The sequence below is a fragment of the Equus przewalskii genome, unplaced genomic scaffold, assembly GCF_037783145.1.
Source record: "Equus przewalskii isolate Varuska unplaced genomic scaffold, EquPr2 ChrUn-13, whole genome shotgun sequence".
In the NCBI taxonomy this organism is placed as follows: domain Eukaryota; kingdom Metazoa; phylum Chordata; class Mammalia; order Perissodactyla; family Equidae; genus Equus; species Equus przewalskii.
Genome location: NW_027228750.1, coordinates 5,149,072 through 5,437,429, shown reverse-complemented (window position 1 = coordinate 5,437,429; position 288,358 = coordinate 5,149,072). Strand labels below are relative to the sequence as shown.

Sequence of the window (288,358 nt, the reverse complement as noted above, 5' to 3'; positions counted from 1 at the left end):
TCTTCTGGACCATGGCAGTCGCCTTATGGGATAATGTGATTGTCATCCTCTTGTTTAGAATCCTTCATAGACTTCCTGGGACCTTCGGGATGAGATTGATACTCTCTGGCTGGGCATAGAAGGCCCTTCTAGACCTGGCCTCTGTCCACCCATCTAGCCTCCTCTCCAGACACTCCTGGGATCTCTGTATGCTGCCTGTGCTGAAGTCATAGAGTGATAATTCCAGTCTCTCATCTTTACACCCCACCTACCCTTCTGTGCCTTTGCTGTTTCCTGCAAAAGTTTGCAGCTTCTCTTCTTCACCTGTGCTCTCTCTAGATTCCAGAACTTTGCAATTGCTTTTCCCTCCACCCTGAACACCTTTCCTCTTTTCTTCATCATCCAGCTGGTTCCTACAGGACATCGTGGGGCATAAAGGTTAAGAATGTGAGCTTTGGAGCCAGGCTGCCTGGGTTCAAATCTTAGATCTGCCGTGTAGTAGCTGTGTGACCTCAGGCAAGTTACTAAACTTCTCTGTGACTAGTTTTCTTGTCCATAAAATGGAGATGATAATAGTAGTACCTCTCTCATCAGTTTACTGAGAGGTTTAAATGAGTGGATACACATGAAGCGCTCAGAACAGCTCCTTCCTGGACTGCCACAGCTGTCTCAGATGTCCCCTTCCTTGTCTGCCCATTGCACCCACTGCTTATTTTTGTCACAGAGTTTAGCAACAGCACACTGTTAACTGTTGCTAGACCGTGAGCCCCTTGAGCTGGGTCTGTATCTCCTGCATCTTTACGTCCTCAGTGCCTCGCACCTAATCCGCATTCGGTGAGTGTCTCTCGCTTTGAAGAGAGGTAGATGTGTGGAGGTGATGTGCAGCAGTGAGTGTGCGAGAGCCGGAAGATCCCAGAGTAGAGTCAAATGGGCCACATTAAGGAAGGCTCCTGGGGAGTAGCATTGAGTTTTTTGACAGGTGAGGCTGGAAGGAATAGGGGAACATGTTCATTCCGGGCTGCAGGAACAGCCCGTGGCAAGGCTTTCAGGCAAAACTAAGCAGGAGGAGTGAGCACTTTCTCGGCTGGAGCACAGAGGAGGGACAGGTGAGGGAGGACAATGGGCCTCAGCATCCCCACGCCCAGGCTCCATGCTCAGTCTTACTCAGCTGGGTTTGTGTGGAGAGCCCACGTTGTTCCAGCTGGTCAGAAGGCGAGCAGAGGAAGACCCAACCGCTGCCCTCGAGGGGGTTATGACAAAGTTACAGGAAACTGGAGGGATCAGCTCCAAACTCCTCTGTGAGCCCACCAGAGTTTGGGCCATGAAAGGTTTCCTTATGAGAAGGAATTGCTCATTTTTCTCAAGTGTCAAGCTATCGCTGTGAAGCAAGTATGTGTCTGCTGGAGCAGCTGACTGTTTTCCAGGATAAATTTCTGATAATAACACAAAGTCATTACTGTGCAATTAGTGCTGCTAATGGGGAATGCAAAGTTCCCTTCCCACTCTTTCCCTCTTTCTCCACCTCTCTCTCTTTACCTCTCTCGGCTCTTTCCTACCCCTGCACACATTCTTTTTTTTTTTTTTTTTTTTGAGGAAGTTAGCCCTGAGCTAACTATTGCCAGTCCTCCTCTTTTTTGCTGATGAAGCCTGGCCCTGAGCTAACATCGTCCTCTACTTTATACGCGGGACACCTACCACATCCTGGCGTGCCAAGCGGTGCCATGTCCGCACTCGGGATCCAAACCAGCGAATCCTGGGCCTCCGAGAAGCGGAACGTGAGAACTTAACTGCTGCACCACCGGGCTGGCCCCTCTTTCTTTTTCTTTTCTTTTTTTTTTTTTTGAGGAAGATTAGCCCTGAGCTAACATCTGCCACCAATCCCCCTATTTTTGCGGGGAAGATTGGCCCTGAGCTAACATTCGTGCTCATCTTCCTCTACTTTATATGTGGGACACCTACCACAGGATAGCTTGACAAGTGTTGCCACGTCCACACCGGGGATCCAAACCGGCAAACCCCAGGCGACCAAAGCAGAATGTACGACTTAACTGATGTGCCACCAGGCTGACCCAGCACACACATTCTTCTCCAGCCTCTCCCTCCCAACCAGCGAGCTGGCTGTGGGAGAAGAGAGGGCCCAGGGTGGGGCTGTCAGAGATTGGATTTTTACTCTCAGGCCTCCCAAATGAGCAAAGAGCCTGTGGAGCTGGGAGGGGCAGAGAACAAAGGGGCGAGTATGAAGGGGAAGGAGAGGTTGGCCTCAGAAGAGAGCATCTGTAAAGTTAAAAGGGAGGCACCAGCGAGCCTGTGGGGGCAATTTGCCCTTCAGGGTATGTGGCAGCGATCTGCCACCCTAGGGACCCTGTCTAACGCCCTGGTAATAGGTGGATTTGCCCTAGCAGTGGGGAGATGGCCCAATGCCGAGGCCAGGTAATGGAGCTGTGCGTGGGTGATGATGTGTTTGTTTAGGCTGCTGGTAAGAACAGCAGCTAAGCTTGAGGAGAGCATATTTTGCTTCATTCTGAGTAATTATTTCCCCTACACACACATGCATGCACATGCACACACACACACACTCAGACACATAGACACATTCAGACACATGCCCCCAGGGGGATTTTTCAGCCATGCTCCTGAATGCACCTGACAGATTCTCTGACAGGCTCTCCCCCCAGGAGGCTATTGAACTTCAGGAAATCTCAGCAATCTTTGTAGGATGGAGATGGGCAAGATTTGAAACTTGAGAAAATCATGGAGGGGAGACCCAGAGTTCATTGAGGCCTCTGTTCCTGAGTGGGCTTCTTCACAGTGGGCTGGAGAGTCACCCACCGACCTGACTAGCAGACGCCAATGGTGGCTGATGGAGTCTAACCCCACTGCCCAGGGGAAGAGGGTGGGCAGAAGAGGAAAGGAGGAGAACCAGGGGGCAGAGGAAAATGGTTAAGCCTATGGTTTCAGGAGGAGGAATCAGGGGTAGGAGGTTTCTGAATTGGGGCCTGGATGCAAAGGAAACTTTAAGATAGAGCAGGTGTGGGGGGCGGCAGCCCGGCCACAGCTCCACAGCTTAGGGAAGCTGCAGAGAGTGAGTGCAAGTGCCTCCAGCCCCAGCAGGAGGTGGATTGGATGGCCTGGCTTGTCTTACATCCAATGCTTTATGATTCTTGTGTGTGAAAATTGCCAAAAACCAAATGCTTCCCTCACAGCTGTGCTCACCTGGGGTGGTGGTGGGGGATAGGGAGAGTGGCGGGGGATTTTCATTATTCAGTGGATTAAATTGTTAGAGCTAAACAGACAACAAAGGCAATCAGTTGCTTTCTCTCAAAGCCATTCTGATTGTCAGCTGAGCTGGTGAGCGAGATGTCCCGGAGGCACCCAGTGACTTCACGCTGCCTTCAGGTTTGTGAGCAGAACTTAGGCAATGCTTTCCTCAGTCCCCTCTGGCTCCCTCAAACCCTGCTCAGACCCATCCTTGGCCAAGAAGGCATCTCCTATGTGCCTCCCTCAATCCAGCTGCCCTCTCATTCCCCCATAAGGCCCAGAGACTCAAACACTGAGGCTGTCCTCACTTTGAGCATCTTCTTTGGAGAGAGGGTCCCATCTTCCTCCTCTGAGTTAGGTCCCGTAAAGCCCTTTAAGTCTGCTGTCCTAACCACCCTCAGACTTACGGTCGTTACTCTTCTAATGACCTGTCTCCTAGACCAGGTAGGACTAGTGGGACTAGACCACGGGCAGTGGGAGGACAAGTTGTCTCTCTGTTCACTCGCTATTCTCAGCCCTTGATTACTCTCTGTTACCTAGTAGGTGCTAATCAGTTTTAATTGGACGAATTAACTGAGATAGGAGTTTTAAAATTGGTGATGGGGAGATTGTTTTTAATTTGATCAATTCCTCCTTGCCAGGGAGGGAAGAAAAAAACAGGAAGTACCTAAAGGCAAAGGGAAGGTTTGTGGACCACAGAATGGGAGAAGGGCGCGTCCTCAACCTGAAATTCCTACAATCAGCGGAATGGTGAGAACAACTGCTTTGAAGATTTACCAGGTGAAGCTTTGAGATCTTCCCAGAGGCCCAGTTGCCTGGACCAGGACCCTGGGGTGACCCTCCAAGGAGGCTTCAGTCTCCCTCCTCTGATCTCCCTGGTACTGATGCTCGGGCCGTCCAGAGATGAAGCTCAGGGAAGGTGCTGCCTGATTGGCTCCACACCCTGGAAATCCTCTTCCTTGAACCAGTCATCTCATTTCTTTCCCTCAGTTTCTGCAGGAGCTGTTGCTGATTCCTGCTGCCACCTCCGTGTTCTGCTTCCAGGGGGAGCTGCTCCATTCCTTAATGCTCCCTCTCAAGTGAAGACAAAAATCCTCTTCCTTGGTTCTCTTTAGTATGCAATGACAGGCTGGCAATTTGAAAAAGAACCTCAAGAACTGCTAAGGAGGGGCCGGCCCTTTGGCCGAGTGGTTAATTTCATGCGCTCTGCTTCAGCGGCCCAGGGTTTTGCCAGTTCTGATCCTGGGTGTGGAAGTGGCACCACTCATTAGGCCATGCTGAGGTGGTGTCCCACATGCCACAACTAGAAGGACCCACAACTAAAAATATACAACTACGTACTGGGGGGATTTGGGGAGAAAAGGCAAAAAAAGAACTGCTAAGGAAGGAATTATAGATCACATTAAAAAAATTTGCATAGTCAAATTCCCAAAGTACAGCCTCTGATCAGAGAGTCACCACACTCAAGCCAGAAGGAACAGGCACATGTCACAGGCATCTGCCTGGAGTCCTGGCCTGGTATGGTTGAGCCAGTAGGGTGGGGCTGGAGCTAGGTTCTCAAAGGTCGCCAACTAAATGATAGGAATGAGAGGCTCCTGACATTCACCATAAGCTCTATGGTGGCAGCCATTGGTAGCTTGTACAACCTCAGAGAGACCAAAACTAAAGGCCTCCAGGACCAGAGGTGGGAGATGAGGTCCCAGCTGCAGACCCAGAATGTCAGAGGCCAGCAGGGATGGGGTCAACACTAAGCAGGCCAGGTCCCAGGGCAAGTGCCACAAACACTTGTGAATGTTCACAACTTGCCTTTATGGGGTGGCATGCTGCGTGGCTAAGTGGCTTGAACAAGATTAAAGAATTTGGGGCAGAGCAGAACGCTTCCTTTCCTTCTAGCCACTGCCAGTCTTCAGATGAGCTGGTCCAGCTATGCTGATCTCTCTGATCAAAACATGAAATAAGACCACAGTAAACTGTCACCGAGAGTTGGATGACCTTAACTTTCAGCCCAAGACAATTGTCAATGGGTAGGTTCCAGCAGAGGTGAAGAGCACGAGCCTTGGAGTTGACAGAGATGGGTATAAATCCTGAGAGTCTGACCAGTCCAATGTATGTAACCCCCGAACTCCATTTCTTCATCTATAAAAGGGCATAATACTGTCACCTGTTCGAGTTGTCAGGAGGATTAAATGTGGTAATACCTGAAAAAGATCTAGTATACAGTAAGTGCCTAATAAATGGTAACTCTGTTATTATTATTTGGACTTGGTAGGTGATTACTGAAAAAGATTTAGTATACAGTAAGTGCCTAATAAATGGTAACTCTGTTATTATTATTTGGACTTGGTAGGTGATTACTGAGTGACCTCAAATACAAGGAATTGGTCTTGATAAAGTCCCCTATTACAGGCCCCCAACTGAACACCTTAACTACAAGACAACAGTCACATCCCCACAACAGAAATTGTCCTCACCCCAGCAGGAGTGATCTGCCCCCAGGTGAGGTAGGCAGGTGTCTTTGCTGGCCTGGAAACCCTCGCATGGCCCCTTCCCCTCACTGCTGAGGTGGGCACTAGTGGAGGAGGGGTCTGCCCGTTAAACTGAGCCATTTAGACATAAATTATGAATCAATGACCTTTCCCAGCTTAATTACTCCCACAGCTGGGTGGTCTGGCCTCTGGCACTGGGCCCCGGGGGGCAAATTCCGCTCACAGTCAGCAAAGCCAGGGCCTGGAGCTTTTGCTTTCATCCACCCTGGTTTATGTGGCTATTTCTGTGGCAGGAAAATTCTCTTACCGTGATGAAGGTCACGCCCTAGACCAGGGGCTGGCCCCCTTTGGGCTCTCCTAATCCCTTTGACCTTTGCAGAATCATCTTATTCTTCTTTTAAGCTTGAAATCATTGACAGCTCATTTTTTTAAAAAAAATTGAACCTGAGGGTTATTAATAAAGTTGTCATACTTTAGTAGATTTGTGGGCTCTTGAACTGATACGTAGAAGCAAATACATTCAGACAAAAAGTGCACAGGACGCTCCAGGAAGTGGTGACGCTCTGGAGCCTGAGGGGGATTCTGTTAGTCTGCAGCCTTGAGAGGGCAGAAACCAGGAGGTCGACTTTTTTTAATAGAAATTTTCAAATAGATGCAAAAGTAGAGAAAGTAAAATGAAATCCCATGTACCCATCACCTAGCTTCAAAAATTGCCAGTGTTCTCCCAATCTTATTTCATCTCTTCTTCGACCCTTTACTTTCGTAACATATTTTACAGCAAATTCCAGACATTATATCATTTCACCTGTCAATTCTTCTGCATGCACTCCCAACAGATAAAAACTTTAAATACATATGTGTGTGTGTATATATATATGACCTTGCATATATAAGTATCACCCCTAATAAAACTAAGAAAATAGTAACTCTCTAATATTATCCAGTCCATATTGAAATGACCCAATTGTCTGAAAAACGTCTTTTTACAGTCGGATTATTTCAATTAGGATCCAAAGTGATTGATTTTTAATAGTAACATCTACCTTTCTCTAACCAAATTTGGTGGCCCAATGGAATGACCTGGAGAGCAGCCAGACATGGGCAATGGTTAGTGTAGGATGGAGATGGGGACGTGGAAAAAAATCTACATTTTTCTAAAGATAAGGCGTGAGCTGCAGGAAATCATTTTAAACTTGGGCTTTTGGGGACTGCGCCCTGGAACCCGGGGAACAGAGAGCTCCTTTGGCGGACTGTAACATCCTCTGGGACAGGTCTCGTATGATCGCTACAAAACCGGGCTTGCGGCTTTGCCAGAGCCTTTAGGCTGCTCCTGTCTCCAAAGTTGTGGCTGTCTCTTCCATTCATCGATTTAAGGAATGGTTACCGGGTACCTGTTCTGAGCTGAGAATTCAGGGAACAGAGACAACAAGCAGACACAGGCGTGCTACAGAAGCTTGCCACAAGACAGCTTTTTAAGCCCCTTGTCAAGTCTGTGCAAAGAGCTGCAGAAGCCAGAGGAGGGAGCCACTGAGTCTGCTGAGAGTCAGGAAAACCTTCCAGAAGAGGTCATATTTTGAACTGATTCTGGAGGTGTTGGAGTTTCTGAGGCTGCCAATGAATCAATTCTCCAGATTTTAAACCAGAAACAGACACAGAAATCAGAGAGAAATAAAAAATCTGCTTTATTACAGGTGAAGCTGAACTGGAGTAAACAGCTTCGATCCCAGGCCCAAAGGGGCTCCCTGCTCTTCATCCTGAGAGGTTTTAAATTAAATGCAATGGAGAAGCATAGAGGATGCAGGCAACAGAATGCAACATTAAACAAATACCAGAGAGGGGCCGGCCCGGTGACGCAGCAGTTAAGTTCGCACATTCTGCTTCTCGGCAGCCCGGGGTTCACTGGTTCGAATCCCGGGTGCGGACATGGCACCGCTTGGCATGCCATGCTGTGGTAGGCGTCCCACATATAAAGTAGAGACAGATGGGCACGGATTTTAGCTCAGGGCCAGGCTTCCTCAGCAAAAAAGAGGAGGACTGGCAGTAGTTAGCTCAGGGCTAATCTTCCTCAAAAAAAAAAGAAAAGAAAAGAAAAGAAAAGAAATACCAGAAAGCTTGTAAAATGTTATTGTGAACAGGTCAGAGCTTCTTTAGAGTGGACCCTGGAGAGCGACACTGAGGAGTTTGTCTTACATGGCGTGGGCCAGGAGAAGCTGTGGATCAGTTCTGGGCAATCCGAGGAAGACTTCCTGTGCAGTCTGTAGCCTCCTGGCCTAGGGACTCTGCCCAAATATTTCAGCCTTTTTGTGTCTCTCACATGCTCTTCTTCAGGAAACCTCTTCCATCAGTTCTTCTTCTCCATGTCAACCTCTACGGACAGGCCCACCCACATCACACTCACAGACCCGCAACAGAGCCCCCAGCACTTCACACAGGCGCTTCCACCTTATATAAACACTTGTTGCCATGGCTAAGTTATCTCTTGTGGAGTTCTGGATGGCTGTCTCTGCCTTGGGTTTCTTTTGTCTTCCCACAATACTTGGCATAAATGCTTACTCTTGGTAACAGCCTATTTCATAAATAAATTCATTCAACTAATAATCAAACCACCAACTAAGCACAGGAGACGCAGTGGTGAGCAGAAACAAACTCCCTGCCCTCTGGAGCTTAGAAGCAACTGGGGGAGATGGATGATGCACAAATAAACAAGTGTATAAAATCATGTCAGGTAGCAAAGTCCCAAGAAGGAAAACGAAGAGAGAGACAGAAGATGGAAAGTAACATGTGATGTCTTTAACGGTAGGGTGTTCAGAAAAACTTCTCTGAGGAGATGAAATTTGACCAGAGTAAAGTAAGGAAGTGAGACATTTGAATTACCCAGGGGAAGTAAATTCCAGAAAGAGAGAAGAGCAAGTGCAAAGGCCACGAGGTGAAAACACGCTTAACACGTTCAAGCAGCATCAGGAAGGCCAACGTGAGCGTGAATGAGAGAAGGGAAGAGGGGTAGGAGGAAACGCCAGAAAGGATGTATAGGTTGTGCTGTCCAATATGGTAGGCACTAGCCACATGTGGCTATTTAAATGTGAATCAATTAAAATAGAATAAAATTTAAAATTCAGTTTTTCAGCTGCTGAAGCCACATTTCAAATGCCCAGAAGCCACATGTGGCTTCCGGCTGCCGTTTTGGACAGCACACATCTAGAATATTTCATCATCGCAGGAAGTTCCATTGGACAGAGCTGATGTAGAGCCTCGTAGACCTCAGTGAGGATTTAGCATTTTATTCTAAGAATGATGGGAAGTTCTGGGAGGTTTTGGGCAAGAGTATTCATGATCTGATTTACATTTTTTTTTTTAAAGATTGGCACCTGAGCTAGCAACTGTTGCCAATCTTCTTTTTTTTTTTTCTGCTTTGTCTCCTCAAACCCCCCCTGTACACAGTTGTATATCTTAGTTGCAGGTCCTTCTAGTTGTGGGATGTGGGATGCCACCTCAACGTGGCCTGATGAGCGGTGCCATGTCTGCACCCAGGATCCAAACCCTGGGCCGCCACAGCAGAGCACGAGAACTCAACCACTTGGCCACGGAGCCAGCCCCTGATTTACATTTTAAAGGATCATTCTGGCTGTGTGGAGAATATGATGTAAGGGGCAAGGGTGGAAGAGGAGAGACCAGTTAGGAGACTGCTGCAATAATCCAAGAAAGACTTCATGGGGCTATGGACCAGGATGGTGCTGGTGGAGGGGGTGAGACTTAGTTGGATTTTGGATACGTTTTAAAGGTAAAATTGAAAGAATTTGCTGATTGATTAGTTGTGAGATGTGTGTGAAAGAGAGAAGTGAACAACTCTCAGGTTTTTGATCTGAGAAACTGGGTGAATTGTGGTACCACTTACTGAGCTAGAGATTCCTGGAGAAGAGCGGTTTCAGTGGGGGTGAGGGTGGTACGGAGATCATACATTCAGTTTGCATGTGTCAGGTGTGAGATACCCGTTAGGCATCCATGTGGAGATAGAAGGGAGCAGTTGGATATTCAGGTTTGGAGTACAGGGGAAAGGTTGGGTTGGAGATAAAAATCTGAGAGATAATCTTTAACGCTGTAAAACTGGTTAAGGTCATCCAGGGAAAAAGTGAAGTAGAGAGAAGAGGTCCAAGAACTGAGTCCTGGGCTGTACCATTTAGATGCTGGGAAGAGGAAGATCCACAAAGATAACTGGGAAGGAGCAGCCAGTGAGGTGGGAGCACAGGAGAAGGCGGTGCCTGGAAGCCAAGTGAAAAAATTGTTTCAAGAAGAATCACCCGTGCCAAACGCAACTAAGATGTCTGGTAACATGGGACCTGAGAGCTAACTGCTGGATTTGGCAACTTGGAGATCACTGGTTTTATGGGCCGAATGTTTGTTTCCTCCCCAAAATTCATATGTTGAAGTCCTAACCCCTCAATGTGATGGTATTTGGTGATGAGGTCTTTGGGAGATGATTGGTTACAATGAGGTCATAGAGGTGGAGACGGACTTAGTGCCCTCATAAGAAGAGGGAGAGACCAGAGCTCTTTCTCTGCCATGTGAGGATACAGGAAGAAGACTGCTGTCTGCAAGTCAGGAAGAGAGCCCTTACTAGGAACTGAATCGGCCAGCACCTCAGTGTTGGACTTCCCAGCCTCCAGAATTATGAGAAATAAACGTTTGTTGTTTAAGCCATCCAGTCTACGATATTTTGTCATAGCATCCTGAGCTGACTAAGACAATTGGGGACCTTGACAATGGCTCTATCAGTGGAAGGCTTGGGAGAAAAACATGATTGGAGAGCAGGCAAGAGAGAGCAGTAGGTGAGGTTGTGTAGATTACGAGTCTGGCCAAGTTTTTCAAGGAGTTTTCCTATAAAGGGGCACAGAAAAATGAGGTAGCTGCTGGAGAAGATTGTGCTGTCAAAGGATATCTTTATTTTTAAGCCGAGAGCTATTACAGCATGTTTGTGTGCTGATAAGGATGACCCAGCAGGGAGGGAAAGTGTGATGCAGAAGAAAGAGGAGTTAGTACAGGAGCAATGAGCTTAGGGAGGCAAGGGGGAGATCCAGTGCTGAGGCCGAGGGTTTGGCCATGATGGTGGCATGGACTCTTCACTCCTTTAACAGCAGGGAGGTGGACTCTAGATTCAGTGTGCAGGCAGGTTGATGGGTATGGCAGTGGGAATTCTTATTTTCTCAGTGAAATAACATCGTAGGTCATCAGCTGAGAGTGAGGAGGGGATCATGGGTGTAGGAGGGTTTGAGGAGAGAGGAGAAAGTATGAAAAAGTGCTCTTGGAGAGCAGGAGAGCGAATTAACCAGGCGAGTACAGGAGCACTGCCTGGCAGCACTGAGGGCTCACTTGAGGTTTGTGGTCATGAATTTCAAACGAGACAAATCAATATGGGTGTGTATGGGTTTTTTTCAGCCATGATTGCAGGTGAGGAGTAGACAGAGAGTTGGGTTTAATCAGGATTGGAATTTTGCCAGGCAAATACCGAGAATGAGGCAGGGGCAAGAACGTTTATTATAACCATGCAAGGCGACAATTCTATGGATGGATGTAGGAATCTAAACTGGGTAAGGAGGGAGACAGGGCACCAGCAGGAGGATGGAGAGTGAGCAGTGATGGAGTCAAAGGTTTGGAGGTCCTGGTTATGTACAGATGACATTATAGGAAAAGACCAATGGACAGGAAGCAGGTGGCTAATGAGAAGGAAGACAGGATTGGGACAGGGAGCAAGTCAAGGAAGTGAAAGGCCAGGGATGTTTGTATGGTTGTGGAAGTCACCGAGAATCATGACAGGTCGAGAGAAAAACAATAAAGCAGGTGATGAAGTGGTCAGTGAACGGGGGAGTCTTTAGCAGGACTGTGGATAACTGCAAAAAGAAAGGACACTGGATGGTATCATCTGACAGCCTGTGCTTCAAAGCAGCTGAGGAGTTCTAGGGAGGAAGGAGAGAAAATCGTCCAAAAGGGGCAAAGAAGACTGAAGGCACTGACCCCAAGTCCAGCTAGGGAGGGGGACGCGGTGTAGGACTCCCAGTGCTGGGAATGGACTGTGAACCAGACAGACGAGGACTCTGATTTTATGGAGATTATACTTCAGTTGAGGAAGACAGATAATATACAAGTAAATAAATACGTATACAAGATACAATCAGATAATGAGAAATGTTATAATGAAAATGAAAAGGGTGATGGTAGTCGTAGTGTCTGGTGGTGGGCGTGAGGATGGAGGTGTTTTAATTCAAGTGCTCTCAAGGAGTTGGCCGCCGGGATGGGTCATCCCAGGCAGAGGGAAAAGCAAACGCAAAGACAAGTTCAAAAGCCTGGTATGCTTGAGGCAAGCTCAGGAAAGATCAGGATTCCTCCAGACTTAGGGGAATGGGTTCCGAAGTCTACAAGAGGAACTGAGCTGAACAAAGCCCCCAGGAAACAAGGCTCTGAACTGGAAGTGTTTGTCCACAATGCCTAAGGATGCATTAGAACTGAAAATAACAGTCTAGATGAATCTCTCTTTGGCTCAGAAAAGTTACAGTATTCCCAATACCTGCTTTTTATCAAGCTCCACATTTTTTTTTTTACCCTTAACCAAATTCTTCTCCCTTTGTCTAAAATCGAAGAACATTTTTATTCTGTTTGCATTGTTGGCTGAACATTACATTGCTGGTTTTCCCTCTCACTTGTTCTCATTTTTTATTTTATTGTTATTCAGTGCAAAACAAAAAGCTGTGATCAGGAAAAGACAATAGACGGACGGCTGGAGAAAGCTTGTCAAAAAAACCTCCTCGTTAGTAGTTCCGCTTCTGCTCATCTCTAAGACTTTCATATGCATAAAAAGGCCAGAAATTTATCACAAATGGCAGAAAATTGCATTCCATTAATTTCAGAGCCTTTGGCTGCGACAGCTCAATCTTTAAGAGTGGTTGCTTCTAGGACACTTAAGAAAACAGAGCACATTGGAATAAAAGCTGTTTTGTTTATCTGTTTCATATTTTAGAAGAATATCTTTCAGCACATTATCCAGAGAGATTTTGCTCAGAATCTCATCAGTTTGTGTAGAGTCAGCTTGCCTGCACAAGCCCTTGACTTCAACTTGAAGACAAAAGCTTAGAAACTGGGTGAGGTTGGTGTAAGACTCTTTTACAGGGACAAATTAAGGAAAGTGCAATGCCTTTCAAAATGAACAGAATTACTTGAGAAGTGAAGACTGAAAAGTCAGAACTTTAGAATTATTACCCCACTGTATCCCTGATATTTGTTCACTCAGTCTTTGGTTGAATTTCTCTAGTGACTAGGAACTCACTAACTACAAAGACAGACCTTTCCATTGTTAAGCATTTTAACTGGGAGAAAGTTCCTTGTAAGAGCAGAAATGGACTGTCTGTAATATTCACCTGCTGGTCCCAGTTCTACCCTCCAGAGCTGCCTTTACACAGCAAATCTCCACGTAGCCCAAGGCAACCCTCCCACCTCCCTTGGGGTCAACATCTCTGATTATTTCTCTTTGGGACTGCCGCTTTCCACGGTCTCTTCTGCTGCCCATGGGACCTGGCTCATGGCCTTCTAAGGTCCAAAATAGCAAAACTCCAAGACTGCAATTCAAATTCAGACACAGGTTTATCTCATTGTGTTGAGGAGACACTGGGCAGAGGGACACATGATCTGCAGAGGCCAAGGGCCTGGAAGCAACTGCCTATCACTCAGTATCTCCAGAAGATGGCCGGTGCTGGGCTGCAAAACCAGAACTCACTCCCACCCCTCTTCCTCCACTAGGGCCAAGGCCAAATATTACACAAGCACATGAATTTCTTATGCTTCATGGGGGTCATGGATCATTTTAAAAAGCTGATAAAAAGCTAGAGGCATTCTTTCCAGAAAAACGAACATGCATAAAAAATATTGCATTCAATTTCATCAAACTTACCCACCCCACCCTGAATCCATGCACGAACCATACCCCCTCCCCGGGATACATAGACTCCAGGTAAAGGAGCTCTGCTGTAAACAAAGGCGACACAGCACAGCACTAGGTCCTCCACAGGATTTCAAAAGGGTTTTCAATTGAGGGCTTTATCAGATGAGTCACCCCATCCACCCATTCTTTCAATTAAATATACCAAGTATATGTTACATATCCCACACCAGGGGATGGCACTGAACACAGGGCAGTCTCCATTTTCAGGGAGCTCATAGACAAGGGGGCAGAGAGCCAGTAAGCAATTTCACTTACATAATTATGCTAGTTAATGACACCACTATAAATAGGTACAAGGACATGGCATGCCCAAGGTGAGGCACACAACCTGATCCAGAGTGTTTCCAGGAGGACTTTTCAGAAGAGACTGCTAAGTCCCCAAAAACTTTCATATTTAGGTAACTTTTTAAAAATCCTAACTGTGGTCCTGATTCGATAGACCAAACTGGTCACTCTCGGCGCAGCGCAGCTCCGCACGGCAAAGACTCCCTTGGTCACTGGCTCTGGAGGCCGCCAGCCCGAGCCGCCCAGTAAGTACTCCAAGAACCACTTCTCCCTGCCCGTCGTGCTGATTCCTCCCTGGGCACATGGTGGTGACTTCCCACAGCTGCTGCTCCTTCCAAACGTCGCTGGCCTCCAGGCAGGTAAAATTGGGACCCAACTCCAGTTGCTAATGAAGAGATGATGTTCCTCTAATGAAAACAGGACATGGTGCTAGGAGCCCACTATGGATGAATAATTACATTCTAATTAAACACTGCCTTTTGTTTCTCACTCATTTATTCAGTATTAAATGTGAATGAAGTTTGCTTTTTGCAAGACTCAGCTCTGACACAAATGGAGTCAGTGAGAAGTTATTTCTTTCCTGATGCTTACACAACTTGGTGCTGTTTTAAAAAGTTGAGATGTATATACAACCTTTGTAGGTGGAAAACACTCCCTGTAACTCTGGATTCTCCTCAGACAGATGATCTGCACTGGGATTTTTTCTGAATGAGCCTTGCTTCCAGGTTCTCCTTGGCATGATCCTCTCCACTGATTAAACCCATTCTTCAATGCGATAACCACCAACTTCGTTTCCTCTTCATGCCACTGCAGCCAGGAAGGGAAGGGGGAGGGAGAGATCTCCTTAGCCAGTTCTCGGCATAAGGCTAGGAGGGAGTACAGTCATCTCCGAGCCCAGAATAGGGCTGACTTGGGAGAGCTAGGCAAGTTTTTCAAGGCCTTGTAGGTTATTTCTTCATGGTTTGACTTTATCATCTGTTCAGAAGCTTTGCAATTTCTCCAAATGTTAGACCTCTTCACATTCAAATACATTTCAAAGCCCAAACAGGATTTTTTCTGGGCCAGACAGGCTTATCTGGGCAACTTCCTGTGGCATAGAGCATCAAGAGCTATGTGTATTTTGCAATGATCATGACCCCGGATGGGCAGGAGACAGCACAACTGGTGCAGAAGAAGGAATCAGGAGTGGTGGCCATCGTTAGTCCTTGCCAAGATGGCAGTTCTGGGTCTCTCTATGTTTGGGCCCACATGGTTGGTTTGGGCCAATGAGTTGTAAACAAAAGAAACATGTGACTCTTTCAGATGGGAGCATTTAATTGCTAGTGTGAGAGCCTCCAGAGCATTTGAGCTGGTGGCAGCTCCGTCAGCAGCTCCCCAGGCACCCCCTAAGTATGTGTGAATCACACACACGTCCTACCATAATCAACTAATACCTCAAGGTCGCCAGGGTGACGTTCATTTCTAATAATGAATATAAACCCACATTTCAAGAAGTGCTTCTGATAATCTCTCCTCTTTTTGCCAATGTCTTGTGAGATCTGATTAGATCATCGTTGTTTTCCTGTATTACGTGGCAGATGCAGGACTCATATAGGGAGCAGAAATGTCAGCTCTGTCTCTTTCTTATTGCTCACTCAGGCTTATATTATTTGTGTTAACTTCAAACCACAGGAATCCTTTTAAACCATTTGTCTATTTTATGAGGGCTAATTTAGTTAAAACTAGGTAGCATAATCCCTAACTTAATAAAAGCTAAAAATTATGGGAAAACAAAAAAAGTGCTCTGACAAGCAAGGGATCCTCACCTTTGCCTCTGGGTCTCTCTGGACCATACACAGTTCAGAACCATCCAACATTTGGGCCAAGTAGGGGCTCTGGTGTCATTACAGTATTAAATAATGCTAAGTGTAATTTCTTTTTTATTTTTTAAATTATAAAATACAAATATTGCATTTTATTGATTCAAAGACATGCATTTTTTCACACTTTAATATCTCTGAAATTAAAATGGATCTTACAATTGATAGTGTGTCATAGTTTAATTGGTAGCTTTTAAAAACTTTTTGTAATATACGTAAGATGATGGTAATCAGTGGCATGTTTGGTACATAAAATACGGCAAATAGAAATTCCAAAATCATCTTCTCTTAACCTGAATGGATTGTTTTGTGATCACTTTTAGAGATCACTGTTCTAGAATCTTGCTACTCAAAGTGTGTTTTTTGGACCAGCATCACAAGCATCACCTGGGAGTCTGTTAGAAAAACAGACTCCCTGCCCCCAACACCCCCCACCCCAGACCTCCTCAGTCAGATCTGCACTTTAACAAGACTCCCAGGAATCCGTGTACAGATTAAGCTTTGAGAAGCCCTGCTCTAGGGGCATTGAAATTTGGGACTTTTCCAGTGGGAGCTTATACTGTATGTGATGAGAGCAGACATACTTCCAAGGCAAGCGCCTTATCTACCTGGCTAACGTCTACTCTTTTAAGACACAGCTCTGGGGCACCTCCTCAGCGGTGTGCTGGTAAATGTTTAACAACTGGCTCTCTGGGAAAGGAAAAAACTGATTCATAGCATTTGCCAGTTTCCATGGTGTAAATATTCCTCCTGTGACTGTTTTCAAGCTGCCAATGGTTGTTCTGGGCTGTGCTCCTGGGAATTTGACAATCGGCTCTCTAGAGTCAGTACAGATCAGCTGCAGCACCTTCCTCCAGAAGGCCCGTCCTGACCACTCCTCCCCTCTCCTTTCCCAGACTGGGTGAGAACCGCCCCACCCATGCAGCTCTCCAAGGCACAACCGCATTGTGCTACTTAATCTTATTCAGTGTCTCTGTGGTAGGCCGAATAATGGCTCACCAAAGACGTCCACGTCCTAATCCCCAGAATTCATAAATTTGTTATGCTATTTTACCACTCAGCTGACCTTGAGATAGAAAGATTATCCTGGATTATCTGGGTGGGTTGAATATAATCACAAGGGTCCTTGTAAATCAAAGAGAGAGGCAGGAGGGGCCGGCCCAGTGGTGCAGCGGTTAAGTTCGCACATTCCCTTGCACATTCCGCTTCTCAGCGGCCTGGGGTTCGCCGCTTTGGATCCCAGGTGCGGACATGGCACTGTTTGGCACGCCATGCTGTGGTAGGCATCCCACGTATAAAGTAGAGGAAGATGGGCACACATGCTAGCTCAGAGCCAGTCTTCCTCAGTAAAAAGAGGAGGTTTGGCAGCAGATGTTAGCTCAGGGCTAATCTTCCTCAAAAAAAAATAAAGAGGCAGGAGAGTCAGAGAGGTGCAGTGTGAGAGAGACCCGATCAAAGCCAACAGAAGGGATCATGAGCCAAAGCCTCCCTCAGGGTCTCCAGAAAGGAAGGTGGCCCTGCCAACACCTTGGTTTTGGTGTGATTGATTTAGTGAGATTTGTTTTGAACGTCTCACCTCCAGAACTATAAGATAATAAATGTGTGTTGTTTTAAATAACTAAGTTTGTGGCAATTTGTTACAGAAGCCGTAGAAAACTAAGACAATCTGACTCTCCCTAAGATGAGTGGTTCTTAGCCTTGCCTACACATTGGAGTCACTAAGAGTGTTTAAAAATTACAGACGCTGATTTCATCACGGCCTATGCATTAGGATTTTTAGAAGCATCCCAGAGGGCATGAGGGAGCACTGGGCTCCTGATTCCACCATCTGAGAACTTGTTAGAAATGTGGACTTTCAGGCCCTAACTCAGAGCTACAGAATCGAAGTCCGCATTTTTACAAGATCCCCAGGTGACGTGTGAACATTAAATTTCAGGGCACTGCTCTAGCTCATGAGCTTTTGGAGGACAGAGGCTGTGTCTCCTGACCTGGGATCCCCAGCATCCCGCACAGTGCCTGGTACGGAGTAGGCACTAAGTAAATGTTGAGTGAGTGGATAACTGAGTTCTGATCAAACAGGAGCTTGAATGCTAGAGCGATACAGCAATAAGCTGATGGTTTCAGAAAGATCTAAGATGATGGTTTTCAAGATTTTTTAAAAGTAAAAGAGCTTTTTTCTCTTAACTGAAGTCTTATGTATAAATTGAAATATAAGACAGATGAAAGTGACACCAACAGATTCCCCTGCTCAGCCTCTCCCCTGGCCTCTGGACCCCCTCCATGAGTGGTCCACTGGAGCTCAGAGAACACAGCAGGACACTGGCTAGAGGAGAGGACAAAAGGGGCCTAAACAGGACACTGGGTACAGAAGGAGAAGAGCAGTATAAACCAGCTGCAGCAACAGTCACTTCTGAGGGGTAGTCGTGCAGATAAAAAGCAGGGCTGGTCCACTGCAGGCCAAGGTGTCAGGCCTAACACACCAAAGAGGCCCACTGCAAAGTAAGCTAAGGTCAAGCTGCAGAGGCGCCGACCGGGCAGGCGGAGAAAGGCAGACTCAGAGTCCCAGCATCCAGACAGGGCTCAGACAAGACAGAGGGAACAGGCAGGCCTGTGTGCCTGCCATCCAGTGGTGTTTCCATTCGTGCGTCATGCTATTCCAAATTCAAAGTCCAGGAAAAGAGAGTCCGTTTGGGCTCACGTGGGGTCATGTCCTCCTTGGCAAGACCTCTATTTACAATCCCGTCAAAACTGTACCCAGTAGGAAATAGTTAATTCCCTCAAAGGAAACCAAAGTGCTGATAGGAATGAACAGTCAAAACCAGCACAGATGAGTAGTGTTATCTCCATTTTTCAGATAAGAAATTGAGATTCAGCTTGGTTAGAAAACTTGCCCCACGTTGGCACAGAAAGTAAGTGCTGGCTCTGGGGTTTGAACCCAGAGTGGTCTCATGCTGGTACTCTTTGCAGGACAGCATGTTTTCTGGTAAGAGTCCAGTTCCTGGGGGCTGAGGCACTTGGACAGGGCAAGACCAGCAGCAGGACTGACGATGGGGGCAACCAGGAGTCCCCGTGTTCTTTCTGCCTGAACAGGGTCCAGGCTGAGCCTCACGAGCGGGGGAAGCACAAGACAGGGAGGATAGTCGCCCCGCCAGGTCACCCTGCTGATCCTGGGGGCTGTTGCCCTCCACTCCCGTTTGAAGCGCCCGTGTTAGTTTGCCAGGCTGCCATAACAAGCCATCACAGACTGGGTGGCTTAAACAACGGAATTTATTACCTTACAGTTCTGGAGGCTGGAAGTCCCAAATCCAGTGTCTGTAGGTTGGTTCCCTCTACAGGCTGTGAGGGCGTGAGCTGTCCCAGGCCTCTCCTCTTGGCCTGTAAAGGGCTGTCTTCTCTCTCCGTCTCTTCACATCGTCTTCCCTCTGAGTGTCTCTGTGTCCTTTGTATAAGGACGCCAGTCACGTTGGATTAGAGCCCACCCTAGTGACCTCATTTTAACCCGATTACCTCTATAAAGGGCTATTTTCAAATAAAGTCACATTCTGAGGTACCGGGAGTTAGGACTCCAGCGTATGAACTTGGGGGCGCAGGGACACAATGCAAGCCGTGACAGCCCCCTTCTTGGCACCAGAAGAAAACTCCTGGCTGTTGTATTCTCCTCCTTGACCCAAGGCAGGACTGCTCGCAGGGCATGTTATTCCCAGAAGCTTTTGGACCGTCGACTGTGTGCCTGGCAATAATTCCAGCCCTCACAGAACTCACAGGCTGCTGAGGGAAAAGGGCTTGTAAGTAAACAGACTATTCTTTTTTTTTTTTTGAGGGAGATCAGCCCTGAGCTAACTGCTGCCAAATCTCCTCTTTTGACTGAGGAAGACTGACCCTGAGCTAACATCCATGCCCATCTTCCTCTACTTTACATGTGGGACGCCTGCCGCAGCATGGCTTGCCAAGCGGTGCCATGTCTGCACCCGGGATCCGAACCAGCGAACCCCGGGCCTCCGAGAAGCAGAATGTGCGAACTTAACTGCTGTGCCACCAGGCTGGCCCCTAAATAGACTATTCAACAAAGCATTTGGAGGCACGGTAGATAGAGTTTAACAGAGTGGTGAAGAGCCCAGAATCTGCAACCAGATTACGTTTGAATTCTAGCCCTGCCACTTACATGCTGTGTGACTTTTAGCAAGTTGCCCAGCCTTTCTGTGCTTTTGTTTTCTCATCTATAAAATAGGCATACAATAGTAATTACCTTATTGGTAATTATATGGGTTATGAGGATTCAGTGAGTATTCCTAAAAGTGCTAGCAAGCACTATATGAGTGTTTGTTAAATAAAACCATTGAGAGTGAACCCAGGGTGCCAAGGAAACACAGAGGAGAGATACCTAACCCGCTTAGAAGCTTAAGGGGCAGTCAGGTTGTCCTGGGGTCCTGTGGTTGTAACCTGAGGGAGGCTGCTGAGAGGACAAAATGCCAGCGTCTCCAGAGGGCATTTGTGGCACGTTAGAGGAGGTGAAGGGGTGATGGGATGGGGGCTGCGGCTCCCCTGGAAGGTGTCCCCCACTCTTCCTCCAGGCACAGCAGGAGAAGGCTGGGCCAGCTCAGCCACAGTCAGTTCTTGGAAGAGGAAATGTCAACAGAGAAAGCACAGCCCAATCTGAGCCCCGTGTGAAGCTCTCACCGACTGGAAGGGGATGGGACTCTCTCCTGTTCACGCACAGGTCAGGTCAAGATTTCAGTCTGAGTCCAGCTACCTGTGGTTACCAAGTGTGCATCTGAGTTGCCTCTACGTAGAAGTCTGTGTCCATCCAAGGGATTAAAAAAAGTTAACAAGCTAAGACTGATTAGAAACTCAACACTTCTTTAACCCCATCCCAACCACCACCCCCTCCCACAAAATTGTTTTTAATCATCTCACAGGCCTTCGGCAGACATCCAGTCATCTCTGCATAAACTGTGGTTTAAAAGATTGTGCATGCCCCCAGGACCCCATCCCCAAGGGTTGGATAATTAAAGGCAGCCTGATTCCTACAGATTGCAACTAGAGCCGCCTTTGCTGTGAGCCTCGCAAGCACTAACGCGCCTTTGCTGACAGGTGGAGAGAGGGCCACAGTCCCCGGAGTCAGAGGCACCGTCGCAAACCAGAGGGAGCAGACACCATTTAAAAGCCTTCGCTCTGGGGTCTGCAATCAGAAACCAATGCCAGGAGCTCACATATGACCAGCCGCTCCTGAATCTCTTGGTCCCTGCAGAGCCATTGTCCCCTCTCTTGTCCCAGGTGCTCTGAGGAGGATCGATCCGAGACTGATATCTCTCATTATTTCCGTTTCTTGGCTTGTTTAGAATTTGTTTCTTCATTGTGCATTGAGTGAAATTGGGAAGTGGGTTACCAGGGAGAGTGACCCCCACTGGGCCTCCACCCATTATTTATGAGGAGGTGACACGCTGGGAAAGGCCTCCCAGCCTGGAGGTTGTTTCCTCTCGAGATGTCACATGTATTACAGGCCTTAATGAGGCCGATGTGCAGTGAGTCAGAAAATTAGCTTCTTGCTGCATGTCTTATTGGTGAATGCTTGCCTATTGATACATTGAAACTGCAACAGAGCAGCCCATTAAGTGGCTTAGATCGGGAGGTCACCACACTGTGAGTAAGGTGAGGGAGAAGCGTTTGTGTGGGAATCAAATTTGCCAGCCCACTGGAATCCTCAAATAAGCCACTCCTTGCTGTCTCCTTGCCCTCCATCCCAGACAGGAGAGGGTAACGTATCAGAGAGGGAAGTGGAATTGCATTAAAGCAATCATGCACCAAATGATTGGGCTTAACATTCCTTCTCTCTTTTGCTGGAAGCGTCTCAAGAGCCAGGAGTGTGTCTTGTTTTTCCAAAGCTAACTGATGTCCTGCTCTACTTCTGTTCACGCTAAAGTGGATTCAGGGCTGGGATAGAAGCTCTGTGATCGAAGAGGGGAGGAGAAAAGAAGATTCCAGCTTCAGCCACAGTCCCAAAAGGCCACGGAGAGAAGGCGAGAGGTAGTAAAGATGGCAGTTGCTGAGAACAACATGGTTGCTTCTGTTTATTGAGGCGTCACTCAGGAGGAGGCACAGTGTTAAGCACAGTCCCCTGGGGAGTGCAGCTCTTCAAGAATCCAACCGTGGGGGTCCTTTCACCCCTGAGTGGGGAAGGGGAATGCGCCAGGAGGCAATGCCCAGATGCCCTACTGCAGGCTGCGGGGAGCTGTGGCCCTCCGTGCATTCATTTTGTTCCAATGCACATACATCAGGATGCTTTAATTTAATCTTCACAGCCACCTTCAGGGGTAGGAACTATTATTCCCAATTTACATATGAGGACACTGAAACCCAGAGAAGTCAAGGGGTTTGAGGAACAGCGGGTGAACGGTGGCACTTGGATTCAAAGCCAGCTCTGCCTGTCTCCAAGGCTGGCACGCTCGAGTCTCTCCCCACAGATATCCATTTAGGGGAGGCCCAAACACAAATAAAGGGTCTGGTCGCTAACACTCAGAAAAATGCCAGCTCGAGGGCACATGCTCCCATGAAGTTTAGCTGGAACTCCGTAACCTTCTCTGCTGGTCCCAGAAGCTAATCATCATGCAAGGGTGTGAGAGCCATGCTATTGTATCTGTTCTATTCAAAAAGTACATAATTCCCCAAATTGGGTGCTTTAAGTATTATTAGTAACAAATTATTTATAACACCCTTCACAACTGATTGTAGCATAAGTCTCAGTGGTCCTCAAAGGAAGTGGTGCCTCAGAAGCAGACTCCTGGCCCGCACACTGATTCTGATCTAGTCTGTCGGGGGCAGGCCTCAGAAACCTCCGTGTTAGTTTCCCAGGAGATTCTGAAGCCAATTGGTACATAGGCCCCACTCAGAGGGCCCCAGCTAGAGTGTGCTGGGTCTTCATTCTCAAGTCCTGGGATGGGGACCGAAGGACCTGAAGACCAGGGGCCAGAGTGCTGGGTTCTCATCTCAGCCAGCTGCTCCCCAACTGTGTGGCCTTAGACTGGTCTCTCTGGCCTCAGTTTCCTCCATGGACACTGGACTGGATGATTTCTGAGGCTCCTTCCAGCTCTAAGAGTGGAGACTTCTGAGACAGGGCCCCAGTCCAGTCCAGCAGGAGTGGAGCTGCGTGCTTTCTTAAAGGTAAAGATGAGGGAAGGGAGCTGGAGGTGCAGGGGAGGAGGGTTAGTGGGCAGACATGGTCCTGCCATCCAGTGAGCAAGGCCCTGTGGACAGAGCTGCACCAAGATGCTTCAGAGCACCAGGAGGCTTGAATCACCAGAACCTCGATTCCTGGAAGTTCCGTGCTGCCCAGACAGAGGAGAGGCTGACTCCCTGGGGCCTCGTCACTTCTGCAGACAGAGTTCAGGTAAAAAGATTCTAGACCACACAGGTCCCTGCAGGGGGAAAGCACTTAGGTAGGAGTCAGAAGGTCTGGGTTCTCCTTGCTCTGGCACCAACCCCGGGTGCTTTCCTGAGTTCATTCACTTCTCTGGGTCTCAGGGCAGGATTCCCTTCATGCTGCCCTTAACCTTGGCTGTGAAGAAACCAAGGGGACAGAGCTAGAGCCGGGGAGGTGGGGGTGGGAAGAGGGCAGGAGTGACACTCTCGCCTTGGTTCACCGGTCTCGCCTCTTCCCAGGCCCCTTAGCCAGCTGTGGAGAAGGTGGGAGGGACAGTGGGAGCCGTGTGGTCTCAAGCGTGCACAACCTTTCCTGTCCTGTGCCCTTGGGTCAAGAGCCATGAAGAAACAGGGAATCTGCTGTTCATTTAGCACCCAATTACTGAGGAGCTACAGAAGCGCCAAGCCCTGTGCTAGGAGTAAAGGATACAGCAATGAATGAGATCCCCATCCCTGCGGACACCAGCCTTGAACCATGTCTCAGTTCAGTTCCCACCGCCAGGAGCTACCTGCGAGGCCCAGGGGGAGGAAGCCTTAGCCCGATGGATGCCTCTACGCCCTGCATATCGAGGAGCCGCGCAGGCCAGCAGGCAGGGCAAGGTGATGGGGAGGCTCTCATTCCATGGTATCAGGGACATTTCTCCCTGCTCTCCTGTTTCTCCTGACACTGTCCTAATTCGAGTCCTTGTAGGGGGCTTCAATGGCCTCCTCACAGTGGTGAAGCCACGTTCCAACAGCAGAACAAAAAAGATGGCGATTGGGTCCTGGGCTGTAAGTTGATGGGTCAGTGTCTCAAGTCTTGCATTCACTCCAAGATCTCTAAGGCTCCTTTTCTTTTAATCACAGTCTTAGGAGCAGCCTTGTTAACACACTACTTCAAATTGTGGAGAAGGCGCCACATAGAGGAGCTATGCTGGAAAGGGTCTCACTCCGCCTGCTCCCTCATTCTCCCTCCAACTGGTCTGACTTCTAGGCCCTGGTCCCTTTTTGTACGTCTCAGCTCTGCCAGGTAAACCTCTCCAAAGTCCACTTAGATGGGACACTCTGCTGCTCACAGGCACCTCAGGTTCAGGCGGGCCCTCAATGATGCTTACAAGGACGCTGCCACTACCACTATTGTCTATCTGTGACATTCTAGAAGTGGTTCCAGATGCTTCGTGTGCTTTACCTCATATAATCTTCACCCTGTCCTATTAGGTAAGTATTATTACTAGCTCCATTTTGCAGATGAGAAAACTGAGCTTTGGAGAAGCTAAGTTGCCCTAGATAATAGTGTGAAAGTGGCAGAGCCAGGATTTGAACCCTCAGCCCACACCTTCCCACTACACTTCGGTGACTTTCTGTGATAATGTCACAGACTGGTCCGCGCTGAATGTCAAAGGCCAGAGTTAGGAACCCTTAACTGCTACTTTCTAATGCTATCCAAAGGTATGTTGCATGGAACCAGTCCCTGAGACACCTGGCAGAGAGGGTTTCTAGGTGAAATACGCATAGGAGAGGCTTTGCTTTCTGTCTGCCTCCTGAGGCCCACAATGCACAGCAGCCCTGAGAAGTTCTCCGAGAAGGGACCACTCTCTCCTTGCATGACAGCGCAATGTATTGAAATAATGTTTTGCATTTTGTTCCCACTCCATTTTTCTTGCCCCAACCCCATCTCCCTGAGAAAGTAACCAGCCTTTTGTGTCCTCTTGACTGAGGGGAGATTTGCTCTGTATACTCAGTAGCCTCTTGTTGACACATGCTTTCCTGCCTGTGATTGGGAGAAATTCTGCTGGACCCTCCCAGAGGTGGGGGAAAAGGCAAGTGCTTGTGCCTGGTGGAGAGAGGGATAGGAGACAAGGCAGAGAGAGGAGCTAGAAATTCTTGAAGACAGAAAGGGAATACAGGTTGGGGCTGGTGTGGTTCTGGGAGAAATAGGCCCCAAGGCCCGATGGGAGCTGTGAGGACCTGATAGGGGCTTGTGGGGAATCCAGCACCAGGCACTGAGGCTCTGGCCTCGGTTAAGTGCCCCATGCCCAAGCCTGGCACAGGTACAGCAGAACAAGTGTCCCTCACATGGCCATGGACATCTGCACCAACAGCCCATCTTGAGGCCAGAGAGTCCTGCTCTGTGTCATATCTCATACCTCAGGACATCGCCATAACCCTGAGGGGGGAGAGCAGTGTGGGGGACTGGCATTGGCCACCCCAAAATATGCCTTTGACATGGGGATTCTTTGGGGCTAGTTGCTTTGATAAACTGGGACAGGGAGGGAGGCTCTGAGGAGTGGAACTTGCTTGCCTTTTGTTAAGAAACATTTACATTGTAAAGGAGATCTCCATCTGCAAAGACATCTCCCTCTCTGTACCAGGAAGAAGGGGAGATGACCTTATCTCTAGAAACTCTTAATCAATGGGGAAGGCAAGGACTTAAATCTGTATTTGTTTATCGTGCTAGTCTGGTAACCTCCTGTAACTGACTCCGCCCACCCCCAACATCCTCCTTTGTCTTCAGCTGGATATGATACTTAATGTGGTGGTTTCAGCCATTTTGGCCAGTTGCTCAGCTTGCCTGAGCCTCTCCATGTATACATTGACAAATAGAAATGGCAAGCAATAGTATATATTGGAGTACGTGAGGAAGCCCTTTGGTGTAAACCTAACTCAGCCTGACTTTGCTTTTTTCCAGAAGGGCCTGACTGTGGCCATTGAGCACACACTGTATATCTGCTTTAAACATTTACTATGGCAAGAACAAATGCCCTTAAGATAAAGGTGCAACTCCCCGTCCCCCCTCCATTGGCATTTCCTTAGGGATGAGCATCTTTCCTTGGGCTAGGAACTGATTGCTGCACTCACCTTTGACCACCCAGCTCACCTGTGACCACCCAGCTTGAGACAACAGACCTGCCACCCTGCTGTGTTCACTGAGACAGCAGACCTACCTGCTGTTTCCATCAATCGCTGTGCTGACAGAGCAGTCTCGCGACTATTGTAAAAGGGACATTTCAATCCTATGTGAAACATCCTGTTGGGGGTACATAACCACTCTGTGCACCCCACTTCTTCGGTGCCCTTTCTTCTTTCAGGAAGAAAGGCCCCGGACCATGGTCCTCAGATTTTAGATAAAGCTTTGTTTAATTTTCTCCTGTTATTCTGTCTCATGTGAATTTAATTTGTTCTCCGGCCAGATGAACCCAGAGAGGGTAGAGGAAATGTCTTCCTCCCCTACAGCAGGAGCAGGAGGAACTCTCACTGACCATAGGGTGAATTTTCCATTAACTTTGTGGGTTGGAGGCTTAGGTTCAGAGTCATTTGATTTTAAGAAAAAAGGTAACTCGACAGTTCTTGCACATCCAATGGGTAATTCTTACCCATTAAACTTGATTAACTCTTGATTGGTCCACAGAAATCTTCTTAAACACATAAAATCTATATTAACAACTGTTGGAATTGCTGGTTATTGGATCATGTTTTGGGAAATTCTGACTTCAGAACATTAGCCTCCACATCTAGGACTCAACTTCCCAGGAAAAATGGGCCAACTGGACCAGGTAAGAAGGATGAGATGGGTAGAGAGCAGGGGAGAGTGGGAGAGGGAGAAAGGGAAAGCCAAGGAGTGGGGGCAGGTGGAGAGGGATTGAGCTAGAGAATGATGGAGAGAGAAGGACAGAGAAGAAAGGAAGGGGAGAGACTGGGGAGAGGGAAGGAAGGAGTTGGGAGCAGGTTGCACTTGGCCATGCTGCTCAGAATACCTGGGCCCAGGTAGCACTCAACCTCACCCAGGTAGCACTCAACCTCACCCAGGAGTGAAGCAGACCCTAGGGGGTTGCAACACCAGCTGGGCGCTCTGTGAGAGGGAAGGGGGCTGGATGTGTGTCTGAGAAGAGGCCCGGCTCAGTTTTGAGGGCAGAATCCTTTCAGAGAGGTGCCTTGGAGCTGATAAGAGTGCACTGTGGAACTGAGGATTTCCTCTAGCTAGAGAGAGAGGCTCCACTGGAGGCTCGGCTGGTGCCAAATCCTTATGTTACTGCCCAAGGAGGGTTGTCTGCTCACCACACGATATGCCAATAGTCAAGAGGTAAGGTGGTAGGAGAGAAAGGACTTTATTAAGTCCTTTATTAAAGCTTGGTAGCAAGAGGGAAGATGGCCGACTCATGTCCAAAAGAACCATCTCACAGAACAAAGACTACAGGCCAGTTATATATGGGGCTATTCTCCAGGTGGGGGAGGCAGCTGGTCTCTGGGTGGAGGCAGACATCTGGTCCCAGTTCCTTTATAGTCCTTTGTTTTACTGGATATGCATCAGAGAATGGAGCAACTGCCCTATACCTTGATCTTTCAGCTGTCATTGTGATGGTCATCAGCATAGGCTCTCTGCCCAGGGTCATCACATTCCTAAGGAACACAAAAGAACAAAGTTATCATTTTAAAGCAGCTGAGAGGGGCCACAAAATCTATAGAGCCTGTCTGGGCTAGTTAGTCAGAGATCATTTAAAGCTACAATATGGTTTCCTTTCTACAGTATGGCTTCCCTTATGTCAACCTCATGTTGAACTGGTATCACTTAAGAGCATGAGAGGCAGTGCCTGGCTTCTCTCTGCTGGCCCAAAGACAGAGCTGACAATGCCTGCCTTCCGTGAGCTCCCCTCCTTCTCTGCCTATTTCCTTCTTCAGAATCACTCCTCCCACCCCCCTCCAGGCAACTTCAGAGAAGATGTCTAATAAACCTATCCTCACTAAGTGTCCACTCTGTTACCTCTCCAAAAAGTGTGAGAATGCGGGGAAAGAGCAAGGAAACTATCTCTGATTGTGGAATATTCATTTACATTGCCTAGACAATGGGAGAGATGCTTAGGAAGGAAGGGAATTGAGGATTTGGGCCAAATTTTTTGTTTGTGCTTAGGGCAAAACAGATGACTAAGCTAAAAATGCAAACTCTGACTGTGGAGCTGAATGGCAAAGTGAATTGGGAATCAGGAGACTAGATATAGACCTGCCTTGGCCAGTTGGCTGTGGGCCCTGAGGCTGGTCATTGACCCAGTGCTCCTTCTGTCCCCAGAGGATGAGACTGAAGGGCTCAATCCAGACATTTCCTTATGTAGGGTACCTCCCAGCTCTAATGTTCTACAGTTTCACAAATGAGGTTTAATATAAAAATCACGTAAAACTTATAAACAAATCAACCCAGAACAGATGTGGGATGCCCGTAGTTGTTACTGAGCTATATAAATAAATGGTCAGCAATTCATTCAAAGAGCTATACTTAGTTGTACTTTTCCCTCCAGAACAAGTATTTCTGGGGTCACATGCTCATTGATGGAGCAAGGAAAGAGAGGAAAGCGTCATCTGTGGGCTCTGCCCCTACCCGCCCACCCCCTACCCCCAACACACACACACAGGAGGGGAAGTTCTCTGGCTTCTACGTGCCTTAGGACTGATGACTGAGGCCCAGCCTGCCCCAACCTTGTCGTAGAGGAGGAGGATGGGACACCATGACCCAGCCATAAATCCCTTTACAGGCATTATTCCCTCAACAACCTTGAAGTAACATACTAGTCAAGAATTCTGGTTACAACTGTCAGAAACCCAACTTAGACTAGTTTAAACAAGGGAATTTATTGGTTCAGATAACTGGAAAATCCAGGGATGCATCTGTTTTCAGACACAGCTTGATACCAGCTCAACATAAGGTTGACATAAGAGAAGCCATGTTGTAGAAAGGAAATCATATTGTAACTTTAAGTGATCTCTGGCTAACTAGCCCAGACAGGCTCTGTAGATTTTGTGGCCCCTCCCAGCTGCTTTAGGATGACAACTTCGTTCTTTTGTGTTCCTTAGGAATGTGATGACCCCGGGCAGAGAGCCTATGCTGATGACCATCACAATGACAGCTGAAAGATCAAGGTATAGGGCAGTTGCTCCATTCTCTGATGCATATCCAGTAAAACAAAGGACTATAAAGGAACTGGGACCAGATGTCTGCCTCCACCCAGAGACCAGCCGGCCTCCCCCACCTGGAGAATAATCCTATATATAACTGGCCTGTAGTCTTTGTTCTGTGAGGGGGTTCTTTTGGACATGAGTCAGCCATCTTCCCTCTTGCTTGCAAGCTGTAATAAAGTCCTTTCTCTCCTACTATGAGGAGAGAAGTCCAAGGTGTCCTACCCTACACACTGATCTATATCATTCTCCACGAAGCATAAGACATCCTGACCCGATCCAACCTGATTTGTATCCAAAGTTATAGGACCACCCAATGACCAGACCCCGCCTACACTCCTACCATTTTAAGTTTTTTCATGATCTTTCCTTTGTCTTGTAAAGAAATAATTCACATACCTATGCCTTTATAAATTTAGCTCTAACCCTCAACACACTGCAGCTCTCACTGCCCATGGGTCCTGTCCCCATGCTACTCCATGCTCTTCTCTGAATAAAAGGGCACTACTGCCAGACCTTGAGAGTCCAAGAAATCTTTTTTTTCGACGACTCAGCTCGCCGAACCCATGTCACTACCACCTTGCTTCCTTGACTATTGGCATGTCTCACAGTGAGCAGAGGACCCCCCTTGGGCGGTAACAAACTGAAACCAGAAATCAAGTAATTTCATTAGGGCTCTCTCTTTTTTAACCTCTGCTTATTCCTTCTCTGCTTCATTCTTTGGACAGCACATACCCACATGGTAGGATAGATGGCTACCACAACCCCATACTCCTATCCTCCCAGTTAGCAGCTCCAGCAGAAAATCTGTCTTTCTCAATAGCCTAGCCAGAAAGATCTGATTGGCCAGTTTGAGTCATATGCTCCTCCTTAAATTAAACTCTGTGGCCAGAGGGATGAAATTTTCTGAGTGGACAGACCTGGGTCACATGCCTCTCCTGTGACTGGGAGGATGGACTTGAGGTCAGCCCCACTTGAACCCATGGAATAGGTTACCTATGACAAATAGAAATGGCAAGCAATAGGATATATTGGAGTATATGAGGAAGCCATTTGGTGTAAATCTAATTTGGCCTGACTTTGTTATTCCAAAAGGGCTTGACATGGCCATTGAGCATGCATTGTGTATCTGCTTTAAACATTTGCTATGTTCCAAAGACAAGAACAAAGGCCCTTAAGATAAAGGTGCAACTTCCCCCCACATTGGCATTTCCTCAAGGATAAGCATCTTTCCTTAGGCTAGGAACTGATTGCTGCACTCACCTTTGACCACCCAGCTCACCTGTGACCACCCAGCTTGAGACAACAGACCTGCCACCCTGCTGTGTCCACCGAGACAGCAGACCTACCTGCTGTGTCCATCAATCGCTGTGCCGACAGAGCAGTCCCAGGACTATTGTAAAAGGGACATTTCAATCCTATACGAAACATCCTGTTTGGGGGTATATAACCTTTCTGTACACCCCACTTCTTTGGCGCCCTTTCTTCCTTCAGGAAGAAAGGCCCCAGGCCATGGTCCTCACATTTTAGCTCAGAATAAACTCACCCAAATTTTCATTTATAGATTGGTTATGGATTATTTTCGTCAACCTCTGCAGGAAAAAAGAGTAAAGAAGGAATTCTAGACAGGTGGAAATATCATATTTCCTCAAATACATTGTTTTTAAGACCATTTTACAGAAGAGAAAATAGAGGATCAGATTGGTTAACTAACTCGCCTAAGTTCACAAAACCAGGAAGTCACAGAGCTTGGACTTGAAGCCACATTGTCTGCCTCCAACATGCATATTTTAATCCCTAAACTCTACTAACTAATCTGTCCCAGCATCACTGGGAGCTCCGTTATCCCAACTGCAAATACTCGGACCTAACATCTAGAACCTCCAAAATAGGGGAGGTTGCAGGGAGCCTGACAGTAAGTTCAAGACCCCTGGAATCTCAAGGAACTTGCTGCGTTCTCCATTCCTCTTCCTCTGCCTTTCCCCACTTGGAAGGAAGGAACTGGGGAACCACAAACATGCCTCTGGTTACCCCTCCCAAGGCTGAATACACAATATGTGGAATGAGCCGAGCATCACCATTTAAGACAAAAGTTCTCAACCACAGTATGTTCACACTGGTGTGGTAAATCATTTGCAAAGTGTCTTGCAAGTGATTTGTTTTATCAATAGTTAAAATACTGGAGTTTGCAAATGATTTACCTTTTTAAAAACATAAAGCAGAGAAAATTCAAGGTTATCCCTGTAATGACACCCATGGCATTTGCCTGTATTTCTTGCTTCCTTGAGTGGGAGAGAGGTGAAGCTGAAGCCAGCAGGCATGGTTTTGTCCTTACCCTGTGTTGGCCATGGGAGAGCTTCTTGCTTGTGTGGCCTACTGGGGAAATGGTTGGGAATTATTGATTTAAGGGACGACTTCTTCCCACAAATACCTTCTCAATACCTACTTTCAATTCCACCAAGGAAAGCTATATTGGTTTTAAAAGCTAAAGCTGGTAGGGAGAGTGTTCAATGGTAGCTCGCATATTAGTGTGAATTATAGGATATCCTTGTTCAAGAATAAAGTATTCTAGAGATCCTACATGAATGGAGATATTTCTGAGTGCTTTCAGATAATAAAATCTTCTGAAGGACTAAAAAAAAAAGCCAAACTTTAAAGTGGAGCTTTAAATAGAGTTGAAAGCTTTGAGTTAATAGATAATTTTATGCAAAATAACTTTCACACTAGCAAGCAGCTCCAGAGTGAGTGACAAAGTAGCCAGCAGATTTTTTGCCATTGTGGCAAAGTGGAGCTTTTTCCTTTCAGTTCTTTTTTGCTTTCTGGATATTTTTAATGTACTTGTAGTGTAAGAAAGTGTCAGATTGCACACCCATGTTCACAGCAGCATTATTCACAACAGCCAACAGGTAGAAGCACCCCAAGTGTCCACTGATGGATGACTGGATAAAGAAAATGTGGTATATACACATAATGGAATATTATTCAGCCATAAAAAGGAAAGAAATCCTGTCCCATGCTATAACACAAATGAATCTTGCAGATATTATACTAAGTAAAATAAGCCAGTCACAGAAAGGCAAATACTGTATGAGCCCACTTATATGAGATATCTAAAGTAGTCGAACTCATATGAACAGAAAGTAGAATGGTGGTTGTAGGGGCTGAAGTGAGGGGAAGATGGCAGAGTTGTTGTTTAATGGGTATAGATTTTCAGTGTTGCAAGATGAAGAAGCTCTAGGGAGCTGTCGCACAACATGAGAATACAGTTGACACTACTGACCTGTACACTTAAAAATAGTTAAGATGTAAATTTTATGGTATGCATTTTCTGCGCATTTTTTAAACATTAAAAGAAGAAAAAGAAGAAGCCAGAAAACTAGGGCTAAGCCATTCAATCATTTGAAACAAACAAACAAAAAAGGACGGAGGTAGAGGCAGTAATTGGTCCAAGCACCTAATTCTAGGAAACTTTGGAAGTCAAAAATGACAGTGATCCCTCTCTAGTAGAATAAATGTCAAAAGAAAAATCTATATGGAGTAATTTATTTCAGAAAAGGAACACTCAGAGGTAGGAAGAAGAGGGGAGAAGAAGGGAAGAAGAAGTAGTGAGAAGCAAGACTACAAGTCTAGTGTAAAAAAAGAATTATTTTTGACAACATACACAAAAAATAACACAGTAATGCCATGCCTAGCATTGTACAAAGTGCAAAAGTGTTGCCACAGCCATCACAAAAGCCCTTCATGCTCCTGGCAGAGAAGGAGGGCTTATGACTAGTTGAAATACAATCTCTCCAATCACAACGGTGAGAGTTTTAGAGTTTAATCAGATTGCTTTCCCCACACCTAGCATAAGAAAATGGAATGGAGATAAAGAATAATTCAAAGACATGGAACCCTACGAATATAAACCAGCCAAAACCAGGGGTTCTGGGTAGTCATGAGTGGTTTGTGGAGATGAGCATGAAAGGGAGTGTGTATTGGCAGGCTGGAGGAAGCAGGGCATTGAAAGAACGGTGAGAAGTAGACAGCTGAAGACAAATTTTATCAGTAGGAAAAAAAAAATTGCGGAAAGTTGGTTTTGCCTTCTCCCTTCCTAGAATCGAAATCGTTTTTACTTAGAATTTTTGAGTCCCTGCCTTCTTCCCACCCTAACCCCACGTAGACAGTAGAGCATGGAGACAAGGCAGACAAACCTGCCCTGGCGACCTGGCTCAGTGGCAGCGCTGGGGCTCTCGGGGGTGCCCGAGGCCAGCTGCAAGGCACAGGAAGGACTGGGTTAGGTTATTGACGCCATGAGGTGGTGGACACAAGGCAACTTGGTGGCAACTCTGTCACACAGATGGCTACAAGAAAGCCAGGCTGGCCAGCAGCCATACATCATGTCATTTTAACGTGCAGCCCTTGTGGACTGGGAGAAGGCTGGCTGAGGCAGCATTCCCTGAGGGAGGCTGGGTTACTTGCCCTGCCCCCTCTGGACACCAGGATCCTGTCAGCAGTGGTTAAGTGTGGCTCTTCTCCCAGTCAGATTCTGCTTATGAAGATCCTTGGAGTTGTTCTTTTGTTTAGACTTCAATAAAGGTAAGACCGAGGTTAATTGAGAATGGCTGAGTCTCACGTTATGAACTACGTCAAATTTACTGTACTGTGAACTTGGGAAAATTGCACCTTGGTTCTGCCGTTGACTTCCACTCCTTCCACAGTAAGGGACTGATGAGTTGGTTGACTTTATGTTATGCTAGCTGATCTGCTTCTTCTCTTCCACCTAATTCTTGGCTCCTACTGCTCTGGGTTCCAGTATTGTTTCTTGTATTGAGGCTTTTGTTGCTAATGGCAGAGAATTCTCAACCTCTATATCTGTAATCTCTCAAAGTTCCGATTTGAAATAACATAGACCATATTAATCAATATCTAGGGAAGTTGGGTTTTCCAACGTGTCCTGCAAAATGCCTACTGTCAGTTATTTATAACCTACAAATGGCTCCTTTCTCTCCTGGCAATGTGTTCTTCTGCTCCATCATTAGCATCTGCTTGCCTCTGCTCAGCTGCCTCTATGGTGGGCTGGGTTGGAACTGGCTCCTTTTGGTAGCAAGAATTACTTCCAGACTGAATCTGATCTTCCCCCTCTGGCAAGAAATACAGATTGTAGGAAACTTTTTGAACAACCCCATTCAATATCCCCCCTTCGCTTCAGATGGTTTAGAGTTTTCCTCTTTAAGTACTTCAAATGTGTAGATGAAGGCAAGAAAGAACTTCAAGACTGGGTCACCGTATATGGCCCCCTGTACGGCCTAGTGTGGATATGAGTTTATATACTGAGCAAAGGTGCCCAGCCAAGGAGGCGGGTAGGTCAGAATTCCAGTCCTGCAGGAAGGATGTCTTTTCTTTGTATGAACTCAATAGATTCCCACCAATCCATATGCTGGTGGAGTGTGTCCACATGGAAGGGGTATCCTTTTAGAATATACACACTTTATAAGCTGGCAGCAGCCTTCCTTGAAACAGATGCTGTGGGATGGGGAAAATTGGGTATTTAAGGAGCCTAAAGAAAAGTTTACCAGGACTGTGAATAGAGGAAAAGTCAGCAGGATCATCCCCCAAATGCAAGCCAGTGATGTCCAGTCGGAAGACCAAAGTCTAAGAGTCTAAAGCTCTGTTGCCTAGACGACTCTCCACTGGGATGTGCATCACTTTCCCAGTCTAACTCCTTTTTCCTCTCTCTCTACACTATTTCAAAAAAGTCAGAGCTAACTTTTCTATGTGAAACTGGGAGGAAGAAGGCTGAGATAATGCGACAAATACCACAGAGCAAAGTAGCCACTTCAAAGACACATTAGATGCCATAACCACAGATAACACCGACTTAGCCAGTGAGGTAACTCTCAGAACTGACTACATTCGGCCACAGTGCAGGTGGCTGGGGGCCCAGTGCTCTAGGCTGACATGAAGCAAAGAGAGCTTTGTTCAGTATGGTGATGTCTGCCCTCAAATCTTGCTTCTCCAGGCTTCTCTTTCATTCTCTCCTCTTTTGCTGCTTATGTTCTATGCTCTGGAACTCTCGCCAGCTCCCAGACACTGTGGTCTGCTTTGACTGATGCTCTTTGTTCTCTGTGTAAGTGGAGTGCTGCTGAACGGAATAACATAGTCTCCAGCCAACTCTGGTCCCTCCTTTTGTTCCTACCTTCACTGCTCAGGCACAGAAGAAAATGTGGGAACAAATATTTCTGAGCACCTACTACATTTTGGGCATGATAGATGCTTCTAGGCACTGGGAATACAGTGGTGATCAAAACAGCCCAAAATCCCCTGCCCACATGGGACCTACCTTCCAGAGCTGATGGGGTAAGGGAGAGAGGGGTAATAAACAAAACAAGTAAGTACAATGTGTAGTACATCAGATGGTGACACGTGTTAAAGAGAAAAATAAAGGAGGAGAATGTGGAGGTGGGGGTAGTTTGCCATCTTCTAAAGGGTGGCCAAGAAGGCCCTCAACGAGAAGATGGCACGTAACTAAAGATCTGCAGGAGGTGAGTGAGCTTGACTCATCTGAGGGAAGAACTCACAGTGATTCTTTTGTAATTCTCACACTTCTGACTGGCTACACCAGGTTTGTATTTTACTAACTCATACAAAGTGTATTAGTTACCAGTTGCTTTATAACAAATCCCCCCCAAACTTAGTGACTTCAAACAAATTTTTATTATCTCACAGTTGCTGTGGGTCAGGAATCCGAGTGTGGCTTGACTGGGTCTCCCCTGACTTAGGGTCCCTCTCAAGGCTGCAGTGAAGGTGTCGGCCAAGGCTGCAGTCATCCCCGGGCTCAGCTGAAAGAGGACACACTTTCAAGTTCACTGAGGTGGCTATTGGCAGTTGCCAGGTCCTCACCAGCTGATAGCTGGAGAGACCAGCTCCTTCCCACTTGAAGCTCCCAACAGAGCAAGCCAGCAAGAGCATAAGCAAGACAGAAGTCATAGTCTTTTTATAATGTAATCTTAGAAGTGATATTCCATCATCTTTGCCTTGCTTCCGATGGAAATGAGTCATTAGGTCCAGCCCACATTCAAGGAGAAAGGATTACAAGAGGGTAAAAATACGAGGAGGCGGGGCTCATTGAGGGCATCTTAAAGGTTGCCTGCTACCCCAAGAGTAGAACACAGGCATACACATTCTTTAAGAGTCACCTGGGCAATCTTCCCATCAATTTTCTCTGTAGCAGCCAGAGTGGTCCTTATAAAATGTAGGTGAGATCACATGACTTACCTCTGCAAACCCTCCATCACGTCTTACAGCAGCGCCCGCAGTTCATGTCCTGGCCTCTGCCTAGTTCTCCCACCTGACCCCTTCCCCACGTGACTAACGCTGCTCTGGCCACAGGAGCCTTTTTGCTCTTGCTTGAATATGCCCAACCCATTCCCCCTCTTTGCATTAGCTGTTCTTCCTGCCTCAAACCCTTCCCACATGGTCCTCTTCCTTCCTATCACTCTGGTCTCTGCTCAGCTGCCACCTCCTCAGTGGGCCCTTTTCTGACCACCCCCATCTAAAACGTCCTCCATACCTTCACTTCTCCTTGTTCTTCAGCTTGTGTTCCTCAGACCATGTATCACTCTCTGAAATTGCAGTATAGTGTTTGTTTGTTTGTCTGTTGTCCATCTCTCAACTGGAAGGTAAGATCTGTGAGGGCAGAGAGTGTTGTCTGTTTTGCTCACTGCTGTAGTTGCAATCCCTGGGGTTTAGGAGAGTCTCAGTAAACGCTGCCGGAGTAAACGAATCAATGAGTGACATTTGAATGTATTTAAAGATGAAATCATCTCTAACACAGTAATAATAGTTTCCATTTGGGGGGCTTATTATATCCCAGGCAAGTTACAAACATAATTTCACTTAATCCTTATGAAGATCCCCTGGGGTAGGTACTATCGTTATCCTCATTTTATAGAGGAGGAAACCGAGGCTTGGTAAGACCAGGAAACTTACCAGAGGTCACCCAGGAAATGGAAGAGCTGGGATCTAAACTGAGGGCTGTCTGACCCCCCAGCCCACACTCTCACCACGGAGGTAGACTGTCTCCCCAGCAACAAAGCAACGGGCCACCTGCAGGTCGTTGGCCCCACCACCCCCGATGACAGTCACTATGATACTACTTCTAAAACTGCTCCCTGGGAAGTCCTGATGTACAGTGTTTTCTCTAAAGAATCCTGTGTCAGAATTCAAGATCCTGTGAAAAATATTAATGCAGTGCCTACCTCAGTCTATAATTTAACAGGATACTTATTTAATCTCAAGTCAGCTTCAGGCAAAATTGTGATATTTTGCTTGGGATTACCCAGAGAGCCCGCTGAGACTTGGGCAGCCCCAGGTCTCTGTCCTCCTCGCCCACAGTTACCCACACTATGGCCTCCTCCCTCAGAATTCTGTGGTGCCCCTCAGGGATGGTGAGAGGATAGTCCAGGGCTGCCCCCCGATGCAGAGAGTACTTCGCCTCCACTGCTGCTGCTGGCTACAGCCTCAGGAACAAACGAGGTCCCCACCCCTTGACTTATCCTCACCTCCCTTCTTGGTACAATCAATGGCAACATCATTGCCTTGTGGCCCACCCTGCCTCCCAGCATCCCCTGCTTCTGCCACGCTGAACTTCTTTCAGGCCCTGAAGTTGTCAAGCTCTCTCACCTACTGGAATGGCTCATACTTGTCCTCCACCTGTAAGTGAACATGAGTGAGGCCATGTTGTTTCACTAAATGACCTCTTCCTAGTTAAAACCCTTCTAGCATGTAATCACTATAAATTACTACATGCTTTCATGATTTTCTGGCCCTGATGCTGTGAGTCTATCCCTGCTGAGGTATCCTGATAGCTTTGTTCTTAACAATCTTAACAAATTTTCCCAAGGAATAGGAGGGCCTCCAGAAAGAAGTAACACCTGTAGGATATTCATCATCACTGACAGAAGAAAAGAGCAATGAGGGACCCTGCAGTCCATCCAGCCTGAAGGCCGACATTTCTAAATCCCTTCCTTACCACCCATTTTCCCTATGTAACTGCCTCAAGATTCTGTAATTCTTTAACATGGTTTTTTTTTGAGACATTAGTCTCCCATCTTCTGAATATGCTGGCTAATTGATTAAAAGTGTCCTTTCTCGATTTCTAACTCATTGTGATTAATTGGTTCAGATCACGGTGAGCAGAACAAGCCCATTGCTCGGTAACTTACCTAGAACAATCTTTCCCTCTTATCACCGGGTTAAAGCCTATTCATGTTTCTGGTCTCAGTGTAAATGCCACTTCCTCCAGGAAGACTTCCCTAACCACCTCACTCCTGGCCTGGGTTAGGTATTTCTTTTTTTTTTTGAGGAAGATTAGCCCTGAGCTAACATCTGCTGCCAATCCTCCTCTTTTTGCAGAGGAAGACTGGCCCTGAGCTAACATCCATGCCCATCTTCCTCTACTTTATATGTGGGACGCCTGCCACAGCATGGCTTGCCAAGTGCTGCCATGTCTGCTCCTGGGATCTGAACCTGCGAACCCTGGACCGCCAAAGTGGAACGTGCGCACTTAACTGCTGCACCACCAGCCCAGCCCCTGGGTTGGGTATCTCTCTGCTCCACTGGCACCCAGGATTTCCTCTCTAATAGAGGAACTCCATTTTGGATTCACAATTACCTGCTACTTCTATAGAGGCTCTCTGAGATGCAGGACCTTGCCTGTTGGGCATCTGTTGTTCATAGCCCGGCATTTACTCCCCCTCCTCTGAGAAACAGTTTATCAAATTTCTTTTAGGAAACCTCCCTCCTCCCCATTTCAGCCATGTGAGCTGTGTGGGATGACACCAATGCCCAGCTCCAGGAACCAGTATCCCTTGTCTTCATTCTCCCTGTCACGGTGATTGGCGCTCAGAGTTGACATATGACTCAGGCTGGTCCAGTCAAACTGAACCTCAGGCCCCTGCCTCAGGCACCCCTGCCTCAGGCACCTTGGCCTTTCTCCCCTACTGGACATGCAGCCTCCTGGGATATTGGGGCCACCAAGGACCAGTGGGGGTGAAGCTAAGGGTGGGAGAGTCTGACCAGCAGTGGAGCCAAGCAGAACTGAGAAATGCAGTCCCCGTCACATTATTTGAGGCCCTGAGTCAAGCATTGCCTGAAACTAGAGCTACCTCTAGACTTGCCAGTTACATGGACCAATAAATTCCGTATATATTTAAACCAGCTTGAGGGGTTGTTTTGTTGTTGTTGTTACTTGAAACTAAGAAACATCTTAATTTCAAATTCTGCCTTATCACCACTGTATCCTCAGCCCTCATCACAGTGCCTTACACTTCACTGCAGGTGAATGAAGAAGTTTCTTTGTTCTGGGTAAGAAATCTGGGACTGGTAACCACGAGGGCTGGCACAGGGCAGGCACAGGAAGCACTCAGCTCTCTCTAGTCTGGTCCCTGAGAAGGCTGGTTCTTCTTTCTCCCCTATTCCTACTCAAGGGCCACTCAAACCTCCCCTCATCAGCTCCCCTGGTCCCTGCAGACCCAGGAGCTCTTCCGTCTGACTGGGACACAATCCCCAACTCCTGGCCCCACTTACGGAATCATCTCTGACCAGCTTCATTCAAGGCCCCAGCCTGCCTTAGTTACTGCCTAGTAACTCACTCAAAGCACAGATTTAGGGCACTGTCCACTTGCCTTTTTAAAAAAATCCAGGCTGTGATTCGTTCTTCTACTCATACTCTGAACAAATTCTGTGCCCTGTCTTGTGTCAGCAATCTGCTTCTATTCCTGTTGTTGGAACCACAGAATTTGAGAAAGAAACATAGAGGTCATCTAGTTCAATCCAACTCCCAGAGCAGGTGCTGCCACTACTGCATCTCTGACTGAGGTCTAGCCTGCCTTGGCTTAAACACGACCAGCGACCGGCTGCTCCATCCTTTGCAAAGCAGGCATACTGTCAGGCAGCTCAGATTGTTAGAAAGTTCTTCTTGAAATTGAGCTGGAATCTGCTTCCTTGTCATTCCACCTAGTCCTGGATCTGCCATCTGGAGTCCCTGGCATCAGCCTGATCCCTCCCCCACATGGCAGCCATTGGGATATGTGAGGACAGCTCACACGTCCCTAAAGTCTGCTTGACTCCAGGCAAAGCATCTCTTGTGCCCTCACCCGTCCTCAGATGATTTAGTCTCCTGGTATTGCCCTAGCACCTCATCCTCTGGATGTGCTCCAATCTGTGGTTGTCCCTCTGAAAATACGATTCCTTGAAGAGATCTCAACAGTCTAGATGCGGCCTGCCCAGCACCAAGTACAATAGAACCATCCCACACTTTGTTCTGGACTCACCACACCTATTAATGATGGCATGTAAGTTTCCAGTACCATTTTTACAGCCTCATCACACTACCGGCTCAATGTAATATAATCAAGAAAAAAATGCATTGAATTTTCCGTATTTGAACTTGTGATGTATGGAGCTCTACATTGATTTCCTCTAAATCTTATCTTGTCAGTTTCAGACTCTGCAGAATCACTAAGGTGACCATATAATTTATCATCCAAATGAGAGCCCTTTTGAGAGTGAAAAGGATGCTATTACTGCTATTTATAATCACACTGAGACAACAAGCATAACCAGGACTGTCCCAGACAAACCTGGACACAAGGCCACCCTCAGCATGGTAGTCAGGACCACAGAGTCCAGGTTCAAATCCCAGTGCTATCGTTCACCATCTCTGTACCTAATCTCTCCAAGTTTGTTTTCCCATCTTGGAAAGGGAGATAATATTCCTACGTTGTAGGATTATCATAAGCTTTAAACGAGATCATGTATGAAAAGCGTTTAACCCAGATCCTGGCTTACATTAAGTACTTAGAAAATATCACTTGTTATTTTTAGCTTCTCAAGAACGTTTTGGATTTGGCCAACTGTCCATCTCAGTATCGTGTCATCTTTAAATCTGATAAGTATGGCTTCCACAGCTTTGTCTGAATTATTGCTTAAAATAACCTGCATTAGCGTCCAAGACAGGGCCCTGTGGTGTCACTGGTGTTCTCCTTCCAGGTTGATGTTGATGCATTGGTCTCGAGTTTTTGGGTACGGCTGTTAACCCAGTTAACCCGATGCATTAGAGAAAAATGAGTTCAGTATTAAGAGACCTCACAACAACTCAGAGGCTTAAAGATATTTGAATTTATTTCTCTCTAAACCGTCTGGAGAGGCCCTTCTTCGGCAGGAGGCCATCCTCCCACCGACAGTCAGGGACCCAGACTAAGGGCAGCCCTTCTATCTTCAGCATGAGGCTTCCTAAGGTGTTCTCCTGGTCACCATTCCAGCCAGCAGGAAGGGGGAGAAGAGCTTGGAGGAGCGAGCAGGGGAGGTTTATGGGCCAGAAGTGGCAGATTTGTGCCTGGAAGTGGCAGGCATCACTTCTGCTCACATGCCAGTGGAGAGACCTTGGACATAAGGTGCACCTCACAGCACAGAAGGCAGGAAATGCGGTGCAGCTGGGCGGGCAGGGGCCAGCTCCGCTCCTGTCCCTCTGAAGAAGGAGAGAGGGGAATTTGTGGACAGCTAGCAATCGCCACCTCAATCACACACGTGATGCATTATCATTGAACCCACATTTTCTATCTTGTCCTCAAGGAAACAAAACGAGACTCTACCAAATGCCTCATGAAATCAAAGACCTCCAGTATGCTGCTCTGCTACCAGCCTGGGACCCCTACCACAGAAGGACATCATTTCCAGGCCTCGTAAGAAGATGGCACACAGGCAGCCCGCACTGTCTCTGAAAAATGGTTTCACATTTTGTATAGTGAAATTCATTTAGTTCTCCCATTAATCTGTGTATGGAAGAAACAAAGAGGAGAGGCAGGAACACGCTGGAGTCCAAAAAATGAAATCAAATGAAATTCCAAGACCTGGAGCTTTACAGAAGAGTCGAGAAAAAACAAATTCTACATAAAAATTAAAGTAATCTTGTGGATTGTTCAACATTCCTCTTTGAGCAGTCCTGAACCCCTTGAAATGGGTTGTAGCACCCAGATTTCTGAGGCAAGTAACGTAAGTATTATATTCAGCTCTGAAACTCCAGCCTGTAGCTGTTAAAATCGAGCACTGAGGGGCCCCATGGCCGAGTGGCTGAGTTCGCGCGTTCCGCTTTGGCGGCTCAGGGTTTCACTGGTTCGGATCCTGGGCGTGGACATGGCACCGTGCATCAGGCCGTGCTGAGGCAGCATCCCACATGCCACAACTAGAAGGACCCACAACTACAATGTACAAGTATGTGCTGGGGGGATTTGGGGAGAAAAAGCAGAAGAAAAAAAAAACCAAGCACTGAGGATAAGCAACCTCCTCTGAGAGAACTCATTTGTTCATTCAACAAACATGTATCAGAGGCCACTTGGTGCCAGGCACTATGCGAGGAATAAAGAAATAAACAAGCAGTGGTCCCTGCCCTTAAAGGTTTTTCAGACTAAAGGGCAAGGTTCCTAGCTGCAAAATTTAGAAACCAACACTGGCTACTTTAAGCAGAAAATGAATTTATTAAAGAATATTAGTTAGATCACAAAATCTCTGGGAAGCGATGCAGCTAGGAATCACACCCCAAAACACTTTGCAGCACTAGTCTAGAGGAGACACCACTGGTCCCGCTGTTGGCACAGACACACAGCTAGAACTGGTGACACTGCCAATGCAGAGCCTCAGATGCTGTCATCAGAATCTTCTACCACCTCTGCCTCTGAGAGCATGGTAGATACAGCCACCTTTGCCAGAAGGTATTCCTCCCAGTGCGCTCTGCTTTGCATCACTAACTTCTGATTCAGAGTCCTGAAGGGGCATACGTGGTTGGCGGTCTGCATCACATGCTATGCCCCAGATGCAAGGGATGCTGGGAAAATGAGTATGTGCCTTCTAAGGTGGCATGTGGGGATTCATAAAACAGAATTCTCCAAACATAGAAAGGATGTGAAAGGTCCTGGGTGGCCAAAAAATTGATAACTGCCCACTATGAGATGAAAAAGAATGCATGTGAATGCATACATTAAAATGGAGTAAGCTCTTTATGAACTTTAAGAACAAAGGGTTGTGGAAACACAGAGGACAGAGAATAAAATCTGACCGGGAGGTCAGCGAGGACTCCACCAAGGCAGTCTCCACCTCTCCCATCCACTAATGCATTATCATTCAGCCCACATTTTCTATCTTGTCCTCTGGGTCATAAAGGACGAGTAAGAACTCTCTGAAGAAAGATTCTAGAGAGGCATTGCACACAGAGGAACAGCGCGTGAACTGGCACAGGAGTGAAAAGGCCTGGTATGTCTGCTGAGAGGTTCCGTGTGGTGAAGGAGAAGGCTGCATGCCAGCCACGAGGGGTACATGGGCTGAGAGGAACAGGCTAAGACCAGGTCACGAAAATCCTTGTATGGCATGTAGGGAGCGTGGACCTTATTTTGAGGGAAAAAGGAAGTCATTGGATTTCATTTAAGGACAGGAGTGATAAGATCTGTTTGTTTTTAAGAGGTAAACTGTTGCAACATGAGAGAGTAGATTGGATAAGACAGAAAATGAGGTTGGAGAAAGAGACCAGAGGCTGGTGCAGAAGACAAGTGAGAATGACACAAACTTGAATCAAGGCAGTGGCAGCAGGAATGAAGGGAAAGTTGGATCTGAAAACTGCTTCCAAAGTGGGTGTGTTCAATGGGACACCCAAACTGTGGGTCTGGTACATCTACTTGGGAAGGATTAGCATTTAGATGGTAGCTAAAACAGTAAGAGAGGGCACAGGGGGTGAACAGAAGATGACTGGGAAATCTCACATTTAAGCATTAGAATGCTCAAGTCAGGTTTCACAACCCTACACCAAGGTAAAGGCAGGATGTGCCCAGGGCATGTGACACTGCACTGGGTATCAGCGGGAAGCCTGATCCAAGCTTCTTGGAGTTCATTGTCATGTTGAAGTATGTAGAGGGTATTGTGGTATCCAGTAGAGGGTTCTGTGGTATCCAGCAACAGTTTCCTCTTCTTATTGTGATAGTGGCTGATTTCTTTTGCGGGAATATCTCTCACCCATTGTGTTCAGTCTTGAGAGTGTCAACCAAAGTGCCCAGTCCAGCCCTGGATAAGAGGCGGGCATGGGGCCCAAAGGCAATCAGATTCTCTTCCACGACTTTGTACTGTGAGTCAAGTGAAGGTAGGCTGAAAGGAAGAGTTTGGAGTTGGTTCCACCCAGCAACATCTCTCTCAAGAGACCAGTCATCAGTCTCTGCTCTACGGAATCCTGAGCTGCCCTCGCTCAGTCCTTCTCCAAGCCTGCCTTCCCCAGGCTTCCTTTCAATTCTGTGAACTCAATAAGACTCTTCAATTGGATTTCTCTTCTGCTTAGAGGAGCTAGAATCTGCAGCTTGCAATGAAAGGAGCCCAACCAACTCACAGAGTGATAAACACTCATGGAAACTCTGTGTAGGAATCCTTGCAAACCAATTTCCCAACAGAGGCAAAGTCATTATGGCAAAGGAATGGGGCTCTCATGCATACCGGAACAGGGACCAGGAGACTTAGATTCTAGCTGTGAGTCCATCCTCACTGTGACAAGACCTTGGACAGGTCCCTCCACCTCTCTGAGCCTTAGTGCTCTTATCTGCAAATCACACTTCTGGGCTGGATGATACTTGGTTCCAGTGGTGTGCTGGTAAACTGGTCCTCAAAAAGCAAAAGGCCTTGAAACCTAGTGTTTGATGATTTCTGTGGTGTAAACACTCGCCCCATGGCCAATTTCAAACTACCAATGGTTTGACAACCAGCTTGCAAATTTCCTTAAAATGTCACTCTTGCCATCAGTTACAGGCCAGCTCTGGCACATCACTGTTGGTGTCCCTTCTAGAACTGGTTTCTGGTCTGTACCCTTCTAAATTGGGAGGCTGAAAGATTAAGTATTTGGCTTTTGTTGGAAGAAGAGTATGTAGGGCAGCATTTCTCAAATTCTGTGGCATATGAGAATCACCTGTGAACTTGTTAAAACGTAAATGACATGGACCACCATCAGACGCTCTGAATTAGCATGGGGGGCAGGGAGGCTCTGGGAAGTCTGCACCATTAACAAACTCCCCAGATGATTGTGGTGCAGGAGGTATGAGGTCCGTAGTGTAAGAGACACTGGCTTGGAAAGTAGAAGGGAATGTGATGAAGAAACAGGGTGAGAGTGGCAGTGGGAAATGGAGAGGCAAGAGGAGAGAAGAGGATTGTGGAAGAAATGGTAACTCAGACCACAACACCGCTGGGTTGTGGAGGCCAAGGGAGGGAATTGGGGGTGGAGACAGGAAACATTCTCAACTAAACAACCAGACTCAAGCCCTCTGCAGAACACCACGTACCAGAGGGCTTTTAATAAAATGTAATGATGATGATGATGGTGATGGTGATGATGGTGATGCTGCTAATGACGGAGGGCAGTAGGCTTTGTCAACCAGCCTTCCAGGGCTGGAAGGAAGCAGAGCCATCTGGTGCATATTCGGCACATTGCAGAATCTATTTTGCTTTTGCTAGTGCTGCTCAGCCAAATTTATATCTGTTTCTGGCTGCAAAACTTGCCTGCTATTGGACTAAGCCCTGAGCTCCGAGCAGGAAGGATCCCATGCCAAGGACGTGATCAGTTTTTCCCGAGCTCAGGGCAAGTCTACACTTCTGAGCCTTCCTAGAATCTGAGCCCTTGTTCTAGAGGGTGAAAATCCAGGACCGTCTCCAAATGAATGATTGAAAGCCCCAAAGGAATCTGTGCTCACATCACCAACCCTCTGTCCTCTCCTGCAGGAGAGGGTAGCTTTGGCCCCAACCTCACTGCTTTTTCACATCCTCATTCCTGTTCATCTGTGGCTTCTAGGGGGCAGGGATAGGTTCTTGTTCATCTTTTCAGACAAGGGCCTGTTCCATGGAAGCTACTCAATGAGCCTGTGCTAGGTGGATGGAAGGATGACGCAGGCAGGTGATGATAACACAAAGGGACGGGGAGATCCCATTAGGGCTGGCCTGAGAGAAGAGTGATTGACCAGTGGGAGCCGGTGGCTGAAAATAGGGGTCTAAATACCTGGAAATTTCCCTTCTTGAGGAGGAAAATGAATGCACTTAAAGTTACACAGTGAATTAATAATAATATGGTTTGTAAAAGTTGACCAGTGCTCCTTCCCACCATGATCACTCCCCAAAACAAAACAGAAGAAAACAAGACAACGTGCAGGAGGGTTGGGACAGGGAGATGCAGGCTGGTATCAGAGGCTCTTGGGACTGACAGAACATGCGTCTCTTCTTAGCCTTTCGATTTATTCCTTCCCCAACTGTTCCAAGGCACACGGGCAGAATTTCTCTTCCCTGGGCTGGAGCACAGGACGTCACCAAACCTCTCCTGGATCCGGGAGTGATCCTTCAAGTTTCATGCACCTGACTATCCCCATTTAAAATTCCTCGTCAGAAAGCCTTCCTTCCACCCTGACACCCCAGACACCACTTCCGGCTCTGCAGCCCTGCTTGCTTTGCGTCCCCGCAGCTCAGCTCAGACAGATGAAATGCTGGATAAAACCTCACAGTGCACAGGGCAGAGACCTTGTCTTTGTGTCTCATAAAATACCATGTACGCCTGCCGTGCTTTGTAAATAATAAATGGCCATAATAAAGACGCTGCCTCTTTGGGGTCAGAGGCGCATGTTTGCGGAAAAACACCCCCCACCAGGTCTGGCTCCATCTGGTGTGGCTGTCACCAGAGCCTGAAGATGTACTGCATGGAGATTTCCAAAGGGACATGTGACCCAAAAGCTTAGGGTTCCAAACAAAATAAAAGGCAAGACGCCAGGATTTCTTGGCCAAGGGAGGTCAGAGAGCAGCCTGCTGACATACTATGTATTTGAAAAATAAGTGCAAGGTAGAAATGCAAGATGTCAGTATTATTACTTCAAGTTTTATTGTTCTGCTTAATCTGGCCTTTACAAATTACAACAGCGCAGGCCTTTTTAGCCAAGCACGTAATAATAATTTACTATTGAAAGAGAGATTGACTGGTAAAAACAGGTATTATTGCTACAATAATGACTTGCCAGTCTGGTATAAAGGCGAAGGGAGACCTCTTTCCACAGGGGAGAACAAACTGAAATAGAGGTTCTCAGTAGGGGAACTGTGGGAAGAGCAGGGACACAATTACCACACGGTCACTCGCTCCAATGACCCCAACCACTAACACTGGGACCAGGTAGAATAAAGCACTGGTACCTCCCCCTCGTCTCTCACTACAACTAAGAAATGACAGTTCATCTCTCTGAAAACACGAAACTAAAATCTCCCCTCCTTGTTTCCTGTTGCAGGGCATTATCAGGGCAAGAAACGCTCTATCACGATGTGCCCATCTGTTAGATATTCTGGTTGCAGAAACTTAGAGCACATTCAGCAGAGCAGTAGCTGCTATTTATCGCAGCCTTGCTGCGTGCCAGGCTCTGTGCAGCCCTCATTGAAGCCTCGCCACCTGCTCTAGGAAGGAAGTCCCATTATTACCTGTTAGGGTCATGGTCCGTGAGAAAGACCTAAGGCTCAAGGTCTAGAGTCCAGAGTGGTTAGGATTCAAGTCATCTTTTTAAAAAAAAAATTACATTAAATTTTATTTATTTTATTATTTTATTATTTTTTTGAGGAAGATTAGCTCTGAGTAACATCCTCCACCAATCCTCCTTTTTTTGCTAAGGAAGAGTGGCCCTGAGCTAACATCTGTGCCCACTTCCTCTATTTTATATGTGGGACTCCTGCCACAGCATGGATCAATAAAGCAGTGCATGGGCCTACACCCGGAATCCGAGCCAGCGAACCCCTGGCTGCCGAAGCAGAGCGCACAGACTTAACCACTCCGCCACAGGGTGGGCCCACATTAAATTTTTTATTGAATCATCTTCATTTTTCCTTAGGACTCTTTAGTCAAGTGAAAAATCACTCAGTTCAAGACAGACTGATTATAAATAGTCTTATATTGGAATCCAGAGCCCAGAATGTACTAAGATCACCTCTACCGCCATTCGGAAAATTCAATGGTTGAAATAATTTGCTCAGCGTAAGTGACTCAATCTTGACATCTCCAGACAGGAGGGAATAACTTCCAATCGTCCAAACCAATGGAAAGGACAGTGGTGGCGTGGGTAATCCCAACACACGGACACCCGGGAAGTTGTTTGGATTTGGCTCTGGACTGCCCGGCTGGGATGGGGTGTCACAGATTAGCCTTCTGAATGATGTTTTTCTAAGGCAGTTATTAAAAATGGCCTATGGTCTCTGAGAAGACTCTGACTGAGGAGAAGAGGGGAGTGACTCTGAGGTGTGGGGGGGCGGGGCGGGATGAGGGACTGCCGCGGCAGGAAAATTTTACCTCAGATGATCCGTAAAGCTGATCACCAAAGTTGATTAGATTTACTCTTTCTAATTAGCTGAGCTAAATGGCTATAGCTCCTCCGTACCTCTGAGACGTTATTTTTTAAAATTTCTCTATCTTTAAATGAAGAAAGTGGAGGAAAATTAGAAGGGTGGATGCTTCAAGGTTCTTAAAGATAGGCCTGACCATCTGCCCTAGACTCAATTTATTCCAGATTGCAAATTCCATGAGCCATATTAATGAGCAAGCAGGGAGAAGGTCTCAGTCCAAGGCTTGCTCTGGACTAGAGTTATTGCCTCACAAACGACTCACTAATTTCTAATTAATCCTCTGATCCATCCCAGAGCCCTGGCTTGAGCATATTCTGCCTCTTCTCCACCCTCTCACAAACAGGAAGAAAGATGACTGGGGCAACGTGGTGCCTGTTGTGACAGGAAATGTAGCCAGGGCAGCACACGTCCCTTCCTCCTCAAGGAAGTCACAGAACCACGTATGTTTTTAAAAGTGCAAGATTGGAGAGCTGGAATGGGGGGAGAAGGGATGTGTGTATGGCTGTGTGTATGGCGGGGCGGCTAAGGATGTGGTGGTGGTTATGGTGGGGGGGTGTGCACACACACGTGCATGGGAAAAGGGACAGAGTGAGAGTGAAGGCATCTCTAACAAAATACACTGTTTGTACAGGGAGTTTTTCTATTCCCTAGAAATTTGCCAGAATGACTTCCTTTTTGGCTAAAGCTTCTGTTCAGAGGGTCTCTGATGCTCTGCATAAAAAAGGGCAAGCTGGGTCGCAACCAAATAAAATGAGTGTTAAAGATATTTTGGGGAGAAGCATTAAAAAAAAAAACTAAAACAGTGCTAACAATACAGAGGTTTCCGTTTCCTTACATTGGTGAGAAGGAATATTTAATTTTAAAACAAGCTAAATCTCAAGCACTACAGCAGGAGGGAAATGAAACAAGCACGCCGCCCTCTTTGCAGATTCATCTCCGCTCCTGCGATGGCTCCTGTTTGCCAGGTCACGGATGGGATGAAGTTCTCTCTTGGTGGAATATTAAAAAGCACTTTGGGTCTCCCAGGGTTTGGAATGAATCCTACAAAAACCGCTAAAGTCACCCTGATACGGAGGTGCCATCTAGGGGCAGCAAGGGGCTGGAGGCTTGTGTCATGCCGCCACAAGCCAGCTTCCTGGAGCTGCGTCCTTATCCAGAGAGGCGTCCTGGAAGGGGATCTGCCCAGACAACTCCAGCAGCTTCAGAAGTATTCCCCCTGAGAGGCTTTTCTTCAAGCTGAGCTCCCCTGCGCAGAGGCATGCCGGAGAAATGCAAATGTAGTAAACATACAAAAGGAAGTTTAACTCCCCAAGTCTTCAAGGAAATGCAAATTAAAACAATAAATCAATTCCAACTTGGCAAAGATTTTAAAATGATCATGCCAGAGCACTCTCCTATGCTGCTGGAAGAAATGTAAATTAGCGTAGCCTTTCTCAAAGGTTTGGCAACATATATCAGGAGCCTTAAAAGTCTTTCTACCCTTTGACCCAGTAATTCCATTTCTAAGAGTTTATTCTAAAGAATTCATCAGAGCATAAAGATTTCTCTGCAAGGATGCCCCTTGCAGTGTTATAAATGTGAAAAATTGGTATTAACTTTAATATCCAAAATAGGGAAGTTTTAGATAAATGGTGAAACAATCACATGATGGAATGCTGTATAGCCATTAAAAATCTTATTTTTGGACACTACCAAATGACATAGGAAAATAGTGAAATACAATGTGAAATGAAAAAAGCTGCATACAAAAAAGTGTATATATAATGTATATTCATAGAAAAAGGGGCTGGAAGGATATACATCAAACAGTTAATAGCTGTTTTCTTGGGGGAAAGATTATAAGTGATTTTTTCTGTATATTTTTCTAAATTTTCTATTTTGAACATGAAGTAGTATTATAATAATAAACACAATATATGTAATTTTAAAAACGAAATTGCTATAAACAACAATCACAAGGACAGTAGAGGAATTCCTTTCAGCTTGAGGGAAAGGCACGAACGTTTATAAGTGTCCCCTATGTGCCGGGACCTGTGCTGTGTCGTCTCAGTTAATCCTCACAACAGACCTGGGAGGGAGGTCCCTTCTCCACCTCCCACGCCTCTCCCTTCCCCTCACTTTCAGCCCATGGCCTTGCTTCCTATTTCACGAGAAAATTGAAGCAATAGGAAGAAAATATCCACAATCTCCCACCGCTGCCTCACCTCCCACCTACATCTGTGCCCACGGATCTGGCTTTCCTCCTATTGTTACAAAGACTCGCCTGTGCCAAGGCCGGCCTCTACATTTGTGCTCTGCATCAAACCTCCTTCTCCCTGTGAAAGGGCTTTTCTCCAGCAACTCCTCTCTATCTTGCTTCATCAATTTTCCCTCTGTATTGGGTCATCCCGTCAGCATATAAACATGCTATGCCATCTCTCACATTAAAAAATCGAAAAACGAACCAAAAAACCCTAACCCCTCTTGACTGACAGCCCCCTAGCTCCACTGTCTCCTTTGTATGCCCCCTTTTGCGTCCAACTCCTCAAAAGAGTTGTCTATATTCGCTGATTACATTTCCTTCTGTTTTCTTTTAAACCTCAGCCCATTCCATTAGAATTGTTCTTATCCAGCTCACAGTTGACTTGCATGTTGCTAAATCTAACAGGCAGTTCTCAGTCCTCTTCTTGCTCAGTCTGTCACAGCCTTGGATGCCGTTGATGCTTCTTGCAACAGTGCCTTCACTTGACTCCCTAGCCTCCCCGCTCCTGGTTTCCTCCTACTTCACAGGCCACGCATTCCCGGTCCCTTTTGGATAATTACATCCTCCTCATCCCCAGGGTTCAATTCTCTGACCTCTTTTCCTCTCCAAATACTCTTTTAGTAAAAGCTTTTAGTTATCATCCCTATGCCAAGACTTTCAAATTTATATTTCAAACATGATCCTCTCCCTTGAAATATATTTATATTGGGCGTATCAAACTTAATACAATCAAAACCAAACTTCTGATTTTCTTCCCCAAACCCATGCTCCCTCCATTGCCTTCCTCACATCAGTTAATGGCAACTGTATTCTTACCATTGTTCAGGTTCAAAACCTCAGCATCACCTTTAATAAATCTCTTTCCCTCCTGCTCTGTATCTAATCTATTAGGAAATCTTGTCTCTTCCACCTTCATAATATATCCAGAACCCAACCACTTCGCACCTCCCCTGCTACCACCCTCCTCCAGGCCACCATCCTCTCTCTCCTAGATTTTCTCTAGAATCTCCTAACTGGTCTCCTTAATCTCACCCGCGACTCTCTGTGTTTATTCTCAACACAGTAGCCAGGGCAACCTGGTAAACTGCAAGTCAGATCATCTCTCTTGTCTCCATCTCACTCAGAATAGAAGCCCAGGTCTTTCCAATAGCCTACAAGTTCTGGTAGCACATGGGCTCTCAGTTCCTCCTCCAGCCTCATCCGACTTCTCTCTTTCTTGTTCGCTGCTCTCTCCACATGGTTTCCTGGCTGTTCTTAGAACACACCAGGCATGTTCCTGGAACACACCTGCCCGACTTGCTTCCTCTTCTCCTCAGGCTTCTGCTCAAACGTCACCTTCTCACTGAGGCTGTCCCTGAGCATCCTGTTTAAAATTGCAACTTCCGCCCACATCCCCTTTCCCTGACGCATGGTCTCCGTGGCTCTCTTTGCCATCTGACATATTGTGTGGTTTACCTTTTAATCTCTTTGTCGTCTGGAATGCAAGCTCCCTGAGGGCATGAGTGCTTTGTTCACTGTATTATTCCCAAAACCTAGATCAGTGCCTGGCATAGGAGAGGCATTCAGTGAACAGCTGTTGAATGAATGAATAAATGAATGAATGAATGAATGAATGAACTCTAGTGATTGAAAAGGACTTAACACCCTACTCTGTGCTTTAAAAATGTGCTACTAATTACAGGAACAGAAAGGAAGTTGGCCATGAGTATTTCTTTTCTGTTCCCGTTAGAACTTCTAATGAGGCTGCATGGTTGTGTTATTATTCCAAGAGTAACAGCTTTCCAGTGTTTAACAATGTGCTAAATGCTTTTCCTGTTTGTTTCTATTCCTTTTTCCCTAATGGGAGAGGGGATTCGCTTGCTGATTTCCCCACCCTAATCACCATCAGGAGGCTGGTTGTCCCTTTGGCATTTGACTTCTCTTCTCTGATTCAGCCAGTCACTTAGCCAGTTGATAAAATTTTTGAGCACCTACTATGTGCTATGTTTAGTCTTCTCTATCTGAATTATAGGTCCACTGCACTCCACAAAACATAAACCAAACATTTGTGCCACAATCGTAGTTACCTCTACTTGTAGGAATTTGTGTGTCCAGTATCTCTAATGATAAAGGATGTCATACCTGTGCCAGGAGGTCTTTGGTACAGCACGAGGTGACATAGTGGCTCCCAGACTCTTCCACAGAACTCTCCTTCTCCAAAAATTCTAGGCCTTCTTCAGGTGATAGTCGTTTATCCACTAACTGAGGCTCTGAAGGGCACTCACTGTACACTTGGATTCACAAACTCCTTACAATCACTGAATCTGCCAGGTCCACAGATGGAAACACTGCTGTCCCTGGAAAGGGCATTGTTCTTGGAACCAATAGACCAGGTCTCACTCTTGGTTCTGCCACCTACTGGCTGTGCCGTCCTGAGCAATTCACTCTGTCTTTCAAAGTCCATATCGTCGTTTGTGAAATGGAAATAGGAAACCTGCCTGGCTACCTGTGCTGAGGTTGCCATGAGGATCAACTGATAGACCGTTGTGAAGGGACCTGTAAACGGATGCAAGGATGAAGGATTAGTAAAGCCATGTGTCTTCTCTCTCCTCGAAATACTCACCTACGCCAAGTGGCTGTCATCTAATTCCTCCATGGACCTATCTCTTTTTAGAAATGTTAGCTGAAGTTTTGTGGAGGTGGTTTATTTCTGTCTACTTCTCTTTATTTTCCAAGTTCACTAAACATATGCTGAGAATAAATTTACTATTAGGTGTGAATTTCTTTAGAGCTGTGACATAGTCTCCTCAGTCGCATTGCCCCAGAAAGGACCTGCAATAAGCACTGGTCCAGCACACCTCTTCAAAGGAGCCCTGGGGGCCTGGGGTTCCAAGGGGCCCCCACCTGACTGACCAAAGCCTTCCAAAAGAGGACTTGAGAGCCATGTTCCATCTCGGGTCACAGTCTAAGAGGAATTTTTCCTTTGGCTTCTCCAAGCAGGCTCACTTCCTCGCTGAACATTTTTGCCAGCTGCTTTCAATCCTAATATTTTGGCAGCCAAACAGCATGCTGTTCTGCAAAAAGAGTTGGGAAACTGCTAATGATCTGATGTTAACGGGCTCTCAGCTCTCCCGTGTTCCTGCACAGAACCTAAGGTTGATAATGGGACGTGGAGTCTCTCAGCCCCTGCCCTGGGCCTCATGCTTTAGAGCCCTGCCCCCACGTCACAAACACACAGAAACTAGATTTACAAAGGAAAACATGGGCACCTCTGTTACTTGGGATCAACTGCTCGACTCCAGTACAGCGTGACCCATAACCTTAAACACCCTCCCTTGGAATGACACCATTCAGGCCCCAGGACAACGCTTCTCCACATCTCTTGTCTTACGTCCTTGAAAGAAAAGGTGAATTCGTCTGAACAACAGGATCTGTGGGTTGTGTTACTTCTGATGTTGGAGATGGACATTATTTCAGAATATATGTTAGCTGGGGAACAGAGGTGATTGATTGGCAGAAGCGCTTAGGTAAAATAAAAGAAATTAATTAAAATGTCAAATCCTTCTTCTCACATAGCAAGAATGCAATAGATTCCTGCATAATACAATCTGTTTCGCATGTCCGTTTTCCTCTTCTTGTGTTCCACTTTGTGATTCTGGAGTTACCCATAATTAGTGTGGCATTCACAATAATTGCACATAGCAGTTAAGGAACATTTTGCAATATTAAACAGCTCTTATTACTCTCACGTGTAAATGTGTGTGTGTGTCTGTGTGTGTGTGTGTAACCAGGGTTTCTCAACCTCAGCACTGTTAGCATCTTAGACTGGTTAATTCTTTGTTGTGGGGGCTGTCCTATGCATGTCCTATGTAGGATGTTTAGCAGCATCCCTGGCCTCTACTCGCTAGATATCAGTAGCAGGTTGTGTCAATCAAAGCTATCTCTGGACATTACCAAATGCTCCTGGGGGACAAAATTCCCCTGGTTAAGAACCACTGATCTAGACACAATGTGCGTAAAGAGTGATACTGTTTTTGACACTGGCAATTACACGGCTATTACATACTAGAATTGTGGGAATAGTTTCATTTAGCTTGATTTAAATAATTTTGATCAAATATTTTATATTAATTATAATTTGTATTTTATGCTTAATTTTAAGAAATTAAAAGAAATACTACTTTTCTGAAAATATATATAAAATTTTATGTTCAAATAGTTTACGTTTAGTTTGATTCTACACTTTATGATGAAAATATGTTGAGATTTTGAACACTTTGAATATGACCACATTTTACTTTTTTATTCCAGATCATTACCATCAATAGAACACACATGATATGAATATCTTGATGGGGTATAACAACATATGTGTATAACTACACAATTAGTGATTTTGTGAAATGAAAACATGATAAATAAAATTAATGGAATAAGTGTGTAATAATGTATGAATTATGTGTGCTTTTATTACTCACCCCAGTGTCACAGGCTCACCAACAGAATGCGAAGACTTAAATAATATTTTAAGTCAGTCATCTTTGATATTTGGCTGAATTTCAGAAATATAAAAAGTATAGCTTTACACATTTTTTAAATTTTGTTGTTTTCAAGATATATTTGTCAAAGTAGGAGGCTAGAATATATTTTATTGAACAGTTTATTCACTTGACTTAGAACTTTAAAATACTTAGACATACGGCCCTTGGGCCTCCACTTGTCCTTTTGACAGGGCGTCTGGCACATGTAAGGACCAGGCCTGGTCTCACCCCCTTGACCTGAGGCCTCAGTTCAGAGCCTTAAATGGGACTGTGCAGGTGCTGGAGCTGGGTTAGAGAGCAGGGGCTGGGGGAGGTTGACGAGAGTGGGGCTAGTTGACCAACCGCAGGTCTGAGGCACAGCCGGGCCCTCGGCAAAATAGGCCAAGTTGATTATTTCCTCCTGAGGGCTTCCCTATCCCACCTTAGATTCCAGGGTCCTCCAGCCCTTCCCCTATGAGTGCTCAGAATCCAGCCCCGAAGCACAGCCTGACCTATCTTCCATTCAGTCATTCAACAAGCATTTATGGATCATCTCCTCTATTCCAGGCACTGACTGGGCCATGGGATATAAAACAGTACTTGCTCTTAAGAAGCTCATCTAGAGAGGGAGAGAGGTCTTATCAATCCCCACTTCCTCCATCTCCTTCCCTTTTTCTCATCCTTTCTCTATCCATGAGCCATAATAAAGGAGAGAAATACATACTTAAGAGTCATTGTATTTGCTGAGTTCCATGTCCGCTTCTCAGATCCTTGCTTTCTGTTGTCCTAAACAAACAATTAATTTGGTTCAATTCAACAGGAATTTATTTATTATCACCTCATAGGCAAGATCTGTCCTCAGAGGACCCAAAGTTAAAAAAAAAACATAGGTTCCTGGCCTGAAGGAGCTCCGCCACCAGCAGAAAGGCGGGCAGGTGAGTAGTGGACTCCCATGCAGGGCTGGGGCCATGCAGAGGGTTTGCACAGAGTGTAATGACAACAGAGGACGGGGAGAAGGAGCTTTTTCCGGGGGCTTCCGGGGCAGCTTCACCACGGGGTGCTATTTGAGCTCAGTCGTGCAGGGATGCAGCACCCCCAGGCAGGTGCAGGCAGAGGACGGGCAGAGGAGGCAGCCCTGGTAAACGCACAACCAGAAGGGACAAGCATCTAGGCGGGAACCAGCACGTGGCACATAGTAGGTGCTGCACGGGTTCCCGTTCCTTCAACTGTATCCCAGCAGGTGACAGGTGGGCACTCACCACAGCTAAAAGTGTTCCTAGGGACGTCACACCCTAGCCCCAGAGAGCAATTGTTCCCAGGATTTTCTGGCCTAGACACCGGAGCTGTGCCTTTCCACAAATCTCAATGTACGGAGGCAGCGGCCATCCCCGCAAACACTGGGGGCGAGGGCGACAGGCCAGGCTGAGGGCACCCTGGGTAATTAGTTAATTAGCACCATTGATTGGCTGCCCACCCTCCCCAGGTGGCTGTGGAGATCAGAAGAGATGAATGTATGTATCTGTGTGTGTGTGTGTGTGCACGCGCGTGCCAGGCTGAGGCTCATTGTTCCTGCAGTTGCCAAAGAATTAGAAAACATCACTCTTGTCAAGGAACAAACACTCTTGTTTGGGAGAAAAACATGCCTATGAAATGCACGAGAAGTGACTTCAGAACTTGGAAGGTTTGTGAACAAAACATTGGCAAGTAAATTACGCAGAGAATCCCCCAGGGCTAGAGCTGCAGAAGCGCGGGAGTAACACGGGTAGGTGGGTTAATCCAGGCGTCCCTCCTAGACAAGATGCACGTAGATTGGCCAGAAAGAAGGCACAGTATTCTGGGTAGGCAGTGTGCCAAGGCAGTGAGTTAGCAAGGCACCTGGGAAGGACAGCAAGCAGATGCGGTCAGGTGGGGCAGAGGCCAGGCCAGCAGAGAGGGCCACTGCGCTGAAGGGCAAGGGGCGAAGCTGAGATTGTTGGCAGCAGGGAAAAGGCTGGTGAAGTGAGAACTGGGGTTGTGAGGAGGCTAAAATGCTAGCTGGAGGAGACTTCCTTAGAAAGGTGGGCTGTATACCTTTTAAGATCTGCTCCAATCCTGCCATGACCTTCCCGGCAGATGGAGTCCCACTTTTTTGGGTGCCCACCTGTCCCAACACGACTCAATCCCCAACCCCAGGGGGTGTATCCTGAGGGTTTTAAACTAATCTCAGCGACACTGTTCCCCTTGGTTAGGGTGGGTCTGTGATCAGGCCCGGTCAGTGAGCCATGCAGGTGATGTGCTGGGGGTCAGGAGGGCAGACACAGGAAGAAACAGTCCATCTTCTTTGTGCAAGATGGTGATGTGTCTGAGCGTGGGACTTGGAACCACCCCAGGCATCTTGCTACCAGCCTGAGGATGAAGCCAATGTAGAGAGGGACAGAGCAGAGAGAAGGACAGAGAAGAGGGGCTAGAGCCCTGGCACCCTGCACCAGCTGCCTACCCTCCCTCAGGACTTCTTACTATGTGAGATAATAAATCTTTTTGCTTACACCACTTGGGATTGGGTTTTCTGCTGCCTAAAGTCAAGAGCATCATAGTATCTATCTATACCTATTTATAATTACTCAGCCCACTAGAGATGGGAAAGTATTATTCTAGAAAGAGGAACCCATCAAGGAAGCATGATAGGTGCAAGCAACTACAGACATTTCAGTACGGCTAATGCATGAAGGTCAGGATGCCATGTGGCTCAGGATGGGACCAGAGGTGTAGGCAGAAGGCCAGATCTCAGGGGGATTTGTACACTTTCTAGGAACCTGATGTTTGGGATATTTGGGATCTATTGACAGGAGAATTAAGTTACCCTGAATAAAAAGTCAGTAATCAGGGCTGGCCCGGTGACATAGTGGTTAACTTCACCTGTTCTGCTTTGGCAGCCTGGGGTTCTCAGCTTCGGATCTCAGGCACGGACCTATATCACTCATCAAGCCATGCTGTGGCAGCATCCCACATACAAAATAGAGGAGGATTGGCACAGATGTTAGCTCAGTGACAATCTTCTTCAAGCAAAAAGAGGAAGATTGGGGGGACAGCCTGGTGGCACAGGGGTTAAGTTCACACGTTCCACTTTGGTAGCCCGGGGTTCACAGGTTCGGATCCCGGGTGCAGACATGGCACCACTTGGCAAGCCATGCTGTGGCAGGCGTCCCACATATAAAGTAGAGGAAGATGGGCATGGATGTTAGCTTAAGGCCAGTCTTCCTCAGCAAAAAGAGAAGGATTGGCAGCAGATGTTAGCTCACAGCTAATCTTCCTTAAAAAAAAAAAATAAGAGGAAGATTGGTAACAGATGATAGCTCAGGGCCAATCTTCCTCATCAAATAAATAAAAATAAAAAAGTCAGCAACCCCTAGGATTGCTGAAGGGAGACTAGCTAAGCTTGTGTAGATGGGAGTCAGCACGGAGATTCAACGCAAGGGCTTTGGTGACAGACAGACCAAGGTTTGAATCACAGTTCTACTGCTTATGAGCCATATGCTTTGAACAAACTTCTCTGAGTTTCATTTTCCAGGAGATAGAAAATCCCACTCCTCAGGGAGGTTGTGGAGTATGAGCGGGCTCTCCTCTGAGAACGTGTACACCTCCGATTGTTCTACAAACGCTCACTGAGCACCTGCCGGACGCTGTACTGGGGATGGGTACCATGTTATAAAGGGCCATTTCTGCCGCCAAGGCACTCATGGCCAGCAAGGGGGCCAAGGCACGAGAAGGTGAATGGCAACGTGATGCGCAAAGTGCTAAGTGGAGACAGACCCAGGCTGTGAAGAGTTTTTTTTTTTAAATGCAATGAACAGAAAGTCCATGACTGCAAAAGCTCAGCAAGTTGGTGACTTGGTTGAGGGGCAGGGGAGCCAGCCCCTCTCTGCCTCCTCCTCACTGCTCACTGCACACCAGCTCTTTCTTCACTCTGAGACCTACAGTTGCCACATTCCCCCAGCTCCTCCATGGGACCAGCTGGAGGAAGCCAGCACCTCAGGCTTCCTCCAGAGCCCGTTCATCGGCCCACCCATTAGAGTCATTCTCAGGGACAGTTTTGCAGCCCACCTCTGAGGAAGGCCTGGCATCTGTCCCAGGTCCTGTGGCCTCCTGTCCCCTTGGCAGCTTCCTGATCACAAACTTCAGGGAAGCTTTCCTGTGGAGCAAGCTCACACCCGTGCTAAGAGCGGCACCAAGCCCGTGCCTGACCAGGCTTCATCCGAAACAAATCCTTTCTCGGACGGGAACTGGGCAAGATTAATTCTTCCTTGCTCAGCCCCAAATCATAACATTTTGTAAAGGATTCCAGAGGCTTCTTTGGATCATCGTGATCCCAGGACTCTGCAGTTACATGGCACCATTAATCACAGAGTCTCCAAATCTGTCACACCAGTGGTCATTGAAATTAGCTTGTTTTTCTGATACTCCAGCTTCAAAGCTGCCACAAGATTCAGTGACCCCCTTTAAGAATCCCAATAGTCCCCTCTCCCAGCATTCAAAGCCATTCCTCACCCCAACCTCAGAAAGCACATGAGGGTGACATTGAACACTGAACCAATTTTCAAAAATTATAGTCATATAACTTGTGTACAGAAAAGTGCACACATCATATTGGCACAGCTCAATAAGTTATCACAATACGACTATCCATGAAAGCACCACACCAGGTAAGAAACAGAGCATTGCCAGCCCTCCAGAAGCCTCCCTCACACCCTCCTCCGTCACCAAGCCCACTCTCCTCCTCAAAGGTGACGTCTATCCTGATAGCGAACATTGGAGAAGTTTTTGAACCTGAGAAGCACTAAAGGTTTAAAGCAGGGAGGAAATACAATCCTATTTGTCCTTTGAAAAGCATTCCCTGGCTTGGAAGAGGGCAAGAGAGCGGGCAGGGAGGTGAGTTGGGAGAGACGGTGATGGTTGGGACCAGAAAAGTGGCAGCGAGGGAGGAAGGAAGGGAGGAAGGAAGGGGAGAGGGATGGGAGCAGAATTCCATGAGGCCAACTTCCTGCCAACTTGTCCACTCTGTTTTCTGTGGTCTGCAAATTGATTAGATGACCTTAAAAGCCTCTTACCCCCAACCCAGGAAATCTTTTATTCAAACCAGTCACCCGGAAAGCTAGCCTCCTGCTGGTGCTTAATTCACTCAAGGAAAGATTAGAAGAACCTGGTTACCAAGCTTTGAAAAGTTGCTCATAAAATTCAGCAGGAGCCTGCAATCCTCAGAGACTTCTATTTTTACCAAAAACACACACAGAGAAGTGGGGAATTTTCAAATGAATTAGACATGAGATTGATCTTTTTATACAAAAGAAGAAAGAAAAGCAACAGTGGTGCTGAGTTTGAACTTCTCCCCCACCCCCTCCAATTTCCCTAAACTGCCTCATCTGGCGGCTGAAGTCAGGCCTGAGCTCTGGCCTGGACCCAGGCATAGACTTCGGCAGGGCCTGGTGGCCAGAAACACCCTGTGGTTTCACCAAAACATTGATCACAGTACACAACCACCCAGCCAGGGCCTGCTTCCACCCAGAGAGGAGCTGGCAAAATGGTTCCCCACAGTCCCACCTGAATGGTAAGAACAGCTTCTACTGTGAGTGGTGATGGGTGTTGAGGAGGCTTCAATACAACATGCTCAGGCAGGGTTGGGGTGGTCCACCCTGGGTGGCCAGTTGGCAAGGCAGAACCCTGAAGTCAACAATTATTTCCAACTTATGTTCTACATTCATCAAGCTGTGGACTTCCTCAACGGCGCTTTGTCAGCTACCTAACACCCTTATCTTCGGCTGGGCTGAATCAAGGACTCCCTGTGTTTCCTCTTATGAGCTTTGCATAAGCTACACCTGTGGTTGTTCAACAGCGCCCCATGGAACCCCATGGACCGCATGAAGGTAGCTCAAGAGCCCCTGAGCGGGAAACACTCTGAACCCCCTACAAACATAAGAAGCTTCACTTTTAAACTGGGCTTAAGTCAATACAGTCATCTTTTCATAGAATTTTGTCAGGCAGTCTTATCTCTGTATTCTTGGCCGTAGCAGGATTAAACAGCTAATTTGTATATGGTTTGCCAAGTAGGAGAAGATAAACCTTAAAAAGCCTTCGTTCTTCAAAGGGCTGGACAGAGATGACAAACTCCAATTTTAATGAAGTCAGGCAGGTAAGGGAGTGAGCAAAGCAGGCTGCTGTAAGGTAATAGGGAGTGGTAGTATTTTTGACAAAATGGAGTATGCAATCTTCTCACCTTCAGCCAGTTGCCACCGTATGAAAAAGCAGGCCTACCTAAGGTTGCCAGACCATCTAATGCTTCAAGGGAAGACATATATCACAATTGTCTGTGAATATCCTGATTTTTAAATACTGACAATTAATTCAAATTTTTAAAAACAAGAACATTTGTAGTCAAGCTCATGCACAGTCTGGGGGCCACGGACCTCTGGTTTAGGCCCATTCAATGAACTCCACAGGAGTAATTGAGAGGGAAGGGTTTGAAGGCTTCTGACTCCAGGGATTGAAAAGCAGAAGGCCTTTTTCCCCAGGGGAGGTTGGAGACACAGGAACCAGGAAGAGAGGGAGAGTTGCAGTTGCCAGAGTGGTAGGGACCTGAGCCAGCGCAAGCTGCAGCCCCTTCAGGAGGCAGGATCTTGCAACAAGGGTCTATGAGTTCAGAGCCCCAAGCGCCAGAGCCAGGAGGTCAGGGAAGATCCCACTGCTGAGCATGGCTCTAGGGCGGTGGAGCTGTCGGCAGAGCCACCTGCCTCTGCACAGACCGGGGCCTGGGCCAGGAGCAGTGTCAGCATCAACCAGGAGAGACCGAGGCCCTGGCCTGTTTTCTGTGTGAGGGTTGTTGCCCGACCAAAAAAGGAGGAAAAAATCCCAGAAAATTAAGCACAGCAGACTTCCTTGAGCCAGAGTTAATTTTATTTAGAAAATAAAGAAATGTGTCGTTTCTTTCAACCTGAAAACCCTAGTACAGTGGTTCTTAGAGTATAGGGTGTAGACCCCTGAAAGTCCCTGAGACACTTCCAGGAGGCCCTTGAAGTCGAAACCATTTTCCTAGTAATACTGAGATGTCATTTACTGTGTTGCTGTGTTGACAGTGGCACTGATGGGGGAAAGCAGCAGTGGGGGAACGTGCTGGCCCCTCTCTCTGACTCAAGGCCCCACACCAGCAGTCAGGACCTCCGTGACCGTCACACACTCGCAGGAAAGCTGTGGCCTCACTTAAGAATGTTCTTGATGAAGCAGTAAAAATTATTAATTTTCTTAATCTTGACCACTGAGTACGCGTACTTTGACATTCTGTGTGACAAATTGGGAAGTATGCACGAAGCAGGCTGCCTTACGGCAAAGCACGGTTGAAGACAAGCACTGTGTGATGGATTTGAGCGGGAGCTGAACTAGACTCTTTTTTTTAATGAAACACCATTCTTACTTAGAAGAATCACTGATAGACAAAATGTGGCTGTTCAGTCTTGGGTATTTGGCAGAAATTTTCTAAAATGAGCAAAGTGAGCCTGTCACATCAAGGAAATCGACTGACAGTATTTGTTGCCAATGATAGAATTTGAGCTTTTAGACAAAAATTTAAAATTTTTGGAAAACTTTGCATCCACCACGGTAAGCCTGACAGTTTCCTCGTGTTCTAAGACTTTTCTGATGAGACTGGTGGTAAAATTAACAGGTGGAATTTTTTTTATATATCATATAAGGAAATGTGCCAACATGTAGAAGATCTGCGTAACTCATTGAACCAATATTTTCCAAATGACCAATGCGTGATTTTACAAAACCATGCAAGAAGAAAAGATCCATTCAAAGTGCAAGGTAGAGAAACGGATTTTAATGTAACAGAGAGTGAAAAATTCATTGATATGATTTCAGATTCCACATCGCGACTTAGCTTTAAGGAACTACTGCTTGTTGAGTGGGTGTGGTATCAAAGAACATCCATAATTACCCGAAAAGGCTATTAAAAACCTTCTCTTTTTCAACTATACATATATGGAGGCCAGATTTTCTTTATATACTTCAATCAAAACAGCATATCCAAACAGATGGAATGTAATAAGCCAGACATTAAAGAGAGTTGCACAAATGTAAAACAGTGCCACTGTTCTCGCTTGATAATTTTTGCTTTGAAAAATGCAGCTATTTTTACTATTTTTAAATAAAAATATGAATTTATATTAACATTTAATGGGTTTGTCATTTTCTTACAATGAATTACTAAGTATATGTTTTTTTAAATACTTAGTTTTAATTTTGAACCTAGTAAAGAACCATGGCCCACATAAATTGACCCTTTGGGGTCCTCAATTTTTAAGAGTGTACAAGGGTCATGTGACTGAGTGTTGATCTAGAATAAGTCATACCTGTCTTACTCTGCTTCTCTGGAGAGAAAGACCACAGCCACTAAGAGCCACTAAGCTCTACTTTAAGGGGACTACAGCAGAGTTATGGTTTGCAACTTAAAATTCACTTTCATGTGTATGATATCATTTTATTCTCAACCCCTCTCTGGGAGGGCAGCAGGGTCTGTCTTTCCCAGAGGAGGAGCTGAGACTCTGAGAGGTGAAACACCTAGTTCCAGCCCAGCTACCAGGTAGACAAGGACTCGAACCCAGGTACTCTGACTCCAAGCCCAGAGCTCTTTCTGCTCCTGTGCACCTTACCTTTGTACCCAAAATGAGCCTTGGCCCCTTTCTCTTCTTTTCTGATCTTTCCCCTGGTTTGGTCTCGTGGACAAAGTGAGTCTGTCTTAAAAGAGAAGCTGAAATTCCTTTTCTGCTTCAAACATTCTGTAATTGACTATGGCAGCTCTACCAACAGTCTGCAGCCCTAGATGCCATGTGACCCATTTGTCTCCCATAATGACTGCCTGGGACCGAGAGACCGGGATGGTCACTTGACCTAGAGACAGAGACCACTCCTAGATGTTCTGGGCCAGTTGGCTTCTCTCCTTTGAGAAGTTGACTTGAGGGATCCAGAGGGTGTTATCAGTTTCATGGAGAGTCCTGGAGCTGAAAGCTCAGGCTGCCTTAGGGGTTGAGGGTTTTGTGTTGGGCTATATGCAAGATAATTAAACAGAGGAAACCGGGGTGGGTGGAAAGGAAGAGAGAGAGCATAGAGAAAGAAGCAGCCACTGGGAAGCAGAGATGGAGGCCTAGGGTCCTGACTCTCCGATCCTCATGAGATCTGACTGCCTCCTTTCTGTCCACCAGCATCCCTGAGGTGGCCGACACAATGTCCACAGTTACCCCTTCCACCCACCCACCTTCTAGCATTGCCACCTCTCACCTCTTGGCAACTCTAAAGGCCTTGGCACCTCTCCAAGGCTCACTTTGTCTGCTGGTGCTCCTGACAACTCGGTAGGGACATTTATGCTCCCTCTAGTTTGTCTTTCCACCCCAGTCCACTGGCTTTGGGGCTTACAGAATCAGACCCCACCCACAGCGTGGCTTGGGCAGCCTGGGAGTGTCTTCTCCACATTTCAGTGCAAGCTCTTTTTTCCCCCTTTTCCTTGGTAACTACATTTTTTTGCTCATTCAAAGTAAGATGCAATGATCAAACACACCCTTAAGTCCATTAAAATCAATTTAAGTGGGATTTAGGGCTGGATGGATGGGTTTCATTTCACAGAACTTATTGGTTAAAAAGAGCTTTTCTCTAGCTCGGAACACAAACCTCTGTTTCCTACATTTATCCAAAGCTTTAAAATCACCCCCCCATGAAGCAACAAGAGCTAAGGAACGCTGGCTTTGGGAACATGTGGGGCAGAAAGCCTAACCTGTCATGGAATGCCTGAAAGGAAAGGCAGTGTGTCCTGTGTCCTCTACCACATGCCAAGCACGTCCTGCTAAAGTCCTGACCAGGGTCGGTTACTTTCATTGTCACCTTTCTACCCCCACTTCCTGGTCTACGAGCTGCTCTGGCAACCCTCCACCCAGACAGCTGCCCCACACATACCCTTCCTGACCTGTGCTCATGTCTCTCACCCTGTTCCAGAGCATCCCAACAATGATGATGTGAAGAGCTTGCACTGAGCTGAGTTATGACAGAGAGGCTGCAGCACGGCAACATTTCGGTGAAGAGGATGTTATCACACCCAGCTGGCAGAAGAGCAAACTGGTACCACATTTCTGAAGGGCAGCTTGGCAAGATGTATCAAGAGCTTTAAAAGTGTTCATACAGGGGCCAGCTGGGTGGCATAGTGGTTAAGTTCACATGCTCTGCAGATCCCAGGTGTGGACCTACACACCACTTGTCACACCATGCTGTGGCAGCATCCCACATACAAAATAGAGGAAGACTGGCACAGATGTCAGCTCAGGGACAATCTTCCTGAAGCAAAAAGAGGAAGATTGGCAACAGATGTTAGCTCAGGGCCAACATTCCTCACCAAAAAAAAAAAGGGTTCATACTTTTTGATACAGTAATTTCTTGAAGGAATTTATCCAAAGGTAATAGTAATGTTCCTTAAAGTACATTTATACTAGCAAAAAAGCAAAAGCAACTTAAAAATGTTCAACAACAAGGAATTAACTAAAGAAATTATCAATACATGTGACCCTTAAAAATCTTACTTCCAAAAACTAAGGACATGGAAAATTGCCTATGATAAAATATAAAGTGGAAAAAGCAGGACACAAAATCCTAGAATATGAAAATAGTACATATAGCATATATAGGATGTATAATATCTACATATCTTATATCTAGATATAAATTTTTATGTTTGTGTATAAATAGTAGTGTGTGTGTATGTCTCTGACTAAAAGTTAATGCAATAAAATGGTAAGTGTGAATGCGGATTTATGGGTGAATTTTATTTTCTTCATATTTTTATATGATTTTCCAAATTTTCTCATGAGCATGTACTGCCTTTATAATTAGAAAATAATAATGTTTATATGATTTTTAAATTTAAAAAAACTGCTTGACTTGGGGTCATGTGACCCTTGGGCAAATGCCACCACCTCTCTGTGCCTCACTTTCCACTTCCGTAAATTGGTAAGTTGACACCCATCTTGCTTTTCTAGGGGGTGTTGTAAGGGTCCAATGCAATCAGATAAAATAAACTGTGACCTACAGATGTAGTATTACTTCTGATGTATTTTTCAAAGCAATCTATTTAAAATGACCATCTGAGCAGCTGAAAGCCTTTCTATGACCCCCCACTGGAAGTAGGATGAAGTCCCAGCTTTGAGGCTCCAGCCTCAGCCCCTGCCTGACTCTCTTGCCGCATCTGCAGTTCTTTGACTCCTGTCGTCAGCTCCAGCAATACTAGCTTGGATGTGTAGCTGCCCTAACACCATGCTCTTTCTCCCCTTACCTTCCATCCTGAGGACCCTCTGCCCACACCCTTTTCCCATCCTGCTCACTTGGCTCCTGGTCTTTCTTCTGTGTCATCTCAGGCATCCAGGAAGACTTTCCTGCCCCCTCCAAGATGCTTAATTTCCCCATATGAAAGTAATGGACACCTCCTGGTATCCCTCCATCATGCTGCATTGGATGTTCCATTTAGTGCACCTTCCAGCTGAGCTGCAAACAACTTGAGGGCAGTGACCTTCTTTCTTTGGCTGTTGGGCTGCCAGTACCCAGCACGGGGCCCAGTCTCAGGAGTTGCTTTAAAATAGGACATAAAGCTTTGTATTTTTTGGATAAGGAAATCTGCAATCTCAACTAAAACTTCTCCCCACTCAGGGCTGCTGCATAGGGTTTTTTAGGTTGTGCACTGTACAAAGGTGCCTAGCTGAGGAGGAGAGTAGGGGCTAAAGTCCAGCCTACACTTGGCTTGCCAGTCACATGCCTTGGCCCAGGCTTATATCAGCCTAGGGCAATGGGAGACTTCTACCTTCATGAAGACTTCAGTGCCCCACTGAGGGATGGTCTTGAGGCTATACCCGCCTAGAGGTGTATTAGGCATTCGGCTATACCCACGTAATTCCTGCAGAGGCTCTGTATTGCCCAGCCAAAAGGCAGAAAAGAGGTGACCCATAGGGACAGCCATATCCTCACAGATCAATGCTAACCAATGCAAAGCTCACTCTTTAGGAGCAAACAGCATTTCTGTAGAAAAATTGATTAAATGTCACAGATTAGCATAAAAATATTTGTAATCTTCTAAATCGTATTTGCAATGTTCCTCTGTCCAATGGAACTTTCTGTGGTGAGGGAAATGTTCTGCACTGTCCAATACAGTAGCCACATGGGGCTATTGAGCACTCGGAATATGGTTAGTGTGACTGAGGAAGTGAATTTCTAAATTCTATTTAATTTTAATTAATTTAAATAATCACAAGTGGTTAATAGCTATTGTATTGGACAATGCAGGTATAGACAAAGTGTTCTTAAATTTAAGTGTGCATAGCAATTATCTGGGTACTTGTCATAAAAATAGATCACCAGGCCCTCCCCAAGGGACTCTGATTCAGTGGGTTTGGCCCAAGGAATCTGCATTTTTAACCAACACCCAAGAGCTTCTCCTGCAGGTTGGCATTTGGACCACGTTTAGAGTTACTATTAAGGGGGTGTTGGGTGTCTTGGAGTTATTCATCTTATGCCACTTTTGACTTAAAATATTTTGGTCCCTAAGCTAGAACTTTTTGTGTTAACTCTCCCACTATCGAAATTCTGAAATAAAAGAAGCGCTTCCTAGAGGTGGATTTCCTGGCTTTGCTGATTTCTCCTTGGAAGCTGAGACATTTCTCCATGTCAATTTGCTCTGCTGTAAAGAAAAGGAAATTCTGTCAGTGGCAACAGTTGTTGCTCAAAGTAAACACCTAAGACCATCCTTCTTCCCTCCTCCTGCCCCTCCGCCTCTGACTGAACCCGCGGTCAGCACCAGCCTCTCTGCTTCTGCCTCCTCCCTGCATCCTGAGACCTCCCACAAAGGAGCAGGGTTGTGGGTCCTCTCCTTGGTTAGGAAATCTCTCCTTTGAGTGATTTGAGGAAATGTCTCCCGTTTTTCCAGAGTAGGTCCTGGATAGTCAACGCTAAGTTCAATTGGAGCCAGAGAGGTGGCAAGAAAGAACGATGCTAACACTCTGCCTATGTAAATTCTCCCAAGTGACCCATAGCCTCCAAGTTTAAGAATATAAAACAGGGCCACATTTACTTTTATGCACCAGATACAACAACCCTGAGTAAACCCTTCACTTGCCCAAGCAGAATCCAGCCCCTTTCAACAGGCAACGTGGTAAATTCTAGGAACTGTGGTAGGAGAGCCTCATGCTGGCCCACAGGCCAGGCTTCCAGCTGGAGCAACCACTCAGGGCTTCCCTGCATGGCCTCTTCCTCTAGCTTCCACTCACCGTGCCTGAGAAGACTTCCAAGGCCATCAGTCCTCAGCATGGCACTGAATTCTGTGCAGCGGGAGGACAATGGCCTCGTCCCACTTCCAGGTCACACTTTGTCACTTAGGTCCCAAGCATCCCAGATTGTACCCAGAATCTCATAGAGTCATCCATGAAAATAATTCCATCAGTTTCAGATCTCTATCCCTCTAGAGATCAAACCCAGGCCAAGGGGCAGGAGAAAGACAAATCCATGAAACCCCTGCTTTCTTTCTCCTCCAACTACAAAATATAAGCCCCAAGCATACGAATGGAGACAAATAGATGGAGGGGGATCATAACACCTGCAATAACTGGGTTCTAGTTCAACCAAAATTGCCCCTTGATACGTTTAACGAAAATGATCCAGTTAGATAAACCGAGGATGCCTGCCTTCTCCACGTTGTTCTAAATTGAAGGCGTTTGCTGCGCCAAGAAGAATAGAGTCAGCACTGCTGCAGCCTGGATGGTGGGGAGGGGAGAGTGGTGAGGAGGACGTCAGAAAGGTTTCTTCCAATAAATACAAACATTTTCCTCTCCTGGAGAGCACCACCTCTTTGCTCTTTTCCTTCCTTTTTTTTACTCGCTTGAAAACACAGTTCATTGATTCGGACATTCCATTGAGCATGCCTGCTTTCAACAGATCCCCAGGAAGAGTAGTTAACTCCTGCTCTGAGGCCCTCAGGGCGGCTGAGCCTAGAAGGATCTCTAGGAGGCTCCTCCAGCACTGGGGAAGAGTCTATTCAGGTCACGTTTCCTCTCAAACTAGTACTAAGTTGAACAGATAGCACCCGTGGAGTATGCCATTGCCTGGAGTCAGGGCTTGGCTGTCAATGCAGAACTGCCACATTCCATCGGATGGAAAGTAAATTTCAATAATGAACTACCTGAGAAGGCTAGGGAGCTAATTTTCCTGTCCTCAGATAATCTGGTCCTGCTGACCCTGGGAGTAGCCTGCCAGCCAGCTGCCATCACCAAACCCAGAACACAAGCACCCTGGCTCCTTGGCTCCGGTTCCTTTCCCACTGAGCTGCCGAGCTGCCGTACACGACTTGGTGAGCGATCTCTGGCTGCCGTTCAGGGGAAGACAGATGGCCGAGAAATGATTTTCTGGAGTTTCCTGACCAGATTTCTCTCCTATGTATCCTGAAGCAAGCCATGGCTTTGAGATTCCTCCCTGGAGTGGCAGGCAGCCACAGTCTCTGACTCGAATCCTGCTTGGTTGGGAAAAGTCTGAACACTATGGGATTTAGGTCAGGGCTTACGTATTAAGCAGCCCATTTTCGTTTTCTGGGACACGGGGAGAGAGGGCAGGCTTGGACTTTCATAGCTAGTGTTAAATCAAAGAGAGAGGCAGCCAAGAAGAGTGACATCAGGTAAGAGTGTCAAATGGCACTGGTATGGGACAAGACTGCCCCATCTCAGCACAGGGAGCTGCAGAGAAGAGCCCTGCCATCGACTGCCACCATACCTTATGCCAGGCACCCTCCCAGGCACATTACATATGATAGCTGGCTTATTCCTTGCATCTCTGACCTTAGCCATTTCATCCATGAGGACCTTTTTCTCTCTGAGTGCTTTTCCTGGAGTTCACCTCTGCTCATGTGGCTTCAATGACCCCCTATGTGTTGGTGACTCACAATCAAGTTCCACCGTCTTTCTGAGTCCCCAGTGCATTTGCACAATTGCCCTGGAAACTCTTTAGCCTCAAACTCCCCGTCTTCCTCTGTGCCACCCCCTGTAACGGTCCCTATCTCTATGAATGGCACCACTACCCACCAGAGGCCAAGGCAGAAGCCAAGGAGTCACCCCTGGGTCCCTCTTCCCTTTACCTACCACATCCCACAACCACCAAATCCAGTCGTTTACCCGTGAAATAGCTCTTGGCACCGCCCATGACTCACCACCCCCCCGCCACTGCACTGATTCAGACTACCTCACTACCACAACCACCTCCTGACGGATCACGCTTTCCCATCCATTCTGCACTGCAGCCAGAGATCATTCTCAGCCACCTGATCCTGTTGCTGCCCAGCTTAAAATGCTAGTTTCCCGAATTGGCCTGAATCTGCCTTGGATGCCCCTTCAAAATCTGGCTCCTGCTACCTCCTCAGTGTCACCCTGCACTCCAGTCCTTGCACGGCACACTCCAGCTACACTTGACGACTTTAATTCCCAGAGTGCACTTCTCATTTTTTCCTCCAAAGCTTTGGAGGCTGTTCCCTCTGTCTGGAATCCTCTTACCCACAAATGTTGATTCCTTATTCACCCTCCCCTCACATCACTTGGCTGACTCCCACTGCGTCTCTGATTCCAGCTGAGATGCCACTTTCTCTAGGAAGACCCCTGACCTCTCTCCTATCTGTCCCTTGTCACTCTGTTCTTACTCCTTTCACAGTATGGCATTGTCCCCCACTAGACTGTAAACTCCTGAGGGACAGAAACAATGCCTTGCTCACCATGGAGTCCTGAGTGCCAGGCACAACATCTGGCACACAGCAGATGCTCAAAACATTTTTGTTCAGTGAGTGAATGAATGAAGAAATGAATGAGTAACTTGTCCAAAATTGCTCAGCAATTAGATGGTAGGGTTGGGATCCAAACTCAGCCTTATTTGCCTCAAAACCTGTGGCCTTTCTTTGCACTCTGATGACACAAGCGTCGCCATTGGATGATTTAAAACAAGGCTGGACGAACTCTGGAGCTCTTGAAGATGCTTTGAATCTGACATTTTGAAATCAGCTTTGAGTATTCATCATCCATCCACAGACTATTCTAGTGTAGAAGATGGGTCTCATCCTGCTCTTTACCTGCAGTAACTGACTTAGTCTTCAAGTCGTATCTTTCTTCCCCACAAAGCAACACCTCAGCAATAGAGCAATTTGCTTCCCAGTGCAGAGACTGAGCCATTAGCGTGCTTTCTCATTAAAGGAAATTGCTTGTATTTCTGTCCCAAGATTGTGCCGACTTGTTGTTGATGCAATGCGACCAACTAGTGTTAGAAAATTCAATCAGCCTGGAAAATTTTAGCAGAGGCCAAAGAAGAGCCTCCTACTCAGCAGCAATCATTGTAAACACAAATCATAATGTTTGCTCTTACGTGAGCCACAGAGGCATTGCATTATCCACCTCTGCTCTATTCAGGTGAAGAATGACATGCAGCTGGGGAATGCAGAGACTCAGACAAAGCTTTGGAAACCCTCAGAAGCCGGCTGCATTAGTCTTTTCCTGCAGGATCATCAGCTCCATTTTGGCAGAGAATAAGCACAACATATTAGGGCTTCCCGCAGGTCCCTGTGCACCTCAGTGAGCCCCTCCCCTGGCCAAGGGCCTTGCACTGTGATCACATGAGATTCCCACCAGGACCCACTCTGAAAAGGGAGTCTTCCATTTGTCTTCTGAATCCCCAACTGCTCAAACAAAAGTACACTGAAAACGTCTCCTTTGGATCTGATTCAAAATAATCCAGCCAAATTGATCATTATTGACTCTGAGTGATGGCTATGTCGGGGCAGCCATTGCAATATTCTCTATTCTTTTGCATATTTTTGAAATTTTTCATTATGAAGTTTTTTGAAAATGCTGCATTTGAGTATAATCTGGTATACTTTTTCTGAGGAATAATTTGGTATTATATATTCAAAATCCTTTAAAATGTGTAAATCCTGTGACTCACAAATTCTACTTCTAGGAATTTATCCTTAAGAAATAATCATGAATGTGTGAAAAGATTTATCTACCAGAATGTTCATCACAATCTTGTTTGTAATAGAAGAAAAAAGGAAACAACCTAAATGTTGAACAATGAAGAGTGGTTAAAATAAATTATGGCACATATTATGATAAACAATTGTGCAGTCATTAAAATAATCTCATGATGACGGTGAGGAGACATGATGATTTCATACACTATTAGTGGAAACAAATTGAGTAGCCTCTTTGGAAGGCGAATTCTTATTATCCATCATCATTTAAAATATGCATATACTTTGACCCAGCAAATTACAATTTTAAGAATTCTTCCCCATTAATAGACAAAAATGCATATACTAGGCTGATTGCAACATTCTTTGTGGCAGAAAAAAAGGGAAACAAAATAATTGTTCAACAAATGAAGACTACTTGAATAAATAATGGTACACCATACAATGGAATTTGTAGGCATTATTTGTACATAATAATAATTATAGCTATTATTTTTGAAAGCTTACTACGGCCCAGGCACTGTTCTAAGTGCTTTATACATGTTAATTTATTTAATATACTGATACAAAAACATCTCTATATCTATTAGCTACTGCTATATAACAAATTGCTCCGAAGCTCAGTGACTTAAAACAAAGAACATTTTTTATGCTTTGGTTGGCCTTTGGTTGACTCTCTAGTCAGAGGTGAGTTGGGTAGTGAGCTCTGTTGATCTTGGGTGTGCTCTCTCACACATTTGGTGGTCAGCCAGTGTAGACTGGTTTAGAATTGACTTGGCTGGAACAATTAATGTCCACATGGACTTTCCTCTTCGAACAGGCTAGCCCAGGCTTGTTCACATGTCAGTGGTAGAATTCCACAGGAGGGAGGGAGGGAGTGGAAGCATGGGAGGCTTCTTGAGACTTAGAATGAAAACTGGCGTACCATAGCGTCCAGCACATTCTACTGGCCAAAGCAACTAAATTTAAGGAGTAGAGAAATACTCTCCCTCTCCTGATCAGAGTAGCTTGAAAGCCATGTTGGAAGAGATATGAGAAGGGGGGAGTAATTGATACCATTTTGTAATCAGTCTACCACATATCTAAGGTCCACAGCAATGTGTGTTGTATGCTCCTGTTTTCCCAATAAAAGATAAAACATAAAACACATGATCTCGCACACATACACACAAACACCCATGGTCTAAGTGGAAGATTTCTGTTAGGTGCACAAAATTACTGTTCACCATAGTTACCTTGGTGAAAGGAACTGGGATATGGGATGAGAGAAAGACTTTCTCTCTACTGAACACCTTTACACTGTTTGAATTGCTTTACCATATGAGTAAATTAACTTTATAAGTTAAAAAAGGCTAGCTCGCAAAATTAAAAGATCTCAGAAAAAGAAACAAAATTACATAGAACTGAATGAAAATTAAAATACAGCATATCAACATTTGTGGGATGCAGCTAAAGCAGTGCTAAGATGGAAATGTACAGGGCTAAATGCCTACATTAGAAAAGAAAAGGTACCAAATTGAAACTAAAAGTGAGGGGCTGTCCCGGTGGCACAGCGGTTAAGTTCGCATGTTCTGCTTCTTGGTGGCCCGGGCTTCGCTGGTTTGGATCCCAGGTGCGGACATGGCACCACTTGGCACGCCATGCTGTGGTAGGCGTCTCACATATAAAGTAGAGGAAAATGGGCACGGATGTTAGCTCAGGGCCAGTCTTCCTCAGCAAAAAGAGGAGGATTGGCAGTAGTTAGCTCATGGCTAATCTTCCCCCCCCCAAAAAAAACTAAAAGTGAAAATATGGCAAAAATCATATTATATATGAACACCTAAAATGTGAAAATGTTCATGAAGTACAATGAAAATATGCAAGTTACAAGCAGCATAAATTATGACATATAAATATGAATATAAAAAAGGCTGGGATGATTCATGCCAAAATATTAATATTAGATCATGAGATCACAGGTGGTTTTTAATTTTCTTCTTTGCAATTATCTGTATTTTCTATTTTTTCCTACAATTTACTATTGTTTTCAATCAGAATATAGAAAAGAAGTTACTATAGAAACAAAGAGCTAAATTCCAAGGATCTCAAGAACAACTTCAGTCCTCCCATTCTCGGCTAGTCTTCCCATAGGCTTCAGAACACCAAGGCACGGATGACAATTTCTAACGTAGTTTGACTGGCCATGGGAAATTTGTGCCCAAGTTCAGGTCCAACTGGTAGTCATTCTCTCCTTCCCTCCTCACAACAGTGAAGAAGAATGGAATTATTAGGCCTATTTAACAGTAAGGAGGTGGAGACCCAGATGAGGGCTGAACACAGGTTGTTTCACTCCGCAGCCCACGTTCGTGCCACGTCACCAATCCCTCCTCCTGGGGAAGCAGGCAGCACTTAGACTTAGCCGCCCTGACTTCTACCCTCTTTTGCTGTTTGGATTGTCCCCTGGAAGCCGTCACATTCTGGAGATGTGGCAGTGAGCAAGACCAACAAAGTCCTTACTCTGTGGCACTTACGTTCTAACAAGAGAGACAGATATTAAGCAATACAATGATTAAATTATTCATTATAATTGTGCTGAGTGCCACCAGGCAGAAATATAGGCTCCAAGAATGCACATGGCAGGGAGAACTGGCTTGGCCAGGCAGGCTTCTCTTGGGCAGATGTTTAAGCTGGAATCAGGTCATTGGCACTACTCGAATCCCCTACTAAAGTGCCTTCCTGAACTAAAGAGACAACAAAGCAAAAAACTACACTTTGAAGATTCTTTGCAGCTGGTGTTCCACATGTGACCCAGGTCCATTGAGCCAAGACACTCCCATGAGAGTTGGAAGGCGAAGGTGAGCAGTGTGGGTCAGTGGCCATGTGTCAGGAGGTTGGCTCTTCCAGCAAGGGTGGTGGCAGAGGGATTTGGCTTTTCTGAGCAGCAGGGATGATGGGTCTGTCCCTAGCATCTTAGGCACTGGGTGGGCATCAATGGTAGCAGTGGGTTTCCTCTAGAACAGCCTGGAGTTCTGCCTGCTTATTTCCCCTGGCTGCAGGAGTCATGAATTTGCAGCATCCAAGCTTGATTTGAGCCCCTTTTGGAAATTCTACAAGCTAAATAATACCCTGTAATAAATCCCTTCCTGCTTAAACTCGTGGACATAGTTTCAGTTGCCTGAAGACAGTGGCCAAGAAACACAAACAAAAGCAGACTCTTAGATGGCCCTTATCAACATGCCTGGCCCTTGTCTTTCTTGGCTGATTCCTTACCTCCTGCCTCTGGCCGCTCCTCCTCCGGTCCTTCCCGATGGGACTCACAGAGTCTCACTACCCCCACCACACCAGTCACACTTTGGAGGCACGAACTATAGACTCAGATAGTCCTGACTCTGAACTCCAGCTCTGCCACTTCTGACAGTACAAACTTAGACAAATTCCTAAATCTTTCTGTTAGATTCCTCAGTTGCAAAATGGAGATAATAAAACTACCAACCACAGATGGCTGTAGTGATAATCAGATGAGATAATGCAAGAGAGGCTCATAGAAAGTGCCTGGCACATGGGAAAGGCTCAATACTGGGTTATTGCTGTTGATTTTATTATTACCTTTGGCTTCAGCACCCCTCCCATGGCTCACCCATTCAATTACAGTCAGAGGCAACTGCCTGTAATTTTCCACATGACACAAAACAGGAGAAAGAGCTGTCTTGGTTCCAAGTGTCCAGCGTGAAAGCCAGGCCTCACATCTGTATCAGCCAGTGTCCTTGGTTACAAACAACAGTACGACTTTTGATTTCCAATTGAAGAGAACATCTATGGAAAAGATACAGGGGGCTTTTGGAAGCCATTGGTGGTAGGAGAACCAGGCTTGGAAAATGAGAAGAAATTAAGCATGTCCAGAGAGCCAAGACAACCATCTTTTTTTTTTAAGGAAGGTTAGTTCTGAGCTAACTATTGCCAATCCTCCTCTTTTTGCTGAGGAAGACTGGCCCTGAGCTAACATTCATGCCCATCTTCCTCTACTTTATACCACAGCATGGCTTTTGCCAAGCGGTGCCATGTCCCACCCAGGATCCGGGCTGGCGAACCCCAGGCGTGCGAACTTAACCACTGCGCCTACAACCATCTTTATCAGCCACTCTTTCCTGCTGCTGGAAGTGAGCTCTAAGTGTCCCTTCCTCTTGATTCACCCTCTCCAGATCCAAAGTCCCAGGCAGGAGCAGCTGAGTAGACCAGCACAGGTCATGTGCCTGCACCCTGCAGCCAAGGTGTGGGGAGAGGGACCACCTGACTCCGTTTTCTGTAGCAGGAAGAGGCGCATTGCCACCCACAGAAATGATACTCACCGGGTATGATGGTTAATTTCATGTGTCAACTTGACTGGATCACAAGCTACCCAGGTATTTGGCTAAACATTATTTCTGGGTGCATCTGTGAGAATGCTTCTGGATTAAATTAGCGTTTGAATCAGTGAACCCAGAAAAACAATTTGCCCTCCTCAATGTGGGTGGGCATCATCTAATCCATTGAGGGCCTAAATAGAACAGAAAGGAGGAGGAAGGAAGAATTCAGCACTTCCTACCTGATTGCTTCTTCTGGGACGTCAATCTTCTCCTACCCTTGGCTTCCCTGGCTCTCAGGTCTGGAGAGCAATCTATATACCATCAGCTCCTCTGGTTCTGAGGCCTTCAGATTCAGACTGAATTACACCATCAGCTCACCTGGGTCTCCAGCTTGCAGACAGAAGATCGTAGGACTTCTCAGCCTCCGTAATCACATGAGCCAGTTCCTCATAGTAAGTCTCTTCCTCTATGTATGTGCTATTGCTTCTGTTTCTCTGGGGGACTCTGACTAATTCACTGGGAAACTCCCAAATCCAGAGAGCAGAACTGGATGGTGGGCAGTGTATTAGTCAGTGTTCTCCAGATAAACAGAATCAATAAGATGCCTATATAAATATCCACATACAGAAAGAGCTTTATTATAAGGAATTGGCTCACGTGATTATGGAGGCTGGCAAATCCCAAGACGTACAGCGTGAGTCAGCAAGTTAGAGACCCAGGAGAGCCGAGAGTGTAAATTCCAGGCTCAAGACCCAGGAAGAGCTGATGTTTCACTTCAAGTCCAAAGGCAAGCAAAAGCTGATGCTCCAGGTGGAAGGCAGTCAGGCAGGAAACATTCTCGTTTTCTCAAAATTCTCAAGAGAGGGTCAGCCTTTTTGTTCTATTTGGTCCTTCAACTGATTGGATGAGTCCCACCCACCTTAGAGAGGGCGTTCTGCTTTATTCATTCCGCGAACTCAAATGTTAATCTCAACCAAAAACACTCTCACAGAAACACCCGGAATAATGTTTGGCCAAATATCTGGGCACCCTGTTGACACACAAAGTTAATCATCACAGACAGTGATTCCAATGTCTGTTAGGATTCTTCAAAAGAACAGAAGTGTCTCATGGAGCTACTGGCGGGGATGGGGCTCCTTGTGTGGGACACCAACTAGGCCTCACAGGCAACCCGGAACCCTTGACGTCTGCAGTGACCTCATGGCTGAGGACAGGCTGAGTCACAGGAGAAGCTGTTGTTCTGCAAAGCAGACCCCGGACTGATAAAGTTTGAGAATCTTGGCTTAGGAGAGAAATGCACAAATTCTTTTCCACAGCCGACTCCCCCAGGGGTCTACTTCCCTTCCTCAGTATGATGTGGAAGGATTAGAAACATTTTCTGTCCTCACCAGTCTGACATCCTGATCAGGCTTTGTGATAACCCTATTTATTGTGAAGCGCCTGGCCAGACTATTTACGTTATTAACACTCATTTGTCCCTATTATGATACATTTCTGCTTGGGAGTCTTGCCCATCGGAGGAACAGTCTTTTTATATGCTGTGCTGGCTCTTCTCATTCTCTAGACATTTGGTGGTGTTGTCCCCTGAAAATACCGTTGTGTTAACATATTTCCTCCTTCTCACAATAAACCTTGAACACAGTGCAGCAAAAAGGCCTTCAAGAGGCCGCACTTCCCACCTCGTCGGGCTTTTCAGGATGACCAGTCTCATCTTTGAGCAACTTCTGGGAGAACATCTGAGCCTCCTCAAATTAACCGATTACCTCAAATGATGTGTTTTCTTTGGTGGATATTATCATATATACCTCCCTGTTTTCAGTTAACAAAAGGAAAAAATGACAACTTCCAGAGGAAAATTTGCCAAATTCCACAAAATTTGTTCAATCGTGTGGTCAGATTAAGTAGAAAATCTTATTCTCTAACTGGGACTGTAAGAGCCAGTTTCATGGATTAAATCGTTATTTGCAAAAGAAATTTACTCCCCTGGAAATGAATAAACTCAACTAGGTGTGAGGTTTTTAAAGCTCTACTTGAAATTTTAAAGAAAGTTATTTTTGCTACATATATACAATTTTAATTCTCTAAAATGAAACTTAGGGGCCAGCCACGTGGCCAAATGGTTAAGTGCACGCACTCTGCTTTGGTGGCCCGGAGTTTCGTGGGTTGGGATCCTGGGCGCAGACATGGTGGGGTGGGGGGAACTGCTCATCAGGCCACACTGAGGCCGTGTCCCACAAGCCACAACTAGAAGGACCCACAACTAAAATATACAACTATGTACTGGGGGGCCTTTGGGGAGAAGAAGAAGAAGAAAAAAAAAGATTGGCAACAGTTGTTAGCTTAGGTGCCAGTCTTTAAAATGAAACATAGTTTTTGAAAATTCAAACTATCAAACTATGCCCTCTTCCTTACACACCATGGCAGAACTTTCTTTGAAATATTCCATGTTTTTCAAAACAGAGATTTTAAAGAACTGTTCCAAAGGGCCGCTCCTGATTTAGTAAGTAGATTAGCTAAATTTGACTCTTTTTTTTTTTTTAAGGAAGATTAGCCCTGAGCTAACTGCTGCCAATCCTCCTCTTTTTGCTGAGGAAGACTGGCCCTGAGCTAAGATCCGTGCCCATCTTCCTCTACTTTGTATGAGGGACGCCTGCCACAGCATGGCTTTCTAAGCGGTGCCATGTCCGAACCTGGGTTACGAATTAGTGAACCCCGGGGCCACCAAAGCAGAACGTGGGCACTTAACTGCTGCGCCACTGGGCCGGCCCCTAAATTTGACTCTTAGTCAAGTTCTTTCTACCTTTGAAGATCAACTCTTCTGGATTCTGGCCATGTGTATTTTTTTTATTATGATGTCACTTGCTGGAAAATGTCCCCTTCACATCCACCTGGATACAAGGAAATGGGAAATAATAAATTAGAGTAAAAGGTGATGAAGCAATCTTGTCTCTGAACCCCTAGAACCAAATCCCAGGAGCTCCATCCCCCGGTCACACCCTTCTCCACACCGTGTCCTGCACCACGGCCTCACTCTGCGCGTTGGTGGCCATTCTCGTCATCCTGGTGGAGGCAGCCTAGTCAGCCCTGGCAGGTATCAATGTCTACATCTGTACCCTGGGCACGCCTCTGGGCTCACAGTCACCACACTGATATGGGAGGCGGTTTCCCTCTCTAAACCGGGGGCACGATTCTTTTTTCATTTTTAGGCCCCATCTCCGGGATTTCACACTCTGATTTTCTTACAACATCCCAATGTTTTCAATCTTTTTATGCGATTTGCACTTCCAAAGTAATAATGCTGAAAATATTGATAGTCATCACACCACGTAATAAGCCCCTTTTAGATGCCCAGACACAGTGTTAAGCACTTTACATGGATTACCTCCATTGAGCCTTACGGCCGCTTGCTACATTCTCGCTTGTTAAGTTGTGGCTAAGAACAGGCAGTTCGGAATCAAGCTGTCTGCGTTCCAATTCCAGCCCCGAGATATTAGGCAAGTTACAAAGCCTCTCTAAGCCTTTCTTTCCTCAACCGTAAAATGGGGATAATAATAGCCTCCACCTTGAAGTGCCATTATGAAATGAAACGGAGCCCGTGAAGCACCTAGCAGAGTGCCTGGCACACAGCAGGTGTTCAGTGAATGGCAACTGACTCTGGTCTCTCCTCGGAGTGTCCCACTGGTGTGACACACAGATTCCCCCGACTCAGCAGTCTCCTGGTCTGCAGACCACTGCAGCCCTCAGCCTTTCCTCCCACTCCAGCCCTCCTCCAAGTCCCAGGACTGAGCTGCAGTACTGAGGCTCTCCCACTTCGGAATGAATTTCTTCCTGCCTGTGAAGGTCGGAGGGTGGCCCCTGCCCCTCTGCTTGCGTTAGTCACAGATCACTTGCCCACAGAGCCCCTGGTGATGATCTCGCCAAGACCAAAGCCTGGGAGGAGCTCATAGACTAGGACCCTCTTGCTCTGTGTCTGAAATGACCCAAAGGCCTCATGAAATTCTCTTCAAATTGAGGTACTCCATTTCACTTGATACTTTCTTTGTTCTTAAGAGAATGGAGATATTTTTTTCATTCTTGGTTTGGAAAGAGCCATGCATCCTAGTGCAGGGCCCTGTTCCCAACCCGGAAGCTGCCAGCCCTGGGAAGCCTCAAGGTGACGGTCCATTTGAGCATCAGGCTGCCTAGAGACTGAAACTATCGTGTGCCACTCATAGATGCACTATGCATTTTTATTTTATTTATTTATTTATTTATTTGAGGAAGATTAGCCCTAAGCTAACATCTGCCAATCCTCTTTTTGCTGAGGAAGACTGGCCCTAAGCTAACATCTGTGTGCATCTTCCTCTACTTTTTTATATGTGGGACGCCTACCACAGCATGGCTTGTCAAGCGATGCCATGTCCACACCCGGGATCCAGGTTGGCGAACCCCAGGCCACCGAAGCGGGACGTGCACACTTAACCGCTGTGCCACCAGGCTGGCGCCTGCACTCTGCATTTTCAAGCATCCATGGATGCTCTCGTGATCAATATGGTACAAGATACTGTATAAGCTTTACTGAAACCATGGCAGCTTTTTATCATTACTGCATATAAATTTTGTAATCAGTAGATACTAAAAGCACAGCTTTGATCATGTGAGAGTAACATTAAAAAGGAGGTCTTTTTACTTTAAAAAGCTGGAAACTGGGGGCTGGCCCAGTGGCACAGTGGTTAAGTGCGTACCTTCGGCTTTGGTGGCCCGGGGTTCGCCGGTTCGGATCCCCGATGCGGACATGGCACCGCTTGGCAAGCCACGCTGTGGCAGGCGTCCCACATATAAACTAGAGGAAGATGGGCACGGATGTTAGCTTAGGGCCAGCCTTCCTCAGCAAAAAGAGGAGGATTGGCAGTAGTTAGCAAAAAAAAAAGACTTGGTGACTGAAAGCAGTACGTCAAAGTTGAGGTCCTGGAGGGCATGGAAGACCAAGCAAGTGAAATGGATAAATAATGGAGAGAGGCAATAACAACCACCTCATAATCACTGAGAAGAAACCAGCATTAATAAATCTTGAAAAACAGATGGAGGCTGCGGAAGATGAAGGAAGGGACTCTCTCAGAACAGCAAGCATTGATGGGAAAAGTGAAGATGTTGGAGGAGGAGGCAAGTAACAAAAATAAAGTATAATAGAAAAACTAACCAATTCTAACCTGCTATTTGTTTCATGTGGGTATAAAGCACATCTATATAGTTTCTTTCCTTTAAAAGTGTCAGCCATTCCTATAAATATTCATCTGTGGGACGCCTACCACAGCATGACTTTTGCCAAGCAGTTCCATGTCCGCAGCCGGGATCTGAACCAGTGAACCCTGGGCCGCCAGGAAGCGGAATGTGCAAACTTAACTGCTGTGCCACCAGGCCAGCCCCAGTCACCAAATCTTAACACGGTTCTGAGCCAACGTCCTCTGTCGCCCTTTTACCATCTTAAATTCTTCAGTGGGAATTGTTGCAAACACTCTAACTGTTACTTAAATATTTTCCCCTTTCTTACAACAGCTTATTTCAAAAGAATGAAACTCTCACATTGAATGACGTATTTATGTGCTCCCATCGGTTGTGCTTTTGTGCTGGCTCTGAGCAGAGGGAGCTTTCTGGGCCTTTCCATTCCACCCTCCTACCCATCACCCACTCCATCCATCTCTGCACTGATCCATCGGAATGCCTCTCTATGTCTGGACAACCAATCAGAGAACGTCCTCATTCCAAACATTTATTGAGCATCTGTGAGGGGAAAAGCCTCTTTCATAAAAGAAAACACAGAGGCTTCAAGCTTTCAGCTCAGGAAGGAGACTCTGTGAGTGGGGACTCTACATATCGTAAATCTTACCCTCTCTTTGGTGAAGGCATAGAAGGAAATCGTAAGCCCTCCAAAATGACAGAGCACTTAAAATTCCTCTCTGTTTGGAAAAATTCTTGCTGCCATCGTCAGGAGGGACATGGCTACCCCTTTAATACTATGACTCAATCATGGACCCAAACTGTTCCTCATGGATTGTTTCAGAACAGCTGAGGCAGGCTGAAATTTTCCATTGACTTTGTTAAATACTAAGGGATAATAAAAAGGAAACACACAAAGAAAATATCAGACACATTTTCAAATCAGGAGAGCACAGTATAGAGAGCTTATCCTACCCTTGCTGTTTTATAGAGCCTGTCCCATCCCCTATTCTCTCTGAAGTCCTTACTCTCTAACCCCAAGAGCAGAAACAGCTCTAAATGCCTCTTGTATGAATGTCTTGGCTCCCGGCTTCCAGCCTGCCTCTCTTCTTCAGACAAGGCATCCTCAAGAAGCTAGCAGAGTCTTAACCTTACAACTATCACAAATTCAGCAAACACTTCCAGCCCCTCATTTCCACGCTAGGCACGGAGGTGTAAGCACTGTGTGACACTACTCCTACCCTCCAGGTTTGTATTCACTAGTGGGGGAGACAGACCAGCACCCTACTAGTTCCACTGCAGGACTGTGGTGCTACGATGGGGTCGTGCATGGAAAAGTGTTATCTAAATCAGACTGAGAGGTCCACAAAGACTTTCTGGAGTCCGTTACACTTGAGATGAGATGTGAAAGATGAGTATGATTCACTAGATTTTAAAAAGAGAGAAAAGAAGAAGAAGGTCATTGTAGGCAGCAGGGACTGTGTATGCAGAAGCAAGGAGGTGCAAAAGAGCATCAATCTGGGAAGCAAGTGGCTCTGTTTGGTTGGAGTGGAGGATCTGAGGAAGAATCTCAGGAGAAGAGGCCAGAAAGAGGGTCAAAGGGCTAGGTGAGGAGACGATTTGGGTACTAAGCGAAAGAACATAAATTTTATCTTGACAGGTCCGCGGAGCCATTGAAGAATTTTAAGCGGGGGACTGACCTAATCAAATTTGTGATTTTGAAACTCTAGCAACCATGTTTAGAAAAAGACAAAAGAAGGTAAGAAAAAGGACAGGATTCAGTCTGAAACCTACTACAAGAATCAAGGTGAGAAATGATGAGGAGTGAAGCTAAGGTAGATGCTATAGGATTTTGTGACTAGATATAGGAGTGAGAGGAAGAAAAGGAAGGAAAAGTCTAGAATAGCTCCCAACTTTGTAGTTGAAATAATCAGCTAAATAGTAACAGCCTACATAATTGAGTACCTGCTATACACCATGTTAAGTGTTTTGCACACGTTAATTCTGCAATTTTTTACCAAGAACCTACTATGTGCCAGGCACAGTTTTAGACACTGGGAATACTGCGGTGGAGGGAGAAAAAGAAGACCAAAATCCCTGCCAGGTATAGTGTGTAGGAGAGTGATAAGTAATAGGGAAGAAACATGAAGCAGGGAAAGGTGATGGGGACATCAGGAGTGGAGAGAGCTAGAAATCTTAAACAGAGTGACCAGGAAGGCCTCCCTGGGAAAGGGACTGAGAAGCACTGAGTCCCGAGGCGTGTGGCTATCTGGGGGACGAGCGTTCTGAGCAGAGGCTCTGAAGTGGAGGAAACCCAGCACCTTCAAGAACCCGTGAACCAAGCAGCTTGGCTGGGTGGAGTGATGGGGGTGGAAAGAGATGAGGTTTGGGGAGAAGCGGGGCAGATCATCTAGGGTCGTGCAGCCCATTTTAACCACTCTGACTTTCCCCCTAAGGGAAATGGGAAGCCGTTGCAAGGTTTTGAGCAGAGGAGTAATGTCATCTACTGATATTTTGACAGGATCGCTGTGGCTACTGTGTTGGAAATAGACTGAAGAAGGGCAAAGCTAGAAGCAAGAGGCCAGCTAGGAGGCCACTCCAGCAACACAGGCGGAAAGTAATAAAGTCTGAGACCAGGATGATGGCATCTGCTGCTGTGAGAAGTAAATTCCGGATATATTTTTAAAGGATTGGCTAATGTTTTAGGTGTGGGTAAGGTAAGATACAGAGAAGAAATAGGATGATACCAAGGATTTTCGCCATGGAGAAAGTTGGGAAGCTAAAAGGGCTCATTTGTGACAAGTTTATTTTGAGATGCCTATTCGACATCCCAGCAGAGATTTAAAGAGAGCAATTGAATATATGAGTCTGGAGTTCAGGAGAGAGGTCTGAACTGAAGCTATAGATTCGAGTCTTCAGCTTATAGATGGCACTTAAAGCCATGAGCTTGGATGAGGTCATCAGTGATGGTAGATGGGACAGGGAAAGGGTCTATGGCAGGGGAGCTCCAGAGGGAATCAACACTCCCTTGCAAGTTATCCACTTTAGGAGAGATCGTTATGCGTTCTGAGATGAGGGGAGACTAGCCTCCTCAGCCAGGGGAGGAAGGACAGCTTCTACTGACCAAGGAGGCTTGGCGGAGTTTAGAGTTTGAAGTCCTCAACTTCGTCAGAAACTGCCCATATGTCCCCATCTCAGTTTTCAGGATCCCTCTTCTTCCCAATCAATGCCCTGATTTTAACATAAAACCCTGCAAGACTGTGAAATATTTTTTTTTGGTAAAGGTTTTTTAAAGATATAATTCACACGTTATACAATTTACCTGTTTAAAGTGTACGATGCCATGGTTTTTAGTACATTCAAAGACGTAAATTGTTTTTGCGTTGTAATTCAGCCATCTTCAAGGTGGGACCTTGGGTTTGGATTTCAGAAATCTTGGCCCTGCACCTACAGAAGAGAAGAGTTTCTTTCAGGGAGGGCCTGGAAGCTTTCTGGTTTATCACTTGCATCTTTTTTTTATTTTTTTAAAGATTTTATTTCTCTTTTTTCTCCCCAAAGCCTCACGGTACATACTTGTGTGTGTTTAGTTGTGAGTCTTTCTAGTTGTGGCATGTGGGACGCCACCTCAGCATGGCCTGATGAGCGGTGCCTTGTCCGCACCCAGGATCCGAACTGGCGAAACCCTGGGCCGCCGCAGCAGAGCGCTCGAACTTAACCACTCGGCCACGGGGCCAGCCCTCTATCACTTGCATCTTGACCTTCATATAGGGCATTGAGCTCATCATTTTCCTTATCCAAGCTCTCCAGTGTACTTAGAAGCAACCAAATTCTTTATAATTTTTATTTACACTAAAATCTGATGTGGCAGCAGCCACTTGTTACTCAAGGCCTTGCTTTCCTAGGAGCTTGATTTCAAGTGACTACAGGTAGGTGGTCATTGAAGTAAAGTTTGCCACTGCATTCCATGGACTACCAGAGTCCAATTTACCATTACCAACAGAGGCTCCAATACCTTTAAATCTAGCCAGATCTGTGAACCAATTTCATATTCCCATCCTCAAGGTTCTGTTCCCCTGGAACCACTTTTGGTATCAATAACTGTATCAGTCAGGGTTCAGTAAGGGGAGCAGAGTTACTGTGGGTGTAATGGGATGAGGGACTTAATATAGGAATAAGACCTGTCACAACTGTGGAAGGAGCTGGAGAAGTAAGGATGTGGAAGTAATATTGGATGATCCAGAAGCGGTACTGGATGATCACTCAATCCATCTGAAAAGCGAGACTCATCCAGCCACATATGAAGGGAGACTAGTGGATAGGTCTACGGGGAGTTTTGGCCTTCGTGTGACTGGTGCTTCTATGGATCCAGTCAAGTACCCGATGGAGAACTTCGGGCCGCTATTGGTCAGTAGGGCTCACAGCTGGGGAGAAGAGCTGGACACGGAGAGGAGGAGAGAAAAGGCATGCTGGAAACTGCTGGGCACCTGTCCTGACTGAGGGCTGACTACAACGACCACTGAAGCAATAGCTGTTCATTCATTTCCTCCTTGATAAACAATTGAATTGTTTCAAGTTTTCGGCTATAATGAATAATGCTGCTGTGAACAATTACATACATATCTTTAGGTGGGTACATGTTTTTGTTCCTCTTGGGTAGAATTCCAGGAGTGTAATTTCTGTGTTCTATGGTAAGATTATGTTTAACTTTTTAAGAAACTGCCAAACTATTTTGCAAAGTGGCTGTACCATTTTGTATTCCTACCAGCATCAAACTTGGTGTCGTCTATTGTTTTGATCACAGCTATTCTAGAGGGTACGTAGTGGTATCTTATGGTGGTTTAATTTGAATTTCTCTGATGACTAACGATGTTGAGCACATTTTCATGCACTTATTAGCCACTCATCTATCTTTTGTGTGTGTGTGTGTGAGGAAGATTGGCCCCGAGGTAACGTCTATTGCCAATCCTCCTCTTTTTGCTTGAGGAAGATTGTCACTAAGATAACATGGATGCCAATCCTCCTGTATTTTGTATGTGGGATGCTGTCTCAGCATGGCTTGATGAGTGGTGAGTAGGTCCCTGCCCAGGATCCAAACCTGCAAACCCTGAGTCACCGAAGCAGGGAGTGCAAACTTAACCCCTGAGCCCCCAGCCAGGCCCATATATCTTCTTCAATGAAATGTATATTCAAATCTTTTGCACAGTTTTTAATTGGATTGTTTATCTTCTTTTTATTGAGTTTTGAGAGTTCTTTATATATTCTGGATACAAGTCCCTTATCAGATATGTTATTTGCAAATATTTTCTCCCCATCTGTGGCTTATCTTTTCACTTTCTTAATCATGTCTTTTGAAGTGTAAAAGTTTTTAAGTTTGAAGAAGTCTAATTTATCTATTTTTTTTCATTTATGGATCATATTTTTTTGGCTTTTTTTTCATACCTAAGGACTCTTTGCCCAACTCAAGGTCATAAGATTTTCTCCTATATTTTCTTTTAGAAGTTTGATATTCTTAGGTTTTCACATTTTTGTCTATGCTCCATTTTTAGGTAATTTTTGTGCTTCTCAAACCTTAATGTGCAAATTACCCAGGGATCTTGTTAAATCCATATTCTGAAAAAAATGCATATTCTAGTTCAGTAAGTCTAAAATGTGTAGGGAAATCCAGCTCCAACAAGCTGTCATCTTCCTTCTCATCTTTGGTACAGCTCTTATCATGTAGATCCCCTCAGTTACTCTGACTTTTTCTACAGTAGTCCTCCCTTATCCACAGTTTCAGTTACTCATGGTCAACCGCAATCTGAGGATATTAAAAAGAAAACTCAGAAATAAATAATTCATAAGTTTTAAGTTGCACACCATTCTGAGTAGCATGATGAAATCTCACGCCATCCCACTCTGTCCTGCCTAGGATGTGAATCATCCCTTTGTCCAGTGTATCCACAGTGGATACAGTACCCGCCCATTAGTCACTTAGTAGCCATCTCAGTTATCAGGTCAGCTGTCACAGTATGGCGGTGCTGGTGTTCAAGTAACCCTTATTTTTCTTAATAATGGCCCTAAAGCATAAGAGTAGCGATGTTGGCAATTCGGATATGCCAAAGGAAAGCTATAAAGTGCTTCTTCCTTTAAATGAAAAGGTGGAAGTTCTCACCTTAATAAAGAAAGGAAAAAAATCGTATACTGAGGTTGCTAAGATCTAAGGTAACTTTTATTACAGTATGTTGTTACAATTGTTCTATTCTGTTATTAGTTGTTTTTGTTAATCTCTTACTGTACCTAATTTATAAAATTAAACTTTGTCATAGGTACTTATATATAGGAAGAAACATAACATATATAGGGTTCAATACTATCCGAGGTTTCAGGCTTCCACTGGGGGTCTTGGAACGTATCCCCACAGATAAGGGGGAACTACTGTGCTTTCCTCCTGCCTCATTGCCCAGATTCTGCACAGCATGGAAGACAAGAAAAATCCTTCCCCTGTAGAAGGAGGGGAGAGGAAAGGCTAAAATGGCAATGACAGAATTCTCCTTAGAGGGGGAATTAAGGGAAGAGTCTGTGGTTACTCACTTGTTAGTATTTTTGCTCCCGTCTCATAGTACAGTAATTGGGGATAGGGGTAGGTAATGTGGAGACAGGAACTTTTTGAGGAGAAAAATTTGAGCACATTTACTCACTGAAGAAACAGGGCCAATGGAATAGAACAATGTGAAATTTAATAAAGAGATCTGGGATGTTTGGTGCCATGAGATCATTGAGGTGATGGGAGGAGGGGGTGAAGTCTATGGCAGAGGTGAGGAGTGGGTCCATCACAAAGGTGAGCAGAAATTTAAGAAGGAAAAAAGCCACATCTTCCACTGAGAGAAGTAGGAAGAGGAAAAGGGTATTTTCTGAAATCTTTGAGCAGCCAAGGGGCCCAAGGAAGACCCTGAAGAAAGTCCTCAGTTTCTCCCATAGAACTATGAGGCAATATCATTGAGGGAACAGAGGAAGACAAAGTGTAGATTTAGGGAAAGAGGTGAAAATATGGACTAGTTGCTAAGGAGATGAGAGAAAGACTCGGACACATGGGAGGATTTCTGGCAGCCCCAAGTCCTGGGAGATCAAAAGCACAAATTTGTATGGTGACATGATTTTCTTTAGCAGCGTTCATTGGCCTGAGTGCAAGCAGCTGAACTAATCCAGGGCTGGAGTGTTCTGGGGTGGATGGACTGAAAGACAGTGGGGTAAGAAGGTAAAGGGAAATGGGGAGAGAGCCACTGAAGTGATAGATCATGGTAGGAAAACAAGTCAAGCCAAAAGGAGCAAAGTGTTGGGGGCCAAATGAGCAGTTCTGGAACCAGAGTTCACACTGGGGTTGAAAGTGTATGTTAAGGGAGTGAATGAGCTGCAAGGGTGGGATGTTGCTATCAGAAAGAAATTTGGATACTAAGCTTCATAGGTGGAGCAATTCTAGGTGTTAGATCCTAGATGCAAAGATGAGAGTCATAAAATGATGGAGGAGAATAGAGGGGTTTATTCTGTTATAGCATCTGTTTGACTTCATGCTCTATACTAGACATCAATTTAGAAAGCTGTGGTCACCATCCTGAAGGAGCAATCTCAAACCCAAAGGAAAAACAAAGAGGTAGTCCTTTAGATAAGTAAACTCTCAGACAGGTGCACCCGGGAGGTGTGGGTGCAGCTGGATGGAGAGTTAGGTCAGGGAGAGTCATGGGACTTTCACCTTTGCACAGGGCTGGTCCAGGAGGAAGGAACTTTCTACCTTCTGTCAATTACTCATCATGAAAAAGATAGGATTGCAGAAGGCAAAGGAAGGAAGGGAACTAACAGTTCCTGAGGGCCTGTTACCTGCCTGGCACTGTGCTAAAGGCTTTAGAAGCAAATGCATTATCTCACTTCCCTTCCAACAATCCATTTTATGGGAGAGGAACTTGAGTATCGGGCTGGGTAAGGAACTTGCCCAAAGTCATACACCTGTGAAACCAATGAGCCAGAATCCCAATGTCCAAGTCTTCTGCATTTTTCCTTTTTGACTGAAGAGCGAAAGCAGAGGGTCTGAGTTGCTGGGAGGGGATTCAGATCCAGATTCAAACATGGCCTTTGCAAAGTGCTTTCTCCTGCATTATCTCACTGACCCATATCTCAGAGGGCATTTGGGACCAAAGAAACACAGTCTAGCAGCTAAAAGGAATTTTCCAAAATTACTGAAGCTCTTGACTTGCTTTTCTCAAGCACTACAAAGGAAATACGTGGCTCTGGGCAACATTTCCTAAAAATCCTTCTTTCCTCTCTCATCTATTTTCCTCGCCCACCACAGTCCACTCTGTCCTTGCTCTCCCCCCAGCTTCTTGAGAAAAATTTTCTCCTGAACTCCTCCCCGGTGCGGGTCCTTGCTCTTCTTCTTGCACTCTGGGAGAAACCCGGGCAACACAGCCTCCCTAATGGGCAGCAGAAGGAAGAGTTTGGGAAAGCAAATGTATTAATAGTTGATGTCTTGTCACAAGATGTATTCTCCCTGTTTTCTAGAAGAAGAAACTGAGGCATGCAGCAGATAACCTACCCACAATCACAAAGCTGGTTTGAGCAAAATCGTCACTGAACGCCACCTTGAACCGCTAGAGCGCTACCTTGAACTTCTGAAACTGACACCATATAATTTACTGTTACATTTTAGTCTGCCCTGTGTTATTCTTGTTTTGTTCTCGGCTGTTTTGTGTTCAATTATAGTAGCTTTCCTTAGCTTTGGGTTTCTGGTATAGTTATTCCCCCAACATCTCCTTATTACGTGGCTGTTGTCCTTCAACTTTTATTTTCATGTATCTGTACCATTTATTCTGAGCTTCTTCCAATCTTTTTTGGGGAAAAAATGGAGTATAAAAGTATAAGTAAATAAAATTTCAGTTCCGTGTGTATTAATGTTACATGCCCAACTGGACTGTGATCACCCTGAAGGCAGGAATTGCGTTACAGACTTCACTCGACCACAGCCCCTCAACACCTAGTCGGGTACCTGCAGATGTTCCACAAACCTTTATTTCACAAAGACTTTTAATTGATTAGGGAGAGTGGGAACCAGCAGTTATTGAACACTAACTCCCTGTTTGTAGATATTCTACAAACAATATTCCATTTCATCCGCACAAGAAGTAAAGTGTTATTGTTACCGAACCTGAAGTGAGTTCGCTCACCCGTTGCCCAGCAAGCCAATCTCTGACACCGGGTGTGATGGAAGAAAGTAGGAATTTTATTTTTGCACAGCACTGAGCAAGGAGAGAGGGCAGCTAACGCTCAAATCCCAAACTCCCCGAAAAGCTAAAAGGAAGGGTTTTTATTTGGGGCTTTAGGTAGGGGAGGGGGAGCATATGGCCTTGCTGGTCGGAGCTTTCCCACCAGCCCGTATCTCTTTGTGGGAGGAGATAGTTCAGGTGCTTGTCCTTGACGGTGTCTTTCTCCATGGAGGATAGTGGATTCTGGAGCCAGGAAGCCAGAGAGTAAGCAGGGAATGAGTGTTTTGGTTTTAACCCCATATATGCTGGGTTTAATGTGGGGAAACTGATATCAGGGTCGATATCATTATTATTCCTCTTTTAGTACGGTGACCAACACATCCTGATTTGTTTGGGACATTCTAGGTTTTAACACTAAGAGTGCTGCTTCCCAGGCAAACCCCGGATGGTTAGTCACACTACATTTTAGAGATGAAGACGCTGAGTCTTAAAGAGATTAGTTACCTTCTCCAACTTGCCTTACAAATTCAGTTCCAAGTCTGTCTAGAGTATGGAACGAGTGTATTAATAGGACAGACTGGAGCATTGGAGGAAAAGGAAGTAGGGTTGTCCAGGGTGCTCTGATAAAGGCTTTGGCATACCCCAGCAAGTGGCCCCTGGGTACAATTGCCAGTGGAATGGGAAGTAGCTATAAAGTGCTGCGGAGGAGGATGGGGTGGTTTAAGTAGCTGCAGACCGCAGGGCTTAGAGTGGGTTTGAGGGTTAACTACAGAGGGAACAATGCTGAAGGGCAAGAGGGTCCTCTCAGGTGGATTCTTCTCACCCCAAACAGGCCACCTTGAACCTTTCGTTGCAGTCACTGAGAGGTTGTACCCTGCTGATTGTATCAGACTTGATTCTAGCTAAATTTGCCACTTACAGAGTAACAAATGAGTAATTTGGACCGAATCATTATTCCCTGCTTACTACTCATGTGCCAAATATTTATAGAAGCGAATATAGCACTTAGTTTACAGCTAGTAATAGGGAGCCCATTAGCTCCCCCTAGGTGCCCTTCTTCCCTCTGGCAGGCTGAGAATCACTCAACCTTGAAGGAGAAGGCTTTTAGCTGTTTCTTTTCTGAAACAGAGTTCAGAGTCTCTCTAGGAATCTTTCCTGTGTTCTACATTTTTGCCTATTCAGGTTCTTTGCTTCCAAATCTCTTCCTCACTTCAAGTCCCAAAAAATGAGGCCCTTGTGATACCAAAGATCTGAAATCTGCAAATTCCACAACTGTCCCCAGCACGGTTTCTGATGCTTCCCAGGCAAGGAGATAACCCAGTCGATTGCTTTCCTCAGGCTCAGGGACGACCAAGGGCTGAATGTGTTGGGTCCCCTAATTCACGTGAACTCATGTTTACGGAGTCCCTCAACTGTGCCGCACACTGATCCTGAAGCTGGGTGCGTCAGACGGAATGGCATGGTCCCATCCTCAAGGAGCTCGGAGGATATTAGGGCACTCACAGTCTTAAGGTATTTGCGAAGGAAAAAATATGTCCTTATGGTTTGTGTTACTCATCTAATTAAAAAGCAATTTTTTTGTCCTTTGGAAGGCCCAGAATGATAATAAAATGGAGCAACACAAGGGCATGAAAACCAGCTATCAATTCAGAAAAATATTTTCAGAACAACAAAACAAAAGAGGAAACAAATTTATTATGGCCTTATGTGGATGACACCAGTGAATTCAGCTTCTTATTCTTGTTTGAGATCTGGTATTTTTCCAGATTCCTTTTTTAATTTATATATAACTGTATCCAAACACAACAAATAAATTATACATATTTTTATAATTTATTTTTATTTATAATTTTACTTAAAATTATTTATTTCATAATTTCTTTAAATAAACAAAAATTTAGCTTATTAGCTAAATAATCCTATGATTCTCCATCTGAAGCTATATCTGCCACTGATTCTTTTTTTTTTTTTTTTTGAGGAAGATTAGCCCTGAGCTAACTATTGCCAGTCCTCCTCTTTTTGCTAAGGAAGGCTGGCCCTGAGCTAACATCGTGCCCATCTTCCTCTACTTTATATGTGGGATGCCTACCACAGCATGGCGTGCCAAGCAGTGCCATGTCCACACCCGGGATCCGAACCAGCAAACCCCAGGACGCCGAGAAGCAGAACGTGCGAACTTAACTGCTGTGCCACTGGGCCGGCCCCACGCCACTGATTCTTAGAGTCTATGCTTCCTTTGACAGATTTTCATAAATCAGATTTATATGCAGTCATACAGTCATATAATTCAGATTACATTTATACTCTTATTGCAAGTGAAATTAACATCAAGTGAAAGCTTTAATTTTTAAAGCACTAGGCTCACCCAATTCAGGAAAAATGAACTCTCACCTCAAATAGCTTTTATTTGCAACTCTTTCCACAATCAGAACTCTTAACGGTCAATTTATGGGTCTGGATTTGAGAGTTTGCTACTTTTAATTAGGCACATAAATCCCGTGCTTCATTTTCCATTACAGCTATGTGTGTGTCCAACCTTGCACTGCTGAAGTACACAGTAGATCATGTATTTGACTCATAGTAAATCCACCTCGGAGACTTATCAGATGGCCATGATTTATCAAGGGTGGTCGAAAATCAATGTTCCAAATACTCTTTAATGTGAGAAAAGAAACTTGGCTAATCATTTCTTCATGTGAGGTTTGATTTACTTTAGGAAACATAGTATTATAATGCACTTCCAAAAAGGATTTTTTAATTTTAAATGCCCTAGAGAGAGAGAAAAATATATCTAAGATACTAAGGGGGGTAGAGGAGGTAAGAAGAGGTAATTAACCTTACTCCTTACTACCCAGCTCGGAGCTCTACCAACCTCTCTAAACATATGTCTTTGGTTCATGTCATTAAGGCCAGAAAATGATTTTTTAAAGTTTCAGTCTCTGAGGACAATGTCTTCAAGAAGTTTTGGGTCACCAGGACCACCTAGAACTTTCACAAAATAAGCCTTCGACCTGCTATATGAACTTCTGTGGGAGCCCCTGGCTGTGCAACTGGATTTGCAGCAGACCCATGCTGAAAGACCAGCTTCCATCTGAGAAAATGGATGGTTTTTGTGCTTACGGAGAAGAAAGACAATTCACGATAAGACCTTTACTCTCCCAAATAATCCTGTATTTGTCCCCTGGAGTTCTGTGGGGAGAAGAGCTGGCCTAGCACAGGAGGACAGCTTTGTCCTTCCACATTCCCATCACGTCGCCTTAACTTCCTCCTCCAAATGGCCAAGTCTCTTTCAACGTTATAAGAAGTTGTTCCCAAAGCAAGAAGTGATTCTTAAGAACCGAGCATCAGCGGCTCTGAGGCTTAGAGGACAGTTAAGAGTGATGTAAAATGCGAAGGTAACATTGAATGACCCCAAAATTTCCATTAAACCTTCAAAGAGAACGTCTCACATAAAGCCTACCACCCAGGCTTACAGGTTAGTAGTGAACCCCAAAGTATGTAAATGACCCTTCAAACCAAGTCACATTGGTTTTAGCTTAGAGAGAGTCTGGTGTTAATGATGCCAAGTTTCTGTGTTCATCGTGAAGAACTCTGGCCAGCAGCTGTCACATGCATGCTGGGTCTCAGGTGAGATTCACGGCTTGGCACAACGATCAGCATGAATGAAAACATCATTTTGAGGGCAATTGCTGTTATTGAAGACCCACCGTATTATTCCAGGCACTGTGTCAGACGCTGGACGTGTGTCATCCCTCTTAACCTCGCACAAATATGATTTGCTCCAAACAAAATTGACAAAGGAAAAAATGACCTGTCCAGGCCATTAGTATTAAAAAGTATTACATATAAACCTTAGTGTGTGATTCTCACCTGTCCGTCTTGCTCATGGCTGGATCTCCAGGGCTCACACAGGGCCTCACAAGTAGCAGGTGCTCAATCAATATTTTTGAGCGAATGCACAGTTAAAGCCGTTCTCCCTTCAGAAAAACAAAACCTACATTTTGTTATATAATTTCAAGACAGTTAAAAATCTTAATAGAAGATTTTTATCTTAATACAACGGATATTTCGAATTAGGTTTTTCAAATTACGCATGTCCTGCTCTTTTCCATCCGCTCTGAGGGGCCAAGCCTCACTGGTTAAAAGACACTGTTTTAAAAGTAGCCAAGTCTGGAGTTTAAAAATGAGAGGAAGATCATAAGGAAGTAATCATAGACGTGTACAGTAATTATGTACAGAGCTGTCCATTGTGGGGTCTCTACATCATTGAAAAGTAGAAACAACGACTGGAGATGTCCATAATAAAGTATGTGACATTCATACAATAGAATATTCTATATCCACTAAAATCAAGATTTTAAGGATATTTAATGACATGGGGAAATACTACACAATATTAAGTGAAAATTGTGTGTGTGTTTTCACTGTTGTGATGCCCATACATTCTATGTACATGGGAAAATGCTAGAAGGAAATACACCAAAATAGTTCTGATGATTTCTAGGTGGTGGAATTATTAGTGATGTTTAATTCTTCTTCATACTTGTCAGTATTTTCTATTATTTTTATAATACACATATTATTTACATAATTTTAAAAAAATTTTTAAAGAAAGAGGGATTTGATAATAGAACCATAGAGATAAAAAATAGGGAGTCAACTTCTCCCTGGTGCCACGATCTGCTCTAGGGAAATGGCGGAAGAAGAGAATGACTCTTTTTGCTAATTTTATTTTTTTTAGTAACTCTCCCTTTAATTAGGCCTATAGTCAGCATAGTCAGCCACTTTGCCGATTTGACTCAATAATTTTGTCTTCATAGTTTTCCATGTTAGCCCTGACAGTAGCTGCTCTGAAACTTATCTTTGCATTCTGTAGGGAAAGCCTTCAACAGTAGTACAAGACTTCTGTAAGTAATGTCATTTATTCACTCAAAAATTGTGCCTACAGGGCCCCAGGTGCTGTGGCGGGCCCTGAGAAGAGGCCCATTTCTTTCCGAGGCCTTACATCTCTCTGTGGACGGGGGCTTGAAAGGCTAAGTATTTACTTCTTCCAGGTGCTCCCGCAACCTGAGCGTGCCAGCACAACTGGAATCAAAAAGGAAGGCTCAACAGAAAAGAAGGAATTCCTGCCATTTGTGACACCGTGGATGGACCTGAGGACATTATGCTGAGTGAAATAAGTTGAGAAAGACAAATATTGTATGATCTCGCTTATATGTGGAATCTAAAAAAGCCAAGCTCACAGAAACAGGGAACAGATTGGGGGTTGCCAGGGGCTGGGAGGTGGGGGAAATGGGGGAGGTTGGTCAAAGGGTACAGACTTCCAGCCATACAGTAAGTAAGTTCTGGAGATCTAACGTACAGCATAGTGATTATAGTTAACAATACTGTATAATATACTTGAAAGTTGCTAAGAGAGTAGATTGTAAATGTTCTCACCACACACACACACAAATGATAATTATGTGAGGTGATGTAGGTGTTAACTAACCTCATTGTGGTGATCATTTCTCAATATATACGTGTATCAAATAATCATGTTGTACACCTTAAACTTTCACAATGTTTTATGTCAATGATATCTCAATAAAGCTGGTAAAAACATTTTTTAAATAGGAAGGCTTGCTCAGATGAGAATTAACTGTGTCCAAAGCCCAGCCTGGTCCTCTGGGCAACTGGGCGCTGCCTGGTGGGAGCTCTCCCGGTGCCAGGTCTTCTCAGCTCAAAGGGCCCGAGGCCAGAAAAGACCAGAAAGAGCCACAAGCCCTCACTAAAACCTCCCAAGCCTGGATGGACAGATTCTTTCTCGAGACGAGCCCTGGGGGAGGGGAGGAAAGGGGGGAGACTAAGTGCTAAATTTGAAGGGAAATATTTTAAAACTGTACTACTTCTGCTAGAATGACCTCAACCGTAACAATAACATGATGACACTAGTAATAAGTATTTACACAAATAAATAAATAAAGGCAACTACAGAAGGCAATGTGCAGACCTGCCTCTACCACTTCCGCGGGGACCTTGCTCAGCCTCAGGGCCCTTGTCTGCAAAATGGGGAGGATACTATTACTCTTGTAAGGTTGTTTTGAGAATTAGAAATCATATATGCAGCATGCAAGATACAATCCCTGACAGACGTTAGGCATTCAATCATGATCAGTGTAAAGCCAGTCTTATCTTCCACCACTCCATCCTTTTAGAGTTACCTATGTTTGTATAGCACGGATTTTTTTTAATGGGAGACAAAACAGCCAACTGGAGGCAGGAAGGCGGGAAGGAGCACAAAACCAGGGTCTGAGGGAGGGTTGAGGGAGTCACGCAGAACTAAGGCCTTGACCTCAAACGAGTGCTAGAGCTCCCCCTTCAGGCAGAGTTTGGTGCATGTTCGTAGGATGCTGGGGCAGCTAAATGAGCCACACAGCCAGACAAAAACCCAGCATGCTTCTCCGCTCAGTTTAGGGCTGTTTATAAAAAAGAGTATTCTTTGTTTATTTGTTCAACAACATTTGCACAACTTTTGCTAAAATTACTATATTTAGTATCAATATATCTATTTTACTATATTTAATTAGGTGATACATGATTTAGAGCAAGCTTTGTTTAAATGCCAGTACGGTGATCTAAATAAGTATCTTTCTCATTAACCTTGGATATTAACCAATGCTTTTGTTCACTCAAAGTTTAAGTGGCACTAACTCACTTTGAGTCTTTCTTGGCTTTTCGGAATCCAGTTTGCCATCTCTCAAAACCACGACCATCATTTCTATTTCACAAGGACATAACAAACATTTATTGACCATTCACTGCATAGAAACATGATCCTAAAAGCTCAGGAGAATACTCAAGAAGTATAAAGCATGGACTCCTGCCCTTGACGACTTTCTAATCTAGTTGTGAAGACAAAATATACATACATGAATGGTTAAATCACAAGCGAGAAAATAATTAAGTGTAAGCATACCCACACTAGGGCTCATACTCTTTCAACTCTACACCCCCATTCCCAACACTGAGTACAGTTGACGGCATAATGTAGGAGCTCAACAGGAGTTTAGTGAACTAAACTGAATAGCATGATGATAGAATAAATGTTGAAGGAATACAGAAGAAAACCCTCTTTCCCTGCCTTATTTTTCTCTTTAACACCTACCACCTTCTAGCAGGCTATGATTTATTTTGTTTATCACTTGTCTCCTCTCCCTAATTGAAAGCTTTCTGAGGGCAGAGATTTTTTTCTGTTTTTTTCCTTTTATGTCCACAGAGCACAGGCTTGCGTCTGGAAAATCACAGTTAACCAATAAATATTTGTTGAATGAATGGATGGGTGGCTGGATGGCTGCTTTAGCCATAATTCATCAAGAGGGTGCACATAGGTGGGATTGAGATTCCTGAGTCTTGTAGTAGTTCAGCCTCGGGGTTAAGGACCACAGGATGAAATACTTACCAAAAGTGTACCAGGGTGTTTGCTGCAACTTTGTTTATAATCATGGTAGATTGGAAACAATTTAAAAGAGGAGAAGGGCTAAACAAATTATGGTAGTCTCTACAATGTGGTATCATAAATCCATTAAAATAGCAACATAGATCTATATTCTTTTGGAAAGAGATTTATGGTATATTAGAAGTGATAAAACCAAATCCCAAAATATAGTCTCATTTTTAAAACAATTGTGGGGAGCTGGAGGTATATGAACAGAAAAATGTCTGGAAAGATTTACACAGAATGTTATTACCAGGTGGCAGAATTAAGGGTGGGATTTTCATTTCTTCTTTAAATCTTTCATATTGTCTGATTTTAAAACAATAATAATAATAACGTGAATGCATTATTTTCAAATCAAAAGAAAAAAGTATTATCATTTTTTAAAAGAAGGTTTCTGGGGATTCCATCCTGTGACAGTCCCAGGAGTGTAGAAATGGTCTGCCTGGGTCCTGATGTGGTTCTGTGCTCATCACCTTCCCATGCCCTCTTCTCTCTACTTCCCAGTGGCTCCTTGTGTGACATAAATTATGGTTGACTATAACTGATCCAGCCAGTCTAGGATTAACTTGAGAGGTTATTGATTTCAGATGGTGGTCAGATTTAATAGCCAGTGGTCATTACAGAGGTTTCTCTCTCCATCTTTCCTCTGCCCTGAGTTGCCAACTGAACTTTCATCACCAAAATCCCGAGAACTGCTGTCTCAGGTCCTGACAGCAAGATTCCATTCCCTAGTAGGAGAACTGGCCCCGAATTCCACCCCTAAAGGATCAAACAGACAGGGCCATCACTGGGCTGGTAATAAGAGAGCTAGATAGAAGCTTTGGCTGGGTAATATGCCCTAGAAGTCACAGTAATTGGGGGCTGGAGAAACTAAAGTATATTCTCTTGACCCCAGGTGCCCAAGGCTATGCTGGTGACACCAAGTGTCCTCCAGGCTTGGTGTAAGGTTCCAAACAACCACCTCATCACACTGGTTCTGGTTTAATTACCAATGCCTGTGACTACAGGGGAAACCAAGTACTTCCCTTTAGAGATATAGCATCCACTGGTCCAGAGGTCTGGGGTGGTGCAAGGTGGCAGGGGGTAGGAACAGTGTGGACTTTCACAGTCAAGTTGCCTTGGGAGAAGGTCTTAAGTTCTCTGAACTTCAGTTCTCTCATCCATAATGTTTTGTTATTAATACATACTTCATACTTCACACAGGTTTAAAGAATACAGGAGGTTGCAAAATGCCTAACCAGTGCATGGCACATAGCAGGGATTCAAAACATGTTTGTTCTGCTATCAATGTCTATGGATGTCTCCGTCTGACTGGGGGATTCTTACATAGGTAGATGAAAACCATTTCTCTACTTCTACACTTCTGAGGGTTTTCCACACCAACCAACTCTCCAGTTCTCTGCAGAGACCAGCCGAGTGCCCTGCAGTTTAATTCAGTTCTGACACCAACTACAGAGAGTGCAGACCCTACAGGTTAAGGGCTCAGTACCAGAAAACTGCCTCCAGTTCAGACACCAATCACAAGTACGGAGTGGATCCCCAGGTTACCCACATGTCTGCCCAACTTGGCTAAAAATCAGAGGTTCTCACGACCCCTCCTCAGATTCGATAATTTGCCATAATGGCTTACAGAACTCAGGGAAATGCTTTACCAGGGACAAAAATGTATATGTCTTATTATACCACAATATTACAATGGGCCTCAAGACTCTGGACAATAAAATTATCCTAGTTTCTCATAGCCTAAATATTTATTACTTGATTTATTTAGCGGTTATTAAGAACAGGGGGTGGGGTGGACTATATATGGAGATCCCAGTAAGTGCCAGACACTTATCTGGATGCTGTGCTTACATCGTGTTCTCACAATTCAATATTACTGTGTGAAAACTCCGTACTTCCGATGAGGCTCACGGAGGCTAAGTGACTTGCTCAAGATCATGTAAGTGACAGGTGGTGTTTGAATCCAAGTCTATCTGCTCCCAAAGCCCATTTCTATAACCTATGGGTTTTTGGGGTTTTTTTTTAAAGATTTGCACCTGAGCTAACAACTGTTGCCAATCTTTTTCTTTTTTTTTTTCTGCTTTTTCTCCCCAAATTCCCCCGTACATAGTTGTATATTTTAGTTGTGGGTCCTTCTAGTTGTGGCATGTGGGATGCCGCCTCAGCTTGGCCCGACAAGCGGTGCCATGTCTGCGCCCAGGCTCCGAACCAGCAAAACCCTGAGCCGCCAAAGAAGAGCGCGTGAGCTTAACCACTGGGCCACAGGGCTGGTCCCTATAAGCTATGTTTAGGTTGTTTTAAGTGGGAGAAATAGTAGGAGATCCTGTTATCCTTTTATTTTCAGAGTGGGGGATGGTCATCCTCTAAATGACCGTGGTCAAAGTCCAATTTTACTTCAGTCATGAAGTTCCCCAATTATTCAGCTGGGGACTGAGTCTGGGTATAAAATACATGATTTTATAAATATACTACAGTAGCTCACATTTTTTGCCAGCTTACTATATATCAGGCTAAATGCATTATATGGATTCTCATTTCATCTTTCACAGGTCCAAGAAGTAGGCATTATTGTCCTCATCTAACAGATAAGAAAACTGACACAAATGAGACTAAGTAAGGTGCCCAAACAGCAGAGCCTGATCTGAGTGACTCCCCACCGCGCTACCCACCTCCCACGGAAAGATGTCTTGAGAAGACTGCTAGCAAAGCTCCACACCCCAGTCAGGAGCCCACAAGCCGGAATTCTACAGCTGGAGGCCAGGAGACTGGCCAACCGACAGTGTAGTTCTCCCTCCCAACTTCGAGAACTGAGTGGCACCTGCTTCATGAGGTCCAGAGATGGCTCAAAGGGTGACCTCTCACCGTGTCCTCAGGGCTCTGTTCTCAGTTCTCATCCTCTAGGGCACGGAGGCAGGAGGGAAAAGCCCTAATCTGTGAGGAGGAGCCTGGCCCCACAGTGTGGCTTTAGAAAGAGAGCAGGGACCAGGCCAAGGGGAGCCTCCCAGCTTGGGGTGTCAAAGAGGGTTGCAAAAAGAATTTGGCTGAGGCAGAGATTTATTCACACGCTGTAAAGGAACTTTTTGTGACCATGACTCACCAAGCAACACTGTTTTACATGTGGAGCGGTTATGCAAATTTTCTTCCACAAAAAGAAAAATCATTGTCAGACTAAGAAAAGACACAAACAAAAATAGTACATGTAAGAGACAGGGGACTTTAAAACTATAAATTAAATCTCACAAGATGAAGAAAAAATTATATAAAACTACACTTTAGTATTTCTTATTACTGTACAGGATAAAATGGTTATCTGCTATCAAATATGGAATTATTTTTCCAAAGGCTCCCTGTACACCCGAAGGTTCTTCAGGAAACGCCAGCACGCGGACAGCACTGTGAGAAAGGCAGTGTGTAAGTGAGTTAGCAACAAGTCCTTGATCTCAGGTCTCCACAGACTAGCCTTCTGGTTCTGCACAAATGACAGGGAACATTATCTTAAAGGGCCAGGACTTGCCAAAGCAGGCCTAGTTCCCCAACGCAGAACCCCAGCAGTAAAAATTTTTGGACATGTACCCAATATACATATGTTTATTTATTTATAAACTATAGATAAAGGCATCTCTATTATTAGCTAATATCTCAAGGCTTAATATGCACTTAGGGTGAGGTTTATCATAAATGTCAGTGGAGATAAAGGCACTGGCCCCTTGATAATTTCTAAATTTGTTTTTGCCAACTACTTGTCTGATCTGATTAGATGGCCGTTGTTTCGTAATATGTCTGAACAATAAGCGTATATCAGATTAGGGATAGTGCCATTTTCTCGTTGTTTACTTGGATTGTGTTATTGGTCTTATCTTCAATACACTCTTTCTTCTCTGCAGGGTTCTTCCTAAGCCATTGCTCCGTTTTGTGAGGGTTCATTTAGTTAAAATGAAATAATACCATCTGTACATCTTCTCAAGTAACACAAATGAGCTATGATAACTCAGCGTGCCTCAAGACACCCCCTGAGGTCTGTATGTGACATGGACCAAATGTTACCAGACTAAACGTGAGTCCCTTCTTGGGAGTTAAATCAAACTGCACCAGAAGTAGTTGTTTCACAAAGTAGAATTTTTATTTGTGGCGCGCAGCAAAGATAAATGGAGACCACAGGGAATAATTTCACAAATCTGTGACTCCCCAAGCACGGGGCGGTGGGTATCTTTATTGGGGTGGGGAATGAATGTTCAAAGGGGATGTTTCATCATCACATGTAGAGGCAGGCATAAGCTTGCATGTGTGTGGTTTGAAATCACGCCTTTACGTATATCACATGACCTAAAATTGGCTGCTTCAGCCCCCCCAGAGAAGGGGAATCTACAATGTTAATGAGGACGGGTTACTTTAGGACAACTCTCTACCCATCTGTGCAGGTGTCAGTCTTGTGGTTGTGGTCTGGGCCCGTCTGGTCTGTTTCAGAGCAACTGGGTCCAGGGCGGTTGTCAGGTAGAGCTTCTTCTTGGAACGTAGCTGAAAACCACATAAGCTCAAGGCCCCAAGGTGTTAGGTAAAGGAACACCTGCACCTTTCAAGAAGACGAGAATTAGGTCAAACACAAAGGTTAGAGTTTAGGCAGGACAAGAGAAGCGGGTTAGGGTTCATGTCTGGTGACAAAAGCAGGTGAGTTAAGGAAAATACAACCAACAACCTGTGTGTGTGTGTGACACTCAGTGTGCCTCAGAACACTCTTTGAGGTCTGTCTGTGACATGGGACCAACAGACATACAGACCAAACAAGCATGCATGGATCAATCTGTATATCAAATTTAAGTAAAGCCTGACTCCTTTCTTATTTTTAGATGTTAGCAGACATTCCAATATTTTCTTCCTGTATCCCCAATATATCATTTTTCACTTCCTGTGCTGCCCATTCTCCACTCTGGGGTATCAGGGCTATGTCCTCATAGACTCAGGTGCTCTTGGGGTCCACGTCTGTGGGTAGATTGGTGGGATTTTGATCCCCCTCTGAGTCAGGCCACCTGGGAAGAGACCTCAGACCTTGCATGATGGTAACAAAGCCTCCCTCGGAAAGACTCTAGAAGGGGAAGGAGGCGATGCACAAGATTTTCCATCACCCCTCCCTTTAACCAGCCCCAGGACAGCCTCTAACCCAATTTCTGGTCATTGTGAATAAAAGTAGTGGTTGTAGACTAATGACTTCCCTAGAAAAGCCTTTCATCAGGCAAAGGAGGAAATCAACCAAGAGCCATACAAGATTGAAAAAGGGGATAATGGGATTTTTTTTAAAGCTGCTGTTCATTTTCCCCTCTGGTCTTGTGATGTAGTTGTGTCTCCTCCCATTCCATGCCACGTATCACCATGGGCTGCAATAGTTGATACTTCTGTTTGTCTCCTTTACTAGATTGTAGGTTCCTTGAGGCAGGACCAATACAGCTTTGCAGCCTTGGTGCCTAGCACAGTGCCTGGCATAGTAGTTGCTCAATAAATGTTGTTGAATGAATACACTTGTGGGAATAATATTAATAACTTGTGAGGATCAAAGAATATACTATAAGTAGAGCACTTAGCACAGGGCAATTGCTCAATAAATACACATATTATTGCACAAGATAATATAATTGCTCAACCAGTGAGCAATTTTGTTATGATATTTTTCCAACGATACTTTGTAAGCTGTGAAATGGTACATTAATTTATGGTTTTGCACTCCCCAGTTTCCATTGTAGAAACCAATCTCCTGAGAAATATTGAGAGTCCTGAGCGTGCACAGGCCCCATTGTCATTCTGTAGGGTAAGGGGGCTTCGAACCCAGGGCTCGTCTCTGTGCTTAGTAAGCCACCTTTAATTAGAAGGCATTTTACCCTGGTAAGGTGTAAGATGTGCATAATTTTATTCCCTCTACCTTTGCACCCCCAATTCTGGGATCAGCTTTACAGCATCCTTCTTGGTTGATTTGGTGCTGATCTATCTGCTATTTTTCTATAGAAATTGTCTAACCAGTGGCCCATTATCCACTCAGATTCCTTCCAGAGGTCTCCACACCCTTCAACAATCCCTTTCAGAGCATCCACTAAGTGTTGGGCTCCTCTCTCAGAACCTCTACCCCTCACACAGCAGTGATAAAAATTCCTTTCCACCCATCCATCCATCTAATAAATGAAATGTTGTCTCTTATTCCTACTATACACCTGGCATCATTGTAGGTGCTGGGCATACAGCAGTGAACAAAACAGACACAAATTCCTGACCTCATGGAGCTTACATTCTAAATAAAACAAGTAAAATATACAGTATCAGATGGTGATAAGTGCTCAAGAGAAAAGTAAAGCTGACAAGGGGGACAAAGAGTGTGGTGGAGTGAAGGGGGTGGGTTGCATGTATTAAAAGCGTGGTCAGGTGAGGTTTCACCGAGAAGGCAACATGTGCACAAAGACCTGAAGGAGAAGATGCAGCCAGGAAGATGCTGGAGGAAGAGCTTATGGTAAGAAGGAACAACTCAAGCAGAGACCTGAGACAGCAGGGTACCTGTGACCGGGAGGGGTGAGCAGAGGGGAGTATGGCAGGAGAGGACATCAGAGCTGGATCTAGCAGGGGCTGTAGGCTCTGTACTTATTTGGCTTATAGTCTGAGTGAGACAAGAAGCCAGTGGAAGTAGAGTGACATGAACCCATGCATGTCCTAACCTGGATCATGAGGGCTGCCATGTCAACGATGGACTCTGTGGGCAAGGGGTGATGGGAAGCAGGGAGACCAGGTGGCGGACGTACAGTAACCCAGGGAGAGATGATGGGGCTTGGGCTATGTGGAAGTGGTGAGAAGTAGCCAGATTCTGGATATATTTTTAAGGTAGAAAATGCAGGATTTGCTGACAGATGAAATGTGGGGTTGAGAGAAAAAGCACCCAAAAATGGAGGCCTTGGATGAGACACTACCCTTTAGCCTCCTGTAGAGAGTTATAAAATATGTGCTCCTTGCAACTTTTTACCTAAACCAAAGCCAGTTTTCTAAATTTAGCCTTTCTTTTTTAACCATTGCTCAACGCATGCATTTCTTGAAAAGTAAGTGTGTTTGAAGTTTCCAAATAGCCTAACGGTACATAAAATATATAATGTGTGCTGATTCTCAGCAATAAATATCACTCTCTAAAACTCCTTGCTTCCCACAGAAATTCTATCAGCAAAGTTAGAATTGCAATTTTATTCTTCCTCAGTTGTCTGATTAAGGTTTCGTTTAAGCCTTGGGCTTATTTTGAAAGCCCTATAAACATTTTACACACCTACCCATATATTATCAAAGTCATTCTGAATTCAGCCTACAGTAAAATTAATTACCATGTCATGAATCTGTCACATTTCAAGAGAAATCATAAATATTTACTCAGACCCGATTCAATGTCACTTTGAAATGAAACAATATTGGCAGCAAATTTCTTTGTATTACAGTACATTCTTTAGTTGGAAGATTTCCATGTAAATATATCCATAAAGTTTTTGGAAGCCCAATTTCAGCACACAGAGAAAATAATAAATCAACACTCATATCTCTGCAGAAATCCACAGGCCCACAAAATCCACATGCTTTTCCCGTTCCTCCTGGGACCGTACCATGAGACTGGCAGTGGCACAAACAGAAGCCAAGCCTGGGAGTGAGAGAAGCTGCTCAGCGTTCCAGAGACTGATGGTAGGAGAGCTGCCATGAGAGCAGGAAGACAAGTCCTTGCAGATGAAGGCAGTGCAGGCACCTCTGGCTGAGTAAAAAAGCCAGTAGTTGAGTGCAGTCTGTACCCTGAAATCAAACCCAAAACTCACCAACATGGCGGGTTCAGAGGCAGGCAGCGTGGTGTCTTGAAAAGCACACTGGATGGTGTGGGTTCAAATCCCAGCTCCATCACCTGGGCACTCTCTGGGAAATCTCTGTGCCTTAGATTCCTCATGTGTTAAAAAGCACCTGCTGCATGGAGTTGTGGGAAAGACCCAATGTAAGGGGCTTAAAACAAGGTCTAACACACAATGGGTACTTGGTAGTGCACGTGTATTATAGATATGTACGTATCTATAGATAAGATAGGTAGATATATATAGATAGATGGATCTATACATATATATGCACACATATACATATATACACATATATAGTATAACATAGTATATATAATTTAATTCAAAATGACTGACTTTGAGTCCGCAGCTCTGTCACTGATTATTTTACCTTCTTCCTTCAGTTTCCTGGGGATGTTAATGGCCATCTTGCCTGGAGCCTGTGAGGGTTAAATAAGATAATGTGAAAGAGTTCTGCAAAGTCCAAAAAAGTATAGACGGGTGGGAGCTATTATCATGAGAATATGTTCTATTCTAGTCTTCCTTTATCACTATTCACCTCTCCAGCCTGGTGGGTCTGACTCTTGCTCGGTGGTCTGGATTTCATGGACCCGGGTTCTTGACCTGTTGCCTGGACAGTTACAGCAGTGACTGGTCAGCAAAGTGTTTACCTCAGGCTGGCCAGCCCCCAAACCTTATGTCCTCGTTGAGAGCTGCCCCTTCAGGACTGTCTCACAGGGAAGCACAACGTCTTTACGAGACTGGAGCTGAAATGCGTAGGTTGAACTTGCTCACACTGATAATTTAGGTCTTTGTGCTCTGTGCTTGGATGACTAAAGTAGCAACTAAAAGAGGAGATGAAGAGGCAGGGCCGGGTGAGCTGAAGAGGTTACATGTCAGGGAGGCAGCTTGAGGAAGCCAAATGTGTTCCTCTCACTTCGCTTTTCTGGTTCTACTGTCTTTAGCAGAAGGAGGGTTCTGTGCCATTTCCTCCTCTCCAAGGGCAAGAAGACAGAATAGTTAAACGAAAAGGGAAAAGATTTTAAGTCTGACACACACCTAAAATCTAGATCAACAGAACCCTCTGGAACCCCAACTATTCTTTTCCATCCATTTCCTAAGTTGGAAAAAGAGTTTTTCAGTAATTTTTTTTGGTCTGACTTTTTTTTTTTTCACACTTAGCAGCTTCATTGACATATAATTTATGTATCATGCAACTACCCATTATAAGAGTAGAGTTGCACAACCATCACCACGCACCCACTTTTAGAACAGTTCCATTACCCCCCAAATAGAAATGTCGTGCCCATGTGCAGTCAGTGCCCACTCTCACACTAGTTCTGGGCAACTACTAATCTGCTTTCTGTCTCCACAGATTTGTCTTTTGTAGCATTTCATATAAATGGACACTATGAAGTCTTTTGGTTCTGGTTCCTCTCAGCGTGTTTTTGAGATTCATCCACATTGTTGCATGTATCAGTAGTAGTTCCTTCTCGTTGCTAAGTAGTGTTCTGTTATATGAATATACCTCATTTTGCTTATCCATTCACCAGCTGACGAACACTTGGATTATTTTGTGGCTTCTTTTTTTAAATGTTCCAAATAAAGGAGGTTGATCCCATTTCTTTGAAGACATTCTTTGTTAATCTTTACCAGAAATATTCTTTTGCAATAAGAGCTGGGCCCCTTGAAATACATTCTGCAGGGTCCCTGTGAAAATACGGCCTCTTCCAACATAACAGCAGAGGGTCCATCATGATTCTGTACACAGGTATACCTTGTTAGAGGTAAACCCAAATGCTAAAGTAGGGAAATCATTACTTTTCCAGCATGCGATGCCTTGAAATAAAGAAATTGCCCATCTGGAGTAGATACATAGGACTGATGACCTCCTTTGGATGCAGGATATTTGCAGGTCACAGTCCATCACTGCACAGAACAAAGAGAGCCAGGAGGACCTGGGCCCATCTCATCACACCAGCAGCAGGGGAGCAGGCCACATTCCAAAGGACGAGGATCCAAAGAGAGAGCCAAGAGTGTGAACCTCAGGCTCCTATCCTTCTTCTAGAAGGACAACCCCAACGCAGAAGCTAATTGTGTCTTGATATGTTATTTTGTTCTTGACTCATATCTAAGTCCCTTCTCCCAGCAGGGAAGTTGAGGGAGGGGGTATTGCCAAGTCTTGAGTTGACTCTAGAGGTTATGATGTGGAGCCAAATGGTAGATCAATAGAAATCCATCACCAGTCCTGGCAAAAGGACGCACAGACTCTGCTGATAGAGGACCCTTCACGCAGTCAGTCAACAAATATGCATTGACTGCCACTGTGTACGAGTCAGGCACCCTGATAGGCTCTGAGATAGAGGGAAGGCACAGTGTCTGCCCTCCATGAGCTCACCGTCTAACAAGAGAGAGCAAATGATAAGCAAGTGAACACAAACCTATAGAAAAGGTTATCACAGTGCCCCATAAAAAGCGCCCTGAGAACACGGAGATGAGAGCTAGAGGAAGTGTGACAGAATGGTTGGCATTTCATCTGAGCCTGAATGGGAAGCTTGTCAAACAACAAGGGGGAAAAGAAAGAGTAGTATTTAGACAGAGGTTCAAGATGACTTCACACTACCAGGGATAAAGCTGCACGGGGCCAAGCCAAAACCAGGACTTCCCCTGCGACCAAAGTAACATACCAGTTCTGAGATCTGCCCTTCGGTGGCAGATACGGAATTTAAGCCAGGGCCGCCCGATTATAATCTCTGAGCCTCAGTCTCCCTGAATGAGAGATGGGTCCTGGTAGGGTCATCAGGAGGGTTAAATGAACCAATAAATGTAGAATCTGGCTGGCATGGAATTCAGCACAGTCGGTGCTGAATAAAGGATATTTGTTGTATGACAAAGAGGCCTTTCCTTTCATCACCTTCCCCTGGCAGGAGCTCAGGTGTTACTTTGATTTTGTCAGATTATTGTTCCAATAAAATACACTGGCAGAAAAACTCATTCTCTTGGAAAAGAGTATTTGCCCTTTTAATATTTTATCCCTGATGTGTTGTGTAAGACAAATATGCTTCAGTGTTATAATTAAAACTCCTTCCAGCGCAGCGCCTCGGTTCACGAAGGGAGGTCAGTTCCCTGGCTCTGCCTTGTTGATCGCCCGCGCGGGCACCCCGTGCAGCTGCTGCCGCCGGCCCAGCAGTTTCCTGCCCATCACTTGCTGGGCACAAATGAAATCACTTCGAATGACCTAGTGTGCACTTCTGCCACTCAGAAAACTGAATAGAGAGGCCAAGAAGTGGCAGCCTCAGGGGCCTGGGGAAACAAGTGCTCTCCAGGGCTGCATTTCTTGGGTGACAGAGTTGAGGAAAATTGGAGATTGGAAGGGCTATTGCAACCCCTGGAAAGTGTTGCCCTGACTGGGAAACACGCGTACGTTTCCTGGAGGATGATTCTTTGCTTCCTTATGAAGTTATCAGAGGGTACCTCAGGTGGTCTTCTTAATCTAGGGCACAGGGATGGGCTTCAGACGGGTCTGCCAACTCCCTGAAATTACCTGCAAGCTTTGGTGTGAGTGTACAGCTACCTGGGGGGCAACGTGTGGCTTCCTTAGATCTGCAGAGTAGGCTGTGTGGTTCAAAGTGCGACATTGCCGTCGCTTCTCCTCTGGATTACCCTGAACATCACCAGAGTAAGTGTTGAAAGCTTTGAGATGACAGAGTTTGGAGTGGCCAGGGGTCCTGGTCAATCCACAGGCCCCTAGAAGCCCAAAGTGGAGGTGTCAGCCCAGCCTCCTTTCTGCTTCCCTGGACCCCCCACTGCAGGTCCAGCCCTGGACCCAGCCTGACCATGGAGGGAAAACTGCCACAAGCCCAGCCCTTCATCAGGGACAACCTGGGCCCCACAAAGCCTCCCTGTGTCTACCAGGGAAGAGAAGGGGGTGAGGGAAGTCACACTTTGGAGTTAGGCACAGAGGCAATACTTTACAGCATCCATTTAGTTCTTACAACACCTGTAGACACTATTGTCCCCATTTTCTAAAGGATAAAACTAAGGCTTAGAAAGTTCACTTGCCCAAGTTTGCACAGCTACTCAGCTGTTGGGTCAGGTGTGAATTCGGTGCTGTCCCTAGAGCCACGGCTTTTCCTGCCCCATGTCACACAAGATCCTTCTGGATCCACAATCTATGTGCTGGCTGTTCAGAACCATCCCATTGTAGTTGTACTTTCCCCGCAGCAGTATGTTTCCTCACACCCTTAAGCATTTGCATGTCCTGTTTCCACTGTCTGGAGTTCCCTCTCATCCATTGTTGACTTGAGAAAAGTCTCCTCACTCTTCGACTCGCAATTCAAGCTTCTTCTGTGCTCTGAAACCCGCCCTACCCTTCCCCCAACTTCCAGCTCTCCCAGGCCAACCCCCAACCCCCGCTCGCTGATTTATGCCAGTCCTTCTTTCTTTTAAGCTCCCATAGCACCACGCACATACTTTACTAAGAACGTAGCATATTGGTTGTTTTGTTTTCTGTTCTTTTCATTAAAGTGCAAACTCCATGAGGAAAAGTGCTTTTGTCTTTTTCCTGTTTGAAAACAAAGAAAAATCATGTGCATCCCTTTGTTCTTGCTATTCAGAACTACTTATAATTCCAAAATGTGTAGGCTCTCCACACCTCCTTGCTCTTCTCCCTGCTTTGCCCTGCACTGAATACAATACCTGGGATGTAGAATGCGCTCAATTAAAGTGTCTAGGATGTTGCTTGTTGAAAGGATGGGTTGTTTCCTGAACTACACAAAACCATTCCTAATCGTATGTCCTTGTCACGTTTCTCAAAAATGTTCTGAGTGAGGCACAACTTTTCCAAAGACAGCGTATTAGCTCCCGATGTAATCTCTGCCGTTCACTGAAGAAGACAGAGGGGGAAGGGTTACAGAGGCAGACCTCCCTGACCCTCTTGTGGTGGCAGAAAAAAGCAAGAGTGAAAACAGGAAAATAAGCCTCTTCAGGGAAATGTCCTCTAAAAGAAACGGCAACCAAATCAGACAAGATAGATCCCTGGACGTTTTTATTTCTTGATGCAATTGGACCAACCAGCAGGTTTCCACTCACTGCACCGGGCCTTTATTTACTGCCTGCTTCATGGTCCTGTTGCTCTCTCCTCAAAAAGAGATTTGTTGGAGGCTGGCTCCTTTCCCACTAAGGTCATCAGAGAGCTGCCGAGTGCTGGGAAATAGTAACTTCAGCAAAATGTCAGGGACGATTTAGTGAAAATGAACTCTGCATTGTGCCCCTCGGTACAGAGCAGAGCTAGCCGAGACCACACATGTGGAGCCCAGAGCTGCATCGCAAAGACTAGGGCAGGCTGGACCAGGCCTGGGAGACCAAGTCCTGGTGGGCAAAGAGTAGCTTCCCCACCAAGTGAGAGGCCTGGGAGAGTGAGTGCATCATGATCATCCTACCACCAGCAGTCCAGCCACAGCAAGAGCCCTAGGCATTCTGTTTGCTCTTAATTCACAGAAATTACCAGCAAACCCAAAGAGCGATTCTTCCAGTGACAGATGAGGAGCAGCAGCAGTTTGCAATATGGAGCCTGATCTAAAATACACTGCTCTACTTAAACCACGCCCCCCGAAAATTACTTTCCCTTTGTCAGGATCAACAGCAGTGCTTGGCCAGAACTCCCACCTCAGTGCCTTCCATTTTCAAAAGGGTTTTTAAGTTCTTCCACCTGGAAACGTTCTTCTGTATGTCAGGGAGGTCCTCAGGCCACAGGTAGACCGCCTCTCTAGATGGGTCATGCATTAGGGGGGCATCCAGTAAACTGAAAGGATCTGGAGAAACCTGTCTGAGTTTTCGCAATAGTGCCCAGAAATCAAGCCGGTAACTAAATTCTTCCTCTGTTCTGATTTCAAACACAACATGTTCATGGCTCCACACATGACATCCGAATGCATAGGTTCATATTAGATAAAATCCAGGCCAATTCGCTCCTTCATTCTGGAAAAGAATGTGACCCAAAACTCAACACCAGTCACCCCATTAGGCTCCCACACGCCTCCCTGGAAGTTAGAGGTATGAGACTGAGCAAGTCACTATTTGGCCCGTGTTTTCTTCTTCTACACAATAAAGCAGCACTCGATGGCTCACGAGGATGCTTCCTATTCACTGTCACTGTGAGTGTTGCCTGGCTGACTAGGAGCAAATTTATTTTCCAACAACTTGTCTCCTTCTGGTTTTTATTAAAATAATGACTTTACTGGTTTTATAAAAATCTCTGTACCTTCCTTTCAACTTTGCTGTGAACCTAAAACTGCTCTTTAAAAAAAAGTCTTAAAAAAACCAAAAAACAAAAAAATGATACATATGAGAAATTCAAACAAAATAGAACAGTACCCCAAAGAAATGTTTTTGTTTTCCAATTATTTTATTCAGGTCATAATGGCTTATAACATTGTGCAATTTCAGGTGTACATTATTATTTATCAGTTTCTGTGTAGACTGCATCATGCTCACCACCATAAGTCTAATTTTTATCCATCACCATACATGTGTGCCCTTTCACCCCTTTCGCCCACCCCCCAACCCTCTCCCCCTCTGGTAACTAGTAATCTGTTGTGTTTATCCATGTGAAGAAACATTTTTTTAAATCATTCTAAATACTCTTATCTAGATACAAACATCATTAATATTGTTAAATGTTATTCTAGACATCTCTTTGCACCTGTATTCGGACAGAAGGGTAGATAGATGGATGGAAATAATTTTTCAAAAATGGGGTTATAGTCCATATGCTCATTTTGGAGAAAGTTTCAAATTTAACATTATTTTTTAATTTAACGTAAAAAAGAAATTGAAGTGAAATTGAAAATGCCCTATCACAAGAAATCTGTAGTGACAGATGTAGTGGCATGTCATCACAAATTCTTTGTCACTCCTCTTACTGAGACGTGGGATCTATTTCTCCCTGGCCTTGAATCTGGGCTGGACCGGTGACTGCTTTGACCAATAGATACAGTGGAAGTGATGCTGTTCCAAATCTCGTCCTAGCCTTGAATAGAGAACTAGCAGTTTCTACTTCCTTCCTCTTGGAATCCAGCCACCATGCTGCAAGGAAGTCCAAGCAGCGATCCGGAAGGAAAATTGAGGCCCCTGGCCAACAACCACAGCTGAACTCCCAGCCAACAGACAGCATCAACTTTGCCCAGCATATGCATGAGCCATCTTGGAAGTGACTCCTCCAGCCCCATTTGAACTGCCCCTTTGATACCAGGTGTGGTAGAGACAAACTGCCCCTACTGTGAGCCTGCCCAAACTCCCAAATTGTGATCAAATACATGATACAGTGGGAGTGATACTGTATTGTTGTTTTAAGCCACTAAGTTTTGAGATAGCTTTTTATGTAACAATAGACAACTGAAACAAAATTCCTCTATAGTTAAGAAAAAGAGATAAGTTTAGAGTTGGAGTTTCTCAGTTATGTACTTCGCTTTTAGAAAATCTCAATTGACTCTAGCTGTTAAAAAAAAAAAATCACACGGTTGTTTAGTCTTAGTTTCATATCTAAATGGTAAAATGTTTACTAAGAGATTTTTCACCATATCTTCTCAATTCCTAATTTCTGTTGTTTGGTTTCGTCACTTGGTTGACAGATTTTAACCTCAGGTGCACCCCCACCAAAAAAAATGAGTGCTATCAAATATTGTTTCTGTAATTGCTTTGCTCTCCCTGTCCTTTTGCTTTGTATGCGCTGTTATCTCAAGCCTTTCCTTTCTGTCGACTTTTCCCAATTGGTACATGGAGATAAAATTAAGTAATATTGAATCACATGGCGGAAAGCTATTTCTTTTTCACCCTCTTTCAGTTCTATTTAAATCAAGGAGAAAGTCTCAATTCAGTGCTAGTACATCGTCAACATCTTTCCAAATGTATCTAGTCATCCTTTGTAACAGACAAGGTGGGCCTTAAGTTTCAGCACCTTTAACAGGCAACAATGTAGAACTAGAACAGAATCATGTTAGTTTATTTTCATTATATTTATGGTATTCCATTTTTGACAAGTTATGTTGATTTTCCACTTACTGTAGTGATAGAAAATTTCTTTTTTTTTTTAAAGATTGTCATCTGAGCTAACAACTATTGCCAATCTTCTTTTTTTTTTTTTCTGCATTTTTCTCCTCCAATCCCCCCAGTACACAGCTGCGTATTTTAGTTTTGGTTCTTCTAGTTGTGGCGTGTGGGACGCCGCCTCAGTGTGGCCTGATGAATGGTACCACGTCCACGCCCAGGATCCCAACCCGTGAAATCCTGGGCCACCAAAGCAGAGTGTGCGAACTTAACCACTCGGCCACGGGGCCAGCCCCTAAAATTTCTTTTATAATAAATTTCTTAGCTTAAAAGGTGAACTAATTTAAGGAAAATACTAAGTATATAATGAGCAGATGGTACTTGAATATGGCTAAAATTAAATCTGTGGTATATGAATGCCTGGCTTTTAGGAGAAACTTTTCTTTATCCCATTAAAGAATCTGTACTCTTAATTTTTTTTCTTGAGATTTTTGTTAAGAATCTGTACCATGGCTGTCCTCCACCTAGTGGGAGTATCCTGCCCCTGGTGGGAGGACTCCTGGAGCCTATGCTTCACCGTCCGCCCCCAATAGTTCACTTCCTCACTTTACTCACTTATCTACTCAACATGCCTTTCCACCCGCCTCGTGAGAAACCAGACAAGGAGAGAGGAACTTTGCCTCAGATATCCCCATGCTCTTCTGCTGGTTTCCTGATCCCCCTGAGCCTTGATCTTGTCTAATTTATTTTCTTTTTTGTCTTCAACAGTGCTAAGTCCCTCTTTTTTCTGGGATGAGCAGCTGCGTGTGGTTGTGACTGTTCTGACTCCTCCTTTATTTTTCTCTCAGGCTGGAGATGACTCTGCTCTTTCTCTGACGCTTCCGTACTTCTCCTCTCCACTCCCTCAGACCACTTTTGTCCAGATTCGGGGGAGGACTAGACAGCTCTCAGAATGGCACTGATTCACGTTCTTTCCCCAGTAATAATTCTGGCTGGTTGGGACAGAGCCTCACTGAGCTGCACCAGAATCTCCCATTTTTTTCTTTGATTATCTCATTGTAGAGCTCGTGGCATGAACTTGGGAGCCCATCATTGCTTAGTGTGTTGGTGAGTTGTTTTGTTATTGCAGTTTCTGCTGGTTTTTACATTTAAGTTGTGCAGAGGAAGAGTCTGTGATCTTGCTTTTTTAAAATTCTTTTCTTTCTTTCTTTCTTTTTTTTTTTTCCCAAAGATGTTTATGATCATTTCAGCTATATTTGATCTAACCAAAGTGTTGACCAAGATTTTGGGCCACAATCGAAATAAAAAATCCCTGAGTCTCCCCCAAGATATTGCAAGGCAATGTGGTTAGTGGAAAGGATATAGACTGGATTTGAATCCTGGCCCCATCATTCACTAGGTGTATGATTTAGAGCAAGGCACTTAACCTCATCCAGCCTCAATTTCTTCACCTACAAAGTAAGTAACATGATGCCTGTCAAATAATAAACACAGTACCGGGGAAATATTAGTCTCTTTCCCTCTTCTTTCTTTTCTCCTAAGCTTTCTCAGTGTCAGGACTGGCTATACTCAGGGGTAGGGAAAGCTGCCTCTGTTTGTTTATTCTAGGGACAAGGGATGCAGGGGTAAGTGTAGAGATTGATGTGAATCCAGATTAATCCACACCAGCCCCTTGTTTCCTGTCTCTTAAAGAGCCCTGAGAGTCACACATACCCGAGAGCCCTCTGAGAGTGAACAGACTTCACTCCCCTCCCAAGACAATAAGGAAACTGATTCAAAGGTGTGTGAAAGCTAAAATAAAGCCTTAGATTGGGATGATTCCAAAAGGAGCATTGACTGATCCAGCTAAGGCCAGTCAGCTCTTTGATTTTTTTAAGTTCTCTAAGCACTTATTCTCTTTCTCTCTCACACACACACTCACAGTCATACACACACTTACACAAACATGCACATATTTTTACACATGTATATTCATTCACACACAAATTTACACACACACACATTCACACTCATCTTCACATATGTGCAGGCACACACTCACATTCATACACATATACTCACGCAACACACATGCACACGTACACACCTCATTCACTTATACACTCAGTCCTGTTAAACTCTTCTCCCTACTAAAAGAAAAAAGTCGTTCCTGCCCTTAGGCATCAAGGAGCAGTATCTCCTCAGTCACAGAAACACTCTGAAATGTTATCCTATTTGTTATCGCAGTGGCCTGGAAAGTAGCCAACTCAATTAAAATGCAAGGACAGCCAACTCCAGGGGTCAAAAGAAACCAGCCTGAGCGAGAACAGGAGAGTAACCGATTGCATTCATCTTTTCTTACCAAATGACTAAATTTACAGTCCACTAAAAATATTTGAATCATTACAAAATCAAACTCCAAATTTTCTGAGTTTTGTAAATCTCAGATATGATCTTTATTCCAGCTGATGGAAGCTGAGTTCATTAAAAATACTTGTTAATCTAATTAGGTGACTGAGATAAGTACCCATTCGAAGTTGGAGGACGGGTGAGTGAGCAAGTAGGTGGGGTGGGTGGCCTAATTTCCCTGAGATCCGTTGCTGGTGGTGATTTATTTTAGAAAGCTGTCTTTAATTAAGTGTGAATAGCATCTGACTTATCACATGTGCCTCATCTGCTGTAACCAAAGTGTCACTATGCTTGAAGAGCCCTCAAGTTCCTGTGAACTAAAAGAGCAATAAGTCTGTGTCACTGGGCAGACACAATAGACGCCGCCTTCTTACCCCATAATGTCTTCTGCTTCATTTAGATGCTCTTTATGGCAGCATCTTTCTTTTTGAGTGCACTCTGGGAATCTCAGGAAGGATGCTGCTAAATTTAACATATATGCAGCAGTCCAGGCTGAGGCAACCCAGGTTGCTATTGCAGAACCACCAGTCACCAGGTGGGCCGGTGACCCTTTTGGTGTCTATTTGCATGAGCTTATGGCAGGAGAGGAGTTTTGGGTGCCAGAGGTACTTGTGTAGCAGAACAAAGAAAGGGAAAGGGCCAGTTTTTGTCCCACTACACTCTCCTCACCCCGGCCACCTCCTGCCAACTGAGCAGGCTGACAGACTAGATTAGACCTCCTGTAGGGGGAGGGGTTGGGATTAAAAACCAAAGGAGCAGCTTGAACAAAAGTCCAGGTGAGATTCTGGACACAACTGAGATTGAGGCACCCAAGAACAGCCAAGCTGGGTAAGAGAAGTCTTTGCCTCTGTGTCCATATCACAGCACAGCAGCAGGGTCTGGCAGGGGCTGTAAAGCTGCAGGAAGCAGCTGCAGTGGCAGAGGTCCTGGTCTTGATGCCGAACCTCTTAATCTTCAGATCATGTGCCCGATGTGCAGTAAGCCGATTGCTGAGACATCCGTGTTTGGAGACAGAGAAACATTTACTTGAATTGGCCAAAATGAGAAGGCAGGAGGATAGGATCTCTCAAATTTGCCTTAACAAGAGAAGAAAGCAGGCGGTTTTATAGAGCTAAGGGGCCTGGCAGGAGGAGTTTCAGAGAAACAAAGGAGTAATCCATGTTTCTTTCACTCCTGATAAGCCCTTGGGCAATCTGACTTCTAGGCCTCAGCTGGCAGCTGGGGGCTGGTTATCTGATGACCCTTGAAGGCATTCTTTTTCTGCTGAAAAACAAGCTCCTAAATCCTTATGACCCTTGAGTCATCTCTCAGGTTAAACAAGAAAACAGAGAATTGACACGATTAACTTCTTTTCATCTATGTCTGTGTTGGGAACAAGGCAAAAGGTAATCTTATTGAATATTTACAGCGACCCTCAGGGTCATCAGCTACAGCAGAGGCCACTGGCCTCCCTCAGGGGCTTGTGCGGCCTGGGCTCCATGAGAAGATCAAGCAAAAGAACTAAGGAGACTCTTCCTGAGTAGCTGTGAGTTCTCCCTAGAGACTCACAAAACACCTGGGAGAGACTTTGAATGGCTGTTGGACTGAAAGCTTTTATTCATCTAGAGAATTTCCAATGTCAGGGTCAATGTCACCTCTTGTTCCATCTGCCGAGTGAAACCTGAGACATTCAGACACGTACACGCTCCACAAGCAGTACATAACCTCTCTGCTGAGACAGGCCAGCTCCCGGGAACACAGCTAGACTCCACGTCTTGGCACCCCTTGCCGTCAGGCATCTCCCCGTGACCCGGCCCTGGCAAGTGCAATGTAAGCAGGAAAAGTATGTGCCTCTTCCAGGCCCGGCCCATAATAATCTCCTGCTCTTTATGACTCATCTCTTTCTGCATCCCTCAGCTGAACGCAGAGGACTCCAAGGACCTAGATAGAGGAGGGCAGAGCCACAAGATGGAAGGGGCCCAGTCTTTGAATTTTCCACGAAGAAAGCCACCAGACCACAAATACTCAAACTGGTGGAAGACAAGGGAAAAATAAACTTTTAATTTGCTGAGTCACTGAGATTTGGGGATTGTTTATTATAAAAGCTAGTGTTGCTTACCTTACTGATTATACTAGAAAAGTATTATTATCCCCAGTCTGCAAATGAGGAAATTGAGATTCTTAGGGGTTAAGTCAGTGTTCTCAACCAGCAGTGATTTTGAGCCCCAGGGGTCCTTTAGCAATGTCTAGAGACATTTTTGTTGTCACAACTGGGGGAAGAGGTTGTATGTGCTGCTGGCATCTAGTATGTAGAGGCCAGGGACACTGCCACACGTCCTACAGTGCCCTGGACAGTCCCCACGACAAAGAATTATCTGACCCAAAATGTCTATTGTGGCAAGGTTGAGAAATCCGGTTAAGTGATTTGTCTGAGGTCACTGAACTAGAACGTGTCAGTGGCTTGTAATCTCGGTCCCTTCTTAGTATCAGGTCATCTCTTTACCTGGAAGCTTGCGTTTGAGCTGCCGTGTTATACTGCCCAGTACCCCATGTTACTTCTTCACGCAACTCTGAGAGAGAAGTTCATTCCTGGGGCAAAAAAGAATCAAGTTGAGGAATAATAAATACACATACCTTAATAAGTTTTACGGAAGACTAACGTTGGTATTTCCTACTGAATCAACAGGGACCAGAATATTGCTTGAAAATAGCTAAACGTGTTTGCAGTCTTAACCAGATGCTAAGCCTTAGAAACTTTAGATAGAGAGAAGGTATTTCCATTTCACTGTTAGGGTCCCTGCAGCCTTCTATATTATCAAAAAAAAACTATCAATTTTTTCTGCTTCCAAAAGTAGTATGTTTGGGATTTTTTTAAGACTTTAATAAAAAAAATAAAAATAAAAAGTTTCCCGTGTTCCACCTGCTTGAGGAAATCATAAGTAATTTCATTCATATTCTTCCATATTTATTTTATGTGTATGCTAATGTGATGGTTAATTTTATGTGTCAGCTTGATTGGCCACCGGGTGCCAAATTAAACAATATTTCTGGGTGTGTCTGTGAGGGTGTTTCCAGATGAGATTAGCATTTGAATCCATGGACTCAGTAGCATAAATTGCCCTTCTAACATGGGAGGGCATCACCCAACCCACTGAGGGTCTGAATAGAACAAAAAGTGGAGGAAGGAGGAATTTCCTCTTTTATTTTTCTGCCTCACTGTTGAGCTGGAGCATCTCATCTCATCTTCTCCTGCCCTCAGACTGGGATTTACTCATCTCCATCTCTCCTGGTTTTCAGACCTTCAGACTTGAACTGAATTATGCCACAGGCTTTCCTCAGTCTCCGTCTTACAGATGGCAGATTGTGGACTTCTCAGCCTCCCTAATTGCCTGAGCCAATTCTTCACAATAATATATATATCTCCTACTGGTTCTGTTTCTCTGGAGAACCCTGACCAATACAGCTAACGTTTCTGTATTTTTAATTAAGATAAGACACACACACACACATCAGAGACTTCTACAGTACAATTTGTGTTCACTCTTTCTCCTAAGAACACATCTAGAATACACTTCCCAGCATGCCTTGCAGTTAGATGTAGTCATGTAACTAAGTGTAGCCAATGGAACATGAACAGAAGTCCTGTGCACTTCCTCTAGGCCTGCTTATGAAAACCTCCCATACACGCTGCTTCAGGTTGTTTTTTCCTTCTGGTTGGCTGGGATGGAGGCAGCCACATGAGGAAGATGACAGAGCTTCCTTCAGTCTGAGCGTTGCATGACAACGCGGAGGAGAGTCACCTCAAGAAGTCGTTCACCTGCTCAGGATTGTTATGTGAAGAAGAAAAATAGTTCTACTGTGTTTGTTTGGGGTCTGTTTGTTATCCTAGCTAACAATACTGCCTTTCAACTTGCTTCTTTCACTTAAAAATATCCATCAAACATTTTCCCATGTCAGGACATATACTGTATTTCTTATAAAACATACTTTTTTCCCCACAATTTAACTTTTCTGAAATTGGGAGATATCTCCTATTTGAGACGTACAGTTCCCAAAAAGTTTCCACGAAATGATTGGGGCATCTTAGAACCTAGGAAATACCACAAATCTTACTTTCTAGGACTTGAAAAAATAATACAAATTCATTATTGCTATTAAAAATCAAAATAGTGGGCTGGCCCCATGGCACAGCAGTTGAATTCACACATTCCGCTTCGGTGGCCTTGGGTTCGCTGGTTTGGATCCTGGGTGTGGACCTATGCACCACTCATCAGGCCACGCTGTGGCAGGTGTTCCACATATAAAGTAGAGGAAGGAGATGGGCATGAATGTTAGCTCAGAGCCAATCTTCCTCAGCAAAAAGAGGAGGATTGGTGGTGAACGTGAGCTCAGGGCTAATCTTCCTAAAAACGGGGGCGGGGGGAGGGGGGCATGATGGTGGTGAGGAGGAACCAAAATAGTACCACAGGATTTTAAAGGAAAAGGAACAGTCTCCAATATAGCAGAAATGTTCAGAAGGCCAGCTCTTCACTTGAAGTTCCAGTTGAAATAGTTTTGCTAAGGAAGGGGCAGAATACCCACAATGAAGGCTACTGGCGCTGAAGAAATCAGAGTTCCCCAAGGCGAATAAGTAGGGAAAGCATTGGTTTAAGTAGTCCAGTCATTCCAGTTTTAATCTTGGGAACTACTCAGGATATATTCCACAATTACAATGACGATTTTCTAAAAGATATTTTATCAGGGGGACTACCCAAACAAAATGAACTTAAAATATCAGAGAGCATTTCCATGAGAGATTTAAGTGGCAAGGCATGAGACAGATATAAAGTCAACCAATTGGGTGTACCATCTCCAAAAAGATTGAGAATCTCCATTTTTAAGCACATTTAGTATCATATGAGAAATGGAATGTTGGACCTAGAATCATGGGTCAGAAATAACTTCTTTCTCTCCCTAAAGACTTTGGAAATATTATGCACATAAGAAAGGCTGTTGTGCAGGCCTACCTCCATAAAACATTGAACATGGAAAAATAAGCAAGATGCAGTTGTCATATTGAAATTAATTTTCCTTATAAAATGCATTTGCTTTTTTTTCTCCAAGGCAATGAAGGGCTCTGTGGCCACTATATAACTCTGTTTTGCCTCTTTTGATGGTTTCTGAGGCCCCTGGAATCCCTAAATTATTCTCTCTGAAATACTTTCTCTTTGGTAGAGCAGAATTTTTTCTCACAGAAAAAATTGGTGGTTTAAAAATGCCTTTTTTGGGTACAGAATAAAATATTCATCAAACCTTGCCTGTCGATCTCCCAACATCTATTTATGAAAACTTGCCATCAAAAGTCTGATGGTGACAAAAAAGTTCCTAGGTGCTGGCAAAAATAACGGATTTACATTACAAGTTTTATATTCCCAGTCCAGTTTTTCAACATTCAACAAATCTTTAAGTTTGTATAGAAAATAAAGTCTATAGTTTTCTTCCTTCTCAATTACTAGTTATGCCATAAACACACAGTATTCAAGAACTGATGAGTCTGGGACTAGAATTCACTGGATAGGATAGTTTAGGACATAGCTTGCAAGACCGGATACAGTAAATTCCAGAAGCTTTCCACTCAATTTCGTTTCTGACAAATGAAGAAAATGTACGTTCCTTGGAAGAAGAAGATGTGGTTTGTAAGGCTGCCTGAGCCAACATCTTCAAAGTAAGAGAGCCTATTAACAGGCAATACTTATACCCTCCAATCATGTGGTTTCTCTGCTGGTGAGTAATGAAAACCATTCGATTTTTCTGTCCAAGTAATAACAAGTCTTGTTCAAAGAAACTAGTTTTATTTAAAGCTTTGAGGTTGTTGAGAGGTTTTTCCTTGGTTGAAAATAAAATAAAGTCAGGACTGAAAGACTCTTACTTCTTTCTTTACTAGAAAAAGGAGAAAACTGCTTATTCTCTCAGAGTCTTCTGTGGAACTTGTATTCATTGGAGACTAAAGAAATTGTCCTTACTTCGCCAATGTCTACCTTGCTTTTTAAATGTTTATTTCATTTACTTAACAAACATTTCTCTACAGTGCCTCCTTTGTGCTAAGCCCTGTTCAAGCACTTTACATGCATTAACTCTATTAATCCTCATGATATTCACACAAGATTTTCCCAATAATTTCTTCTTTTCCCCCAAACTTAAAATAACAGTCAATTATTGATGTGGATAGGACTAACATTTCAATTCAAGTCTTTTTGTCCTTTAGGATCATCCCAAGCAGGTAGAAATGAAGAAAAACAGAGAGTTAACCTTTAAAACATGATTTTGGAATCAATATCAGTGGAGAAATGACAACAGAAAAGTGTCCCAAAAAGTAAATATTTAACTCTGATAGAGCTTGTAGTTTGAGAAATTTGTATAAAAACAGGCTAACTTCCAACCATATAAGCTAACCAGGTTGTATTTATTGTATCAAAAAATCAGAAACTTTTGTCAGAAACATATCATCAAATGCAATGCTACAGATTATATACTAGAGTTGATAGAGTCTAGTTAATACAGTTTTCACAATGCTTATCACCATGCAATAGAGTGCTATCCTACATAATAGAAGACCAAGGTCCTAGTTTGGTCTTTCAGTTCTTACGTGTCTTACGTTGTGTCATTTACAACGCCTCCCCTAATGAAAGTTGAGGATTGGCCAGACGATTGCCTAAAGTCTCTCCAGTGTGGGGCAAGATCTTCTCGCTCATTTCATGCAGCAGTTTACGCTCATCTAGCACAATAGTCCCCAAACTGTGATTCACGGCATGCTAGATTTACACAAAAATGAAGCCTTTCAAGATACAGCTGGTTCCAGAAATACTTCCTATTATGTGGACCTCCTGGAGATGCACAATGTACCACAGACTCTGAGCAGCCCTGCGGTAAATGAACTTGTTTGATTCTCTTAACCTGGTCTTAGTGCTCTGTGAACATAGCCAGAACCACAGGTTTGTCTGGTGAACTCTGGACGGTCTGCTTTGATGCATGTGGACAAGCACGTTGCAGACAAAAGAGTTAGAATTTGCATTTGGGGGCAGGCCAGCAGACTGTTCTTGGGGGGTTTCCTTGGTGGAGTTGTTCTCTTTTGGTTTTTAAGTGCAGAGGGTTGGGTTAAATCATACTTCTCAGTTCATGACCATGATGTTGTGCTTTATAACAAAAAATACGTATTTGGTCTTCAACCCCCTTCTTGGCACAGATTCCCTAAAATCTTTGGACTTTCCTAAGTGATAAGAGCGATCAAGGTATCTTTTGCTATTCATATCAAGCCCACCTGAGCCCACCTTTCAACCATACTTGAGTTTATGTGAATAAGGTGACTTTTGGGAAACTCTTAAGGACAGAGCCTGGTTGTCAGGGGAGCCAAGCATGTGATTAGAGGGTCGAAACTTTCAGCCCCACTCCCCAGCCTCCGGGGCGGGACAGGAGGTTGAGTTAATCACAGATGGCCAATGAGTTAATCAAGCACACCTGTGTAATGAAGCCTCCATAAAAACCCAAAAGGATGGGGTTCAGAGAGCTTCCAGATTAGTGAACACATGGAGGTGCTGGGAGAGAGGTGTGCCCACAGTGGGCATGGAAGCTCTGTGCCCCTTCCCACATGCATTGTCATATGTGTCTCTTCCATCTGCCCATTCCTGAGTTAAATACTTTTATAATGAGCCAATGATCTAGTAAGTAATGTAAAATGTTTTCCTGAGTTCTGTGAACTGCTCTAGCAAATTAATTGAACCTGAAGAAGGGGTTGTGGGAACTTTCGATTTTTAGCTAGTCAGAAGCACAGGTAACAACTTGGACTTTCGGTTGGTATCTGAAGTGGGGGAGTTAGTGGCAGGGCGGTCTTGTTGGACTGAGTCCTTAATCTGTAGGATTTGACACTGTCTCCAGGTAGATAGTAAATTGAGTTGTAGGACACCCAGCTTGTGTGCAGAGAATCTGAGAATTGCTTGGTGTGGGGAAAAACCCCACATATTTGGTGGTCAGAAGTGAAGTATGGAGTGTAATATGAAAATAAAGGAGACACACAGGAGTTTTTTTTAACATGGCTTATTTTCACAATGGTCAAAGCAAGACCCCCTCTCTGCTATTTTTTAATTTATCCCTGTTTTAAAATTTACGTGGGGTTTGTTTTAATCAGGTATGGTAAGATACACAGACACAGAAATGACTATCATGAAGGAAGAAGTTTTTGAACTCATAGATCCCTAGAAACAGGTGGCATGCCATGCTGTGCAGGGCCAAACGGGAAGCACTAGTGTCCATCAGGAGGCAAAGGAAGCAGGGGCATGATGTGGGCAAGAGCCTTTATTGTGATTTTCGTGGGGAGGCAAAGCAGGATAAGCAGGCTTAGGACTGGCTAGTTTGAATAATTTCAGCAAGCTCTGAGGTTTAGGAGCTGTCTCTAGTGTCTGGTACCTGGCGCTGGAGTAATGAGGTAAATAGAGAGTGATCCTGAGTGTGAGCCCTGTGACAGCCCCACAAAGGAGCTGGATGGGGTATGGGCTCTGAATTGGCCAGTTTGCATGTGAAAGTTACACTCCCTGGTGAGCTGTTTGCTGTCTCAAACATCAGAGTAAAAAGATGCTTAATACAATCCCTAATTTCCATGCTCACTCCCTTTCCCCCAATACCAACCCATCCTAAAGAATTTGATATATATCCTTAAAAATGCAAAGTCTTATAAAATATAAGGTGATTTTAATTTGCATGGATAGTATTAAAATGTTAGTATCTCATTCTGTTTCTTACTTTTTTCATTCAACACTATGTTTTAAAGATGCATCCATGTTGCATTTATAATCTTCTAGTTTTAGTGTGCAGATTTAGCTGCAGTATAATATTTCTTAAGATGCACTTGACTTATGCATCGCTTAATGGAGGATCCTTGTTACTTCCAACTCCTCACCAGGGACAATGCTTTAATGTTCCCTTACATGAGAATTTCTCTAGAGAGCAACTACTGTGTTGAAGGGCAGATGAACACTAATTTCACCAAGTACTGTGACTTTGCTCTCCAGAAAGGCTGTGCCAGTGTATACCCAAGCCAGCAGAGCCTGGGGGTCCTCAGTTCCCCACATGCACTGAATGGCTGAGTTTCTTGTCATCATAGTGCATCCATGTGGTTCCGGCTTTAAATTGTGTACCAGACATAGACAATCAAGTACAAGGTCAGCTGCCCTGCATTTGGTTCTCTTCTTAGATTGTATCAAATTGTCCTCAGTGCCAAAAGGCTAGATTGTGAAAGCACCAGACTTAACTTCCTGTGGCATTGCTACAGGTTCAAGAGGCTTAATGTGGCCTCAAGTTGGCTCTGATTTGTTGACGTAAACTCCAACTATGGCTTGAGTTTTCAGAGACCCAAATTTAGCTTCGCCCACAGTAAAGTGACAGAGTTTATTCATGAAGAAACCAAGAGAACCTATGCATGGAATCTGACTTTGGGAACCAGATTTTCTCAAGAAATCAAGGAAGAAGTGGAGTAGTTTGAAAAACATGCCTCATTCTTACTCTCAGGACATGAGCAGTGAAAGAATGAAAGCAAAAATAAAGGCCAATTAAACTATAGAAAGAGACAGATTTCCTTTGAAGGAAAGTTGAGATCTCAGAACACAGGATGGGCTGACATAGAGGATGATGGAAACGGGGAAGATTTGTTTGCATGTTACTAGATCAGTTGCACCCAGTGAAACCTAAGAGAAAAGGTGAGGAACGATCAGAGAGAAGCCTGGAAACACTTTCCCAGAAGTAGCTGGGATCTGGGAAATTCCTGAGAGGTGCCCTCTGAAACCTAATCTCACAGGTCTCTAACGAGACTATTTGGAGGAAGTGCCCTTGCAGACTGGGACCACTGGACCAAGGAGCTAGGGAAATCTGGATCAATTTAAGGATGGAACACCAGGAATTTGTGTAAAATACCAAGTTTCAGGATGATGCAGTCATTATGAAGGGAGATGAGATGGGGCTTGTGTCCTGAGGAAATACACACATCATTTTATGGAATTGTTACTTATGGGAGACTAAGGGAAGGTGCAGCACAGACAAGACCAATTACAGGAGAGTGAGACAAGCCAATAACACACGGAGACAAGGCCTGCACTGGATGCTGGCCTGAAGGGAGGCTCTCCTGGGTGAGATGATCTGAGACAGGAAGGTGAGGATGGTCATGATTTGTGTAATCAATGGCTGTTTTTGAGCACACTCAGACTTCATTAATTTCCTATCTTTCTCTCTGGGAGATCGCAAAGACAAAGTCAAGAGGAATACATTTTTTTAAAGTCTGTGACATAAAGCAAAGGAAAAGAAAGAAAGAGGAAAGCATTTAACTCCAGCAAGCAGTGCGAGCCCTAGGTGGTTAGAGAAGGAAATAAACTATTTAGGATACAGGTTAAACTCTTAGAGACTCCCTGAGCCTTCCCGAGAGGAGCAGGACAACAGCAAAGCAAATGGAAACACCACCAGCAGATATCATATCTGTATGAAAAAATATGTAGCAGAAAGAAATGCTGGAACATCCAAAAGCTGGGGAAGATGGGCCCTGATGAGCTAGGCATTAGGGAGCTTCCCCCGGCAGAGGCAGCTAAGGGCCCTGTGTGCCACAGAGCACTGTATTGTTCAAACAGTAACTCAATGGGCCAGTCTTAGGTGCTTGTGGGGCCTCAGTGGGTCCTAGGACACTATCTTCAGAAAATCAATTGCAGCTTCATTTTGTTAATCTGCTAAAGGTTGAAACAAATGTGGCGATGAGGGGAAAATCTTTCCTAGCATGGTGCCTGTCACTCAAATGTTTATTAACTCCACCACCAGCAAAGAGGGCCCAAGAGCTCCACTCAACACTCACAGGCTCACCATCACAGTGCCCAACAAGGTTGGTCCCACCAAGCCTCCATCCCTGTTTACCTTGGCCACCACAAAAAGCCAAGACCCCGGATCACTCCTAAGCCCCCAGACCCTCATCCCCTTTTCGCTGTTACATTCCCTTCTGTCACGCTGTCCATCCCAAATCGTCCCCTGTGTCCTCTGGGACTCCAGCTGCCCTCAGCCAGCAACCCTAGGTCCTCACCCTCTTTTGTAAACAGCCCCGTCACCCTCCTGCTGTGGTGGACACCTGGTTCTCCCTTGAGGATGTGGACTCCCATTGGGCCTGGAGGAGGGAGAGGAGTCCTTCCCACTCCTCATTAGCATTTCCAGGCAATTGTTCCCCACTCCCTTCCTAAAACCTCCATCTCCTTTGACTCTCATGCCAGAATATACTACCCAGTAGCTCCCCTCACACAGACCTCCAAGTCACTCCCTTCATTCCTTAAAGAGTTCAGTGCTGGGCTCACTATCTTCATCTCCATGAAGCCTCCCATCGTTATTCTCAGAAATTTCCTTCCAATACTCTAGCCTCTCAGCTCCTCGACCTCATTTTCTGCAATGACCTTCTCCTCTACCAAACCTCTGCCAATCACTCCCAAGGCTGTATTCCTTGTCATTACCAATATCCCTACTCCTCCTCCCTCAGTGCTTGCATTTGCAAACATTCTCATCCTGTGCTCACTACTTCCTGCTTCCTATCTTCAAAGATAATTCACTCTAATAACCCAATTCCACAGAGAGAGAATTGCCAATATCATGAAAGATGAAAGAGGTGACATCAGTACAGATCCTAAAGACACTTAAAAAATAATAAGGGAATATTATGAACAGCTATGTGCAAATTAATTTGACTATTTAGTTGAAATGGAAAAATTTTTTGAGAGATACAAATTATAAAAATTACACAAGAAAAATAGAATATATGAAAATATCTGTATCAAAGAAAAGTAACTCATAATTAAAATCCTTCCCATAATGAAAATTCCAGATCAAATGGCCAATTCTTTCAAACATTTAAAAAAGAAATAATACCAATCCCACATAAAATCTTTCAGGGGGAAAAAAAGGAGAAAAAATCAATTTCTATCTCATTTTATGAGGTCAACATTACCTCGATACCAAAAACAGAAAATTGAACTATAGACCAATATCTTTCATGAACATAAAGGTAAAAATTCTTAATAAAATACTAGAAAATCTAATCCAACAATAAAAAAAGGATAATATACTATGACAAAGTGGAGCTTAACCCAGGAAGGCAAAATTGATTGAACACTTAAAAATCAAAAAACGTAATTTACCATGTTAACAGAATTAAAGAGAAAACTCATATGATCATCTTAATAGATACAGAAGAAGCATTTGGCAGAATTCAACACCTATACATGAATTTTAAAAAAACTCAACAAACTAGGAATAGAAGAAAACTTCCTTAACCTGATAAAGAACATCTATGATAAACCTACCACTAACTTATATTCAATGGTGAAATACTGAATGCTTTCTCTCAAATATTGGAGCAAGATAGGGATATCCTCTCTCACCTCTTCTATTCAACGTTGTACTGGAACTCCAAACTGATAAGAATAAAGAAAAATAATTAAGAAGCATATAGATTGGAAAGGAAGAAATAAGTTACCTTTATGCACAGATGATATGATCATGTACATGGAAAATCCTAAGGAATCTACCAAAAAAAGTTTCCAAAACTAAGTGAGTTTAGCAATGTCACAGGATATGAGATAAATATTCAAAAGTCAATTATATTTCTATAAATAGCAACTAACAACTGGAAATTGGAATTTAAAAATGCCATTTACAGTAGTATCAAGAGTATAAGATGCCAATGGATAAATTTAACAAAATATGTGTAAGACCTGTACACTGAAAACTATAAAACATTGCTGGGAGAAATCAAAGATCTAAATAAATCAAGAGATGGATCAGAAGACTCAATATTGTTAAGAGCTCACATCTTCCCAAGTTGATTTATAGACTCAATGCAATATGAATTTTTTAGAATCGAGCTGAGTCTTAGAATCAACTTGTCAATTTCTACCAAAAGAGTTTAGAAATTGACAAACTGATTCTAAAATTTATATAGAAATGCAAAGGACCTGTAAGGGCTGAAGAAATTTTGAAAAAAGAGGAAAACAGTTGGAAGACATACACTATCTAATTTCAAGACTCACAGTGATCAAGACAATGTGCTATTGGCATTAGGATAAACGTACAGAATGATGGAATATAATAGAATCAGAAATATAATTTCAAGCAAGTTGGCAAGGTAATTCAATGAGGAAAAGACAATCTTTTCAACAAATGGTGCTGGAATTAATGGATATTCATATGGGAAAAGAAATGAACCTTGACTCTTACATCACATCATACAAAAAATTTAACTTGAAAAGGATCATAGACCTAAAGATAAAAAGTTAAACAGCGAAATGTCTAACGATAACCACAGGAGAAAAACCTTCTCAACCTTAAGGTAGGCAAAGATTTCTTAGATAAGACACAAAAAGCACTAACCATAAAAGATAAGAATTTATAAATTGGACTTGATCAAATTTAAAACTTCTGCTCCTCAAAAGACTCCCTTAAGAAAATAAAAACAACTGTCTTGAGTGGGAAGGTTCCAAAGGTAAGTTTACTAAGGCTATGACTCAGGAAGCTTTCCCATCCAATGGAAGAAGTTTCTATATGGTAGTTTCCTGGTTTGTTTTTCCCTGACTTTTTTCAATTTGGATTTTCTGAAGATTGGTCACTATCTCTCTGCAAAGGTACAGGGGCATCCAGTAATCTGATGCCTGTCCACTCCCGAAATCGGATTTTACACAGCTAGATAATGAAGCCAAGTGAGGATGCCCCCTGAACTCACTTTCCTTGTCTCAGAAATCAGAGGAACAGAGCCCTTGATCTAAGTATGGGTCTGTGGGTATGTGTGTTCACTTTTGTGGGGGTTTTTCTTATTTTATAAAATCAATGTATGTTCACTACCTAATAATCAGAAAATGCAAATTAATTATCCAGAGCTTATTAGTTGCAAGTGGCAGAAACTCAGTTCAAATAGCTTAATCAAAAGATCGTTAGGCCACCTAACCAGCTCATCCTGAAGCATGATAGCTTTAAGAACAGCTGGATCCAAGGCTCAAGTGACATGTCCAGGTTCCATCACTCTCCACTGTCAGCTCTACATCCCTCATTTTGTGGGTGAGCTACATTGTTACCTACTTTCCACTGCTTTCTCCAGGCACCCAGGGAGGACAGCCACCCAGGAGTCACACCTTTCCGTTTAGCAACACAAGAGTGAAAAGACAAGCACCTTTCCCAAAGTTTGCATATCAGGCCAAGAAAAATGAATGACTGATTCTGCCTGAGTCAAGTCCCTTCAACCCTCTCTGCTGCCAGGGGTATGAAAAAATACCAATTACCTTTGTAATCTCCCTCACGATAATTGAACAGAATATGTATGCATTTGCCTCTCCCTCTTAGAGAGTACTGCATCGCGCTGTCACAGCCTAAACTAGTCTTCATATGGTCATTTGTTCTTCCACGCATTTGTTCAACAAGCATCCTGCACTGTGCCATGCCCTGGGCTGGGTGCCCAGGATACAAGATTAGATACAGCTCCTGCCATAAGCTGCCATCTACAGTTTAAGGCACTGTCACCATTAGGGGCACGTCTGTGGGACCACCAGGAGCACCAGTGTGGAGACGAGTCCTAGAGAAAAAATATTCACTTGCACAAATTCCTCCAAGAACTTCAAAATACACTCACATTTCTCTTGGCTCACAATTCTAGGGGTGCCCCCAGATTCCCTGGAGCCCCAACTGACTGGTCTCTCTGCCTCCACACAGTTGTGTGAACTGGGATATTTAGCTGCTTACTCTAAGGTGTTATTACTCTGGCTCCCTAAGTTACACTCAATATCATTTGAAAGGCTAATTCCAGCAAAAGCTGCTTGTTAGCTCATACGGACATGAGGGAAGGGATGGTCACTGCAGTCAGAGCAGGAGCTGGGGACACTCCACTCATCCTGGATGTTTTCTATTGTATGTTTATAAACTTGTCTTTTCCATCTTGCATTTTGTCCGGGAATAGCAAGGAAATCCCCTAGTTCTTCAGTTAGTAAATACTTTTAACCTCCATGGGTATTAAGATATCAGAAAGCTGTATTTGAAATGCAGTTCTGAGCTGGAATGTATTCATCCCAGCATGCTGTGCAATTTTGCTTGTATGTCTTTTGTTGTGTGGATGATGTGTATGGATAACAATGAAGATGCAATCTGGGCGCCAGCTACTTTGTGCATATAACTCAGCCTTTCCCTCTCTTTTACATTAAGCATGGAATCTTAAAGCTAGTCTGGAGCCAACATTTTCTGCATTTTTCCAAAGGAGATATGATCTTCAATCCAGGCGCACAGAAGACACAAACATACAAATAGAAATACCTTCACATTTATATACAATTTATCTAAAAGACAAATTGAGGGTCATTTTTTACTTTAGCAAAAAGAATACCCATTGCAGAATTCCTTAAAATGACATTAAGGATTGCATTAATTTTATACTGAAAATTAAATTGAAATAACAAAAATTCAATTTACATGCAATGTCTGAGGAATACATCTTTGAGTAAACACAGACACACTGGTAAAGGTTTGACAATTACGTAAATTTTCTTCTAGGAACAGTCCATTCAGAGGGCCACCTGAGCCCAGTCTCCTTTCCAGTTCTGTGATGAGCCCATACGTTCGCTGATTAGGTCTTGGATCCAAATTAACATTTGGTTGGTGGCAGTTGTAGGAGAAAACGTAGCACAGCAGATTGGAAATTTACAAACCTCCTGGAAAAGCTATTTGCTAAGCTTGTGTCAAATCTGCCCGAGAAGGCTGTGGCAGCTGCAAAATCGAGGCACCCGGAGTGCAGATGGCGCTCCTGTCACAGGGCCAAGGGTTGGCTGGCTCCCTCACATCGCAGAGCCCTTCGGCCAACGGAGCTGGACCCTTCTCGTAGGGCACCTGCACCCCACTCCAGCCACCACCACTGCCACGCAGGGCTGCAGCCTTGACACAGGCAGGTGGCAGAGAAGGGTAGGGGCTTGTTCTGCCCGCGCGTTTACACAGCACACTGTGGCACCGGCTTGGAAGGAGTGCGTTCTCCCGGCAGCAGCTAGAATACTCAGAAAACTAGTTACTACCCAAAATAGATACTTCCTTCCAGCAACGCAAATCCTTCCCCATCCCACTCAAAAGGTATCAACTGTCTAATTTGGCATCTCTGGCCCCTGCTAATCTGGGTCCGTCTGCCTCCGTAAGCCTGCACAGAACTTCGTCTTCCAACAGGCCTTTCTGATGCTTCACCGAGCTCAGGTTATTCCCCTGGGCTGTGGCTTGTCAGTACTTACAGGCTCTTGATTTATTCTCTCAGTCATTGAGCCACTTACTCATTCCGTAAATATTTATCAAGCATGTACTACGTGCCAAGGGCTGGAGATGCAATTGTAAGAAAGCCCTATATTGGTAAATAAGAAAAACAAGGCTCCAAGTTTAAGACTTTCCACTTAGCCAGGATGATCAGTAAACAGTCACGTAAGGGATAAAATGGAGAAGTCAAGATGTCACCAAGGCACACAGGAAGATTCCTAAGCCGACTTGTGAGTCAGAGTCTGCATGGTAGCACTGAGGTCTAAGCTGGAACCTAAAAGATGAGCAGGCGGTAGGCAGGTCCAGGGTAGAGTAGGGAAGGTCGGGGCAGTAGGGAGTGTCCCACGCAGAGAGCCTGAGGGGCTCCAGAGACCACAGCCTAGAGAAACAAGTGCCAGAGACGAGGTGGGGCTACAATCATTTGCGCCTCTTTTTTTTTTTTGCCAATCTTTTTTTTTTTTTTCTGCTTTATTTCCCCAAATCCCCCCCGGTACATAGTTGTATATCTTAGTTGCAGGTCCTTCTAGTTGTGGCATGTGGGATGCTGCCTCAACGTGGCCTGATGAGCAGTGCCATGTCCATGCCCAGGATCTGAATCAGCAAAACCCTGGGCCTCGGAAGCAGAGAGCACAAACTTAACCACTTGGCCATGGGGCCAGCCCCTATGCCTCTTTTTGCTTTGTATGTGCTGTTAAGTTTTTATATGTCTTCTATCTCATATATTATTGTTTTATCCTCTGTTAAATAGCAAACACAGAGCTCAGTGAGCACAGGCAGTGCAATGCTCCGAAAAGTGTCATCGAATGGATTACAACCATTTGCAAATGTGTTAAGGCAGAGAGATCTTTCTGTCGCTTCCGTGTGCTGTCTGTCAGGCTTCCTGTCAGTGAAAGACTCAGCCTGGGCACCCGGCTGCAGAAGGGATTGCTTAGAGCTTAGAGAATGATGTCAAATGATGCCCACATTCTTTTTTCTGGAACAACTACATTTGATGAAATAAATAACACCCCATCTCCCTGACTTTTTGAGAGGTGACAATAATTCACATTCCAGTGCGATAGAGAAGGGAGGGTTGGGAAGGGAGCATACCTGCAGACATTTTGTAATTCATCATTGATGGACGTTTCTCAGATCACAGTTTTCTGGGCCCCTGGGCAGGATTCCACACCCTTAACCATTCCATCCTTCTCACAGCACACTTCCCTCTTGGCTTCTGAAACACAACACTCCTCTGCTCTCCTCTTGCTATTCCTTCTTGATCTTCGTAGGTTCCTCTTCTCCCACTCAGCCTTTAGATGCTGGGAGGACTCAAGACTCATTCCCAGGCCCCATTCTTGTCTCACTCAATTCTCTCTTCCTTGGAAATTTCTTTGACCCTGTCTCTAGAGTGATCAACACTTGATTGATTACTACCAAATGTGTGGCTCCAGCTGAAACGGGCTCTGGCAATTGTCATTTTTAGGCTGCTTAGTGTCCAAACCTCTTTCCTGCTCATGGAGAGTCCCCTTCTTATAAGTCTTGGTTGGAAGAAGAGCTCCACTCCGCCAGAGAAGCTGGAGGTGTAGGGTCATAACAGCTTCCCCAGCTTCCTGAGCAGCCAGGGCACAGGCAGGTGACCCAGGATCAACCACTCAGAGCTGCATTCAGGGATTCAGTCGAACTCTTCCCAGGTGACAAAAATGAAATGACAGCTGTGGCAGCAGCCTCCAGGGACCAGGGCTGGGGTACCAGCGATGCAAGATGCCACCCGCTGTGCTCACCAGCAGCTGCAGCAGCAGTAGCGGTGTCCTCCCCTCACCTGACTGCAGCTGAGATGTTGGCTCAGGGTCTGGGCTCGTAGCCTCTTTTGATTCTTTCTACCCAATTTATAAGCCTGGCTCTGCAGGCCTCCCGGTGATTCTATGTGCTACCCAATATCTGTTCAGTAATCCCTTTTCTGCTTAAATAAGCCAGAAGTCGTTTCTGTTCTGATGGTGGTGTGTCCACCACTGGCCCTACTCAGAGGAGCCTTTCCACCCAGCTCTGTTCTGTTCCACCTTGGTCAGGGGCCAAGGCTTTCTAGTTACCATAAATCAGTGGTTTCCGAGATGTGGTCCCCTGACACCTCAAGGTTGCTGAGATGCTTTCAGGAGGTCCGCAAGGTCAAAATTATTTTCATAAATTTACTGAGACATTATTTGCGTTTTTTGCAGTGTTGACGTTTTCCCCAATGATACAAAAGCAACAGTGAGTGAAAGGGCTGGTGCCTAAGCCTGCACTGAGGCAGTGGCACCAAATTAACAGAGCACTATGTTCTTCACCACCACGTCCTCGTGGAAAAAACAGAGCCAGGTTCATTTAAGAATATGCTTTTTGAAAGAGTAAGAATTATTAAAATTTTATTAAATCTTGACACAAACACACATTTTTTAAAAATTCTATGTGTCGAAATTGGAAGTACCCAAAAAGCACTTCTGCTGCATCCTCAAGTGTGGTGACTGCTTCCAGGCAAAGCTCTCGTGTGGTTATTTGAGTTGCAAGCTAAACTAGACACACTTTTCATGGAACACCATTTTTACTTGAAGTAATGACTTATTGACAAGCCATAGATATTCAGAATTGCATATTTGGAAGACAAAATTTTGGAAATGAACAAGTGAGCCTGTCCTTTCAATGAAAACAGTGTTTGTAGCCAATGACAAAATTTGAGCTTTCAAGCGAAAATTAGAGTTTTGGAAAACTTGTATCCTCAACCTTAAGTTTGATAGTTTCCTAATGCTTAAGACCTTTCTAAGAAATTGGTGGTAATATTAACAAATGTGATTTTTTGATATTATAAAATGAAATGTGCCAACACTTGGAAAATCTCCCCAATTGAGTGAACCAATATTTTCCAAATGACCAATGCATGATGTTATAAAATCATGCATGAGTAAAAGAGCTATTCAAAGCGCAAGATTGATCAATAGATTTGAATGTAATTGAGTATGAAAAGTTCATTGATATAGATTCAGATTCCACATTGCAAGTAATTTTATAAATTACCCCCTAGCAAATTTTATTATTGTATCAAAGAAGAATACCCACAACTGTCTCCTCTTTTTTCCTGAGCAAAGGTGATTTTCTTCACATTCTTCAACCAAAACAATATATCACAATAGATTGGTCAGAAGCAGATATCCAATAGTCTTCTATCAAGCTAGAAGTGAAAGACATTTGCAAAAATGTGAAATAATGCTGCCCTTCTCAATAACTTTTTGTTTAGGAAATAAGAGTTTTTTAATAAAAAAATATTATTTATGTTAACATGTAGTGGATTTACTATTGTTATTTTTAATTAATAAGTAATTTTTTTTAATTTCTCAGTTTTAATTCCTAATTCAGTAAATATCTATAGATTAGGGTTGCCAGATTTAGTAAAAAAGAAAAAAATTACAAATATTGCAAGGGACATACTTATATTAAAAAATCACTTATCAGGTCTGGCCTGTGGCCGAGTGGTTAACTTTGCGCGCTCCGCTGCAGGCAGCCCAGTGTTTCACTGGTTCGAATCCTGGTCGCGGACATGGCACTGCTCATCAAACCACACTGAGGCAGTGTCCCACATGCCACAACTAGAAGGACCCACAACGAAAAATACACAACTATGTATCTGGAGGCTTTGGGGAGAAAAAGGAAAAAAATTAAATCTTTAAAAAAAAAGTCATTTATCTAAAATTCGAGTTTAATAGGCATTCTATATTTTGTCTGGCAACCCTACTATAGATATAATTAATAAAAAAACACTCTTTGGGATTCTCCATACTTTTTAAGAGTGAAAAGGGTCTGGAGAGCAAAAAGTTTCAGGGTGCTGCCCTACGTTCTGTCCCAGTCCCCAGACTTGTGTTCACAGGGTTAACGAGCATCCATTTCTGGGGCTCATGAATGGTCCCCCACATCAGTGGAGGGTCCACACTCTAGACAGGTCTATGTTCTCACTCCCTGGTCCCTGCATGATGCGAGAAGAGCTTTCTCCCTCTAACAAAAGACACTTAGTCCTTCCACTCCCTCCTCTCCCATCCAAGTTGACTTTTCATCTTCTGCTCACCCTTCCTCCAACCCTGCTCTTAACTAGTCTTTGAGACCACAAAACCTCACTCTGCAAGCACTCACCAGACATTTTCGCCTGGCCCTTAGCCCTGCTGCATCTTTGAGTCTTTGCTCATACTTGAGGTGGGCTGGAAGAAGAGGAACCACCCCCTGGGGAGCCCAAAACAGAGGAGTTGGGAAATGCACAGAAAATAGATTATTTCATATAATTCTTAGCTACACCAGCAATTCAGAATCCTGCCTGTTCAGATGGTTTATAGGCTCTCCTCTGATCCTCTGACCCATATATCCAACTGCCTATTTCACACACAGCTCTTTCCACCTGGAACATTCCCTTCATTCAAAGCTTGACTATCTCCTGCTTTTAACACAAGCCCCACTGAGCTTAAATGCTGCTTTCTCTAAGAGGCTTTCTTTTATGTTCCCAGCTAAATTAGGTCACCTTCCCCCATGGTACCCTGTTCTTTCCCTTCATAGCACTTATCATAATTTTAATTTTATGTTTATCTGTGTTTGCTTATTTATCATTTGTCTCTCTCAGTAGACTGTGGCCACCAGGAGGGCAGGGACCATGACTGTCCTGCTCAGTATTATATACCCAACAATTAAGTGCTCAATGTTAATTTATTAAATAAATTAATGAGGATAGGACTACACCTATTACACTTTTTTGACTTTTTCTTTTTTAATGTAATCATGTAAAGCTATAAATTTCCCTCTGAGTACTCCTTTAGCCATATCCCAAAATTTTTGATATGTTGCATTTTCATTATCGTTTCACTTTAAGTATTTTCTAACTGCACTCTTGATTTCTTCAGTGATACATAGATTATTTAGAAGTATGTTGTTTAATTTCAAGTATCTTGAATTTTTCTAGTTATCGTATTATTACTGATTTCTGATAGAAATACATTATGGTCAGAGAACATCCTCTATATGATTTCAATCCTTTGACATTTATTGAGACTTGTTTTATTGCCTAGTATATGATCTATCTTGGTGAACACACCACACACATTTGAAAAAAGGTGCGTTCTGCAATTTTTTTTTTTTTTAAGATTTTATTTTTTTCCTTTTTCTCCCCAAAGCCCCCCAGTACATAGTTGCATATTCTTTGTTGTGGGCCCTTCTAGTTGCGGCATGTGGGACGCTGCCTCAGCGTGGTTTGATGAGCAGTGCCATGTCCGCACCCAGGATTCGAACCAACGAAACACTGGGCCACCTGCTGCGGAGCGCGTGAACTTAACCACTCGGCCACGGGGCCAGCCCTGCGTTCTGCAATTTTAAGGTGTAGTGTTCTATAATACCAATTAGGTCAAGATGGTTGATAGTATTGTTCTGATAATTTATATCTTTACTAATTTTTTTTGTCTAGAGGTTCTATCAATTGTTGAGAGACAGATTTATTCTTCACATATTTTGAAGCTTTGTTATCAGGCACATAAACATTTACAATTGTTATGTTCTCCTGGTGTGTTGATCTTATTATTATGAAATGTCCCGCCTTTATCTCTGGTAATACTTTTTGTCTTGAAGTCTGTTTTATATGATATGTCCTTCTCTCTTAAACTGAGGTAAAATAGCACTATTTAAACTCTAGCATTTTGACATTTCTCCCTCACATTTTTATCTCTCTCTTATTCTCCAATCTCAGTGTTGAGCTGAAATAAATTAGAAAAGTAGCATTATAAAGAATAAAAAATTATTTCTTCTAACACAGAAAGGAGAGGTGTAACCAAGAGGCTGACCCCTCCCCTACTTTCATCCCTGATGCAGCAATGCAGCCTCTCCCTGCTCCCCACACTTGCTCTGAAAGTTTCTCCCTTGAATCACAAAAATCAGCTGTACCCATTTCGAAGAGTTTTGTGCCTTTGACTTTATTAAACTTAAGGCTTTCAATAATGCATGAAAAGAAAATCATTTCACGGCTAATAAAGCGGGTTTGGCAGACAAACTCTTTTGACTAGAGCATCTAACTGTGAGTACAATCGATGCAACTTTAACAAGAGTTTCAGTCTAATATAGATTCAGGGGAGAATTTCGTGGCACTCTGAGAAAATCAAGTGCAAGGTTAAGTGTGATTTTTCTTCATTTGAACTTTTCAGGGCATCTTCTATTTCTGTTATGGGAAATAATAGCTGGTGATATAGATCCATAGACTGTAACACAGAGCATTCACAGGGTTTCCCCTAAACATTCATGTTAATAAAAAGTTTTGGGATTTTATTTTTTCAGTAAATTGCTATGGTCCAATTGCTGGAGGAATCTATTGCTAGCCTTAGATTGTTTTCAGTCTTCTTGGAAGTCTCCAATGCCCATACTGGATGTATAAGTTCGTTAAAAATAAATTGAAAGCAATTTCACATGGAATGGGCTTTAAACACCACATCCTATTATAGTAGGAAGCTCCATGGATGTGTGTGGCTGGCAGCTACCTAGGCGATGGGATTTAAGAGGGCCACAAAACTCCTATCACAGAAGCAGATTTTCCACCGTCAGTGACTCCTTTGAGTGAGACATTTTCCTAGGAAGGCTCATCTTACAGCTCACCTGCCACCTCTGCACAGGTAACATTAGGATTTACTAACACACTAGAACATATTTGTTCATCTGATCAGTTGGCGGTTCTCTAGGCTTCAGTCCTCATCACATTGCAAAGAATTGTTGCTTGCAAAGCCCTCTTTTCTGAGCTTTGCTTTTCTCTCTAGGTAGCTCTAGCGCTTCCATTATCACCCCAAAACAGAGATGCCAATTATACATCTCTAGCCCTGACCTATTTTTTTTCATGTTGTGGGCACACCACTTCACCCTTTGTGCCCTCCCCCGACCCCCCCTTTCCCCTGGTAACCACCGATCAGTTCTCTTTGTCCATATGTTAACTTCCACCTATGAGTGGAGTCATACAGAGTTCGTCTTTCTCTGTCTGGCTTATTTCGCTTAACATAATACCCTCAAGGTCCATCCATGTTGTTGTGAATGTGACAATTTTGCCCTTTTTTATGGCTGAGTAGTATTCCATTGTGTGTATATACCATATCTTCTTTATCCACTCATCGGTTGCTGGGCACTTAGGTTGGTTCCACGTCTTGGCTATTGTAAATAATGCTGCGATGAACATAGGGGTGAATGGGACTCTTGGGATTGCTGATTTCAGGTTCTTAGGATAGATACCCACTAGTGGGATGGCTGGGTCATAAGGTATTTCTATTTTTAACTTTTTGAGAAATCTCCATACTGTTTTCCATAGTGGCTGCACCTAGCCCTGACCTATTTTTAGAACACTACATTTCCCATCTCTGGCTTCCAGATGGTCATTCCCACTAGGCTACGATTATCTGAAACCCAACTTCCCAAATCAAAATTTATTATTACACTTTCATACAACAAGCCGTAATTTATCCAATGGGTTATCCTCCAGTCACCTTAGGACTCCTCTCTCCCTTCTTTTTTCTCTTCTTCCTGAAGAAGTCACAAAGCTCCTTTCTTTCCTTTCCAGGTCTAGTGGCCTCAAAAAAATAAGACAGACAGTCTAGGGGATAAGGAGTCAATAGGTGTGAGGCAGTTCAGTTCAGATCAACATTTACTGAACACCCTCTCGGAGCCAGACACCACGCCAAGCATGAAGACCCAAAGGGCTTATGGCATGATGGGAAAGAAGGATAAGTAAATCAACAAATACGTCTGAGGTGCTACTGTGAGGCTGTCTTAGTCAGCTCAGATTGCTATAACAAAAGACCATAGACTGGGTGGCTTAAACAACAAACATTTTATTTCTCACAGTTCTGGAGGCTGGAAGTCTGAGAACAAAGTACGAGCATGGTCGGGTTCTGGTGAGTGCTCTCTTCCAGGTTGCAGACTGCCAACTTCTTCTTGTGTCCTCACACGGTGGAAAGAGAGAGTTCTGGTCCTTTCATTGCCTTATAAGAGTACCTGTCCCATTCATGAGGGCTTCACCCTCATTACCTTATTACTTCCCAATGCCCCACTTCTTAATACCATCACATTGGGGATTAGATTTCAACTTATGAATTTTAGGAGGACACAAATATTCAGTCCATAATGAGGGCTCAGCAACAAAGGCCAGGAGAGAGGGCCACTGGTTTGCAGAGAAAGCAACTTCAAGGAGGTGATGCCTCAGTTAAAGGCTGAAGGCAGGGTAGGAATTAGCCTGTTAAAAGAAGGCAATGAGGCATCCTGGGCAGAAGGAACAATATGAGCAATGGCATGACGGCAAAACTACGGCAACTTTGTATTTCTGGATCTTAAAGATCAAGTTAAGGAGCGGACAATGAGGTGGAGATGGCAGGAGATGAATCTTATGAGTCAGTCAGCAGCCAAATTATGAAAGACCTATTAATACATCTTTGCACTTTTCTTATAAAAACCAGAGTTTTAAGCAGAGAAGTTACAAAGTCAGATTGGCATTTTGGATAGACACCTCTGAAAGCAGTTTGCAAGATGGATCTAGGGGGGCACAAGACTGGAGGCACAAAACCAGTTGTGACAGATTGAATTATTGGTCCCAATTCTTCACTTCACTTTAATAGCATTACATCCATGTCTTTTCCACAGTGTTGTGGTGGGTGCAGTACATTTTTTGACCTTGGACTTGATTGGCCCAAGGAGATGTTAGTAAACACAGCACAAGTAGAGACTGGAAATGTGCTTGCATTGTTGAGCTATTCCACTTGTGCTCCTGCCTTCCACCATGAAAAGAGCCTGCCTCTGCATTCCTCTGTGGCCAATAGTACCAGAAGGATGACAGATAATTGAAACAGACCTAAACCCAACCTGAAGCTGAGGCAAGTCCAGCCAAGTCTATCCTAGATCATTGACCCACAGCCAACTTACAGGAACTTGAGCGAGAAACAAATGCTTGTTGTTGTAAGCCACTGAGGTTTTGGGTGGTTTGCTACAAGAATTATTGCTTCAATAGGTAATTGATAAACCAGTTAAGAAGCTATTGAAATAATTCAATGAGAAGATAATGAAAGCTTGAAATAGGATAGTGGTAGTGGACAAGAAAGAGGTGAATTTATGAATTCCCTAGGAGGCAGAATCTAAGCAATGGGGTAATTTACTGGATGTGAGGAATAAAAGAGAAGTTGAAAAAGCCTTATGGGATTCTAGCTTAGACAACTGCGCAGATGGAAAGAAATGTCATCAACTTAGTTGGGGTGTGTGAGAGAAGAAGCATGTTTAGCTGAGAAGATGATGACTTTAGTTTAAATATGGAGAACTTGAGCAGCCTGTGGGGTGTCCAGGTGGAGATGACCAGGAGGCAGCTAGACAAGAAGGAGAGGGAAGTAGTGTAATGATCCTGGTTTTGTTGTTTTGTTTTGTTTTTGCTGCCCAGCATCTGAACCCACTTTCTATATTGGAAGATCTCCCATCATATGAGTTTGATGGGAGGCAACACTCCATTGAGCCTTCAAAAGTCCAAGAGACCAGATACTTATTCTCCTTGACATCTGAGGTCATGGGTCACATGACCCAAGCGCAACCAATCAGTTAATTCTACTCAATACTTTGTTTCATTGCTGAAACAAAAAGCAAGGACAGTTGAAAATTCATTCAGACAGTTCCAATAGTAACATCCAGTATCCTATGTTGGTCCAAGCAGGATGTCTGTGTCCTGCAGTGGTGTTCATGGTACCCCTCATTCCACCCTACCCCAGCTCCTGCTCATTCTCTAAACCTGGTTCTCCAGCCCTCCTGCAAACTCTGTGAACTACCCAATATCCTTTCTAAATCAATTCCTTTTCTGATTTAGTCAACCAGAGTTGACTTCTGGTTCATAGTCAAGAACTCCGACTAGTAAAGAAATCAACAACAGGAGAGAGATGCAAGGAAACTGGAGAGTTCACTGGAGGATTGGTTCTCTGGCAAGTCAGAGGAGAGAGCAGCGAAATCCAGTTAATGTCCAGGGAAGGGAATCTGGCAGCCCCAGCCCTCGGTGGTAAATTGTTAAAATAAAGTTGTCACCTAGAATGATGAACATCTTAGAGCAAAACTTTGATGACCATACTGCTACTTGCTTAGAACAAAATGAAGAGCATGAGTCATGAGGACTGTTGTACATGGCTTTTCCCAAGAGCACCGCACAGTTTAAAAAAAGAAAATGATAAGCCTAAATCTCCAAACTTTCAACCCGAAGCACATTTCTGATAATCTGCTAGAACAATATCTTATCATTTGCAGTCTTTTAAGGCTAAAATAGCTGAAAATCAAGCACAGAGTTGCATTGTCAAATTTAAACATCTATTGAATTGGCAGACTCCCTAGGTATGTTATGTGAAGGTTAGGGCATTTTTCAGGAAAGACTAGGACTCCCAAAGTTGTAATTTGGGGGATATTTGGGAAGATCAGGAGGACTCAGAACAGCGAACATTGAACCTGCACTAGGTGTCCCTTGCCAGCTCAAACACATTCCCTCCCTTGTCTGATCCTAGTTTGAAGATGCTGTAACTCCCTTTACACGTTTCCCTGCAGAAGGAAGCAATTCTACTCATGTCTCCTTCCCTCATTCCATTATTCATTGCTGTTAGGTCTGCAACTAGAGTCAGACCTCAGCCCAACCTGGGAGCAGTGGGTCGAGGGGTGGGACATAATTACTTACAAAGTTAAATCCTCATCAAATGAATTTCAGAGAAGCAGACTCTGAGATGGAGATTAGCATGCCGAACCTTAGTTAGAAAGTTCTCTTGGGACCACGCCTGTGGAATAAAAGGGACAGAAGCAGAATTACACAGAGGGAAAATTTGAGCTGCACACACTGCCAGCAAAGGTTTCAGCCAGCCCTACTGTGAGCTCGGGAGCTGGGATGGCCATTCAGAGTTTTTCAAGTTGGGTCCAAAGGTCCAAGCCTTTATAACCCAACTTTGACCAGCCACTGGATGTGGCTGCTCCAGGAAGGGGACGTGACCTTGGGCAATGCAGTTTTCTTCATCTGAGGCAGCCCTGAGTGGGCTACCAGCCGAGTGCCAGTGCCTGTCAGCAATGCTGCCAGCAGCTGAGGGAGTAAGTCATTCCCGAGAGGGGGGCTGGGTGGCACATCTCAGTGTTTGCCACTAGTGCATAATTTTACATCATTATTTAATCAGGAGTACGTTCACCAGAAATCAAGTCAGTGTGCTAGCTCCAGCCATGGTGAGTGGTCCTAATTTTCAGGTCGGTTATTGGTTTGAAACCTGGACTCAACAGTGACTCGTGCAAAATGAAATTCTATAGAGATAATGGAGGAAAGAAGCCAAAAACCTAGGGATATAGAAGTGCTGTAGAGGATTTGTCATGTAGGATCTGCCCATACATCTGTTCATTCTATCCTCAGGAGGGCCCAGAAGACCAAAATGCATTGGCGAGGAGAGCACCAGCATCTTGAAAAGCAATTTCGTGACTGATTTCCATAAACCAATGATGCAATTGGATGCAGCTGAAATGGGATCCTTGATTTTAATGGAAAAGGAAAGATACCAGAATGGAAGAAGCTGATTTCAGGCACTCAACTGCCAAAGGCAAGATAATCATGGGAGTTATGATAGACTACAGAGTTAGAGTGCTGATCAAAGTGGTCTGACCTGATTTGGTGGGGACTAATTGATTATGGAGTCTGGGGTAGAGGCAAAAGTTGTCCGCCAACATTGACTCTCTTTGTTCCCTCTGATAAAGACTACATCCCCAGCCTCCTTTCAGCTATATGTGGTTATATGAATGACTTTGGGCCAGTGATACGTGAGAAGAAGGGAGGTAGACCATTTCCACGGCATGTCTTTAAAGGGAGGACGCATGTTCACTCCCTTCTTCCTGCTGCACGGAATATGGACATGGGAGACAGTCAGCATCAGGGAGGGCCACACTGAGGCATGGTAGAGCAACAAGATAGAATAAGTCTGGGTCCCCGGACAACCACTTAAAGCAGAGCTGCCATACCAGCCCTAGACTGCCTACCTTCGAACAATGACATGAGAGACAGGTCACTTCTATCTAAGTCATTGTTATTCGGGGTCTCTCTTAGACCCAGAAAAATCTACATCCTATGTCATCTAGAAGTTGGCACCTAAAAGTTTGGCACTGACTTGGCAGATGGCAGGAGAGAATCAGAATCAGGAAAACTGGTGACACTTATTATGCCATCACAAAACATTTGGTCGAATTGTGACCTACAATAGATTGGGAGGTATGAAACATGCCTGTGGTTCTGCAGGAAATGGTTGAGAAAACAATCAGAATATTGGCATATTGGGGGTACTCTTTGCCCCTTTTAGAATAATCTAAGGGAAACCTAGTCGGTCTGCAATGATGGATGGGAGAACAGCTCTGCTGAAGAAGTTACTTTCTCCGCTTGCAGCCTGCAATCTAAGATGCCTGAGAATCCAAGAGTGTGGGGCTTTTGTGGGTGAAAAAGCTAAGCCACTGATTCTAGTCACAGAACTGAAGCATTTATAAATTAGGAGATAGACTTGTAGCTGGAAAAGTCTGTGGCATGGCCCTAACCCTTCTCAAGTACCTCCCTTTAAGATCTCCAAGACAAGAGAGTGCTCCCAGTGGCCCAGATGGATTAAGGTCGCTGATTTCCCTGACAAGCCAGCTGTTTCACCTGGCCTCAAGATGATTGCCATTAAATTGGGTGTGGGATGAGGAATGAATTGAGCACAAAGGTCAGTAAGCCAATGGCCAGAGTCTTCAGGCTTAAAAATCTATGTCTAGACAAAATAGTTGGCCGTTGGTACTTGCACCTGAAACCAACCAGAAGCAAATAGACAGAAGGCCAAAGACAACACAAGCCTGGCCTGAAAAATCCTGTGACTAGTCAACCTTAAAGTCTGTGACTATTCAACCTCTAAAGCAGAGGTCAATACACCTTTTATGTAAAGAGCCAGCTGGTAAACATTTTAGGCTTTGTGGTCTCTGTGGCCTTGAACCCACTTCCTGTGTTTGCAGAATCTGCCACCGTCTGAATTGTGGTGAGAGGAAAGGCTCCTCCTCCCACGGAGACCAGATACTTGCTCTCCCCTCACTCTGGCAGCCAGACATGAGCAGGTGACCTCAATGTGGCCCAATTCTTGGGCAAGTGACACAAAGAAGCAAGGCCATTAGAATTCCCTCAGGCAGCTCAGTGGTGTTGCCCATGTCCAGTGGCAGCGGTACCAGCCACCTGAGAGAACAGTGGCTCCTAACCAGATCGCCCCTGTGGTGTGACCCTGGTGGGGGTTCTGGCTTCTGCTTCCCCACCCTCCTGCTCATTTTCTAAGCTAGTCTTTTCAGCTTTCTGGTCATTTCTTGAGAAACTCAATATCTCTCCAATAAATTCCTTTTCCTGCGTAAGTGAAGCAGTCTTTTTGTTGTTGTTATTTGAAGCTGAGAAGCATGACCGTTATAGTTAAAGGAACCAATTTTGTAGTCATCAGCATAAAAGCAGTAGTGAAATATACAAGATGGTTTGAAATTGCCCAGGGAGAGCGTGGAGAAAGAGAAGTGAGCTGGAGACGGAGCCCATGGGAACAGAAACTCTTAAGGGAGGGAAAGAAAGAGATCTATGAAAGAGAAATGATAGAGAACGGAACAAGTGGAAAATTAAGAGAGTGTGTGCAAAGATATGGAGTTCCAAGTTCAGTGTTTGGAGCTGAAGTTGTTCTATGTGTAAATAAGGCACAAAGGGAGTCAGTGACATTCACAGAGGCCACCAGGGGCTGTAAGCCAGTAAGGGTCATTGACATGGACGTGGAGGTCACAGAAGATGGAAACATGGATAAATTTTCACTGGGCAAGCATTTTTCAGAGCAAATTCCTTTAATTCAATTTACTTTCTTAATGCATTTTCCCTATCGTGCAGTTAAACAGTTTCCAATTTTTTCTATTTTTCATTTCTATAGTCTTGAAATTATTTCATTGGCAACAATTCTTTTCCACTTAAACTTTACATCATAAAGTTAATTCGTCATCAGCTTCTGATCCATATGTTCTCCCAATGAGAGCATCTGCAATTGTGAATTTTCTTTTGTGACCATTTTTTTCTATTCAGATTTTGTAAATTTGGTCAAGTAGATTTATTCCTCTGTTAATTTTCAGTCAGTGACAAATTTTATCAAGTGTATTTTCAACCACTGTTAGTTTCACTTAGTAATATTTAGAGTGAATTGGATATACCCTGAGACTTGTATTTATTTCTTGGCTAATCCATGAGAAAATTGTGAAGTCTTATGATGCAGAGAGAAGCCGAGAGACACAAGAAGGAAGGAGGGGAGAGAGAGAGGAAGGGGAAAGTGATTGAGAGCCAGATGAGGACCCAGAGAAGGGAGGGGAGGCATAGACACCCAGGTCCTGGTCTTAAATGCTGATCCCCAGCATTTCCAGCCTCTGACTCCTGAACACCTGTAAACTGCACCCGGAGTGGAGGGTGGAGGGGTCTCCTTGCAGTTGGTGGGGCTGATTTACTTGGGGCAGAGAGTTGAGCTGACTGCCGTCAAACTCCACTGGGCCAGAGCATGCTGTTGCTGGCTGAGACCCTCCAGAGCTCTCTGGTCTCCGACCCACCACTCAGTAATGCCCCGCAGCTGGCGGCTCCATCAGTCTAGGCCTCAGACTGAGGACGATGCAGAGGACAGTGATGGACTTGAAATGTTTATAAGAAATAAACCAATCCCGGCTTAATGTAAGCTACTGGAATATGGGGGTTATTTATCACTGAAGCATAACCTCCCTATTTCCATTGATGTCTATAGCTGTGTGGCTTTGGGCAAGTCATTTAACCCCTCTGATTCTGATTCTCAGTTCTCTCATGTAGAAAATAGAGAAAATAAAACAACTTGCTGGGCTGTTCGTAAGGATAAGAAATATTCAATTTAAAGTTCTTGGTGTATAGTAGACACTCAATAAATGAGAGCTTCTTTTTTATTATTAATAGTGTAGCTTAGCATGAATTTCCATCTGGTTTAATTTGGAAATCAGCTGTCTTGTTTTCACTTCTTTTCCTGAATGCCTCAGGAGTCAGCCCGCTCTAGCGGCAGGAAGGAATGACCCAGCCTTCCTTCACTCGAGGAGAAGGGAACCAATTTGGGGATGCCATAGATGTGAGCTCGCTGGACATCCAGAGAGTAACCCTAGGAAAGGGAGGGAAGGGGGCTGGGAAGGGAGGCCCGAGGGGAGGCAGGGGACTTCCTGACCCTCTCCATGCCTTTCCTTCTCTCTCCACCTGCTGCTTCCAAATTTCCTCTCAAGGCATTCAGGGACTTTAAGAATTGATCGACACCTGAGTGTGAAGGAACACTAGGTTTAATTTGTTGAGCAAATGTTTTGCTACTCCTGGAACAAAGAGAAGCTGTGCTCTGATAATTAGGGATTATTGCATGTTTTAAATTATCAGGACTGAACCAGTAAAACTTTCCTGTATTTATAAAACCTCTAAGCCCCCTTCTAAACACACAATAGGCGGAGAGAAAGCTAAACTGCCTGTCTCCAACATCTGTCTAAATGTCTGGGAGCCCCTCACATGGCTCTGCAGCGCCCCTAGCGGCCTCCCGGGCGTCGCGCCTTTGCGGCGCCGCGGTGTCCCGCTCGGCAGTGTCCACCAGAGGGCGCCTGTGCTCCTCGGAAGAGGGACGCCTCGCCGTCTTCCCGGTTGCAGCCCCAGCTGTAATGAGGATACAGAGGCGGTGAGCGCAAGGTCCGGAACGGCCCCCTTTCTTCAAGATCATGCGTTTACCTCAACAAGGAGCCCAGAGATTGTTTTTTTAGACTGAACCCGTTTTACATCCCTTGTGGCACCCCCTCCTAGATAATAATAAATAATAATAATAATAGTAATAATAACAATGTATTTGTAATGGCCTTTGCCCAGAGGGTTTTCTGGCCCAGAACAATCTTGTCTTGGCTGCTCCTGACAACGGAGTACCTAAACTATTACCTCTTTCTCAATTATTTGCAAAATTTTAATTAATAATGTCTTGTATTTGCATACTCGTCTAGCTTTTAAAGTGCTCTTCAAAAACATCTCATTTTGGCGGCTGGCCCCGTGGCTGAGTGGTTAAGTTTGCGTGCTCTGCTGCAGGGGGCCCAGTGTTCCGTTGGTTCGGATCCTGGACACGGACATGGCACTGCTCATCAAACCACGCTGAGGCAGCGTCCCACATGTCACAGCTAGAAGGACCCACAATGAAGAATATACATCTATGTACCAGGGGGCTTTGAGGAGAAAAAGGAAAAAAATTAAATCTTCAAAAAAAAATCTCATTTAGACCCCACAAAATGTTTTGTTTCCCTCTTTAAAGATGAACAAAGATTTGGAGAGGTCATTACAACTGTTCCTGGAAAGATTCGCTCAGCTAGTGGGCAGCACCTGAACCTGGGCTTTCTGTCTCCAAGGCCTGGCTCCCTTTGCCTCCCCAAATTCTTTGCTAACTCGCTTGCTGTGCTTAACAGGCCAAAATTAGCACTTCTTTTCTTCGACATTTTCCATCACACCTACTCTTACACATGGAGGAGCACCGATGAGAGCACCAGGTCCTTTCCCCATAGAAGGGGTGTAGAAACGAGGCCGTGTGCTGGCAAGCTCTTCAGACTGGCGTCTGGAGACGCAGGTTCTGATTCTCATCCTCCCACAACCTGTGTGACCCTGGGCACCACACTAACCCCTGGGTGCAGTTCGTGAAGTAAACAGGAGGGGGGCCGACTGCGTACCTCTGAGGAGGCCGCCTGCAGCTCTAACATTTCTGGACAGTGAAGTGGGGAAAACACAGGGCCACCCTCACCTAAGGAGGAAGTGCCATGTGCTGTGTGAGGGTAAATGGAGGGTGTTTCCATTTAGTAGTCAACCCTGGGCACCAAGCTTCTCACCAAAGCTGGCTCTGAGCTCTGTCCTCTCCCTTTCCCCATCATGGCCAGCAAATCCCTTCTCGGGAGCCATATTTCCCAAGCACAAAACCAGGTGGTTTGGTGTGACAATTACTTATAAGAACTAAATATTTGAATGGTCAGACCCACATTGGGGAATCCCCGTGCAGCATGAGCTGCAGGCAACCACTTGTGGCTGTGAATAGTTCCAGATGCTGCCCGCCTCCTGCCGTTGACATTGTCTTACATTCACCTCCCATCACACAGGGTTGGGAGAACTCAATCCTCAATTACTGTAGAGGAGCTCCCCGCTCTTTTTTTTTTTTTTTTTTTTGAGGAAGATTAGGCCTGAGCTAACATCTGCTGCCAATCGTCCTCTTTTTGATGAGGAAGACTGGCCCTGAGCTAACATCCATGCCCATCTTCCTCTACTTTATACGTGGGACGCCTACTACAGCATGGCTTGCCAGGCAGTGCCATGTCCTCACCTGGGATCCGAACCAGTGAAGCTGGGCCACCAAGAAGTAGAACGTGCCAACTTAACATTGCGCCACCTGGCCAGCCACTGCTCCCTTTGTTTTATTTCTCCCAAGATGCCACACCTGAGGACTTTGAAACACAATAAATGAATCCATTGTAATGATCAGATTAATTACAAAAATTGTCTTTTTACTAAAGGAAGAGAGAAGACTGTGGAGTTTCCAGGAAGCTTCATCTAACAATGGTCTCACAATTCAAGGAAAGCGAAACCGGCAAAGAGTTAGTCATTGATAATTAAGTATCTAGGTACTAAAGTTTTTTCCTTTTTGCTATTACTGATTATAGTTTTTAGCTATTTAACCCACCTATCGTTAACTGGCTGCTTAGGTGATGTGCTGTTTGACTCCCACTAGGCTCCTATAGATAACATCATCCTGGAGCCTGGGTCACCATGGTAATGGGGGTGTGACCTGTTTTTCAGGAATTAGAATTCCTTGTCCACTTCAGGCTGGTTGAGACCACCAACTCATCGACTGGGCCCGCGCAGATGTCCAATAGGCGACCTTTTGACGACAAGAGAATAAAACCTGCACCCTCAGATCATGCTAACGCCGCCATTTTGTGAACATGGGTCCTATGAAGAGGCAAGAAGTCTGACTACACAGACTATCACCTCCAATCACCTCTCTCCACATTTCGGACCACCTTGCCCCCCATCCCATAAATATCCCTGAGTCCCTATTTTCGGGGAAGCGAATTTGAGGCTCATGTTCTCGCTTCCTCGTGTGGCTGCCTTGTGAGTAAACCCTCTCTCTGCTGCAATCTCATTGTCCTGGTGTTTGGCTTTCTGGGCGGTGGGCAAAAACGAACCTGGTTCAGTAACAAAAGCAGACAGGTTCCAAGAACCAACACTATTTGCATTTTGCTGGTGCACGTGAGTGTGGTTCAAATCAGGTGGCTTTCCAAAAAATTTTGCTCAATTATTTTTTTCTGAAAGTATAATCGCTCTAATGTGTTGCATTTACATAGCGCCTTTCATCGCGCACCATCTCAAATGTTTTCCTTCACAGCTTTAAGAGCTCTTTGTCAGAGTTGCTTTGGTTCCTTTTGTCGTCAAGAGAAGGTTCCCCTGCACCTGTAGCTGACTTGTGTCTCTCTTGTAAACGCAGGAGGAAGGTGGACTTGGAGGAGGCTGGGAGCCTGACTGGACTGTGGCTGGGCCGGTGGCTGACCAACAGCAGGGTGGGAGGATGGTTAGTCAGACATGTGGCCAGTCGTCAGGCTGTCAGGTCCTAAGTACTGGCAAGGTACCCAAGTCATGCCTGACTGCCCTGAGGGGGTGGCCCATCTGGTGGGCTGGGCACTAAGTGTCCCCGCCAGGCTGGTCTGGGACTGATTGAGCAGGGACAGGAACCTGGCCAAATGGAGATGTGTGTGGCTGCCATTCCTGAGGGGCTGCTGACGGCAGGAGCAGTGCCTGCTCTCAGCCCAAGGGGCCCAACACCCTGAAGCAGCCAGGTGCTGCCTTGCTGCAACCCCTCCAGCCTCACACCCCTGGTCTCCCCTGGGGGGTCTTCCTCTGAGGGGCAGACACGTTAGCCTCCAGGCTTGTTCCACAGCCTCCAAGAAGCTTATCTTGGGCAAGCCCAAAACCCTCCCAGCCCTCAGGAGTCGATGGTCAGAGCTCTTCCCCCACCCCCACCCGCACAGCTCTGCACAGCAAAGTCCCGGCTCACAGCCTGACCTCTCCTGGAAGCCCCAGGCAGCCTGTGAAGTTAGCAGGGTTGAGAAGCCACCAATGAGATTTCGCCATGCTGAATTTTTCATTTCTGGTTTCTCAAAAAGTTTTCTTGGGTTTTTTTGTTTTTGGGGGGGGGGTGCGGGGAGATAAGCCCTGAGTTAACATCTGCCAATCCTCCTCTTTTTGCTGAGGAAGAGTGGCCCTGAGCTGACATCCATGCCCATCTTCCTCTACTTTATACATGGGATGCCTGCCACAGCATGGCTTATTGCCAAACGGTGCCATGTCCACACCCGGGATCCGAACCGGCGAACCCTGGGCCGCCAAGAAGGGGAAGGTAGGAACTTAAGGCCGGCCCCTCAAAGAGTTTTCTTTCTTTGTCCTCATGAACAAGGAACTAGGTAAGACAGTGCCCATTGTGTTCCTTACTCATAAGGACTCTCTGACTCATGAGGTTACCCAGGTCTGAGGTTGCACAGCCAGGAACTTCCGGACTCACTTCCTCACTCAAAGTCCTGGAAGCTGGTGGAAGCTGCCCATCTCCTCCTCTCCCAGGCCTGCCCCTCGGAGGGACTCAGAGGGACCCTGAGTGCCACCCTTGTTCAAGAGGGCCTGGGTGGACCACCTGAGCGAGGCTGACCCTGCCAGGGTCAGTCTGGAGGGTGGCTGCAGCCCCTGGTAGGTCGGGCACAGCAACGCTGCAGGACACCCCTTCCACACACAAAGCCAGATGATGTTTCCCCTAAACCTCCAGTTATTATAATACGTGCCTTATTTGAAAAGAAATCGCTTTTAGGGACATCTCTAGAACTGAGACTACAGAATGCACACAATTTATCTAAGAATGGCACTAAACATTTACTGAGTGATTCCTATGTGCCAGCCACTGTTTTTATTCATGAAATCCTCATAAGGACCTATGAGGCAGGTGTTATTATGACTGTTATTCCCATTTTACAGATGAGGAGGCTGAGGCAGAGGAAAGATAAGTGACTTGCCCCAGACCACAGAGCTAAGATCTAACCCCAGCAATCTGGCTCTGAGCCCACACTCTTAATTACTAGATTACACTTCTGAAGAGGTGTCACCAAAACAGGAGACATGTGAGAGTTAGAATATGAGTTATGAGCTAACTAGTGCCCAGAGAAATTACGGGTAGTGCTAAATAAAAACCATTTTCAGAGGAGAGGGGAGAGACCCAGGAGGGGGCCAGTGGGGCCACGGAGACAACAGGCCCCTAATGAGCCCCACGCAAGTCCACACTCAGTGGCAGCCTCAGGCATCGCACATGAGGGCAGCTCCAGGGAATGTCCACCACAAAGTTCTGGGATGGGCTCTCTCGCTGTCTGCTCGTGCTCCACTCCCCAGAGCTGCCCAGGGATTTGCAGAGGAGGGCTGCTTCTCTCACCTCCTCCCTTTCCCTCTCCCCGCCACTTCCTGGAGGCTGTTGTCCTCTTTCTTTGCAGAGCCACATGCCTCCTAGCATCCGTTTACCTTCAGTCTGCTCTTGACTGGATGCGGGGTAAAGGCCCGGTCACGCCTGGAAACCCGAGAGTCACTGCACTCCTTCAGAACCAATGCACTCACCCACCAGCCGCCAGGATGGTTCTGAGTGGGACAATTCGTGCCCTTCCTGAGCGGACGTGTTGAGGGTGTCTTCCTTTCCTATCATCAGGTCGACCTTCCTGGCAACCTTGTCTTGCTAGAACTTTTCTTCCCTTTCCCTTGAGTTCCTTAATTTAATATCTGGATCTGGTTTTCGGTGGAACCATTACTGGTGGTGAAGATGTCGGCTGATAAAGTGGTTATTTCTCCCATGGTGCAAGTATTTTGAAGGGTCTGTGCTAAGAAAGCTCATGTCTAGGAGACTGCTTAATACACAGATTGAATGGATGAATGAATGAACGGTGCCTTCTAGAAAGAGCTTTGGGCAAGGTTGTGTGTGGGCCCAGCCTTGCCCCTGTTTGGAGTATGGCCTGCCTCACACCTGAGATTTTTGGTAGCACAGGAGAGGTAACAGGTTTCAGTCAAGCTGCTTGGGTTATAAGAACAGAGACTTGTGGACTAATCTAGGACCCTGGAGCCGGAAGGGGAAGGAACAGCGCTGGGGACCAGCCAAACACTCCACCTTGCTCGCGGGCCAGAGGCTCATCTCTGAATTATCTGCTCTGTTCGCCAAACTCAGACTCACGGCTGCTGCTTTTCCTCTGCCTTGTTTCCCTCTTCTCTAACTTCCGTCCCTTCACAGTTTCTATTTCCTCATAACTCAGCCTGCCAAGACCCCTCAAAGCCCTAACTCAACTTCATTGTCTTGCCCCACAACACGACCATTCAGCTGCAGTCCCCATGCTGCTTGATCTTCTCCATGTCCCCAAATTCAAATGCCTCTTACACCAACCAACATAAGACCACCAGGAACAAACCTGGGGTCTTGACCTGACAAAGCCAGTTTTATTGACCGGTAGCAATGAGGGAGACCAACACCAGAGGACCCATGAAGCATCTCACCAAATGCAGGAGAAACTGAGTTATTATGGGATGTTGGGGTGACATTTAAATGAGCCATATTTTGCTAGGCTCGAATCAAAGCCAAGCTGAGTGAGAAGGAATCAAATCAGGTTTGGGCTGCAGAATGAACCAAGGTCCTCTTTCCTTGGAAGCGACAAAGCTAGGACAGCTGTGGACTGCTGTGTCCAAAAGCCCTTATCTGCTGCTCTGGACTTGGGCCGTGAGCTGGGGCTGCCTCCCTGTGTTAAAGTGACTTAGACCCTCCACGCAAGACGGGCATGTTTCATTCGTACTGATGGAATTTCAAGCAGTGAAATTTCTGATAATCTATGATTTCACAGAGCAAAGTTTCTCAGTGAGTGAAAACACAGTAGACACTCAAAGGAGACAATTATGACATTTTACAGCTAGAGCATGTCCTTGGGAGAAATAGTTTTCTGTTAACTTTGCAGCCTCCTTTATCCATGTCCAGTATCCAGGCAGATTGTCACTTTCTCAGTCCAAAAGGAGAATTGGATTGGCCCTTCCTATCTTTGCAGGCTGGGGCCAGCTCAGGCACTGGGCATCCTTGGGTTGGGTTCTCCCAGCCCAAGTCCCCTGAGCTGGGGCTAAGTAGAGGGAATCATGGGCCCTCCTGAGGGCTACGGGCACAGTGAACGTCGTGTTTGTATGCCTGGTACAAGGTGCATAAATCCCGCATATGAAAATGGGGGCTCCAGCTCCAGAGCTGAGGCCAGTCCCTCACACAGTCAGCCTGGCTCAGGTTGAAGCATCAGACCATCACTCCCAGCTGTTCCTGCTTCACTCCTTTTTCAAGTGGAAGGCAATCCCCTAGTGTATAGGTTAACTGCTATAACAAAAAGATCTAAAAGCACAAGGGCTTAAACAAGGTAGAAGTTTCTTGCGTCTTGGGTAACAGTCCAGAAGTAGGCAGGTGATCCAGGCGGGCACTCTGCCATCCTCAGCACGTGGTTTCCACTCGTAGGTCCAAGTGGCGAATGTGGTTCTTGCCAATACCCCAGCCAACAGGAAAGGGAGAAGCAGGGAGGACACACTCCTTTTAAGTGCGAGACTGGGAAACAGGATACATTATTTCAGCTCACATCTTGTTGGCAGGACTTGGGTTCATGTGAGGAGGGCTGGGAAAGGTTCTTGGTCCGTGTGCCCAGGTGAACCTCTCTCACCGTGGGAAAGGAGACAGCAGGCATGGAGGGACAACTCCCAACACTCAGAGAGACGGCCTGTGTCAGACTGGCCTAACTTAAGACCCTATCATGTGATCACAACCTTCATCTTCCCAGCTTATCTATTCAGCTAACGCAGCTACAACAGGTCTTCAACATCATTAAAATATGCTGTCCATCCAGGTAATATTCTCCTTATCTATCACCTCCTTTCCTCATCACCTCCCTCCTGCTTGGTGGTTCATCTTGGTCTATGGTTCATAACATCATTAATTTCAGCCTTCTGTCTTTTTATGCACCAGTCTGGCAAAATCCCAACCCTGGATAAATCTGCTATCCTTCTGCCTGCCCTCAGTTGATTGAGCAATGTTAGAGAAAATAAAGAGCTAAAACTAACATCTGTTAACAACTTACTGTATCAGGCACTTCTCTACGTGCTTCTCACGTAACAACTCATTTACTTCTCCCAACAAGGAGGCTACCACGTTTTAGGTTCAGCAGCCTCTTCAAGTGGAACAGAAACCTTCTGTATCAAAGCAGTAGCAGGGCTCCTCCTAACACCCTTACTTCAGCATGTGGACTGGTGGCTGTGGCAGCCTCAAACCTAGGAAAGTGTTTATCATCCATACATTGAACATTCACCCTCACTGCCTGTAGGGTTTTGCATCTCTCTGAAATCACTCAGGAGCTCAGGTTCCCTTTATAATTTCAGGAGAAGAGATGACAGAAGTTCCCCAAGCACCATTATGAATGCTCCTGCCAGGCACTATGGAGTCAGCATTAGTGAATCCATCGCCAACCAACCAGATTCTACTATAAATTTTGGTAGCATCATGAGCATGGCCAAACTCCCCCAAGAGTGAGGCATCTCTCATAAAGTATATCACAGCCTGGTTTCAAAGTACCCTCTCCTCTTGCCTCCCCCAAGTCCCTGGCTATTACTTCCACTCCAACAAATCAGCAACTAGGTGACCTCTTGGACAAATTAGCACATTATTCATGTACTGACTGCCTCATGTAGTCTGGTCTGACTTGAGAGAAAGGGAATGTGCATCCAGAAAGTAGAGGAATGGAACAGATTGTGATGAGGCATTGGATGATGAGGTCTGCTAAATGGAGAATGTATACGAAAGGTCTATATGAATATATGGAGACAGCAAAGAAAGAAAACAGGTGTTGTGTGGAGACAGAAAAGAAAGAAAATGAGTGTTGAAAGAAATGTGTTACATGACACGCTCCTTCAGTGGGTTTTCTTGTCTTAAAAAAAGTCAATAGAAAGTGAGTTGATAGGTAATCCCTCTTTTACTATTCTTTGGAAGAAATTGGTAAAATAATTATTTCTTCCTCATATGATTAGAATTAGTTTATAAAGCCTTTTGTCCTTGGAGTTTTCTTTAATGAAAGATTTTTAATTATAGACCCGATTTCTTTAAAAGTTATAAGAATTTGCGTAAGTTTTTATTTTTCTAGGAATTTGTTAATTTCAACTAAATTTTTTAATTTATTGACATAAAGTTGTCCATGTTTATTTTTAAAGTTCATTTTAACTTTTTAATTGTAAAATAAAATACAGACACAGAAGAATCACACAAATGTGTAGGTTAGTGAATTTTGATAAGGTTAACCCTGTAACTGCCAATAAGAACAATAAATAGAACTCTGGTAGCTGCCCCACAAGTTCCTCCATATGCCCTGTTCCTATCACAGCCCCGCTCTTCTCTCCAAAAGTAACCACCATCCTGGGTTAGATCAATCATTTCTTTAAATTTCTTTAACATTTTTAACCCAAGAGTGCATCCTGAAACAATATAATTGAGACCTGCCAGTTTTTTTTTTTAAAACTGGTATGTCTTTTAAGCCCCTTTTAATGTACAGATTTCAGCTTCCATTCCTTTCTTTTTCTCCCAATATGTCTGCGGAAGACAAGGTATGTCACCTATAGAGTTTCACACACTCTGGATTTTGCTGACAGCATAATCATGGTGCAGTTCAACGTGCTCTTCTGTGCTCTGTCGTTTCTACAAATTGGCAGTTGGATCATTGATTCATGTTCGATTCCTTTGGCAAGACTATAGGTTGGGTTGTGTTCTTTCATCAGGAAGCCTATGCTCCCCCTGCCCCCTGCCCCCCACCATAGATTGCTCATTGCATAGATTCATTAATTCACTGAGGGTTGCAAAATGATATTTTGATTCTATAGTTTGATTTTCATTCATTAGCTGGAATAATTTTATAAAGGAATGCTTCCCTCATGTACTACTTGGTTACTCACTGATACAGTTTGTATAGCAAAGACAGGATAAGTATTTTATTCTTTCCATATATTTACTATTTTTCAAGCTAATGTGAACCATCATCTTCTAAAGGTGACCAATTTTTTATATTATGAACTCACAAATATATTTTATGGGCTTCAATCAATTGCAACTATTATTCTTTTTGAAATACGAATTGTACCATTTTGGGAAAGTGGAAACCTCTTCACGTTGGTTCCCGAGTCCTTGCGCTATGACAATAGTAGCAGTTAGCTTCCTTTATTCTCTTGTGCAACAAGATATTTCAGGCTCATCTTACACATTTCCCAACCCAAAATTGGAGTCAGTCATCTTACTGAAAATCTGATTAATTTTAATGGGAATAGAATTTCAAGACCACATAATGAGCTAGGAATTTGTACTAGTTTGGATATAATGACTTCTTTAGTAGAATAGTTAGGGAAGCAAAATAAACAAAAATATTCTTTTAAAATAAACTTGAGATATAATTTACATAAAATAAAATTCATCCACTTAAAGTGCATAATTAAATGAATTGTAACAAATTTATACATTTTTAACCACCTCTCTAATCAATACAAAACATTTACATTACCCAAAAATGTTCTTACGACTTTTTTCAGTAAATCTACCCCCACCACCAGAAGCAACCACTATCTAATTTCCTTTACCATAAATTAGTTTAACCTATTCAAAAGAAATATATATTTTCCAATTATTGGATACTGTTTCATAAATCCTCATGAACTTGATAATATTTTGTCTGTCTGACCTATCAGTTATGGGTAACCCAGTGAAATGGTGGAATTTTTCATTTCTTCTTGTAGTTCTATCAACCCTTGCTTTATGTTTTGAATTTATTAGGGGTTTACAAGTTTATTATTTGTGCTTATGATTTACCATTATATGGTGAATGTTAGTTTTTGCTTGCTACACATTTTTAAAACTTCTTTCAGCCTAAGAATGCTTGTTTTAGGTATATCCCTTGTAAATAGTATAAGTATGGATTTTTAAAAAGTTCCTTTTAACTAAGCAGTTTGGTTTGTTTACATTTACTCATTATTAATATTTGGATTTATTTCTATATTATTTTGTGCTTGCTACTCATCTGGTTTTTCTTTTCCCCTTCCTTTCTTCCCTTCTCTTAGATTTTCCCCCTTTCCCTTTTCCTTGCATGTATCATTATGCATTCTATTTCTATTGTTTTTAAAAGGTTACCTTTGAAGTTTTAGCATGCATATTTAACTTAAGGTCTAACAATGACTAATAGCTTGACCCTACTGTCAAACAATTCAAGGCCCTTAAAATGCTTTGATTTTGAGTTCCCTTTCCTACTTACGTGCTGTTTTGGTTCAGTATTTTAGTTCTCTTATTGTTTATGAGGGGGTTTCTTTATTTTTTCACTATATTAAGATATTTCAAATGCTACACGATTTACCCACTTAAAGTGTACAACACAATGGTTTTTAGTATATTCACAGATATGTACAATCTTCACCACAGTCAATTTTAGGACATTTTCATTACCTCCAAAGGAAACTCCATACCCTTTAGTTGTCAATCCCTATCCCTAAGCAACCACTAATCTATTTTCTGTCTCTATAGATTTCCCTGTTCTAGACATTTCCTATGAATGGAAGCATATGAATGGAATCACATGAAATGTGGCTTTTGTAACTGGCTCCTTTCACTTAGCATAACGTTTTCAAGGTTCACCCATGTTGTAGTATATGTCAGTACATCACTCCTTTTCATGGCTGAATAATTTTCCATTGCATGGATATACAACATTTTGTTTATACATTAGTCATTGACAAACATTTGGATTATTTCCACCTTTTAGCTATTAGGAATAATGCTGCTATAAACATTTGTATACAAGTTTTTGTGTGGATTTGTGTTTTCATTTCTATTGGTTATATACTAGGAGTGGAATTGCTGCATCATATGGTAACTTCATGCTTAACAGTTTGAACAAGTTCTAGACTGCTTTCCAAAGCAGCTGCACCATATTACGTTCCCACCAGCATGTACGAGGTTTCTGATTTCTCCACATGCTCACTCACACTTGTTATTATCTGACTTTTTACTTCTAGCCATCTTAGTGGGTGTGAAGTGGTATCTTATTGTGGTTTGGCTTTGCATTCCCTGATGAATGATGATGTTGAGCAAATTTTCATGTGCTTAATGGCCATTTGTATACCTTCCTTGGAGAAATGTCTATTTAGATCTTTTCCTCATTTCTTAATTGGGTTATTTGTCTTTTTATTATTGAGTTTTAAGAAATCTTTATACATTCTGGATACAAGTCCCTTATCAGATATGACTTGCAAATATTTTCTCCCATTCTGTAGGTTGTCTTTTCACTTTCTTGATGGTGTACTTTGATGAACAAAATTTTTAATTTTGATATGTTAAATTTATTCTATCCTTGTTGTTGCTTGTATGTTTGGTGTCATATCCAAGAAACTTTTGCTAAACACAAAGTAATGAAGAATTTCCCTTATGTTGTCTTCTAAAAGTTTTATAATTTAGCTCTTAAATTTACATCTTTAACACATTTTAATTTTTGTGTATGTTATGAGACAAGGGTCCAATCTCAGCCTTTTGCATGTGGCTATCCAGTTAAACCACTACCCCATGTTGAAAAGACTGTTCTTTCCCCATTAGATGGTCTTGGCACCCTTGTTAACAAATCAGATAACCATAGATCTATGAGGTTATTTCTGAACTTTCAATTCTATTCCACTGATCTATTTCTGTCCTTGTGCCAATACTACAATGTCTTGATTATCACTGCTTTGTAGCAAGTTTTGAAATGGGGCAGGTGTGAGACTTCTTACTTTATTCTTCTTTTCCAAGATTGTTTTAGCTACTCTGGGTCCCTTGCAACTCCATATAAACTTTAGAATCACCTTGTCAGTGTCTACAAAGAACTCAGCTGGGATTGAGATAGGGATAACGCTGAATTCATACATCAGTTTGAGTATTTTCATCTTAACAATAAGTCTTCTGATCCATGAACACGAGATGTTTTTCCAAGTACTTAAATCTTCTTTAATTTCTTTTAATGTTTTATAGTTTTCAGAGTATACGTTTTACATTTGTTTTGTTAAATTTAATTCCTAAGTATTTTATTCTTTTTGATGCTATTGTAAATGGAATTTTCTTAATTTCATTTTCAGATCGTTCACTGCAAGTGTGTAGAAGCACATGGATTTTCGTACATTAATCTTTTATCCTGCAACCTTGCTGAACACGATGACTAACTCTAGTAGATTTTAGTGGCTTCCTTAGGATTCTCTCTGTAAGCTCACGTCATCTGTAAAGAGAGATACTTTTGCTTCTTTCTTTCTGATGGATGCCTTTTCTTTCTTTTACTTGTCTAACTGCCCTGGGCAGAACCTCCAGTACAATGTTGAGTAGTAGTAAGAGCAGATATCCCTGTCTTTTTCCTAATGTTTGAGAGAAAGTATTCAGTTTTTAACCATTAAGTATGATGTTAGCAGTGGGTGTTTCATTGATGCCCTTAATCAGATTGAGAAGTTCCCTTCTACTCCTAGTATGTTGAGTGTTTTTTACCATGACTGGATTCTGTCAAATGTTTTTCTTGCATCTACTGAGAGGATCATGTAATTTTTGTTTTTTTATTGTGTTGATACAATATATTACTTTCAGATGTTAAACTAACTTTGCATCCTTGGGATAAATCCTACTTGGTCATGGTGTATAATTCTTTTTTATATTGCTTCATTCAGTTTGCTAGTATTATGTTGAGGATCTTTGCATCCATATTCATGAGAGATATTGGTCTGTAGTCTTTTCTTGTGATGATGAAGATGTTTGGTTTTGGTATCAGGGTAATAATGGCCTCATAAAGTGAGGTGGGAAGTGTCCCTTATTTTTCTATTTTTGGGGAAGAGTTTGTGAAGAATGCGTATTAATTCTTCTTTAAATGTTTGGTAGAACTCAGCAGTGAAGCCATCTGGGCCTGGGCTTTTCTTTGTGGATGATTTTTTGTTTTTTAAATTAGTATTTCAAATTCTTCACTTGTCGTAGACATTCAGATTGTCTATTCTTTCTTAAGTTAGTTTCAGCAGTTTGTGTCTTTATAGGAATTTATCCATTTCATCTAGGTTATCTAATTTGTTGTCATACAGTTGTTCATTGTATTCTCTTATAATCCTTTTATTTCTATAAAGTCAATGGTAATGTCTCAACTTTGATTTGATTTCAGTAATTGAGTCTTTTTTTAAACTTAGTCAATCTAGCTAAAAGTTTGTCAATTCTGTTGATCTTTTCAGAGAATCACCTTTTGGTTTTATTTTCAAAGAATCACGTTTTGGTTTTATTGATTATCTCTATTGTTTTTATATTATGTAGTTCATTGATTTCAGCTCTGGTCTTTATGATTTCCTTCCTTCTGCTTGCTTTAGGCTTAGTTTGCTCTTTTTTCAGGGTCTTAAGGTAGAAGGTTAAGTTATTGATTTGAAATCTTTCTTTTTTTTAACTCAGGCATTTGCAGCTATAATGTTTCCTCTAAGCACTGCTTTAGCTGAATTTCATAAGTTCTGTTATATTGTGTCATTTTCATTCATCTCGAAGTATTTTCTGATTTCCCTTTTTTTCTTTGACCCATTGGTTATTTAGGAGTGTTATGTTTAAGAACTCCACATATTTGTGATTCTCTCAAACTTTTTCTTGCTATTTCTAATTTTATTCCATTGTTAATGAAAAACATACTTTGCATTATCTCTAGCCTTTTAAATTTATTGAGGTTTGTTTTATGGCTTAGTACCTGATCTATCCTGGAGAATATTCCACGTGCACTTGAGAAGAATGTGTATTCTGTTGTCTGTCAAGAGGAGTGTCCTACAGATGTCTATTAGATCAGCTGGTTTATAGTGTTGTTCATTTTCTGTTTCATCATTGACTTTCTAATTGTTCTATCCATTATTGAAAGTGGGATATTGAAGTCTCCAGCCATTATTGTTGTATTGTCTATTTATCCCTTCATGTTTGCCAGTTTTCACTTTCATGTATTTTGGTGCTCTGTAAGTAGGTGTATATATGTTTACAAGTTTTTAAATCTCCCTGATGTCAACTCACACTTTTATCATTATAAAACATCCCCCATGTCATTTTCTGTTTTAAAGTTTATTTTCTCTTAAAGTATAGCCACTCCAGCTTTCTTGTGGTTGCTGTTTGCAACCTATTACGTTCAACTATTTGTACTTTTGAATCTAAAGATAAAAGTCCTATAGACTGTATACAGTTGGATTAGGTCTTTTTATCCAGTCTCACAATCTCTGCCATTTGACTGGATTGTTTAATTAATTCATATTTAATATTATTATTGTTGTTGGATTAATACCTACAATTTTACTTTTGCTTTATTTATTTTTTTAAAGATTGGCACCTGAGCTAACATCTGTTGCCAATCTTCCTTTTTTTTTCTTCCTCCCCCCCCAAGCCCCCCAGTACATAGTTGCATATTCTAGTTGTGAGTGCCTCTGGTTGTGCTATGTGGGATGCCCCCTCAGCATGGCTTGATGAGCGGTGCCATGTCCACACCCAGGATCCAAACAGATGAAACCCTGGGCCGCTGAAGCAGAGCATGCGAACTTAACCACTTGGCCATGGGGCCGGCCCCTCTAGCTCATCTTTTTTATTCCTCTATTCCTCCTTTGATGCTGTCTTTTGCTTTAAGTGAATATTTTCCATAGTATTTTAACTTATTTAATGAATTCTCACTGTAATTTTTGATTTTTTGAAGTTGCTCTAGGCTTTACCATATACATCTTGTCAGAAGCAGCTACACATTTAGACTAGGATATTTAGGATATTCCGTATAAGAACATTACTCACTAGCTTTATTCTCATTTCCTTTTTTGTGATATTATTGTTATATATAAACTTCTATTAATATTACAAACCCAACCATACAGTCATGCATTGCTTAATGACAGGGATATGTTCTGAGAAATGCATCATTAGGCAATTTCATCATTGTGTGAACATCATAAAGCACATTTACACAAACCTAGATAGTATAGCCTACTACAAACCTAGGCTATGTGGTGTGCTAATCATATGTGACCACTGTCATATATGTGGTCCATCGGTGGCCAAAATATTGTTATAAGGTGCATGTCTGTAGTGTTATATTACTTTACCAAAAACAGTAATTTCCTTAGGAATACAACTTTGCTCCTTTATGCTATTATTGACAAATACAATATACATATATTACATTTCTGTATATCATATACATATTATTTTATACAGTTGCTTTTAAAATCAATTTAGAGGGAAATATGCTTCATTCTGTCTTACATAATTACATAATCACCTTTATTTGTGTGGATTCAAATTACTGCCTGTGTTACTTGCTTTTGGCCTGAACTCCTCTTCTAGTATTTCTCACAAGGCAGGTGTGCTAGCAACTAGTTCTGCCATCTCTTTTCATCTGAGAAAGTATTTCACCTTCATTTTTGAAGGACAGCTTTGCTGGATATAGAATTCTTGGTTGATATTTTTTTCCCTTTGATCATTTTGAATGTTATCCACAGCCTTCTGGCCTCCACTGCTACTGTTGAGAAGTCAACTGTTAATTTTATTCCCTTGAAAGCAGTTGTTTTTCTCTTGCTGCTTTCAAGATGTTCGATTTGTCTTCGACTTTCAGCATTTTTTACTATGATGTGTCAGTTTGAGGATATGTTTTTATCATACTTGGGGTTCACCAAGGTTCCTGGCTGTGTAAGTTATTGTCTTGCAATACTTTCAGGAAATTTTCAGCCATTATTTCCTTGAATATTTTTACTTCTCCTTTCTCTCCTCTCCTCTCCTTGTGGTACTCAAATTGTGCATATATTGGTGTGTTTAACAGTGTCCTACATTTCTCTCAAGCCATGTTCATTTTTCTTCATTTTTTCTATTGACCTATCTTCAAATTCATTTGTTGTTTCTTCTGCCAGTTCAAGTCCACTGTAGAACCTCTCTAGCGAATTTCTTATTTCAGTTATTGTACTTTTCAACTCCAGAATCTATTTGGTTCTTTTTAATATCTCTTTATTAATATTCTCTACCTGATGTGACACTGTAACACCTTTATTTACTTTTTAACCATTGTCTCCTTCAGTTCTGGGCACATGTTTATAATGACTGCTTTCAAGCCTTTCTCTTACAAACCCAACATATTGTCACTCTCACAGCCAGTTTCTGTTGCCTGCTTTATTTCCTGAGTTCCACTTTCCTATTTCTTCACATGATTATTATTTGTTGGGGACTGGAGATCTATAAACTAATTCAATCATATTCTGGCTCTTTTACAGGCATAGTTGCTGAGATCTGTGTTTGATATTTCTTGTAATCCCAGGATGACTCCTCTGAGGTGTGCTATTGCCTGGTTGTCCCCTGCAAACTAGTTAATCTACAGTTTAGACTGTATCTTGAATATTTTCAGTTGCCTTTTGCCACAACCTCCAGTGTTGTGTGCCCTTATGTTTGAATTTATCCATGCTCTGCTGCAAATGAAGTGAGGATTTTTGGAAGAGATTAGGAGCTATCAGTTTCATAACTGCTTCTTCCTCAAGGCAAAATCTCTAAGCCAGGGCTTAGCTGTGACAATATCAAACTTCTGAGTGATAACTTTACTCTAGAAGCTGAGTGTTCAGTGGAGGGGCTAGGGAAGCAATCTTGAGGCCTTCTCAACTTGTCTCCCCTGGCCTGGAACCACCACCTCATGAGCCGGGGCAAAGGTGATCAGTGTCCCAGCATTCTAAGCATGCCATACCCAAAGCAGAGCCTCCAGTCTCTGAGCAGGGGATGAGAAAAAGAACAGAGTCCTCACTTCTCAACTCCGCTCACTTGAGACTTAACCTCAGCAACAGGCACCTGGGGATATGATGATAAAGGCTGACGTCCTGCTTTACCCAGGAAGAGTGCCTTCCAACCAGGAGCTGAGGAAGAGAAAGCCTTGTGTTCTTGGCTGCAGCAGTCTGGAGTTTCCATGTCACGGAACTGGGAAGGGCGGGCAAGGGAGAGGTCTTGGTTCAAATATCATAGACTCTCACCATTCCTACAGAATTTTCTTAGGTTCTCTTGAAGAGATGTTTCATCATCTGCTGTTTGCACATATGACCATTTCCAGAGGCTTTATGTTTTGTTTTGTTAATTTTCACCAGTTTCTCTGGGAAGCAGAATTCCTCACGCTATCATGCTGGAAGTCATTCAGTTCTAATTCGCAAAAATTAACATCATTTTTCTTTTATAAGTTTAGTTTACCCTCATTAACCATTTTGTCACTATTCCTTCTTGTCTTAGATCTTCTTCGTTTTCTTTTTCCTGGACAAACCCTGAGAAATTCATTTAATGAGGATATGTTGGTATTAAGTAAGCTCTCACTTTTTATCCAAAATGGCCTTACCCTTGACAGTTTTGTGGGGTACAGAATTCTGGATTGACAGCTTCCTCTCAGTATGTAAAATAGTATTCCACTGTCTTCTGGTTTTCACTGCTGTCCTCAAGTAGCTGTAACACTAATTACTGTTGCTTTGTAGGCAAAGTCTCCTCTTGCTCTTTTAAAGACCCTCTATTTTTGGTAGTTTGCTTTATAAGGGTGCCACTCTGATTTCCCCCTTTGGAGGTCCTAGATTTTGTCTATCTTCCAGAACTTAGCTCAGTAGGTCTAGATATTTATTTATTTCCTGGATTCCACAAATCTGAGGATGTATGACTTTAATCAAACTTGGAAAGTTCTCATCCAAAATACCCTTAAATATCATCCCTAACCATTCTTTCATCTCCTTCTGGTACTTTATTAGATGTTCACTGACCTTTTCCATATGTTCTTGATGTCCTTTAACTTTCCCTTCACACATTCTCTGTATTGTACTGCATTCTGTATAATTTTTTCATCTTGGTCTCCTGATTTTCTTTGACCTGTTGTTTTCTGATCTGATCACATGCACTCTTGCTATCCTCCACCTCCATTTTTAAGAGTTTCTTATTCCCTCTCAATTTTTTTATATTCTCTATTCCTTACATATATTGTTATTTCATTGAATCTAAGCCATCAAGTATTGAAGGACACACCATTTTTTGTACCACTAACACAGCCAATATACTACTATAATGTCATCCCAATTTTAGAGATGTCAAGTTTTCTTTTTTAATGTGTCTCTTTGAACACACTCTTCCAATAATTCCAATATCTGCACTCAGTACACGTCAGAGTCAGCTGTTTCTCTTGATTTTTTTAACAATGACAATTTCTGTGACTTTGAATATGAGTCCAAGATTACTGGAACACTATGAAAGTTCTTTGTGATTGGGTTTAAAGTACTTTCTTTAAGACAGTATTAACATTTGTTTCTGTTAAGCGCCTGGAATCACTTCTAACCTGAAACCATGTTAAATTCTTAATTTTCCTGACAATGATATAGTTAGTATGAGTCCAGTTTCAAACCTGTTTTAAGTGTCAGCTTGTGGATACAAATTCTCAGAGGAGATATTTTTCTTCTCTCCACCCAGTTTTCTTTCTCTCCTGAGATAGGGTATTCTGGTTCATTCTTTCACTGAGTGTCATATTTTGGGGTCCCAGATTTTGAAAGAGTATCTCACTCTTATGTTGGCCCTACACTTTGTCTCTCTTTTAAAGCTTAGCTCAGTCCATAGTCTTTAGGACACAAGGATTGTCAGAGTCCTTGGAGCAATCACTTACTTCTCTGGATTCACACATTTTGTCCACCTCTCCCCCCCGCACCCAAACCTTATTTATTTTGAAATTTTTAAAATCTCTAAATATTTGAAACAATAAACACACATCTACCTTTCACTAAGATTCACAAGTTGTTACTTTGCCACATTTGCACTCTCTCTCATACATATTTTATACACATACACATTTTGCCTAACCATTTGAAAGAACAGAATGACACTTCATCCCTAGATATTTCAGAATGGACCTCATAAGAAAAAGGACATTCTTCCATATAAGCACAAAACCTTTATCACATCTAAGAAAATTAAATACTCCATATCATGTAAGAGTTCATATACAAATTTCCACAGATGTCCCTAAAATGTCTTTTATGGTTGAGTTTATTTAATTCAAGATCAAATCTAAGTTCATGCATTTCATGTTGCTGTTTGATCTAGAACAGTCTCACCACCTGTTTTACACAACAGTTCAAGAAATCACACCAGGCATGTTTGTAAATGTCCTATATTCCACTTTTGTCTAATTATTCCACATGATTAGGTTCAGGTCAAATACTTTTGGGAAAAATGCTACAGGTGATAGGGTATCTTTCTTCCTCGCTAGCTCAGCAATGAACGTTTAAAGACTTTTCTTTTAAATGAATCTTGTCCAGCATTTCAGATCTTTTATACCAATAGGAGGGTTCCTCAGGGCATGCAGTCTGCCATATTGTCAGAAACAGATGTCCCTATGTATTGCCTTTCCACATCACCAACAGTAACATCTTTATAAAAGAAAGAATAGTGATACATTTACCACCACGTGAGGCCAGGTAATATGAAAAGGAAAAGCTTGAGACAAAATCTTACATTAGGTATTGTATCCCACCAATTCATTTCGGCATTTGCTATTCCCTAAAAAACTAGAGCCTAATACAGGTGTTTGAGTCTAGAAGTCTAAGGATCAATTAAATTAGTGAAGGACAAGCTAAATATTTAAGAGTTAAGGATAAATTTAAAAGCTTTGGGGTTCTGTACTGAAGTATTTTCTCATCTCATCAGTGAAAAGGGAGAGATTACATTTCTAACCTGCCCTTTTCATGGCAATAGTAGGAAGAATAGGAAAAAGGAAACTAAATGTTTGTTGAGAACTTACTATGTGACAACCCTGTGCTGTAAATAATCTTGTGTTCATATTAATTCCATGAACTGGATATGACTATCCTCATTTCATAAATAAAGTGGAACTCAAGAGAATTCATACAGGTAACTAGTAAATCAAAGTTTACCAGTTCAAACCAAAGTCTGCCCCACGGCCAAAACTCATGCTTTCTCCATGATGTAGACAGACGCACCTAGAAAAGATAATTTAGCAGTCCTGTTCTGAAGTTTTACTTGCTTATTCATCACCATAAGTTCTGCATAACCTAAAGAAAAGCCAAAGTCAAATTTCTTGAAAGAACAGACTATACTCAATCATTCATCTAACCCACTGTACTCTTGCTGAATAGCTCTTACCAAGGTCATCTATGGCTTCTATATTGTTAAATTCAATGGCCACTTTATTTCATCTCTTGCTCTAATGCTTGATACCACTGATACCTCACACCCCTTCTTGAAACCTCTTTCTCCTGTCTTCCATTATAGCTCTGCTGGCTTTCCTCCATGACTAACCCACAGTCTTCTTGTGGAGTCTTTTTTTCCCCCTACTCCTTAAATGTGGTTTCCTTTGCTATCATAAGTATTCTACTCTTTTCATTCTATAAATTTCCTAGGGAGTATCATACTCGCACACTGTTTTAGTCACCAACTACTATGGTAGTAGCTCAACTTTGACGGTTGTTTACTGGGGGCTTGCTATGTCCCAGGCATATTCAGTGATGAAGAAAACAGACATGATTCCTGATGGATCTTACAGATTCTACCTGCAGCCTAGGTATTTCTCATGACACCAGAACCATGGACATCTGCACCTTAATTTTCCATAGGTACCTTAAACTCAACATATCCCCAAACTGAACTCACTCTCATCTATCCATAATCTATTCATTTCTCCCTCTCTTAATATTCACCAGGTGCCATATAAAACATGCCTTAGGTGACCGCATGGCCTCAATTATTGGTCTATTATACTTTCCAAATCTCTACAATTTGACTTATTTTCCATCTCCACTGCCAGATAGCTAGTTTAGGGCTCACCTGAATTACTCACAGCCTACAACTAACTGTCTCTCTGCTTCCAATCTTCTCCATAACCCATTCTTCACAGTTAAAATCATCTTTCAAAAAGGCAAGTCTGATTATGTCGACCCTCCAAGTCTCATCCTGCTTAAAATTCTTCAGGGGCTCCTTTTTTCCCTCAGTGTAAGCCCCAAACCCTTTAACAAGACTTTCAAGACACTGCTTGAAAAGGACCCTGCTCAGAACTCCAGCTTAGTATTTTAGTACTCCAACTTATAACTTATTCCAGCCAAAGAGAACTTCTCAGGTCCTAGAATACATATATGTTCTCTTTCATTTTCAGGCTTCTGTATACTTTATTCTCTTCACTCTCTCTTTGCCTGGTCCACAGTTCTATCTTTTGTAAGTGAAAGAGATCACTTCCCTGACCAACGAAGTTTGGGGTTAGATCTGTTCCTATGTGTTCCTACTATATTCTGTGTTAATCCCTATCACAGCACTCATCATTCTCTTAGAGAGTCTAAATATTTGTGAGGGCAGAGGCTGTATTTTACCTTGTTCACTCCTCTTTCTAGGGCCTGGCAAAAAGTATAAATTTTTCCAATGAATTTAAATGATTAAGTCTCAACTCGAAGAGGAAGGAAAAAAAGAAATTCATTTGAAACCTTTTTCAATGTTCTAATTTAATAGAAATAACCAAAACAATGTGGCTTTCAAACAAGGCTTTAAACTAATCTAATACAACTTCTACAACACATTCCAGAGCATTATAACAAGAAATATTTACAGGCAGCTAATGTATTAAATAACCATGAAAAGAAAACCTTGCTTTTATTACACACCAGCAAAAAACACAGGAACGAAACAATTAGAAACTGCAACCTTGTTTAAAAAAATTAAATATGATTATTTAGAGAATACAATACCACAGAAACAGCACTTTTTCGTTAAGAATCATATTCAGGGGTAGTTAACTATGTGCAAAAATAATAGTAGTTGTACTAGGAGTAATAATAATGATGATGAGGGGAGGAGACCAGTTGAAATACTGGAAGCAAGGAACTAGTAAGGCTGTGAATTTAACCCTTTCGTGTGTAGGTACATCTACATAGAAAATTAACAGGCTTTCAGATTGCACAATATTTTATAGGCTTACATACATGTTTCCCTATGATTTAAAACATAGTAAATGCCTACATTTTTCAGACCAGGAGCAGACATGCATTTCATTCTTAAGATTGAAATTTAGGCCACACTTGAAAGGGAATATTGCAGTGGCACTTAGAAAATCATTTCAGGGCCTTCCCACACACAAATTTGGTGAATTTAAAAGAACAGCATTTTTAATTTTCAAGATCACTTGCTAGAAAAGGGCTAAACTTAATTTTGTACATTTTTGTAGTTTGATTATGACAAATATATCCAAATTGACTTGTTTTTGAAGATAATTTTGTTTCTCAAATACAATAAAAAATATATAAAAGACCACAAAGGCAAACACAAGGAACTAAGATGGAAGAAATTCTATACGTGCATTTTGACCAAGTAAAAGAAACCATTATATCCAAGAGTACACATTGAAATCTGAAATGTCTATGTAAACTGTGGCATATAAATTTTTTTTCTTAAAAAAGTACCTTCAATTTTTTTACTCAAACACCTACTTTTAAAAAAATATGCAACTTTCCCCAATTTTTAAAATAAAATGCCACAATATATTGTCATTAGCTCCAGCATACATTTAAATTTCTTAATTTTTAAAAGATAGACTGGGCAATATGCATACAAACTTTCCTATAAAATCACCATCCAGGAGAGGATTATGACATGCTATTAGGCAACAGACTTAAAGCAGTGTTATTGCTTTATCAAGGGGGAGATAACTGTGAGAGAAATAAAAGAAAACATCCAGGTCTGCTACACGATCAAACTGTGAGACACCTTGAAAACCTTGGATCACCTTTAGCAGATTACTAATAAAGATGGTATGAATTAAGAATTTGATTGTTTTAACTACGGGAGATGGAGTGGGTGGATTTTATAAAACTACTCAATGATCTAATGCTTGTTTGAGTTGCAAACAAACAGTGCTGTCTTCAACAAAAATGAGATTTTTATACTTCCTGTGTTGTATGTGAGTGGGAAAGGGTCTTAAAAGGCCAAGGGAGAGGGGGCCACAGCATCTATTCCCCTTTCGGATTCTAAGAGACTGTTTAATAACATATGGTAGGCCACAATCCAAGGGCATAGTCAAAAGACCTAAATCTACTGGCTTATTAACACTAAATCACTAATAATTGCATGGCAGAATACCTGCTGAGGTAATTGATAAATCTACAATTTGCACACTATAAACCTTTTGCTTCTATTTAAAAGCATTATTTCTTTGGATTAACTAAAAAATCTCAAAAACTTACAACGGAAAGTGAGAATTAACTGATTTTAAAATGTATTTAAAATTCCCTTCCATGAGAAACAAAAGTCAGACAGTACCTTATTGATTCCAAAAAGAATTACTTCAACAGTGGATCCAATGCCTTATCACTTCTCTGTGGTAATGATGTGATGTTTCTATACAGAGCACAATCTACAATCTAACCACACTTTGGAACACGCACAGGCTTCACCTTGCAAAGCAATTCCTTCACTCAGTCAGCTGAGCCAAGTGCTAAAAAATACAAATGAAGGCCAGCAGAACAGACTGAGGAACACTTTGTTCTCAGTGTTCTGATGGGAGATGGAAACTGAAGTGTGGCAAAAACTTTGCAAGCTTTTAAGGAAACATTAACATCTCCAAATCTAAAACACTGTCTTTTAACAAAGAATATAAACGCAAGAGAGTATCAAAACAAACCGCCTGCAGGGACTAAGAATCATTACTTGTCTTTCTAAAACATAACAGAAAAACAAGTAAGCTATCTGAATATCAATTTAAGCTTTTATACTTTTTAACAGTTACATTAGACAGTGCTAAACAAATAAGCTTAGAAGCATGGTGATCATAGTGTAAGAGAAAAGCTTTAAGGAAATCTAAAGAGAACACCTTCATTTTAGTGATGGTTTGTTGACAGCTATTAATTTAATGGTAACTCCTCAGCAGTATGAATTATCTTTTGTTAACAGAAATGGAGCCTATTAAATGTTGACAAGAAAATAGCTTTTTAAGAACCAACCTTAAATTAAAAGAAAGAAAAAAATCCCAAACCTCCATCTAACATGGAAATATTTCTAAGGGAACACATTATCTTTCAAGGCCCCAAATATCAAGAAATATTTATTTAAAATTTTGTTTTTCTCCCTGTTGGTAGAACCTATATATGACTTATTAGCTAAGAATCGTGGAAAGAATTCATATGAAGAACAGTTAGAAAATATCAGAACTCAATAGCTTGACAAAATGAAGTTATACTGCTACTCATCACTTTTCCAAAATGTGCCGCCCTTAGGTATGTCTCCTGATCAGTTGAAATCATGTTGTGGGCAAGAGGGAAATGCACATACATAAAAGCATTTTTAAACAATTTTCTCCCTAAGAAAACTCTTCTTATGAACTTGAAATTTGAGTAAAATGATAAAACAGTTTGGTATCGTTTTGAAGTTTGAAATTTAATTTTAATAAAAATGAAAGAGAAGTTAAAAGGAGGCCACAGAATGAAGGAAGTCAATAGCAATAATAAAACCAATACTGTTTAAGTACACCATCAGAGGGCCTGAATCATATTCATGTTTACCCCCACCACTTGTTAAAGAAAAGAAAAACAACCCAAAAGAACTTGTACAATAATTTCTTTAGAGCATTTTATTTGATTCAATATGCACTAAAAAATATTTACCTCTTAGACAATTATGTCAAATAATTTTTTTCTGAGTAGTCTACTGTCTGAACCACTTAAGCTGAATTTTAAAAAAGGCAAATGATTTGCCACAAATCTGCTGACGTCTGAAAAATATCTAATGGCAAGTCTTCTATTTTGGTCACTTTGTATTCTAACATGTCCATACAAAAGTAGGACTAAAATTTTTAATCCAACAAAAGAGAAGCCTGTACACGGTCTAGAACACACATCTTGGATCTCAGCATCACAAAAGAAGAGAAGAAAGAAAGAAAGTTAAGGTGGTTTATCTGCCTCAGGTGCTGAAATCAGGGTAGTAAAGGTGGGTTTACTCCAGTAACCATTCAAGTGGGGATTGGCTCATTTTCAGGATTTACTTACAGCTCTCTTCTAAGTCCTTTAAGCCCCCAGTCCATACAAATGTCCCACTTGGTGGACAGATGAGTAACCTAACCCCACCGGGTTTATTTCAATATTTTGATATTTTAATAATAAGCTGCTTCTGAAGATTTTCTGAGAAGTCTGTTCTCTATTAAAATAAGATAGAACCTCAAAATATGAATGTGAACATTAGAAATAGACAGCATATATTACAAATCCATTCTTGATAGGAACATTAGTAAGAATACACATTAGCTTAAAAAACAGGCTCAGCAAATGTTGCTGATCTGCCAGAAGTTTTAGTTCACTATTTACAAATAAGACAAAGTGAAATACAGAAAATTTTACACATTTGGTAGTTGACAGATTACTGTTTGCCAATAGTGGTCTATCAGAAAACTGATATGAAGGAAGACTGGAGAAGAGCCAGTTGTCCCCTTCTCAATCAAATTTAAATGTACAGAAAACTAGATTAATTTTGAAACCAATATTCTGCCTTTGATGGGAATAACTATGATCAGATGATTTGACTGGGAAGTGCAATTCTGTGGAAGTGTTTTCTGGAAATGACTGCTGTAACTATATGATCTACTACTGAAAAGTTACCATATTTATTTCAGTAGACCATTAAAGTTGATTAAATGATGATCAATGGTCATGTTTCCTAGATTCTACATATGAATAGAAAATAAAACTACTGTTGAGTTCTTTAAACTGATATAAAAACTAAGGCCCAGTAGCATCAAAATGAGAAAAAATATAACGGCATGATTCAATGCATATCTGCATTTACATCAAAGTGGAATCTGAGTAACTTTGATTTTAACTAGAAAACAAGCCAGTATGTATGTGTATGAAGGGGGAGGCATAAAAGTTGTTTTAATAAGTGTGCGCTCTAGTCCAAAGAGACAATCTATCAAGCGACATGACCCTCAACCATTTACTTGTACACCCAGTATCCTGCACCAATCAATACCACATGATCATCAACATCTGCCCATTCTAACATCAGAACCATCCTCTTTAATAACAGAAATCTTCATATCATTTCACTTTTGCTTTTACTTATAAAGTTGCAAATAGAGTTCTCTCCCCCCTTCTTGACAAGACACTGTTTTCTGTCCATTATTTCAATCTAATACTGTGTAAAAGCTATCAGCTTCTTCTTCAAGGAGGTGCCCACTGTAGGCAGGATATTCCAGCAACACTTAAATAAAAGTTTTTTTTCTTTTCTTTCTTTCTTTTTTTTTTAAACAATTGATTTAAGTTCATGTCATTTTACTTTATATGTACTGGTCTCTCATCTGACTTTAGGCGTTTTCTGCGGGGCTGTATAAAGTCTTCATCAGAGTCCTCAGTTACCTCACCATCATCCTCTTCCTGCTCAAACTCTGGCAAAGGTGCGAAGGTCCTGTCTGAGTAGATCTCTGTGAGTTTATCTTCAAAGTACAATGCAACTGCTTTCCCTGCCTGAGCTACTTCTGAATCAGCCTGCAAGCAAAAGATAGGAATATTCACCTATTGGTAATGCATATTCCTTCACCAAGTTTGCATGGTCTGAAAAGCTTACCTTCAAATTAATCTCTTGTGTTTCTGCATAAACTTGAACAACTTTCATCATCTAAAAAGGATACCAGAGTCAAAAAAAAAAAGGGAAATTATAATCCTTTCTAAAGTTATGAGACTGCATAGGATTGGCGACAAAAGTCAGCCATACTAGGGAGAACAAATTGCTATGACCAGATTAAGTGCTTCTTAAAATTCTAAAGAACACGGAACCACTTTCTTACAAAGTTCTGTAACTAAAGCTACTATAAAACCTCAATAATTGCCTCAAATTCTGATTAGTGAAGTCAATCTGAATAGGAGTTGGTCTAAATGTATCAATCTACTTAAGAGAAAAACATCTGTGAAACAAATACAAAATACTGCTTTTAAAAAACTGCCAAACCTTCAACAAACCACGTAAACAGAATTTTATCTATATGGTAATTTGTTAATCATAAATTATTTAACTATTACTAAAGCAGATAAAATGGGTCTTCTTCCTGGCAAATTTTAGTTCATGAAAGTGTATTTATTTGAAAATAATCTAACTGGATTAGAAAATAAGACAAAAAACTTGGGACTGTACTAACTTCAAATGTGAAGTTTTACTGTATTTCTCTGTGTGGCACATTACTGTAAAGGTGACTAGAATTTTCACCCAATAAAGATTTTTTTTTCAATTTTAAAAAGTCACCTAGATCCTTCCAGAGGCAGCTATAAGTACACGTGAAATGATTCGATGTGATTTTATTTTAGCACTAGTCACATGGCACCCAAATTTCATCAGCAATAATGAAGAGATTTTAGTATTAATCTTCTCAGAGATTTTGTGGATTCTCATCCAATTCCATTTTTTTTTTCCTATAATAATCAAAACCTTCCTTAACAATAAGAGACTTGACTTTTCCCAAAGATACAAAAATAATTTCCTTGATGGGGGCATACATCACATTTCTTCTCAAGGTGTGGATAGCTCATCCTTATCCTCAAAAAAATATATAACCAAAGATAATGAAAGTCACACTGCTGAGATCAGAAAACTCAACATTATTTACTCTGGGCTACCATTCAAGACGAGCTACCAGAGATTAGTTTATGATTTGAAGGTTCTACATTTATATAGCCCATAATAAAAGCTACCAGTACAAATGCCCTGCCTAAATGTACCCAAAATATAGGCTGTTTATAATCATTACCCACAAAATACACTTAACAATAGACTATTTTCTACAGTTATCTCAACCCTTAACTTGTTGAGGAAGGGATATTCAATAATATTCCTAATTTATTATATTTAAGTATATATAGTTCAGATTATACACAGTAAATTTTCTTCTTTGGAGCTGTAGATGCAATCAAATTTTACTTTTAATAGAACTGAAGCAGAAAAAATATTTGAAATCTAATTAGAAAAATCTCTTGGCAGGAAAAACAAAATCCAAAAAACAAAAGAAGCAAGCAAACAAAAACTAATAATCCGAGACATTATAGTTTGGAAGTTAACATACTTCATTAAACCTTTCACAGTTCTTGAAGATCAAACGAACATCAGCCACAAAGTCATCTGGGATTTGGTAGTGTTGGGAATGTTTTTTCTGAAGCTTCTTTTTCACGGTGGATAAATCCATTGGTTTCTTTATAATTTTATAGTAGTTTGGTATCTAAAGAAACAAATAAATAAGGATAGATAAGGATTCTCCAAAAATGACAAACTGTTTAACTTGAAAATGCATAGCATATTAATTTTAGAAAAAAAGTGTTGATTATTGAGCCAGCTGCTTGCAAATTCTGGGTACAGTGAATGGTACTTTAAATCTTATGCTCCAATCATATCATGAAAATCAAATCATATTCACAATATGTGGCAGTCTCCATGGTTAGTGAAGGCCCCAAAGTTCTATCTTTAATAAGCAGATTTGGGAAAAAAAGCAATTAGCACGGGTAGCCAACCACCATTGTTAAAGACATATGTGGCTCATCAGAATTTTTTGATTTTTTTTGGAAAGAAAGGAAAAGAATGAATACAAAATGTATTATTAGAATATGCTATCTCTCAGAGGATATAATTTTCTATCACAAAGAACTCTAGACATAGCAACAGAGGGAGAAAGACTGTAAATAACATAGGAAACATTTTTATTAATCATTTAGTGATCACGCTGGGGGGAGTTCTGGCCCCCATTCTTGGCCAAAAATTTGTATCCTTAGGAAATCACTGAACATAGAGAAGCTATTTATTTATTTATTTATTTGAGTTCGAAGTTTTATTTTATTTTTTTGTATTTTTAATCTATTATTTTTTTGAGGTAACATTGGTTTCTAACACTATATAAATTTCAGGTGTACATGAGAAGCAATTTAAACAGTTCATGAAAAGAAACTATCTGAAAGTCATTTTCTAAAGTCCCTGAACTTGAAGACCAGACAGACTTCCTATCAGATGATTACTATTTAACATCTTCCTTGTGTGCAGACTTTTTGTTCTTTAAAATTCATTTCTGAGCCTACCCAGTAAACAAGGCTAGTTTATATTCTAAAACAGGCCTACTCACAGGCATGGTATTCAATAATATCTTAATTCAACAATTGGTGGTGAACAAATAAAATGTGCGTAGCACATTCTAATCCCACTTACCAGGCACTGAGCACCCCTGGTATTCCTTTTACTATGGGATTTCAGAGCCTTTAACTGCAAAATTTCCCCACAGTCTTTTTCTTAATCTTGACTGTTCATAAAAGAGGGCTTAAGAAGGTAGAGTCAGTGTGCAAGATACAATTTTACACTTTTATTCAAATTAATACTTACATAGCGATTGTTTTCTCCCCAAGGTACAAGCCTAGAATCATAGAACTGGAATCTTAAAAATAATTTAGTCAAATACTCCCACTGTACAATTAAAAAAAAATACAGGCAGAAAATTATGTCATTTTCCTCATAGTTATAAAGCTGATTAATGGTAGAACTAAGAGGAGAAGTCTTCTGACTCCTAGTTCAAGATTCTTTCCATTATACCATGTATCCCTTATGTCCGTCTTAAAAGAGGACATGGAAATTAAATTCATTAAGTTTTCATCACAGCAACAAAATCTTTAAAAACAGACTGCAATTTTAACAGGTGGATCTCATATCCATTTAGCCCTAAGAAAATTCCCGATTACTAAGAAGTACTTATGACATTATCAGGCACCACGCTAAAACATTTTACAAAGCTTACATATATAATCCTCAGAATAACCCAATAAGGAAAGAAATAGTATTAGAAAAGAAAACTGGCACCTTGGAGAGGTTGAGGAGATTATTCAAGAAGCCTGAGTTTTAACTCAAGCGGTCTAAGGCCAGAGCTCACAGTCTCAAACATTACACTAAACGTCAGCAGGGAGGTACTACGGTAAATGACTCACCGAGGCAGGAACCGGCTCCTGGAATTCAATACTTAATTCATGGCAATAGAGGTAAAGCAGAAGACGTTCACATTTCTGGCCCAAGAAAAGAAAGGAAAACCCATGAAATGTTTTTCTCCTAATAAGGTGTTCTTGAGAAGGAGAACTTTACCACTACAAAGTATTATTACAACAAATTGAACATAAGCCTCCTACATACTAGCTATCCACTTAAATACATACACCCAAAGAAAACTGCCTTGTTTCCCATTTCGTTTTGAGACTATCTTCTGTTCTACTTCAAATAAACTTATCAAAAGTAGAGCCTTTGTTCTTATCTGATAACTAAAGTAATTTATCTACTATTAATTCTTAGTTATTTATACAAATGGAAAGGGGTCATAAAAGCAACATACAATATTTTGTGCAGAAATTTACAGACTACCTGGTAATCTATAAATTACTGCTGTTGCTATTCATTGCAATTCTCTGAGGCAAGCACAACATACATTGTTATTTCTTTTCTTGAAACAATTCCACTCAGCTTCAAAATTAAATAAAAACTGCATCTTCTCAATCCAATTCTAGAATATTTTTACACAATCAGAAGTAAATTGAAATGCATTTTACATTTATAGTTTTCATTTGCTTAAACTTAATGTAAGTTTGTATACTCTAAACACATTCTTTCTCTTCATAGATAGTGGAGGAGAGATTTTGCCAGTATAAACATCAGATTAGAGCCAAACATAACTGTAATGACCACAGAACTATGGGAACGACATTTTGTCTCTAGAGACTAGCCTACAGACCAGGTGAGCAGAAACGTGAGCCAAGTGAGGAGAGGATTTTGGATTTCATTTTTAATATGATGGGAAGCTATTAGAGGATTTTAAGCAAGAAAGTGATATACTTGTTTACATTTTGAAAAAGAACATTATGTACAGTTAAGAAAATGGACTGTTAAGGGGGCAAGAGTAGAACCATGGAGTCCAGCAAGCAGATTATTATAATAGTGCAGATGAAAAACTATGATGGCTGTCTCAGAAGATAACGGTAAGGGGAAGTAAGAAAATATTATAGTAGTCATTCCTGATTCTTTTATTTCTAACAGATTTCCGGCTTGAGGAACAGAGATGAATGGCAGTAACATTTAATGATAGGAAATATCAGGGAAGGAGAACAGTTTTTTATATTGTTATCTGCTTGTTTATTGCTTTTGCTTTTTGAAGGAGAGGATTAGAAACCAAGACTTTGGTTGGGATGTGTTAAGTATGAGGAAGCTGGATAAAACAGTTGAACTGAAGGCTAGAGATAAGATTTCAGAAGCCATCAACATACCATCAGATAATGAGGTTAAAAATGAAAATTTATCAGCTTATATGTATACTACAATTGAAAAAAAAATAAGATGCATAGCCAGACAACTACAGAATCTCTAATAATAAATCAACTTAGTTGACACTTACCCTTTGGTCCACGGGGCTTAACCCCTGTGCAGTTTTCCCCTTCTTACTATGCTGTAAATTATCACAATCATATTCAACTTCCGGTTTCCCAATATCTCTGCAAAATGTGCATATCCAGTCCCCACTAAACAGGGAAACAGGCAATTAGTCCACGTAATTATATAACAAAGCCTGCTCCAGGGAAGCTAGTTCCCTAGAAGCAAGTCTCCAGTTTGTTTGTTTCCTTTCCTTTCCACTTTCTTGGGGGAAGGGAGGTTCTATATTCTTGCCAAATTTCATAAAGTGAAGTTGCGTGAGAAAAGCTTTCCAAAAATTTTCCCAGTCATTCTACAATTGATTAACCTTCTGTAAAGCATTATAAAACCAGTATCTCTGCATTCAAAAGAGGTTTCTTCATAGCACAAAGTTAATTATCAGTATTTGCAGCATAAGACTAATTCTCAGACCCCAGTATTACCATCACAACGTCCTCATATTCATGAATAAGAAAAGAGTACAAGATATAGAGTTCCTCAGCTATCTTGTATAGTTTTGGCTTGTACTAAAGATGCCAAAAATAAAACAATGTTTTTTTCATGGCCAGTCAAAAGCCTAGAATACATACACATGCACATACACACCTGCAAATGCAAGCACATGCACACATACTTATCTTTTAAATCTGCTCAATCTATAGTTTATTTACATCAGGATTTCTATCAAACCATAAATTCCAATAGGATTCATTCATATTCATTCTTCCCCGTTCCTCCCCCACCATATATAAATTCTAAGTCTAGGGATTACACTATCTGTATCAAGTTTCAATTCCTTCCAAAGCATCTGCCTTTGAAAGAAAGCATTCAGTGGCAAAATTCTAACGTTCCAGCTGATGTTACTATCCAAAGAGAAAAAAATACGAAAAGTCTTAACTTCAAGACCAAAATGCCAATGCTTTGCTTTTCTAAAAGAGAAAAGAAAACGAAGGCCCTTATTACATCTCTGACAAATGACTATACCTACTAAGATTTAGGTAAGAATGACAATTCTTTAGAAAAATATTCTGGCATGTTTATATATCACCACTTTTCTAATCCAAAACATTGAATTTTTCAAAAAGGATAGCATTCATTATTTAACTATAAAATCATTGCTTTCTCAGGAATCTGAGAGGAAACACATGAGGCTTTTATCTATAGGCAGAAAGAAGTTAGTTTTTCCTAAGAAGACTGGTTTAATTTCACTGAAAAAACGGGGGGGGGGGGTGGGGGGTAAAGGTTGCAGAAAGGGGAAGGCTGAAAGAAAAAGTATGCCTACTATTTTATGGTCTCTGAAATCAATCGGAGATGAACTGCATGAACATAAAATGTTAAATGGAAGGGAACAAAAAGAGCTCTTCTACTCCAAACTCTACAATTATAGATGTAGAAACTAATCCCTGAAAATCAATGAACTGCCCAAACTAATTAAGTTAGTTCACCACAGAATTACGACCAGACTGCAGGTTTCATAACCCAGCCTAGTGCATCTGTTCCACTGTATTAGCTGGTATCATCAGCTTGCCTTGGGTGCTCATCAATGAATGCTTTAATGCTGGAAACCAGAATTGGCTGCCATGGGATCAAACAGTCTGAAGATAATGTTCATATCTTCCCCCAATCTTTCTTTATCTTTACCCCCAAGTTTTTCTCTTCTAAATAAGGAATTCAGTAACTGCCCATTCCAAAATTGATGACTAAAAGACAATCCAACCGCATGATGGAAGAAAAAGTCTGAGAAATCTGCATACAGTGCTTTGGGCAGGCACTACCAATTAACTGCTCCCAGTGGTCAAGAGGAAGCTATTCCTAAAAATACTCAAGACACTGAAAGTGTTCTTATGAAGTACTTGGTTTTTTTACTTAAAATGACTTCTGAGAGCTTTCAAACATTAGGAAAGTAAGTTTTGGCTAATATCAAATAGAGTTGGCTCAAAATAAATAGTATTCACAAATAAAATCACTATTGTAGACTCTATTAAGATTGATGGCAAAAGATAAAAAATTCAGCTGCAAGAGGAAATCAACTAAGTTTCTCCAACACCCCAGACCCTTGCCTCTCATAATTTAGAGTTTTATCTAATTAGCTTACACTAAGTATAAACTGAAGGCTAGGAAACAGCCTATCTTTATTTTACCATTAACACACCCCTTAGATCTTGGACATTTTATTGTTCAGCTGTTATTTTCTCTAGAAGCTAAGACCAGAGGAATAATAGGCTCCCTGTTTAATAGAAATACTGTGCATTGGTTAAGAAAGCCAGATGCCCTGAATAACTTTATTTTTTTAGCTTACAAAAACAAACAACAAAATAAATCAATTATTTCACTGGTACCTTGGAAAGCTAAGAAGTGTTGGAACATGACAAGTTAGGTGAAAGACCTTTGGACATTTTTCACAGCACAAGAGATCCCCTCCATTCTGGCAGACAGCACACCAGTCTTCATTTGGATCATCATCTTTGCTGTTGCCATCTCCTCCAATCCTTGCCGACCTGTGCATGAGGCTTCGAATTGGGGACTTTCCATTAACAAGGCTGCTGAGCCCTGATTGTTTGCAGCTTTCATTAGTATCTGTAGGCTCAGTTTTCACATGGTTTTCCAGGCTTGCTAATGCATCCAACTCACTCTCTAGATGCAGGTTGGTTGAGAGAGGTGGCGTCAAGCTACTCTCAGGACTGCTCAACTAAAACAAAACAAGAACAAATTCTTGAAGAATCATTTAATCCTTATTATACACAGTGTGTATGTGTGTGTATATTTAAAAGCTATGTCAACATGTACACAGATATACTGACATAAAATTATTTTGGAAATTATATTAGTGACATAAAGGAATGAAAATAACCCCAAAATTATTTAGGCATGTTAATTTATGATTTTAGGGAGCAGTCTAATACTGGTCTACTTGGATAATAAGGAAATTAATTAAACCAATAAGGACACCGACAAGCAAGTGAGTAAAGGGTTACACTCTTCCCACAGAGAGCTGAGTATGGTACACTATTTTTCACTCAAGAATCTGTTGCATAGCTTTTGAGAGGTATTCTGAAATATTCTTCTGCCCACTTATCATTCTACTAATGTAGGAAGATTGTGACAATGTAAAAGAAATCTTTCACCACCCTTTTGCAACCAGTTTTTTGGGGGTATTTTCTAAACTAAATCCTGGATGAAAAGGTGACAGACACTGCTCCAAACCCAAGACTAAATCTGTTGCTTTCTAAATCTACATATACTATGCTGAATATACTAATATTCTGAGCTAAAATTTCTATGTGCCAACCATGTAGAAAATGAGACATAAACCTGGGCAGGAAGGAAAAACCAAGATCAAAATTTCTAAACAAAGACGGACATGGGCTTTCCTTCATTCTATATTATAAAGTTTATAAAATGGTCCATCCGAGTAATTGTAAAATGGTTAATAACTCATAAGCCAAAGGCAATCTTCCCATCACAAAACTCTTTAAACTTCTTTCATGTGGGCAATCTTAATCCTGAGCTCACAGGTCTAGAAAAACAGCCATGGATCTTTGTGGCCCGAGACTCAATGTGACTACTAAAACGATTAATAAATTCAGAGCAAGATAGAACCCAACTTAGAATCACGGCAAAAATATTCACCAATTACAAACTAAAAGATAATTTGAAATGAATCCTTAATAAAATTAAGTCTTTCCTGATTAATAACAGCTAATTTTTGGACATAAAAGTTGAGCTAGGAAAAGAGATATCTGGATGTACCAGGCATAAAAATTCAAAAATAAATAAATGTCCTTAGAACCACAATTCAGCCTCATATACTCAGAGATGAAAGAATCAGTGACGTAACCTCCTTAAATCCCTGACAGACACCAGCAGAAGCTTACCATGCAGGCACTCCTCCTGCCATCCTCTGTCTTTTCTTGCTTCACAGCTCCTGAAAAGCTACATATTTCATCTTCAGTCCCAGGTTCTTGCTTGACCTTGACTTGATCAGACTTGAAACTAAGACTTGTCTTCTCAGCAGTTCTTCCTGATGACCCACAGCTAACAAAAATACAACAAATAAAGATCATATACGTTTGTATGGTGTACATAAAAACAATTATATGAAAAGCAACATTCATTACAGTGAAAACAATAGACAATTTATTAACTTTACAAAAGATAAGGACACTTCATAACGCAGTTAAGAAGAATGTGGTATAAACTTAAATTCAAATTCTTTAAAAGTATAGATTAAACTTTCAGAAGACCCTAAAAACATACTGTACGGTGTGAGGTACTTTACACTACATAATTTAAGGAGTCTAGTAAACCATCATTTTCCCAGGCCAGTACTATAGAATGTCAGTGATGGCGTCTCTCTATAAAAGTAGTTTCAATTTTTCTCTACCCACAAACATCTGAAAAAAAAACGACAGCAATAATCGTGGTTCATGAAGCCTCCTCAAAGGAATCACTATTTCAGCTTTTGAGGGCAGGGGATTGGGAGAAGGGATCATGAGTAGCAAACAACCTAGAACATCCTTATTTGAATCACTGTATTGATAGGCTAAGGTGACAGGTACATGACTAATCCGTTCTATCTAGACCACAAAGCAAAACCACTGGCAAGAGAAGTGAATAACCGTAAGACTGTACTGTTACTGAAAATGAACAACCTTTTTCACTCAATTTGTACTTTTCTCCTAAAAGTACTGATTATTTAAAGTATAATTAAAGTCAACCAAGCATTTAATAGGACCAGTCTTCAAATTGCATACATACACATATACACAAAAAACATTCATATATCTTAAATAAAATCTTTCTTGCATTGTACTAAATTATTCAAACTAAAGAGTAAAAATTTGTCAACATTTATTGTATTTTATCCTAACAAAACATGCATTCTCTCTCTCTCTCTCTTCCTATTTCTTAGCTCTGTCCACCAAAAAGCTGTAAGAAACAATGAACAATTCAGTAGCAACAAGTGCCCCTAGTACCCAGAAGATTGTCTCCAAGCACCATTTCCCCACTAAGATGACCAGAATTTCTGAGGGAAATGGCTGCTTCCAGGCCTGAGGCAGGAAATGTACAAGACAAAGCTAGAACATCATTCCATAACAGGAAACAAGTTTTCAAACACTACTGGGGTTATAACAAAAAGACTGAGGAGCCAATCTGAAAAAGCTCTGACAGGCCAAAGATGGAACAATTTAAGCATTAATAAAAATAACATCTATAATGGTTTAGAACATATAAAATATATTTAAGTATATGACTTCATAAGGTTAATAAAAAACCTCACTGGTCACTGTTGGAGGAGGGTGCTGGGAATCAACTCATTATTATGAAAAGAGCTAAATAAAGAGAAAGAAACAATTTATTGTGCCTTTCCTATAACCAAATAGTTGATGACAGAAAGTTTCTCTTTACAGAAATATTCTAAACTAACAAAAAAAAGGAATGATACAATAATTAAAGTATCATTTTTCAACCAGTAAATAAAATAACAGAGCTAGGCAATGATCATTAATGGTTGCTATCACAAAAACAAACAAAGAAAAGCAACAAGACGGCATGTGCCCCTGATGGAAGAACATACCACCACCAATCAAGTATTCTCCTCCAAACAAACCTAAATCTGATCAAACCTCCTGATCTAAATACCAATGTGGAGAAAAGACAATGGGTGGTGTATTTAAATGACATGATAGGGAAATGGAAAAAATTCTGCAGGAGAAGTAACACATTTCTTCAAAAAAACACATTGATTTTGACCTCAATATATCTATTGATGGCAATGTATAGAGCTTATTTGAATCTGGCATTAAAAAAACCCTTTATTTAACAAAAGGCATTTATGGGAAAAATTAGGAAATATGAAAATAAACTGGATCTCTACTAATGTTAAAGAATTAGCTGTTAAATTTTTTTAGGTATAATAATGGTTCTGCGGTTATAAAATTTTTCAATCCTTACCTTTAGGTGACATATACTGAAATAGCTGCAACTGAAATGATAAGATGGCTGAGATTTGTTTTATAATAATCCAGACCAAGGGGGAATGGGTGGGAGTACAGAAGAAATAGATTGGCCATAACTTGATAATTGTTGAAGCTAGTTGTTAAGCATATGGGAGTTCACTGTAATATTCTTTTTTAAATGCATACTTGAAATTTTTCTTAATAAAAAGGCAGAAAAAAGGCGCTGTTAATAATGTAATACTCACCTGCCTCGACTGCCAGTACTAGAGGTACTAGGGGGTCTCACAGGTGTGTGAGAATTGGATAAACCTGAAAAATAATAAGTCAAAATGAATATCAATGCAGATAAGAACATTCAGAATTTTACCCATTAGTTTTATAGAATTTAAGATTATTTTAATGCAATTCAGCAGTTCTTGGAATCAGACCTAGTCTTAGTCTCAAAATCAGGGATGGTACGTGTAACTGTTGGCAGACATCAACTAAATTCTCTCAGCTGAGCCCAGACGCTATTCTCAGAATCCTCCTCAAAGAAACAGTACTCAATCAACGAAAACTACCAGATCAAAACAAAGCTACTTGCTGTCCCACCCCAAGTCATCTGGTAAAATATCCTACTTAAATTTCTATTAATTATCCTGTTTTTCAAACGTTCTGGAATAATTACATTAAACCTCAACAATTATATGACTCAAAAGCTGTATGAATGATGCATTTCATGCAAAACCTATATTTAAATTTGAACTATTCTCACTCTAGAAATAACGAGATGATCTTTTTTAGTAAGAAAGAAATAACATTTAATTTACACCAGAAAAATATATTCCATAACCACTTCTGCACTGTTAATCTTTTTGGAGTTGCTTTAATCATTCATTCAGGGTAATAGGGTCAATAAAACACCTGGGATTTTGGAAGAGATCTGTATCTCACTGACTTGATTAGTCACATTTTAATACTTTCCAACAAATTTAAGTTTTTGTTTTGAAATTACAATTTGAAAGTTCACTTGCCTTTCCTCAACTCTTTTTAAAAATTTTTTCAATTTTTCATTATTTTACAAAGTGTTTCAACCTTGGGCTGAAACCAAAGAACTCTTCAACTGACCATCTGTATCGTAAAACACAAGACACAGGGAGAAAATACATGTACAAATTCAGCAAAGAACATGAATACAGCTGAAGACTGGGGGAGGCATACATTAGAGTTCTGAACAGTGTACACCACAGATACACATTAATATTACTTCAGTTAGCTGAAGACTGTCAACAGTATTTGAAGAAAAATAATTAGAACAATCAGGAAAAAAAATATGGTCCATCACTGTGATGGTTACTTTTATGTGTTAATTTGGCTAGAATACAGTACCCAGTTGTTTGGCCAAACACCAGTCTAGATGTTGCTCTGAAGGTATTTTTTTAGAGGTGATTAATGTTTAAATCAGTAGATTGTGAGTAAAGCAGATCAACCTCCATAATGTGGGAGGGCCTCATCCAATCAGCTGAAGACCTTAAGAGAAAAGACTGAGGTCCCCAGAGGAAAAAGGAATTTTGCCTCTAGACTCAAGACTACAGTCAACTCTTCCCTGAGTCTCCAGCCTGCCGACCTGCCCTACAGATTTCAGACTTCCCAGCCCTAAGAATCACATGAGCCAATTCCTTAAAATCTCTCTCTCTACACACACACTGACACACACACATTCCTCCTATTGGTTCTGTTTTTCTGGAGAACTCTGACTAATACATATACTGAGAGAGACTTTTTTTTAGAATAAGGAAAAGATAAAAGAAACGAGGCAGAACCTCAGTTGACTTTACCTGATGATCCTGGAGATAGGGCAGAGGGTCCTGGGGAGGGATTCATGGTGCTTGTAGGCTGTGGGGGTAGATGACTGCCTGAGATGTATCTACTTAGTAGATTATCTAAACTACTTGAACCAGCATCTTCCAACTAAAGAGAAAGAAAAGATAAATTTGCTTTGATTAAAGCAGAGAAGTTATTAATTTCATTAGTATAATTGCTTTTATGCTCACAGTTTACTAATAAACAGATTATCCTATATCAAACGGCTTAAATGTTGCTTCCTTAGGCTCCCCTGAGGACCCACATAGTATAAAGTTTATGTGAATAAAGTTATAATTAGTATTATTCAACAAATACCCAGCAGCTCAAGAAAAAAAAACCCAATAATCTGCTAAATCCTTCATGCTCTACTATGACACTAGCTGACACACTCTGACACTTTTGCCTTTTCTCAAAGTTGATGCAGGACCCTGTTTTCCAGCATCCTTGTCCCCAGTCCATCCCTTTATTTCAACATACACAGTCCTGCCAGAATCATTCACCTAAATAGAAATTTAATCATCAATACCTAAACTTTAAAGCTTTGAAAAGTTTTCATATTCAACAGAAACCCCTTAGCCTGAGATATAATGTCCCTTATTACACACAAAAAAAGGGGCAGTCAGTAGGAGAACTGAATCCTTTTCTCACTTATAGGCATAAAGTTAAAGCCAGAGGATCTGGCACTATGACTTTGGGCTGCTTCCCAACTTGAACATCAGTTTCTTATCTTTAAAACATCCCACCTACAATGAAGAACAGTGATGAGGAAATGAGAAAGTGTTTATGTAAGAAATAGTAAACAGATACTCTTTAATTATGAAAATTACCTTAACTAAAATTTTACATTATTTCATATAAGAGACGGTCAAATTGTTCTTATTTAAATAATTCCTAATCTTGATGCTTATCTGCTTATACCCACATTTGCCCCTTTTAATCTCTCCTGCTAGAGACAAGATTACATTTTATGCAGATCTAGTTCTCATTCAAGACAGAAAACTGAACACATACATTCACTTCTTGCTCTCCTTTCCTCTCAAAGTCACAGATTTTCATGGCTATAAACAGGAAAGGATGGCAACAAAGTAGAAACTTTACAGAAAACTACAGATATAAACCAAGGCAGAACCAAGAAGATAGGAAAATGACCAGAATAGAGTAGCTCACAACATATCAGAGGCAAGGGAGGACTCTTCTAAAAAGTAAATAGGTTCAACATCCATTTATGATAAAAACTCTCAACAAAGTGGTACAGATGGAATGTACCTCAACACAATAAAGGCCATACATGACAAGTCCACAGCTAACTCATTCTTAGTGGTAAAAAGTTGAAAGCTTTTCCTCTAAGATCAGGAACAAGACAAGGATGCCTCTCACTTCTACTCAACAAAGTATTGGAATTCCTAGCCAGACCAATTATGCAAGAAAAAGAAATAAAAGGTATCCAAACTGGAAAGGAAGAAGTAAAACTATCACTATTTTTGTTTTTGCTGGTAAAGATTCTCGCTGAGCTAACATCTGTTGCCACTCTTCCTCTTTTTTCCTCCCCAAAGCCCTAGTACATAGTTGTACATTCTAGTTGTAAGTCTTGTAGTTCTCCTATGGGAGACACCACCACAGCATGGCTACTGACAGATGAGTGGTGTGGTTCTGCGCCTGGGAACAGACAGAACCCAGGCCGCTGAAGCAGAGCACGCCAAACTTTAACCACTAGGCCATTAGAGTCAGCTTAAAATTGTGACCATTTGCAGATGACATGATATTATATATAGAAAACACTACAGACACCAATAAAAAACTGTTAGAATAAATGAATTCAGTAAACCTGCAGGATACAAAATCAATATACAAAAATCTGTTGTGTTTCTATATACTAACAAACTATGAGAAAGAGAAATTAAGAAAATTATCCCATTTACAATTTCATCAAAAAGAATAAAATACCTAGGAATAAATTTAACCAAGGAGATGAAAGACCTATACACTAGAAACTATAAGACACTGATGAAAGAAATTGAAGACACAAATAAATGGAGAGATATTCCATGCTCATGAATTAGAAGAATTCATAGTTAAAATGTCTGTATTACCCAAAAATTCATTGATTACAGATTCAATGCAATCCCTATCAAAATTCTAATAGCATTTTTCACAGAAACAGAACAAACAATCCTAAAATTTATACAGAACCACAAAAGACTGTGAACAGCCAAAGCAATCTGAGAAAGAAAGCTGGAAGCATAATGCTCCCTGATTTCAAATTATATTACAAAACTATAGTAATCAAAACAGTACGGTATTGGTATAAAAAAAGACAAGATAGATCAATGAAACAGAACAGACAGTCCAGAAATAAACACACACATATTGGCTCCTTTCTCAATTAATTTAAGACAAAGGAGCCAAGAATACATAGTATGGAAAGCACAGTCTTCAATAAATGGTGTTTGGGAAAAGTGGACAGCCACAGGCAAAAGAATAAAACTGGACCCCTCTTACACCGTAAACAAAAATTAATTCAAAACAAATTAAAGACTTGAATGTAAGACCTGAAACCACAAAATTCCTAGAAGAAAACATAGGCAGTAAGCTCCGTGACATTGGTCTTGGTGACTTTTTTGATCTGACTCCAAAAGCAAAAATAAACAAGTGGGACTACATCAAACTAAAAAGCTTCTGCACAGCAAATGAAACTATCAACAAAATAAAAAGGCAACCTATTGAATGGGAGAAAATATTTGCAAATTATATGTCTGATGGGGGTTAATATCTAAAATATATGAAGAACTCATACAAGTCAATAGCAAAAAAAAATAATCTGATTAAAAAATGAGCAGAGGATCTGAGTAGACATTTTTCCAAAGTAAGACATACAGAAGGCCAACAGGTACACAAAAAGGTGCTCAACATCACGAATCATCAAGGAAATACAAATCAAAATCACAATGAGATTATCACCTCACACCTGTTAGAATGGCTATCATTAAAAAGACAAGAAATAATAAGTGTTGGCGATGATGTGGAGAAAGGGGAATCCTTGTGCACCATTGGTGGGAATGTAAATTGCTGCAGCCACTATGGAAAACAGTATGGAGGTTCCTCAAAAAATTAAAAATATAACTACCATATGACCAGCAATTCCACTAGTGGGTATGTATCCAAAGAAAACAAAAACACTAATTCAAAAAGAGACAGACATCCATATGTTAACTGCAGCATTATTTACAATAGCCAAAATATAAAAACAACCTGTGTCCATCAATGGATGAACGGACAAAGAAAATGTGGTGTACATAAATAAATATACATACATACATAAACACACAATGGAATATCATTCAGCCATAAAAAAGGAAAGAAACCTTGCCATTTGCAACAACATGGACAAATCTCGAGGGCATTATCCTAAGTGAAATAAGTCAGACAAAGACAGACAAATACTGTATGATCTCTCTTACACGTGGGATCTAAAAAGAAAAGAAAACAAAACAAAAAACCAAGCTCATAGATACAGAGAACCAGATCTATGGTTGTCAGAGGCAGTGGGTGTAAGGTGGGCAAAATGGGCAAAGAGGGTCAAAAAGTACAAAATTCCAGTTATAAATCATGAGGAGGTAATGTACAGCATGGTGACTACAGTCATGTGTCATTTAACGACAGGGGTACATTCCAAGATATGCATCACCAGGCCATTTCATCAATGGGTGAACATCAGGGATGTATGCACACAAACCTCTATGTATAGCCCTACTATACATCTAGGCTTTTTGGTAGTAATCTTACGGGAGCACCGTCATATATGCAGTCTGTCGTTGACTGAAACGTTATTTTGCAGCATATGACCATATAGGTAATAATACTTTATTGCATATTTGAAAGTAGCTAAGAGAGTAAATCTTCAAAGTCCTCATCACAAGAAAAAAAAATTTTTTTAAATTTTTTTATAACTATGTATGGTGATGGATGTTAACTAGACTTATTGTGGTGATTTTGATATGTATACAAACATCGAATCACTATGTTCTACACCTGAAACTAGTATGTTACGTCAATTACACTTCAAAAAAACCAAAAAGGTAAACAGGCCTCTCTCAATAAGTCGTCTTCATTAAAGCCTTTAAAAAACCTCATGTTAAGCGATAGACAGTCTAGTCTCTGAAGGTAAGAGTAGGCTATAGGCTAGCTAGAGGGACAATTAAGGGCTATCAGTAGTTGTCCCTGTTCAGTGGTCACAGCTATTGGCCAAGGATTCACTTATAAGATGTAACTACAGGAGAATCCCTAGCTGCAACTAAAGTCAACTGGGAGATCTGTGAAGAGGGGTAGCTCCTAATGTGGACAACAGATGGAAGCTAGGTTATATCTTACCTAAACATAAAGGAGGAAGAGGGATGATTCAAAACAGACATGAAAGTCCCATATTATCTACTTCCTCTCGCACTCCTTTTATACTCTCCCACCTGCAATTTTTGTCTCTGGCCAGAGAGACAACCTGAAAGCTAGAGGAGTAGACAGATTAGGAAGAGACAAACCAAAAGTACATAAGGGGCTTCCCTGATGCCATACATCCTCAACAACTAGCTGAAGCATTCACCTCCAGGTTTCACTAGACATGGATCAAGAGTCAAAATAAATAAAGTTACAAGTCTAACTGGAAAAATATTAATTCATTATTCATTAAACCATTGGTTTTTGAGCATCCTTGAGAAACTGCATGGATCATGTGTTATACAAATAATTTTCTGTGAATTAAAAGGAAAAAAAAATACACAAAAGAAATACAAATAATTAATGACCCTAAGAAAAGATAACCAACCACACAAATAAATGTAAATGAAATCAGCATTATTTTCACCTATCAGATGATAAAGATGGAAGAAAAGACTGATTAATTTAGCCTGTGTTGGGAACAGAGTATAGACATGAGTATTCTATAACATTTAAATTTACATGGACTATCAGAAGCACAGTTTTCCCAAGAGTTCCTAATATCCAGTAGAGTAGAAGATAAATTATTAAGTATGCTATATATGGAAAATTGTTTACAAAGAATTTAATAATCATTAGAACACTACTTCTATTAATTATAATCTAATCTGAACAGAACCTAATATTCATGTATCTATTAAAAAAATATTCAGATTTATCATATAACTGCCCCTAAGGTCAAAATTACTAACATGCATTATCACTATGTTGGAGATGGACAGTAGAGCAAAATAAAAACTAATTCAGGTTGAAAGAATTCTATTTAAATCAACTCCTACTCTGTACTAGATGGCTGTAATAATCAGCATTGAGGTATATCAACAAATACCCAAAATGCCTTTGTATTTGTGTCCTGTTTGCACTGCACAGCTATTGCTACCTTGTCTGCTTCCTGTGAGGCCTCACCCGGGTTTCTTTTTACCATACCATGGAAACTTCAGGATAGGAGAAAAATTGAGGTGATGCTTCAAAAGATGATAGGTTTGCTTCCCTTTCTACTTTTGGTTCATCTGGTTAACTACTTCTCACTGTCATTGTACTTTTGTGAAAACCACTTCTAACTGCTTTTTAAAGTAGGTGACAATAACTTATGTTGTGATGTGGAGAAACTGAAATCCTCATGCAGTGCCGGTGGAAATGTAAAATGGTACAGCCACTGTGGAAAATAGTTAGGCAGTTCTCAAACACTTAAACATACAATACAATTCTGCAATTCCACTCCTAGAAATTTATCAGAGACCTGATAATCTATCTTCATACAAAAACCTGTACATAAATGTTCACAGCAGCATTATTCCTAAAAGCCAAAAGGTGGAAAGTCAAAAGTCTATCAACCGATGAATGGATGAACAAATGTGGTATATGTATACAATAGAAGGTTCAGCCATAAAAAGGAATTAAGTACTGATATATGCTACAACATGGATGGACCTAGAAAACACACTAAGTGAAAGAAGCTAGAAAGAAAAGGCCACATATTGTATAATTCCATTCATATAAAACGTCCAGAATAGGCAAATCCATAGAAACAGATGGTTTCCAGGGGCTGGGAAAGAGAGAAACGGAGAGTGACTATTAATGGGTACAGAATTTCTTTTGGGGTGAGGAAAATGTTCTGGCATTAGATAGTGGTGATTGTTGCACAATCTTGTGAATATATTAAAAACCAATGAATTGTATATGTTTAAAAGTTGAATTTTATGGTATGTGAATTACATCTCAATTTTTACAAGTTGATGCTTTTAATAAATGGATAAACAAAAATAAAGTCAGACAACATGTCTGCAATGAAGAGAAATTCACAGGCAAAGGCATGGATTTTGCTCCCCCTACTTCACTTTAAACAGTTAAAGATGGGGAGGGACACATTCCAGAGTTTCTTGTCTTGATGTTAAAGCTCTTCTAGGCAAGATGACAGGGAAAGTCTAATATGGGCCCGCTCCCCTTTTGATGCCACACTTCTCAAAGATGTGAAGCATCTACACTTCCTCCATCTGGTCTACGTAAGAACGTACTGAACCAAGGTCAGAGTAGCCCTAGTAAATTATGCTAAGTTTGATATTAGCAACCTTCCTTCTCCCTTTGAAACTTTAAGAACTGAAACCAAGTCTTGTTTATCTTTTTATCCTCAATGCCCAAGGACTTTAGCAGACAGTAAGTGCTTAATAAAACTTGAATGACTCCTTTAACACTGTACATACCTCTCTCTGGTTCCCCAAAGCCTCTCAATACTATACCTTTCCAGGCCTACAACCACAAAACTACCTCTCCGCTATCTCTACAGATAGTGGGGAGAGAACTGGACTTGTAATCAGGACTCTGGGTTTTGAATTCCAACTTTTCCATCTACTGGGTGACTCTGAGAAAGTCACTAACCTCTCTTACTCTCATTCATAAAATAGGGATATTACATACCATATGAGATGATGTCAAGCATTTAATTGATATACTGCCTGTGACAGTGCTTTGTAAATAAGCTTACAAATTAGAAATTTTATTTTTATAGATATATTTCAAAATTTTCCATTCTATATACAGTCATGTGCCACTTAACAATGGGGATAGTTCTGAGAAACGCACTGTCAAGAGATTTCATCGTTGTGTGATCAGAGCATACCTATACAAACCAAGATGGTATAGCTTACTACACACCTAGGCTATATGGTACTAATCTTCCGGGACCACGTCATACATATGGTCCATCACTGACATTAACATCACAGTGACTGTAGCCCAGTACTCTCAGCACCAATACAACTATCATTCACTTAGCCAAAAAAGAGCTCTCCTAATATCAGGGAAGCAATCAGATTAAGAGAATTCACAATGACTTAGTGATTTTGAAACAATTTTAAGTTATAGAAACATCCTTTAACACTAACTCTTATAAATCCATTAAATACATAAAAATGTTAGACTGCAGCTATAGAGAGAGTCAGGGGTCCTAATGACTTAGTTTCACTGCTCCTTGCTCCCATGGTGACCCGTGACTCTGAATAACTCATACAACACATGAGAAGATGAAGGAGTATAGGCTTCAAAAGTTATATTTACATTTAAAAATAAAATGCTTTTAATTCAAATAAATTAATGAAATTCCAAAAGACATTGAAAGATATTTTTCCACAGGGAAATGTTACAGGTGAAAGGGACAAGATGCCTCAGAGGCCCCTCACATTCCATCTTCTATTCCTCACTATTACTTCCTCTCTCAGTATACATACCAACATGCCTGATATCTAGACCTTCCAACCACTTCCTTTTTCAGTCCAACCCGTTTGCAAAGGGGTTAGCTATCCCTTATGGACCTAACAGAGGACTGACAAAGATCTGACCACATTTTGGTCCTGTTGTCATCTCTGGATCCAAATTCACATCAAGAGTGCTTCATCTAATACAAGGTTTGCCTGCTGGCAGGTGGTAGAAAGATTAGCAAAGCTGAAGCCCTATAACTTGAAAATACTGAGGAGTTCCAGTTTTAGTACAGATAACTTTTTACAATTCAAATATTTATACTCTGCTCTTCGGAAATTTCAAAAACACGTTGCTCGTGAATTTTAAAAAACAGCCTAATTAACACAAGGTTTTAAATCTCTCATTCAACTTAAATACAAACCTGTATGGGTGGAATATCTGGCAGCGACGGAAGGTTTTCTGGATTGGTAACTGAGGGGATTAGCTCTATTGCTGTAACAGATGGGCTGGTGGGACCTCGATTTGCATTTGCCATAGTAGCTGTAGTAGGGCTGGTTGGATTGATTGTGGTGTTGTTGTGCATCGACACAACAGGAAAGGGTCCAGCATGCCCTGGGTTTGAGTGCTGTTAGGAAAGAAGGTGTTATCATTAACATCTTGACCTGTCAGGATATCCTAACATGAACTATACCTTGACAACAATTTTTAGTTTATGAAGGATACACAAGTGTTTGATATCTGTGGCTGGGAAATCAAGAAGCAGCCCCTTTCAAAGTAATATAGGAAAAGAATAATAATTCAAACTTAGCCTTTTCATTTTTTATTGACTGACTGTATAGGATTTAGGAAAAAAGAGGCTTGCCAATAATTTTCAACCTATCAGCCTGGTGATATAATCTTATTTCAGAACAAAGATATATATAAATAAATGATCTGGAAGCTCCCAAGTTTTCAAACATCAGGAAAGCCACTGTTCTATCCATATTCCTCTTTGACTCTTCTGTCTTTTTTGAGAATAGAAATAATTGTGTAATTGATATTGTAGGAAGAACAATGAATTTACAAATGGAAACATGACATCAATCCCTGACTCTAATATTGTATGACTTTAGGCAAATCACATAATCTCGGAAATCAGAAATGTGGATAATGATATCTCACCTGTGTCACTGTGAGGGCTGTTATGAGGATCATTTAAGATAACACAGATGAAAACCTTTGGGAAATAAATTACTAAACACATATGAAGAAATCATTTGAAATATTTAAAAATTAAAAATTCTAACATTTGGAGCCAGCCCCATGGCCGAATGGTTAGGTTCACGTACTCTGCTTCTGCAGCTGGGGGTTTCGCCGGTTTGGATCCTGGGCGCCAACATGGCACTGCTCATCAGGCCATGATGGGGGGATGTCCCACATAGCACAACCAGAGGCACTCACAACTAGAATCTACAACTATGTAGTGGGGTGCTTTGGAGAGAAAAAAAAAAAAAAATCTAACATTCAATGATTTCTCTAGGGACCCTTAAGTCTAAACACAATGTTCTGAGATGGTTGGTTAGTCTGATTCTGTAGCTTCCACACTCTTCTAAAGGGTGTACTTACCCCCGGTAATCCCTGAAGGCTTTCCATGCGCTATGGTGTACACAGGTATGTGAACACTTTTAAGGAAATTAATGTCCAGATCCTCAACCTTCATATGTACTCTTTAGTAAAGAAAACCTCATTTACCTGAGACTGTGCCAGGTGCTCCTTTTCTACTACTCTTTTGCAATTGCCCTTCTCCCACAAAAACAAGCACACCTCTGACCCACTCCTAACCTTATTTTAGCATATTGCCCCAGGGTGAAAAAACTCCTGGACAGACAAGCAAAGGTACAATTGGAAATAAAGTTGTTGAGAAAGTAACTGGCTCCAAAAACTGGGTAACAAATGTTTGAGTGGGTTTTGATACCTGATGATCAACAAAAATAAAGACCTAAAGAAGCTATCATCTAATATCTTTACAAGAGTTTTGGTAGCTCATTGTGAGTTTCAGCTTACAACCTAGAAAAAGTTCAATGAATTGAGGAAAATTCTTTTAATTTCCAGATAAATATTTTTGTGAACAAGTTCCCTGAGCATCACACGAAAACAAAAACCAAAAGAACTAGTAATAAAAATTGATGAATTCTGAGTTACTCTAACAAGAAGTAACAAACATACATAAGTAGGAAGTGAAAAAAGCCTCCATCTATCTCATAAACAAATGTATACTAAAAGAATTTTACTTTAGATGTGTCCTAATATTCTTAAATCCATAAATATATTTATGTGTTTAAACAATTACACAGGAATAATTGTAATGATAATTCGATCCAAAGAAAAAGTTCTAAAGCTTAATGATAGCTTTACCGTCACTAGAAATTTAAAACTTTTTAAATTAAAATAGACATTTTTCCTGGAGAAAGTTGCAATAGACTATCTATATGTCTATTAAACATAAATATATTTAGATAAAATTTTGTAGAGGAAGTAGAAGGGAAAATTCAAGTCCAAAGAGAAAAGGGAGTATGAAATTTTGACTTTCAAAAGAGAGCTTGCTATGGTATTTGGGATTCCAGTGGATTCGTTCACAACAGTGATGTAAGTGCTTTACTTTATAACATCAATATTTACAACATGCCAGAAAGTATGTCTTTTGCAACTACTTAAACTTATAATGGAACTTTTAAATGTCAACCTTCAAATGTAAGAGAGTGTATTTTTGAAAAGTCTTTCCAGAGGTACTTGAGCCAAAAAGCTGAAGAACTACTGCTCCGGGACAGTGTTTGTACAACTTTAGCATGCAGACTGATCTCAGATAGTTAGTAGAAGTTTTATAAATGCCTGAGTACTCCCCTCCTGGAAACACTGATTCAGTGGATATGGCTTAGAATCTATTTCTGACAAGGCCCCTCAGTCATTCTGATGGTCTTTAAAGCATGCTTTGAGAAACATCACTCTAACCGTCATAAAATGAACTTTATTACTTTATAACTAGAAACCCATGTAAAAGCAGCCTCATTTTATAATCATTAAATCCTATACAAATATAGTCTACTGTTCAAGCAAAGATTAGGAAAAATGTTTCTAAATACACTTTTTGCGTGTGAGGAAGACTGGCCCTGAGCTCACATCTGATGCCAATCTTCCTCTTTTTGCTTGAGGAAGACTGTCCCTGAGCTAACCTCTGTGCCAACCTTCCTCTATTTTCTATGTGGGATGCCTCCACAGTGTGGCTTGATGAGCAGTGTGCAGGTCCACACCTGGGATCCAAACCCACGAAACCCAGACCACCAAAGCAGGGCACATGAACTTAACCACTATGCCACTAGGCCAGCCCCTAAATATACTTATCTTTAAGAATAGGCATGTCTATATCCCAAAAAGAACAATACTGAGTAGAGAGAAGCCAAAAATAAATAAATAAATAATAATAATAAAATTACATATAGGATAGTTCTATTGTTCTCAAAGTCCTTTTTATACGTACTAGGTTCAAAATGTTGCATTAAAAGATCAGAGGAACAATTTCAGGAAACTAAGGTTTTAATCTTGATTTTACCATTATTCTCTTGTGACTGTGGGTAAATGACAAGCTCCTTTGTTTTTCACTTCTGTAAAATGAATTGGTTGGACTAGATCAGGGGTTCTCAACCCATAGTACATAATGGGTTTATAGGATCAAAAAAGCTCCTAAAATTGAATACAAAATTTTATACGTATGTGTACTTTTCTGGAGCAAGAAGATAGACAGCATTAATCAATTCCCAAAGGTATCAATGACCCACCCCCCACCAACTGATTAAGAAAAATGGTGTCTTTTAGTTTTAAAATTGTATGATTCTTACAAATGTAACTCTAGGCATACTTGTCTTTGGAGGTGTGGCTGCATCATGGAATACTGAGGGCCGCTGTGCCTGGGTATCCCTGGTATTCGGGCAGCATTCTGAGCCAATCTCATCTGATGGGCTTGGAAAGCTCCACAGTTCATGTTGCTTCTTTGCATTGTTTGCACACTGATCAATCTTGGAGGCTACAAAAGGTAGAAATTGCATTTGTATAATTTTTAAATAAATTTATCTTTCAATTATAAAATGTTATGGTAAAAATAATTCAGTCAGGATAGAGGGGCATAAAGTAAAAAGTGTACATTAATCTCATCTCTAGCCCCAGCCCCTTCTCTCAGTATATGCGTGTGTTTAAAGCATATCAATATTAACTTACCCAACCTTGGATTAATAGTTTTGATTTGGATGGGGGAGGGGAAAGCAGGAGAGAGACAGAGATGGGAATGATTTGAACAAATGCCTAAAGAACATAGCAGACAATCTGCTTCTTTGGTCCAAAACCATAGGTGGAAAACAAAAAATATCTGGGATGGAGGGATAAAAACTTGTGTACCTCCAGAGTACTAGTGAGTTAATTTTGTTTCCTATGGTAAGTATTTACTTATTGCCCCTTCCTCACATCTCCCCCACATCCCTGCCATACCCAGAGCAAATTTAAACTCTGACCTTTGAGCTCTGTCCCTGCTAGCAACTGAAATGTGTAACTCATCTACATAGGACAGAGGTCTTAATAATTTATATCAATACTATAGTGATATAATACTCACCTGTTGTTGTAACATCTGAGGGGCCGCTTGTCTAGTGTGCTGCTGTGTTGTTGTCGTTGTCGTTGGCGCAGGTGCAGGTGGTTGCTGCATCCTCATTTGTTGCAACTGCTGATGTTTCTGTGCATACACTTGCTGTTGCATGTGCTGGAGTCGAAGCTGTGCTAAGTTAATCTGTCCAGGGGTTTTACTAATGTGGTTTGTCCCTGGAGGCACTTGCCCAACTACAACATTAGGAGTATAACCAGGAGCTGGCTTACTCTCTATTACTAGATTACCTGAAGGATTTAAAAAATGAGAATAATTTGCATATAATCGACTAAATCATCTACTTTGTGGGTTAATCACTATCTTTTCCTCTTTCCTCTGACAACTATTATCACTCCAAGCTTCCAGCAGGGATGGGAGCTAGGTTTAAAGATGATGAAGATCAGAAACCTAATATAGTCCAAAGAACAACCGACTTTTGATTATTCAGAACAACATATTATCTGCCCGTATTCTTTATTTACACATGTGTACAGAAAACTAAAGAGCTGAAAGAAATATTACAAAAGGCCAATCCAGTCAGTCTAAATCAATTCTCCCCTGACAAGATCCAAGGATACTCAAACTGCTAACACTGATTCTATCTTCCTTAGAATTGCCAAAATGTGCAGGGCAGAGTACTACATTGCTACAAAACTGTCTTCTGTGGAAATGCTGAACGTTTTAAACCACTTATGTCCTTAGAAATGACAATTTTCCTTGCTTCTCACAGAGCCTAGTGCTTTCTAGAAATAGAAGGCAAATTTTAGGAAGGTTTGATCAAAGGTAGAGTTGGCAAGCTTTTCCTGTAATAAGGCAGGTATTTTAGCTTTGATGCCACATAAAATTTGTCATATCTTCTTTGGTTTTTGTTTTTACAACCCTTTAAAATGTGAAAACGAAAGTTAGCTATCATGCCTCACAAAAAGTTTGCCAATGTCTGATCTTAGAATGTAGCCAAATTTGAATATACAAAAAGATTACTTTTTGTACAGAAGGCCATCCACCTCTGGTTTTACAACTTCCAACATTGAGGACCTGACTACTTTGAAAGTGAGTTTACTTAATCTGTAGACAGCTCTCATTGTTGGGAAGTTTTTGGAGTTTGGTTTTGTTTAAAATTGAGCTGTCTGTCTGTCTCTCTGTAACTTCAACCTGTAGTCCTTAGGTCCACACTGTGGAGTAACAAAAGCAAAGTCCATTTCTCTTCCTTATTAAAAGAGCTACTCTTAGTTTTCAACCATTCCTCAGGACATGACTTTCAGATAAATCAGCATACTGGAGGTCCTCCTCTAGTGGACAATTTGGTACAATTAATATACAGACTACTAAGCATCTGAGAAATTCTTCCAGAGAATTAAGACCCGAATGCTAAGATTTTGATTAAAAACAGTATCAATTTTTTAAAATGTAGGGGGAAAGTTAGAAATAATACACATTTTTTCAAAATTTATAGAGGAGACTCTCAACATTCTTAAAGATGTAATGAACATAGCTCAAGTGAGTTTCCAATGAAGAACATATTTTCTAAGAAGTTTATGTTAGAGTGAAGTTAAAAAACTTTATCTAAAATTTGCTTTAGATGCTTTCTCTCTTATTCAGTGTTCCAAGTTATATTCATAAAACTAATTATTTCTCACCTATATTGACTACATTCTTTGCCCAGAAGGTGGGATCACAATGGAAACGTATTGCTCCATTAGCAGCAGGGGCAGGATCACACCGTGCTTTCAAAATATGGCGCAATTGAAAAGTAATCTTAAAGGGAAAAAATTCACATTAGTCTTAAAATTAAGTATCACTTGAGAAAACATACAATATAAAGACATAAAAGCTCATGTAGCCCCACAGTGTCAGTCTCAGATGAGACAGTATCAGTGTTTAAAAGACTATCTCTAACAGCAATCCAATGCACACGCTTGAATTTCTGCCATTTCTGGTCATTGACTGCATTATGATAGTAGATATCTTCAAAAGAGTAAACACCATATGATTCCATTTATATGAAATTCTAGAAAATGACAGAAATCAGACTAATGATTACCTAAGGCCAAGGGTAGAGTGGAACAATTAACCTTCTGTGGGTGATGGAAATGGTCTCTATCTTGATGTGGTGTGGTTACATTTGACAAAATTCAAAACCTACACTTTAAACAGGTGCAGTTCACTGAATGTAAACAGTATCTTAACAAAGTCAATTTAAAGAAAAAATAAAGATACTACGTATCTCACCAGTCGTTTGCTGTACAGTAGTGCTGTGCTGCTACCACTCGCAATCGCCCAATTTGTAAAGTTCATAACGTGCTTCACCTGCCGGGAAAGGCCTGTGATGTCATTCTGCTGCTGGAGTAACTTCATCTGTCTTTCTTTTGTGACATTCTGCAACAGAACAAGAGGCTCACTGAAGAATTCTATATGAAAAAAATCAACTCATTTCTAACACAAATGAACACAATACCTAAATTTCTTTTTAAAAACGGATAAATTGACACGCTTCTCATTATTTAATGAGCCTAATATCAAAGGAAAAGTCACTAACAAAAGTAGAACTAAAACTTAGTTCTCTAGGCTAAAAAGGACATTCCAGATACAGAAACAATGTTAGCTGATGTCTCTTTTTTCCTTCAGAAGATGAAAGGTCTTTGTTAAAATAGTGTCTTTTTATTAGGTTAATGCAATATATAGAGTCTATGGCATAATGAGCTAACCTTCAGGAATAATTTTAAATAATCTTAACTCACTACACTTTCAGGCCAAAGAAACTTTTGTGTTACCAGTGCCACCTACTGGTGTGGCAGGAGGCTGAAGTTAAACTCTCTTCTTTTAAACACTTAACACAAAATGAGAAAGATGAATCCCAGAGTTCTAAGAATACAGCTAGGGAATCTTTTCAGATGACAAAACTTCATAAAGAACAAGGGAGTAAGTAAGGGTTGAAGGAAAGACCAATGTGGGGGAAATGCTACACAGGAAAAATAAACTGCCTTCTAGAAACTAAAACTCCCAGAAAGGATAGTCTTGTGTACCTTGATATTCAGCATACCAAACAACCAATCTACTTAGTGCTTAATCACTTTCTTACAAAAATGACTCAGTTTGGTTTACTGGACAATTTTTTCCCTAACAAAAAAAGTTGCTCATTTTATAAAAATGTAAATCAATAGATAAAAGTATTCAACTGACAGAAGTTTGACTTACAACCTCCCTGGAAATCATCCCTTTTATAAAGCTTAGGAAAATCTCTATATTACAAAGTTTAGGAACATATTACACTAGAAAACATTTAGTTAAATTATCAGCATGTTAGGAGCATGTGACAGATTCATTACCAGATAGTTATGTATAGTTTAGCACTAAGGGGCTTTTAATTCAAAAGTTCTTGAAATGGTTTAAGAGCATTATTTAAGACCTACAGTTAAAAAGTGTTAAAAGGTATCAAAAACAGTTGCTGCTAAATGCTCTTCATTCACACCATCGTTTTGAAAACAAAAATCTATTAGGGTTAAATGCAACTGGCTGGCTATACAACAGGAAAGAGACCTCCAACTTTAACGATATGTATAAGAGTACTTTTAATCTCACAATTGTGTCTCATGGAAAGATTTCTGACAAAATTGTGTCTTTACGGAAAGACAGATTTCAAAAGACAGAAATTCAGAAATAACACCCAACTCACATAATTTCCTTCTTTTGTATGTAACTATGCATCTAATATTTCTACAATGTTCTATGAAGGAACAGAACAGAAAACATCTGCTACAGAAAATTTGAGGTTAATAATAATGGAAGTTAAATAATCAAATACACAGTTTAAATTCTTACTACTCAGTGGTGCAGAAAACATAATCCCATATCATCTAAACCTAATTAAGACCACAAAATTTTGAGAACCAATCAACTGTGGACAGGAGAGATGAATTTTTGATTAAAACTTAATTTGGATTTCACAAATTGGATTTGCATCTACATATTAATCTAAAAATACGCAACACAAAGACCTAATACAATAAAATTATTACTAAGTTCAAAAGTTTATAAATTTCAAAATGAGTAGCATTTTTAGCAAAACTATGGAATATTTCAAAAATAAAGTGGAACACAGAACTGACTCAAGCAGAATCCCAATACACATTCATAAATAAAAGTTAAATTGAGGCCCTATCTTGAGGGGGAGGGCAAAATGTGGCAGGGTGGCTTTGTCTTCATTTATATCCCATTTTAGTAATAATTCTTCCTTTCTTAAAAGGACAACACTATCTCCTAATTTACACAGCCAAAATCAGTGTTATTAAATTGGGCTGCAAAGTAACTAACTCGAAAAAAAGGTCTACTTTCTGATAGAAAATGAACAAAATTTTTTTAAATTTACTTATTTCCATACCCCGCCCCATCAATCTAAAAGAGCTATCAATAAACATTAAAAACAGCTAAAGAGCAAGAGAAGCAATTTTTGTTTTACTTTGTCTTTGAACCGTACCTCTAGCTGCTGTAACAGAGATTTTCCTTTCTTATTAATTTCATTGATAAGGGTGAAAATGGCCACTTTAATTTCCTGTTCTACTCGTTTGTTAGTCTCATTTACTTCTTTTATCCTGAATAAGAGAAATGCATCATTAGGTTACCAACTTATCCTATGTCTCTGAATCATCAACTGTTACAGAAATTCATCCAACTGGGCACTTAACCGAGAAACTAAAGTTCAACTTGTGTCAAAATGTACCATTTTATGTTTCGGTAGACCCAACCACTCAATTTGGTCCAGACAAGTTATGTATATAGACAAAGAATGGATTAAATATCTCGTAATTTTAAATTGAGTTCATAATGGATTAAATATCTGATAATTTTAAATTAAGTTCATAAAGGCTGGTTTATTAATCTGGATGGCAATCTCATTTAGTTCCTATAACGTGAATGTGATAGACAAATATCTGACATCAACAATTGCTGGTTATTGTCAAATCTGGCACACTGGTTGTATTTAATCTTAATGCTTTTCAAGAACAAGGTGCAAAAGAACAATGTTGCGACCAATAATTATCTTTTGAAATAGTAGGAATTAAACTTAGAAGGGTTTATTTTCACTTATAAGTTAACCACTTCAAATGGGGGTTCTGATATACGACTTCCATAGATTCTTCCCAAAATAATTTCCTATTGTATACAGTTCAGAGCATAAAACATTTTCAATCCATTTTTTAAAATAGCTGTCATGTGTTTGACAAATAGGTATAAACTCCCATTGTGGCTATGAAAGTTTTGGTTGCAAATATGATACAGGTGATACCTTGCTATCTACAAAACAGGAAGGAGAGAATCCAAACAACGCAAATATATAAAATGTTAACAAACAACCATAAGAAGGTAGCCCACATTTTACTTCGGTACAAACTATAACTCGCATTTTTCAACCCCTAGATGGCCTCTCATTTGCCAAATTCAAATTTGAGTAACTTTAATACACTGAGCCATAATAACGTAGTTTTCCCTCCTATGTGTGTACATCAGTGCTTGTTTGGGCACTTATTTGAAAATTTTATTCAATTCTGTCCTTATTAAAGTGAGTGGAAGACACTTTTTAAAAATGAGAGTGCTGACTACTAGTAATAAGAAATATAGGACTCAAACTTAAAATGATTCAGTCAAAGACTGAAATCATTAAGCATGCTGAAAGCAGAGAACAATCAGACTCTCACTGGATTTAAGCATGTCTACTCTATGTTCATTTGTGAAGGGGAAAAAAATGAATGTACATTAAAAAATAGAGACAGATCAAAGAACGTGTCTAAAAGGGGGAGTATCCTTAGAGATTTTAACACTTTTTTTTAAAGCTTTCTTAAGATGACATCATTAATTTCCCCAACCCTTTGCCATCTTATAACACACAAACCTCTTGTTCCACTTCTCTACAGATTCAGGAACATACATACAAAATACGTACACAATATAAAATATGTACAAAACCTATGTACAAAAATATGGGACTGACATATGAACCAACTCACTATCTTTTCTCTGAAAGGGACATCCATCTGTAATTTATGAAAAGACACAGTTATCCTATCCAACAACACCCACAACATATCAGCAACATAATCTGAAACCTCCTGACATTTCCATAAGAACTAACCATCCATGAGTTGTGTGTGTGTATATATTTACATATTATCTACAACCTCTGAGAAGCCTTTATTTCCCTTTGGTATCACTTCTTAAAATGAAAGTTCTATCACTTTACTGTCTGATGTATAATGCACTGTTTTCATTCTTCATCTATTTAACATTTTTTGAGTTTATCTACTATGTGCTATTTTAAACATCATAAATTAACAAATTTTAATATTCTAGAAGCACGTAAAAGTCCCAATATTTGTGAACCTTAAGTATGAAGGCCTATTATCCCTATTCGAACCTCCAGGAACATACAGGTTTTAACTATATTAGCTCCAAGGGTTTGTCTTTCTACATTAAGAGTCCTAATCTTGTTAATCTACTCACTTATGGAATTTACTCCTACTTGCTTTACCAATATGTTTAATTTATTTAGAAATGAATTAAAATAGAATTTTTAAATACTGATGGCATTACTAACAAAATAATAGCAGCTAAAATTTGAGGGTTTACGATGTGCCAGAAAACTTGCTGTACATTCCTCTTATAACACTACTACTAAGGTAAGTACTGTTTTTAACGCTTGTTTCACAGATAGGAAAATAAATTGGTTCACCACTTCTCATATTCTCTCCTCTACACTGTCTTCTAGACAGTCTCGGGTTTAAATTTTCTAATTCAACTTCCTACATATTAACTGCTTTTCCCACATTTAACCAAGGCTTATGAAGAATAGAGTCTTATTAATTATAAAACAGTCAAAGATGTATCCTAAAAGAGTATCCAAAATTTTGGTCAATTAAATTTTGCTTAATTAATAAATATTATAATCCAAACTCAAATTATACAATTTACCTCTCCAAAAAATAAAGTTTTCTATATATGTTTAATATAACATAGAAGGAAAACAAATTTAAACTGTACCCACTGCATTTAATAATCCTAAAAGTGAAATTATGGTTTTAATGCAACACACTTACCTATTCTGTACCTGAGTAGCTGCAAAATGAACGTAATTCTTCTTCTCAAGAAGCTTAGCCAACAGATTCTCAATTGCACCTTTCTGGTTTTGAAAAGCTTCCTCCAAAAACTGATACCTTAAAACCAAAACAAAAACTACCTTTAAAACAGAAAATTTACTATTCAGATTTTGGAAATGAAGAATTACTGTATGAGTCAATCTTGAAACCCTACTTAAATGACCAACATTCTATGCTGGCCAGACATACTTCACCTCAACAGCAATTTTTAACTACCAATCCCTTCCCTTCTGACCGGACTGTGAGGAGCCATTTTAAGACCAAAAAAAAAACATCACTCAAAAAATGTTCCAGTGCTCATACATTAAGAGCTTTGATTCAGGATTACATTTTTAAAAATCTAATTATTGGGGTAAGTTATATATACTTCAAATCAAAAATACAACCATATTATAGAAAATACTTTCAAAGGTGGGAAAACCACCCAAAGTTCCAACATCATAAAATCACTGCTACCACTGTAATATATAGTTCCTTAGTCTTTTTATTACGCATTTTAAAATACAAGTGTAACTATAATGTATGCACAATTTCGCATCTGACTTTTATTCTTTGTGCTGTCATTTGAAATAATTTTTCAGTCCTAGATGCTATATAGTCAAACTTCACAAAGGTTATAGCAATAACAGTCACACACCATAAAAGGATGATCAGGTCAACAATGGACCACATATACAATGGTGGTCCCCTAAGATTGGGACCATACAGCCTATGTGTGTAGTAGGCTACACCATCTAGGTTTGTGTACGTACATGATGACGTTTGCACAATGACGAAATCGCCAAACATGCATTTCTCAGAATATATCACTGTCAAACGATACAACTATAAAAATATCACCAACATCAGTTTTATCATAACTTTGTCAACATGAGTGGTGTTATGTTAAGATTTTCTAGTATTATAAGAGTGAAAATTTAGACGTGATAGTAAAGACTACTGGTCCTTGGGTACTAAGAAGGTACAACAGCTTTCTTTGCTAGTTTTACTTCCTTTTTGTAACTGTTCATTAAGCCAATAAATATGTTTTAGCTTCTTTATGCTAGGGAAACATAAGTAAAAAAATCCATTATTGTTCATATTCTAGCAGTATGAATAATATTACTACAACAGGCACAAATATGAAATGATACTGCACTATGATAAGAGCTATAACGAAGAAAATATAGTCTGCAACAAGAACACAGAGAAGTCAGAATAGGATTATCCTTTGCTAAGTGCAAGGGCATATTTGGGGAACTACAAATACTTCAATATAGCCAAAGAAAAACATGCAAAGGTCGAAATATGAGACAATACTAATGAAATCCAGAACCAGACTATGAAGAGTCAGCTACATCATGCTAATTTTTGGATTTATTTTCTCAGTAATGGGATATCCTTGAAGAAGTCTAACCAAGATGTGATAATCAGGTTTACATTCTAGAAAAATCATCAGATAGAAATATAAAAGATATGAAGAGGAGAGAAGGGGAAGACCAGCTAGAACTCTAAGACAGTAGCTCATATGAATTATCAGGGTACAGCACTAGTTGGTATAGCTGAACAAACAAGCTAGAATAATGGACTTAGTCAGAGACATCAACAACACTGGTGATCTGGGAGTTTATGGGGCCCCAGTTAAAGCAAGGTCGACGGTATGACCTAAAAACTGAATGCTTAGCTAAGGCATAGTCAAAAAAAGGTCACTGGAAATGAGGAGTTCAAGGTACTGACAAAGTTATAATTATCTGTGTGGACACAAATCACTCAAGTAAAGGCAGGAATTGAAACGAAGAGGAAAACTATGAGCACCTAGATGTTTGAGTCTCAGGGAAGGTCTCAATTAAGGTAAATACAGGAGGAAAGGCTATGAAGTTATTAACATAAAGAAAGTTTGTTAAGATAAAGGAAAGTCTGCTTAGTGGTGGGGTTCAAGAGGTAAAGGAAAAATGGAGGGCAATAGAAGGAAAAGCATAGAGCAATATGGGAATCAGTGTGAAAGAAGCGCTGGCAAGCGAGGTCTTTTTTACTTTGTGCATGGATTTAAAATTTTTTTTACTGCAGTAAAACATACATAACAAAATTCACCATTTTAATGATTTTTCAAGGAGAATACCTTTTAAAGCAAAAAGTAAATCTGTCTATAATGTAAAGTCTAGCACATTATAACTTGTATAAGATAGTAATTAAACAGCACAAAAGCATGTGGGTATTTTAATTTAAAAGGTTTTAAAAAGGTTCTACCACTAGATAGGTGACCCAAAGACTGTTCTTTCATTAAAGAACATTTGATTTATTACATATACCATAATTTCTCTATGTCCAAAATAAAATTTTACTTTGTTAAATTTGTACAAATAAAGTAGGAGTGACAGATTACCATGCTAACCCTTCTGATTTAATGAGCCTGACACAGTGAGCAAGATCATCTGACACAGAGTTTGATTACGTCAGCAAATCGGGCATTTTGTAAAAAGGTCAACTAGTAACATAATTTACAAAATTTTAATTCATAAAATTTAACCTTGTACAAATTTATTTTTCTTCTCACTTCAAAATAAATGTTTTAGAATCCTGTTTCTAGGAATATCTTATTACATTCATGTGAATAAGTAGCAAGCGAACACATTATGATACACCTGGGTCAAAGTATGTGTCCTTTCCTCCCCTTTTATAGGAGTTGACAGCTGAGCTGCACGTTAAAGGATGAATAAGAGCTTTCTAGGCAGACAAACTTGGAAGGACTGTAAACGCTTTCAGTGGAGAAAAAAAAGAATAGGACTACAAAAGTACACAGTTCTGAAGCCATCTGTCCCTTTCAGGGTTAAGCAAAAGAAGGCAAAACTAGAAGAGTAGGGAAGTACCAGATGCTAAAAGTCCTATTCATTTTGCTGAAGTTGAATTATGATAATAAATAATAGTGAACCATCAAGGGACTGACTGAAAAGTGACAATCATTTGTCTCTGTTCACTTGAATAAACTTCAACTGTATTATTAGAAGAAAACTGGAGCTTGAAAAACAAAGGAGCAATATGGAAGCAATTTTGGCTATAAGCTACTTCTGATTCTCTTAGCTAATAGAATAAACTAACATTGCATTTCTTTAATCAAAACTACAGCTGAAATACTTTAGAAATGGGGAGAAAGAATAATGAATAAATGGATTAAGCATAATTTTGATTAATATGTAAATACATGAAAGCAGCTTCTTAGATTTTAATCTTGCATATGAAGTAGTAATTCTTAATAAGGGTTTCCTTAGTCACAATGAGCTATTTTCAGTACTTCAAAACATCTAGGTAAAAATTATGCATGCCCATGATTTAGTTAGGACATGCTAAGTAACACTCTCTGTGCTTTGGACTACAATTATAGAAACTCAGTATACTAAATATATACTGGTTATCAGGTTTTGATCAGAATTAATCATCATGCTTTTTTTATTATTGAGAAATAAATTATTATTTAATGCAGTTTGCTAAGAAGTTTTTGAAAATATAGTTCTCATAAGAGTAGGACATGAATAATAAAAGGGTTGTTTTTCATAAGGTTGAGAATCACTTAGCTAATAACTTCAAACTATAATTCTGAATGCACATTTAGAGTCTTACACAGTCCTGAGCTATACAGGGATGCTACTCTACTTGCCAAGTTAATACAGTATTATTCTGAGTAATTGTCAGTGTGTATAACAATCGATACAATTCTACTCTGGAACTTCTAGGGAAACATATCATCTTAGTTTGCATTCAAACTAAGTATGTAGGGAAACATTTTTTTAAAGTTGATATGTAGTAATTCTGACTCAGCTTCTTTTTTAATTCAGCTATTCCATTTTAAAAAATTACATAAAATTTCAAACATATTAAAGGAGAGATTCGATTTCAGTGAACCCATCATCCACTTTCAAGGAAGTATCCATTTATAGCCAGTTTTGTCACTACATCCACCCACTCTATCAAGGTTACTTTGAAAAAAATACCAAACATCATATTTTATCTAAGCATCCATCAATCTAATCATCCATCAACACAGCAATAGCTAGCCTGCTTTGAGAATTTACCATGTTTTCAGCCACTGGAGCTAAGTATCTAACATAGATTCTCTCATTAAATCTTTAGAAATATTTAATGACACAGGTACTATTACTAACTTCACAGTATCAGAAAAATATGTAGTAATAATTATATTTATCTTATAGGACTGTTCCAAGAATTAAATTGGTCAAAACACACAAAGCACTTAAGCACGTGCTTACTAAAGCACAGAAGGTGCTTAAAACTAGTTATCATCACTGTTTTTAGCAGTAATTTTAAAAGATTTTCATTGTTACAATATAAAACCTCAATCCTTCAACGACAAAAAGTCTACTACGTACATAAGTTCCTCATAAGAGTGTTTTCGAGAAAAATTTAAAATGAGGCTCTCTTCCTTATTTAATACTCTATATGAAGGGGAGATGATAGCCATAAAAGTTCAGGAAGAGCTACAGAGAGTAGAATTCTGAGCAACCATGATAAGAACCTAAAAGGGTGGAAATTTAGAGAAAGCTTGGGGAAGACATTAGGATTTCCCAAAACATTAGTATTAACATAAACATGACAGAGAACAAAAACTAACTTTAATCGAAATCTCAAAGGGCACATGGTGACATCAGCTGATATTTCAGTTACCTAAGACTTCATCAGTAGAACAGGCTGTTACTTCCTATTGCTATTTTCAAATTCACTAATCTTTTCCTCTGTAATGTCTAATCTGCTATTAATTCCATCCAAAATCAAACAGGAAAAAATGGGGGGTGGGGCAGAGGAACAGTGAGTTTTGGGACAACTGTAATAACACTTACATATGGATAATCGGCCTCCCCAAATGGGAAAGGAGAAGGAAGAGGAAAAAAAACTGGAAGAAATTATAATAATAGATTAAAATTTTCCAAATTTGATAAAAGCTATAAACATACTTATCTAAGAAGCTCAACATCCTTCAAGCCCAAGAAACATTAAGAAATTACACTAAGGTATATTATTTCCACACTGCTCAAAACCAGGAATAAAGAAAAAATCTAAAAAGAAGCTAGAGGAGAAAAAAGATATGTATGGAAGAATAAGGATAGAACAGTAGACTTCTCAATGGTAACAATGAAGCCACAAGGGAGTGGAGCAACATCGTCAAAGTACTGAAAGAAAACTGTCAATCTAGAATTAGTTATCTAGCAAAAACATCTTTCAAATATTAAGGTGAAATTTGTGGGGGTGATAAGTATGTTCACTATTTTGATTGTGATGATGGTTTCACAAATACAGTCATGTATCGTTAATGACAGGGAAACGTTCTGAGAAATGTGTTGTTAGGCGATATTATCATTGTGCAAAAACATCAGAGTGTACTCACACAAACCTAGATGGGATAGCCTACTACACACCTAGGCTACATGGTACTAACCTTATGGGACCACTGTTGTATACATGGTCTGCTGTTGAGGGAAACATCGTTATGTGTAACTATGCCATCATAAGGCAGAGATCTGAAAGAGCTATGACCTCAAAGTAAGGAGGTGCTAAGAGCAACCTGCTCCTCTACTACCTCTAAAGGACTAAAGGAAAGTTACAATAACACTGTGGAAGAAAGACGGGAAGAATGCTTAGAAGTCGCAGTCACAAAGCACCCCACATGTGGATTTTTAGATAAAGTGTACACCATCTGATGGTCCAAAACAACTTCACTCTGGAAATTTAATGGTCTCAACCTGGTAGTGCTTCCGTGCACTAGCAAAAGGAAATTCAATTCTTTATTGAGGAAAGCATCATAATTCTAGAACAAAGAAGGTGCATAAATAATTTTTCAAGGAAAATGAGTAGTTCATAGTTCAAAATAACCAGATATATATAAGGAAACATGACAGCTTGAGCAAAAATCAACAGAAAAACAAAGAGGAAGAAAAGACTCACTAACAGAAGCAAACCAGCTGTGTTCACTGTATTTAAAGAATGGAAGACAAGCTAGCAAATATTCAGGCAACTATTTAAAAAGGTGAGTAAAGAATACAAAGAACCTCTAAATATTTTTGGCAACTCTGTGAATCTATAACTTCATATCTCAAAATAAAAAGATTTTTAAAGTGGGGTGGGGTGTGAGGGAAACTTTAAAATTTTAAATGTAATGGATGATTATTAATGGAAGCTTAACATGGTTAAAGAACATATTCATGAGCTGAGATTGTTCAGAAGAAAATGCCTCTCTGTTTTGCACTATGAACTAAAAAAATGGGAAATACATAGGTTAAGAGAGATGGAGAATGGTATGAGAAGGTCTAACGTACCTCTAATTGGAGTTCCAAGAAGAGACAAGAATGCAACAGATGCAATATTTGGAGAGATCACTGATTCAAAGACACAACCCAAAGACTGGGAAAAACAAACCAAAAGAGGTAATCTTAAAAAGCAATCAGAAAACAAAGACACCTTGTTACCTTAAAAAGAATGACAGGTAGGGGGCTGGCCCCGTGGCCGAGTAGTTAAGTTCGCGCGCTCTGCTTCGGTGGCCCAGGGTTTCGCCAGTTCAAATCCCGGGCGCGGACAGGGCATCACTCATCAAGCCACACTGAGGCAGCATCCCACATGCCACAACTAGAAGAATCCACAACTAAAAATATACTACTATGTACCGGGGGGGCTTCGGGGAAAAAAAGGAAAAATAAAATCTTTTAAAAAAAAATAAAAAAGAACAGGTAGAAAGTTTGCTGACCTCTTAAGAGCAAAAAGGCAATGTGCTAACACAACCAATGTGTTAACAACAAAAAATAACTGACAACCTATAAATAAAATGCTGTACGTAGCAAAAATATCTTTCAAAAATGAGAGAAAAATAAAGACATTTTTAGACAAACTGATACCAAGTTCACTACCTATAGACTGTTTCTAAAAAACATTCTAAAAATAATAAACTTCAGTCAAGGAAAATGAATCAAGATGGAAGGTCTGAGAAGAAGGAAAAAAGAACAGAGAAAATGGGGCGAAAAAGCAGGATAAATCTAAAACACTATGTAAATTTAATAACTAATATTCGACAGGGGTAAGAAAACAATTAAAATACATAATTACAAGGAAAGCAAAGGAGAGAGAGGAATGAAGTTTGGTTTTTTTGTTTTTTGTTTTTGAGGAAGATTAGCCCTGAGCTAACATCTACCACCAATCCTCCTCTTTTTTGCTGAGGAAGACTGGTCCTAAGCTGACACCCCTACCATCTTCCTCTATTTTATGTGGGATGCCTGCCACAACATGGTTTGACAAGCAGTACATAGGTCCGCATGGGTGAACCCTGGGAGGCCGAGGCACAAAGTGCAAACTTAACTGCTGTGCCAGTGGGCTGATCCCTTTTTTTTTTTTTTTAAAGATTGGCACCTGAGCTAACATCTGTTGCCAATCTTTTCTCCTCCTCCTCCTCCTCCCCAAAGCCCCAGAGTACATAGTCCTGGTTGCGCTGTGTGCGACACCACCTTAGCATGGCCTGATGAGCAGTGCCATGTCAGTGCCCAGGATCCGAACCAGTGAAACCTTGGGCCACTGATGTGGAGCACATGAACTTAACCACTGAGCCACGGGGCTGGCCACAGGAATGAAGTTTTTAAGCAGTCTAATATTACTAGGCAGTGAGTGATGATATTAAGTTTAGACTTTGATAAATGTATATATTGTAGCTTCTAGAGTAACAACTAAGAGAAAAGAAACAATATGGACAACTTTGAAACTAGCAAAATAGGGGAAATGGAATTATGAAAAAGACTTTTCAATCCAAAAAAAGGGGAAAAAAGGAAAGGAAAATAAATTAAAACGGGAAGGGAAATAAGAAATCATGAAATGAAATGGTAGTTTTAAATGAAAATATTTGAGTAATTATACTAAATTTAAGTCAACTAAGGGCTCAGTTAAAGTGGAAAGTAAAAATGGAAGGAAAAATATATACTATGCAATTACTAACAAAAAGAAAGCTGGCAAACAACACAGACTTCAAGGTTAACATGACAAGAGACAGAGATCAACTCAACTGGTTCAATTCACCAGCAAGATAATTTTAAGTATGTATGCTCTTAATAACAAGTTTAAATATATAGAGAGCAAATAGTGATAAAACAAGAAGAATTTAAGAAATTCAGAATCATAATTGAAGATTCTGACACATCTCTCTGAGTAAAAGAAGAAGCAGACAGAAAAACTGAGGTACAGATAGGAATACAATTAACATACCTGAGGACTACGAGACTAGAGTGTAGAACACTATACCTAAAGTACAGTACCTATTCAAGTGCACACAGAACCTTTAAAGAAGCTAATTTTATAGTAGGCCAGAGATCAGCAAACTTTCTGTGTAAAAGATCAGACAGCACATATTTTTATGTTTGCAGACCCTAAGATCGCTGTCACAACTGCTAAACTGTCCCTCTGCCTTTGTAGTGGAAAGAAAAGCCATGGGAGCATGGCAGGATTTACCCATAGGCCATAGTTTGCCAATGGGTGTACTAGGCCATAAAGCAAGTATTAACAAATTTCAAAGGACTGAAATCATACAGGCCACATTCTCCAACCATAATGCAATTAAATTAAGACTATAAAAAAAAAAAGATGAGTTTTACATGTGTTCAGAAATTAAAAACAAAAACAACTCTATAACCTATCCTATGTAATTTCTTGTTCAAAGAAATCACAATGGAAACTAGAAAATATTTTGAATTGATCTAATAAAGAACACCATCTATCAAAATTTGAAATAGGGCTAAGGCAGTACTTAATAGAAAATTTCTATTTATTAGAAAAAAAAGGAAATTTAATAAGCTAAGCATCCATCTCAAGAAGGTAGAAAAAAGAAAAGTAAAACAAACCCAAAGAAAGTAGAAGGAAGGAATTAAGATGAATGGAGAAACAAACACAATTTAGTGAAGATTAACAAGCCAAAGTCAGTTCTTTGAAAAGACTAATACTGACTAAATTTGTGAAAAGACTGCTCGAGAAAAACAGAGAAGGCACAAATAACTATTATCAGGGATTAAAGAGAGGTCACCATCACTACAGATCTAAGGACATTAAAAAGATATTAATGAAGCCTAGCATCAAGAAATTTGAAAATTCAGATAAAATGAACAAATTTATACAAAAATATAACTTTGTAAAACTGACATAAAAAATAGAAAACCCAGGGGTGGCCCCGTGGCCGAGTGGTTAAGTTCGCGCACTCCGCTGCAGGCGGCCCAGTGTTTCGTTGGTTTGAATCCTGGGCGCAGACATGGCACTGCTCATCGGACCACGCTGAGGAGGCGTCCCGCGTGCCACAACTAGAAGGATCCACAACGAAATATACAACTATGTACCGGGGGGCTTTGGGGAGAAAAAGGAGAAAAATAAAATCTTTAAAAAAAAAAAAAAATAGAAAACCTGAAACACAAAGAATCTAAAGCTACAGTTAAAAAACAAACATAATCAAGGAATTCCTATCCAAAGTACATATCCTAAAGAAACACATGCACATGTACCCCAGGAGATGTGAAGGAATATTATTTTTTTATACTAGTCAAAACTAGAAACAACACAATTATTATCAAGAAAAGAATGGATAAACTACAGCCAAGAAGTTCCCCAACTTTATTGGATCATGATGCCATTTAGCGTCTCAGTAATTTTTTTCAGAGAAGTAAAAGATATACCTAAGAGTTCCATTTATAAAGTAGTTAGGTAAAAAAAGAAAAACAAATCCAGATTTTTAAAAGATATTTTAGTTATTCTTTATCCTGTATTTTTAGGTAATTCTGTATATATGATGTATCTTGTGATTTTAAAGCTTTTAAAAAGTATGCAGTCTTTATTGACATGCACAGAACTCTTCTATTTGCCAGGAAGTATTTAAAGGGTAGGAATCCCACAGTAAACAAGATAAAATCGAGTCCTCTTCTTCTTTTCCTTACATTCCAATTAAAGACGAGAAAACAAAATAAAGTGATGTGATAGAGAGGACACGAATGCCTAAAAGTTCTAGACTGGGTACACAAAAAAGGGTTCTTGAAGAGTGATGACACTTATACTAAGACCTCAAAAATAGGAACCAGCCATGCAGAAATCAGAGATGAAACATAAATGATCAGACGTAGGTTTGCACTGCTGCCAAGGAAAATGGCCAACTGATCGCGTTTTTACTTTTATAATAATTTTACCAAATAACAATATTTTTACCAACATATTTCTCAATTGCCAGTCCCTTTGCCAAACGGAAAACTGATCACTCTGAACATACTTCTTTCTCAAATCTTCTCTCCTGATATTCCTCTTTCAAGCTAACTCTTAGCCATACTCAATGCTTCTCTTTCCAGTCATAACCAATCATTCTGCTAGGTGACTGACTCATGAGCCTAACAGATCCTCAGACAGTCTGACAGACCCACAAACTCATATTGAAATTAACAAGGCTCTTTTTCAGCAAAACCAAAATGAATTAACTATATTTGGGAGATAATTGTAGAGATGAACTATTACTGAACCATATACTCAATCTCAAGTCACATACCGGCTACAAGACTCAAACACAGCAAGGACAGTCTCAGTTTTTATGATTGGACAGTCATCACGTGGCATGGTACCTGGTACATGGTAAGCTCTCAAATATCTACTGAACAAATGAGCTGAATGAACACTGAATGAAGTTCAGTAAGAAGCTGGTTTTTCTCTGACAATAAATACATTTCATGAAAACAAAATGCTTGGATAGGAAACCTTGATTTGTCACCACAGCTCTCACTCTACTTCCTTCAGAGGATCGATGGTAGGTGGGAATTTATACGTCATTTCTACCAGCTATTTGGATCTCATGCGAAAGTCTTTTTGAACTTTAGAACAATTTACAGAAAAACTAAAAGATGAGTTTGGCAAAAATTCCTCTAAAGTAGCGGTTCACAACCATCACCGAAACACAAAAACCACCTGGGGTGACTTACCAGTATTCTTAAAATACTGTAAAAATTTTTTGATACCCAGAATGTAATTTAAGATTGTTATTTAACCACTCTAGGGTAGGACTAAGGCATCAACTTTTTTAAAGCTCTCTAGGTAGTTCCAAAATACACCTAGGATTGAGACTATCTGCTCTAAAGCTTATCCATACATTTATCAACCCATTCAACCATCTTTTTAATGTAAAAGACTAATTCCAAGGAAAGCTGTTTCTTTAGGAAAACATTTTAGAGAAATTTCACTTACATAGTTCATTCAAGTGACCACCATTATAAACTATCTTATGCTTTAACAAAAATGTCTGATGTTAGGTTTTAAGCAAGCACTCTCTCTTAAACCATCCTGATCCTCAAAAACAATCTACAAACACCCTTGTCTAACTATATATAAAACTGCAACCAGGGACAAAAAATATTACAGTGGAGCAAAGGCAACCTCTAGCCTCAGCCACAACAGAGTAACAGTACCAGATCAGTCCTGCCACCAAAAACTATAAAACAAGACAGAAATACACGAGGCAACTCTATTCAGTCACTGAACTACAGAAAAATTTTGCAGTCCTTTAAAGAGCACCGCTATCACCCTGCCTTTCTGTAGACGATTTCTTGATGACCAGCACAGAGCGTCGCAGACCAAGCAGAGCACAAGTCTCTTTGAGCTGAGGAGGTAGAAACTGAGGTTTGGGACTACTGAGCAGGTGGAATCCATGGAGCAGGGCACTGGAACGGAGGGAGCTGTGCAGGGCGAGGCTGGGGAGTGACAGGGGAAGGCGAAGAAGATACAGAACAAATCAATTCCTCACAAGTCCTTGGTCAATGTCGAGGCTGTACATGCACAGGATGAGATTATACAAGGCTTACCAGAGAGCTGCTGATATGAAGTTGACACTGGAAGAGAGAAACTAGAGGTTAAGCAGTTCTGGGAGACAGAATTCCAGCTAAGCCAGTGGGGAAAGACACTTTGTTCACCTCCCCAGGCACCTACCTAAGAAACTAGAAATGCCACACCTTAAAGGAAACGACTATATGGAATAAGTTCTACTCCAGGCTTATTCTATCTTGACAAAGCCTAAAACCAAGCCTTCACAAGATCTTCCAAGAAATTTACAGTTTAGAAGTTGAGTCTCACTAAGTTAGATAGGCTTGGGAAATACCCTGGGCTTTTCACAGACCCTCCCTAACAAAGCGTAAAACCAAAGTTACACAAGATCAAGGTGATCAGCCAGTAATTTAACTGTCTGCTAGAACAACAATCAACAGTCTGCAGAGGTAGATAAAAGAATCCAGAGTTCTATAACGTATCATCCACAATGCTCAAATCTCAACAAAAAATCACTAGGCATTCAAAGAAACAGGAAAGTATGACTCAAAGTAAAGAATAATGTACTCAATAAAAACCGACAAGATGGTCCAGATACTGTATTTAGCAAAGACTTTAAATGGACTATTGTATATTTACTCAAAATTTAACTGAAAACAATTCTTAATGAGTGAACTGATAGGAAATCTCAGCAGACAAAAACTATTGAAAAAATGGAAATTCTAGAAAAGTACATTAAATGGAATGAAATAATTTACTGGATGGGCTTGGCAGCAAATGGGAGATGGATGAAGAAAGGGTTACTGAAAATGAACACAAATGCAACTTACAAAGTCTGAAGAAGAGAGAGAGAACAGATTGAAGGAAAATAAAGCTTCAGAGACCTGTGTGACAAAATCAAAAAGTCTAACAGACATGTAATTGGAGTCCCAGAAGACAGTAAGAATATGGGGAAAAATTTTTTTAAAGAAATAATGGCCAACTTCCCAAATTTAACGAAACCCATAAACTTACAGATACAAGAAGCTCAGTGAACCACACACAGGATAAACAGAAGGAAACATATCATGGTCAAACATCATGGTCAACTGATGCAGACCAAAGAAAAAGAGAAAACCCTGAAAGCAACCAGAACCACCAGACAACAAGGAAGGCTAATATGAACAATATCATTAAAAACAAAGGAGGTCAGAAATTATCAATCCAGAATTCTATAACTAGTACAAACTTTCCAATGAGCAGGAGCTGAAAGTATTCATTGCCAGCAAACCTGCAAAACAAGAAATGCTGAAGGATATTCTCCAGGACAAGAGACCATGATATGAGATGGTAACTCATAAACACAGTAAGGAATAAAGAGAAACAGAAATGGCAATAAACGGGTAAATATAAAAGACTGAGCTTTTATTTTTCCTTGTCATAATTTCCTTAGAAGACAGCTATTAAAAAAGGAAAATAAAAGCACTGTAAGTTAGATTTATAATGTATGTATGAATAAATGATATGGCATAAGTACAAAGGATGAGGGTTTAATAAACTGAATTATTCGCTTGTAAGGTTACTACATTTATGAAGTGAAAAATAGTACAATATTTTAAGTAGTCTTTAAGTTAAAAGTACGTATCATTAGCCCCAGAGCAATCACTAAAAATAATAAAGAGGTATAGCTTGAAGAGTAAAGCATGGATGTAAAGTGAAATATCAGTAAGTTTTATTAACTTAAAGATGGCAGGAAAGAAACAACAGAGAAAAATTTTTTTTAAGTAAATGGTAAACTTAAACCTAACCACATCAATAACTACACTAAATGTAGGAAGATTAAACGTTCCAATAGAGCAAAGGCCTCCAATTAAATGATAGAGCAAGGGGCTCTCAGACAATTGATTTCTATGAAAATACACACAAATAATTGATAACTCATATTCAGGCAACTCTATTACCTGTTTTTTTCTATATCAAAATTAATAAATATTTGTTGAATGGATAAAATGCGTAAATTTGTGTCAAATTCCGTTCCAGGCTCTTGTGAATAAAACAAAAACACCTATATTCATGAAGCTTACATTCTAATAGGAAGAACACAAAAAATGAATAAGTTGTAAATTATAGAATATGTTTAGAAGGTGATTAGTGCTACATTAAAAAAAAAAAAAATCAAGGAAAGGAGGATTGGGAGTAAACAACCTAACCGCAACTTCAAACACAGTGATCAGAATAGGTCTCATTGACAAAGTTACATTCAAACAGAAACTTGATGGATATATGGAAGTTAGCTATGCAAACAAGTGGAGCAACAAAGTTCCAGGGAGAGAAAATAAACAGGCAGCAGCATTCCTGGCACGTTTGAGAAGCAGCAAGAAAGCTGGTGTAGCTGTAGCAGAGTGAGGGGGAGAGTAGTAGCAGATGAAAGGTGTGTGCATGAGCCACCCTAACAAATCTGACTTTTACTCTGAACTAGAGAGCCACTGCAGGTTTTGAGCAGGGAGTGACACAGTCAGACTTGAGATTTGCTCTAGCAGTTGTGTTAAGAATAAACGGAAGGAGAGCAATATTAGAAGCATGGAGATGACTTAGGAGACTACTGCAATAACCCAGGCAAGAAAAGATGGTGCTGAGATCAGGCTAGTATCAATGGAGCTAAGAGCAACGAGGTAGTAAGAAGTTGTGGGATTTGGGGATAAAGTTTGAAGATGGAGCCAAACAGATGTTCTGCTAAGTTTAGATTTGGGTATGAGAAAAGAGAGGAATCAAGGATGGTGCCAAGATTTCTGACCCACGCAATGGAAAAAATGCAACTGCCACAAACTGAGATGAGGCAAGGCAGCCAGGGAAAAAGGTTTAGGGAAGGTGATCAGTTCAACTCTGGATATATTATATTTGAGAAAGCAGTCACTCAAGCAGAGTTATTATAGTCTGTAGAATAGACAATTCCAAAAGTTCAGGAGAGAGTACTAAGCTGGAAAAGTAAATTTGGACATCATCAGCATGTACATGGTATTCAAAGGCATAAGACTATAGCTGTAGATAATGGAGTAAGGCTTGGTACATCCAACATTAGGAGATGCAGGAAAATGAGATGAGACTGAGAAGGAGCAATCGGTGTGCAGGGAAGAAAACTAAAAGAATGTGGCCTCCTGGGAGTCAAGTAAATAAAATGTATTAAGGGAATGATCAACCATATCAAATGTTGCTGATTATAAGGTTTTAAGATGATGACCGAGAAACGACCTCTAGATTTAATAATGTAATGTGTTATCAGTGACCTTGAAAAGAACAATGTTGATAGAATGATGACAGTCAGGTGTGTATATTTAAGACAGGACGGGAGAAATTGGAGACCGTGATTATAATCGTGGACCTTAAGGGTATTACACTAAGTGAAATAAGTCAGATGGAGAAAGACAAATATTGTATGATTTCACTTATATGTGGAATCTAAAAACAAACAAACAAACAAACAAACAAAATAAAACAAAAACAAACTAAGTGACACAGAGAACAGACTGGTGATTACCAGAGAGGAAAGGGACAGGGGGAGAGGGAAATGGGGGAAGGAGATCAACTGTATGGTGATGCATGGTCACTATTACAGTGGTGATGACCACGTAGGGTATACAAATATCAAATTATAAAGTTGTACATCTGAAATATATAGAACGTTGTATACAAATTTTGCCAAAATAAAAAAACCCCAAGTTTAAAAAAAAAAGGCTAGGGTATCTGAAGGATCCAATCTGTGGATATTAAAATTGCCAGGAATTAAGACAACAGTAGTGTTCCACAGATTATCACTGAGTAAGGAACTAAAATCTTTAAGAGATGAAGTGGAATGACCCAAGGGTTCTTCTATGACAGCACCAGGAGGGGTACAAGTGATGACATGAGATTAAAATTTTGGAGATTTTTTTGGGAGGAAGGAGGAAGAATGGTCTAAAAATTAGCAAAGAGAAGACCTATCTCACAACTCAAGGCCCAGTGACACATAAGATATCAAAGAAAAAACTGCTACCAGTTAAGAGGGTTGTAGGGGAAGCAGTGCCCTAGAGTTCTGTCTCCCTACAGCAAAAGAAGGTAGAGAAAAGGATCAAAGAAGAGGCTGAGGATACAGAGATCCTCCTGATGACAAACGATGAATCCAAGAGAACAAAGTGACAGAGAGAGAGAGAGAGAAAGAACTGTCACACGCAAAGCCTTATGGGAATCAGGGTATGGCACATGAGAGGAGACCTGGGGGTGTGAGACTTTTTTGGGTGACAAATAGGGATAAAGAACATAATAATATTAGACCTAGTAGATTCAAAGCACATACTGATAGAGAGGGTGCAAATAGTGCTAGTAAAGAGGAGTAGGGCCTGGAGGTTCCTCTTGTAATCTGTTAACGGAGATGAACTTGTAGTTCCAGCAAATCAACCAGATCTTTGCCCCCAGATGAGGACAGAAGAGTCAGAATTGTGTGGTCTTACAGTGTGCAGGTTCACTCATGACTCTCATTTCAGGAGAAGCAAATTCACTCCAAATGTGTAGATGCCATCTTGCTCCATGCTGACAGAGTTAATGGAACTGAGGAATTCTGAGAAGGCACACTGAGTGTGAGGACCCTCTCCACCTGTGATGATGGGGGCAGAAGGTCTATGGGATACCTTCTAAAATGACAAGCCTAAATAGCTTAATCAATTTCAGACAGTTAAGAATTCACACTTATACACGTACCATCCTCCCTAACTTCTCCTAGCATGCCCAATCTAACTTTACTGTAAAACAGTCAGTGTTCACATTACTATAGGATCTCAAATTTACTATGGCCAAAACTTAACTACCAATTCCCTAAACACACCTAACAAACCATGTCTTCCCTTAGTCTTCCTTACCTCAGTAAATTCAATTCTACCCTTCCACCTACTCTTGGTGACTTGAAAGCCCAAAATTTTGGTGTTATTGCAACACTTATGGGGCCGGCCCCATGGCCAAGTGGTTAAATTCGCGTGCTCCACTTTGGCGGCCCACGGTTTTGCTGGTTCGGATCCTGGGCACGGACATGTCACCGCTTATCAAGCCATGCTGAGGTGGCATCCCACACGCCACAACTAGAAGAACCCACAACTAAAAAAAAAATACGCAACTATGTACCAGGGGCTTTGTGGAGAAAACAGAAAAGTAAAATCTTAAAAAAAAAAAAAAATTTGGTGTTACTGATACCTCTTCTATCGCATACAACCCATACATCAGCAAATCCACACATCACAGTTTCAGGTGTCAAATCCAAATTCAAAATACATAGAGAATTTGATCACATCTTACTATCTCCAACGTTAGCATTCTAGTCTAAGCTACCATTATTTCTTGCCTAAATTATTGAGAACAGCCTAACTAGTCTCCTGATTCTGTCCTTGCCTTTAATCCCTCCTCATCACAGCCAGTAAGATCCTTTTAAAACAATAATCAGTCAAATCATTCCACTGCTCATACTCAAGAATAAAAGCCAAGAGTCTTAGAACAGTCTACAAAGCACTAAATAATTTGGCCCTTTCTGCTCCTCAGACCCCATCTGATACCATTCTTCCCCTTGTTCATTCTACTCAGACCATACACTTCCTCAAAAATGTCAAGCATGCCAGTATCTCTGGCCCTTTGCACTTGCTTTCTCTCTACCTGAAACATGTTCCCCCTTGCCAAATTTAAGCAGGGCTTGCTCCCATTCTTCCTTCAGTCTCTTCTCAAATCCCACCCTATCACTGAAGCCTTTTTCAACCACCCTATTTAAAATAAAAAGCTTCACAGCCCCATGCTCACATGCCCTGTCTCAATTGCCCAGCTTAATTTTTCTCTATGACAATCACCATCTGATATATATACTATTTCCTTGACTTTACCCACGAAAACTTAAGTCCCTAGGGACAGTTAGTGACTTTGTGTTGTTCAGTGACATATACCATGCCTGGCACTCAGCAGGCATACAAATAATTGTTGAATTAATAAATGACTATGTAAATATTGTCCAGTGATGAGCCAAGAAGTGTAATAAGAATAATTTTTCTCGTAGAACTTTTTTTCTTCTGGAATTAATAAATTCCTTTGTTCTCATTTTCTTAATTTTCAATGTACCAATACCCTGATGTTTCTCATGTTCCATCAGATATGTCAAAAACTTGTCAATATTATTTTTCAAATGACCTCACATAACAAATTTAACAGAAGTAGTTGCACTTTTTTCCTGGAGACATCCTTCATAGGGTCCTCTGTCCTCATACTTCAGTCTAAACTAGCTACTGCACAGCTGTCCTTCTGGGCATTCCCATTCACTTTCTTGGTTTATTAACCATTTTTGTGGATCACATTCTCTAATAGTTCTCCCAAAAGAGGCACATGGGAGGCAGTTTCTGAATCCTTGTTATGCTGAAAAAATCCATATTTTACTCTCACATTGATTAATGGTTTAGCTATAGAACTCTAGGTTGAAAATCTTTCCTTCTCACCCCTGAACTTTTGAAGTCACTATTCCAGCATCTTCTGTGTCCTGATAATTGCTATTTTTAAAATCCTATTTAGATTCCCATCTCACTGCAGGTCAAATACTTCTATTCTTTGGAAATTTTGTTGATCTTGATTTTAATCCATAGCATACTGTCATTTTATAATGATATATACCTTGATAAGGGTCTTTTTTTTTTTTTTTTTTACAATCAGTGTACTAGGCACTAAAAGGGTCATTTCAAACTGGCAACTCTACAGTTCTTAGGAGAATTTCTTGTATTACTTATTTGATAATGTCTGTCTTTTTCTCTATAATTCATACTATTTGGCTGTTGGATCTCTTATAATTTTCTTATCTCTTTTTAAATTTTCTTTTTGTCTATTTTCTAGGAGACCAACTACAATTTATCTACCAAACCTATTAGTTTTTTATTTCAGCTATCATACTTCCAAGAGCTCTTTCTTACTTTAATTACTCCTTTTGCAGAGATTTTGTCCTTATTTTGTGACGAAGAGTTTGTCATATCTTTCAGGATGTCATAATTTTGATTGATTTTGCATTTCCTTTTGTTCCTATATTATCTTATGTCCTTTTGCACCCTTTCTTTCAGAGTTCCTTGGTCTCTTTCATGTGGGGGGCTGTGTCAATTAGAAATGTGTTCAGGGGTCCAGCACTATGGCCAAGTGGTTAAGTTTGCAGGCTCCGCTTGGGCGGCCCAGGGTTTTGCTGATTTGGATCCTGGGCCCATCATGGCACGGTTCATCAAGCGATGCTGAGGCAGCATCCCACATAGCGCAACAAGAAGGACCTACAACTAGAGTATACAACTATGTACTAGGGAGCTTTGGGGAGAAGAATAAACACTTCTGGCAACAGATGTTAGCACAGGTGCCAATCTTTAAAAAAAAAAACACAAAAACGTGTTCAGCTCTAGAGACTAATAGCAGCTCATACAATAAGACCAAACATAGACAGCTGATGGTGTTAGATCAACAGTTCAACAACATCAAAGCTAGAATCTCTGAGATGATCTTGGTTTTACCCTCTTAAGCATATAATGGTGTCACAGTTCCAGGCATCACATCCAAATTAAAGGAAGGGAAAAGCCAGAAAAAGGCTGACACCAGCAACATTTGTCCCTTTTGTCAGGGACAAATCAGCAAATGCTTTCTGAAAATCATCCACTAAGCAGAATTCCACTTGTATTTTGTGGGCATAAACTGTGGATCAGAGCCACCCTAACACCAGGAATGTTAAGAAAGGAAATATTTAGCCTTTCCAGTCTCTATATTTAACGTCACAGAAAAGAGAGAAGTTCAGAATTCTCAACAAATCCCATAATGTATGGCAATGGCTCTCCTCAATGTCAGATGATCCTTCCCATCCATTCATAATTAAATATACTTAAAAACTGCTTGGAATCATGTGTGAGAGAGAGCAGAATTATGGACTGGTGGGCTTCAGTATACGGCAATCTTTTTAATTAGAAATGAACCCCAAATGTCAACATTTAGAAACCTCTTCTGATCACTCACCTTCTCTAAAGTGAAAAGAGTGTCTAATTCCAGAGAGGGTGTTAGGGAGGACTAGTGAGATGGAAAAGTGTCGCTACTGGCAACCTGGAAGCAAGTCAAGGGAAGTGCAGGTTCCACAGCTGAGAGTGCAGATTTACACTTAATCTCCCCAATTTCAGCCAAGTACCTAATCCCCACTCTCCATCTAAAACTAATATCCTCAGTCCAGAGCCTTTGATTTTATTTACCCAGAGATAAGCCTACGTTTTGTGATCCCTATCACCTCTAGATCCTGAGCCATAACACGTTTCTGGGAAATAAATCAAGTGGCTTCCTTTATATCTCCTTTGCATGCCCTTGTGTGTAGTTCACTCAACTCTACTAGGTCAATTACCAGATCTACCAACTATTCAACCCATTTCCCTACTTTTGGAAATTAACTGAAATCTTCATTGGTATCTCTTCTTTCATTCTCGGTCTTTAGAAGTCTAAACGTTTTTATTCATTTACTGTGAATGGAATTATTAGAGGGAGGAGGGATAACCTGTTTAGCTAGAAACCATGCAATGCTTTGAGGCACAAAATTGCATAAAGTTCTGTAGCCGCTTTCTTTTTTGAGAACAACTTCCAATGTCATAAAGAAAACCAAAGACTTCAATAAAGAGTTTTTAAAAAAATAGAAAAAAGAAAATGTGTAAGTCACAATGTTAGTCATAATAGCTATTAATGGCTATACTGTTATTGAGCACTTACTGTGCCAAGCACTTTACTGGTACAATTCACATTCAATCTTCACAGCCACTTTATAAAGTTGGTACTACATTTTTTCCATTTAAAAGATACATACATATACCAGAGTTCATCATCTTTAGCACTACACTATGTATCAATTATCTGTTTAAAAAAGGGGGGGACCCAAAATTACAATTATAGACTGTGTAAGACAATAATGATTCTAGAATGAGGCTAAATTTTAACCAAAGGAAAATTCATATCTTTTTTATAAACTAAAAATTCAACATAAGAATCTAAGAAAAGTACAATAAAATTGAACTAAGAAAAGAATAAAAATAAAAGAGAACTGTGAGAATTAGAACACTTTTAAAGAACAGAATAAATGCCTTCAAAAACTGGATCACTAAAATGACCAATAAAAGAGTCAAATTATGGCCAGGCTAATAAAGCATAAGGAAGTAAACTCAGCTATATAACATTATAAACAAGAGAGAGGTACAATCATAAGTCTTTGTAAAATCTTAATGCTGTTTAATTCTAAGTGAAAACGTTTTTAAAATCTCTACTAAATAGATGATTTTCTAAGAAAATATAAATTATCACAATTGCATAACTGACTCAAGAAGAGGTGGGAAACCCAACCTGATCAATAAGCCTGGAAGAAATTGAGCCTCTTAAAGATCTATCCTTAAAAGGCCTTAAGTCCAGACAGGGAAAAGGGGTGGGAAGGATGGAACAGAAAGTGTTAGTGAAGATAACACACAGAAGTGAACTGATTTTAAGGTTAAATAGTTCTCCTAACAGATAAGGAAGGTGATATATAAGTTAAGAAACAGCATTTGTAAAGACAGAGAAGTTTAAAACAGGGGGTTTCCTACTGTAAGAATGCAAGTAAGAGATAGATTGTGTAGTAAGGAATTTAACCTTGCCCAAAGAGAAGTCTGGCCTTTGCCCTCAGCTACTGGGAGGGCATCTCTAAGCCCTTCAAACGTTCTCCTGATAAAAGTATCTCTGTTTACCTCAGGCCTTGGGCCACATGCAAACAACATGATTTGTAGTAGGGGTTCTGGGTCACATGGTATCACCTCAAACTCAGGGGGGGTTGGAGACAGGTCAGTCATGTGGATTGTGAACCATATCCACATGACAGAGCTCCAATAAAAATTTTGGGCACCAAACCTCAAGTGAGTCTCCTTGGTTTGCAATAGTCCATGCATACTGTCATGCATCATTGCTAGGAGGAGTTCACCATGTCTAGGATTCCACTGAGAGAAGACAACTGGAAGTTCCACATTTGGAACTCTTCTAGACTCTACCCCATGTGTCTTTCCCTTGGATGTTTTTAATCTGTATCCTTTCACTGTAATAAACATAACCGTCAGCAGAACAGCTTTCAGTGAATTCTAGCAAGTTGTCCAAGGCTTTTAGCAAATTACTGAACCTGAGAATAGTCTTAGGAAATCCTGAATTTGCAACTGGTGTCAGAATGAAGGTGATTTTGGGGACCCTGAATTCTGCAGTTGGTGTCAGAAGTGAGGAGGAATTTGTTCCCTAACTTCATAGTTGGCCTCAGAAGTGGGATTCACTAGCATGACCCTGACTCACAGAAAAATGTGGTTTTGGAAGAGGAAGGATAAGAGGACAGGGGAACCTCTGATTCCTGGATGACTACCTAGTCACTCATGGTATAGAACTGCAGCTGCAGTTACTAGAGGTGAATTACCAAAGGAATTTAGAAATGGTAGACCCGAGTGTCTAGGAGTTGACTCATGGATAAAGAAAGAAATGCAAACTGATAAGAAACAAGCTAGTTATGGAACTTACTGCTTATTGTTTACTGTTATCTGCAGTAACTAAAATGAAAATAGACGAGTGTGTTGAGACAGATCCTGACACTGGGCAAAGCTCAGATTTCAGCCACTATGAGCTATGGCCACCAGCCTCAGGGCCACTCCAAAGAGAAAAATTATGCTAAGAAAATAGACAGCACCTCTACCACCTCTGGTCACAAGAAGGTAGTCCAGGTTGAGAAAGAGAAAACCAAGAAACTAATGAAATCAGCAAATACAGTGCAAAGGAAGTGTTTCATTTTGTGGGTCGATGTTGTCTGCTTCCTGAAGAAAAATCTTTACTAAAATATTGAGAGAGCCATTACTCGAAGGCAGTATCATTGGTTTTGAGTGGTTTGAAGAGCAATGTTTGTCTTGATGCAAGACCCACAGCTCACCAGTGAACAACCACAGATGGCTATACATAATCCGGACACACGGCAGGTCATTCCCAAGGGGACAGCTAGCCGGGTGACCTGGATAAAAAGCCCTGTAAAGTTTATGTATCCTGAAACGGGTGACTGTCCTCCTATAAATGCCAAGTGGAACTCCCCAGAAGGAGTGGCTGATATGCTTCTTATGAAGGCCATGCTGGAAGGGCATTTTGAAGATCGGGATATTCATCTATTGAGCATGCCTCTTACTCGAGTCACAGTAAATACTGTGATTAATGGGGACCCTTTTACATGGGCACCCCGTGTAATCTTACTGCTACAAAATCTAGCAAGCATGTGAGAAGGCTTATCAAATTTATTGTCTCAGCTTCCCTTTACAGGCCTTAGAGATGCTAACAAAATTAGAGTGATTCAAGAGAAAACAGGAAAAGACACAGGGAGGAGTCAAGGAAGATGGAAATCTTTAGATGGCTATTAAAAAATGGGATGAATAGGGGCTGGCCCCGTGGCCGAGTGGTTAAGTTCGCACGCTCTGCTGCAGGTGGCCCAGTGTTTCGTTGGTTCGAATCCTGGGCGCGGACATGGCACTGATCATCAAACCACGCTGAGGCGGCGTCCCACATACCACAACTAGAAGGAGCCACAACGAAGAATATACAACTATGTACCAGGGGGCTTTGGGGAGAGAAAGGAAAAAATAAAATCTTTAAAAAAAAAAAAATGGGATGAATAAAGCAGACATTGATGGGGTGGAAACAAAGGTTTTAATGCAGCACTACTGGAAGTTGGGTGGACCAATGGGAGCCACTGCTGGTCCCCAACATTAAAGGGTCCTATATAAGACTGCTGTCTATACCCCAGTTTGAAGAAATTTTAAAAGACAGAAGGCAAAGATGACAATGAGAAACCTGACCTTGAATTGCCTGGGATGATTGTTCATGGATTAATCGAATTGCAGACTGAAGGAGAGGTCAGGGTCTTCTGGCTCAACCCCCAGCTGGAGAATCAAGGCACTATGCACTTATGTGGGTAAAACAGCCAGACGGTGGACAAGAGACATTTCTGGGATTCCTTGACATGGAAGCCCATTATGATTCTAAAACCCGTTGAAGTCCTAATAGGGGCTAAGGTTAGATTGGGAGGACAGGCAATGATTGATAGGATTAGGTGAAAGTTTAGATGAAAACTGGAACGTGTGAACAGACTTTATGTGAAGTGGTTACATCTCCTTTACGTGAATATATTATTGGGATGGGTGTTATATGTCTGACTGGTACTGTAAAACCTAAGGCATGTAAGTTCACCTTAAGTTCAGTCTTGATTAGACATGCTAAATGGGAACCACTAGAACTGTCCAAGCCCACAGAAGTTGTTAATTTGAGACAGCAGAAGCTATCTGGTGGACAAAAAGAGATTACCACTTTAACGACAAATTAGAAGCTGGAGTGGTAGTACCAATGAATTCTCTGTACAATAACCCTGTCAGCAGCCTGTGAAAAAAGTGGACAGCATATCAAGACTAACAGTAGACTATTAAAGCTTGAATAAAGTAGTGGCACCAAAGCATCAGCAGTCCCCGATATGGTTTCAACAGTATAAAAAAATAATAGCAGACTAAGGAGAGTGGTACTCAGTGACCAATCCTGCAAACGTTTTTTTCTCTGCCTCGATCTTGAAAAACAGCCAACAACAGTTTCCTTCACAGGGAAGGATTGAATTTATGTTTACTATGTTGTTGCAGGGTTATTTCAACTCACCAGCTTACTAGCATAATTTGGTTAGAAGGGACTTAGACTTGATACAGGTCCTGAGTGTTATAATACACTATATAGACATTACCAGGATAATACAGAAACTAAAGATGACGGTAGGACTGACTTAAAGGCAATGGTGATACACATGACCAACAGAGGCTGTTAATAAATCCTCAAACTGGTGAAATTCTCAGGAATAACCTAGGCAAGAGCTACCCTTGACATTCCACAAGTGAAAAATAAACTGATTTGCCACCTACCCCTAGAAAAAGAAGCCCAAGATTTGGTTTGGTTGTTTGAATTTTGAAGGACACATATTCCACATCCGGGAATATTACTACCACTAATCAATACAACTACCCACCAGAAGGGTGTACTTAAATGGGGGCCTGAAGAAAGGCAGGCCTTGTCTCAATTTCAATAAGCAGTCTCTCTCACAAGGCTTTTGGGCTTCTATGATCCACACTCAGATTAATTTTGGAAGTGTTGGCAACTCGTACTTACACAGACTGGAGTTTATGGCAAAAGCCTGTGAGTACCAGTCAATATCAACCTTTGGGATTTTGCACCAGAAATTTCTGGATGCCTTGGTAAAACATACACTATTTGAGAGAAAATTACTGGCTTGCTGTTGGGCATTGAGACTGACTCTATGACTGAAGGACATAACCCTGAAACCTGAAATATTCATAATGTCTTGGGTGATGAACACTCTAATAAGGAAGGCAACGCCCACATGAGTTCCATATAAATAAAAATAGTTCATGCAGAAACACGCAACTAGGAAGATGCAAAGAGGTCTTTATCATACCTATGCGCAGGAAGCCTCTTTTCCCCTAACTATGACTTTGGAACCACCAGAGGAGATACTGAATCCTATGAGCACATGGGTGGTGCCCTATGAAAAACCAAGAGAGAGCTACTTGGTTTATGGATGGCAGTTCCAAGGTGCACCAACAGCATCCTGTTTGGAAGGCCACTACTCTAACTGAAGAAGGTAATAACAAATCATACCAATGAGCTGAACGGCATGCTGCTTTCCCCTGTTTGGGTTTTACTCAACTCTACAGTTCGTGTCAGTCTCATGGACTCTTTCCTAACTTCATACAGATAATGAAGACTCTCGTAAGACTCAATAATGTATAGTATACTGAACACTTTAAACTTCGACTATGGGGGACCACTTGAAGGGTCTTTGAAAAAAAGGGGAGGTGGAGAGCAACTATACTTTAGCAAAATAATCCTAGCAGCAACATGGACAGAATGAATTTGACAAGGTAAATCTCAAAGTAGGGAGAGACCAGCTGTAAATGTAGTAACAGGAATAGGTTTTTAAGTCCAATGACATGGGTTCTTTAATAGTTTATCTAGGAAAAATATAAAGTGTGAACTAAAGAAAAAGGAGGAAACATTTACGAGATAATTAGGACTTGGATATAAGTGGTAAAGGAAAATGGTGAAGGAAAGGGAAGGAAAGGGAAGGAGGGGTGACTGAAGCTATTCTTTCATGGGAAAAAGGATGTCACCATCCTTTTCTTTTTGCTTCTCACCATCAATTTAAAAAGCTCTAAGAAATCTAACTGTTCAAAGATCTGACTGCGGCTGTGAGAAAGGTAATCTCTTACTGATATTATTACAAGACAATCAATGGTAATATTTGGCCCTGAAGTGAAGGCATCCACAAGACTAGTCACTTCAAGTAAAATATTAACCAACTTGCATGTAAGATGAAAAAATTTGGAACAAATTAAGGATACAAAAGTGTAAAGTAGCATTTCTAAACAAATGTTCTGTGGAACAGTGAGAGGTGCCTTGCAAAAGAACAAAGAGCATTACTTTTATGTGGTCAAGTTTGAGAGATTCCATATCTACTGTATTCTATACTCTATATACTATATGGGAGAAAATGAGAATATGGGCTAAAATAGATCGGGAGTCCGACTGCCTGTGTTCAAATCCTGGCTCTATCACTTACGATAAGACCTTGTACAGATTACTAAAGCTTTCTGTGAACAGGCTCCCTCACCTTTAAAACAGTCATGATATCAGTACCAACACTTCACGGGCAGTTGGTGTGAATTAAATGAACATGCAGCATTCAGAAAAGTGCCTAGGACATACAGATGCAATAATTGTTAGTAATTAGGACTAATGTATCCTCTCTTTAAGAGGTTTCTAATGAATTCCAATGACTCTAATGAATTAAAAGCTCTAAGATATCCTACAATTAAGAAACGCATCTAAGTGTGGTTAATCTAACTTAACCTACCCTTTTCCGGCAGGACATTCATAAAACCTATTTCCATCAATTTAGCAAAACTGTCATAAGAACAACACTTTAGAAAATGCTGGACTATACGCAGGCAAGACCATCTTTTTAATTGTAATAAACAGATGCCATAGAAACTGGGAAATTTGCTGGAGGATTTTGTTATACACCTGACTAAAAATTTCAGTATCTTTCCAGAAGAGTTCAGATGTAACCAGTGAATACTACTGAATTCTGAGAATAAAATAGGGTTGAAATATAAAGTAACGCATTAAAGAATTAGTAACTAAGCTTACTTAGACGCTCATAGCTAGTTTTTCTGCAAACTGTATATCTAACATGAAATCAGTATATTTATGCTTTGATATTAAAATGGATATCAGTTAGCCATACTCATGGGAATATTACCTTTTTAGATAGCCCATAGCCTAAAGACCACAGCACACTTGAAAAAAAAGCTTATTTGAACCAGATGCATAACAAACAAAGAAATAATACAACTCCATTCTTGTAAACCCGAACCCATGTAATGATACATTTTTAACAAATATTCATAAGACAATTAGGTGTGAATGTGGAAACCATTAAACAATTTATCAAAAACATCTTGCTTTAAGAAATAAAATACACAAAATTGAGAATTAAAATGCTAACAAAATTATGGAATAAATATTTGCTTTAGGAAGAATAATTAAGTTTACAAGAACTTTTTACAATATTTCTTGTTAAGCAATTATGACTTCTGTACCTATGTTCTTTGTGTTCCAATAGCTGACAGTCTCTACATGTCAGTCTATCACATGTTTCACAGAAAAGTTTCAACTGTTCTTGTTTGTGTACAGGGCAGAAAACAGGGCGTTGACCAGATGTTCCAACAGACTCTGTAGCAAAATAAAACATATTTTTAAACTAAATAAAATTTTTGTCTAACTTTCGAAATTCTTATTAACATTGGTATCCAATGCTTATAAAGAATAAGTAGAAACGTTATGGGGCAAAACAGGGAGATTAAGAGTAATCATTAAGACTACTTCTATCTTACCTGAGACATCTTCTTTCTTCCTGATCAAGTGATCTTTAGTGAACTTTACTCTTTGATGCGCTTCAATACATGTCTTACATAGCCACTCTCCACATTCTACACAAAAGCCAACTGCACTTGCATTGTCTTCACAACTAGTACATACCTAAAAAAGGAAATAAATACTAATCTACATTAAATTTACAAAATATAGATCAAAATAAAAAGGTAAAAACTTTCTAACTTGCTCTCAAATTCATTGTACCTAGAATAAAATTTTGTTACCCATTTATCTTCAACGAAATCCTTTTCCCTCCAGATCAAACATTCAGATGGGTAAAAATCTGTCTCAGAACACAAAATCTATAAAAGATTTTAATTTTCAAGTAACGACTTTTTGTTTCATTTAACCAGGTCTGAGGGTGTAGAATAAAGATATCTTTTATTTTCACTTTGAAAGATGGAACTATAGCAGAACTATCACACATTACATAACTATCCAAACATGTTTTTCTTATAGTTTACATTTTGATATCAAGATAGGAATATAAAGAAAAATTGAGAAGCATACCTGTTCTGATTTCTCATCAGAACTGCTAGGAGCTTCAGATGTATCTTTCACAAAATAATTATCCACAAGATCTATCTGTCTGCATTCTTGGCGGCATACTGGGCACCGTATTACACCAACTAAAACACAAAACGTTAACATTAAGAGATATTCTTCAGGAAAAAATAAGGAAATTGTGCATGATGCCCATATGGAAACTCCTCATCCATATGTCACAGACAAGACCAAAGAAAGGAGCACAAAGAGATGAGTGAGATAATCCACTGAGTTATTCTATTCTGGAAAAATGATACCCTATTTAGGACTGGAAAACAAACATTAACAGGTGAAACACTAATAAATGAAACTTAAAGGTACTTCTTTATTACAGTATGTGGTTGGCTCAATAATGGCCCCCCAAAGATATTCAGGTGCTAATCCTTGGAACCTATTAATGTCACTTTATACAGCAAAGGGGACTTCACAGACGTGATTAAATTAAGGCTTTTGAGATGGGAATGCTATCTTGGGTTATTTGGTGGGCCCTAAACGTCACCACAAGGGAGCTTTTAAGAGGGAGGCAGAAGAAGATTAGACTATAGAAGAGGAGAAAGGAATAATGGAAGCAGAGATTGGAGTAATACGCTTTGGAGATAGAGCCACAAGCCAAGAAATACAGGTGGCCACTATAAGCTGAAAAAGACAAGGAAATAGATTCTCTCCTCAGAGCCTCCAGAAGAAACCAGACCTGCTGACACTTTGACTCTAGCCCAGTAAAACTGATTTCAAACTTTAGCCTCCAGAACAGAAAGAGAATATATATATATGTTTTAAACCACCAAGTTTAGGGCAACGTTGTTACAGCAGCAAAAGAAATACATCTATCATCTTATAAATTCTGACTTGGTTCGGAAGTACTTGAATTCATGCTAATGTAGGAAAAAAGATCATCTGTGCCTTAACCTGCTAGTGTTCTAGCATCTATCAGAACAGATAAACCTGCTGAGGTAACATATGGAAGTTAAAGTTAAGAACTAAAAAAATTGCACCACAGCCAATACAACAAACTGATTACTACGTGTCAGCCATAAAATTGAAGATACAGCATAATGACACAATGCTTGCTTTCAAGAAAAAGTTCAAGACCAGTATATAATTTTTAGTTTATACCATGTACAACTACAGGAAGCACGAACCAGGAGTAAACAGAGTCCCCAGGAATTGAGCACACAAACTACAGAACCTTAGATAGTTCTAATGGCAAATGAAAACACAAATAAAACGTCATTCTCAAAGTAGAAATATCAGTCTCCCAGTAAACATATACATAGTTAAACTCAAATTTATAATTATATATTTGAAAACAAAATATTTTTATAATATAAAACACATACAAAGATTTTGTTCAAAGGAAATACATAAAAACAATTTTTCTAATCAAAGGAAGAAACAGTTATGGTGAGAAAGGAGAAAACAATATAAATATTTTCACATTTGAGTTGGCATGAGTTAAAAACCTTTCAAGAAACAGAGTATATAACTACAAAGAAGATAATTATAAGTAATTGCAGGAGCAAAAATATGAGAGCAACTAACTTCTTCCAGTGAATCAGGTTAGGTTTTCACTGAAGAGGTGACACTTAAACATGGTCTTTAAGAATTAACATGCATTAACTAGTGTGCAAGAAAGAGTTTATTTGGCTGGCCTGGGTCCCTCAAACCCTGCATAATCCTAAGGCCTGTCTTTTAATACTGGCCCTTGACTGGTTCCTGGGACATGACCTCTGAACTATTGGAGTACTATACCTAATAAGAGTGTTTTTGTATGCCTGAGGCCTTGGGCCACGCTGTATTCAGTTTGACCTCTGGAGGTGGCTGGAATCCAAATAGGTTGTGTCAGTCCTCCAGATAGGTGGAGGCTGAATCCCTACATGACTAATCCCCCCCAAAAGAACCCCAGACATAGAGGATCAGGTGAGCTTCCTTGGTTGGCAATACTCTTGCACATTCACATACATTGTTACTGGGAGAATTAAGCATCTCCCTGTGTAACTCCCCTGAAAGGAGACACCTGAAAGCTTATAGCAGCTTTCTCCTGGGCGTCACACCATGCACCTTTTTTCTTGGCTAATTTTAATCTGTACCCTTTCACTGTAATAAAACGCAACCTTGAGTATAAGTTTTTCTGAATCCTGTGAGTCCTTCTAGAGAATCACTGAGCCTGAGAGTGGTCTTGGGGACTCACAACTCAACTAGGAAAGGGACAGCATGCAAACCAAGAACAGGAGGTGCAAAGTTCACAAATGAAAGAAAAAAAGAATAGGAATTTATAAAATATAGAAAAATGTCTGTATATACATATAATTATATATGTAAAATACTGAGAAAGTTAAGGAATATTTTTACTAAAGGATACAAAAGATGAAGCGACATTGTGTTCTAAGCAAGAAACATTCAATACTATAGAAGTACCCATTGCACCTGTGTAAATGAATGACTTGATACAAGTCATATCAGGTGTTTTGGTTTTTCTGAACTCAATAAATTGATTCTCAGATTCTTAAAATTTCTACTTCAATCTGGCAACGTGACATCAAAGTTTATGACAACACAAATTTTTATTTTTCTCATTCCAAACCCCATTAAAAGAATATTAAGGAATTTAGAAGATAAGCACAATATCCAAAAAAATTAAAGCAGAGGAAGGGGCAAGGCACACAAATCAGTATACAAGCAATTTCAAGAAATGTACATGCAAAATGATACCAAAACACTGCAGAAGAAATCCAACCCACAGTACATAAAGAGTGGGGCAATACATCTGAGAAAAACTTATTTGCCATAAACATTTTCAGAGAAGCTTGGAATTCAGAATTTAAGGCATGAAAGAAGTCACAAGGAAATAAATTCAAGTCTGTACACGTGTATCAGCAAACCCCACTCCTATGCTGACTACTTAGGTCTAACAGATTACCCAGCACCAAGGTGTCTTACTGCCAAGAGGAAAAAAAAAGAGATTGAAGCTTCTTTAGATATCTTTTTGCTATTTGCTTTTATATTTATCAATAAATTTAAAAATTACATAAATGTTTGGGGCTGGCCCCGTGGCCGAGTGGTTAAGTTCGCATGCTCCGCTGCAAGCGGCCCAGTGTTTCGTTGGTTCGAATCCTGGGCGCAGACATGGCACTGCTCATCAAACCACGCTGAGGCAGCGTCCCACATGCCACAACCAGAAGGACCCACAACGAAGAATATACAACTATGTACTGGGGGGCTTTGGGGAGAAAAAGGAAAAAATAAAATCTTTAAAAAAAAAAATTACATAAATGTTTGCTTTGAAAATGAGAGCCATTTTCCATTTGAGTTTATGAGTAAGTACACCTTGTAATTAGTATGGATCAGATGAGTGTGCTCCTGACTCAATGACTCAGTGCTACTTATGATGAATTTTGATCATTATACAAAACTGAAACTCAAACTTCAAAGCCCAAGCTGCTGACTAGTTTTATACATTTCCCTAGAACTGATTTCAATAATTCAAAGCTCAAGTTCTGAGAGACCCATTTATGTCTGTTAGATTAATGTCTTTTAAATGACAATTTACACTAAAATGTGTAATTTTGGTGGGGGGGATTCTTTTTAAAAGGCCAAAATACACAAGTCAACAAACTAGTTTATCCCCACAGTGCCATGTCACGTGGAATTTAGTTCCATTCAAGATGGATGACTAAGCAAATGTGGAAAGACCACCTGATACCCAACTCAAACACAAAAATAGCTAAATTACAACAAATTAAAGTGTATTTCGAAAAATATATAACTGAGTCTGCAACCAAGAAAACAAAATTTTTAAGTGCCAGAACAAAAGGGAACTCAAAGCCCAAGTGGTGAGGCATGGCTGCAATTGGACCACAGGGGTTATTGGTACCACTGTTGGGAACAGGAAGTAAGACAAAGGTTAAAAGCTGAAACTGAACTCCCTTAATTGAGCTATAGGGAAAGATTTAAGTGCCCTACAACATAAAAATCCTTGCCAGCCCTGAAGTTATCCACAAGAAGTCAGGACACCAAACAAGTTTCATGGATAGATATGTAACCAAGGTTTGCGCTATCTGTACAGTACACCAAAAGGCCAAGTCAAGAAACTACTAAGAAGCTTGTCTAGGAGCTTCTGGATTGGTGAACTCATGGAGATTTTAGGAGAGTGGCATGCTCAGAGAGCATGGAAACTCCGCAACCCTTCCCACATACCTTGCCCTATGCATCTCTTACATCTGGCTGTTCCTGAATTACATCCTTTTATAATAAGATGATAATCTATTCAGTGCTAGATGACTTATGGGAAGTTCATACAGTGATGTAACCTCCAGCCTTGCACTTTCATGTCCTGGCACCAGTTTTCCTGAGACTTCAGAAACACCGAAGGGAAAATTGGGAGTAAATCCATTATGAATGAGAAGGAACCCAAGGAATCCAGTCCATCATAATGATCATCTTCCCCAAGGCTGAAGTCAACATTTCTCTTCTGTTCTTTATCCTAAATTCTTATTTAAAATCTCTTTAATCAACTCAGAACTCCAAAGAAAATGTCCACAAAGCAGAAGTCTTTACCTTTGCCTCATATCTACTTCTCTTCCTGGGATTCCTATTTAGGAGAATTAACATAGTCATTCAACAACAACAAAGGAAAGAAGCTCATCTGGAACCTTACAAACACAAAACCATCTCATTAAAACACTTCCCAACCCAGGGCACAAGCAGGACTCCAGCTAAAGATAAGCTCATAAATAAAACTACAATGCACATGAAGAAACTCAGTACTATTAGAGTGAGTCAACAAACACCACAAACCAAGAAGTAACCACCTAAACCACACAAAATAAAGCAGTTTGAACAAGACTTCAAATATGTGTAAAATGTTCAGAGAGATAAAAGGTCAAAGGAATATACGAAAATGGGTAGATCTGAAAAAGAATCAAAGAGAAATAAAATAGAATCATTGAATAAACTCATAAATACTACGCAAGAGATAACTGAAAAGAAAATTACCAAGGTAGAAGATAGATATGAAGAAATACAGAATTCAGCACAGAGACAGAGACGGAAACTACAAAAGAAGAAAGCTAAAGAACTTAATGAGAAATTCTAGTATGAGTCAAATAGAAGTTCTGGAAGTTCATGAAGAAAATGAGGTAGAGAGTCTATTTAAAGAGATAATGGATGAGAATTTCAGAACAGAAGAAATGAACCCTTGGATTGCAATCCAAGTCCTGAGCAGGATAAATAAAAATACATAAATCCACACCTGAACATAGCAAAGATGGAGCAAAAACTCTTAATAACTACAAGTAATAAAAGACAGAATGACAGCAGATCCCATCAGTAAAAAACAATGCCAAAAAATAATAGGAATAATATCTTCAAAGCTTTATGAAAAAATAAGTCAACCTAGCAATCTATATCCTAACAAAATTATTATTCAAGAGTAAGACGAAATTAAATTTTCAGACACAAAACACTACAACTAATTGCTATAAGAACTAATAAAGCATTAAACCATAAAAAACTGCCAAAATCTGACCATTTATGACCTGCAAATACAGCAATTTTATACAGTTCAATCTAATGTTTACTTTAAGATGGAAAACTATTTAGAAGTGAGATGCAAAAAATAATTAACAAAGGCATCTATAAAACACGATGGTATCTAAATATGCATGAATTAAAAGTAAATATATAAAGATATAAATATTAATTGGGGAGGTAAAAAACCATGAAATTAAAATATCAAACTGCAATAATCTGTTCAACTGTAATTAATCTTCCGCTTTTAAAAAGATCATTCTAAATACAATCTGAAAGGAAAATTCAGAGATAAAATGTCAATTAAAAATAAGGTAAAACCTTGCCTTGACAAAACGTGAGGGCCTCAAAATTCAGCAGCACAAAATTAGAGTCAAGTTGTTAGAAAGTGAAATAACTGTGCAAGCCTTCTTAGCCGGCCGATAAATTTCTAGAAGTTAAGGCTTCCAGTCTTGATAGTTTGGTACCATGCAGAAGCTATATCTAAGTTTACATTGATAGAGGCTTTATTCTAAGATCAGTTAGTATTTATTGAGAAACTTATAGGTATTCGTTCATTTAGTCCTCATAACAGCTCTGTAAAGTGGGTTCAATTACTATCCCCACTTCAAAGGTACAGAAATTGAGGTTGAGAAATATCAAGTAACGTTCTCAAGGTCATATGACAATACAACTGGGGAGGGCAAGATCTGAAACCACTATGTCGGAATCTACACCCCAAACTCTTAAAACCTATGCTTAACTAGCTCTCTAACCAAAAGGCTGGTCCATTAGTAATAAAATAAGAAACTAAACTAAAGCAGTCAATAACAGAAATAGGATAAATTAGAAGCATAATGGATTGACTTAATGAGTGACTGTATAATGATGGAGAAGTAGCAGTTACAGCAAAGAAAGGATTAGAAATCCTAGAAAATTCACAAGTTTTTGGTGTGGGTAATTCATAGATAATTACACAATTATTCAAAATGAGGGAATAGTAATTCTAGCCAAAATGTAATGACTAAGTTTTGTATAGACTGTGTTTAACTAGCATAGTTTTGAAGCTGAGGAGTGTGCAGAGAACCACCAACACATAAGTAGTTCAAATAAGAAGCGGAGTTATCATTAGCGAGGGAGAATGGGACAAAGGACAGTACCCTTCGGCACACCAACAGCACTGTCCCTTATCATCCGCAGAGGACTGGTTCCAGGAACTCCTCAAGATATGAAAACCCACAGATGCTCAAGACCCTTCTATAAAACGGCATAGTACAGTGAATACCACCAGGTTGGTTGAATCCACAGATGTGAAATCCACAGATATGGAGAGCCTACTGTATATATGGGTCAAGTAGAAGAAAATGAGTTCTCAGATTCAAGAGACAGCTGTCAAACATTTTCAACCTCAAATCACAAGAAGTGCATTTTACATCAACAGTCAGTACACAAACACATATGTCTAACTGAAGTAAATGAGAATCAAACAGGAATCAATTACTTTTTCCATTAACCACTATGATTAACTTGTCATCACTGTACCAACTTACTTTCAGAATTACGTACTATCCTTAAATGTCACCTGATTCTTGGTATGACTGAACAATCTTTTTATTCAGCCCTAACTTCTCTTTCCCATATCCTAGAGCAGTAAGTCCAAACCTTCAACCATCAACTCCCCTCTCCTTTCCCTTAGAAAGTAATTATGAAAGAAAAAATACAGATACATTTTCAGGTGGAGAAGGGAGTAGAGGGGAATTTATACCTATGGCCTCTAATTACTTAAGTGGGAGGCCAGATCAAATTACGAGAGCAAGAGTCTTGTGAACTGAGTACTGAAAGTCTGAACTGGATAATCCAGTGAACGGGGCAAAGACTGGAGAGAATAATAAGATTATCAAGTAGTACCTAGAGGCCCGAGTTTGAGTGGAATAACCAACCATTCCTAAGATTAATTACTCCCTCGACCTTGCACCTGTCTCCCATTCATCTCTATTCCTTCCTATTGTGCAAACAATAATAGGTACCTATGAAGCTGTACATATTTGCTAAGAGGGAGGAAGGCAAAAAAACCCAATAATTAGATTCTGAAGCAACATGTCACTGATCTTTTCTACAGAAATTTTACAGCAATGGAGGTAGCAACATAAAGGTTTTAGTATGAGTATGGAGGAGGTGGAGATGTGGAATGTTGAATATGTTGCCCATTCTTACCCAAAAAAGTTGACAATGAAGAAAAGGAAAGAGACAATGATTTGCTGAGAGAGGCAGAATAAAGAAGAATATTGCTTTATACAGGGAAAAATTGGAGATACAATATAAAAAAATAACTGAAATAATTTATAATCAAATTAGCTTAACTTCTTAATAGCATCAAGTAACACGTATTTAAATTATGCTGGTAAGTATCCAGCAAACTTCCACAAGCCAATATTACCACTAAATATAAGACTGGCTGAAGTTGAAGTCACGCTTATATATGGCCAATTATGTGCACAATGATCATGCAAGACCTGAGACTGATTATTAAATATAACAAAATATATTTAGGAAATGCATTAAGCATGGACGTTATCATAAAGCTTTCTCATAGTCTTTAAGCTTCTTAATTCTTAAATATATATCACTGGGGCCACCTGGTGGCATAGCCATTGAGTTCACGCACTCCACTTCAGCAGCTCGGGGTTCACAAGTTCGGATCCTGGGCACAGACCTATGCACCACTCATTGAACCACTGCTGTAGCGGTGTCCACATAGAAAATAGAGGAAGACAGGCTCAGCGACAATCTTCCTCAAGTGAAAACAGGAAGATCAGGGGGCTGGCCCCATGGCCAAGTTGTTGGGTTCACATGCTCCACCTGGGCGGCGTGGGGTTTCGCCAGCTCGGATCCTAGGGACAGACCTAGCACCGTTCATCAAGCCATGCTGAGATGGCAACCACCAGAGAACAACCAGAAGGACCTACAACTAGAATATACAACCATGTACTGGGGGACTTTGGGGGGAAGAAGAAGAAGAAATAAAAAGTATAAAAATTCTGAATTCCCAGTGTCTACCACTTAAGCCTGGCACGTACAGAGTCTCAAAAAGAAAAAAAAAAAAAGAGGAAGATTGGCCAGAGATGTTAGCTTGGGGCCAATCTTCCTTACCAAAATATATATATATAGATATATATATATATATATCTATATATATATATATATATCAGTCTTTAAATTGAAATTCAATCGCTTCTTGGTCTGTTGGCTAAGATGAAGTGTAAATTGAAATTCAAAAACCCTGCATAATCAGAAAATTATGAGTACGTTCATTACCAAATATATCAACCTAATTCTAATACTCAGCATTACCTGAAATAAGGTACCCACGTTTTTTCCATATTAACAGAAATTTGTGTAAAAATGGCATACTTTTTAATTGGTGATATGGGTAAGTTATAGCCTGCTAGATATTTTAAAAAGGCAATTTTAAGCAATAATAAACAGTTCAGCCAACAAGTTAAGAAAGATTTTTATACTTTTTTTTTTTTTTCTTAAAGATTTTATTTTTTCCTTTTTCTCCCCAAAGCCCCCCAGTACATAGTTGTGTATTCTTCGTTGTGGGTTCTTCTAGTTGTGGCATGTGGGACGCTGCCTCAGCATGGTCTGATGAGCAGTGCCATGTCCGCACCCAGGATTCGAACCAACGAAACACTGGGCCGCCTGCAGCGGAGCGCGCGAACTTAACCACTCGGCCACGGGGCCAGCCCCCAAGATTTTTATACTTTTAAAGGAAAAGAAGACAGGAAGAAGGAAAAAGCCATAGGGATAGTAATTGGACCACAAAGCCTAAGTGTTTATTATCTGGTCCTTTACAAAAAAAGTACTGAACATCTAGTTTAAATGAGTGATTTTTCACTAACCCAGGTGGAAACAATGCCATATAACCAGAAACTTTAGGACAGTTGTTGAATTCAAGTACTCAAACCCAAAACTACAAGAATTCTGAGCCTTCTTAGTAGGTATAGTTCACAGGAGGGTTTCAATCTGTGCCCACGTGTGCCTGTAAGAGTAAACTTGCACACAACTAGGTTTTCTTCTTTTTTATGGAGGAAGGAGGTATGGAACTGTAAAGGCCCAGTGGAGCGTGGAGCCATTACCATGAACACCCCAGAGAGTCCACGGCAGCCTGGGTCCACTGCATCTGCTTATTCACTGCTTCCTTTAGGAGGCCATCTGAATTCTGCACTAAGAGGCTCAATCAGTCCCTGCATCATGAAAAAACTACTCCACCCCAGCTGTAATACCCCAGCAGGGAAACAGTGAGGCTCTGCCGCTCTTGGAATAAGGTATTTAATTTGAAAATGCATTCAGTACAGGGCAGCTGAAACATAGTTTACCAAGTCTTCCATGGTCTACTGATTCACCACGGACCAATAACCATACCACTACCCCCAAACATGACCCTGTAATGGGAGTCATACTCATGAACAGACAAAGAACAAGTATATCCCATTTGAGAAGGTTCAGTAGCTTGAGGGAGACCAAGGTGAATGATCAGAACCAGTGGGCTGCATCCTACTGAGGCAGAACTAATGGAAGAAATAAAAGAGAATTTGAGGTAAAAAAAAGAAAAGAAAAAGAAAAGAGTACCGAGAGCTCTCAGAGAAATGCAATTAGAATATACAACAGAAATAAAAGGAAAGAGGCTCTAGTAAAATTAAATAATCATAATTCCAACATTTTGAAAAATAAAAGACCTGAAAAAAAGAAGGGCAACTCCTAAGAAGAAAAATGACAGTTTGGAAGATCAAATTAAGAAACATACCTAAAACAAAAGACAGGTTGGAAGACAAAAAGGATAAACAAATATATACCAGTAAATGGCGGGGGGCGGGGGGGACGACAAAACAAACAAAAAACAAAACAGGAAGAACCATAACAGTATTAGACTAATCTAAATGCAACTCAAAAAGTATCAAATACAACATGGAGAAATTGTATTTAACAATTAAGGATACAATCTACAAATAACCATAAACTTTTATGCAACAAAAAGGACTGCAGGCACAAACAAAAAGCAAAAATACATGAAAATGAACAAACATAATACTAAAACAAAAGTTTAAGGGTTCTCAAACTCACATTTCCTTATCCAAATTCTGAAATCCAGAAAATTCTGATGAAAGTTTGGCTTCAAACCACATTTAGTGAAAAAAAAACCTGACATGAACTGGCATAAAACTATTTATATCTTTAGTTACCCTACTTAGTGTAAATACTGCTGCAGAAATGCTAAGGTATTAGGTTACAAGGGTACGACCAAAGACCCTGTTGAAAGGTTAAGTACCATCTTGCCTTTCTAAAACGTGAACATTTATGCATCCCAAAATGCATTTGACCCCAATTCCCTGAATGGAATTTTTTGACTTAAAAATAATAAAATATTTGCTTTCCTATGTCCATAAAACTTTAATCATATAATTTGGTCATGAGAGAAAAATATTTTAAAGATTTTACTGGCCACATATATGAACATAATCCAATAATCCTTTAAAAAATGAATAAACAGATGACCTCCCCACCTGACAAAAAAAGTGAAATAACTGCTAAAAAAGAAACGATATTCTGGTTCAAACAAAAAATTTTTAAGTGAAATCTTTAAAAATTGCCAAAACAGAAAAGATTTTATAACTTAACATTTTATTTTATAACAAAGTATCACAAAGCAAAACACAAAGGAAAGTATCTGGCCTTTGTGTCTTTTATTATAAAAACTAACGAATGTGAATTTATCTTTTAAAGGTACACAGTTACAGATAAACTACTGAAAGTCAAAGAAAAGAAAATTTTGAAAGAAGTACAAAAAAAGTGACTCATGATGTACGAAGAAACAACAGTAAGATTAACAGTAGACAGGAGAAACAATAGAGGCCAGAATGCAGTGAGATGACATAATTCTAAGTAGTGGAAGAAAACACTTACCAACCTAGAATTCTATATTCATTGAAACTAACTTGCAAAAATAAAAATGAAATAAAGACATCCCGATATAAACATGGATTCAGAGAATTCATTGCAAGTCGACCTGCCTTACAAGAAATACTAAAGAAAAGTTCTTCAGGCTGAAAGGAAGTGACACCAGACAGTAACTCAAATGCATAGAAAGAGCGAGCACAGGGTCGGGTTAATTACACAGGTAAATGTACGACAGCATAAGTCTTTTTTCTTTCTTAAACTGATTTAAAAGAAAATTGCATAAAACAATATTAGGACAAAGGAGGAAAGAGGAAATAGTTATACTGAATTGAGGACATGACATCAAATCATAATCCAAATCTACAGAAATTAAAGAGTGCCAGAAATGGTAAATATATGCAGGAAAATATAAGAGATTCTATATTCTTTTTCCTTTCTTCTCTTAACTTGTGTAAAAATAAGAGTGTATAAACAACAACCATAACAGCATTGCTGGGTTTATAATATACAGATGAAACATAAATAACAAGAAGAGCACAAAGGAGCAGGGAGGGAAAGGAATCATATTGGAGAAGTTGCTGTATTTTACTGAAATCAGATTAGTACTAATCAGAAGTAGCCTGTAATAAACTAAGATACATGCGAGAATCCATAGAGCATAAGAAATTAACTCAAAAATTATACAAAAGAAACGACAAAGGTATTAAAATGGAATGCTAGAGAACAACTATTTAATACAAAAGGTGGCAAAGAAGGAAGAACCAAGGAACAAAAAAAATACACAAGTTACACAGAAAACAAACAGCAAAACCACCAACACAGATCTGATCATATCAATAATGATAGTAAATGAGAATGAATTAAACACTCTAATCAAAAGGGCAGAGATTGTCAGACTAGATGTGAAAAAAACATTAAATATACGCTGCTTACAAGAAACACACTTTATATCAAAGACACAAATAGAAGAAAAGAAAAAAGACGAAAAAAATATGTCATGGATACTAACTGTAAAAGAGCTGGCGTAGCTATACTAACACCAGATAAAATATAGTTAGACCACAAAAAAGTTGCCAGACACAAAATTGAATGCTTCGTAATGATAAAAATGTCAATTTTCAGGAACATATAATTATACCATATGTGCACCTAACACAAGAGTTTCAAAATACATGAAGAAAAAACCGGTAAAAGTGAAAGGAGACAGACAACACAGAGCACAAAGATGAACAAAAGACTGGGGAGAAAACACAGAGGCTTACCACCTGCGTGACAATATCAAGCAGTTTAATAAATTTGTAGTTGGAGTCCCAAGGAGAAGAAATAAAAGATTCAGAAAAATATTTTAAGAAATAATGGCAAACTTTTTCCAACTTTAACAAAAACCATAATCCAGAGATGTAAGAATCACAATAATCCCTGAGGATAATATCTCCAAATAAAACTATGCCAAAGTACATCATAGATCAAATTGGTGAAAACCAGTAATAAACAGTAAATATTACAGTCAGAGGGGAGAAAAAAGAAACATTTCCTAGAAAGGAACAAAGATAACAATGACAGCAGACCTCTCATCAGAAACTATAAAAGCCAGAAGAAGTTAACGAAATGACATCTTAAAGCAGTGAAAGCAAAGAAAAGATACACAAATAAGCAAACCAACCTAGCTGACAAACTATCAGGGGGGAAAAAAAACAGCAGAGTTTGCAGATATAGAATTAGTGCATAAACATAAAATCAATGTTATTGTAACAAATACAGAATGCCATTAACTATGACCAAGGAAAAACAATATAAAAAATAGATTTTTTTTAAAAGAACAGAAATCTAGAAACAAGAACAGCTACATAAAATTTTAAAGTATTAAAATGAAAGACCATGACAAAAATAAAAGAAAAATGAAACTTGTCAGTACATTTTTCAAATAGGGTTAAGAAAAAAAAGAAGGAAATAGATAATACAACTTAAGAGCTATTTATACATTCTTGAAAAAGGAAACATTTTTGGTATGTCTGTAGAATACTGAGAAAATTTAATTTTGTATTTAGTTACCAATTACTCGTAATTGGTAGTCATTTCTAGTAATAGTCTTTACTAAAGATTAGAAATGACAGAACTTAGCTCCTTCCCTAAGAAGTTTAACAAACAAACAAAATGAGTGTGAAAACTGAATTAAATATATAAGATGATAAGGATTCTGGAGTGACATCAGCATAACGGCGGAGAGCGCTTACCCGGGACACTCTCCCCTCCAACATACAACAAAAAGGAGGAACCATATTCCAACAAAAAATATCTTAATAGCATAGGAATCTTCAGAGACCCATGGCAGCCAAACAACGGAGGGCAGAGAGGCTGATGCCCCACTCGGAGGACCTGGAACTGGGTAAGAGAGATCTTCCCTCCCTCCCCTAGAGACTGGGATCGCATCCGCGGGAGGCTCTGTGAGGGAAGGAGTGGGGGAAGGGCCACGCATCCACAGGATCACCCGGGACTCCCAGGGCTGTGCAGCCCAGATGGAAGCCCTCTAACAGGGGAAAGCTTTCCTGTGGGGTGACCTCACCAAGCCAAGACCCCAGGAGAGCAGATAGAGCTGATTGGGAAATCAGGTGTGCACAAGAGAAAGTGCCTCCCCCTCCCCCAACCCGTGCTGTGCACCGCCATCTTGGCTGAAGGCAGAGGGCTCAGAAGATGTGGCTCTTGACCCCCATCTAGTGGCATCGAGCTGTAACTGCAACCAAGCAATAGTACTGCGCAAAAACCGTTCTAGCATCAACTCATAAAAACGCCAGACCAGAGGGAAAATAAGCACCCAGAATTATGCCCTGAGGACTCAGAAATAAGTAAACTAAATGACAATGAATTGCTATCATCAAAAAATTCAATGAGGTAATGGAAAATATACAGAAACAAGTCAAGGAATTCTGGAGTTACTTCATAAAAGAGATTGAAACTATAAAGAATCAATCAGAAATACTAGAGACGAAAAACACAATGGCAGAAATAAAACATAATACGGAATCCCTGAATGCCCATGTGGACCCCATAGAGGAGCAAATCAGCATAATCAAAGACAGATAGGTTGAATGGCTCCAGACAGAGGAAAAGAGAGAATTAAGAATAAAAAGGAATGAAGAAAATCTCCGAGAAATAGCCAACTCAATGAGGAAATGCAATATAAGAATAACTGGTATCCACGAGGGCGACGAAAAGGCAAATGGAGCAGAAAGAAATAATAGCAGAGAACTTCCCAAATCTAAAGAATGAGAGAGAAATGTGTGTGGAGGAAGCTTTCAGGTCTCCTAGATATGCCAATGTAAAAAGACCTACTGCAAGGCATATAGTAGTAAAACTGGCAAAAGTGAATGACAAAGAAAGAATACTCAGGGCAGCAAGGCAGAAGAAAATAACCTGCAAAGGAACCCCTATCGGACTTTCAGCGGATTTCTCTGCAGACACCTTACAAGCTAGGAGAGATGAGAATGGGATATTCAAAACTTTAAAAGATAATCTTCAGCCAAGAATACTCTGTCCAGCAAAAATATCCTTCAGATATGAGGGAGAAATTACATCTTTCCCAGACAAACAAAAGCTAAGGGACTTTGTAGCCACAAGACCCTCCCTCCCCCCCCCCCCCGCCGCCCCAAGAAATCCTCAAGAAGGCCCTCATAACTGAAAAAATAAAAGAGAGAAAGGGGGCACAAAACACAGAGTAAGGAGACAGACAGAATCAGAAAAGGATCGCAAATATACAACTATAGCATTAGGATAAAGGAAAGTAAAACACCAAAGACAATCTTGTCACTTTAACCACAAACTCACAACACAAGTTGGAATAAGAGATGACAATAATAACTGAGGGGGGAAGGAGGAAAGGGACTGAATCAGTTTAGGCGAAGGAAGTAACAGGCCACCAGAAAATGGACTATGTTATACATGAGATTCTGAATACAAACTTCAGGGTAGCCACTAAACTTAAAAACAGAACAGAGACACAAAAAATAAGTAAGGAAATAAGACTGCAGATGTCAATGGGTAGGCCAAAACACACAGGACAAGAAACAAAGGTAATGCAGGAAAACTGGAAAACGAGTGACAGAATGACAGCATTAAGCCCTCATGCATCAATAATCACCCTCGATGTAAACGGATTGAACTCTCCAATAAAAAGACAGAGAGTGGCAAGATGGATTAAAGAACAAGATTCAACAATCTGTTGCCTCCAGGAAACACACCTCAGCTCCAAGGGCAAACACAGGCTCAGAGGAAGGGGTGGAAGACGGTAATCCAAGCTAATGGCAAACAAAGAAAGCAGGTGTTGCAATGCTTATATCAGACAAAGTAGATTTCAAGATAAGGCATTAAAGAGAGACATACAGGGTCAGTATATAATGATCAAAGGGACACTACATCAAGAAGAAATACAGCTTATAAATATCTATGCACCCAACACAGGAGCACCAAAGTTCATAAAGCAACTATTAACAAACCTAAAAGAAGATATCAAAAATAACACAACAATCGGGGCTGGGCCCGTGGCCGAGTGGTTAAGTTTGCATGCTCCGCTGCAGGAGGCCCAGTGTTTTGTTGGTTTGAATCCTGGGTGCGGACACAGCACTGCTCATCAAACCACACTGAGGCAGCGTCCCACATTCCACAACTAGAAGGACCCACAACGAAGAATATACAACTATGTACTGGGGGGCTTTTGGGAGAAAAAGGAAAAAAAATTAAAAATCTTTAAAAAAAAAATAAAATAATAACACAACAATAGTAGGGGACCTCAACACCCCACTCACATCATTGGACAGATCATCCAGACAGAAAATCAACAAGGAAATGGTGGAATTAAATGAAAAGCTAAAGCAATTGGACTTAATAGACATATATAGAACACTTCATCCAAAAACAGCAGAATACACATTCTTCTCAAGTGCACACAGAACATTCTCAAGGATAGACCATATGTTGGGAAACAAGGCAAGCCTCTATAAATTTAAAAAAATTGAAATAATGACAAGTATCTTCTCTGATCATAATGCTATAAAGCTAGAAATTAATTACAAGAACAAAGCTGAGAAAGGGACAAAGATGTGAAGACTACACACCATGCTATTGAACAAGGAATGGATCACTGAAGAAATTAAAGAAGAAATCAAAAAATATCTGGAAACAAATGAAAATGATAACATGCCATACCAACTCATAAGGGATACAGCAAAAGCTGTATTAAGAGGGAAATTCATCACAATACAAGCACACATTAACAAACAAGAAAAATCCCAAATAAGCAACCTCAAATTGCACTGAACTGAACTAGAGAAAGAAGAACAAACAAAGCCCAAAGTCAGCAAGAGAGAAATAAGAAAAATAAGAGCAGAAATAAATGCTATTGAAACAAAAAAGGCAGTAGAAAGGATCAATGAAACAAAGAGCTGATTCTTTGAGAAGATAAATAAAAATGACAAACCCCTAGCAAGTCTTACAAAGAAAAAGAGAAAGCTCAAATAAACAAAATCAGAAATGAAAGAGGAGAAATAACAACAGACTCCACAGAAATACAACGGATTATAAGAGAATACTATGAAAAACTATATGCCAACAAAATGGATAGCCTAGAGGAAATGGATAAATTCTTAGACTTTTACAATCTCCCAAGCTAAGTCAAGAAGAAGCAGACACTCTGAACAGACCAATCACAAGGAAGGAGATTGAAACAGCAATCAAAAGCATCCCAAAGAATAAAACTCCACAACCAAATGGCTTTCCTGGGGAATTCTACCAAACTTTCAAAGAGGATTTAATACCTATCCTTTTCAAGCTATTCCAAAACACTGAGGAGGATGGAACACTTCCTAACACATTCTACGAGGCCAACATCACGCTCATACCAAAGCCTGACAAGGACAGCACGAAAAAAGGAGAACTACAGGCCAATATCGCTGACGAACATAGATGCAAAAATTCTCAACAAAATTTTGGCAACTCGAATTCAGCAATACATCCAAAGGATCATACGTAATGATCAAGTGGGATTCATACCAGGGACACAGGTACGGTTCAACATCCACAAATCAATCAACGTGATACACCACATCAACAAACTGAGGAATAAAAACCACACGATCATCTCAATAGATGCAGGGAAAGCATTTGACAAGATCCACCAGCCATTTATGCTAAACACTCTGAACAAAATGGGGATAGGAGGACATTACCTCAACATAATAAAGGCCATATATGACAAACCCAGAGCCAACATCATACTCAATGGGCAAAAACTGAGCGCCATCCCCCTGAAAACAGGGACAAAACGAAGATCCCCGTATCACCACTCTTATTCAACATAGTACTGGAGGCTTTGGCTGGAGCAATTAGGCAAGAGAAAGGAATAAAAGGAATCCAAATAGGGAGGGAAGAAGTGAAACTCTTGCAGTCTGCAGGTGACATGATCTTGTATATAGAAAACCCCAAAGAATCCATTGTAAAACTTTTAGAAATAATCAACAACTACAGCAAAGTTGCAGGATATAAAAATCAACTTACATAAATCAGTAGCATTTGTATACTCTAATAACAAACTAACAGAAAAAGAACTCAAGAACACAATACCATTCACAATTACAACAAAAAGAATAAAATACCTTGGGAAGAATTTAACTAAGGAAGTGAAGGACCTATACAACGAAAACTACAAGGCTTTCCTGAAAGAAATGGATGAGGACATAAAGAGATGGAAAGACATTCCATGTACATGGATTGGAAGAATAAACATAGTTAAAATGTCCATACTACGTAAAGCAATCTACAGATTCAACGCCGTCACAATCAGAATCCCAATGACATTCCTAACAGAAATAGAACAAAGAATCCTAAAATTCATATGGGGCAAAAAAAGACCCCAAATTGCTCAAGCAATCCTGAGAAAAAAGAACAAAGTTGGAGGCATCACAATCCCTGACTTCAAAGCATACTACAAAGCTACAGTAATCAAAACAGCATGGTACTGGTACAAAAACAGGTGCACAGATCAATGGAACAGAATTGAAAGCCCAGAAATAAAACCACACATCTATGGACAGCTAATCTTCGACAAAGCAGCTGAGAGCCTACCATGGAGAAAAGAAAGTCTTTTCAACAAATGGTGCTGGGAAAACTGTAAAGCCACATGTAAAAGAACAAAAATCGACCATTCTTTTTCACCATTCACTAAAATAAACTCTAAATGCATCAAAGACCTAAAGGTAAGATCTGAAACCATAAGCCTTCTACAGGAAAATGTAGGCAGTACACCCTTTGACATCAGTTAAAAGGATCTTTTTGGACATCATGTCTTCTCAGACAAGGGAAACAATAGAAAGAATAAACAAATGGGACCTCATCAAACTAAAGAGCTTCTTCAAGGCAAGGGAAACAGGATTGAAACAAAAAAAACAACCCACTAACTGGGAAAAAATATTTGCAAGTCATATATCTGACAAAGGGTTAATCTCCATTATATATAAAGAACTCATACAACTCAACAACAAAAAAATCAAACAACCCGATCAAAAAATGGGCAGGAGACATGAACAGACATTTCTCCAAAGAAGATATACAGATGGCCAATAGGCACACGAAAACATGTTCATCATCACTGATCATCAGGGGAATGCAAATCAAAACTACACTAAGATATCACCTTACATCCATTAGAATGGCAAAAATAACCAAAACAAAAAGTAACAAGGGTTGGAGAGGTTGTGGAGAAAAAGGATCCCTCATACATTGCCGGTGGGAGTGCAAACTGGTGCAGCCACTATGGAAAACAGTATGGAGATGTCTCAAAAAATTAAAAATAGAAATACCATATGACCCAGCCATCCCACTACTGGGTATCTATCCAAAGAACTTGGAAGTCAGCAATTCCAGAAGTCCCATGCAGCCCTATGTTAACTGCAGCATTATTTACAATAGCCAAGACGTGGAAGCAACCTGAGTGCCCATCAACTGATGACTGGATAAAGAAGATGTGGTATATATACAATGGAATATTACTCAGCCATAAAAAAGAATAACATCGTCCCATTCACAACAACATGGATGGACCTTGAGGGAATTATGTTAAGTGAAATAAGCCAGATAGAGAAGGACAATCTTTGTACGACTCCACTCATATGAGAAATTTAAACATGCAGACAAAGAGAACAGATTAGTGGCAACCATGGGAAAGGAGGGGCGGGTAAAACAGGTAAAAACAGTGAGAGACACTGGTCTTCTTGCCTAAGGATGATCTTAGGATCCCCACTCCCACTCTGACTGTCTGCTTGGCAAGATCAGTAGTTCTACTAGTAGGGCTGACCATAAAACCAGCTGCTGTGGGGGCTGGCCCCGTGGCCGAGTGGTTGAGTTCGCGCGCTCCGCAGCAGGCGGCCCAGTGATTCGTTGGTTCGAATCCTGGGCGCGGACATGGCGCTGCTCATCAGACCACGCTGGGGCGGCATCCCACATGCCACAACTAGAGGAACCGCCACAACTAGAGGAAGCCACAACGAAGAATACACAACTATGTAACGGGGGGCTTTGGGGAGAAAAAGGAAAAAAATAAAAAAAATCTTTAAAAAAAAAAAAAAACCAGCTGCTGTGCTGCCATATGAGGCAGAAACAATTGTGGGAGGAGGGCAAATGTGAAAACAGAAGCTTTGCCAGCTAAAAGTATGTAGTTAGGAAAGAACAGCTTTGCTATACCAAGGTTAGGGTTACAGATGGAGCTAGCAGCAGCCCCAAGAGAAAATTAATATAAGATACTTGAAATAAGAGTGTCACAGAAGGACTAGAATCAACTTTCCACACAAATCTAATTAACTAAAAAGACGACCCAAGAAAGCTCAGCAAAAATTAAAGATCAAGTAAAACTAAAAACTGACTACAACTTTGAATGTGCTTCCTAAACCACAAAGATCAATCATTAGTGGAAGTCAGCCTCATAGGCTCGTGGTATTTGATCACAATTTCTGACCAAAGCACTGCTGGCTGACCACCAAGCTATGCAGATACAGCAGCACAACCCCAAGGAAGCCAGGCTAAACAATAAAAATAAAAATACTGAAAAGAAGTATCTGGTTATACACTGTAGATAAGACAGATTCCACATTGTAAGTCTAAGTAAGTTACTAAAAAATACCAACAAGCCATACAAAATTAAAGAATTCAGAGTTGCTACAATAAATTGTTTAAGTTGTGAAATTGAGCAAACATTCAAAGAAACAGAAAAGTGTGACGTAACGTCAGGGCAAAAATAAAAATCAATCAACTAATTAACTGAGCCCAGACACTGGGGTTAGTAGACAAAGATTTCAAAGCAGTTATTATAAATATTACCAAAAATAAAACTTTTCAAAGAATAAAGTAAAATATGATGGCAGTGCCTCGACATATAGGAAGTCTCAAAAGAGAACCAGAAACAATAACAACTCATTGAGATGAAAAGTACAATATCCAAAATAAAAATTTTGTTACATATCTGGGCTAAACAGCAGACTCAAGGGGCCAGCCTGGTGGCATAGTGGTTAAGTATACGCGCTCCACTTAGGTGGCCTGGGGTTCACAGGTTCAGATCCCAGGCACAGACCTACATACCACTCATCAAGCCATGCTGTGGTGGCATCCCACATACAAAAGAGAGGAAGACTGGCACCGATGTTAGCTTAGCAATAATCTTTCTCAAGCAAAAAGAGAAGGACTGGCAACAGATGTTAGCTCAAGGCCAATCTTCCTCACAAAGACAAAAAAGCAGATTTGAGTGAACTTGTAGGTAGCTAAATTAAAAGCAGCCAATCCAAAAAAGAGGAAAAAAAGACCAAAGAAAAAGGAACAGATCCTCAAAAACCCAGTGGGACAATGTCAAGAATCCCAACATAAATGTAATGGAGTGCTAGGAGATGAGAGCAAGGAGTAGGAAAAATGTTTGAAGAAATAATGGTTGAAAATGTCCCAAACTTGATGAAATACATTAATCTGCAGATTCAAAAAGCTGGAAGAACTCCAAATACGATAAACACAAGGTGGATCAAACCTATGTACATCATAATCAAACTGCTGAAAGACAGGTTTTCATAGAAAATCTTGAAAGCAGGAAGAGAAAAACAATTCATCACATACAGGGGAACAACATCACCATTAATATGTGACTTTTCATCAGTACTGAAAGACTGTAAATAAAGAATTCTATAACAAGCAAAAATATTCTTCAAAATGAAGGCAAAATAAAGACATCCCAGATAGGCAAAAATTAAGAGAATGTCACTGGCATATTTGTACCACAAAAAGTACTAAAGGAAGTCCATCAGGCTGAAAAGAATTGAAACCAGACTGTAACTCAGATCCACAGGAAGAAAATAAGAAGCACTAGAAATGGCAGACACAGGGGAAAATATAAAAGACTTTTTTTTCCTCTTAATTTCTTTAAAAGAAAACACAAAATTGTTTAAGGTAATAATCGTAACAATGTACTGATGCTTTTTAAACATACAAATGAAATAATATGACACTAACAGTACAAAGGAGAAGAATGGATCTATAGTGGAGCAAAGTTGCTATATTTCAACAAATACAGTATTATCCTGAAATAGCTTGTGATAAATTAAAGACATAATATAACTGCTAGAGCAACAACTAAAAAGGTAAACTCAAAATTAGAGAAAACTTTAAAGTACACTAAAAATACTGGTAAACACAAAAGGCTTAGAAAAGGAAAGGAACAAAAAAATGGCATGACATAGATAGAAAATAAATAGCAAAATAGCCAACCTAAATCCAACTATATCATTACTTACATTGACTACGAATGGACTAAACATTCCAATAAAAAGGCCGAGACTGTAAGACTGCATAAAATACAAAATCCAACTATATGTGGTCTAAAATAAACATTTTTAGATTCAAAGACACAACAGGTTGAAAGTAAAATGAGAAGAAAAGATACACAGTCATCCCTGGGTATACTCAGAAAGAGTGATTCCAGGAACCCCCACAAATACCAAAATCTACAGATGCTCAAGTCCCTTATATAAAATGGTGTACAATGAATACAGTCAGCCCTCCCTATCTGCAGGTCAAGACATCAGGAATATATGACAAATTATAAAAGTCTATGCATCTAACAAATACACAAAGCAAAAACAGAACAAAAGGAGAAATGGACAATTCAATGATTTATTTATGTGGGAGATTTCAATACTCATCTCTCAAAAACTGATAAAACAACTATACTACAAGGATAGAGAAGCCTTGAACAACATACTAACCAACTTGATGTGACTGACATATAGAACACTCCATACAAAGACAACACAAGACACATTCTATTCAAGTACAAATGGAACATTCTCAAGGACAGACCATTTATTAGTCCAGAGATGGGCACACTAAGTCCCATGGGCCAAATCAAGCCCAATCTGCTTCTGTACAGTCCACAAGCTAAGAATTGGTTTGTATTTTTAAAGAGTCATGAAAGGTTTTTTTACCTCCTGACACCAAACACCTGGTATCTTGTCCAACACCACTTCTCCAACTCTCTGACACCAACTGGGTGTCCTGCAATCCAATTCGATTCTGACACTAACTACCCAGAGTTTAGTACTAGACTCCACAAGTTAAAGACTCAGTCTCACAAGACTGCTCCCACATCAGATGGCAGTCACAAGTCCCAGGTTGTCACCGGCACTTCTGACCAACCAGTAATAAATTCAGGGAATTTCCACAACCCCCTCTTCAGGTTCAATTATTCACGAGAACGACTCACAGAACTCATGAAAGTGCTTTACTTACTATTACCGATTTATTATAAAGGGTACAACTCAGGAATATCAAATAGAAGAGACACATAGGGCAAGGCGTGGGGAGGAAGGGGGAGCATGGAGCTTCCATGCCCTCTTGAGACACACCACTTTCTCAACATCTGGATGTCTTCACTAACCCAAAGCTCTCTGAACCCCATCATTTAGGGGTTTTCACGGAGGATCCATTATACAGCCATGACTGACTACATCATTGGCCACTGGTGATTACATTCAATCTCCACTCCCTCTCCCCTCCCCAGAGGTGCAGGAACTTTCAGTCCCACCCTCTAATCATACGATTGGTTTCTCCTACCAGCTCCCTTCCTGAAGCTATCTAAAGGCCCACTGAGAGTCATCTTCTTACCATAACCTCAAGTATTATTGAAAATGGCTTGTTATGTATAACAAAAGATGGTCCTATTACCCCTATCACTCAGTCTCACAAGCTGTGTCAGAAATCAGGGACAAAGACCAAATACATATTCCAAATTGATGGGGGAAAGGGAGAGTGGGCCAAAACAGAGACTTTATGTGGCCTGCAAACACTAAAATATATACTATCTGGTCCTTTACAGAAATAGTTTGCCAACCCCTGGGCTAGTTAATAAGACAAAGCTCAATAATTTGAAAAGGTTTGAAATCATACATAGTATGCTCTCCTACCACAATTAAATTTAATTAGAAAGTAACGACAGAAAGAAAACTGGAAAGCCCCAAATATTTGGAAATTTAAAAACAAACGTCTAAATAACCCATGGATAAAAGGAGAAATCACAAGGACAACTAGAACATATCTTGAACTGAATAAAAATTAAAACAATATATATAAATTCATAAGATGCTGCTAATAATGCAGTCCTTAGAGTCCAAAAAAACTTTCTGCCATGATAAAATGCTCTATATCTGCACTGTCCAATGTGGTAAGCACTCAATACATGAGATTACTGAATACTTGAAATGTGACTAGAGTGACAGAAGAACTCAATCTTCAACCTTATTTAACTTTAATATTAATAGCCACATATGGGTCTTGGCTACCACATTTGACAGCACAGGCTTAGAAGGAAATTTATAACTTTAAAGATTTATAAAAGAAAGGGAAAAAAAGATCTAAAACCAATAATGTGAACATGCCCCTCAATAAGCTAGAAAAAGAAGAGCAAATCAAACTCAAATTAAATAGAGTGAAATAAAGATCCGGGTATATATCAATGAAGGAAGGGGGATGAAACCCAAAGACGGTTTTTTGAATAGATCTACAAAACTGACAATTAGCTGGATAGGGGAGAAGGTGCAGGTAAGGAAGCGAATGGGGGACAGAGGAAGAGGAACAAAGACACTGAGACTGACGGATTTAGAAAGAAACAAAGAACAAAGATTACCAAAATCAAGAGCGCAAGAGTGAAATGCAGGACTTAACAACATATCCTACAGAAATCAAAAGAATTAAGGGAATATTATGAATGTGTTTACGCCAATAAGTTAGACAACGTAAATGAGTAGAATTCCCAAATACAAATTACCAAAACTCACTCAATAAGAAACAGAAACTGAACATAACATACTACTATCAAGTAAAGAAATCAGATTAGTAACTGAAAATCTTCTACAAAAGAAAGTCCATGCCCAGTTGGTTTCAATGGTGAATTCTCTTAAGGAAGAAATAGTACAAACCTTAGACAAACTCTTTAGAAAACAGAAGAGGATGGAACACTTCACAACTCATTTTAAGAGGCCATTATTACCCTATTACCAAAGACATAAGAAGACAAAGACACCACAGACAAAATATCACCAGGAAATTACAAACTGGAAAGTAGAAGTATATTAATAGGAGACCCAGGATCATTCCCAAGTTTCTGGCTTAGGAAACTAGAATGATTACTCAATTAGATAGGGCTTACCAGAGTAGGTTTGGAAACCGTTGAGATGAGTTCAATTTAAGATGTGGTGAATTTGAGATGCATCTGTGTCATTCAAGAAAAGATGTTAAAGACACAGTTGTGTTAAACAAAATTGTACTTAAGTGAGATTACATAAGAATAATATAAGATCTTACTCTGAAGTAATGACCTACGTGAAAAGATTTCATACTCTTCATAGTTTCCTAGTCAATATGTTGTTTTAAATATTCTGACAAAAATTATATAGATAAGGGCTGACCCCGTGGTCGAGTGGTTAAGTTCAAGCACCCCGTTTTGGCAGCCCACGGTTTTGCCAGTTCGGATCCCAGGCGCAGACACGACACTGCTCATCAGGCCATGTTGATGCAGCGTCCCACAAGCCACAACTAGAAGGGCCCATAACTAAAATATACAACTATGTACTGGGGGTAATCGGGGAGAAAAAGAAAAAAAAAAAAGAAGATTGGCAACAGTTGCTAGCTCAGGTGTCAATCTTTAAAAGGAAAAATTATCTAGATAGCATTTCATATTTTAGAGATTTGTGGGTTTAAATGAGTTGTCATTATATAGCCATTTTATAGTGTTTATAATTCTAACCTGTCCACGGTGTTACTTTTTCAAAATAATTATAAATAAAAGTTGAATTTGCGGAAAAACATCTTAGCTATATAACCTTGACCAACAACATTCTCTGACCTGTAAATTTTCTCATTTGCAAAAATAAGTGTTTATTTAAGTCTCCCAAACTCCAACATAGATATTTTTTTTGAAGAGGAAGATTGGTCCTGAGCTAACATCTGTTGCCAATCTTTCTCTTTTTGCTTGAAGAAGATTGTCGCTGAGCTAATATCTGTGGCAATCTTCCTCTAGTTTGTATGTGGGATGCTGCCATAACATGGCTTGATGAGTCGTGTGCAGGCCCACGCCCAGGATCAGAACCCTCGAACCCCGGGCTGCCGAAGCGGAGCACACGAACTCAGCCACTATGCCACCAGGCTGACCCCAAAAATGTTATTGTTAAGAGCAGAAATCATCTAATGCTTCCTGGCACAGACAGGAGTTGAAAATATGAGTTAAATGAGTCATGGTTCTATAATTTCACACCTATAAACTGTAAAATGTTAAGACCTAAAGAAATCCTCAACATCTCCACTTCAATAAATGATGCTGGGAAAACTGGACAGCCACATGCAAAAGAATGAAACTGAACCCCCTATCTTACACAATACACAAAACTCAACTCAAAATGGGTTAAAGACTCAAATTTAAGACCTGAAGCCATAAAACTCCTAGAAGAAAACATACGGGGTAAGCTCCTTAACATCAGTATTGGCAATGATTTTTTGGATTTGATTCCAAAAGCAAAAGCGGCAAAAGCAAAAATAAACAAGTGGGGACTACACCAAACTAAAAAGCTTCTGCACAGCAAAGGAAACCATCAACAAAATAAAAAGGCAATCTACTGAATGGCAGAAAGTATCTGTAAATCATGTATCTGATTAATATCAAAAATACATAAAGGACTCATACAACTCAATAGCCAAGATACAAACAATCCGGGGCTGGCCCCGTGGCCGAGAGGTTAAGTTCGCACGCTCCGCTGCAGGCAGCCCAGTGTTTCGTTGGTTCAAATCCTGGGCGCGGACATGGCACTGCTCATCAAACCACGCTGAGGCAGCATCCCACATGCCACAACTAGAAGGACCCACAGCAAAGAATATACAACTATGTACTGGGGGGCTTTGGGGAGAAAAACGAAAAAAATAAAATCTTTAAAGAAAATCTACTAAATCTTGCTAAAAACACAGCAAGTCTGTGGCACTTAAGCCATAACCCACTCCCCTTCTTCCCCCACCAACTCATCATGATGCAAGCAACACTCTAGGTAGGTATGGCCAAAAAGACCTCTCCCACAAGCTCCAAGTCAAAGTCTATAATACCTTCCCCAAGAGGGACAGGGCACCAGCATTCCTCATCTCACACAGATCTGGATTACTAAATTCAAGGCAGTGTGACCAAGAGGTCAGGAGCTCCCTTGCCTCCACACAGCCCCAACTCACACACAGCTCTTCCCATGCACAGGGCAAAAATAATGAGGAAACCGGCTCACGTGCTTGTAGGGCAGAGGCTCCATGCCTAAAGAGAGACAAGCCAATAACACCAGAGACTACTGCATCCCATCCAGCACCCTGATCATACGGCAGGGATGTCACCCCAAGAAGTGACCAGTGGCCCCACTTACAGCTCCAGAGCAGTGGCTCAGAGAATTTGCCCAGGGGGAGAGTTAGGCTATAGGCTATTAAGAACAAAGAGTTCTGAAGCTCTTCCCAAGAAAACTGACTTTATTTGGAACAGCGTGCACAAAAGATCAAACCTAAGGGCACTCTTAAATACAGAGGATGGGCCGGCCTGGTGGTGCAGCAGTTAAGTGTGCACGTTCCGCTTTGGCAGCCCGGGGTTCACTGATTTGGATCCTGGGTGTAGACATGGCACCACCTGGCACGCCATGCTGTGGTAGGCGTCTCACATATAAAGTAGAGGAAGATGGGCATGGATGTTAGCTCAGAGCCAGTCTTCCTCAGCAAAAAGAGGAGGATTGGCAGCAGTTAGCTCAGGGCTAATCTTCCACAAAAACAAAGGCAAAAAAAAAAAAAAGGAAATTTTGGTGACAAACAATTAAGAGGAAGCTGGTAGCTCCATGAAAACATAAGGTAAACCACCGTCCAGCCAGTTTATGAGAGACCCAACGAACCTAAAAAGAAGCCCCTCTGCAGTCACAGAAAGCTTCAAAGATTAACCTCAACAACTACCTAGGAAATGGGTCTGAATTTAATGACAACATACTGTGGGAAAAGTTATATCCCAGGGCACTGTAAAAAAACAGTAGAGTAGTTACTGGAACCTAACAGCTCAGTATGATACCAACAGAGGCAGAGGGCTTAACATAGATCAAGGAAATAGTCAAAAAGGGCCCTTCTAAAACCATGATACCCCAGGGTACCAACACATGCCCAAGGCTAGGGCCTCGGACAAGAGACATCAAAGGTTTCACACTGCAGTGAAAAACAGACTTGGCTTCACTAAAATGATCCAGTCAAGTCACTAAACAAATAAACAATCAAACAACAACTGGCAGCCCTGGCAGTAGGGAAGATCAGTATGACAAAAGAAGGTAAAAATGAAAGAACAAAAAATATGAGACATATAGAGAAAGAAAAGCAAAATGGCAAAGATAAATACAACTGTATCAACAGTAATATTAAATGTGAATGGATTAAACAATCCAACCAAAAAACGGAGATTGTCAGGCTGGATTAAAAAAACAAAAATAAGACCCAGCTATACAACCTCTAAAAAGAAACAATTTAGATCCAAATATACAAATAAGTTCAAAGTAGAAGGGTGGGAAAAGATATATCAATTAACCAGCAACCATAAGAAAGCTGGAGTGGCTATACTAATTACAGTAGGCAGAATAATAGCCCGTCAAAGATATTTACCGCCTAATCCCCAGAATCTGATGAAGGATGAAAGACGAATGTACAAAACTCAATTGTACTTTTATGCAATGAATGAATAATGAATATAATAAAGTAACGAATAATCCAAAAAATAAAATTAAGACAATTTCATTTACAATAGCATCAAAAGAAAATACTTAGAAATAATTTTTAAGTGTAAAACCTATATTCTGAAAACTATAAAACACTGTTGAAAGAAATTAAAGAAGATCTAAATAAATGTAAAGACAGCCTATGTTCATGAATCAGAAGACTTAATATTATTAAGATGGCAATACTGCCCAAAATTAACTGACAAATTTAACACAGTCACTATGAAAATCCTGGCTGGCCTTTTTGTAGAAACTGACAAGCTGATGCTACAATTTATACGGAAAGTCAAGGGACCTAGAATAGCTAAAGCAATCTCGCAAAAGAAAAAAGCTTGGGGGACTTAGCACCAATGTCAAAACTTACTATAAAGCTACAGTAAGCAAAGAAATCTGCTACAAGCAATAGGATAGAGAGATCAATGAAACAGAATTGAGAGTCCAGTAATAAAAACTCGCTTTTATAGTCAACTGATTTTAGCACTTAGGATGCTAAGACAATTCAATGGGGAAAGAATAGTCTTTTTGATAAATGGTGCTGGGACAATGGATATTCACATGCAAAAAAACGAAGGTGGATCCTCACCTTACACACTAATTCTACATACAAAAATTAACTTAACTGCATCGTGGATCCAAATGTAAGAGCTAAAACTGTAAAGCTCTTAAAAGAAAACATAAGAGTACATCTTCATGACCTTGGATTAGGCAATGTTTTTTTAGCTATGGTATCAAACATAGGAGCACAAAAGGAAAAATAAATTGAACTTCATCGAAATTGGACTTAGGAATGTAATTAATGCCAATGAGTTGTACAAATAATGGATAAAATGGCAAATTTTGCTATATATTTTTCCACAATAAAAAAAGCTTTAAAAAGAATCACAAGGGTTGAAAAAAAACACTTTTGTGCAGCAAATGACACCATCAAGAAAGAGAAAGACAACCTACAAATAGAAAATACCTGCAAATGAGATATAACCATCTACTATCTCAAATATACCAAAAAAACTGACAACTTAGTAACGTCAAATAACCCAATTAAAAAATGGCAAAAGTCTGAACAGACACTTCTTTAAAGAAAATACACAAATACAATAAACACATGACAAGATGCTCAACATCACTAGCCCTCAGGAAAACGTAAATTAAAACCACAATGAGATACTACTTCACACTCATCAGGATGGCGCTAATAAAAAAGACACAATAACAACTGTTAGCAAGATTATGGAAAAATTGGAACCCTCATACACATTGCTGATGGGAATGTAAAATGGTATAGCCACTTTGAAAACAGTTTGGCAGTTCCTCAAAAGATTAAATATAGTTACTATACAACCCAGAAAGTCCACTCCTAAATATATATACAAGAAAAATGAAAACATATGTTCATGCAAAGACTTGTCCAAAAATGTTCATAACAGCACTATTCATAATAGTCAAAAAAGAAAAAAGGAAAAACAACTCAAATGTCCATCAACTGGATGAAGAAACAAAATGTAGTATAGCCATAAAGTGGAATATTATTCAAGCCTAAAAAGAATGATGCACTGACACATGCTACAGCAAGTATGACCTTTGAAAAGTTTGTGCTAAATGAAAGAAGCCAGTCACCAAGAGACCACATATTCTATGATCTCATTTATATGAAATGTCTAGAATAGGCAAATCTACAGAGACAGAAAATAGTTCAGCAGTTGTCTAGGTCTGGGAGAGGGTACCAAGGATAAGTGGTGAGTGACCACTACTGGGTACAAGGTTTCTTTTTGGGGTGATGAAAATGTTCTAAAATTGACTGTGGTGAATGGCTGCACAACTCTGTGAATATATTAAAAACCTCTGAACTGTAAACTTCAAATGTGTGAGTTACATGGTTTATGAATCATATCTCAATTCTTATATATTTTTTAAAGAGTGATTCTATTATCAGATCAAATAGATTTCAGAACAAAAGACAAATAGTATCTCCAAGATACATTTTTAAATGACTAAATTAAACGTCGCCATTTACATAAAAGAGAAAAATTATTTTATTTGCATTTGCATAAGGTCAGGTCTCATTATTCACAATAGTTATGTTCTATAAAGTTACTTTAAAAAAAAGAATTAGTGGATACACTAAGGAAAATATAGGGTTAGGTTCCTTCGAGCCTCTGGTCACAACATTTTCATCAACAAATCAATATACAACCTTGTTTATTATGTATTTCTGTTCAAACACACAATATATATTCTTGGTTCGTTAACAGTGATTCAAGTCAATAGCATTATACCTCCAACAACACTATAAATGCCCGAATAAAGCTTATCTAACATTCATAATGGTAAAAAAGTATAAACAACTCAAATGTCCATCAACATTTGAATGGATAAACTTTAGTATACTCATACAACAAATGCTGTGAAGAGAATGAACACACTATAATCACAAGCAACACAAATAATTTCACAATGTTAAGCAAAAGTATCCAGTCACAAAGTAGCACACAACTGTTTAATTCCATTTAAATCAAGCTCACAAACAGGCAAAATGAACCATGGTAGAAGCAAAGATCATAGGTAGTGACTGGAAGGGGACAGAAAGACAGCTTACAGGGTGCTAGTAACATACTGTTTCTCATTCTGGTTGCTGGATTTACAAGTGTGTTTACTTTATGCATATTCATTCAACTATATCCTTCGGATTTTTACACTTTTATTTATGTGTATTTTGATAAACATTTACTTTAAAAATTACACATTATCAATAAAAATATACCTATATTTTAGCCTCCCATCACAAAACTACTCTGTATGAATAAATGTGTTCACCACCTTGACCATGCATTCTACTGAAAAGGCAAAGTTTTCATACAAGTTTCTTTTGCATCAGATTGACTTTATCCCCACATTCTGCAAGGATAAGTAACCTGATCAAGTTGCATTATGTTTTATGCCACATTAAATGACCCACTGGACTCAACAGTAGATCTCACAGGTATCAAATGCACAATTGTAACAAAAATAAATTTGACACACTGTTCAAAATTTGGCAGTAGATCTGTGAAGAGCTCAAGTGCAACATGCTACTGTGACACATCAACTTTGAGAACCACTCATCTAACACCATTTTGAACATGTAAAAACTTGAGTGTTTTTAGAGGTGGGAAGAACAGGTAGGTAAATTCCAGAAGCATATTATAACTTGGTTTAGAACAGAATTAGTAAAATTCTGAAAGCACCCATGTCATAGGTTAAATAGTCTACTGTGAACCTGCTAACCACCATTTATTCAAGCATTTCACTCTATTTACCAAATTTGACTAAACAATTCGTAATTTGAAAACTCTCTTGCATTTGTTTCTTGTCTATCTAACTAGATAGTAAAAGCAATGCTGATCATGCTAATGATGTTTAATTCTTATTAAAATATTACAATATAGCTTACTGAAACACTCTAAAGGGGAAAGTTTACCTAAGTTTTTCAGTAAACTCAAGCTTTTAAAGTTACACAATCAGTCAAACTAATTATAACCAACTCAAAAGTGACTAATCAGATTCTGAATTAGGACCAAGGCAGAAAACTGGCAGCCTATCTGGTATTATTTGACCAGGATGGAGTATTTTTTTAATTTAAGTTTTACTGCTTTTAGGCTGGGCAAGCTTTGATACTCCATATGTCTTACACTAGTTACCTGTCTAGCCTCTGAAGGCATCTATGTGAGGCTGTGCTATTATCTCCATATGGGAAAGCCAGACTTAAGCATAATTTTACCTCTCTGCTTCAGTGGCCTTGTTTGTTTAAAATGAAAAAAGATTTGAGGATAATATTACCTGCGATGATTTTTATAAGCAAGTAAGATAACATGAAAAAGTCTCAACTTGAAGCTGATGTTATTTTACAGATAAGAAACACAAAGTCTAGTCAGATTCAAATAAACTTGTCCACATCTAATTCTTTCCTGATGTTACCTTACCTTGAAACCATACAACATAAACTGGGGTTGGAAAACAGAGAAAGAGAAAACTGAATCAATGTTAAAACAGCCTGGATTACAGCTAAAGGAATAAGAGCCAAAATCAATCATATAATAATACACCATGAAAAAGACGGATCAACACCTCCAAACCAAGGTTAAGAGCAGAAGTAGTGAATTTCGGCCATGACTGTCTACTTCTGACCATATTTCAATGAACATTTGATTATTAATTTATTATAAAATGTCATGCTATTCTCTAATAATGTGAGTCTTATCTCTTCAGTAAAATTCAATGGCTTAAGGTTCATTTCATATATCCATTTTATATACCTCACAACACACGAAGGTGATGTTGAACACGAAGCAGAATTTGATTAGCAGAAATTTGGTCCTGTCTAAAACATCCACAGAGAGATTTGGTCTACACCAAAAGACTCTTGATATTTGGTCCTATCAAAAATGACCATGAGCATATTTAGTCCCTGCTAAATGGTCCTTGATATCTGATACTGTCCAAAACATCCACACATAGAAAACATCCCTGGATTCCAAGAGCCCATAACATTTATTTACACTTGTGGTCTACAGGATTAACACACAAAAAATACTATCATGTTTTATTGTTCCAATAGTTGTGTTGTAGCTGTACTTTCAATAATAACCCTTCCTGCCTCGGTAGCCCAGCTGGTAATGGCACACGGGGTTAGGTAGATGGGTCGGGGTTCAAATCTTGCAGAAGAGTAGGATTTATATTAACTATGCATATCGAGGAAAAGTCCTACAGTTACAGAAGTGCACAGAGGACAAGTTAAGGAAGGGATCTGATGATACATGGTGCCTTAATATGTCACTGGACTTTGGGTTAGATGCAGCTGGGTCATTGAATAAGGGTAGAGTTTGAAAGGAGGAGCTTACTCAAGCCACTATGTAAAAAGGGCAGTGAACGCATTAACACAAACACTTTACAGAGCATCTCACAAAACAGATGTGGCTCTCCTACCACATAGCGGTCAGGTTTAACAGCCACCATGAGGGTGATACCAGGCATCTAAATAAATCCCATACAACTATCCCATCACCCAGGCTTAATAGGTGATGCTTCCCTTGAATCAATGTCCTATAGAGGTATGGTCACAGTAGACCATAAGAAGAGCCTGCCACTATTTGGAGAAGTGTTAGTGGGTGTGACTCCCACACTTACCTGTCAATTGGTGTGGACCACGCCCTTGGCTGGTACCTACCTACTGGCTGATCCAACTCAGCCAAACCTAAAAGACATCAGTAAGGGTGCTGAATCTAAAAGACATTAGTAAGGTTTCCCCTACCAGTAACCAGCAACCAGTAGTCAGACAGCTACAAAAAAATAAATAAGCCTTCTTCTGTTGCTTGTCAATATGACATCTTCATTTGAAAATTCTCAGCGAAATATGGCAAAAATAGTATACTCAAAAAAGGAAAAGTTAGTGCTATATTACAATGGTTTTTCTTACCATTTCCATTCCTTTAACAGAGATAAGAGTAAAAGGTACTAGCACTGTGAAGAGAGGAGAATCTGCAATACCCAATGTACAACTAATCAGGATTTGGATAACATTACTATCATTCAAGATGGGAGAGAAAAACATCAGCACAATGTTGATGTTGAAGGGGAAAAGGAAAACCTTGAACAGGTTAAAACGACACACAGAAGAAGAACCAAATGCAACACAATCACAGGTACTTCGAAGAACTCTCTGTTATACTCATGATGATAAGGTCCTGTTAATTCGACCAGAGAGAAAATCATTCAAGAGGCAATAAATACAATTCAAAACAGACATCAACCTTCAAACCCAACTTCACTGCATGGAATTGAAATGGCAGAGGAGTAGAGAGTGACCAGACACAGACAATCATTTCTTATGCACAATTCCAGTGCTCAAGATGATGAAAGAACTCTTATTTACACAACTTATAACAATATTCAATATTTAATTGCCAGTATCACATTACTCAGTGATGGCACCTTCAAGACAGCACCAACACAGTTCCCTCAGTTATTTACTGTACACAGTGTAGCACTGGGTTATACTATGTCACTGCTTTATGCACTGACAATAAAAAGTTATATATCTGTAAGATATATATACAGGAAAGTACTTGCATTTGCAGGGGAAAGAAATCTTGACATTAACCCTCCATTGTGTATGACAGATTTCAAGACTGCAAATATGAATGTGATTCGACACCTCCCACCAAATGCACAATTAAAGGGATGCTCGTTTCACTTTTTACAATCACTGTGGCAAAAAAACATCTTCTTAGGGTCTAACATGCAAGTATATGACAATGGAAAGTAACACCTGGAAGTGTGCGTCCACATTGTTTGGACTTCAATTTGTGCCTTTGGAAGATGTAAATAAAATTTTTGAGTACCTTGTGGAGAATGTAGAAGAAAATTTAGATGACATAATGAATTATGTTGAGAGAGTGTATGTCCATGGAAGGCATGACAGAGGTAGAAGAAGACCAGAAGCTCCAAGATTTCCACTAGAATCTTGGAATGTTTATATATCAGTATTGAATGGTGATCACAGGATAAACACCACAGGGGAAGGCTGGCATAGCAAATTTCAAAGCTGATGATAGCGCATCATCCTTTAGTTTGGATGATTTAATTTGGAGATTTACTGCAGTGTTAAAAGACAAACAGCAAAGCAATGAACAAGTTATCAGCCAGGTTCTTAGTAGTCACACTCAAATACAGCCACCAACTTCACAACAATCCTGACAAAATCAAATTTCTATAACCAAAATTGTTAACAGATATAACAATCAAGTTGATATTTATTTGAGAGCAATTGCTCATGACTTAAGAGTAACCCTGCTGAACTTCATGATGAGGAAGACTAAGAATAAATGTGAAATCCAAAATTCATCAAAAATTACACTAAAAATAACATAAATAAAATTCGAACGAAGTTAAATGTTTGTACTACTTAACAAATCATGGACCAAATGTCTCCATGGACATTTTGGACAGGACCAAATTTCAAGGACCTTTCTGGCAAGGACCAAATGTCTCCATGGACATTTTGGACAGGATCAAATATCAAGCACCCCTTGGCGTGGACCAAATGTTTCCAAGGACATTTTGGACAGAACCAAATGTCCTGCAAGGGCAAAATTTCATATTTCAAGAGTACAACTGAAATGCAGTGTTCTCTCTTAATCATTACTTGCAAGTCTTCAAACTCTTCAGGCTCACAAACAGAGTAACACAGTTAAACGATTGTGAAAACCCTACCCTCATATCTGCTCTATTCCCAATGAAAAACTGGGAGAGATCTTTTGAGTAACACTAATTTTTTTTGCATAAGTATTTATTATATGAGGATTACTTTTTAGCCATTCCTCAGACTGGAAAAGAAATCTGCTGCATAATTTGAATATTAGCATTCTATTAATAAACACAAACGGGATGACAGGCTAGAGTGGTCTAAAATTCTTATTCTGGCAGTCATTTGTGATGTTAGAAGAAATCTGGAAATTCTCATTCTTCCAAATCCATCATGAACAACAGGTCCAGCTGTACAAATTACACTCTTTGAAACCTGACTCGTAACTGATGCACAATACTTCCCACCAAATCCCAAGGTGGGACATCAGAAGGCACAGTAAATATCTTCAGCTTTGCAGACAAAGACACAATATCAAGGATATTATGTAGGTAGGTACATAACAAATGAAAACAGATTTCCACAATTTTTATTCACAAAAATCAAAATATAGTAATAATAAAGACAATTTAGTAAAGTTTTTTGCAATACAGGTCTACTACTAAGAATTTGGAATTCTTTTTGGGAGATAACATTTTGCTTAACTGGGAGGATTTAATTAACTCGCCATCAATAAAGGGCTTTCCTTGCCTGGCTAATGAAAGAACCACTTAGAAACTTACCTTGGTTTCACTTTTTTTTTATTTTTAAGAAATTCTGCTGGGATAAGATATTCCATTTTAAATTTTCTAATTCCTCTGTCCATAGGTTTCCTGTGAGTTGGGAATATCATGATCAGTGCTTAGTCTGGTACTGTCCACGTATGTTGTCCTCTTTCAGCAGAACTATAGTAAAAGTGCATAATAAACACTTTGCCATCTAATTCAAAATGAAATAACCCACATTTCACTGTGATTTAAAAGTGTGACACTTGAAATCCACTTTTCTTTTCTTGTTTGAAATGACAGGTATGCACTGGTAATTAAAATATTTTCGTAAATGTCATGCTAAAGCCATACATAGCTTATCAAGTTATAACTGCATCACTGCAATTTGTAGTGCACCAAAAAGCAGTGCGAAGCAATGAGTACCACATACAGTCTTTGGCACAACTACTCATTTTGCCATTGTGGTATGAAAGCAATCATAGACAATACATAAACAAATGGGCATAGCTGTGTTCCAAAAATTTTCTTTATGAAAACAAATGTGAATTTTATATAATTTTAATGTCAAGAAGTATTCTTCCTTTGATTTTTTTCCAACCATTTAAAAATTTAAAAATTGGGCCAGCCCTAGCAGCCTAGTGGTTAAGTTCGGCGCACTCTGCTTTGGCAGCCCAGGTTCAGTTCCCAGGTGAAGACCTACACCACTCATCAGTAGCCATGCTGTAGTGGCGGCTCACAAACATAAAGAAGAAGACTGGCAACAGATGTTAGCTCAGGGTGAATCTTCCTCAGTTAAAAAAAAAGTAAAAATCATTCTTAGCTCACAAGTCACATAAAACCAGGCACTAGGCTAGATTTGGCCCATGGGCCTTAGTTTGCCAACCCTTGATCTAAAGTGAAGTCCAACAATTAACAAGAACAGAACCCTCAATAAGAATTGTACTGCCTCACTCAAGTAGGAAGAGAACCAAGAAAACTGTTTAGAAGGCTCTGAGACAAAAAGAGATTAAAATAAAAACAATCCAAAAAAAAGATTAGAAAATAAAGGCAAGGAAATCTTTCAGACTGTCAATTAAATAAGAAAACAAGGAGAAGGAAAACAGAAAAGACAAGAGAGAATATGAACCCAGGTGGGCCAACATCCAAACAGTTAACAGTTCCAAAAAAGAATGTGTGTGGTGGGGCATGAAGGAAGGGGTACCTCACAAAAAAAAAACTTTTAAGTCTAAATTTTTGTTACTCTAAATGAAGATTACAAGATGTAACAGACAAAGCACAAACAAGTTTTTTAAACAATGAAAGGGGGAAAAATCAATACAGGCACATCACTATATTTCAGAACAAGAACAAAGAGATATTAAAGGGTTGCAGGAAGAGGTAAATAAAAAAACAAAACCAACCAGGGTTGTACACAAAGGAGCAAAATCAGACTAGCATGAGCAACACTGATTTCTTTAAGACACTGGAAGAGATACTTTCAAAGTTCTGAGGAAAAATGATTTTTAACCTAGAATTCCCTATCCAGTCAAGATACCATTTAAGCAGAAGAATAAAATAAAGAGAACTTCAAAAATGCAAAGGCTCATCAAGTTTACTCAGTAACTCTTAGGACACACAAACAAGGAAGTAAACAAAAAGCAGGGAAGACATGGGAGCCTAGGGCCTACATAAAGTATTAGAAGCAAGACTCTTCATAAAGTGGGCTTGAAGGATTACATTCTCAGTCAGAAGGGTGCACAAGCAAATAATAATAACGATAGCAAAATTTTTTAAAAATAAATCTGACCAATAGCATAAAAACTGTCACTACCTGGGTTCAGAATGAGGAAAAAAATTTTCTCCTGAGAATTCCTAAATACAAGTCAGTCCATAAAGTAAACAATAAATCAATATCTTCAAGTTCTAAGAAACAGTGAACTTAAAGATTAACTTCAGCAATTCTGCGTTGGTGGCACTTGACAAAAAGCAAAAGCAAAATACTCTTTGGAGGCTTGTTCTGCAAACCGGGTCTTAGGTAGGATTCATGGATAAAGCCCTGGTAAACAAACCACAATCCAAAACTTTAAAACACTGGAAGACACCATCTACTATGATCAAGAGTAGGTAGGGGCTGGCCAGGTGGGTAAGTTCGCACATTCTGCTTCGGCGGTCTCAGGTCCGCCGGTTCAGATCCCAGGTGTGAACCTACACACTGCTTGTCAAGCCACGCTGTGGCAGGCATCCCACATATAAAGCAGAGGAGGATGGGCACAGATGTTAGCTCAGGGCCAATCTTCCTCACCAAAAAGAGGAGGATTGGTGGCAGACATTAGCTCAGGGCTAATCTTCTCCCCCCGCCCCCCAAAAATAAGAGTAGGCAGAAGCAAGTAGTAGCAAAATAAGACCTCAAGAACTTCGGATAAGAGAATTATCAAATATAAATATAAAATCAGTGTATTTTAGATATTTAAAACAGAAAAAGTAAAATGAGAGCCAGCCCTGACAGCCTAGTGGTTAAAGTTCGGGGCTCTCATCACTTCAGTGGCCTGGGTTCGTTTCCTGGTCAAAAGAACCACACCATCCATCAGTTACCACGCTGTGGCAGTGGCTCACATAGAAGAACGAGACAGACTTACAACTAGGATATTCAACTATGCACTTTGGCTTTGGGGAGGAAAAAAACAAGTAAAATGAAAAACACAAAAACCAAGCAAAGGGCTAAATATAATTTAAAGAAAACCATTAATAGTAAAAGCAAACATAAAGCATATAGGAATAACTCATAAAAGATGTGCAAGACTTTTCCAGGAAAAAAAAACTATAATATTCAATAACACAAGATTTAAGCAAATGGAAAGGTATACATTGTTTGTGAAGAGGCAAACGTCACATTGTAAAAATAGCATTTTTCTCCCAAATTAATCTATATATTCAAAGCAAAATGTATTCAACACAAAAATGCTGACAACTTTTTTAAATGAACTTTCACAATTCTAAAATGTATAAGAGCAAAGATTCAAGATCAGTCAAGATAATCTCGAAGATGAACAAGGTATATGTTGAAGGGAATTAAAATATCTTAATAAATAACAAAGTTTACTATAACTTTATAATAAGCATAAAGCCCTATTTTATTAAATAAAATGGGGTGGGGAAACTGATTTAAAAAAAAAAACCTCTCATATATGAAAAGACAGCTTCCTAAAGAGTAAAAGAAAAAGTCAAGTGTATTAGTTTTCTATTGCTTTGTAACAAATTACCCCAAAACTTGATGGCTTAAAACAACAATAACAACTCATTATCTCTCACAGTTTGAGTCAGGAATTTGGGAGTAACCTGGCAAGCAGTTCTGGCTCTGTGCCTCTAATGAGGTTGCAGTCTGATGTCAGCCAGGACTTCAGTCATCGAAAGCCTGACCATGCTGGAAAATCCACCTTCAAAGTGGCTCATTCACATGGCTGGCAAGTTGGTGCTGAATGCTGGCAGAAGGCCTCAGCTCTTCTCCACATGGGTCTCTTTTACAGGACTGCTAGAGTGGCAGTTGTTTTCGCCCAGAGCAAGGGATCCAAAGAGTAAGGAGAAAGCTGTATGCCTTTAATGACCTAGCCTCAGAAGTCATGTTAATTCTGCTGTATTCTCTTGGTCACCCAGACTAGCCCTGAATCACTGTGGGTAGAGACTATAGGAGGGTATGAATACCAGGAGAGAGGAACACTTGGGGCCATCTTGGAGGCTGGCTACCATACGAAGTCACAGTAGGCTCAGAATAATTCTTCAGGGGCTGGGCCTGTGGCCAAGTGGTTAAGTTTGCGCGCTCCGCTGCAGGCGGCCCAGTGTTTCATTGGTTCGAATCCGTGGTGCGGACATGGCACTGCTCATCACACCACGCTGAGGCAGCGTCCCACATGCCACAACTAGAAGGACCCACAATGAAGAATATACAACTATGTACCAGGGGGCTTTGGGGAGAAAAAGGAAAAAAATAAAATCTTAAAAAAACAAAAAAAAAAGAAGAATTCTTCAATTTACATAACCAACAAAGAATCAGTAGACAGAACTTATCAAGAATTCTTATAGGGCCGGCCCTGTGGCTGAGGGGTTAAGTTCATGTGCTCTGCTTCAGCAGCCCAGGGTTTTGCCAGTTCGAATCCTGGGTGTGGACATGGCACCACTCATCAGGCCATGCTGAGGCAGCATCCCATATGCCACAACTAGAAGGACCCACAACTAAAAAAATACACAACTATGTACTGGGGGATTTGGGGAAGAAAAACGAAAAGAATAAAATCTTAAAAAAAAAAAGAATTCTTATAAATCAAAGAATGTAATCAAAAAAAATGTAAGCAAGCTAAAGAAAAATAGAAGACATCTGGAGAAGTAATTCATAGAAGGAGCAACACAAATCACATATAATAAGCATTTGAAAAGTATTCATTAGTACCACAAAATTCATGCAATTTACCCATCATTGAGGCATAGGCTTCAAATATTTTTGTACAAATGATGCATTTATGTTCATTCATTCTTGTTTTTTTTCCCCACTTCCCCCTGGGATCAAGGTCCATTCTAGAAGCCAACTTAGGGACAGAGGTACAGTTTGTGGCCACAGAAGAGACACAGGTTAATGTATCTATCTAACACCATGAGCCCAACCTCCGAACTTGACCTCAGGAAAGTAAAGTGACAGAACTCAACCAGTTATAAATTGGGGGGGGGGGGGGGGGGGGGGGGATATCAGTAGACTCACAGTGAGCTATTTACAAAAGGTTAACTTCAATTACTAAGTACGTTTTTCATCTTTACATCCTACTGGGGGCAAGCTCTTTAAGAACTGTGATGGGAACTCCAAAAGGAAAGACTATTAAATGTATGAATCTGCTATCTTCTACTATTCCATGGTCTGATATTCTTCTCAATGACTCTACATTATCATTTTCTTATTGTCCCTTTAAGAGAGCAGGTCTCAAACTTTTTAGTCTCAGAATCCCTCTTGTACTCCTAATTATTGAGGACCTCAAAGAGCTTTTGTTTAGATGGGTTTTATCCATCAATATGCACTATATTAGAAATAAAAACTGAGAATTTCAAAATATTTTATTAATATTATAACAAATAATTGTTAACAGTTTAGTTTTACTAGAATTAAATATTTTATTAATTCATTTAAAAATAAATTCATCATGGGGCCGGCCCGGTGGCGCAGCAGTTAAGTTTGCACATTCCCCTTAAGCAGCCTGGGGCTCGCTGGTTCAGATCCCGGATGCAGACATGGTGCCGCTTAGCAAGCCATGCTGAGGCAGGTGTCCCACATCTGAAGCAGAGGAAGATGGACACAGATGTTATCTCAGGGCCAGTCTTCCTCAGCAGAAAAAAAAAAAGGAGGAGGATTGGCAGCAGATGTTAGCTCAGGGCTAATCTTCCTCAAAAAAATAAAAATAAACTCATCACATGTTTAAATAACATTTTTATCAGAAATAACTATATTTTCCAAAACAAAAAGTTTTAGTAAAGAATGGCACTATTTTTACAGTTTTAAAATCTCTGTAATGTCTAGTTTAATAGAAGATGGCTGAATATATGCTTTTGCATTTAATCTGTTATGACAGGTTATTTTGTCTGAAGAAGATGAAGAAAACCTGCCCTCATACAGCTAAGTATTTAACAAAAGGGAAGAGTAGATTAATAGCCATTTCAGACAACTGTGTGGATATTCTTCTTCCATATAATACAAAAATGTAAAAAGTGTACCTATTTTCTAAACATCAATTGTAATGTGGAATTTCAAACTGTGCTGATGAACTTTTACTACTCCTTTACATTAAAATCTATTGGTCTGGGGCCAGCCCTGTGGCAGAGAGGTTAAGTTCATGTGCTCTGCTTCAGCAGCCTGGGGTTTCGCCAGTTCGAATCCTGGGTGCAGACACCACTGCTCATCAAGCCATGCTGAGGTGGCATCTCACATGCGACAACTAGAAGGACCCACAACTAAAAATACACAATTATGTACTGGGGGACTTTGGGAGAAAAAGGGAAAAAAATTTTTTTAAAAAATCTGTTGGTCTATTTTGACTTTGAATGTTTTGCCTATGCATGATTTTGTAATATCATGCATCAGTCACTTGGAAAACACTAATTCACTATGTAGATCTTCCAAATGTTGACATTTCATTGCACAACATAAAAAAAAATGTTAGAGGCCAGCTCTGTGGCCTAGTGATTAAGTTCAGCATACTCCCGGGCACAGACCTACTCCCCTCATCAGTAGACATGCTGTGGCAGTGACCCACATACAAAATAGAGTGAGACTGGCACAGACGTCAGCTCAGGGTGAACATTCCTCAAGCAAAAAAAGAGGAAGACTGGCAACAGATGTTAGCTCAGGGTGAATATTCCTCAGCAAAAAAAAAAAAAGTGTTACTATCACTACCAATCTCATCAGAAAAGCCTTTAAATATTGAGAAGCTGTCAAGCTCATGGTGACAGAAACAAGTTTTCCAAAATTCTAATTTTCATTTAAAAGCTCAGTTTTTATCACTGGCAACATACAACGTCAGTTGTTTTCCTTGAAGTGACAGGTTCAACTTATCCATTTTTGAGAAAATGGCTGCCAAATACTTATGCCTGGAAACCACTGTTCATTAATCATTCTTTCACATAAAAATTATTTTCCATGAAAAAAGGCAGCTAATTCAGCTTGGAATTCAAACAACTGCACAAATTTTTTTTTCTTGCACTTCAGTCTGCAGAAGCACTTTATGCACACTTCTCATTTCATCACACAGAATATGAAGGATCAAGGTTTTTGGGTTTTTTTTTTTTTTTTTTTTTGGTGAGGAAGATTAGCCCTGACCTAACAACCTCTACCAATCCTCCTCTTTTTGCTGAGGAAGATGGGCCCTGAGCTAACATCAGGGCCCATCTTCCTCTATTTTATATGTGGGACGCCAACCACAGCATGGCTTGATAAGCAGTGTGTGGGTCCACGTCCAGGATCTGAACCCACGAACCCCAGGCTGCCGAAGCAGAGTGCATGAATTTAACCACTATGCCACCAGGCCTGCTCCAAGGAGCAAGATTTAATAACAAAATTTTTTACAGCTTCATCAAGGACACAAAGTGAAACTAGCATGGGTTTTTTTGGTGTTATTTTTGTTTTTACCCTAAGTGTGGTGGTAAAGATACAATGACTTTTAGCATGGTTTGAGGGCACTATTTCTGCTAAGGTGCCAGCAGTTTTACACAACATTGCTTTTCCATCATTAATATAAATGTCAGAACAATGAATAGGCAAATAATGAATTAGTCTTATTGTGAAAACAGTTTTAATTTTGCCAACGCCTGAAAGGGTCTCAGGGACGATCCCCCCAGGGTTCTCTGAGATTCACTACTTTAAAGCATTCTTATTTAGGGTCTGCTGAGAGGAATACATATGAAGAAACAAAAAGCAATTAGATTCTCCTAACTAAAATATCTCATGTACAGATACTAAAACTTGTAAAGACTTAGGATTCAGAACATCAGTTTACAAATTCTTACATTATAATTTTTTGGTAGCTGGAGAGGTTTGGAATGCAAATCACCTTGTCAGGTGTGCTGTACATCATTAGATGTCAGAAAACCCTAGAAGAACACCAACAATTTACCTTCTTCCCTCTTCTTTCTGCTTACTGTGAGACTGTGAGATAGAGGTAGTAACAAAGACAATGGGGGACAACCGGAAGACAACAGAAATAGTCCAGTCAGCCCTCAGTATCGGTAGATGCAACACACACAGATACAGAGAACCGACTGTATTCACTGTACTACACCATTTTATATGAAGGAACTTCAGCATCCACAGATTTTGGTATCTACGGGGGTTCCTGTAACCAATCCCCCGCAGATACCGAGGGAGGACTGTACTACAATTTATTGGGGGCATACCACATGCCAGGCACTATATGAAGCACTTTACAATGTATTAACTCATTTAATAAACACAATAACACTATGAAGTAGGTATAGTTATTACCCTTAATTTATAGATCTTAAGTAATTTATCCATAGTCATTCAAGTAGTAAAGGGTGGAGCTTAAAAACGAATTCAGGTAGTATGACTCCTGAATTGTGTGCATTTAACCAACCACAATGCTACAAGTTGTTAAAAAGTGTTTTCTTTGATACATCTTTAACGACCGGCTGCTGACAACTATATTATCATTCAAAAACTCAAGCTTGTAGGGGCTGGCCCCGTGGCCCAGTGGTTAAGTTCGCGCGCTCCGCTGCAGGCAGCCCAGTGTTTCGTTGGTTCGAATCCTGGGCGCGGACATGGCACTGCTCATCAAGCCACGCTGAGGCAGCGTCCTACATGCCACAACTAGAAGGACCCACAACGAAGAATATACAACTACGTACCGGGGGGCTTCGGAGAGAAAAAGGAAAAAATAAAATCTTTAAAAAAAAAAAAAACTCAAGCTTGTTTATATCAAATAGGGCATTAGAGAAAGTAGGGCCTAAAAAATCCCCAAACAGATAAGCCACATGCAGAACTAGCAAACTACCATGCAGTATATGTACTCCTGGGGCAAGAACTTCCAAGGGCTCAAACAGAAGACTCCCCAGAGCGACTCACCATGCTCAGTGATGGCAGAGACAGAATCACTGTGAGGAGGTGCTCTTCACACTGCACCCAGAGGTACTGCCTCTCACTTACCACATGACAGCTGCCATCTCAGACTTTTCACAGTAAGTTGAAGACAAGAATCATTTTTCCATGTTGATTCTTCCATCATTCCCCACAAATGATAAGAATATGAAATTTATGTAGTTGTAAAAAGTTAGCGTAAAAGACAATAGAATCATAGAATTTTACAGGCTAGGAACTCGGCACTAGCACACCTGGAAAAGCTGTCGAGGTGCCTTGCCCAAGGAGACATAACTTATTAATAGCAGAACCCTGTGCAAGTTACTCCCAATCCAGTTCTTCATCCACATCACCATGCTGTCTCAGACATGCCCTACTATAAAGTCTCAACTCCTTCAAGAGTTTGACAGTTTCTTCAGATACATCAATACAAATTGTATTTTTATTGATACATTATAGATTTACACACACCCACTAATGATAACTGTTCTCACTCAACTTGAAACAGAACTTTAAAACTCACAAAAGTGCTTTAAAAAGCTCACTAGTGAGATTCAACAAATATAAACTAGTTTATCTATTTTGATCTTCCAAATACTCCAACAGTAAATCAGTCTTTCTCCTCAAAATATTTAAATCCCTATTTCTCAGGGTGATAGGTACCAGAATCAGAATCATGTGAGATAATAGTTTAAAAAGCAGATTCCCAGTGTCATCCCCAAAAGAGGGTCTCTCAAACTCCCAAAATGGAATTTAAAAAGTTCTCCAGGTGACTCTTATTCATTCAAAAGCTATTTATTGAACATTCACTCTACAATATTCTAGGGGGAAACAAGAAAAATAAGTAAAAAAAAAAACAAGTAAACATTCTGGATTTTAGCTGTCCTATGGAAAAAAAAAAGTGTTACGTCAGAGAGTGACCTCAAGGACTACTTTATTTATTTGTTTGTTTGGTGAGGAAGAATAGCCCCGAGCTAACATCTATGCCAATGTTCCTCTATTTTGTATGTGGGACACTGCCATAGCATGGCTTGATGAGTGATGTGTAGGTCTGTGCCTGATGTGAACCTGCAAACTCCAGGCTGCCGAAGAGCAGCACACTGAACTTAACCACTATGCCACCAGCCAGCCCCTGGAGGACTACTTTAAAAAGAGTAGCAGCCCCAAGATTTTTATGGTGGTGAAAATACTCCGTATGATTTTATAATGATGGATATATGTCATTATACATTTGTCCAAACCCAGAGAATGTATAACACTAAGAGTGAACCCTAATGTAAACCACAGACTTTGGGTGATTATGATGTGTCAACGCAAGTCCATCAGTTATAACAAATATACCACTCTGGTAGGGAATATTGATAATGGGGAAGACTATGCATTTGTAGGGGCAGGGAATATATGGAAAATCTCCATGTCTTCCTCTTTAACTTTGCTATAAACCTAAAACTGCTCTAAAAAATAAAGCCTTTAAAAAGAGAGGTCAGAGAAGGCCTTTCTGAGGAGCCAATATTTGAAGCGAGGAACTCTTAAGAACAGCGGTTCTCAAACTTATTGTACATCAAAATCACCTGGAGGACTTGTTAAGACAGACTGCTGGTCAGGTCTGGAGTGGGGCCCAAAAATTTGCATTCCTAACAAGATCACAGATGATGCTGATACTGCTAGTCCAAAAACCACACTTGGAGAACCATCAATCTAGAGGGAACAGCTAAAAGGTGTGAATAACTTTGGTGTGTTAGAGGAAAAGAAGACAGGCCAGTTAGGAGGGAGAGTAATGTACCTGTCGTTGTTTCAGAAACACTTAGGATGGTGGATAAACTACCAGCTATGGTTCCCCAGACCAGACATGGAATCACAGGTTGTTCAATAATACGTTGCATTTGCAAAGCATTTCACAGCTTATGAAAGCATTTCACATTCATTATTTACTTTGACTTACTGAGGTATAAGTGAAGGACTATTACCTACATTTTAGAGAGAAAGAAACTGAAGGACAGAAACATTACGAACCTGAGGGAACCAGAAAACAAGTGGCAGAACCATGCCCCCTGACCCCAAATCCAGTGTTCCTTCCAGAAAAGCATGCTTGCTTTTTTAAACAGCAAAGTAAAGAATATATACAGTAGTTAATACTAACAAATTATTTTCCAGACTCCCTGCCTAAAAACATGGTGGCTTCCAGACTTAATTTGTTTTAGATACTGGTCAGAAAGCAATATTACATTCAGACTGACAGTATTTAGTCCCATCTACTTACTTTTCCTAGTTCAAAACAAAGGATGAAGAAATGAAGACAGAATTTACAGACTATTATTCCCTCCCCTGCATAAATATCAGAGAGCCAGTTTCATAACCTCAGTCCCTCAGCCACATCAAACACAATTTTCATCTTGTGTTCCCTCTAAATCTCACTTAATCCAGGTTCCCACAAGAACAGTGAATCCCACATGTCTTACTATACACATGAGGCCATGAGCAGTTAGTTATACACCCATTATCCACCCTCTATACACCCATTATCACTTAGTATTTTCTCCATCAATCAAATCCTTATTCTTAACAGTCTTACCTGCATCTCTCAATAACACTTCAAACCCAAAACATCCAAAACTGACACCATTCTACCCTCCCTCCACCACACACACTCACCTGCTTCTGTGCCTGAATGCTTTTATTTGCATTAATAGCACTGCCATCCACCAAACAAGAAACCTGGAACTCAGCCTAGACATGTTTGTTTCCCTGACACCAATCTCAATGGCCCCCCCATCTCCATTCCCATGGCTACTTACAATTAGTTACTATTAATAATAAACTAGCTTCCATTTCATTAACAACTATCACGTATGTCACTTTACACATTTCATTCTATCAATAAACCCTATGAGGTAGGTAATTTTGTCCTTGTTTCACAAATGAGAAAACTGAGGCTAAGAAAAATTAATCTGTCCATGTCAAAAACAGCAAGTGATAAAGTAGACATCCAAACTCAAAGACATCTCACAAAATCCATACCTGTCCCCATACCAAAAGGCTTCCTTCTTCAATACCTGATATCAGTCCTTTACCACCCATTCCAAATGCTAATTTCTCACCTAAATTATTGCCAAGATTCTCCTAATTGGTCCTGCCTCCAGCCTTGCCTTCCCTTACCCTTCAAAATGCCCCAAGTGATCTTTCTAGATCACAAATGTGATCCTTTTATCCTCTTGATATAAAAGTCCTTCAGGGACTCCCTTTAGTCTACACTGCACAAGATACATTCTTGTACAGGATGAATCTCAAACTCCTTACTATAGGTCCACAATTCCTTACTTGCAGTTCCAAAATTCAAAAGCCTTGAAACTTTAAAGTTTTTTAATGTTTGCAACAAAACCCACCCTGAAAGGCGGCTATTTGTTATCCAGCCCATTAGTGTGACATTCCTAAGTTTCACTGCAGAAATGTTAATGTGTTTGACAATGAGCTGTTAACTCAGATCCCACTGGAGTATTAGAGACCTTATCAGGAAAAAGAAAAATTTCCAACTATTCTGAAGTCTGAAACACACCTGGTCAAGGGTTTCAGATAAGAGATTGCAGACCCCTTACCTACTCAGCCCATCAAACCAACCTAATTTCCACCAATCCTCTTCCACATCCATTAGCTCAAGGGATGTATGTGTAAGGTGTCCTGTGCCCTGAATACTCTCCAACCCAGTGAGCTACTCACCCTTCAAGAAACCTGCTCAACGGTTTCCTCTTCAGTGAAGTTTCTCTAATCTCCTCCTGACTGCGCCACAACCACTGTACCAAGTACCCACCTCCAATGCTCTATGTTATATATTTGCTCCCAGATATCAGACTGTGAATGAGCCCCTCATTGAGTATTTTATCCAATTGTAGCAAAGTGTCAGGAACACTACGGGCTCATTAATGTACAATTAACTGAAATTCATGCCCAGCTCTCCCTAACTCCCAATTCCCTTCAAAGTTCATTTCTCCTTCACCCCCAGACCTTGGGATTTTTCCCTAATCATGCAAGCCCCTCACAGCTATTTTCGTTTCCAGAGTTCCTCCTTCCCAATGTCATCTTAAAATTACTTTCTACCAGACGCCTTCTCTTAGCCCCAAACTCTCCAGTGCCCTTTATCGTCCTCTATTTAATCCCTAGTCCTTCTTTCCCCTAGGCTTGAACAGATGAAGTCCTCTCCCTCTAGGGCAAGTCATCCTCACAGCCCTCATCCCTGACCTACTCCCTCCTCAACACCTCTCCCGGCTCCAGGCCTTCCCTCCCAAAACGCTTCTCACAAGCGGTTTCCAGACCCCCTCTTCTCTCACAGTCCCGGTCCGTCAGCTCCCGAACCTGCCCTCGGCCGGAGTCCACGCCTTCCCCGTCCGTTTCCGCACATCATAAACCTCCCTCGCAGCCGGTGTCCCCTCCCCCAGTCTCTCGCAGCCGGCACCCTTCCCTTAACCCTCCCCATAGCTGCGGCGGTCCGGCTTCTCTGGAAACTGTCCCAGGGGCCGTATCTTTCACCTTAGACCCCTCAGGATCGCGCCGGTCCGGGCAGCCCCGGGCCCGAGCACCTCCGTCCCCCGCTCCTCCTCGGCCCACCTGGGGCAGGGCCTCCCGCTCACCTTGCTGGATGTCGCCGTTGCTGCCCCCCGGGATGGGCACGCTGAGCTGGCGCTCCGGCTCGGGCAGACAGCGCAGGCAGAAGGAGTGAAGACAGGGCAGCAGCTTGGGCTCCGCCTCACGCCGGCTCTGCAAGCTCTGCTGACACACGGCGCAGGTGTCCAGGAGAGAGGCTGGCGGTCCAGGAGGCGGCCCCGCCGAAGGACCTGGAGCGGGAGCCGAGGCTGCAGCTGGGGCCGGCGTCGATACCGCCCCCCCGGGAACTCCAGGGCCCACTGAGGCCGCAGGGGCTGAGGCAGCCGGGGCCGAGCCCGAGGAGGCCGCGGCCACCCCCCCGTCGTCGGGCCCGGCCGCGCCGCTCTCCGCGCCGGCCCTGCCGCCTTCCTCCTCCTCCTCCTCCACCAGCACCGCGGCGAGAGGCGGCTCCGCCTCCTGCGCCGCGGGCCCGGCGGCCCCGGCAGTTACCGGCGCGCTGCCGCTGCCCCCGCCGCCGCTCTCAGCCTCGCCGCCGCCTTTGTTTTCCGCCATGTTTTCCTCTTTGAACCCGCCGGACCGCCCCGCGCCGCCCGCCGCCCGCGCCGCCGCCACCGCCCCCAGCCCCAGCCGCAACCGCAGCGAGAGCTGCCGCCGAGAGCGAGCAGCCGAGCAAACGAACGAGAGCGCGCGCGCACGCGGCGCCCCCGCCCTCGCGTCGCGCGGTTGAAGCAGGGCGGGCGCGGCGCGCGCACGCACGCACGGACGTCCCCCGGAGGGAGGCGGGAACTGGGGGCGCGGTGGCGTCCTTGCCGCCCCTCCCGAGCTCCGGGGCCGACGCGTTGCGTTCGCGTCGAGGCAGTTCAGCTCGCAGTGAGCTTTTAAGGCCAGAGGTGGTTCCGAGCTCGGAGGCAGCGGTGGTGCGGGGAGAAAAGCGGGAAAGTGTGGAAGGATAGGAGGCCGGCGCCGGTTCCTGCCGAGCAAGCGTCTCCGGACAGCGCCGTCCCCAGAGGCGGGCGCGTCTCCGCGGAAACCTTAGTTGCCGCGCGGTCGGACGGCTGAGCCTCCTGCCTCGGAGGTGCAGACCTCCCAGGAGGGTTTCCGGGACTCGCGTTCCTTTGGGCGGTTGTGCCATAGGGAGCAATGCAGCAGGTTGTATTTTTTTAAGCTGGGAGCCTACCAGAAATAGGCTGAAAAGGCCGGGTGAGGAAGAAACTCTTGAACAGCTATTTTTAGCATCTTAAGGTGATTGATTCTCAGACGTTGCTACGTATCAGAAAACCAATCAACTGAGGAGCTTTTTCAAAGCAGTGGTGCTGGGGCCACACCCCAGACCGGTATCAGGAAGTGGGGGAGAGGCTGCGGGATGTTGACAAGTCGCCTCAGCTGATTCTGATGTGCGTCACTTTGGGGAGCCGCGGATCTAACCAGTATTATGTCCTGAGAGTCCCACTTTGTGTCCTGTCGTGAGTTGAGTTACAAATGCCATGACAATATCGGCAGTAGAAGTTTTCAGAAAGGATTGTCTTCATTTGAAAAACAAGTACTCGCGATTTTTATGTAGCGCAACAGCTGTTTTAATGTGAAGATCATGAAGTGCTTTCGTCTTCTGTTTTCCCAAGAAACTGTTATTCTTTGAGCTAAGTCCTTAAAGTAAGCCACCTCGAAACGTTTATCACTTATTCGTTCAAAAGTATTAACCTGTTACTATGTGTCAGGTAGTGTTTTAGAGACGCTAGCAGAGAACAAAAGAGATCCTTGCCTTGAAGGAGTTTACAATGTAATGGAGGAAGATTGATAAACATATGCCAGAGAGTAATAAATGCAATGAAGAAAAAATAAGAGTAGAAGAGATTAAAGATGATTGAGGAAGGCCCTGTTATAGGTGAACAAGCCTTGTGGCTCTCCTGTAGAAAGTAGAGTGTTCCCAGAAAAAGGAACAAACTAAGTATAAAGAGTCTGAGACAGAAGGATTCTTGGTTTGTGAGCAGTAAGGAGTCAGTGTGGCTGGAGTGGCTTGCACA

General features: G+C 41.2%; 1 protein-coding gene and 1 long non-coding RNA gene across 4 annotated transcripts; one reads left to right on the top strand and one right to left on the bottom strand.

Moving 5' to 3' along the window:
* Positions 1-123,581: 123,581 nt before the first annotated feature.
* LOC139081654 (uncharacterized) lies at positions 123,582-146,568 on the top strand. The gene is made up of 2 exons (XR_011536823.1): positions 123,582-123,765; positions 144,570-146,568. It is a non-coding gene; the product is annotated as an uncharacterized lncRNA (long non-coding RNA).
* Positions 146,569-170,805: 24,237 nt separating this feature from the next.
* TRIM33 (tripartite motif containing 33) lies at positions 170,806-287,085 on the bottom strand. 3 transcript variants are annotated; one of them, XM_070608103.1, is made up of 20 exons: positions 286,364-287,085; positions 236,421-236,539; positions 235,871-236,015; positions 235,577-235,709; positions 208,008-208,124; positions 205,394-205,508; positions 203,149-203,295; positions 202,557-202,674; positions 200,893-201,167; positions 200,146-200,310; positions 196,675-196,878; positions 188,543-188,675; positions 186,971-187,034; positions 184,641-184,800; positions 183,105-183,454; positions 180,752-180,875; positions 179,304-179,378; positions 177,410-177,562; positions 175,924-175,974; positions 170,806-175,844 (listed from the first exon to the last, which is right to left on the bottom strand). In XM_070608103.1, the coding sequence occupies exons 1-20, from the start codon at positions 286,887-286,889 to the stop codon at positions 175,632-175,634; spliced, it is 3,387 nt and encodes a 1,128-aa protein (XP_070464204.1). In that variant the 5' UTR covers positions 286,890-287,085; the 3' UTR covers positions 170,806-175,631. The 3 variants fall into 3 exon arrangements, 2 of the variants coding, with proteins under 2 accessions (XP_070464204.1, XP_070464205.1); XM_070608104.1 differs by lacking the exon at positions 175,924-175,974; XR_011536822.1 differs by lacking the exons at positions 170,806-175,844; positions 175,924-175,974 and having other exon boundaries at positions 177,507-177,562; positions 178,537-179,378.
* Positions 287,086-288,358: the final 1,273 nt, after the last annotated feature.

Coding starts and splice junctions, on each gene's coding strand:
- TRIM33 (XM_070608103.1), bottom strand. CDS start 286,889: ATGGCGGAAAACAAAGGCGGCGGCGAGGCTGAGAGCGGCGGCGGGGGC. Junction 201,168..202,556: donor AAAGAATGTAGTCAATATAG/GTGAGAAATAAT, acceptor TAAATCCTTCAG/GTAATCTAGTAATAGAGAGT. Junction 180,876..183,104: donor ACACTTCTTAGCTTTCCAAG/GTACCAGTGAAA, acceptor TTCCCTGTTTAG/TGGGGACTGGATATGCACAT.